The 288358-nt window shown below is 43.6% G+C and overlaps 3 protein-coding genes across 10 annotated transcripts; 2 read left to right on the top strand and 1 right to left on the bottom strand.

Annotated features, from left to right (window-relative positions):
• The first annotated feature begins 74648 nt into the window (after positions 1 to 74648).
• On the top strand, positions 74649 to 262561 carry LOC121578138 (plasma membrane calcium-transporting ATPase 1). 6 transcript variants are annotated; one of them, XR_006002736.1, is made up of 24 exons: positions 74649 to 75466; positions 153471 to 154004; positions 186105 to 186302; positions 187153 to 187410; positions 187914 to 188039; positions 190154 to 190279; positions 191866 to 191901; positions 198698 to 198874; positions 201197 to 201411; positions 201552 to 201794; positions 202395 to 202529; positions 202753 to 202862; positions 203072 to 203309; positions 212168 to 212347; positions 212501 to 212588; positions 213066 to 213172; positions 216412 to 216603; positions 217144 to 217357; positions 222754 to 222965; positions 227549 to 227656; positions 231705 to 231887; positions 253903 to 254113; positions 257678 to 257751; positions 259758 to 259844. XR_006002736.1 is itself a non-coding variant. In XM_041892267.1 (23 exons), the coding sequence occupies exons 2-23, from the start codon at positions 153809 to 153811 to the stop codon at positions 259992 to 259994; spliced, it is 3696 nt and encodes a 1231-aa protein (XP_041748201.1). In that variant the 5' UTR covers positions 74649 to 75466; positions 153471 to 153808; the 3' UTR covers positions 259995 to 262561. The 6 variants fall into 6 exon arrangements, 4 of the variants coding, with proteins under 4 accessions (XP_041748201.1, XP_041748198.1, XP_041748197.1 ...); XR_006002737.1 differs by lacking the exon at positions 191866 to 191901; XM_041892267.1 differs by lacking the exon at positions 257678 to 257751 and having other exon boundaries at positions 253903 to 254019; positions 259758 to 262561.
• Positions 262562 to 271303: 8742 nt separating this feature from the next.
• LOC121578137 (parathyroid hormone 4-like) lies at positions 271304 to 274330 on the top strand. Its single transcript, XM_041892262.1, has 2 exons — positions 271304 to 273087; positions 273318 to 274330. The coding sequence occupies exons 1-2, from the start codon at positions 273002 to 273004 to the stop codon at positions 273625 to 273627; spliced, it is 396 nt and encodes a 131-aa protein (XP_041748196.1). The 5' UTR covers positions 271304 to 273001; the 3' UTR covers positions 273628 to 274330.
• Positions 274331 to 274409: 79 nt separating this feature from the next.
• Positions 274410 to 280836, bottom strand: LOC121578136 (C->U-editing enzyme APOBEC-2). Of its 3 annotated transcripts, none has more exons than XM_041892261.2 (5): positions 280264 to 280836; positions 277222 to 277391; positions 277077 to 277176; positions 276258 to 276566; positions 274410 to 275198 (listed from the first exon to the last, which is right to left on the bottom strand). In XM_041892261.2, exons 1-4 carry the CDS (start codon positions 280575 to 280577, stop codon positions 276263 to 276265), a joined length of 888 nt encoding a protein of 295 aa, XP_041748195.1. In that variant the 5' UTR covers positions 280578 to 280836; the 3' UTR covers positions 274410 to 275198; positions 276258 to 276262. The 3 variants fall into 3 exon arrangements, with proteins under 3 accessions (XP_041748195.1, XP_041748194.1, XP_041748193.1); XM_041892260.2 differs by having other exon boundaries at positions 277077 to 277266; positions 277312 to 277391; positions 280264 to 280834; XM_041892259.2 differs by having other exon boundaries at positions 277077 to 277391; positions 280264 to 280831.
• Between the last annotated feature and the right edge of the window lie 7522 nt (positions 280837 to 288358).

Genomic DNA, 288358 nt, shown 5'->3' with positions numbered 1-288358 from the left:
AAAAAAAGTATTCAGAACCCCAGAGATGTTCGATTGGGTTCAAGTTCGGGCTCTGGCTGGGCCACTCAAGGACATTGAGACTTGTCCCAAAGCCACTACTGTGTTGTCTTGGCTGTGTGCTTAGGGTCGTTGTCCTGGTGGAAGGTGAACCTTCACCCCAGTATGAGGTCTTGAGCGCTCTGGAGCAGGTTTTCATCAAGGATCTCTCTGTACTTTTGCTCCGTTCATCTTTCCCTCGATCCTGACTAGTCTCCCAGTCCCTGCCGCTGAAAAACATCCCCACAGCATGATGCTGCCACCACTATGCTTCACCATAGAGATGGTGCCAGGTTTCCTCCAGACATGACGCTTGGCATTCAGGCCAAAGAGTTCAATCATGGTTTCATCAGACCAGAGAATCTTGTTTTTACGGACACAGCATATTTTACAATAGTTAATTTTGTTTGTTTTTAGTCCCATCTTTCAGCTCCAATCAACCCCTCCCATCTACAGTAGGAAAAAAAAGTATTTAGTCAGCCACCAATTGTGCAAGTTCTCCCACTTAAAAAGATGAGAGAGGCCTGTAATTTTCATCATAGGTACACGTCAACTATGACAGACAAAATGAGAAAAGAAAATCCAGAAAATCACATTGTAGGATTTTTAATGAATTTATTTGCAAATTATGGTGGAAAAATAAGTATTTGGTCAATAACAAAAGTTTCTCAATACTTTGTTATATACCCTTTGTTGGCAATGACACAGGTCAAACGTTTTCTGTAAGTCTTCACAAGGTTTTCACACACTGTTGCTGGTATTTTGGCCCATTCCTCCATGCAGATCTCCTCTAGAGCAGTGATGTTTTGGGGCTGTCGCTGGGCAACACAGACTTTCAACTCCCCTCCAAAAGATTTTCTATGGGGTTGAGATCTGGAGACTGGCTAGGCCACTCCAGGACCTTGAAATGCTTCTTACGAAGCCATTCCTTCGTTGCCGGGCGGTGTGTTTGGGATCATTGTCATGCTGAAAGACCCAGCCACGTTTCATCTTCAATGCCCTTGCTGATGGAAGGAGGTTTCACTCAAAATCTCACGATACACTGGCCCAATTCATTCTTTCCTTTACACGGATCAGTCGTCCTGGTCCCTTTGCAGAAAAACAGCCCCAAAGCATGATGTTTCCACCCCCATGCTTCACAGTAGGTATGGTGTTCTTTGGATGCGACTCAGCATTCTTTGTCCTCCAAACACGATGAGTTGAGTTTTTACCAAAAAGTTCTATTTTGGTTTCATCTGACCATATGACATTCTCCCAATCCTCTTCTGGATCATCCAAATGCACTCTAGCAAACTTCAGACGGGCCTGGACATGTACTGGCTTAAGCAGGGGGACACGTCTTGCACTGCAGGATTTGAGTCCCTGGCGGCGTAGTGTGTTACTGATGGTAGGCTTTGTTACTTTGGTCCCAGCTCTCTGCAAGTCATTCACTAGGTCCCCCCGTGTGGTTCTGGGATTTTTGCTCACCGTTCTTGTGATCATTTTGACCCCACGGGGTGAGATCTTGCGTGGAGCCCCAGATCGAGGGAGATAATCAGTGGTCTTGTATGTCTTCCATTTCCTAATAATTGCTCCCACAGTTGATTTCTTCAAACCAAGCTGCTTACCTATTGCAGATTCAGTCTTCCCAGCCTGGTGCAGGTCTACAATTTTGTTTCTGGTGTCCTTTGACAGCTCTTTGGTCTTGGCCATAGTGGAGTTTGGAGTGTGACTGTTTGAGGTTGTGGACAGGTGTCTTTTATACTGATAACAAGTTCAAACAGGTGCCATTAATACAGGTAACGAGTGGAGGATAGAGGAGCCTCTTAAAGAAGAAGTTACAGGTCTGTGAGAGCCAGAAATCTTGCTTGTTTGTAGGTGACCAAATACTTATTTTCCACCATAATTTGCAAATAAATTAATTAAAATCCTACAATGTGATTTTCTGGATTTTTTTTTCTCAATTTGTCTGTGGCCCCATCCACCCTCCCCTCAATACGGTGCAGTCGTCCTTTCCCATTTGCAGAAATGCATCCCTAAAGAATTATGTTTCCACCTCCATGCTTCACGGTTGCGATGGTGTTCTTGGGGTTGTACTCATCCTTCTTCTTCCTCCAAACACGGCGAGTGGAGTTTAGACCAAAAAGCTCTATTTTTGTCTCATCAGACCACATGACCTGGTATAGCTTTTTGGTCTAAACTCCACTCGCCGTGTTTGGAGGAAGAAGAAGGATGAGTACAACCCCAAGAACACCATCCCAACCGTGAAGCATGAGGTGAAACATCATTCTTTGGGGATGCTTTTTCTGCAAGGGGACAGGACGACTGCACCCTATTGAGGGGAGGATGGATGGGGCCATGTTCACGAGATCTTGGCCAACAACCTCCTTCCCTCAGTAAGAGCATTGAAGATGGGTCGTGGCTGGGTCTTCCAGCATGACAACGACCCCGAAACATACAGCCAGGGCAACTAAGGAGTGGATCCGTAAGAAGCATCTCTGGTCCTGGCCTAGCCAGTCTCCAGACCTGAACCCAATAGAAAATCTTTGTAGGGAGCTGAAAGTCCGTATTGCCCAGCGACAGCCCCCCGAAACCTGAAGGATCTGGAGAAGGTCTGTATGGAGGAGTGGGCCAAAATCCCTGCTGCAGTGTGTGCAAACCTGGTCAAGACCTACAGGAAACGTATTATCTCTGTAATTGCAAACAAAGGTTTCTGTACCAAATATTAAGTTCTGCTTTTCTGATGTATCAAATACTTATGTCATGCAATAAAATGCAAATTAATTACTTAAAAATCATACAATGTGATTTTCTGGATTTTTGTTTTAGATTCCGTCTCTCACAGTTGAAGTGTACCTATGATAAAAATGACAGACCTCTACATGCTTTGTAAGTAGGAAAACCTGCAAAAATGGCAGTGTATCAAATACTCTCCCCACTGTATATACCATTCTATTGGTTGCAAGAATGTTGTATAATAATTTAAATTGAAAAACTTTAAGTTTTGAATTCAGCGTTGTTTTCTGTATCAGTTCATAAAGCATGTGCCATGGAATCGGTAAATCGAAAATCTCTTCCCAAATATTTTGCAATCTACAGTTGAAGTCAGAAGTTTGCATACACCTTAGCCAAAAACATTTAAACTCAGTTTTTCACAAATCCTGACATTCAATCCTAGTAAAAATTCCCTGTCTTAGGTCAGTTAGGATCACCACTTTATTTTAAGAATGTGAAATGTCTGAATAATTGTAGAGAGAATTATTTATTTAAGCTTTTATTTCATTCATCACATTCCCAGTGGGTCAGACGTTTACATACACTCAATTAGTATTTGGTAGCATTGCCTTTAAATTAATTAATTACATTTAAACATTTCGGGTAGCCTTCCACAAGCTTCCCACAATAAGTTGTGTGAATTTTGGCCCATTCCTCCTGACAGAGCTCGTGTAACTGAGTCAGGTTTGTAGGCCTCCTTGCTCACACACGCTTTTTCAGTTCTGCACACATATTTTCTATAGGATTGAGGTCAGGGCTTTGTGATGGCCACTCCAATACCTTGACTTTGTTGTCCTTAAGCCATTTTGCCACAACTTTGGAAGTATGCTTGGGGTCATTGTCCATTTGGAAGACCCATTTGCGACCAAGCTTTAACTTCCTGAATGATGTCTTGAGATGTTGCTTCAATATATCCACATCATTTTCATGATGCCATCTATTTTGTGAAGTGCACCAGTCCCTCCTGCAGCAAAGCACCCCCACAGCATGATGCTGCCACCCCCGTGCTTCACGGTTGGGATGGTGTTCTTCGGCTTGCAAGCAACCACCTTTTTCCTCCGAACATAACAATGGTCATTATGGCCAAACAGTTCTATTTTTGTTTCATCAGACCAGAGGACATTTCTCCAAAAAGTACGATCTTTGTCCCCATGTGCAGTTGCAAACCGTAGTCTGGCTTTTTTATGGCGGTTTTGGAGCAGTGGCTTCTTCCTCGCTGAGCGGCCTTTCAGGTTATGTCGATATAGGACTCGTTTTACTGTGGATATAGATACTTTTGTACCGGTTTCCTTCAGCATCTTCACAAGGTCCTTTGCTGTTGTTCTGGGATTGATTTGCATTTTTCGCACCAAAGTAAATTCATCTCTAGGAGACAGAACGCGTCTCCTTCCAGAGTGGTATGACGGCTGCGTGGTCCCATGGTGTTTATACTTGCGTACTATTGTTTGTACAGATGAACGTGGTACCTTCAGGCATTTGGAAATTGCTCCCAAGGATGAACCAGACTTGTGGAGGTCTACCATTTTTTTTCTGAGGTCTTGGCTGGTTTCTTTTGATTTTCCCATGATGTCAAGCAAAGATGCACTGAGTTTGAAGGTAGGCCTTGAAATACATCCACAGGTACACCTCTAATTGACTCAAATGATGTCAATATGCCTATCAGAAGCTTCTAAAGCCATGACATCATTTTCTGGAATTGTGATACAGTGAATTCTAAGTGAAATAATCTGTCTGCAAACAATTGTTGGAAAAATTACTTGTGTCATGCACAAAGTAGATGTCCCAACCAACTTGCCAAAACTATAGTTTGTTAACAAGACATTTGTGGAGTGGTTGAAAAACAAGTTTTAATGACTCCAACCTAAGTGTATGTAAAATTCCGACTTCAACTGTATATGGCACAGCTGTCAATCTTTGGGTCCTTAAATGAAACAGGTATACCTTTTTTATTTATCACAATTTTCTTTAGCCAATTTTGGTCTTTAATGCAGGGCCGACAGACAAGTTTCTTACTTTCTCCCCCTTCCACTTGCCGCTTCCATTTTTGTGGTAATGCTGCATTTCCTTATATTTTTGTTTGCTGCATGTGTGACATAAATCCACCAGTCCTATTTATGATATAATTTACAAAGATTACACACATACAGTGAGGGAAAAAAGTATTTGATCCCCAGCTGATTTTGTACGTTTGCCCACTGACAAAGACATGATCAGTCTATAATTTTAATGGTAGGTTTATTTGAACAGTGAGAGACAGAATAACAACAAAAAATCCAGAAAAACGCATGTCAAAAATGTTATGAATTGATTTGCATTTTAATGAGGGAAATAAGTATTTGACCCCTCTGCAAAACATGACTTAGTACTTGGTGGCAAAACCCTTGTTGGCAATCACAGAGTTCAGACGTTTCTTGTAGTTGGCCACCAGGTTTGCACACATCTCAGGAGGGATTTTGTCCTACTCCTCTTTGCAGATCTTCTCCAAGTCATTAAGGGTTTGAGGCTGACGTTTGGCAACTTGAACCTTCAGCTCCCTCCACAGATTTTCTATGGGATTAAGGTATGGGGACTGGCTAGGCTACTCCAGGACCTTAATGTGCTTCTTCTTGAGCCACTCCTTTGTTGCCTTGGCCGTGTGTTTTGGGTCATTGTCATGCTGGAATACCCATCCACGACCCATTTTCAATGCCTTGGTTGAGGGAAGGAGGTTCTCACCGAAGATTTGATGGTACATGGCCCCGTCCATCGTCCATTTGATGCGGTGAAGTTGTCCTTTCCCCTTAGCAGAAAAACACCCCCAAAGCATAACGTTTCCACCTCCATGTTTGACGGTGGGGATGGTGTTCTTGGGGTCATAGGCAGCATTCCTCCTCCTCCAAACACGGCGAGTTGAGTTGATGCCAAAGAGCTCCATTTTGGTCTCATCTGACCACAACACTTTCACCCAGTTCTCATCTGAATCATTCAGATGTTCATTGGCAAACTTCAGAATGGCCTGTATATGTCCTTTCTTGAGCAGGGGGACCTTGCGGGCACTGCAGGATTTCTGTCCTTCACGGCGTAGTGTTTTACCAATTGTTTTCTTGGTAACTATGGTCCCAGCTGCCTTGAGATCATTGACAAGATCATCCCGTGTAGTTCTGGGCTGATTCCTCACCGTTCTCATGATCATTGCAACTCCACGAGGTGAGATCTTGCATGGAGCCCCAGGCCGAGGGAGATTGACAGGTCTTTTGTGTTTCTTCCATTTGCGAATAATCGCACCAACTGCTGTCACCTTCTCACCAAGCTGCTTGCCGATGGTCTTGTAGCCCATTCCAGCCTTGTGTAGGTCTACAATCTTGTCCCTGACATCCTTGGAGAGCTCTTTGGTCTTGGCCATGGTGGAGAGTTTGGAATCTGATTGATTGATTGCTTCTGTGGATAGGTGTCTTTTATACAGGTAACAAGCTGAGATTAGGAGCACTCCCTTTAAGAGTGTGCTCCTAATCTCAGCTCGTTACCTGTATAAAAGACACCTGGGAGCCAGAAATCTTTCTGATTGAGAGGGGGTCAAATACTTATTTCCCTCATTAAAATGCAAATCAATTTATAACATTTTTGACATGCGTGTTTCTGGATTTTTTTGTTGTTATTCTGTCTCTCACTGTTCAAATAAACCTACCATTAAAATTATAGCCTGATAATTTCTTTGTCAGTGGGCAAACGTACAAAATCAGCAGGGGATCAAATACTTTTTTCCCTCACTATATATATATATATATAAACTCAGCAAAATAAGAAACATCCTCTCACTGTTAACTGCGTTTATTTTCAGCAAACTTAACATATGTAAATATTTGTATTAACATAACAAGATTCAACAACTGAGACATAAACTGAACAAGTTCCACAGACATGTGACTAACAGAAATGGAATAATGTGTCCCTGAAGAAAGACGGGGTCAAAATCAAAAGTAGCCGTCAGTGTCTGGTGTGGCCACCAGCTGCATTAAGTACTGCAGTGCATCTCCTCCTCATGGACTGCACCAGATTTGCCAGTTCTTGCTGTGAGATATTACCCCACTCTTCCACCAAGGCACCTGCAAGTTCCCAGACATTTCTGGGGGGAATGGCCCTAGCCCTCACTCTCCGATCCAACAGGTCCCAGACGTGCTCAATGGGATTGAGATCCGGGCTCTTCGCTGGCCATGGCAGAACACTGACATTCCTGTCTTGCAGGAAATCACGCACAGAATGAGCAGTATCACTGGTTTTATGCTGGAGGGTCATGTCAGGATGAGCCTGCAGGAAGGGTACAACATGAGGAAGGAGGATGTCTTCCCTGTAACGCACAGCGTTGAGATTGCCTGCAATGACAACAAGTTCAGTCCAATGATGCTGTGACACACCGCCCCAGACCATGACGGACCCTCCACCTCCAAATCGATCCCGCTCCAGAGTACAGGCCTCGGTGTAACGCTCATTCCTTCGACGATAAAAGCGAATCTGACCATCACCCCAGGTGAGACAAAACCGCGACTTGTCAGTGAAGAGCACTTTTTGCCAGTCCTGTCTGGTCCAGCGACGGTGGGTTTGTGCCCATAGGCGACGTTGTTGCCGGTAATGTCTGGTGAGGACCTGCCTTACAACAGGCCTACAAGCCCTCAGTCCAGCCTCTCTCAGCCTATTGTGTGTTCCTGGTGTAACTCGGGCAGTTGTTGTTGCCATCCTGTACCTGTCCCGCAGGTGTGATGTTCGGATGTACCGATCCTGTGCAGGTGTTGTTACACGTGGTCTGCCACTGCGAGGACGATCAGCTATCTGTCCTGTCTCCCTGTAGCGCTGTCTTAAGTGTCTCACAGTACGGACTATGCCATTTTTTGCCCTGGCCACATCTGCAGTCCTCATGCCTCCTTGCAGCATGCCTAAGGCACGTTCACGCAGATGAGTAGGGACCCTGGGCATCTTTCTTTTGGTGTTTTTCAGAGTCAGTAGAAAGGCCTCTTTAGTGTCCTAAGTTTTCATAACTGTGACCTTAATTGCCTACCGTCTGTAAGCTGTTAGTGTCTTAACGACTGTTCCACAGGTGCATGTTCATTTATTGTTTATGGTTCATTGAACAAGCATGGGAAACAGTGTTTAAACCCTTTACAATGAAGATCTGTGAAGTTATTTTGATTTTTGCGAATTATCTTTGAAAGACAGCATCCTGAAAAAGGGACGTTTCTTTTTTTGCTGAGTTTATATATTTTTTTTTATCCCAAAATAATTGTTTTTATCAATTAGTATATTTGAGTTTAACCATAATATTTCTTGTAATATTTGTTCTGTCTTTTCTGGTGGATTAAACTGAAATTGCAACCAACTTTCTATGGCTTGTTTTAAAAATAGCAATATTTTTTGAGATTATTTCATTTTCAAATAACCTAAAGTGAGAGGTTGTAATCTACATAAAGGAAAAAAGGCCATTCTTGAACATGGGGTGATACATTCTTACTAATCTGCTAGAGAACCAGTTTGGATTTAAGTATAACTTTTTGTATGACTGAAACCTTTAGTGAGAGGTCTAATGCTTAAATATGTAATAATTTCTGCCCTCCGAATTCATATTCATTCTATAAATAGGCTTATTTTGTCTGGCTTGCCTTTCCAAATCAAATTGAATATTTTTTGCACATATAATTTAAAAAACAAGTCGCTAGGTGTAGGCAAGGCCATAAGCAAATAGGTAAACTAGGATATGACTAAAGAGTTAATCAGGGTGATTTTACACAAATAGACAGGTATTTTCCTTTCCACGGTAGATCATATCTATTTTTGCTAACTTGCTATTAAAATGTATTGTAGTGAGATCATTTCTTTCTTTTTGGATATGAATATCGAGTATGTCCAGTTCATCGTCAGACCATTTTATTGGTAAACTACACGGTAATGTAAAAGTTATATATTTTTGTGATCCAATATGTAATATAGTACACTTATCATCATTTGGTTGTAATCCAGATAAGTTAATTATTTTATTTTACCCTTATTTTACCAGGTAAGTTGACTGAGAACACATTCTCATTTACAGCAATGACCTGGGGAATAGTTACAGGGGAGAGGAGGGGAGATGAATGAGCCAATTGGAGGCTGGGGATGGTTAGGTGGCCATGATGGTATTAGGGCCAGATTAGGAATTTAGCCAGGACACCTGTTATCATTATCATTACTTCTCATTTTTTTTCTCTCTCTGTTTTGTTGGGAAGGGCCTGTAAGTAAGCATTTCACTGTTAGTCTACACCTGTTGTTTACGAAGCATGTGACAAATAAAAAATAAAATTCGATTTTGAGGAAAAGTCTCACCCTTCGAGCTTGACAGTTTGAGCTTCCGCACACACATAACGCATGCTCTCTCTCTCTCTATTTCTCTCTCTCACACACACACAAACATACACACACACACACACACACACAGTCATGGGGGAGTGATGCAGGAGCTGTTGATCAGGTGTTAGTGGCAGGACGTTGGGGTCTAGCTGACAGATTGAGCAGTGTTTAGAAAGACAAAGCTGTGGTATTGAGCTATATCTGCCCTGGCCTCTACTGCAGCTATTGTATCTATAGTAACACTGGAGTGGGGATAGATGTTTTTCAGACATCTTATTGTTGACATCTTCCTGTGTACTTTCTAGTAGTCACTAAGAGCAGGGTGACTATGTGTAAACGTGGAGGTCCATGACAGAGAGAACATGATAACAGGACAGAAGAGTTTAAACCCTAGGGCTATGTCCCAAATAGTGCACTATATAGAGGATAGGGTGCCATGCAGCCTGTCTCTTCAGTGTTCCAGAGATCATCTCAGAAGTGACCCTTGTCATTATGTATTATGTGTCCCCAAGCTAAAGCACGGGGTCATCACTATCTGGCCAGGCTACAAAGGATGTACTGCGCTCCACAGGTGCCATTTTAATTCATCACTAACCATACAGCAGTCGTTTTTTGCCAACTCCAGCCCTTGGGGTCAGCAGCACCGTTGATTTTCATTCTACCTCTGTAATCAGGGAGAGATTGGTCATTATTGACATGGGGATGGTTGAATATCCTCAGGCAACATCTTCATAATATCAAACACAAACACGACTGCTTGTGTCTTCCTCAACGACAGAACAGCGTCTATACTTCCTAAGGCGGCTGAAGAAATTTGGCATTCCACCCCAGGTCCTCTCCAAATACTACCGCTGTACCATCGACAGCGTCCTGACCCGTTGCATCACGGCCTGGAACGGGAATTGCTCCTTCCGCGACCGCAAGGCCCTCCAGCAGGTGGTGAAGACAGCCCAGTACATCACTGGGACCGTGCTCCCACCCTGAAGAAGGCCTGGAGCATCATCAGGACCCCACACACCCCATCCACGAGCTGTTCACTCCCTTACCGTCGGGCAGACGGTATCGGAGCATGAGGTCTGATACCAACAGGCTAAGAGACCGTTTCAATCTACAAGCCATCAGGCTGCTGAACACTTGAAATGGACTGAGCACCTTTTCTGATTCTCTGCACCTTAGCACACATACACTCACTCACGAACACAGACATACACACATCCACACACACACATCCACACAAACAGACACACACACAGACACATATATATACACTCAGTTAATTAGGTACACTCATCGAGTACCGGGTTGGACCCACCTTTGAATCCAGAACAGACGTACTGGATGGTCGCCGTTATGCAAGCTCCGACCCAATTTTGCTATTTTGGGATTATTTTCTCGTTCATTTTTTCTTTATTTTCAATAAATGTATACGCTATCATATCGTTACAACCGACAATAACTTTTGAACATCAGATCGGAAGTTACTTACCTCAATTCTGGCTTCAACTTTGACTTTGGCTCATCTGCCCTGGGCTCTTTCTGTAATTCTTACCCAATTTTCGGGCTACCCAAGAGGATCCTGCAAGATTAAGGCGAAGGGAAAACCAGCCACCTCTTCCCTCCATTCTACTGGCAGATCGCAGATTTGATACCAACGGGACTCTCAAAACTGCAATATTCTGTGCTTTTCTGAAACATGGCTCTCGGATAAGTTACCCCCCAATGCTATCCAACTCGATGGATTCTCCATTCACCATGCGGGCAGGACAGTGGAGTCAGAGAAATCGAGAGGGTGAGGGGTTTGCCTCTTCATCAACAACAACTGGTGTGCTGACTCGAGTGCGGTGGAAGTGTCGACCCATTGTTCAATCGTCTTGGAATACCTGATGGTCAAATGGCGCCCCTTCTACCTCCCAAGGGAGTTTTCAGCTGTCATCGTGACTGTTGTATACATTCCACCTCAGGACAAGAAAAATAACAAGCTGGCACTTAACGAACTGTACGAGGCTATAAACAAGCAGGAAAACATACATCCAGAGGCTGCTTTTCTGGTTGCTGGCGATTTTAATTCTGCATCATTAAGACACGTAATGCCCAACTTCCATCAACATGTCTCCCTCGCCACTGTTATTCTACCCACAAGCAAGCATACAAGGCCCACCCTCGTCCGCCATTTGGCAATTAGATCATGACTACGTACTCCTGCTTCCTGTTTACAAGCAGAAGCTCAAACAGGAAGTTCCCATGATGCGCTCCATTGAGAAATGGTCACCAGAATCAGAGATTATGCTAGAGGATTGCTTTGCTAGCGCTGATTGGAATATGTTTCGAGACTTCACCGATAACATCGACGAGCTAACCAACTCCATCATCGACTTCATTAGGAAATGCATCGGCAACGTTGTCCCCATACTGAAGGTTCGCTGCTTCCCCAAATCAAAAGCCAAGGATTACCACTGAGGTTGGCGCTAAACTAAAGGACAGGGCTACCGCACACAGGGCTATCGCAGACAACCCTGGGTCTATGGCTGAGGACAGGAACAAGTACAAGAAGTCCCGCTATGACCTCTGCAGAGTCATCAAACAAGCAAAATAACAATATATGAATAAGGTGGAATCATATTACACAGGGTCCGACGCACGCCGCATGTGGCAGGGGCTACAGTCCATTACGGATTACAAAGGAAGACCCAGCCGTGATCTGCCCAACTATGCCTCTCTACCAGAAGAACTCAATACATTTTATGCACGCTTTGACAATAACAACATAATGCCGGGTGTGAGGGCCGCTACCAACCCAGAGGATTGGGTGATCTCACTCTCCTTGTCCCAGTCTGTAATCCCCACATATTTTAAGATGACCACCATCATTCCTCTTCCCAAGAACTCTAAGGCTTCATGCCACAATGACTACCACCCTGTAGCACTCACATCTGTAATCATGAAGTGCTTTGAGAGGCTGGTTATGGCACACATCAAGTCCATCATCCCAGACACCCTAGACCCACTTAATTTGCATACCGCACCAACAGATCCATAGACAACGCAATCTCAATTGCACGCCACACTGCCCTCACCCACCTAGATAAGAGGAATACCTACTGTATGTGAGAATGCTATTCATTGACTACAGCTCAGCGTTCAACACCACTGTCCCCTCCAAGCTTGTCACCAAGCCTCCCTCTGCAACTGGATCCTGGACTTCCTGACGGGCTGACCCAACACCATCATAAAGTCTGCTGATGACACGATGATGAGACAGCTTACAGAGAGGAGGTCAGTGACCTGGCAGTGTGGTGCCGGAACAACAACCTCTCTCTCAATGTCAGTAATACCAAGGAGCTGATCGTGGACAAAAGGAAAGGGGAGGTGAGCACGCCCCATCCACATCGACGGGGCTGCTTTGGAGTGGGTCGAGAGCTTTAAGTTCCTTGGTGTCCAAATCACTAACGACTTAAAATGGTGCACACACACAGTCGTGAAGAAGGCGCGACAGTGCCTCTTCCCCCTCAGGAGGTTGAAAAGGTTTGGCATGGGGCCTCCAATCTTCAAAATGTTATGCAGCTGTACCACTGAGAACATCTTGACTGGCTACATCACTGATTGGCTCCTGACCAGCTTCTATCCCCAAGCCATAAGACTGCTAAATAGCTAACTAAATAGCTAACAAAAGGGCTACACTGACTGTCTAAGTTGACCCTTGTATTTTATTTATATATAGTCTCTATGTACACTCACAGGGCCCTACACACTCATGCACACTGACACTCCAACACACACACAAACACTCACTCCAGCATTTGCTCACACACACACATACAGTGAGGGAAATAAGTATTTGACCCCTCTGCAAAACATGACTTAGTACTTGGTGGCAAAACCCTTGTTGGCAATCACAGAGGTCAGACGTTTCTTGTAGTTGGCCACCAGGTTTGCACACATCTCAGGAGGGATTTTGTTCCACTCCTCTTTGCAGATCTTCTCCAAGTCATTAAGGTTTTGAGGCTGACGTTTGGCAACTCGAACCTTCAGCTCCCTCCACAGATTTTCTATGGGATTAAGGTCTGAAGACTGGCTAGGCTACTCCAGGACCTTAATGTGCTTCTTCTTGAGCCACTCCTTTGTTGCCTTGGCCATGTGTTTTGGGTCATTGTCATGCTGGAATACCCATCCACGACCCATTTTCAATGCCTTGGCTGAGGGAAGGAGGTTCTCACCGAAGATTTGATGGTACATGGCCCCGTCCATCGTCCCTTTGATGCGGTGAAGTTGTCCTGTCCCCTTAGCAGAAAAACACCCCCAAAGCATAATGTTTCCACCTCCATGTTTGACAGTGGGGATGGTGTTCTTGGGGTCATAGGCAGCATTCCTCCTCCTCCAAACACGGCGAGTTGAGTTGATGCCAAAGAGCTCGATTTTGGTCTCATCTGACCACGACACTTTCACCCAGTTCTCCTCTGATTCATTCAGATGTTCATTGGCAAACTTCAGACGGCCCTGTATATGTGCTTTCTTGAGCAGGGGGACCTTGCGGGCGCTGCAGGATTTCAGTCCTTCACGGCGTAGTGTGTTACCAATTGTTTTCTTGGTGACTATGGTCCCAGCTGCCTTGATATCATTGACAAGATCCTCCCGTGTAGTTCTGGGCTGATTCCTCACCATTCTCATGATCATTGCAACTCCACGAGGTGAGATCTTGCATGGAGCCCCAGGCCGAGGGAGATGAACAGTTTTTTTGTGTTTCTTCCATTTGCGAATAATCGCACCAACTGTTGTCACCTTCTCACCAAGTAAGTAAGCATTTCACTGTAATGTCTGCACCTGTTGTATTCGGCGCATGTGGCCAATACAATTTGATTTGATTTGAAGCTGCTTGGCGATGGTTTTGTAGCCCATTCCAGTTTGTAGCCCATTCCAGAGTTTGGAATCTGATTGATTGATTGCTTCTGTGGACAGGTGTCTTTTATACAGGTAACAAGCTGAGATTAGGAGCACTCCCTTTAAGAGTGTGCTCCTAATCTCAGCTCATTACCTGTATAAAAGACACCTGGGAGCCAGAAATCTTTCTGATTAAGAGGGGGTCAAATACTTATTTCCCTCATTAAAATGCAAATCAATTTATAACATTTTTGACATGCGTTTTTCTGGATTTTTGTTGTTGTTATTCTGTCTCTCACTGTTCAAATAAACCTACCATTAAAATTATAGACTGATCATTTCTTTGTCAGTGGGCAAACGTACAAAATCAGCAGGGGATCAAATACTTTTTTCCCTCACTGTAATATGTACATACATTTATACTGACTCTACACACACGCACACCCACTCACATACAATCATCATATATGCTGCTGCTACTCTGTTTATCATATATCCTGATGCCCATTTAACTTACCCCTATACATATCTACCTATATCACTCCAGTATCCCTGCACATTGTAAATATGGTACTGGAACTGACTGACCCTGTATAAAATATGCTTACTTACTTTCTCGCGTTCTTCATATTTCTTATTTTTACCTTATGTTATTTTTAGTATTACATTGTTATTTATTACTGAATTGTTGGGTTTAGATCTTGCAAGAAACTGATTTCTCTGTACTTGTGCATGTGACATTAAAAGTTGAAAGTTGAAACTTGGACCAGGCGATGCTTTTCCACTCCTCAATTGTCCAATGCTAGTGATTGCGTGCCCACTGGAGCTGCTTCTATTTGTTTTTAGCTGATAGGAGTGGAACCCGGTGTGGTCGTCTGCTGCAATAGCCCATCCGTGACAAGGATCGACGAGTTGTATGTTCCGAGATGCCGTTCTGCACACCACTGTTGTACTGCGTCATTATTTGCGGCCCGCCTGTTAGCTTGGCACGATTCTTGCCATTCTCCTTCGACCTCTCATCAACGAGCTGTTTTCGCCCCCAGGACTGCCGCTGACTGGATGTTTTTTGTTTGTCACACCATTCTCAGTAAACCCTAGACACTGTGGTGCGTGGGGCCGGCCGTTTCTGAGATACTGGAAACAGCGCACCTGGCACTGATGATCATATCACACTCAGAGTCGCTTAGGTCACTTGTTTTGTCCATTCTAACGTTCAATCGAACAGTAACTGAATGCCTCAATGCCTGTCTGCCTGCTTTATATAGCAAGCCATGGCCACGTGACTCACTGTCTTTAGGAGCGAACCATTTTCGTGAACGGGGTGCTACACCTAATAAACTGGCCACTGATTCATATACATTCATACTACACAAACATTTCACAACTGCTGCTACCAGGTTCTTATTATTGTGATTTTTTAAACACTTCCCCCCAATCCCCCCTTCCCCAAAACACGTGTAAATATTGGAATATAAATTGTGCCTTCCAGTATTATATTTATGCTAAAATATTTATTCTATTCTACTAAGCCATTTACTTTATATTCATATTCTTATCTTTTATTATTCCTTATTGTTGTTGCATTGTGGAGAAGGAACCTGCAAGTAAGCATTTTGTTGGACGGTGTATCCCATACATACGACAAATAACACTTGAAACCTGAATGGCGTATTACATAAACAGTCTTGAGATGAGAGAGAGGCTGTGTCCCAAAATGGCACTCTATTCCCTATATATAGTGCACTACTTTTGACCAGGGCCCATAGGGCTCTGATCAAAAGTAGTGCACTATTCTGTATAGTGAATAGGGTGCCATTTGGAATGTATCCAGAGTGTATGAAGGAGCTGTCTCCTAGGGTTGGTCACATCCACCCTGCAGGAGCCATGCGTCTGTCTCTAAGCTAGAGGATGGAGGATGATATAATTGTATTACCCAGATCAAAAGGTTACAGCATCATTACTGCTTTGTTGTGGGCTTCACTGTGGGACAATCCGTCCCTGCGCTACTCCCACTGAGCTGTGTGTGTGTGTGTCCTTGCAGGCCCGTTGGTAGACATTAAAGGGGGATTTGCCTGATGATAAGATGACACTTTCTCCCAGTCTGAAATGTTCAGCTACTGTAGGAACACTCATGGCAGTTGACAGACTGAATCTCCTCTCTCTCTCTCTCTCTCTCTCAATCTCAGCCCCCACTCTCTCTTCCTCCCTCCCCCTCCCCCCTCTCTCTAATAATACTCCCTTAGTCATCATGCACATCCTTACAATTAGCCACAGCAGCTAATCACAACGGACCTGTTTTCCTCCATTTTGTGAATGTGTTATTGTGACTTGATTGTAACTTCTTCCTAGGACTCTAATTATATGTCACTTGCATCATTCTATTAGTAGAATGGATGCTTTGCATCTCTTCTCAGCGGATCACACCACATCAGCAAAGTTTCTGTTATCAAGACGTTAAAGCTTGAGAAAAAATCACTGGCGATAAAAATACACATTACGTGCATGGGTAGCCATGGATACGATGGTCATAGTTGTCAGCCCATATATGGAGAGATTTACATGCATTTCTACACAAGTAGTTGTACTAATGCATCCTGTTGTGAAATTGCAAGGGTGTAGGTGTGTTTAATGTCCAGGTCAGCGTATTATATATAAACTCATGCTAGGCTGATGGATGGGTTCTAGACAATGAATACTGTTTTCAATAGGGACATTCAAATAGACAGGTGTATTCGCTCTACGCTATAATCCATATAAAAATATTAATTATTTGATTAATGAATATAATTTATGAAAGTGCATATTTGACTCAAACAATCCATGTGCTGTATTAGTAGTTCTAAAGACTGAGAATACAAGAGGTTAAAGGGAGGAAAATAAATACAGTCTGTTTGGAACAGATATGGCACCTTTGCAGGCAGAGAGATGGGGTGCTAATGTGCGTGTGCTAAAATAGTAACAACCATATATGTAGAGGAACAAAGTGTTCTAGGAGCACAAACGTGAGATTAGCTTGGAGAAAAATATAGAAAGAAAAATAGATAATGGTCTCTAACATACAGTATAGTATATTGATTTCAAATGTAAATGAGTTCAAAATGTGTTTATACTGTATAAGACATGTAAAGCTGTGTAGCAGACGCGGTTCAGTAAACTACGCTCATGTGATGAGCAATCTTGCCCGAAGATTTGTCTTTATCCCAACAGTTAATGCCGAGTGGCGCAGTGGTCTAAGGCACTGCATCGCAGTGCTAGCTGTGCCACTAGAGATCCTGGTTCGAATCCAGGCTCTGTCGATGCCGGCCGTGACTGGGAGACCCATGGGGCGGCGCACAATTGGCCCAGGGTAGGGGAGGGAATTGCCGGCAGGGATGTAGCTCAGTTGGTAGAGCATGGCGTTTGCAATGCCAGGGTTGTGGGTTCGATTCCCACGGGGGTATAAAAAAAATAATGTATGCACTCACTAACTGTAAGTCGCTCTGGATAAGAGCGTCTGCTAAATGACTAAAATGTAAATGTCTTTAGCTCTGTGGGCTACCGTGGTGTTAGGGTTTGATTTGTGGTTATGGTCACAAACAGAGACACAAATAAGAAAGTCACAAATCGATATCGTCATCCCTTTGTAATGGATTTATCCCTCTAAGCTAAAGCCTAGGCATTAGTTCGGGGAGCAAACACAAGTCTTCAATTCTCTGACAGTTTGAACATAGTTAAGTCAGTGAACCACCTCTACTACATCTATATACTGTATAAAGGCTGCTTTATACTTTGTCTATCGACATGTCTGTAGACAATTAGAATGCGACAAGTGTCGCTGGTCAAAACAACTCCGGTGGAATGTCTGTAAACCGTCGATGTGACTGTCAGTTTACTTGTCGCAGACAGATGGAAAAAGTTCCAATTTGACCCTGTCGCTGTATCTGTTGTCATGGTTACTTGACAGACAGCAACGAGACAGTGCACAAGTTCTAAAATTCTCAGGTAGAATGCCCTGCTTTTATTTCGTCACACTCTTCGCAAGCAATTTTCTGTAATTAGCTCGTCTTTAACTTGTAGTTAATTACATTGCTGTGAATTTATTTTCCTGTAATAATGAATAAAGATTTGCTAAAGTTAAGAAGTTGTCAGCTATGATATGGTCATTATTTGAAATGGCTAGCCAGCTGCTAGCTAGCTAACAAACTAGAGATGAGCCAAAACATTGTTTAGAACTTAGGTTTTAGTTGGTTGGCTTGCTAGATTGACATATTCTAAATGCATTTTTAAACGGATGGGCTTATTGGAGTTAAAATACAGCAGTTATGCTATTTTGGACCAACAGCCTGTCGTTTTTGTGTTTATACTTTTTCATAACGACAACGACAAGTTTGATGTCAGACGACAATAGAAGGTTCATGATGTCACTGTGACAACTGTCTATAGACATGTCAATAGAACCACTGTAAACCAGCCTTAAGACCTGATAGAATACAGAAGCAAGGATGTACAGTGAGGGAAAAAAGTATTTGATCCCCTGCTTATTTTGTACATTTGCCCACTGACAAAGAAATGATCAGTCTATAATTTTAATGGTAGGCTTATTTGAACAGTGAGAGACAGAATAACAACAAAAAAATCCAGAAAAACGCATGTCAAAAATGTTAGAAATTGATTTGCATTTTAATGAGGGAAATAAGTATTTGATACCCTCTCAATCAGAAAGATTTCTGGCTCCCAGGTGTCTTTTATACAGGTAACGAGCTGAGATTAGGAGCACACTCTTAAAGGGAGTGCTCCTAATCTCATCTTGTTACCTGTATAAAAGACACCTGTCCACGAAAGCAATCAATCAATCAGATTCCAAACTCTCCACCATGGCCAAGACCAAAGAGCTCTCCAAGGATGTCAGGGACAATATTGTAGACCTACAGAAGGCTGGAATGGGCAACAAGACCATCGCCAAGCAGCTTGGTGAGAAGGTGACAACAGTTGGTGCGATTATTCGCAAATGGAAGGAACACAAAAGACCTGTCAATCTCCCTCGGCCTGGGGCTCCATGCAAGATCTCACCTCATGGAGTTGCAATGATCATGAGAACAGTGAGGAATCAGCCCAGAACTACACGGGAGGATCTTGTCAACGATCTCAAGGCAGCTGGGATCATAGTCACCAAGAAAACAATTGGTAACACACTACGCCGTGAAGGACTGAAATCCTGCAGCGCCCGCAAGGTCCCCCTGCTCAAGAAAGCACATATACAGGGCCGTCTGAAGTTTGCCAATGAACATCTGAATGATTCAGAGGAGAACTGGGTGAAAGTGTTGTGGTCAGATGAGACCAAAATCGAGCTCTTTGGCATCAACTCAACTCGCCGTGTTTGGAGGAGGAGGAATGCTGCCTATGACCCCAAGAACACCATCCCTACCGTCAAACATGGAGGTGGAAACATTATGCTTTGGGGGTGTTTTTCTGCTAAGGGGACAGGACAACTTCACCGCATCAAAGGGACGATGGACGGGGCCATGTACCGTCAAATCTTGGGTGAGAACCTCCTTCCCTCAGCCAGGGCATTGAAAATGGGTCGTGGAAGGGTATTCCAGCATGACAATGACCCAAAACACACGGCCAAGGCAACAAAGGAGTGGCTCAAGAAGAAGCACATAAAGGTCCTGGAGTGGCCTAGCCAGTCTCCAGACCTTGATCCCATAGAAAATCTGTGGAGGGAGCTGAAGGTTCGAGTTGCCAAACTTCAGCCTCGAAACCTTAATGACTTGGAGAAGATCTGCAAAGAGGAGTGGGACAAAATCCCTCCTGAGATGTGTGCAAACCTGGTGGCCAACTACAAGAAACGTCTGAACTCTGTGATTGCCAACAAGGGTTTTGCCACCAAGTACTAAGTCATGTTTTGCAGAGGGGTCAAATACTTATTTCCCTCATTAAAATGCAAATCAATTTATAGCATTTTTGACATGCGTTTTTCTGGATTATTTTGTTGTTATTCTGTCTCTCACTGTTCAAATAAACCTACCATTAAAATCATAGATTGATCATGTCTTTGTCAGTGGGCAAACGTACAAAATCAGCAGGGGATCAAATACTTTTTTCCCTCACTGTATGTCAAAGGCCTATCGGAGACGGGCTTATCAGAGACAAGGCCTGTCAGAGATGGGCCTATCAGAGATGCCTACACGTGAAAGCACCTGATATTCATGAGCACCTGTTCTAGGTGTTAAAGGTTGAGAGGTGTCGGTGTGTTCAACACCAAATATTAAATGGATAGTTCAAAACTAAAATGTAAGGGATAGTTCAACAACAGAGCTGGAACTCACAGTGACACAGAGATGAGATAGAGACAATTAGAAAGTGAAAGCAGGAGTTTGGGCTCAGGGCTTAGTCTATGAGTTTGTGAGAAGACAAATATACTATTTGTGTGTGTGTGTGTGTGTGTGTGTGTGTGCGTGTGCAGACGGTTATTTCACCCTCTGACAGCTCCCTGCACTGCATAATTAGAGACAAAGCAAATATCAGCCCTCCTCCTCCTTCTTCTCCCAGAAGTCTTTGAATGTTTCCTATCTCTATTCCCCTCCCTCTATCTTTGATCCCCAATTCCCTCCCTATCTCCTCTCTGTCCTATTCCTCTTCTCTCTTTCCCCCATCTCTTACAGTCTTCCTCTCTCGCGTTCATCACTCTATATGCTATATCCCTTATATCCTTTCCTTATCTCCCCAAAGCTCTTTGACGCTCGGCATCATTCATCCTCCTTCCTAAAAACATTTGTTTCTTCTGTTTCTTTCCCCCTCCTTCTTACCTCTGTCATTCATTCCTTGTGTCATCTATTTCCTGTCTTATTCTGTCTTTCCTTTTCTATCTCCCTTTCACCCACCTGTCTCTATCTCTCTACTGTATCTCTCCTTCTGTTACCGACCATCCCTTTCCCTCTCTCTTTGTCTCTCCCTCCTGATCCCTCTATCTCTCCTCAATCCCTGTCTCATTCTCCCCTCCTCTCTCTCTCAGCCATCCCCTCCTTCTCTCTCTCCTCCCCAACCCTCTCCCCCACTTCTCTCTCCCTTCAATGTTGGGATACCCTCAGGTACAGTGAGGGAAAAAAGTATTTGATCCCCTGCTGATTTTGTATGTTTGCCCACTGACAAATAAATGATCAGTCTATAATTTTAATGGTAGGTTTATTTGAACAGTGAGAGACAGAATAACAACAAAAAAAATCCAGAAAAAAGCATGTCAAAAATGTTATAAATTGATTTGCATTTTAATGAGGGAAAAAAGTATTTGACCCCCTCTCAATCAGAAAGATTTCTGGCTCCCAGTTGTCTTTTATACAAGTAACGAGTTGAGATTAGGAGCACACTCTTAAAGGGAGTGCTCCTAATCTCAGTTTGTTACCTGTATAAAAGACACCTGTCCACAGAAGCAAGCAATCAATCAGATTCCAAACTCTCCACCATGGCCAAGACCAAAGAGCTCTCCAAGGATGTCAGGGACAAGATTGTAGACCTACACAAGGCTGGAATGGGTGACAAGACCATCGCCAAGCAGCTTGGTGAGAAGGTGACAACAGTTGGTGCGATTATTCGCAAATGGAAGAAACACAAAATAACTCTCAATCTCCCTCTGCCTGGGGCTCCATGCAAGATCTCACCTTGTGGAGTTGCAATGATCATGGGAACGATGAGGAATCAGCCCAGAACCAGGAGGATCTTGTCAATGATCTCTAGGCAGCTGGGACCATAGTCACCAAGAAAACAATTGGTAACACACAACGCGGTGAAGGACTGAAATCCTGCAGCGCCCGCAAGGTCCCCCTGCTCAAGAAATACATAAACATGCCCGACTGAAGTTTGCCTATGAACATCTGAATGATTCAGAGGAGAACTAGGTGAAAGTGTTGTGGTCAGATGAGACCAAAATGGAGCTCTTTGGCATCAACTCAACTCGCCGTGTTTGGAGGAGAAGGAATGCTGCCTATGACCCCAAGAACACCATCCCCATCGTCAAACATGGAGGTGGAAACATTATGCTTTGGTGGTGTTTTTCTGCTAAGGGGACAGGACAACTTCACCGCATCAAAGGGACAATGGACGGGGCCATGTACCATCAAATCTTGGGTGAGAACCTCCTTCCCTCAGCCAGGGCATTGAAAATGGATCGTGGATGGGTATTCCAGCATGACAATGACCCAAAACACATGGGCAAGGCAACAAAGGAGTGGCTCAAGAAGAAGCACATTAAGGTCCTGGAGTGGCCTAGCCAGTCTCCAGACCTTAATCCCATAGAAAATCTGTGGAGGGAGCTGAAGGTTCGAGTTGCCAAACTTCAGCCTCGAAACCTTAATGACTTGGAGAAGATCTGCAAAGAGGAGTGGGACAAAATCCCTCCTGAGATGTGTGCAAACCTGGTGGCCAACTACAGGAAACGTCTGACCTCTGTGATTTCCAACAAGGGTTTTTCCACCAAGTACTAAGTCATGTTTTGCAGAGGGGTCAAATACTTATTTCCCTCGTTAAATATGGGAATTTTTATAACATTTTTGACATGGGTTTTTCTGGATTTTTTTGTTGTTATTCTCTCACTGTTCAAATAAACCTACCATTCAAATTATAGACTTTGATCATTTCTTTGTCAGTGGGCAAACGTACAAAATCAGCAGGGGATCAAATACTTTTTTCCCTCACTGTAGAGCTGATCACATCAACATCACAACAAACCACCTGCCAAGCCTTCCACATCCACATCGCCCAGATCACTATACTGCCAGTGTGTAAGATTCAAACTGTCAAACTGTGTGAGTATCATTGCACTGCTTATCTCGGTTAATCCAGAACTAAAGTCTTCCGTAATTGGTCAGATGCTCAATTAATTTCTGGGTCCATGCGTGTTAAGAGAAGAGAGAGAACGAGGATCGGAAGTGGACCAAAGAGCTCCACCCTCTCTCTTTATGGGCCGAATATCCACCACTACCCTTCCGAAATTCAAAAGATGCTAACACCTGCGAAATCGTGATTTGTCCAAAGTGCCGGAACTAATGCTGCTCATTATCTCACACATCCACTTGCATCATAACAGCTCTACGGTACCATTTATGTTTATGTAGTCTGTCCATTTGTTTACATAGTCTGTCCATTCATGTTGGCATAGTCTGTCCATTCATGTTGGCATAGTCTGTCCATTTATGTTTACGTAGACTGTCCATTCATGTTTGCATAGTCTGTCCATTTATGTTAATGTACTCTGTCCGTTTACGTAGTCTGTCCATTTATGTTTACGTAGTCTGTCCATTCATGTTTGCATAGTGTTTCCATTTATGTTTATGTAGTCTGTCCATTTCTTTTTACGTAGTCTGTCAATTTATTTTCATGTAGTCTGTCAATTTATGTTTACATAGTCTGTCCATTTATGTTTACGTAGTCTATCTATTTATGTTTACATAGCCTGTCCATTTATGTTTACGTAGTCTATCCATTTGTGCTTGCGTAGTCTGTCCATTTAGGTTTACGTAGTCTGTCCAGTTATGTTTACGTAGTCTATCCATTTATGTTTACGTAGTCTGTCCATTTAGGTTTACGTAGTCTATCCATTTATGTTTACGTAGTCTGTCCATTTAGGTTTACGTAGTCTGTCCAGTTATGTTTACGTAGTCTATCCATTTATGTTTACGTAGTCTGTCCATTTAGGTTTAAGTAGTCTATCCATTTATGTTTACATAGTCTGTCCATTTAGGTTTACGTAGTCTGTCCATTTATGTTTACGTAGTCTATCTATTTATGTTTACATAGCCTGTCCATTTATGTTTACGTAGTCTATCCATTTGTGCTTGCGTAGTCTGTCTATTTATGTTTACGTAGTCTGCCCATTTATTTTTTACATAGTCTGTCCATTTACGTTTACGTAGTCTGTCCATTTATATTTGTGTAGTCTCTCCATTCATGTTTACGTAGTCTGTCCATTTAGGTTTACGTAGTCTGTCCATTTATGTTTACGTAGTCTATCCATTTACGTTTACGTAGTCTGTCCATTTATGTTTACATAGACTCTCCATTCATCTTTGCATAGTCTGTCCATTTATGTTTACATAGTCTATCCATTTATGTTTACGTAGTCTGTCCATTTAGGTTTACGCAGTCTGTCCATTTATGTTTACATAGTCTGTCCATTTAGGTTCACGTAGTCTGTCCATTTATATTTGTGTAGTCTCTCCATTCATGTTTACGTAGTCTGTCCATTTATGTTTACGTAGTCTGTCCATTTAGGTTTACGTAGTCTGTCCATTTATGTTTACGTAGTCTATCCATTTATGTTTACGTAGTCTGTCCATTTAGGTTTACGTAGTCTATCCATTTATGTTTACATAGTCTGTCCATTTAGGTTTACGTAGTCTATCCATTTATGTTTACATAGTCTGTCCATTTAGGTTTACGTAGTCTGTCCTTTTATTTTACGTAGTCTATCCATTTATGTTTACGTAGTCTGTCCATTTAGGTTTACGTAGTCTATCCATTTATGTTTATGTAGTTTGTCCATTTAGGTTTAAGTAGTCTATCCATTTATGTTTACATAGTCTGTCCATTTAGGTTTACGTAGTCTGTCCATTTATGTTTACGTAGTCTATCTATTTATGTTTACATAGCCTGTCCATTTATGTTTACGTAGTCTATCCATTTGTGCTTGCGTAGTCTGTCTATTTATGTTTACGTAGTCTGCCCATTTATTTTTTACATAGTCTGTCCATTTACGTTTACGTAGTCTGTCCATTTATATTTGTGTAGTCTCTCCATTCATGTTTACGTAGTCTGTCCATTTAGGTTTACGTAGTCTGTCCATTTATGTTTACGTAGTCTATCCATTTACGTTTACGTAGTCTGTCCATTTATGTTTACATAGACTCTCCATTCATCTTTGCATAGTCTGTCCATTTATGTTTACATAGTCTATCCATTTATGTTTACGTAGTCTGTCCATTTAGGTTTACGCAGTCTGTCCATTTATGTTTACATAGTCTGTCCATTTAGGTTCACGTAGTCTGTCCATTTATATTTGTGTAGTCTCTCCATTCATGTTTACGTAGTCTGTCCATTTATGTTTACGTAGTCTGTCCATTTAGGTTTACGTAGTCTGTCCATTTATGTTTACGTAGTCTATCCATTTATGTTTACGTAGTCTGTCCATTTAGGTTTACGTAGTCTATCCATTTATGTTTACATAGTCTGTCCATTTAGGTTTACGTAGTCTATCCATTTATGTTTACATAGTCTGTCCATTTAGGTTTACGTAGTCTGTCCTTTTATTTTACGTAGTCTATCCATTTATGTTTACGTAGTCTGTCCATTTAGGTTTACGTAGTCTATCCATTTATGTTTATGTAGTTTGTCCATTTAGGTTTACGTAGTCTGTCTGTCCATGTTTGCATAGTGTTTCCATTTATGTTTACGTAGTCTATCCATTTGCGCCTGCATAGTCTGTCCATTTATGTTTACGTAGTCTGTCCATTTATTTTACGTAGTCTGCCCATTTATTTTGTACATAGTCTGTCCATTTACGTTTAAGTAGTCTGTCCATTCATGTTTGCATTTATGTTTACGTAGTCTGTCCATTTATGTTTACGTAGTCTGTCCATTTATGTTTGCGTAGTCTTTCCATTTATGTTGATGTAGTCTGTCCATTTATGTTTGCGTAGTCTGTCCATTTATGTTTGCGTATTCTTTCCATTTATGTTTACGTAGTCTGTCCACGAGAGATTAGTACGCTGCTAATGTCTTTCTGTGTGTTTATAAATCAACAATGTGTCTGTATCTTTATGCTGCCGGCCTGTGTGTGTGTGTGTGTGTGTGTGTGTGTGTGTGCGCGCGCACATGCGTGTATGTCTGTCATTGTCATTATACTGCCAATGCCTGTGCCTTTATACTGCCATTTCCTTAGGGTTTCATCTCCTCTCTCTGTGAGTTGTGTAAGACAGTGGACTTCAACACCTCTGTGGGTTGAGCTGAGCTGGGCTGGACACACACAGACTGCCTAGTAGGCTGGACACACACAGACTGCCAAGTAGGCTGGACACACACAGACTGCCAAGCAGCCAGTACATCTACAGCACTGTGCTGTGGACACCACTCAGACACATGCACACACACACACACATATGTACCCTTTCCTTTCCTTTCCCTGCCTGTTTACTCCACAAAAGGGATATGTGTCACGACTTCCTCTGAAGCTGCCTCCCCCTCCTTGTTCGGGCAGGCTTCGGCGTTCGTCGTCACCGGCCTTCTAGCCACTGCCGCTCCATATCTCATCATTCCATTTGTCTTGTATTGTCAGTTACACACACCTGGTTCATATTCCCCTCATTAGTATGTGTTTAAGTGTTCCCTCTGCCCCCTTGTCCTTGTGGGTTATTGTTGCATGTGAGATGAGTGTAGCTCAGTGGAGCGACCTGTACTTTGTATTGCTGGAGTATATTTTCCCTGTGTGCCTGTATTTGTTCCAGTGCGCCTGTTTTGCGCACTGGACTGTTGACGCTATCCAGCGTAACCGTGTACTACGGAATAAAATCTGTATTCTGTGATTTACCCTCCTGCGCCTGACTCCTTCAAATCACACACTCACAGAATCACCCACCCGATATGAGGTCAGCGGGAGAGGAGCGCATGCCTGGAGTCGTGGCACGGGTCCAGGAGCATTCAACGATGCTAGCCAGCTGGGGAGAAGCGATCTGTCGAGACCAGCTGGGCGACCGGATCCAGCCACCCACACTCCAGCACCTAGAGGGATCCATATATCCCGACCACGTGAGTTCGACGGGACAGCTGCTCTCTGCCAGGGATTCCTCCTCCAACTCGAGCTTCATTATTCCTCCATCAGCTCGGCCCAATCGGAGCGGGAGAAGGTGTCTGCCCTCATCTCCTGCCTCTCGGGGAAAGCCCTGGAGTGGGCCAACGCAGTCTGGAACGAAGGAGGAGCTGCATTGGACAACTATGGGGAGTTCGCTCGCCTCTTTCGGGCTGTCTTTGATCACCCACCCGAAGGTTGAGAGGCGGGTGAGCGGCTGGTCCACCTGAGGCAGGGGACGAGGACTGCGCAGGATTTCGCCTTGAAGTTCCGGACTCTAGCAGCTGGGTCCGGGTGAAATGAGCGGGCCCTCATTGACCACTTCCGGTGCCATCTGCGGGAGGACGTCCGAAGGGAGCTAGCCTGCCGACACACCATGTTGTCCTTCACGCAACTGGTGGACATGGCCATCCACTTGGACAACCTGCTGGCGTCCAAAGGACGTCCTGGAGGGGGTCTGCCCGTTCCAACCCCGCCTGACTCGGATCCCGACCTGATGGAGCGGCGATCCGAAAGAGCGGAGGACAACAGCACAAATGTCACTCTGGTGGCACGAAGGGACATTACACCGCACGACGTCGTCAGCGTTCTTTTGGGTCTGGAGACGGCAGGCAGGGCACTCTTGCATCAACCCAGGTATCGAACACCCACACTTGTTCCGAGCCCTATGCTGCGCACTGTACCCTACCCATCTACTTTCCTGATCACATGGTCGTTCCCCAGTGTAAGGCGCTAGTCGACTCACACGCAGCTGGGAACTTTATGGACAGGGCATTTTCACACAGTCTAGGCATTTCATTGGTTCCCCTATCCATTCCACTCCCCATCAGAGCACTTGATAGTCGACCATTAGGGTCCGGGTTTGTAAGGGAAGTTACAGCACCAGTCACCATGATTACCCACGAGACTCATTGCGAGTAAGTCATTTTTTTTATTATTGAGTCTCCTGCTTTCCCTGTGGTATTAGGTATCCCTTGGTTAGCACTCCACAACCCCACCTTCTCATGGCCACAGAAGGTTCTCACAGGGTGGTCGCGAGAGTGTCAGGGTAGGTGTCTAGGTGTTTCCATTGGTGCAACCACGGTGGAAAGTCCAGACACTACCTCCACCGTGCGCATACCAAATACCTCGATTTGGCGCACGCGTTTTCCAAAACGCAGGCGACCAAGTTACCACCTCATCGGGTGGGGGATTGTGGGATAAACCTCCGAGTAGACGCTGTGCCTCCCAGGAGTCATGTGTATCCCCTGTCACAGGCTAAAATGGAGGCTATGGAAACATACGTCACGAGTCCCTCCTCAAGTTTCTTTTTTGTGAAGAAAAAGATGGCGGTCTGCGCCCTTGCATTGATTATCGATCACTGAACAAGGAGACGATACGATTTAGTTATCCTCTCCCCCTCATTCTTTCAGTGATTGAGTCAATGCATGGGGGCGCGCTCCTTCACCAAATTAGATCTCCGGAGTGAGTACAACCTGGTGCGTGTCCGTGGAAGACAGCATTCAGCACAACCACGGGGCATTATGAATACCTGGTGATGCCCTACGGTTTGATGAATGCTCCATCCGTCTTCCAGTCCTTTGTGAACGAGGTGTTTCGGGACATGCTTGGTTGCGGTGTAGTGGTCTACATCGATGACGTTCTGGTGTATTCCACTACACGCGCCGAGCATGTGTCCCTGGTTCGCAAAGTGCTGGCCCGACTGTTGGAAAATGACCTTTATGCCAAGGCAGAGAAGTGTGAGTTTTTCCAGCAGTCTGTCTCCTTCCTCGGATACCGCATTACCACCTCAGGTGTGGAGATGGAGGGAGATTGCATTTTAGCCGTGCGTAATTGGCCGACTCCAACCACAGTTAAGGAGGTGCAGCGCTTTCTTGGCTTCGCCAACTACTATCTGAGGTTTATCCCGGGCTTTGGCAAGGTCGCAGCTCCCATTACATCTCTGTTGAAGGGTGGGCCGTCCCGGCTCCGCTGGTCTGCTGAGAATGACAGGGCCTTCAGTAACCTGAGGGGTCTGTTCACCTCAGCCCCGGTACTGGCCCACCACAATCCATCACTACCGTTTGTAGTGGAGGTGGATGCGTCCGAGGTAGGGATAGGCGCTGTCCTATCTCAACGCTCGGGCACGCCACCCAAGCTCCGCCCCTGTGCCTTCTTCTCTAAGAAGCTCAGCCCGGCGGAGCAGAACTATGACGTTGGTGATCGGGAGCTGTTGGCTGTTGTCCGAGCCCTGACCGTGTGGAGGCATTGGCTCGAAGGGGCGAAACACCCTTTCCTCGTCTGGATGGACCACCATAACCTGGAGTACATCCGGGCAGTGAGGAGGCTGAATCCTCGCCAGGTGGGCCCTATTCTTCACCCGGTTTGATTTTACACTATCATACATCCCGGGTACGAAGAACGTGAAGGCAGACGCATTGTCATGGCTGTATGACACAGAGGAGAGGCCCGGAGACAACTCCCCCATACTCCCGGCCTCCTGCATTGTGGCGCTGGTAGTATGGGCAATGGATGCGGATATAGAGCAGGCGTTACGCACAGAGCCATCTCCACCTCAGCATCCAGCTGGGCTGCAGTACGTGCTTGCTCTTATCCGTGATTGTCTGATCTACTGGGCACACACATCACCCTCCTCTGGTCACCCAGGTATCGGTCGTACAGTGCGCTGCCTGACCGGAAAGTTCTGGTGGCCTACCTTGGCTAAGGACGTGAGGGTGTATGTCTCCTCCTGCTCGGTGTGCGCCCAGAGTAAGGCACCTAAGCACCTCCCAGCCGGTAAGTTACAACCTTTACCAGTTCCACCACGACCATGGTCTCACCTGAGTGTTGATTTCCTTACCGATCTTCCCCTCTCCCAAGGTTACACCGTTGTGGACCGCTTTTCCAAGGCCTGCCGCCTCCTTCCTCTGCCCGGTCTCCCCACGGCCCTGCAAACTGCGGAGGCCCTGTTTACACACGTCTTCCGGGCACTACGGGGTACCAGAGGATATAGTGTCTGACCCAGGTCCCGAGTTCACATCCAAGGCGTTCATGGAACGTCTGGGGGTCTCGGTCAGCCTGACCTCTGGTTTCCACCCCGAGTCTAATGGGCAGGTGGAACGGGTAAATCAGGATGTCCTACTGCCAGGACTGTCCCGGGGGAGTGGTCGGTGTTCTTGCCATGGGCCGAATATGCCCAGAACTCTCGCCGTCACTCCTCCACTAACCTAACGCCATTCCAATGTGTTTTAGGTTACCAACCGGTTCTGGCACCGTGGCACCAGAGCCAGACCGAGGCTCCTGCGGTGGATGACTGGTTTTGGCGAGCGGAGGAGACGTGGGACGCTCCCCACGTCCACCTTCAACACGCCGTGCGTCGTCAGAAGGCCAACGCTGACCGCCACCGTAGTGAGGCCCCGGTCTTCATACCGGGTGATCGGGTCTGGCTCTCGACCCGGAATCTGCCCCTCCGCCTGCCCTGCCGGAAGCTGATCCCGCGGTTTGTGGGGCCGTTCAAAGTCCTGAGGAGAATCAACGAGGTTACCTATAGGTTATTACTCCCCCATGATTACCGTATTAACCCCTTGTTTCTTGTGTCTCTCCTCAGGCCGGTGGTGGCTGGTCCGCTCCAGGAGTCTGAGGTGCGGGAGGTCCCTCCGCCTCCTCTGGACATCGAGGGGGCCCCGGCGTACTCCGTCCGTTCCATCCTGGATACGAGGCGTCGGGTGGGAGGCCTTCAGTACCTCGTGGAGTGGGAGGGGTACGGTCCGGAGGAACGATGCTGGGTCCCGGTGAGGGATATCCTCGATCCCTCCCTGTTGCAGGATTTCCACCCTGCTCCACGTCCTCCTGGCCGTCCCCGAGGCCGGGGTCGGTGCGCTGCTGGAACTGCGCGTCAAGGGGGGGTTCCTCCGAAGCTGCCTCCCCTCCTTGTTCGGGCAGGCTTCGGAATTCGTCGTCACCGGGCTTCTAGCCACTGCCGCTCCATATCTCATCATTCAATTTGTCTTATCTTGTCAATTACACACACCTGGTTCATATTCCCCTCATTAGTATGTGTTTAAGTGTTCCCTCTGCCTGCTTGTCCTTGTGGGTGATTGTTGCATGTGAGATGAGTGGAGCTCGGTGGAACTACCTGTACTTTGTATTGCCGGGGTATATTTTTCCTGTGTGCCTGTATTTGTTCCAGTGCGCCTGTTTTGCGCACTGGACTGTTGACGCTATCCAGTGTAACCGTGTACTACGGAATAAACTCTGTATTCTGTGATTTACCCTCCTGCGCCTGACTCCTTCAAATCACACTCTCACAATGTGATATGTAACGGTGAATCTGATTGGCTGTTGCTCATAGAACTGTCCAGTATCCCCTTCGTCTGTCCTTGTTGCCATAACAGCCCTGTGTATCTAATGTCAATACAGCACTGTCTGGGAGAAGATAGGAGAGGAAGATCTGATGGGAAGGAGGACACAGTAACAGGGATAACTCCTGCTAGTGAAGGGGAGCTCAATCAGCTATAGCTCAGTATAGGATTTATTTTGGCTTGTGTTAGGACTGAGCTAATTAAGAAGCAGAGATTTAAAGTAGGCTTCTTTTATAGAAATAGATCATGCCTATCCCTAAACAGCAGGAAGCAGATTGTCCAGTCAACTATCCTGCCAGTTCTTGACTATGGTGACACCATTTATCAGAATGCAACAGCCACCACTCTTAAACCTTTGGATGCCGTCTACCATAGCGCCCTTCACTTTATCACAGGTGACAGTTTTAATATGCATCACTGCATCCTGTAACAAAAGGTTGGCTGGTCCTCATTAAGTCCCGTAGATCACTTCATTGCTCCCTTTTTGTTTACAAAGCTCTACTACACAAGATTCCAACCTACCCAACTTCACTGTTAAAAAATTTAAATATGCGACACCAAACCCGTTCACAGGGATGGTTAACTCTTGAGGTTCCACTAGTAAAGACCGACCTAGGTAAATCTGCCTTCAGTTTTAATGCCCCACATTTTTGGAACAACCAGTTCTCACATTCTGACATCCATGTTTCTCAAACGTCAAATTTCGAAGTTGTTGCAAACATCACATTTCGAAGTGTTTAAGGTTGTTTAGGAATTAACTCCTCGTTTTTGGAATAGCCTACAAAACTCCCTACATCTTGACTCTATGGTGCCTCTAGGGGCAGTTTAGGACTTTAACGTTGAATGAATTTAATGAGAATTGCAACTGTTTGGATTGAATGTAAATCATTGTATTTGTGTAGTTTGAAGCTGTAGTGTTGATTCTGTAATTTGCAGTTTATTAAATTTTTATTGATCATTTTGTATGTTGTATTGTTGTCCTCGGGGCACCATTGTAAATGAGACCCTGGTCTCAATAAATAAAAGTAAAAAAATATCATAATAAAAAGGACTGGGTCATGGTTGGAGACATTGGCTTTGTTGACTTGATGTAACCAGGGCCGGTTGAATGCAGGGGCTTACCGGGGCTGAAGCCCCTGTGTCCAGGCCCGTGCGGGGCCCAGGAGGCAGAAAAAAAATATATACATATGTAGTTATGTATTTTTTTCTTTATTTTTTACTGCAACAACAGAAGGATTCAGGAGCCCGCTCTCAATGAGTGTAGACAGCCAGCTGCTGCCTGCTGCCGCTCTGCTAATCATCAGATGAGGGGAGGAGAGGAGGTAGGGGGCCCACGTGGGTAACTGGGGGGCCATGCCATGATTGGGTAACTGATTAATAAAAATATAAAAACACAGAAACAATTACGTTATTTTTAAAATACTTTTTATCCAACCACCGGAGCCCGCTCTCAATGTTCAAAATACACCAGTGAGCATCATTTAGCCACAGAGGATCAATAGTTTGTCAAAAACAACTGTGGATTAAACGTTAGCAAAAGCGTATACAGGTAACTGACAAAATAAATGAAACGCCAACATAAAGTGTCTTAAAAGGGTGTTGGGCCACCACGAGCTGCCAGAACAGCTTCAATGCGCCGTGGCATGGATTCTACAAGTGGACCTAAACCATGCCAGGAAAATGTACCCCACACACCATAACATCAACTTTGTATCCCTCATTTACTCAAGTGTTTCCTTTATTTTGGCAGTTACCGGATGCCTACAGCCAGGAAGACTGCAAGTTGGGCAGCATGCGCGCCAAATATACAGCTTGTTGTGGCCATAGACATATAATCTATAGAAGGGCTTTGGAACCTCTTACCCTGGCAATTTGAGCGTAAAACTCATGGGTACAGCAACAATGGCTGCAAGTCCTGACTTGAAAGGGAATGCCTTCGATGGATTATATTTCTATGGTTGGTTGCAGCTGTCTGTTTGCCTTTTGCTCATTTCAACTCAATATTAGGAATGTTCCCTGAATTTGGTATACTCATTGTGTATATATGTACAGTACCAGTCAAAAGTTTGGACACACCTTCTCATTCCATGGTTTTTCTTTATTTTTACTATTTTATACATTGTAGAATAATAGTGAAGACATCAAAACTATGAAATAACACATATGGAATCATGTAGTAACCAAGAAAGTGTTAAACAAATCAAAATATATTTTATATTTGAGATTCTTCAAAATAGCCACCCTTTGCCTCGATGACAGCTTTGTACACTCTTGGCATTCTCTCAACCAGCTTCACCTGGAATGCTTTTCCAACAGTCTTGAAGGAGTTCCCACGTATGCTGAGCACTTGTTGGCTGCTTTTCCTTCACTCTGCGGTACGCCTCATCCCAAACCATCTCAATTGGATTGAGGTCAGGGGATTGTTGAGGCCAGGTCATCTAATGCAGCACTCCATCACTCTCCTTCTCGGTAAAATAGCCCTTACACAGCCTGGAGGAGTGTTGGATCATTGTTCTGTTGAAAAACAAGTGATAGTCCCACTAAGCCCAAACCAGATGGGATGGTGTATCGCTGCAGAATGCAGTGGTAGCCATGCTGGATAAGTGTGCCTTGAATTCTAAATAAATCACAGACAGTGTCACCAGCAAAGCAACCCCACACCATAACACCTCCTCCTCTATGCTTTATGGTGGGAAATACACATAAGGAGATCATCCATTCACCCACACATCATCCGTTCACCCACACCGCGTCTCACAAAGACACGGCAGTTGGAACAAAAAATCTTGAATTTGGACTCCAGACCAAAGGACAAAATTCCACCGGTCTAATGTCCATTGCTCGTGTTTCTTGGCCCAAGCAAGTCTCTTCTTATTATTGGTGTACTTTAGTAGTGGTTTCTTTGCAGCAATTCGACCATGAAGGCCTGATTCACACAGTCCCCTCTGAACAGTTGATGTTGAGATGTGTCTGTTACTTGAACTCTGTGAAGCATTTATTTGGGCTGCAATTTCTGAGGCTGGTAACTCTAATGAACTTATCCTCTGCAGCAGAGGTAACTCTGGTTCTTCCATTCCTGTGGCGGTCTTCATGAGAGCCAGTTTCATCATAGCGCTTGATGGTTTTTGTGACTGCATTTGAAGAAACTTTCAAAGTTCTTGAAATGTTCCATATTAACTGACCTTCATGTCTTAAAGTAATGATGGACTGTCGTTTCTCTTTGCTTATTTGAGCTGTTCTTGTCATAATATGGACTTGGTCTTTTACCAAATAGGGCTATCTTCTGTATACCCCCCCTACCTTGTCACAACACAACTGACTGACTCAAACACATTAAGAACTAACTAAATTCCACTAATTAACTTTTAAGAAGGCACAACTGTTAACTGAAATACATTCCAGGTGACTACTTCATGAAGCTGGTTGAGAGAATGCCAAGAGTGTGCAAAGTTGTCATCAAGGCAAAGGGTGACTATTTGAAGAATCTCAAATATAAAATATATTTTGATTTGTTTAACACTTTTTTGGTTACTACACGATTCCATGTGTTATTTCATAGTTTTGAAGTCTTCACTATTATTCTACAATGTAAAAAATAGTAAAAATAAAGAAAAACCCTTGAATGACTAGGTGTGTTCAAACTTTTGACTGGTACTGTACACACACACACACACACTGCATGACCAAAGTATGTGAACACCTTCTCTTTGAACATCTCATTCCAAAATCATGGCCATTCATATGGAGTTGGTCCACCTTTGCTGCTATAACAGCCTCCACTCTTCTGAGAAGGCTTTCCACTAGATGTTTGAACATTGCTGCAGGGACTTGCTTCCATTCAGCCACAAGAGCATTAGTGAGGTCGGGCACTTATGTTGAGCGATTAGGCCTGGCTCGCAGTAGACGTTCCAATTCATCCCGAAGGTGTTCGATGGGGTTGAGGTCAGGACTCTGTGCAGGCCAGGCAAGTTCTTCCACACCGGTCTTGACAATTATTCCTCCTTATTATTCCTCCACCAAACTTTACAGTTGGCACTATGCATTTGGGCAGGTAGCGTTCTCCTGGTGTCCGCCAAACACAGATTCGTACGTCAGACTGTAAGGTGTTGAAGCATGGTTCATCACTCCAGAGAACGCGTTTAGACTGCTCCAGAGTCCAATGGCGGCAAGCTTTACACCACTCCAGCCGACACTTGGCATTGAGCATGGTGATCTTAGGCTTCTGTGCGGCTGCTCGGCCATGGAAACCCATTTCATGAAGCTCCGGACGAACAGTTGTCGTGCTGACGTTGCTTCCAGAGGCCATTTGGAACTCAGTAGTGAGTGTTGCTCACAGAACGGCGGTCCCGTTCTGTGAGCTTGTGTAGCCTACCACTTCGCGGCTGAGCCGTTGTTGCTCCCAGACATTACCACAATAACAGAACTTACAGTTGACAGGGGCAGCTCTAGCAGCAGTTGCGATTTTAGCATGTAATTGTTGGTAGGGCCAAAAATCAAAATTGTGGGATGCATGCCAGCAAAGCCACTACTGACACGAACCGGCTCGTAGCCCATTTCCAAAGTAATCACGATAGTTTGAATCTCAGTCTCTCCCTTCCACTCTGACCCTCCTTCTAGCCAAGCATTCATGCTATTGTTAGTACAGTCCACTAGGGACCTGTCTTCATTGTATTACTTTAGTAATCAATAACCTATGTGTGGGTGTGTTTGTATTGTGTTATTATGTAGTTAGTTAGTAAATAAATACACTGCTCAAAAAAATAAAGGGAACACTTAAACAACACAATGTAACTCCAAGTCAATCACACTTCTGTGAAATCAAACTGTCCACTTAGGAAGCAACATTGATTGACAATAAATTTCACATGCTGTTGTGCAAATGGAATAGACAACAGGTGGAAATTATAGGCAATTAGCAAGACACTCCCAATAAAGGAGTGGTTCTGCAGGTGGTGACCACAGACCACTTCTCAGTTCCTATGCTTCCTGGCTGATGTTTTGGTCACTTTTGAATGCTGGCGGTGCTTTCACTCTAGTGGTAGCATGAGACGGAGTCTACAACCCACACAAGTGGCTCAGGTAGTGCAGCTCATCCAGGATGGCACATCAATGCGAGCTGTGGCAAGAAGGTTTGCTGTGTCTGTCAGCGTAGTGTCCAGAGCATGGAGGCGCTACCAGGAGACAGGCCAGTACATCAGGAGACGTGTAGGAGGGCAACAACCCAGCAGCAGGACCGCTACCTCTGCCTTTGTGCAAGGAGGAGCAGGAGGAGCACTCCGTAATATCTTATGTTTCACGGAGTCGTGGCTGAACGACAACAATGATAACATTCAGCTAGCAGGCTATACGCTACATCGGCAGGACAGAACGGCTGACTCCGGTAAGACAAGGGGAGGCGGTCTGTGTATATTTGTAAACAACAGCTGGTGCACAAAATCAAATACTAAGGAAGTCTCGAGGTTTTGCTCGCCTGAGGTAGAGTATCTTATGATAAGCTGTAGACCACACTATTTACCAAGAGATTTTTCATCTATATTTTTCATAGCTGTCTATTTACCACCACAAACCAATGCTGGCATTAAGATTGCACTGAATGAGTTGTACAAGGCCATTAATCAACTGGAAAACGCTCATCCAGATGCAGCGCTCCTAGTGGCCGGGAACTTAAATCCGTTCTACCTAATTTCTACCAGCATGTTAAATGTGCAACCAGAGGGAAAAAAACTCTAGACCACCTTTACTCCACACACAGAGACGCATACAAAGCTCTCCCTCGCCCTCAATTTGGCAAATCTGACCATAACTCTATCCTCCTGATTCCTGCTTATAAGCAAAAACTAAAGCAGGAAGCACCAGTGACTCGGTTAATAAAAAAGTGGTCAGATGACGCAGATGCTAAGCTACAGGACTGTTTTGCTAGCACAGACTGGAACATGTTCCGGGGATTCTTCAGACAGCATTGAGGAGTACACCACATCAGTCACTGGCTTCATCAATAAGTGCATCGATGATGTCGTCCCCACAGTGACCGTACGTACATACCCCAACCAGAAGCCATGGATTACAGGAAACATCCGCACTGAGCTAAAGGGTAGAGCTGCCGCTTTCAAGGAACGGGACTCTAACACGGACGCTTATAAGAAATCCCGCTATGACCTCCGACGAACCATCAAACAGGCAAAGAGTCAATACAGGTCTAAGATTGAATCATACTACACTGGCTCTGACGCTCGTCGGATGTGGCAGGGCTTGAAAACTATTACAGACTACAAAGGGAAGCACAGCCGCGAGCTGCCCAGTGACACAAGCCTACCAGACGAGCTAAACCACTTCTATGCTCGCTTCGAGGCAAGCAACACTGAAGCATGCATGAGAGCACCAGCTGTTCCGGATGACTATGTGATCACGCTCTCCGTAGCCGATGTGAGTAAGACTTTTAAGCAGGTCAACATTCACAAGGCCGCAGGGCCAGACGGATTACCAGGACGTGTACTCCGAGCATGTGCTGACCAACTGGCAAGTGTCTTCACTGACATTTTCAACATGTCCCTGACTGAGTCTGTAATAACAACATGTTTCAAGCAGACCACCATAGTCCCCGTGCCCAAGGACTCTAAGATAACCTGCCTAAATGACTACCGACCCGTAGCACTGACGTCTGTAGCCATGAAGTGCTTTGAAAGACTGGTCATGGCTCACATCAACAGCATTATCCCAGAAACCCTAGACCCACTCCGATTTGCATACCGCCCCAACAGATCCACAGATGATGCAATCTCTATCGCACTCCACACTGCCCTTTCCCACCTGGACAAGAGGAACACCTACGTGAGAATGCTATTCATTGACTACAGCTCAGCATTCAACACCATAGTGCCCTCTAAGCTCATCACTAAGCTAAGGATCCTGGGACTAAACACCTCCCTCTGCAACTGGATCCTGGACTTCCTGACGGGCCGCCCCCCAGGTGGTAAGGGTAGGTAACAACACATCTGCCACACTGATCCTCAACACGGGGGCCCCTCAGGGGTGCGTGCTCAGTCCCCCTCCTGTACTCTCTGTTCACCCATGACTGCATGGCCAGGCACGACTCCAACACAATCATTAAGTTTGCCGACGACACAACAGTGGTAGGCCTGATCACCGACAACGATGAGACAGCCTATAGGGAGGAGGTCAGAGATCTGGCCGTGTGGTGCCAGGACAACAACCTCTCCCTCAACGTGACCAAGACAAAGGAGATGATTGTGGACTACAGGAAAAAAAAGAGGACTGAGCACGCCCCCATTCTCATCGACGGGGCTGTAGTGGAACAGGTTGAGAGCTTCAAGTTCCTTGGTGTCCACATCACCAACGAACTATCATTTTTTATTTTTTTTATTTAACCTTTATTTAACCAGGAAGGGCTCATTGAGATTTAAAATCTCTTTTTCAAGAGCGTCCTGGCCAAGATAGGCAGCACCAAGTCATTACAAAAAAATTACAGACAGACAACATGAAAAACTACAAGTAATCTAGTAAAAACCATTCATGAAATCACAAGAGTATAACAATATCAAAAACAGCCAATTAAAAACATTGACAGGTCAGGGAATCAGCCTCAAAATCCTTCATCCGAGATTTAAAAACACCAATCGGGACAAGTTCTTCCAGTTTAAAATTATTTTGTAAGGTGTTCCAAGACGATGGCGCAGAGTACATAAAAGACCTTTTACCAAATTCAGTTCGGACATTTGGAACAGTTATTAGGATAAAATCCAGTGAACGAAGAGAGTACCCACCACATTTCTGAACAATAAAAATGCCCAAATAAAAAGGTAGTAAACCCAAAATGGCTTTGTAAATAAAAGTATACCAGTGACTGAGCCTACGAGTGACTAGAGAAGGCCAGCCAACCCTGGTATACAAAGTACAGTGGTGCGTAAGGGTTTTGCAGTTTAAAATAAATCTCAAAGTACCATGGTAAAGAGTGTCAATTGATCTCAAACACTGAGCGGAAGCATTCATATATAAAATATCCCCATAGTCTAGTAAAGGCATAAATGTAGCTGATACTAGCCTCCTTCTGGCTTCAAAAGAAAAACAGGCCTTATTCCTAAAATAAAATCCCAATTTCAGCTTCAATTTTTTTGTAAGTTGTTGAATATGCAATTTAAAAGAGAGGCCGTCATCAATTAGAAGTCCAAGATATTTATATGAGGTTACAACCTCAATCTCCTTGCCCTGACAGGTAGTAACAGGTGAAAGGTTCAGAGGTCTATTTCTTGCATTAGAAAACACCATTAGTTTAGTTTTGTCAGTATTGAGGATAAGCTTCAATTGACACAAGGTATGTTGAACAGTATAAAAAGCAGTTTGCAAGTTCTGGAAAGCTTTTGTAAGAGATGAGGCACAACAGTAAATAACAGTATCATCAGCATAAAAATGAAGTTGTGCATTTTGGACATTTTTGTCTAAATCATTAATATAAATAGTGAATAAGAGAGGACCAAGTACAGAGCCCTGGGGCACACCATTCAGGACAGACAATTTAACAGACATAAGCCCATCAAATTGAGTGCACTGAGTTCTATCAGACAGATAGTTAGCAAACCATGCAACTGCATGCTCCGAAAGACCTACACTCAACAATCTCTGCCTTAGTATAGCATGATCAACTGTATCAAAAGCCTTAGAGAGATCAATAAAAAGTGAGACACAGTGCTGTTTTTTGTCAAGGGCTTCAGTGATATCATTTAAAACCTTCATGGCTGCTGTAATTGTGCTATGCTTCTACTTGACGCCCGATTGATACATTGATAAAATAGAGTTAGTAAATAAAAACTCTTTTAGCTATTCACTTACAAGGGTTTCAAGTATTTTCACCAGGGGTGACAGCTTTGAGATTGGCCTATAATTATTTAAAAGAGTTGGATCTCCCCCTTTTTAAAAGTGGTAGGACAAATGCTGATTTCCAGATCTTTGGAATTTCATTACATTCCAGGGTTAGATTGAACAGATATGTAAGTGGTTCAGCTATGAAATCAGCTGCCAGATTTAAAAAGCAGGGATCCAAAAGATCAGGACCTGCAGGCTTTCTTTGATCTAAGGATTTCAGGGCTTTATGTACCACCTGCACTGAGAATGGCAGAAAACTAAAAGTTTGACCAGCTCTCACTGGTTCATCCACACAGGGTTGTACAGAGACAGAGGACACTGGTTCATCCACACAGGGTTGTACAGAGACAGAGGACACTGAATCAAACAGCCTACCAGATGATACAAAGTGCTCATTGAAACAATTCAGCATTTCAGTTTTGTCATATATAGCAACAGAGTCCTTCAAAACACATGACGGTAATTCATTAACATTACTGTTACCAGACATAGACTTAATAGCATTCCAAAACTTTCTAGGGTCATTCAGGTTATCAGTGGTAACAGACATAAAATATTCAGACTTGGCCTTCCTGAGAAGAAAAGAACACTTGTTTCTTAACTGCCTAAAAATAAGCCAATCAGCATCAGAACAAGATTTCCTTGCTTTAGCCCAGGCTAGATTACGGTCGTGAATAATACAAGACAGCTCAGAAGAAAACCATGGATTATCCCGCCCTTTAACCCTGAACCTGCGGAATGGTGCATGTTTGTTTACTATTTGGAAAAAACCATCATGAAAGAATATCCAGGCAGTTTCCACATCAGGGATAAGCTCAATCTTGCTCCAGTCAAAATAAAACAAATCATGAAAGAAAGCCTGCTCATTAAAACACTTCAAATTTCTCTTACGAATAAAACGTGGATTTGTCTTTGGAACCTTAGTATTTCTAACAGCAACCACAGCACAATGGTCACTTAAATCATTACAAAAACACCAACCGCAGAATATTTATGTGGAACATTTGTCAATATCAAATCAATCAGGGTAGATTTATCAGGGCATTTAAGATTTGGGCGAGTGGGTGAATTAATCAACTGGGTAAGATTCATAGAATTACAAAACATTTTTAAATCATCAGACACCGGCTTTAACCAACACCAGTTGAGATCACCAATCAAGATCATTTCACTGTAAAGAAGTTTAGACATAAGGTGCGTCAAAGAAGAAAATGCATCACCAAGAGCAGAGGGGGGTCTGTAACAGCCAATCACAGTTATAGAGAGGCCCTTTGAAACCTCAATATTCAATGCAAGAAATTCCAACTGTTTACAAATAGTTTCAGACTTTGCCACACTTACATGGAATTTAGATTTTACATATATAGCCACACCCCCACCTTTCTTAACCCGATCTGCACGATAAACATTGTAACCACTTATACAAATATCCTTATCAAAAATAGACTTGCTGAGCCAGGTTTCCGAAAACACAATTACATCAGCATCAGTTGATTTAGCCCAAATCCTAACCCCATCAATTTTTGACAACAGGCTGCGTACATTTAAATGAAAAATACCAAAACCAGATCTTGATTTAAAATCAGAGGGGGTTTGGAGACATTGCATATCAGGGCCAGGGTTAGGTTGCACGTTACCTGATATCAACAACAGAAGAATAACTAGGCACCTCTGTTTAATAACCTTGCACGGCTTCTCTTTTTTAAGACCTACTGCAAGCGAATTCTACAAGTGAGTTTCCAGACAATACAAAACAGTAATTTAAAACCATTAGACTTTGGTAGTGACACAAATTCGTACTGTTCACATCATGCCACAAATGCATCGGCACTTGGACGAGTGGACCGAGTGAAAAAGAGCGAGTTCCTGCAGACAAAATGTCTAATGGACGCGAGAGTACATTGTCAGATGTACTCACCCTGCGACAATGTTCGTTTTCTCCAGAGTTCAATAAAGTCAGTGCACAAAGCAATACCACGTAAATTGTCATTTTCTCTGACCAAAAAACAAGAGGCCAACGAAGGTAAGTGGAGAGAGGGACAGCGTGTATGTGAGTCAATGTGAGTGTTTGCGCGTGTGAGTAGATTGGGTGTTGAGGGCGATAGAGAGAACGGGTTGAGCTGCCACTGACAGCCAGGCGAAGAGCAAGGAGCAGCTCGGACAAGACACTCCGCGGACTAACGAGGAACTCAGGCCAGCCAGAGATAGGGTTACTTTGGTAAACTTCAAGTAATGAAGTTCCGAGTTGAGGAGGACCCGTGATCTTTACACCAGCAAAAATAAAATAGTTTGCACTACGCAACAACGAAGTTACGCAACCATAAATAAATAGATTATTAGTAGGTTAAAATGTACTAGTCACAAACAAACGACTTGACAAACGACTTGACATGCTGCCATCTTGGATTGATACAATGCGTGAGTCTGGCAGAATGGATAAATGGATCATGGTCCAAACACACCAAGACAGTCGTGAAGAGGGCACGACAAAGCCTATTCCCCCTCAGGAGACAAAAAAGATTTGGCATGGGTCCTCAGATCCTCAAAAAATTTTACAGCTGCACCATCGAGAGCATCCTGACTGGTTGCATCACCGCCTGGTATGGCAACTGCTTGGCCTCCGACCGCAAGGCACTACAGAGGGTAGTGCGTACGGCCCAGTACATCACTGGGGCAAAGCTTCCTGCCATCCAGGACCTCTATACCAGGCGGTGTCAGAGGAAGGCCCTCAAAATTGTCAAAGATTCCAGCCACCCTAGTCATAGACTGTTCTCTCTGCTACCGCACGGCAAGCGGTTACCGGAGTGCCAAGTCTAGGTCCAAAAGACTTCTCAACAGCTTCTACCCCCAAGCCATAAGACTCCTGAACAGCTAATCATGGCTACCCGGACTATTTGCACTGCCCCCCACCCCATCCTTTTTACGCTGCTGCTACTCTGTTAAGTATTTATGCATAGTCACTTTAACTCTACCCACATGTACATATTACCTCAACTACCTCAACTAGCCGGTGCCCCCGCACATTGACTCTGCAACGGTACCCCCCTGTATATATAGCCTCCCTACTGTCACTTTATTTTACTTCTGCTCTTTTTTTCTCAACACTTTTTTTGTTGTTGTTTTATTCTTACTTTTTTTGTTTAAAATAAATGCACTGTTGGTTAAGGGCTGTAAGTAAGCATTTCACTGTAATGTCTGCACCTGTTGTATTCGGCGCATGTGACCAATAAAATTTGATTTGATTTGATTTGAGCACTGCCAGAGCCCTGCAAAATGACCTCCAGCAGGCCACAAATGTTCATGTGTCTGCTCAAACGGTCAGAAACAGACTCCATGAGGGTGGTATGAGGGCCCGACGTCCACAGGTGGGGGTTGTGCTTACAGCCCAACACCGTGCAGGACGTTTGGCATTTGCCAGAGAACACCAAGATTGGCAAATTCGCCACTGGCGCCCTGTCCTCTTCACAGATGAAAGCAGGTTCACACTGAGCACGTGACAGACGTGACAGTGTCTGGAGACGCCGTGGAGAACGTTCTGCTGCCTGCAACATCCTCCAGCATGACCGGTTTGGCGGTGGGTCAGTCATGGTGTGGGATGGCATTTCTTTGGGGGGCCGCACAGCCCTCCATGTGCTCGCCAGAGGTAGCCTGACTGCCATTAGGTACCGAGATGAGATCCTCAGACCCCTTGTGAGACCATATGCTGGTGCGGTTGGCCCTGGGTTCCTCCTAATGCAAGACAATGCTAGACCTCATGTGGCTGGAGTGTGTCAGCAGTTCCTGCAAGAGGAAGGCATTGATGCCAGGGACTGGCCAGCCCGTTCCCCAGACCTGAATCCAATTGAGCACATCTGGGACATCATGTCTCGCTCCATCCACCAACGCCACGTTGCACCACAGACTGTCCAGGAGTTGGCGGATGCTTTAGTCCAGGTCTGGGAGAAGATCCCTCAGGAGACCATCCGCCACCTCATCAGGAGCATGCCCAGGTGTTGTAGGGAGGTCATACAGGCACGTGGAGGCCACACACACTACTGAGCCTCATTTTGACTTGTTTTTAAGGACATTACATATAATATAATATAATATGCCATTTAGCAGATGCTTTTATCCAAAGCGACTTACAGTCATGTGTGCATACATTTTTTTTTTTTGCGCCGTGCTCTACCAGCTGAGCTACAGAGGACCACATCAAAGTTGGATCAGCCTGTAGTGTGGTTTTCCACTTTAATTTTGAGTGTGACTCCAAATCCAGACCTCCATGGGTTGATACATTTGATTTCCATTGATCATTTTTGTGTGATTTTGTTGTCAGCACATTCAACTATGTAAAGAAAAAAGTATTTAATAAGATTATTTCACTCATTTAGATCTAGGATGTGTTATTTTAGTGTTCCCTTTATTTTTTTGAGCAGTGTAATTAAGCCAATTTGTGTATTGCTGATTCATCAATAAGGTTAAAGTTCTTGCAGGTTCAAGGATTATGCGACGTTCAGAATGAGACTGATAAGAGGTAATTATTTGATAAGTGACTGGTATCGATATATAGCATATATATCTTCTAAGAGTTTAATTTGGGAGATGGTAACTCGTTAAACAACTTCTTCCGTGGTGACCCAAATTCCTAATGAGTTAATTGTTACATGATTAATTTAATCGAGTGACAATTAAACATAGTTAGGTGATTCAATAAATAACAGTCATACATTAAAGTAAGTCACGTCACGACAATGCTCAATAGGTGACATTCATAGACGAGTCAGGGACAAAGGTACAACACTCATCTCCAATTATTGCACATGTTCCTCCTTGACTCGCTAATAGATAGTCTAGATAGTCTAGTGCTTCACGATTTCGTAAGGCCAATTTTCAAAGTGCTTGGGGAGGGGCCATTCGCCACCATCTGTGATGTGGAAAGGAATGAGTTCGTAGTGTCTTTGAAGTCACGTTTTCCTCTTGCAACCTTAGCGGCTTCTTCTGGACATCTACTCTGGGCCTGTGGTGGTCCCATTGGCTAGGGATGTACGATCACGGTGAGACCAATCCAGAAGCAGGTCCTTTTACATTCACCAATCCTCCTTCCCATTCTGGTTTCCTGGTTTTGGCACCTTCCTGCAGTGGGATGCGTGTATCCACATATCTCTTTCTGATACCTTGACAGCAGAGGATGTGGTCGGGAGCACCTGGTATGATCCCTTCCACCTGGGGTCTTTCCAACTTTTTCTTTGAAGATCCTTGACAACAATGGAATCTCCTGGCTTCAGGTCGTGGTGAGTAATACCTGCAAGGTTTTGGCAGAGAAGCCTTCACCCGTGACAAGAGAGACTTAAGAACACCGTTAAGAGATACAGAATAAGCCACCAATATTTTTGGGGAAAGGAGTGTTAGTCATTCTCATGGGGTGTACAGTTAATACCTCATGTGGGGAGAGACCAGTCACAGTGTGAGACCTACCCCTCATGCTCATCAGTGCCAAGGGAGTACTTTTACCCAGGTCAGACTCATTTCTGCCATGAGTTTGGTCAATATGGTTTTTAGCATTTGGTTAGCGCGTTCTACAGCACCCCCTGACTGTGGGTGGTAGGCACAGTGCTCTCTAAAATCAATCTACAATGCTTCTGATAAGGACTGAACAATCTCGTTTATGAAATGTCTACCGTTGTCTGATGAGACCATAGAGGACAGCCCCCACCTTGGAATGATCTCTCGCAGGAGAGCTTTTGGCCACAGTGCACGCTGTGGGTCATCGACACGGGAACGCCTCGACCAACTTGAAAACATATCAACAATGACCAGACAATATTTGTTTCCTTCACATGGGGTTAATTCAATGAAGTCCATCATCAAATGCTCAAAAGGTGCCTCTGGCCTTAGGTGGGACGCAGGAGTTATATAAATACCACGTCCTACATTGTTAGTCATACAAATAACACTATTTTATTATCAGTAAACACAGTCAATCCCACAGTACTCCAATATTTATTTACAAGATCGACCATCCCTCCTTTTGACACATGGTCTTGACTAGGGCTGTTGCTGTGACCGTATTACTGCCACACCGGCGGTCACGAGTCATGAAGGCAGTCAAATTCCACGTGACCATTTAGTCACGGTAATTAGGCTTCTCCAAGGTCTGATGCTGCTGATGGTCATTAGTACCCTACCAAACTTGCTAACTGCCTGGTACTCAGCACTCTATTGTCCCTCTAGTCACTCTGACATAAATGCAAATGTAATCGAAAATCTAATCAAACGCTTCAAGAGAGCCCATGAGCTCATGTTGCACAACATTTCTATAGGCTATGCAATTGCGCGAGAAAACAGAGTGATGGTCTCTACTAAAAAGAGGAGGAGCCCATCAGCTTTCTATAGACTAGGCCTACTATATTTATTTCTCAACTTTCCTAATATTAAGCACAATGTTTATCTTTACGACAGGAGTATAGCCTACCTGGCTGGCATGAAAATGAACCACAGGAAAAGCGTCCTCCATTCGCTATTTAAGTGCATAGATGACATGTATTTTTTCCCACTGCCCCTGTTTCCAGACAGGTGCATGATAATGGTCCATTCCAAATCAAAACAAATTTCACACATATATTATTTAGTATACAGTGGGGGAAAAAAGTATTTAGTCAGCCACCAATTGTGCAAGTTCTCCCACTTAAAAAGATGAGAGAGGCCTGTAATTTTCATCATAGGTACACGTCAACTATGACAGACAAAATGAGAAAAAAAATTCCAGAAAATCACATTGTAAGATTTTTAATTAATTTATTTGCAAATTATGGTGTAAAATAAGTATTTGGTCAATAACAAAAGCTCCTCAATACTTTGTTATATACCCTTTGTTGGCAATGACACAGGTCAAATGTTTTCTGTAAGTCTTCACAAGGTTTTCACACACTGTTGCTGGTATATTGGCCCATTCCTCCATGCAGATCTCCTCTAGAGCAGTAATGTTTTGGGGCTGTCGCTGGGCAACACAGACTTTCAACTCCCTCCAAAGATTTTCTATGGGGTTGAGATCTGGAGACTGGCTAGGCCACTCCAGGACCTTGAAATGCTTCTTACGAAGCCACTCCTTCGTTGCCCGGGCGGTGTGTTTGGGATCATTGTCATGCTGAAAGACCCAGCCACGTTTCATCTTCAATGCCCTTGCTGATGGAAGGAGGGTTTCACTCAAAATCTCACGATACATGGCCCCATTCATTCTTTCCTTTACACGGATCAGTCGTCCTGGTCCCTTTGCAGAAAAACAGCCCCAAAGCATGATGTTTCCAACCCCATGCTTCACAGTAGGTATGGTGTTCTTTGGATGCAACTCAGCATTCTTTGTCCTCCAAACATGACGAGTTGAGTTTTTACCAAAAAGTTATATTTTGGTTTCATCTGACCATATGACATTCTCCCAATCCTCTTCTGGATCATCCAAATGCACTTCAGACGGGCCTGGACATGTACTGGCCTAAGCAGGGGGACACGTCTCGCACTGCAGGATTTGAGTCCCTGGCGGCGTAGTGTGTTACTGATGGTTGGCTTTGTTACTTTGGTCCCAGCTCTCTGCAGGTCATTCACTAGGTCCCCCCGTGTGGTTCTGGGATTTTTGCTCACCGTTCTTGTGATCATTTTGACCCTACGGGGTGAGATCTTGCGTGGAGCCCCAGATCGAGGGAGATTATCAGTGGTCTTGTATGTCTTCCATTTCCTAATAATTGCTCCCACAGTTGATTTCTTCAAACCAAGCTGCTTACCTATTGCAGATTCAGTCTTCCCAGCCTGGTGCAGGTCTACAATTTTGTTTTTGGTGTCCTTTGACAGCTCTTTGGTCTTGGCCATTGTGAAGTTTGGAGTGTGACTGTTTGAGGTTGTGGACAGGTGTATTTTATACTGATAACAAGTTCAAACAGGTGCCATTAATACAGGTAACGAGTGGAGGACAGAGGAGCCTCTGAAAGAAGAAGTTACAGGTCTGTGAGAGCCAGAAATCTTGCTTGTTTGTAGGTGACCAAATACTTATTTTCCACCATAATTTGCAAATAAATTCATTAAAAATCCTACAATGGGATTTTCTGGATTTTTTTTCCTCAATTTGTCTGTCATAGTTGACGTGTACCTATGATGAAAATTACAGGCCTCTCTCATCTTTTTAAGTGGGAGAACTTGCACAATTGGTGGCTGACTAAATACTTTTTTTCCCCACTGTAGGAGTACCTATTTCTTTGTTAACCACTCAACACAGAATAGCCGCATGTGCGCACTCCCTCAAATTGTTGAGAAAATATTTCAATTTTATTCAGCTTTGTTCAGTTGTATTCTTCATACTATAAAATAATGCCACAGAATTCTAAGCAAATCTTGTCTGCTAAATTAACTAGTGTAGCCCACAGCCATTTGGCATAGCCACATTAGGACCACTAAGGACAACTCAGACTATGCTATAATTTTCTTCTGAAATAGACTACATTTTCTTCATATCATGCTTCTTTAGACCTGTCAAAAAAAAATAGATTTATTGTGATGTGTAGGCTATATTAAATGGATTTATTATAAAATGTAGATGTTCCAAAGGTCTGCATCAGTGGCTTGTAGGCTATGTGTGGAAGCCAGGAGATGCTAAATGTGTTTATTAACGGTCAATTACCGTGAGACCGACAGTTATTTGCTTGACAATCACCGGCTGACTTATTTTGTGACCGCCACAGCCCTAGTCTTGACCATGTGCCAACTTTGCAAAGAATTGGAAAGTACAACAAGGCATGGCTGGTCTGCTCAAATCATCCAGCCACGCTCCCGAGGTGTCCATATGACAACGCCAGTCCACCTATGTTTCTCTGATGCATCGGCCGTTGCCTGCAAAACAACAATATTATTAACAGAGAACGGGTTAGTGGAAACAGGAACTGCTGCCATCTGTAAAAGGGAGGAAACATAAGAGGAAGCAGCTAGTTTTGCTGCATAGTCTGCTTTAGCATTCCCTTGAGAAATGCTATCTTTACCACTGGTATGAGCCTGACACTTCACCACAGCAACAGAGGATGATAACAATATTGCTTTTAGCAATTATACAACTAAGTGTCCATGAGCAATTGGCTTACCAGAAGAGGTTAGAAACCCACGAACCTTCCACAGTGTCCCAAAATCGTGCACCACCCCAAAAGCAAAACCGACTGTCAGTGTAAATGTTTACTGATTTATCCATTGACAATATGCATGCTCATGTTAAGCCAGAAAGTTCCGCTGCTTGTGCAGACAGGTGTTGTGGGAGATGTGCACTTTCCACAGTCTCTAAAGCGGTGACAACAGCATAGCATACTAAAGGATCAGCCTTGCCATTCTGCTGTGCAGATCCATCAACAAAAAACTTGACGTCCTGGTTATCAAGTGGTAAATCTTTAAAATCAAGTCTGGGAATACAGTCAATCTCTATTGTCAGCTCGCAGTCATGTTCTTCACAGGCATCTGCTGTAGGGAGAAGGGTAGACGGGTTAAGAGTTTAAAGGTGACATGTGACATGGTTAGGAGGATGCTCTGAAAGTCTAGCAATTTTTTAAAAAAAAAATTGGGGGGGTGTATCAGCTTAATATTGCAGATAGATTGTATCTTCTATCAATGTAATTGTCTGCATCACTTCCAATCCCCCATGTTTTTTTATATACTCCCCTTTATTACTTTTCAACCCCGCCATCCTTTCCCTACTTGGAGTTAATTAGTGAACAACAATGCCCAGGCCTCTACTTCCGGTCTATACTTACTATCTACACCTTATGGACACAGTTAATTTTACAATAATTATATTATATCTATATATTATTATTATTTTTGCTCCTGAAATTCTTCTACTCTCAACCTCTCCGATCATTTTCATGATGTCCATCTGGTTTGCTTCTATATGCCATATCTTTCTAACTGTGCTCTTTCCTAAAAGCTCCCAACATACAAATCAAATCAAATCAAATTTTATTGGTCACATGCGCCGAATACAACAGGTGCAGACATTACAGTGAAATGCTTACTTACAGCCCTTAACCAACAGTGCATTTATTTTAAACAAAAAAAGTAAAAATAAAACAACAAAAAAAGTGTTGAGAAAAAAAAGAGCAGAAGTAAAATAAAGTGACAGTAGGGAGGCTATATATACAGGGGGGTACCGTTGCAGAGTCAATGTGCGGGGGCACCGGCTAGTTGAGGTAGTTGAGGTAATATGTACATGTGGGTAGAGTTAAAGTGACTATGCATAAATACTTAACAGAGTAGCAGCAGCGTAAAAAGGATGGGGTGGGGGGGCAGTGCAAATAGTCCGGGTAGCCATGATTAGCTGTTCAGGAGTCTTATGGCTTGGGGGTAGAAGCTGTTGAGAAGTCTTTTGGACCTAGACTTGGCACTCCAGTACCGCTTGCCGTGCGGTAGCAGAGAGAACAGTCTATGACTAGGGTGGCTGGAGTCTTTGACAACCTATATACTTATTATGGACACAGTATGCTTACATTATTAGCTATCTTTGTTATTATGTGTTGTCATTTGTTATTAGTCCCATCCTTCAACTCTATTCAATACTTCCCATCTATCTCTTAACACCATCCATATAGGATTTCTATTTGCCATATACAGTGGGGGAAAAAAGTATTTAGTCAGCCACCAATTGTGCAAGTTCTCCCACTTAAAAAGAAGAGAGAGGCCTGTAATTTTCATCATAGGTACTCGTCAAGTATGACAGACAAAATGAGAATTTTTTTCTCCAGAAAATCACATTGTAGGATTTTTAATGAATTTATTTGCAAATTATGGTGGAAAATAAGTATTTGGTCAATAACAAAAGTTTCTCAATACTTTGTTATATACCCTTTGTTGGCAATGACACAGGTCAAACGTTTTCTGTAAGTCTTCACAAGGTTTTCACACACTGTTGCTGGTATTTTGGCCCATTCCTCCATGCAGATATCCTCTAGAGCAGTGATATTTTGGGGCTGTCGCTGGGCAACACGGACTTTCACCTCCCTCCAAAGATTTTCTATGGGGTTGAGATCTGGAGATTGGCTAGGCCACTCCAGGACCTTGAAATGCTTCTTACGAAGCCACTCCTTTGTTGCCCGGGCGGTGTGTTTGGGATCATTGTCATGCTGAAAGACCCAGCCACGTTTCATCTTCAATGCCCTTGCTGATGGAAGGAGGTTTTCACTCAAAATCTCACGATACATGGCCCCATTCATTCTTTCCTTTACACGGATCAGTCGTCCTGGTCCCTTTGCAGAAAACAGCCCCAAAGCATGATGTTTCCACCCCCCATGCTTCATAGTAGGTATGGTGTTCTTTGGATGCAACTCAGCATTCTTTGTCCTCCAAACACGACGAGTTGAGTTTTTACCAAAAAGTTCTATTTTGGTTTCATCTGACCATATGACATTCTCCCAATCCTCTTCTGGATCATCCAAATGCACTCTAGCAAACTTCAGATGGGCCTGGACATGTACTGGCTTAAGCAGGGGGACACGTCTGGACTTGAGTCCCTGGCGGCGTAGTGTGTTACTGATGGTAGGCTTTGTTACTTTGGTCCCAGCTCTCTGCAGTTCATTCACTAGGTCCCCCCGTGTGGTTCTGGGATTTTTGCTCACCGTTCTTGTGATCATTTTGACCCCACGGGGTGAGATCTTGCGTGGAGCCCCAGATCGAGGGAGATTATCAGTGGTCTTGTATGTCTTCCATTTCCTAATAATTGCTCCCACAGTTGATTTCTTCAAACCAAGCTGCTTACCTATTGCAGATTCAGTCTTCCCAGCCTGGTGCAGGTCTACAATTTTGTTTCTGGTGTCCTTTGACAGCTCTTTGGTCTTGGCCATAGTAGAGTTTGGAGTGTGACTGTTTGAGGTTGTGGACAGGTGTCTTTTATACTGATAACAAGTTCAAACAGGTGCCATTAATACAGGTAACGAGTGGAGGACAGAGGAGCCTCTTAAAGAAGAAGTTACAGGTCTGTGACAGCCAGAAATCTTGCTTGTTTGTAGGTGACCAAATACTTACTTTCCACCATAATTTGCAAATAAATTCATTAAAAATCCTACAATGTGATTTTCTGGATTTTTTTTTCTCAATTTGTCTGTCATAGTTGACGTGTACCTATGATGAAAATTACAGGCCTCTCTCATCTTTTTAAGTGGGAGAACTTGCACAATTGGTGGCTGACTAAATACTTTTTTTCCCCACTGTATATTTCAACCGTACTATGATGTTTTACAAAAGTTCTGAACCTTTCTATTCTCATTGCTTCTACAGATTGTGAATTAAAAATAAACATTTTTGCTAAAAGTATTATTATATTATTGATCAATTGACTATGACTTTTCAGATCACCCAGTAATGCTATCTGCAAGGTTAGCTCTAGGCAAATATTGCAATCCTTTAGCCATTCCTGGACCTGTGTCCAAAAACAAGCTACAAATGGACAGAACCAAAACAAATGATCTAATGATTCTGTCTCTTCACAGCAAAATCTGCAGAGCTGGGAAGATTGTATCCCCCATATAAATAACATTCTATTGGTAGCAAGAATTTTATATAATAACTTAAATTGAAAGATTCAAATTTTTAAATCCGGTGTTGTTTTGCGTGTCAGTTCATAAACACTATGCCATGGGATCGGTACGTCAAAAATCTCTTCCCAAATATTTTGCAATCTATATGGGACGGCTGTCAATCCTTTGGTGCTTAAGTGAAACTGATATACTTTTTTATTTATCACAGTTTTCCTTAACCAATTATGTTCTTTAATGCAAGGCCGACAGACAAGTTCCTTACTTTCTCCCCCTTCAACTTTCCTCTTCCACTTTTGCGGTAAGGCTGCAATTATTTGGTTGTAATTTTGGGTAGAGCAGACATTTCCATATGTTTTTGTTAGCTGTATGTGCGACATAACTCCACCAGTCCTACCGATGATATCATTTATGAAGATTATACCTTTTTTAAACATTCTGTCAAAAAATAAAGGTTTTTTTGTCAATTAGTATATTTGAATTTAACCACAATATTTGTTGCATTATTTGTTTTGTCATTTCTGGAGGATTAAATTGAAATTGCAACCAACTTTCTATGACTTGTTTTAGAAATAGTGATATTTGAGAGATTATTTCCTTTTCAAATAACTGCAAATGAGTTGTTGTAATCTGAATAAAGGGAAAAAGGCTTTCTTGAACATTGGGTGAGACAATCTTACTAATTTGCTTGAGAACCAGTTCGGATTTAAGTATAACTTTTGTATGACTGAAGCTTTTAGTGATGGGTCTAATGCTTTAATATTTAATAATTTTTGTCCTCCGAATTCATATTCATTATATAAATATGCCCTTTCAATTTTGTCTGGCTTGCCATTCCAAATAAAATTCAATATTTTTTTCTCATATAATTTAAAAAACTGTTCGCTAGGCGTAGGCAAGACCATAAGCAAATAGGTAAACTGGGATAATACTAAAGAGTTAATCAGGGTGATTTTTCCACAAATTGACAGGTATTTTCCTTTCCATGGTAGTAAGATCTTATCTATTTTTGCTAACTTTCTATAAAAATTTATTGAAGTGAGATCATTTATTTCCTTTGGGATATATATTCCGAGTATATCCACATCACCATCAGACCATTTTATTGGTAAACTACATGGTAATGTAAAAATTGTATTTTTTAGTGATCCAATACGTAATATAGTACATTTGTCATAATTTGGTTGTAATCCAGAGAGGTTAGAAAATGTATCTAGATCCTCTATGAGGCTGTGGAGGGATTCTAGTTGTGGATTTAAAAGAAAACATGAATCATCAGCGTACAATGACACCTTTGTTTTTAAGCCCTGGATTTCTAATCCTCTGATATTATTATTGGATCTGATTTTAATAGCTAACATCTCGATGGCCACAATAAATAGATATGCCGATAGTGGACAACCTTGTTTCACTCCTCTTGACAGTTTAAAACTTTCTGAGAAATAGCCATTATTTACTATTTTACACCTAGGGTTACTATACATGATTTTGTCCCATTTTATAAGAGATTCTCCAAAATTGAAATGCTCCAGGCATTTATATATAAACCCCAGTCGAACTTTATCAAATGCCTTTTCGAAGTCTGCTATGAATAGCAGGCCTGGTTTCCCATATTTTCCATAGTGTTCTATTGTTTCCAATACTTGCCTTATATTATCTCCAATGTATCTTCCATGTAAAAAAAACCTGTCTGATTAGAATGAATAATATCCGACAATACCTTTTTAATTCTATGCGCTATATTATTTGCATCACAACACTGAAGTGTAAGGGGCCTCCAATTTTGTAAATGGACTGGATCTTTATATTTTCCACTTGTATCCTATTTCAGTAATAATGAGATCAGACCTTCTTCTTGAGTGTCAGATAATCTACCATTTACATAGGAGTGGTTAAAACATGCTAATAACTGTCCTCTTAGTATATCAAAAAAGGTTTGGTATACCTCGACTGGTATGCCATCCAACCCTGGAGTTTTCCCAGACTTAAAGTCTTCAATTGCATCCAGAAGTTCCTCCTCTGTAATTTCACCTTCACATGAGTCTTTCTGTGTGGCTGTTAATTTGACATTATCAATAGAAAAAAATATCTACAATTAGCTTCAGTTAGAGGAGATGGAGGCGACTGAAAAGAAAACATATGCTTAAAGTACTTTGTTTCTTCCTTCAAAATATCATTTGGTGAATTATGGGTGACTCCGTCAATTGTAACCAGTTTCATTAAGTTCTTTTGGTAGCATTCCTATGTTGAAGATTAAAAAAGAATTTTGTGCATTTTTCCCCATATTCCATCCAGTTTGCTTTATTTTTATAATATATTACACTTGATCTTTCTTGAATAAGTTTCTCCATTTCTTTTGTTTTTCCTCTAATTTATTCTGAGCCTCTATGTTACAGTTTTTATTGCCATCTATCTGTTCTGTTAGACTTTCTATTTCCTTTCTTAGTATAAACTCTTTTGACCTAAATTGCTTTTGTTTTCGAGATGAGTACTGAATTGCATGGCCTCTAAAGGCACATTTAAAGGTATCCCATACAATAAGGGGATTCGCTGTACCTATGTTATGTTGGAAAAAGTCAGTGATAAATTCCTTTGTTCTAATTATAAATAAATTATCATCCAATAGGCTCTGATTAAATTTCCAATATCCTCACCCACGTGGAAATTCAGTAAGAGTAATGTATATGCCTATTATATGATGGTCCGACCGCATTCTGTCCCCTATCAACACTTTTTTTTACTTTTGGTGCCAACGAGAATGAGATAAGAAAGAAGTCAAGACGACTAGCTTGATTCAGTCTCCGCCATGTACTGTATATCTCACTAGATCAGTATATTTAAGCCTCCATATATCTACTAGTTCTAATGCATCCATGACATTCACAATTTCCTTAAGAGCATGTGGGTGATTGTTTGTGGTGTGATTTCCTTTACGGTCCATTGAGATATTTAAAACAGTATTATAATCCCCCACCATAATAATATTGTCTTGAATTGCTTGCAGGGTTGATCATTTATTATATATATTGTCAAAGAATTGTGGATCATCATTATTTGGTCCGTAAAGGTTAATGAGCCATATCTGTTTATGGTCCAATAACATATTTAAAATAATCCATCTACCTTGCGTATCTATTTGGACAATTTGCACATTCGGATCGAAATTACTATTATTAAATAATCATTACCCCTTTTGAATTTCTTTGCCCATGGGAGAAATATATTCCCCCCCATTCTTTTTTCCACGCTACTTCATCTCGAATTGTTGAATGAGTTTCCTGTATACAATATATATTATATTCCTTCTCTTTGAGCCATGTAAATATTGTTCTTCTTTTGTTATTATCAGCTAAGCCATTACAATTATAACTGGCTATACTTATTTCACCATACACCATAATGAGATACAAGTTTCAAGTCTATTTATCATTATATATGTTTGTAAATTTACCAATAAAAAATACCATAGTGATTGAGTGTCCAAATAGCTGTACCGTGATATTTGCATTGCTACGGAGTAACCCTTCAATTGTTCTCCACTAATTCTCCCGCTAAAGCCCCTCCCCATCCCAAGTTGAGCCGTCATCCCAGTGATCAGCATCCCACCCACGTCCCTCCGGATCCCTAAGGCCCCGAGAGGCCAGGACCCATCCATCGAAAACAGCACACAATGCCACCCACAAAACAGAAGCAGATTAACCGCCAAAAGCATTTCCAATGCTTTCACCTCTATATATATATATATATCTATATAACTATTTAAAAAAAATTATGCATATCCTATTTTCCATCATTATCAATTAATATGCGAAATAATGTCAGCAGTTCACGCGTAGGATTCTAACATATAACCCGGATTGCCATTGTATTACATTTAATTCAATGACAAGCAATTATTATCCTAGCAAATAATTCCCGTGGTCCATCCCATACCCCCCCTCCCCCCCAACATCCCCACCCCCCCACAACAGATGCCAGACAAGCACACACGCACATACTCCAACACACTCAACCCCCCTCCCCCACAATCCACCATAAAATCAGATACTCAACGGCTGTTATATCCCAGAGCCCAACTCGAGAAATAACCTGATTTACGAGTGCACATACAGTTAAAGCTGATTGAGAAAGCATGCAGATTGAGCAGAAATTGATAACAATGTGAGATTTGATTAATCTACTTAATCTATGTCAAGTCCTAGGTGATGGAGATCAGATCCACCCTCTTCACCTGAGACACAAACACTCTGATCCCTTGTTGTAACCATTTTCCCAAGCATCTCCGTGCGGTCAGACCTTTGATTATTTTGTGCCACCTGGGCCACAATGATAAACCCCTTCTCTGATTGTCCGAGTGTGACCCCCTCCCCATGGGTTACTGCAGCCAATGTTGCCAGCACTGCCACTACCTGGGTGGGCGTACCCCACCGGAATCCCCACCAGCTAGGTAAAAGGTCGTCAAGGTTCTCATTAGCAGCTTTGAGAATTTGCTTGTATATTATGCTCTCCCATCAGGGGGCTCTGGCTTTGTAGGACCAACCCTGCCAGGCAGGCTCAGAATCTTGAGGGGGCGGTGCTGCTCAAGTAGGTCTCTGACCACATTTATTTCTCTGTTTAGTCTGCATACTCACAGCAGGTCCATAAAAGAGATGGGAACTTTTCTTTGGTGTATGGGTCGCTCAGGTGGGTGTCCAGGTTATAGGGTTAGGGATCTTCCCATCATGATAGGACAATGAAAAATTAGATTAGATGTATACTATATTTAAAAATGTATATCCCTCATCTACACAAAATTGAAAGCTCTCTCTCACTACCCCTGCTCATAGACCCCCGGTCGGCTCTGGGATATGCAACCATTTCCCCTCTCACTCACTTAACGCCGCACCTTTTCAAACACAAAAATGCACACCACATGGTTGACTGCGGAAGAAAATGGGCCGAGCGTGCAAACGCACCCGCATCCACATCTGCCGCAAGGGGAAAAGGACGCCAGAGAGAACACAGGACCAACCACAACAACCATCCGCCAAAACAACAACCTCCCGCCAAAAAAGCCATGTTCTAATTATTTGTATTTAAAGATGTATTATTCTGCTTGTTATGTCGTTTTATCCTTTTATAAAATACTATACTTACCATAAATGTTATTTAATATTACAATCCCTATCATTGCTAGTATCGGGTGCTCCAATATTCGACTCCTCTATTACAACTTTTAGAATAGCCATGGAGTAGTCTTTGTGTCTCTGAACATTTGGTTGTCAATATATAGTTTATCCACCACGAGTGCAACACGTTTCCCTTTTAATCTGTTTTCCTTGAAGATTGGATACAGAACTTTGCGCCTTTCTACAATCTCCCTCGGGAACTGATCATTCATGCCTATTTTCGTGCCAGCAAGTCTTTTTCCTAGGCTTTTCACCATAGCTTTATCTTTAAAAAAAAGCAAATTTGGCAACGATTGGGCGCTCATATTTCTGTCCTCTTTTTCCGAAACGGTGTACACGTTCGAGTTGGATTTTATCGACAGCCTCGAGTGGGATTTGTAGCGCTGTATGCAGGAAGTCCTTCATAATATTCTCTGTTAATTCTCCCTCCTTTTCCTGAATACCCGTAAGTACTAGATTTTCTCTCATCGATCTAGTTTGGATGTCTAGTAAGGCTTCTCTCAGAAGGTTGTTCTCCTTTTTTAGTTCACTAACGTCCGTTTCCATCTTAGAGACTGTCACTTTTAATTTTTTGGTTTCTTTCTCCATTACCAAAGCTTTTTCGTCACTCATTTGAAGACTTGCTTTCATCTCTTTTACGTCTTTACTGACCAATTCTAGTATGCCCAATTTGTCATTTATCGACTTCAACAGGTCGCTTTCCACACTTACCATACCCAGTGGTGAAAAGCATATATCATCTGTATCAGTCGATGAGTCGCGTTTCCTTTTGGGGATCGGCTCTCCACGCTTATCTTCAGTCATGTTTGGGTGTTGCGTGTTGTTGTAATATTTGTCAATATATTTCTCTAGCCTTATGATCTGTTTTGTGTTATTATCCAGATTGAATTATATTAACTGTGAATATATTAAATGCTAATATTTAGTCTAACTTACTGATTTTGAATATTATGTTTTTATCTTGAGGTGTTTTGTACCGCTTTCTATTCAATACGCCATCTTGTCTACGCGTGCCCTGCCCCACCTGTGAACTTCTTGGCTAGCAATCTTATATATGTTTATATTTTTATTTTATTTGCATTGTTTGTTGTTGTTTTTTTGTTTTGTTTTTAGGAGCGTGAAAGAGAACCAATCTTGCGATTCCTCAGCTACTGGAATGCTGAAGAATGCATTAGCCAAATCAAAAACTGAGAAAAAACTGCTTCCAGGTGGAACTGGTCACAGAGAGAATAGTCACCGTATTAGGCACAAGTGGTGCTCGAGCATGTACAGCATTATTAACCAATCTTAAATCTTGGACGAATCTTAATTCCCCTGAGGGTTTTCTTACTGGGAGGATTGGGGTGTTACAAGGTGAATTTGGGCATGGTATAATAGTGCCGGCCTCCACCAACGCTGTGTGTACTGGGATAATGCCTTTTTCTGCCTCTTTACTCAGGGGCTACTGAGCCTTGTAAGGCCTATGAGTGATTTTCAGCACAACCACCAATGGCGTTGCTCCTTTCAACTTGCCAATGTCCGTCTTCCCCTTTGCCCATACCTTGTCTGGCACTTCTTCCAGCCATGCAATTGCGTCATTTGTTTCAGCCACAACCATTAGTTATTCTGTGGGAAGGGGTAGTTTCTTTCTTCTTGCTCTTGCTGCTGGCCAGTAGGGTGACCACTTGAAGGTGACCACTTTCCATTTCCTTGCCACGCCACTCAATCAGTTGCTTCCATAACGCCTTTTATTCAAGGCCCAGTGTCTTCCCACTTCATGTCTTTGGTTTTTGATAGACTGCAGTTGGGGACCGCACCATGCACTTCATACAGCTCTCTTTGTGCGTCTGTGAGGAAGACCGATGCTGCGGTAAGTGATTCACCATAGTATATGCCATCAATTCTCAGTTCAGTTTTTCCCGGGAGTTTGGTCCAGCGTGTATCATAAGCTTGGTCTTCTTCAAATGGAGGGAACTGCTGTTGTGCAGTGAAGGTTTCTGGGAACCTCCAAGTCTCTTTGATGTGGGGAGGTAAGAGATATCCCTCAGAGTTCTCCTTCCACATCTGCATCTTCCAAATTCCAGGCATAGTAGGACTGTGCCATACATGGGAAGATTCCACTTGTTGGTGACTGAATGGAGACGCCCTCTTATTCACAGGAGAGGTGAATATTAATCTTACACTAGGTCCCTTCCCAGTAGATTTACTGGGCATGATGATGAATACAGGAATCAATGTCTCCACTTGCCAGTTTCCCATGCTACAGGGAGGGGATATGTGAGGGGTTCAATAGAGGGGATGCCTGACGTGCCGTCAGTTTGCATTGTTTTTTTCGAGGGAATGAGTTTCAAGGCTGATTTTTTCAGGACTGAGACCGCTGTGCCAGTGTCTACTAGGAATGGAATGTTTTCTCCTAGCATTTCAATGTCAATTAGTGGGTTATCTGTTGAGAGTGTAGTCCACATCCAAAAGGGTCATCCACCCTCACGTTTCTGTCTCGAGAAAAGTGCCCTGGTTTTCCACAGTTTAGCATTTCCAGTCACTTCCTCCTAGGGGTCCAGAGTTTCCACCCCTTCCGCTTTCCCTTCCTCTTCCCCCGCTGTGGTACATCAGCTGTAGTAAGGGCTGTGCCTCCGGTGGGGCTGTTGGAAATGCTGGATACAGGCTGTTCTCTTTTTTCTTTGCTCGTGTCTTTCTCTCACTTTCTTCTGTTTTCTTTTCTTTGTCTACTTGCTTCACCATTAATATTTTCACTGTCTTCTCTTTCAGTTAGTCCACTTCTCTTTCCCACTTGCAGAAATCATCCCATTTAACTTTTATTTTCCTGTGTCTCTTTTCTGTCTCTTCCAACTTTTCTCTGGTTTCTATACGTCTCTATGTACTGAAGGTCCCATCTAAAGGGAATGCTCCATTTGTCGATTTAACTGTTTGGTCTAACACCCCACTCCCACATTTCTGACTCATCATTTTGGAAGGGCCCTGAAGTTCGGGGCGACCTGTAACACGTCCCCATTCTCTCTTTTAGTTCCTTATCTTGAAACAGGCGTACTTTAACTATAAATCGGCAAGTTGTTGTAAAATACAGTCGTATCTTCCTAAAAATCTGCATTATTGGTCCATATCAATATTACATTTTGTGTTGCTGTAGTTACTCTTACTTTTATAATACAGGGGTTTAGATATACATTCCTCACAATTTCCTCCTTCACACCAATATTCTATTCATACAACATATTCAGTAATAGTAATCTCTCCTTTCTTATCTTCACACACACCACCTTGCCATTTTCCCATATTTCATTCATACATCACACAGAACTTGCTTAGGTATCCACAGAATCCCTATATAACGTTATCAATCGAAGTCCACACTGTCACGGATCCCCCCGGTACTGCTGCTCATTCCGTTCACCAGTTCCAGAGGTCTACGTCACCAGCTTTCTTGGCGTCACTGACATGGATCATTACCACCAACCCTGGACTGTCTTGTCTCATTACGCACACCTGGTTCCCATTCCCCCTGATTAGTATGTGTATATATTTCCCCTCTGTTCCACATTGTCCTTGTCGATTATTATCCCATGTCCATTGATCTTGTGAGTACCGTGTATTGAGCTCTTGTTATTACGGGTCTCGTCCCGTGTATTGTTTTGAGATTGTGCTCTTGGTATTATGGGTCTCGTCCCGTGTATTGTTTAGAGATTGTGCTCGTTATTACGGGTCTCGTCCCGTGTATTGTTTAGAGATTGTGCTCTTGGTATTACGGGTATCGTCCCGTGTATTGTTTAGAGATTGTGCTCTTGGTATTACGGGTATCGTCCCGTGTATTGTTTAGAGATTGTGCTCTTGTTATTACGGGTCTCATCCCGTGTATTATTTAGATGTTTACACCTCGCTCTTTTGTTTAGGTTACATCCCTGTGTAATATATATATGTGTTTGTTTTGGGCTTCGTCCCCCTTGTTGTTCACGACGTACCTTGTGTTGGGTGGAGAAAATAAAACCCCTATTACATATTCCTGCGCCTGTCTTCAAATCCTTATCCAACGCGACACACACAGAACTTTGTGCAGTTCACAAAGAACTTTCTTAGGTATTCACAGAGAAACCCTACATAACGTTATCAATCGAAGTCCACACATTCAGACAGAATCCCTATATAACGTTATCAATCGAAGTCCACACATTCAGACAGAATCCCTATATAACGTTATCAATCGAAGTCTACACTATTACCATACGCTAACGAAGTTCCCAGAACATTTGTGTAGTTCCCATAACTACAGGATTTCAATCAGTTCACACAGAACTGTCTTAGGTATGCACACACATACTCAAGACACTATTTCCCGCTTCTTGTTGTTTACGAAGTTCCCAGAACATTCGTGTAGTTCCCTGAACTACTTAAGTATTCCCACAACGCCTATATAAATGTATTAACGAGGTTCCCCGAACCTTCGCCTAGTTCTCTCTTAGAACTTGGATCCCTTCTTAAACACTCTTCCTAATTACATATTTACAATGTATTACTTCATTTAAATTGACTTACTGAAATCCTTTGTGTCGTCTTTCTAGGTTTCATGGATGTTGTGTTTCCTCCCGGACGCGTCCCACAGTGGAGGTCTGTTACAGGTGGGTCTTCGTCCTCTTTTAGTGAGATGGGAATTTCCCTTTACGCCTTCCCAAGAATACGCCAACGGTGTTTCCTCTCAGACCTTCACTGATGGATGATGTCGAGAAGATCAAACATCCTGTTTCGTGATGCCAGAATTGTCATGGAAATTCAACACTAAGGACTCAAACTCAAAGTAAATGAAGCAATCTTTATTTAACGTGCGGAAAGGTTCACAAACTCAATACAAGCTTGATGGGAGTGAAAGTGTGGTTTCCTCCTTTGTGCAATCAATCAGTCACTGGCATGAACCCAACCAAGACAGGTTATTACAAAAGCAGCATTGTACTAAACGTAAGTCCACATAAACACAATGAAATGTCCATCACAATGCTATATTTGAGTTTAACTTGTAAAAGTAAAATATCGTATTCCTGCTTAAATTACGAAAAGAAAAAAAAATTCTAAGACAGTAATTTATTTTTATTTTATTTTAATTTCTAAGTCAGATTTAACTTTTACAGAGTATGACACTATCAGCCCCCTAATGTACGCCTTAAAAGGCATCCCAAATTATATTGGGGGTCGACTTTTCTCTGTCCTCTATGTCTGAATTTGTAATAGTAAAGGTTTTTATTTTTTCCTTTAGGTATTTAATACATTTTGGGTCCAGAAGATTTTTATTTTTTATTTAAACCTTTATTTAACTAGGCAAGTCAGTTAAGAACAAATTCTTATTTACAATGACGGCCTACCAAAAGGCAAAAAGGCCTCCTGCGGGGATTAAAATAATAAATATATATAAATATAGGACCAAACCAGAGAGACAACACTACATAAAGAGAGCCCTAAGACAACAACATAGCATGGCAGCAACACACGACAACACAGCAAGGTAGCAACACAACATGGCAGCAGCACAACATGGCAGCAGCACAAGACATGGTGCAAACATTATTGGGCACAGACAACAGCACAAAGGGCAAGAAGGTAGAGACAACATTACATCACGCGAAGCAGCCACAACTGTCAGTAAGAGTGTCCATGATTGAGTCTTTGAATGAAGACTCAAATTCTGTCGCTAAGTGTACAGTCGTGGTCAAAAGTTGAGAATGACACAAATATTAATTTTCACAAAGTCTGCTGCCTCAGTTTTTATGATGGCAATTTGCATATACTCCAGAATGTTATGAAGAGTGATCAGATGAATTGCATTTAATTGCAAAGTCCCTCTTTGCCATGAAAATGAACTTAATCCCCAAAAAACATTTCCACTGCATTTCAGCCCTGCCACAAAAGGACCAGCTGACATCATGTCAGTGATCCTCTCGTTAACACAGGTGAGAGTGTTGACGAGGACAAGGCTGGAGATCACTCTGTCATGCTGATTGAGTTAGAATAACAGACTGGAAGATTTAAAAGGAGGGTGGTCCTTGAAATCATTGTTCTTCCTCTGTTAACCATGGTTACCTGCAAGGAAACACGTGCCGTCATCATTGCTTTGCACAAAAAGGGCTTCACAGGCAAGGATATTGCTGCTAGTAAGATTGCACCTAAATCAACCATTTATCGGATCATCAAGAACTTCAAGGAGAGAGGTTCAATTGTTGTGAAGAAGGCTTCAGAGCGCCCAAGAAAGTCCAGCAAGCACCAGGAACGTCTCCTAAAATTGATTCAGCTGCGGGATCGGGGCACCACCAGTGCAGAGCTTGCTCAGGAATGGCAGCAGGCAGGTGGGAGTGCATCTGTACGCACAGTGAGGCGAAGACTTTTGGAGGATGGCCTGGTGTCAAGAAGGGAAGCGAGGAAGCCACTTCTCTCCAAGAAAAACATCAGGGACAGACTGATATTCTGCAAAAGGTACAGCGATTGGACTGCTGAGGACTGGGGTAAAGTAATTTTATCTGATGAATCCCCTTTCCGATTGTTTGGGGCATCCGGAAAAAAGCTTGTCCGGAGAAGACAAGGTGAGCGCTACCATCAGTCCTGTGTCATTCCAACAGTAAAGCATCCTGAGACCATTCATGTGTGGGGTTGCTTCTCAGCCAAGGGAGTGGGCTCACTCACAATTTTGCCTAAGAACACAGCCATGAATAAAGAATGGTACCAACACATCCTCCGACAGCAACTTCTTCCAACCATCCAAGAACAGTTTGGTGATGAACAATGCCTTTTCCAGCATGATGGAGCACCTTGCCATAAGGCAAAAGTGATAACTAAGTGGCTCGGGGAACAAAACATTGAAATGTTGGGTCCATGGCCAGGAAACTCTGCAGTCCTTAATCCCATTGAGAACTTGTGGTCAATCCTCAAGAGGCGGGTGGACAAACAAAACCCCACAAATTCTGACAAACTCCAAGCATTGATTATGCAAGAATGGGCTGCCAGTAGTCAGGATGTGGCCCAGATGTTAATTGACAGCATGCCAGGGCGGATTGCAGAGGTCTTAAAAAAGAAGGGTCAACACCGCAAATATTGACTCTTTTCATAAATGTAATTGTCAATAAAAGCCTTTGACACTTATGGAATGCTTGTAATTATACTTCAGTATACCATAGTAACATCTGACAAAAATATCTAAAAACACTGAAGCAGCAAACTTTGTGAAGACCAATACTTGTGTAATTCTCAAAACTTTTGACCACGACTGTAGTTCAATTTGTTGAGGTAATCTAAACAGATTTCACCCCATGCTTCCTGAAGCACCTCCCACAAGTTGGATTAGCTTGATGGGCACTTCTTCCGTACCATACGGTCAAGCAGCTCCCACAACAGCTCAATAGGGTTGAGATCCGGTGACTGTGCTGGCCACTCCATTATAGACAGAATACCAGCTGACTGCTTCTTCCCTAAATAGTTCTTGCATAGTTTGGAGCTGTGCTTTGGGTCATTGTCCTGTTGTAGGAGGAAATTGGCTCCAATCAAGCGCCATCCACAGAGTATGACATGGCGTTGCAAAATGGAGTGATAGCCTTCCTTCTTCAAGATCCCTTTTACCCTGTACAAACCTCCCACTTTACCACCACCAAAGCACACCCAGACCATCACATTGCCTCCACCATGCTTGACAGTTGGCATCAAGCACTCCTCCAGCATCTTTTCATTTTGTCTGCGTCTCACAAATGTTCTTCTTTGTGATCCGAACACCTCCAACTTCGATTTGTCTGTCCAAAACTGTCCAGTGTCTGTGTTATTTTGCCCATCTTAATCTTTTCTTTTTTTGGCCAGTCTGAGATATGGCTTTTTCTTTGCAACTGTGCCTAGAAGGTCAGCATCCCGGAGTTGCCTCTTCACTATTGACGCTGAGACTGGTGTTTTGTGGGTACTATTTAATGAAGCTGGCAGTTGAGGACCTGTGAGGCGCCTGTTTCTCAAACTAGACACTCTAATGTATTTGTCCTCTTGCTCAGTTGTGCACCGAGGCCTCCCACTCCTCTTTCTATTCTGGTTAGAGCCAGTTTGCGTTGTTCTGTGAAGGGAGTAGTACACAGCGTTGTACAAGATGTTCCGTTTCTTGGCAATTTCTCGCATGGAATAGCCTTCATTTCTCAGAACAAGAATAGACTGACGAGTTTCAGAAGAAAGTTATTTGTTTCTGGCCATTTTGAGCCTGTAATCAAACCCACAATTGCTGATGCTCCAGATATTCAACTAGTCTCAAGAAGGCCAGTTTTATTGCTTCTTTAATCAGAACAACAGTTTTCAGCTGGGCTAACATAATTGCAAAACGGTTTTCTAATGATCAATTAGCCTTTTAAAATGATAAACTTGGATTAGCAAACACAACGTGCCATTTACAACATTAACAATGTCTACACTGTATTTCTGATCAATTTGATGTTGTTTTAATTGACCAAAAAATGGCTTTTCTTTCGAAAACAAGGACATTTCTAAGTGACCCCACATTTTTGAACGGTAGTGTATATATACACCTGTTCTGAAAGGCCCCAGAGTCTGCAACACCACTAAGCAAGGGGCACCACCGAGCAAGCGGCACCATGAAGACCAAGGAGCTCTCCAAACAGGTCAGGGACAAAGTTGTGGGGAAGTACAGATCAGGGTTAGGTTATAAAAAATATCTGAAACTTTGAACATCCCACGGAGCACCATTAAGTCCATTATTAAAAAATGGAAAGAATATGGCACCACTACAAACCTGCCAAGAGTGGGCCGCCCACCAAAACTCACGGACCAGGCAAGGAGGGCATTAATCAGAGAGGCAACAAAGAGACCATCAAGGAAAATTTTATGTCTGGCGCAAACCCAACACCTCTCATCACCCTGAGAACACCATCCCCACAGTGAAGCATGGTGGTGGCAGCATCATGCTGTGGGGATGTTTTTCATCGACAGGGACTGGGAAACTGATCAGAACTGAAGGAATGATGATGCCGCTAAATGCAGGAAAATTCTTGAGGGAAACCTGTTTCAGTCTTCCAGAGATTTGAGACTGGAACGGAGGTTCACCTTCCAGCAGGACAATGACCCTAAGCATACCGCTAAAGCAACACTTGAGTGGTTTAAGGGGAAACATTTAAATGTCTTGGAATGGCCTAGGTGAATAGTTATGCACGGTCAAGTTCTGTTTTTTTGTCTTATTTCTTGTTTGTTTCACAAGAAAAAATATTTTGCATCTTCAAAGTGGTAGGCATGTTGTGTAAATCAAATGATACAAACCCCCAAAAATTCCAGGTTGTAAGGCAACAAAATAGGAAAAATGCCAAGGGGGGTGAATACTTTCGCAAGCCACTGTATTTTGTCTCAATCTGTTTTCTAGCTGATCCAGTTCATCTTTTAAAGTTTGTTTCCAGAAGGCCAATTTTGTTGTCTTGTTCGTCCACCCACCCACCCTGTATATGCATATCTGACACGATAGATTCTACTTTCCTTTCGTGCAAATCAGATTCGTAACAGTTTGTTTGCTTTGGTGAGCATTTTAGCTATGTTTTCCTGGATATCCTTTAGCTGTTTGTTGCTCTCATTTGTTCTTAGTCTTTTCCTCTAAGGGAAGCCATGGCTTGTTGGGTTCGAGTCTCAGTGTTGCTTTACCCACAGATCATTGTTGTGTATAACTGAACGCTCACTCTCTCCCGGTTGCTTGGGGATATATTAATCTACTGATTTTAAAGGCTTAGTTTAAACTATGTTGTCTGGCTTTTAAATGTAATCACAGTTTTGACGGTACAAAACGGAGCTACTATCTCAGCATACGTCCTATCGGTACGCACATGCATCTCCCTGCTTTCACTTTCTCATGTTCACTTTCTCACCTAGAAATCATTGTTTCCAAAATAGCGAGTAACATGAAGGAGAGAGAGAGATAATTATCACAATTATATTTGGTGGAAAGAGACATCACCCTCACCTACTCAAGAGCTGTGGTATATTGTTTAAAGGGGTTCTCGTAGGGCAGGGCCGTGCACAGACCTTTCAGGGGGCAGGTCCTCAAAATGAAATAAGGGCACCTACCAAATGTCTCTTTAGCAAAAAAAAAATATGAATTTGAGCATAGGCCTATTTATTTCTGCGACACCGCACACACTCATCATCACAAAGCAAGCTAGTTACAGTGCCTCCTAAAGACATGATTGCTTCGACGGAGGTGTTCAACATCTTACGTGCTCCAACCCGACTTTGCTATATATCGGTTTGACCCTTACTTTATTTGTACAGAAAGCTCATACCATTATCACCTATGACCGCCAAGTACTGTTGAACTATGAATCGACAGCTATTAACCTCAACTTCGATTTCGGCTCCTACTTAAACTCCGACTCAGCTGTTCCCTTGTTTACACCGGACCCTACTCCTTTGTCCGGGCTACCCAAGCGCCGCAAGCGAAGTTGCGGGAGAAGGTCTGGAGTCCTTGTTAGACAGACAGAGAGAAAATCGTCTGACACTCTTCTCCGTTTTATTGGCAAATGTCCAGTCACTTGAGAACAAGATGGACTAGCTCTGTTCGAGAGTTTCCTACGAACGATATGTGAAAAACTGTAATATTCTATGCTTTTCAGAAATTTGGCTGACGGACGATATGGACATAACTCAAGGGTTTCTCCATGCTTTGTCGCAACTGGACAGCGGACTCAGGCAAAACCAAAGGGGGAGGGGTGTGCCTATTTTTAAACAACACCTCATGTTAAATTGCAGACCTTTTTATCTACCAAGAGAGTTTTCATCTTTAATCATCACTGCTGTCTACATCCCACCACAAAATGAGAATGGCACTAAGCAGGCACTCAACGACTTGTACAGGGCCATAAACAAACAAGAAAACGCACACCCAGAGGCAGCGTTTCTACTGGGCGTAAACTTTAACACCTGGAGACTGATTTACCAACACGTTTCCTGTGCTAACACTCTGGACCACTTTTACTCTACCCACAGAAAAGCATACAAGGCCCTACCTCGCCCTCCCTTCTGCAAATCAGACCATGACTCCATCCTCCTGCTCCCTGTTTAAAAGCAAAAACTCAAATGGAAAGTACCAGTGACGCGCTCAGTAGGGAAGTGGTCCAACTTAGGGGACGCTAAGCTTCAAAGACTGCTTCGCTATCATAGACTGGAATATGTTCAGGAATATCTCCAAGAACATTGAGAAGTTTACATTCATCAATAAGTGCATTGACGACGTCATTCCCACAGTGGCTGTACGTACGTACCCTAACCAAAAGCCATGGATTACAGGCAGTATTCGCGCCGGACTAAAGGCTAGAGCTACCACTTTCAAGGAACGGGACACGGACATGGACGCTTACAAGAAAGCCTGCTACGACCTCCGACGAGCCATCAAACATGGAAAAGGTCAATATAGTAATAAGATAGAATCCTACTACACCAGCTCCGATGCTCGTCGGATGTGGCAGGGTTTACAGACTATTACGGATTACAAAGGGTAACCCAGCCATGAGTTGTACAATGACACAAACCTCCCAGATGAGCTGAATGCCTTCTATGCTTGCTTCAAGGCAAACAACACCGAGCCAGGCTGTCCCAGACGGCTGTGTGATCTCGCTCTCCGTGGCCAATGTGAGTAAGACTTTTAAACAGGTTAACACTCGCAAGGCCGCTGGGCCAGACGGAATACCAGTGCACTTTATCAGAGCTTGCACAAACCAGTTGGCAAGTGCCATTACGGACATTTTCAACATCTCCTTGCACCAGTCTGTAATCCCAACATGTTTCAAGCAGACCACCATTGTCCCTGTTCCTAAGAACTCAAAGGTAACCTGCCTAAATGACTATCGTACCATTACACTCACATCTGAAACCATCAAATGATTTGAAAGGCTGGTCATGGCACACATCAACACCATCATCCCAGACAACATGGACACACTCCAATTCGCATATCGCCCCAACGTATCCACAGATGACGCAATCTCTATTGCACTCCACAAAGCTCTCTCCCACCTGGACAAGAGGAATAACTATGTGAGAATGCTGTTCATTGACTACAGCTCAGTGTTCAACACCATAGACCCCTCCAAGCTCATCACCAAGCTTGGGACCCTGGAACTGAACACCTCCCTCTGCAACTGGATCCTGGACATTTAGATGGGCCGCCCCCAAGGTGGTGAGGGTAGGTAACAACACATCTGCCACGCAGACCCTCAACACGAGGGCCCATCAGGGGTGTGTGCTTAGTCCCCTCCTGTACTCCCTGTTCACCCACTACTGTGTGGCCACGCACAACTCCAACACTAACATCAAGTTTGCTGACAACACGACGGGGGGAGGCCTGATCACCGACGACGATGAGACAGCCTACGGTAGGAGGTCAGAGACCTGGCAGTGTGGTGTCAGGACAACAACCTCTCCCTCAACGTCATCAAGACAAAGGAGCTGATCATGGACTACAAGAAACGGAGGGGCGAGCACGCCCCCATCGACATCGACGGGGCTGTAGTGGAGCTTCAAGTTCCTCAGTGTCCACATCACCGAGAATTTAACATGGTCCTCTCACACCAGCACAGTCATGAAGAAGGCACGACAATGCCTCTTCCCCCTCAGGAGGTTGAAAAGATTTGCCATGGCCCCTCAGATCCTCAAAAGGTTATACAGCTGCATTATTGAGAGCATCTTGACTGGCTGCATCATCGCTTGGTATGGCAACTGCACCGCCCTCGATGGCAAGGCGCTACAGAGGGTGATGTGGACGGCCCAGTACATAACTGGGGATGAGCTCCCTGCCATCCAGGACCTCTATACCAGGCAGTGTCAGAGGAAGGCCCAGAAAAAATCTTTAAAGACCCCAGCCAATAAAGCCATAGACTGTGCACTCTGCTACCGCACGGCAAGCGGTACAGGAGCACCAAGTCTGTGACCAAAAGGCTCCTGAACAGCTTCTACCCCCAAGCCATAAGACTGCTGAACAGTTAATCAAATGGCTACCCTGACTATTTCCATTGACCCTTTTTTGCACTGACTCTCTTGCACTGACTATATGCACACTCACAGGACTCTACCCACACACTCACACATACTTACACTGACAATCCAACACACACACTCACACAAAACACACACACACACACATCTTGATGCCACACACATGCACACGCATACACTTTCACACTTTCATACCCTTCACATACACTGCTGCTACTCTGTTTATTATGTATCCTGATTGCCTAGTCACTTTTACCCGTATCCAGTGTTGTGTTCGAGACCAACTAACACGAGACCAAGACCGGAGCAAATCGAGTCTGAGGCAAGACCAAGACCAGAGGGGGGGGAGACGAGTAAAGACTGAGACCGGGAGGGGGGGGGGGCAAGACGAGTCAAGACCGAGACCGGGAGGGGGACAAGGTGTCAAAGACGGAGTCAAGACCGAAACCAGAAAAATGCGAGTCCAATTCAATACCATGATTGTAATTTTGTCAAATCGCCACCATAATAAGAGTTCAAAATGTCCAGTATTTCTGTGTTCATATTTTAAAAGAACGTATGGATTCTTTAGACATTCAGAAGGATGAAAAAATGCAGAAGGGCAAATGGAGCCACTCTACAAATGATTACTAACCCAAACAATGAGGGCCTTCTACGCCCTCAGAGAAGGGCTAAGACTTTATAAAATAATAATAATGATTCTAATTATATTATTCTGTTCAATGATGTTCTGATTTAATTTCTTCAGTTTTAGTTGGAAAGGGTTAACACTGAAGAGAATAAAATATCCAATCAGGATTTTTCTTTGGTGGTCTCTGGGGAGATAAATCTAGCTAGCTAAGTCAGTCATTGGCTAGGCCATTAAAAGCTAGATAGAAGGCATCAGCCATTCAATTGTATTAGGGCAACATTTTGGAGTGACAGTGGAATCAACCAATCACATTTTGACTTGTAATGGGTGGGACCGATTTTACAAAAAACGTAAGGAAACTTTTGCATTCTCAAAGGCCAACAGGTCAATGCGCAATGGCGAGCAGTAGTTTTCCCACAGTCTAGCTAGCTATATTTTGTTGTAGGCTAGTTTGCAGCAGCTAGAGGATGGATTATCGAAGAGGATGTTGTTGCTAATTTGTTAGCTTCTCCCTTTTCAATAATAACTTTCAACAAGAAGTTAACCTTTTACTGCAGTGGGCTAAATCAGAGTGATTCTTGGTAGTCTTAAACAAATCTACTTTGAAATAAAAGTATACACCTCACACACATAGTTATGGGCTTAAAAAAAGACACCTGTACCATGTCAAATATAGAGTTGAAATGTATTAAATTTTTTGTTTGCATCCCAATATTACACTTTTTATACATCACAAAAGTCTGGGCGTAGAAGGCCCTCATTGTTTGGGTTAGTAATCATTTGTAGAGTGGCTCCATACCATCATTAAGTTTGCCGACGACACAACAGTGGTAGGCCTGATCACCGACAACGATGAGACAGCCTATAGGGAGGAGGTCAGAGACCTGGCCGTGTGGTGCCAGGACAACAACCTCTCCCTCAACGTGACCAAGACAAAGGAGATGATTGTGGACTACAGGAAAAAAAAGAGGACTGAACACGCCCCCATTCTCATCGACGGGGCTGTAGTGGAACAGGTTGAGAGCTTCAAGTTCCTTGGTGTCCACATCACCAGCGAACTATCATGGTCCAAACACACCAAGACAGTCGTGAAGAGGGCACGACAAAGCCTATTCCCCCTCAGGAGACTGAAAAGATTTGGCATGGGTCCTCAGATCCTCAAAAAATTCTACAGCTGCACCATCGAGAGCATCCTGACTGGTTGCATCACCACCTGGTATGGCAACTGCTTGGCCTCCGACCGCAAGGCACTACAGAGGGTAGTGCGTACGGCCCAGTACATCACTGCGGCCAAGCTTCCTGCCATCCAGGACCTCTATACCAGGCGGTGTCAGAGGAAGGCCCTCAAAATTGTCAAAGACTCCAGCCACCCTAGTCATAGACTGTTCTCTCTGCTACCGCACGGCAAGCAGTACCGAGTGCCAAGTCTAGGTCCAAAAGTCTTCTCAACAGCTTCTACCCCCAAGCCATAAGACTCCTGAACAGCTAATCATGGCTACCCGGACTATTTGCACTGCCCCCCCACCCCATCCTTTTTACGCTGCTGCTACTCTGTTAATTATTTATGCATAGTCACTTTAACTCTACCCACATGTACATATTACCTCAACTACCTCAACTAGCCGGTGCCCCCGCACATTGACTCTGCAACGGTACCCCCCTGTATATATAGCCTCCCTACTGTTATTTTATTTTACTTCTGCTCTTTTTTTTCTCAACCCTTTTTTTGTTGGTGTTTTATTTTTACTTTTTTAGTTAAAAATAAATGCACTGTTGGTTAAGGGCTGTAAGTAAGCATTTCACTGTGATGTCTGCACCTGTTGTATTCGGCGCATGTGACCAATAAAATTTGATTTGATTTGATATATAACAAAACTGTTTGACATTGAAAAACTTTTTGACACCAGATTTGTCATTTTATTAAATAATCTTTATTATTATGAAATTATGAAAAAATTAATAACATTCCACCCATAAGACCAAAGAGGGCACTTTTGGTCATTGACTGCAGGAAAGGGTTGTTTCAAATGATCATCACCTGGTGAGTGGAACTGTGTTTTTTGTAAAAAATAATGTATTATTTTTTTGTTTTTGCTCAATTGATTGGGTGGGCCTGGCAGGGACTAGCTCCCCAGTGCCTACGCCCCTGATGCAAACAGCACCTGATGACTGAATTGTGCATCACAAATAGCCTACTAACCAAGACATCAGACCAAACTTTTTCAATACCTGGTTTGCATACCCATTGTTGCCTTAGTTAACATATCATAAATTGAAACGTCTTTCCTACCTACCCTACCGGCTACCGATGAGCTGCTCCATGCCAAAACCAGTTGAGAGCTGCGCGCTCTTGCTGCCTGTAGATGATGTTTCATGAGCTGAATTAAAAGATCCCCGAAATTTTCCATATGGACAAAAAGCGTATTTCTCTCAAATTTTGTGCACAAATTTGTTTACATCCCTGTTCGTTAGCATTTCTCCTTTGCCAAGATAATCCATCCACCTGACAGGTGTGGCATATCAAGAAGCTGATTAAGCAGCATCATCATTACACAGGTGCAACTTGTGCTGGGGACAATAAAAGGCCCTTCTAAAATGTGCAGTTTTCTCACACAACACAATGCCACAGATGTCTCAGGCTTTGTGGGAGTGTGCAATTGGCATGCTGACTGCAGGAATGTCCACCAGAGCTGTTGCCAGAGAATTTAATGTTTAATTTCTCTACTATAAGCCGCCTCCAAGTCGTTTTAGAGAATTTGGCAGTACATCCAACCGGCCTCACAAAAGCAGACCATGTGTAACCATGCCAGCCCAGGACCTCCACATCTGGCTTCTTCACCTAAGGGATCATCTGAGACCAGCCACCCGGATAGCTGATGAAACTGTGGGTTTGCACAACTCAGAAAGCATCTCAGGGAAGCTCACCTGCGCCTCTGTTTTAGTAGAAAGTTGAGGGATTGGCCTGCGGAAAATGTAACCACTCTCATATTCATAGACAGAGCTATGGATGCAAGGACTGACCATCCATGATATCAAAATTATAGTTTGAACCATGTTTTTCGGCTATACATTTACATTGCTTACAAACATTGGAGTAAAACAAGCTTATATTTTGGGTTCTGATGGGGTACGACAGTTGAACTAAACTCATTCATAAGTTATATTCTTCAAGAATCAATGGGTATATGTCATGCCTTAAAGTCCAAAAATGTATTTAGCAACTAAGGATTCTAGCTTTAAATGGGTAATCCCGAGCTAGTCCCTCCCTCTTTCTTTCTTTCCCCGCCGCGACGCTCGCTCCAGACACTGCTGTATCCCTCTTTCGTTTTTCCAGCCACGGAAATCGGTGAACCGATCGGTGCGCTCTGACTTTTCAGTAGTCTGGGGATAGGTCGCGTTTATCTGTACTTTTAACGCGGATGTACGTGAAGCGGGAACCCACTCACAACTTAAGACAAAACAAGAATCCTCGCTAAGTGAATGTATTGGGTCTGCTGCTGTGCGTTCGGACCAAGCGGATCCTTCCTCTGCGCGATCATTTCCTCCTATTTGGAGAGCAAGGGTGTTAGTTTTCGAAGTGAAATCTCAGCAGTTGGTTTACTTTAGGGCCTCGTAACGTGTTGCTCTAGCTTATCATGTACTTCATGTCGAGTTACTGATATCTAAAAAAATCTGTAAAGTGCCGCGGTCAAGCCCATCACTGTGCAATGCCACAGTTGTCAAATTGGAGCCCAGATGGGGAACAAAACTAAACAAAACCTTAGGCTATAGCTCGCACTTCTACGGATCCATCCAGCACGCACCTTTATGCCAAATAACGCATAGGGGCAAATCCACGTCACGGATTTCTCCCTCCATCTCAAAGGCACAATATAGGCACTGATTTAGTTTTTCTGTGTCAAACTGTAGGCTAGGCTACTCAACGAAATACCCTTTGCACTACCCAGATCTGACTGAAGCGGAAGAGGACTGTTTTTTTCTGTCTGAGATACGGGATACTGGATTTACCCGCTGGTGGAGACGGTGATTGTGTGTTGGTGAGGTGAGCTGAGCAGAGCAAATGAGCGCTCACTGATACCATCTCCTGCGGTCTGACTGCCCTGAGCATCCGGGTAAGGACCGTCGCCTCTCTACCACATCTTAGGTTATTTTCCACAGGTGTGTGAATGGAATGAATGAATGAATGGTTGCGTGTGTTTTGTATAGGCTGTATCAAGTCAACCAACCGCCTGTTGTCTGCAGAGCTAGTCCTGCTTGGGGGAGAACATAATCAAGTTTCAATAAACAGCCCTCCCAGTTTGATAATAAACACTGATGATTTTTAAGTGGGAACAGCTGTTGATTAGCTGCATCCTTTTCTAATTTCCCCAAACCTAATTGCTGTGTAATGGGGGGAGATTTAGCGTATTTAGACATGGAGTCTGTGTCCTTCATCAAAGAGTGTTTTTCGCAACAGTTTCTCTCATGTTAGAAAGGAATTACTGTGCATGTGAGGAGGCATTTAATGCGACCCTGGGTTATCCTATAATTTTAATCGAGGGACATATTGACAGCAATGCGCATCTGTCATCTGGGTAGCCCAAAGCCCGGCAGATGGCGATATTGAGTCGTTTCATCTTACCGTCCAAAGGGAATCTATGCTGCCAGCTTTACACTCGTATCCCCTCTGAACTGGTTTGTACATAAAACATTTTCCATTCAGGCTGCAAAGCCATCAATTTCCTGCTTAACTCGATTTAATGGGAGAAGGGGGGGGGGAAACATTCAGCCAATCAGACGAGGGGTGAAAAAACAGTCTGCTGTAACCTGACTGACTGAACACACTACACAAAATCCGGGACTAGCATTAGCCACTGTAGCATGGTGTTGGTAAATGGTGTTTAATAAAGTAAGCATATTTCTCCAGTTTGTTCCCACCTTCTCGCCATAAAGCGAGTTAAGGAGGAAATTGAATCCTTTGCAGCCTGAATGGAGAATGTTTTATGAACGAACCGGTCCATGGGGGATGCCAGTATATAGCCGGCTGCATGGATTCCCTTTGGACGGTAAAATTAAATGACTCCATATCACTATCTCCCGGCCTTTGGGCTATAATCGGGGGTCTTCTCGTGTGTGAGCGTGTGCTTGTATGTGTCTGCATTACTGGATATGCAGGTTTAGCTTCATCGAGTGGTTCTTCTTCCTAGTTCAGATTCTACATGTTATGTGTAGTGAATGGCTGTGCTTGTTGACTGCAAAACATAATATACATTTTTAGTTTGAGCTTAGAAAAAGGAGAGACAACCTCCTTAATTAATAAGTGCTTCGAAAAGTCAACCCTTCTTACATCATGTCCAAGGGATGGAATCAGCTCTCTTCTCGTCTCCTCCTCTCCTCCCTTCTCACTCCTTTTTCTGGGTGTGTCCTCGCGCTAGTGCGTTTCTACAGGAAAGGGAGACCCCGCAATATCTGCTTGTGACGATTTTTCAGATTGTGTGACCTCCAAAGGAGGGCATCGGCGCTGTAATTTTCCACCTGCTGTTATTTTCCCCGTCAAGGGACACTGCTATTATTGCAGTATTATTATCACCGGAACATTCAGGTGGATCCCCCTCGGGTACAGCAACACGTACACGCTTTAAAGCTGGCTTTTATCCCCGTAGATAGACAAAGTCACCTTCACTCTAGACTAGGTGTGACTGCTGCAGTGAACTGAAAATGTCTAATCTTACTGTAGGCTTGATACATAGGAGGCTGGTGGGAGGAAATATAGGAGGACGGGCTCATTGTAATGGCAGGAATTGAATAAATGGAACGGTATAAAAACACATCAAACATATGGAAACCACATGTTAGACTCTGTTCCAATAATTCCATACCAGCCATTACAATGAGCCCATCCTTCTATAGCGCCTCCCCCCAGCCTCCTCTGGCTATATATCACACCTTCACCCTTCCCCTGGCTAAGCAATGGGGAACAGCCTCACTGAGAAAAAACATTGCATATTTAACTTATTGACTACTATTTAAGTTGTATTTAATGCTGTAAAAACATCATATAGCATAGTCTGTTACAGGTGTTATATAATCTATAACTATACCATTACAGTGGGATAGCCTTATACTGTGTCATAATTGCAGTGTGTCTCCTTCATCTCTTTGACTGAGATAATTCATTGTCATGTCTGTTAACTTGATCAATATGACACAACCTGATCAATAAGACATATCACATTATCAATATAGTAAGCCTCCCGAGTGGCGCAGTGGTCTAAGGTGATGCAGTGGTCTAAGGCACTGCATCGCAGTGCTAGCTGTGCCACTAGAGATCCTGGTTCGAATCCAGGCTCTGTCGTAGCCGGCCGCGACCGGGAGACCCATGGGGCGGCGCACAATTGGCCCAGGGTAGGGGAGGGAATGGCCGGCAGGGATGTAGCTCAGTTAGTAGAGCATGGTGTTTGCAACGCCAGGGTTGTGGGTCTGATTCCCACGGGGGGCCAGTATGAAAAATAAAAAAGAATGTATGCACTAACTGTAAGTCGCTCTGAATAAGAGCGTCTGCTAAATGACTAAAATGTAATGTAAATGACACTGCATGCATGCATAGTTCTCTGTCTCTGTCTGTCTGCCTGTCTATGTTGATTTGCTGGGTATTCTCATATTGGACAACTGTCAGAGCACAGCCGCGAACCTCTAAGCGTATTTCGGCCCTCCGCTAAAGGGTCTCAACCTTTGTGGCAAAAATAAATTGCAGGGTTGCTGATTCAAGATGCAATCAGAACTCCATCGTACTCCAGACAGAACAGAAACTGGTGAGGTCAGCTTTTCAGTGTGACATCGTCATATATACTGTCCTCGTCTAATAATCCCGTGGGGCCTCCTTTTCTGCCTCGTTAATTCACCAATCACACGCATTAATGACTGCCCCTGTGTCTACCATGTAGATGACCAGTGATGTATCACTGTGATGTGTCACTGAGTGTGAGGGACATGTGGTGCACAGTCGTGCTCATTAGTCCTGTCAGCAGGTCATCCCCAGCTTCCTACTGGAGATTGCCCCTATAAGCTCATATATACACATGGAACAGTATGCTACTCTTCAGTCTTGGTCCCATGGGCCCACAGGAATAACAATAAATGCCACCGAGCAGACGTTTTTTATCTACAGTGAGTGCATAAATCAATTCCCTATGGGAATTGAATCCACAACCTTTGTGTTGCTAGCGCCACACTCATACCAACTGAGGACCATACGGAGGCACATCGTTATAGTCCAGGACTTGAATCCAGACAAAACCCTGTCATACTGAGCACTCTGAGTTGTGCTTTGTCTAATACTGTGTTCTTTGTGTGTTGTGTCATGCACACATTGGTGCATGGTTGAGGGGCCCTATACACAATCTGTGTTAATTGTGTCAGTTATTTTCAGTGTGAAGTTGGTGTGTATTGTGGTAGTTTGTGTGTAAATTATTATGTAGGGCTGTACCTTACTCCCAAAAAAATCTTGGTTGACTGAGAGTCGTCTGTTCTTTCGACCAATCGATTGGTTAACATTTTAAAATGTGTATTTTTTCCTATATGGACAAATCCTACACTACCAGTCAAAAGTTTGGACACACCTACTCATTCAAGGGTTTTTCTTTATTTGTACTATTTTCTACATTGTAGAATAAGAGTGAAGATATCAAACTATGAAATAACACATGGAATCATGTAGTAACTAAAAAAGTTTTAAACCTGAAAATATATTTTATATTTGAGATTCTTCAAATAGCCACCTTTTGCCTTGATGACAGCTTTGCACACTCTTGGCATTCTCTTGACCAGCTTCACCTGGAATGCTTTTCCAATAGTCTTGAAGGAGTTCCCACATATGCTGAGCACTTGTTGGCTGCTTTTCCTTCACTCTGCTGTCCGACTCATCCCAAACCATCTAAATTGGGTTGAGGTCGGGGGATTGTGGAGGCCAGGTCATCTGATGCAGCACTCCATCACTCTCCTTCTTGGTAAAATAGCCCTTACGCAGCCTTGGTGTGTGTTGGGTCATTGTCCTGTTGAAAAACGATAGTCCCACTAAGCCCAAACCAGATGGGATGGCGTATCGCTGCAGAATGCTGTGGTAGCCATGCTGGTTAAGTGTGCCTTGAATTCTAAATAGATCACAGACAGTGTCACCAGCAAAGCACCCTCACACCATAACACCTCATCTTCCATGCTTTATGATGGGAACTACACATGCGGAGATCGTCCGTTCACCCACACCGCGTCTCACAAAGACACAGCGGTCGAAACCAAAAATCTCCAATTTGGACTCCAGACCAAAGGATACATTTCCACTGGTCTAATGTCCATTGCTCATGTTTCTTTGCCCAAGCAAGTCTCTTCTTATTATTGGGGTCCTTTAGTAGTGGTTTCTTTGCAGCAATTCGACCATGAAGGCCTGATTCACACAGTCTCCTCTGAACAGTTGATGTTGAGATGTGTCTGTTACTTGAACTCTGAAACATTTATTTGGGCTGCAATTTCTGAGTAACTCTAATGAACTTATCCTCTGCAGCAGAGGTAACTCTGGGTTTTCCGTTCCTGTGGCGGTCCTCATGAGAGCCAGTTTCATCATGCGCTTGATGTTTTTTGCGACTGCACTTGAAGAAAGTTCTTGAAATGTTCCGTATTGACTGACATTCATGTCTTAAAGTAATGATGGACTGTTGTTTCTCTTTGCTTATTTGAGCTGTTCTTGCCATAATATGGACTTTGTCTTTTACCAAATAGGGCTATCTTCTGTATACCCCCTACCTTGTCACAACACAACTGATTGGCTCAAACGCATTAAGAAGGAAATAAATTCCACAAATTAACTTTTAAGAAGGCACACCTGTTAATTGAAATGCATTCCAGCTGCCTACCTCATGAAGCTGGTTGAGAGAATGCCAATAGTGTGCAAAGCTGTCATCAAGGCAAAGGGTGGCTATTTGAAGAATCTCAAATATTAAATATATTTTGATTTAACAGTTTTTTGGTTACTACATGATTCCATATGTGTTAATTCATAGTTTGATGTCTTCTATTATTGTACAATGTAGAAAATAGTGAAAATAAAGAAAAACCCTTGAATGAGTAGGTGTGTCCAAACTTTTGACTGCTACAGTATGTTTTAATAAAATCAACTATATGTAGGCTACTGAGCTTGTCTGATGCTTTAAGCACACTGTGATTTAAATAGTTAAGACACACAAATGACTCAAGAGGGAGCCAGAGATCAAGATAGCCTAGCCAGAAGAACCTGTTCCTGACCCCCCTCCAGCTGGTGCCGCAGATTATGTGGTTAAGCTCCTGAAGTCACCGGTAATAGGCTACACCAGGGGTCGGCAACCTTTTCCATTTGGAGTGCCAATTTATCTTACCATTTCTATCGATCTGCGTGCCAGTTATGAGTGTCATATGCACAATTTCGTGGAACAGTTTCATTTAATTAAAATAATGTCTTCGAATCTCAATCATTATAATGTGCTTAATCAAAATTCTAAAAGTAACTTCTATTGCCATTGCCAACTATATAAAAATAGCCTACATAAAGTCAACAAATAAAAACATTGCAGCCTGCAGGTAGAAAATATCCTGATTTAAAAATAAATATCCTATAAATCACATTTGGTTACGCATGGCCTGTCTGCAAGGAACTTGAAACATTGTGTCAATTATCGACATAGTCTGGCCTGAAGCTCTTGCTAGCAAACTTGCAACATTGTATAAAATATTCTGGGCCATCAGTTTCCTGCACCAGTGAGCTCCGGACAGACAGCTGTAGGCTATTTGCGCAAGGGATAAGAAGTAATCGGGTATGCCTATTTTATGATGTTTACACCGGATCAGAGCATGATATTTTTTTCCCCTTTCATGCCGAGTGGTTATCAAAACAGAGCTGGAAAGATGTTTCAAATAGGCTATGTTGAGGAACTATTGTCATTCTCAATGGATGTAAAAACAGACTTTTTTTACTTGCTGTTTGAGGTAAAGAAAAAATTACTTTGAGAAGCTCCACAGTGGTGTTGAGTTAAGACAATCAGAAATACGATCAGATCGCCAAATGGTCATATTTATAGGCCTACATTTGCTCGCAGGCCATGTAGCCTAGGCCTACTTCAATGCATAATCAGGTGTGCATCCTTACTCAACAGTGACAGGAGTGCTACAAACAAAAGACAATGAATAAATTGACAACACCTACATGGAGTGAAATAAACCAAAACTTGTTCCTCATAAGTGTAGGCTAGGTTGTGCAGTGGGCAAACAACGTGTCCACTCTGACAATTAGAGTGATAAAAGACCTGTAATAATTATATATTGAATGCATTAAAAACCTCTTAAATGGAATGGAAAAATGTAGATTTTCGCCTAAATAGACATACCCAAAAGTAACTGCTATTCATGTGTAATTACATGATTCTGACATGCAAAAACCTGGTATATTTGGAAAGAAGACCTCTGGAAGATTGAGGAAATGATCAGAAGATAGATAGGCATTACATAGTTCAGAATACACAAGATCAATCACACACTAAATAACCTTTTCTTTTTCATCTTTCATTGACAAGCTATAAGTGGATTATTGATGACTAACGCTGCAAACACATCAGATGGCTTCCACAACATGTGAACAATATCAACAACAAAAAAATGGGATTGATACACCTAACAACTAGAAATGGGCAGATATTTTAATAAGTGGTGTCAGGTGTGGTCACGGGATGTTTCCAAGTGTCCCTTAACCTCTCCAAAGTGGCATATGTCTGTACATTAGATAATTCCAGTGCTATTACATATTTGCAATCCCTAAATGCTGTTTATTCTGTGTGAAAACACAATTTTTACCATATCAACCTCACTCAAACATTGTGGTGGTGTTATGGGGTACATTCAAGTGCCCTTTCAACCTCCCCAAACTGTCCGACTGTGGTAATTGCACTGTTTTCGCACACTGGATGTGCCTCTTGCTTTGTCCCACCCAGGTCAACTGCATATCCCTGGAATGCTTATCTCATTGGCTACAAGATTGTCAAGGTGCCATAGTAGGCGATCCCCTGTGTAATGGATGCCCATGTAGCTATAGCTCAAACACAGACCAAATCGAAGCTTACCTTGTAAGATGTTTGCTGTTTGGTGAAAACGTTGTGTAAAATTAACATTTTGACTCTGGGCTGGTGATCAATAACGGTAGGTCACAGGAAAACAAATAAGATATCCTCATGATCTGTGGAGTCCCGGCTTCCGGTGTGTATCAACGTATTCCGCGTTTCGTTTATGCTTCACAACGCTAACCGGAATGTAGGTAACAGCCATCTTAAAACTTCAAAAGGCACTCGCACATCTGAGCTATCTTTTTTGCAGGTGCATGGTAACAGTTGAATAAGATGAGAAAAAAAGAAGAAACCGGCACACTGCTCTTGATAGTATCACTGCTCTTTAATAAGCTTTACGTATCGGCCTCAAGGCCTTCGTCAGAGCTTTTGTGAGTTTTTTTAAATTAGCACCCTTATGTAGACACAGCCCCACCCACATCCATTCCACGCATCGAATGGGGTTGTAGTCGAGGGAAAACAAGTGCTACCAAATATAACAATGTGCATTTCATAAATATTCTAATACAGTGTGTTTAATACGTTTTATGTACGTCTGTAAAACCACAATGAGGACATCAACCCACTAAGCAAGTTCTCATAAATCATTGGGTACAGCGCAAGAAAAACGTCAGCGTAATCTGAAGTGGTGGCATTAATTCATATTCACATTTACAACTTAACATACATAGGCATTTCATCATTAAGACATTTAGCAAATAATGTCTGGAGGGTGAAAATCCAAAAACAGAGTATTATTTATATCACCTCCCCTGTCTGATATCTTAACGTTCTCTTTGCCACAACATCTAAAGGTGGAAATGTGTCATGTTTTAGGTCATTAAAATGTACTGCGACTGGATAATCCCTGTCGTTGCTTCTGATTTAACTTTTATGTTCACTAATTCACTGTTTGAGCGAACAAGAGGTTTTACCAACATAACACAGACCACGTGGACATTTAATCATGTAGATAACATGGGTGGTGGTGCATGTAATAATGTCATTTATTTTGAACCCTTTTCCTGTATGTGGGTGGCAGAAATATTCCCACTTCATCATATTGTTGCACTGTGCGCAACCTCTGCATTTATAACTACCATTCGGAAGAGGGCGTAAAATAGCCTGGCTGATTTTTCTTTTTTGTGGCTGGCAGTTGGCATGGACCAATTTATTGCGTAAATTGCGACCTGTCCTATATACAATAAGTGGTGGATTCTTAAATTCAGCTGGGAAGCTGGGTCCGATGATAAAACATGCCAGTGTTTCTTGACAGCATCTCCAACTTTTCGCAAGTTCAAAGTATATGTGGTGGTAAACATTAGTGTTCTAGTGGGTCTTTTTTGTAGCAGTTCATCTCCTGTTTTCCCCAATGCCAAAATTAAGAGCTTCATCCACATATTGTGGAGAGTAGCCTCTTAGAAACCTATTGCGCATCTCCGCTGCTTTTTCTAGATAGTCCTCTGTGGAGTGGCATATATACGGCGCAGTCTGAAAAACGGACTTCTTGGAAGTCCTCTTGTTAATGGTGTGATGAGTACTGATATACGAAGAGGCAGGACGCAGGAATTAACAAGGTCAAGGTTTACTTAATAATGAGAAAGAGAATAACAAAGAGAGTAAACAACACCGCTAAACAATCACACACAACACAATACAGAACAGTCCAGGGCTAAATAGGGGTGGTGATGAGGGTGCGTTGGGTTTCCATTCCGGTGTTGCCGAGGTGGTGCGCTCAGACCGGTGGCTCGGTAGACCGGCGAATCAGAGCGCCGGAGGGGAGCAACAGGAGGAGACATGACAGTACCCCCTGGTGGGTACATACACGCAGGTGCTGGGTCCTCCTGAGCTGCCAGGCGGATGTCTTCGTCCACATCCTAAACAACAGGTGCGACGATGAGAGACGAGGGCAGGATAGGACTCCCCAGATCCTTCCTTTCTCCGGTATACCACGAGGAGCTGCGATGTGGAATGACAGCTCCTCGTGGTGCTCTGGTAGTGTGGGAATGGGGAGAGTGACATGCGTAATATGGTGCCTGATCCAATTATTGTCTAGTGAGGTGACGTGTAGCGGAGATGGCAGTGGCACGGTGGGTAACCCCCATTCAGAGACCAGCTCCCTATCTATAAGGTTCCCCGCTGATCCGGAATCTATCATTGCAGTAAAAATGGAAGAGAAGGAATAACCAGTCACCATTATGGGAACTAAAAACAATGGTTTTGTGATGGGGAGATGACGTCACACTCATGGAGCGGCGACGGGAGTCATACCGCCTAGATAGGGAGCTGCCAGGAGATCTGTGGTCCGTGGTGGTGTAGGCGGTGCTGCCCACCTCCATGGGTGAGGACTCAGAAGCAGGGCGGCTTCCATAGCTCAGATGGGGTGAGCATCGAGGCTCCAGGAGGTGTTGGGAACGCCGTCTCTCTCTCAACATGTTGTCAAGACGGATGGACGTGGTGATGAGGGTATCAATGTCCATCTCGTCGTCCCGACATGCGAGTTCCATCTTAATGTCCTCCCGTAAGCCTCTCCTGAAGGCCGTGCGTAGAGCACGCTCATTCCAGCCAGAAGACACCGCCACCGTGCGAAATCTCAGAGCGTACTCGGATGCAGGCCCCTCTCTCTGTTGTAGATGGAGGAGACGCTCACCCCCGTCGTTTCCCTCCATGGGATGATCAAACACCGCCCTGAACCGAGCGAGGAAGGTGGGGTAGGGAAGCGCCACTGCCTCCTCTCCTTCCCAGACTGCCAGCTTGAAATGAGGTCATCGGCTGTCTTTCCTTATAAATTCGTATGCCCATGTATGGTAGTAAGTCACACCAACAATTTGAAGGCACCGATCAATAACCAAGATACTCAGCTTTCCGCAGACACCCTGCTTTTGCAGATAGGGGCTACCATTCTCATACCAGACTGAATTGATTAAGAAAAATCAAATGGGGTACCCAAATATGGGGATTTGCATTTTTAAGAGGTTTCAGAAATTACAGTAACCAAACAAACATTGTAGATTAGAAATTATGGGAATTAACGGTACATGTACTACTGGTGATACTGGTGTGCCATCCCCATGGATTCCACAATGGATTAGTCCACTCAGACAGGCGTGAATCAGATGGGTGGCAAATCAAAATGTATTTGTCACATGCGCTGAATACAACAGGTGTAGACCTTACCGTGAAATGCTTACCTACAAGCCCTTAACCAACAATGCAGAGTTAAGAAAATATTTACTAAATAAACTAAAAGTTTACAATAAAATAACAATGAGGCTATATACAGGGGGTACCGATACCGGATCAATGTGCGGGGGTACAGGTTAGTCGAGGTAATTGAGGTAATATGTACATGTAGGTAGGGGTAAAGTGACTATGCATAGATAATAAACAGCGAGTTGCTGCAGCGTATTAAATTAAACAAAGGGGGGTCAATGCAAATAATCTGAGTAGCCATTTGATTAGCTGTTCAGCAGTCTTATGGCTTGGGGGTAGAAGCTGTTAAGAAGCCTTTTGGACCTTGACTTGGCACTCCGGTACCGCTTGCATTGGCTGGAGTCTTTGGCAATTTCTAGGGCCTTCCTCTGACACCGCCTGGTATAGAGGTCCTGGATGGCAGGAAGTTTGGCCCCAGTGATGTGCTGGGCCGTACGCACTACCCTCTGTAGCGCCTCGCGGTCGGAGGCCGAGCAGTTGCTATACCAGGCGGTGATGCAACCAGTCAGGATGCTCTCGATAGTGCAGCTGTATAACTTTTAGAGGATCTGAGGACCCATGCCAAATCTTTTCAGTCTCCTGAGGGGGAATATGTGTTGTCGTGCCCACTTCAGGACTGTCTTGGTGTGTTTGTAGGGGTAAAGTTGTGTTTGGACCATGATAGTTTGTTGGTGATGTGGACACCAAGGAACTTGAAGCTCTCAACCTACTCCACTACAGCCCCGTCAATGAGAATGGGGGCGTGCTCAGCCCTCCTTTTCCTGTAGTCCAGAATCATCTCCTTTGTCTTTTTTTGTTGTTGTAATTTGACTCCCTTTTTCTCCCCAATTTCGTCTCATCGCTGCAACTCCCCAACGGGTTCGGGAGAGGTGAAGGTCGAGTCTTGCATCCTCCGAAACATGACCTGCCAAGCCACGCTTCTTAACACCAGCTGGCTTACCGCGGAAACCAGCTCCACCAATGTGTCGGAGGAAACACTGTTCAACTGAAGACCGAAGTCAGCCTGCATGCGCCCGGCCCGCCACAAGAAGTCACTAGAGCGCGATGAGCCAAGTAAAGCCCCTCCGGCCAAACCCTCCCCTAACCCGGACAATGCAGGGCAAATTGTGCGCCGCCCTATGGGACTACCGGTCACAGCTGGTTGTGACACAGCCTGGGATTGAACCCCAGGCTGTAGTGACACCGCAACACTGCGATGCAGTGCCTTAGAACGCTGCACCACTCGGGAGGACCTCATCTCCTTTGTCCTGATTACGTTGAGGGAGAGGAGGTTGTCCTGGCACCACACTGCCAGGTCTTTGACCTCCTCCCTACATTCTCTCATCGTTGTCAGTGATCAGGCCTACCATCGTTGTGTCGTCGGCAAACTTAATGATGGTGTTGGAGTGGTGCTTGGGTGAACAGAGAGTACAGGAGGGTACTAAGCACGCACCCCTGAGGGTCCCCCGTGTTGAGGATCAGTGTGGCAGATGTGTTGTTGCCTACCCTTACCACCTTGGGGTGGCCCGTCAGGAAGTCCAGGATCCAGTTGCAGAGGGAGGTGTTTAGTCCCAGGGTCCTTAGCTTAGTGATGAGCTTTGAGGGAACTATGGTGTTGAACGATGAGCTGTAGTCAATGAACAGCATTCTCAAATAGGTGTTCCTTTTCTCCAGGTGGGAAAGGGCAGTGTGGAGTGCAATAGAGATTGCGTCATCTGTGGATCTGTTGAGTCAGTATGTGAATTGGAGTGTGTCTAGGGTTTCTGGGATGATGATGATGTTTTTGAGCCATGACCAGCCTTTCAAAGCACTTCATGGCTACAGACGTGAGTGCTACGGGTCGGTAGTCATTTAGGCAGGTTACCTTGATGTTCCTGAGCACAGGGACTATGGTGGTGTGCTTGGAACTATCTATTACAGACTCGGTCAGGGACAGGTTGAAACTGTGACGGACCGGCTCAAATCGGTCTTATGTAGCAAAATGAAATTGTGTTTTGAAATTGTGTTTTTTACATTGGATAAAAGTAGAGACTCAGAGCTACAAAATGGTATATCATACACTACAGTTGATGAACAATGGGAAAGTAATTTTGCTTTGAAAGTTGATAAACTCACTTTTGAGAAAATGGCCTTTGAATGTTTTCGTACTACTACTATTGGAGAGCCCTTTGTCTACACCCATTCAGCATTGTTCACACCCTCTTAAGCTTTAGCCCCACCAATCTCTTTAAGGGTTGATCCATGCGTTCTGTACGAACTTGCTAGCTACTTCCAGACATCTAAGTGACAGCGAACAGCTCACAGAACATTACTCGCCCTAGCAGAGCTGGTTAGGCTGTTTTGTTATCCAGTGCGTTGGTGACTACAACTGTGCTGTCAGATTATCCGTTAGTAAATTCAGAGCGTTTCGCGTTCAGAGCGCACACTGGACGCTCTGGCCAATGAGTAGGGTTGACCCGAACGTTTTGACCTCACAACGACAGTCAAGCACCCAAGCTAACTGGCTAAAATTGGCTAGCTACTTCCAGACACATAATGAGAGAACACCCCACTCTTAATATTGTACTCGCCCTAGCAGAGCTGGTTAGTCTGTTTTCATGTTATCCAGAGCGTTGGTGACTGTAACTGTGCTGATGGCAACAATTTAATTACGCTTTTTTGCCGACGTTTACTGACACCGGCAATATTCAACCGGTGTTGAGCGTTCGTAAATTAATCAGTTATTCTGCGCTCTGGCACACTAAGATGAGAGTCTTTTGTTAAGACATGTAGCTAGCAGATAGCTAGCTAGGTAAACAATTAATCCCAACGCATGACGTAACGTTAGTTAGCGAGCCAGCCAGCTAACGTTAGCTAGCTAGCTAACAGTACACTTGAACTTTAAATGAAAATACTTTGTCAAAATTAGAAACATGTAATATCTGAAAATGTAGCTAGCTAGACTATCTTACCCGTGGTCTGAAATCGGAGTAGATAGCCAGAGTGAATTTACCAGCTAGTACGTCTATCAACAGTTGCAGTGACATTCTATTGAAATGGATACTTGCATAGTGTAGTCTTTTGTTAAGACATTAACCATAGTCACAACTCATGACGTTACTACCCTGCATTAATCTGCAGGTAGCTAACCAAGCAGGTTCAATGTTAGCTAGCTAACATTAGGCTATAACTAGTCAAGCAAATTGTCTGAGATACAAAGAATAAGATCATACACATAACATTAGCTAGCAAGCCAGCCAGCTAACGTTAGCGAGCTAATAGGACACTTTAACTTGAAATGAAACCACTTTCTGTCACAATTAGAAATATGTGTAATATCTTAAAAATGTAGCTAGCTCGAATAACTTACCCGTATACATCATGGTTGGACGCGTCTCCTGTCGGAAGCCATGGTTGCCCTTAGTTTGAAGATGTAATCCGGACAGCTGTTTTCTCAATCTCCTTAGCTATCATACTCGAATTCCACTGATTTCAAAACTCGGTCCTCCAGAAAGTGGTGAGCATACACATAACGCTAGCTAGCGAGCAAAGCCAGCTAACGTTAGCTAGCTAACAGTACACTTAAATTTGACATTAGGTTTATGCAGTTTTACAACGCGATACATAAAAAAAAGCCATGTTAGACAGGATTACCTAGGCATACTGACCAGCTCAAATAGACAGAAGCGTGCTATATGGCAGACCAATCCAAACTCATCTCTCTGCATGTCCAGCCCACTCATTATCTTAGCCAATCATGGCTAGCGGGAAGGTTGCTGTCTTTTTCTCTGGCTAAACCAACTAGGCTTGTAATTACAAGAGAATGGCGCAGATGGAGATGGCTGCCGTTTTATGGGCTCCTAACCAATTGTGCTATTGTATGTTTTTTTCGCGTTACTTGTAAATTATTTTGTACATAATGTTTCTGCCACCGTCCCTTATGACCGAAGAGAGCTTCTGGATATCAGGACAGCGATTACTCACCTTGTACTAGACTATGATATTTTTTTAAAGAGTCGGACGCAAAGGATTTTCTTCAGACACCCGACAAGGCCCAAATCCCCGTCATTCACATGAGAAAGAGACTGAGATATCGGTGATGTAGGTCGGAGTGCCTTGTAAGGATCCGACGGCGAGTGGGTAATCTGCCTCTACTGTCAGTCCTATTAGCCAACGTACAATCACTGGATTACAAAATAGACTAACTAAGATCACGGATGTCCTACCAACGGGAAATTAAAAACTGTAACTGTTTCACAGAGTGAAAAACATACAACTGGTGGGATATACGCTACATTGGCAAGATAGAACAGCTGCCTCCGGTAAGACAAGGGGTGGCGATCTGTGTATATTTGTAAACAACAGCTGGTGCACAAAATCTAATATTAAGGAAGTCTCTAGGTTTTGCTCGCCTGAGGTAGAGTATCTCATGATAAGCTGTAGACCACAGTATTTACCAAGACAGTTTTCATCTATATTTTTCGTAGCTGTCTATTTACCACCACAAACCGATGCTGGCACTAAGACTGCACTCAATGAGCTATATAAGGCCATAAGCGAACAGGAAAACGCTCATCCAGAGGCGGCGCTGCTAGTGGCCGGGGACTTTAATGCAGGGAAACTTAAATCCGTTTTACCTCATTTCTACTAGCATGTTAAATGTAAAACCTGAGGAAAAAAAACACTAGACCACCTTTACTCCACACACAGAGACTCATACAAAGCTCTCCCTCGTCCTCCATTTGGCAAATCTGACCATAACTCTATCCTCCTGATTCCTGCTTATAAGCAAAAACTAAAGCAGGAAGCACCAGTGACTTGGTCATTAAAGAAGTGGTCAGATGACGCAGATGCTAAACTACGGGACTGTTTTGCTAGCACAGACTGGAATATGTTCCGGGATTCTTCCGATGGCATTGAGGAGTACAACACATCAGTCACTGGCTTCATCAATAAGTGCATCGATGACGTCGTCCCCACAGTGACCATACGTACATACCCCAACCAGAAGCCATGGATTACATGCAACATCCGCACTGAGCTAAAGGGTAGAGCTGCCGCTTTCAAGGAGCGGGACACTAACCTGGGCGCTTATTAGAAATCCCGCTATGCCCTCCTACGAACAATCAAACAGGCAAACTCGTCAATACAGGACTAAGATTGAATCGTCCTACACCGGCTCCGACGCTCGTCGGATGTGGCAGGGCTTGCAAACTATTAGACTACAAAGGGAAGCACAGCCGCGAGCTGCCCAGTGACAAGAGCCTACCAGACGAGCTAAATTACTTCTATGCTCGCTTCGAGGCAAGCAACACTGAAGCATGCATGAGGGCATCAGCTGTTCCGGACGACTGTGTGATCACGCTCTCCGTAGCCGATGTGAGTAAGACCTTTAAACAGGTCAACATTCACAAGGCCACAGGGCCAGACTGATGACCAGGTCATGTACTCCGAGCATGCACTGACCAACTGGCAATTGTCTTCACTGACATTTTCAACCTGTCCCTGACTGAGTCTTTAATAGCAACATGTTTCAAGCAGACCACCCTGTGCCCAAGAACACTAAGGTAACCTGCGTAAATGACTACCGACCGGTAGCACTCACGTCTGTAGCCATGAAGTGCTTTGAAAGGCTGGTCATGGCTTACATCAACACCATTATCCCAGAAACCCTAGACCCACTCCAATTTGCATACCGCCCCAACAGATCCACAGATGATGCAATCTCTATTGTGCTCCACACTGCTCTTTTCCACCTGGACAAAAGGAACACCTATGTGAGAAAGCTATTCATTTACTACAGCTCAGCGTTCAACACCATAGTGACCTCTAAGCTCATCACTAAGCTAAGGACCCTGGGAATAAGCACCACGCTGATCCTCAACACGGGGGCCCCTCAGTGGTGCGAGCTCAGTCCCCTCCTGTACTCCCTGTTCACAATGACTGCATGGCCAGGCACGACTCCAAAACCATCATTAAGTTTGCCGACGACACAACAGTCGTAGGGCTTATCACCAACAACGATGAGACAGCCTATAGGGAGGAGGTCAGAGACCTGGCCGTGTGGTGCCAGGATAACAACCTCTCCCTCAACGTGATCAAGACAAAGGAGATGATTGTGAACTACAGGAAAAAGAAGAGGACCGAGCACGCCCCCACTCTCATCGGCGGGGCTGCAGTGGAGTAGGTTGAGAGCTTCAAGTTCCTTGGTGTCCACATCACCAACAAACTATCTTGGTCCAAACACACCAAGACAGTCGTGAAGAGGGCAGGACAAAGCCTATTCCCCCTCAGGAGACTGAAAAGATTTGGCATGGGTCCTCAGATCCTCAAGAAATTATACAGCTGCACCATCGAGAGCATCCTGACTGGTTGCATCACTGCCTGGTATGGCAACTGCTTGGCCTCTGACTGCAAGGCACTACAGAGGGTAGTGCATACGGCCCAGTACATCGTTGGGGCCAAGCTTCCTGCCATCCAGGACCTCTATACAAGGCGGTGTCAGAGAAAGGCCCTACAAATTGTCAAAGACTCCAGCCACCCTAGTCATAGACTGTTCTCTCTGCTACCGCACGGCAAGCGGTACAGGATTGCCAAGTCTAGGTCCCCCCCCCCCCCACTCCCCCCAAGCTTCACCTGGAATGTTTTTCCAACAGTCTTGAAGGAGTTTCCACATATGCTGAGCACTTGTTGGCTGCTTTTCCTTCACTCTGCGTTTCGACTCATCCCAAACCATCTAAATTTGGTTGAGGTCAGGGCATTGTGGTGGCCAGCACTCCATCACTCTCCTTCTTGGTCAAATAGCCCTTACACAGCCTGGATGTGTGTTGGGTCATTGTCCAGTTGAAAAACAAATGATAGTCCCGCTAAGCCCAAACCAGATGTGATGGCGTATCGCTGCAGAATGCTGTGGTAGCCATGCTGGTTAAGTGTGCCTAGAATTCTAAATAAATCACACAGTGTCACCAGCAAAGCACCCCCACACCATAACAAATCTTCCTCCATGCTTTATGGTGGGAAATACACATGCGGAGATCATCCGTTCACCCACACCGCGTCTCACAAAGACACGGCGGTAGGAACCAAAAATCTCAAATTTGGACTCCAGACCAAAGGAAACATTTCCACTTGTTTAATATCCATTGCTCGTGGTTCTTGGCCCAACTAAGTCTCTTCTTCTTGTTGGTGTCTTTTAGTAGTGGTTTCTTTGCAGCAATTCAACCATGAAGGCCTGATTCACACAGTCTCCTCTGAACAGTTGATGTTGAGATGTGTCTGTTACTTGAACTCTGTGAAGCAATTATTTGGGCTGCAGTTTCTGAGGCTGGTAACTCTAATGAACTTATCCTCTACAGCAGAGGTAAATCTGGGTGTTCCATTCCTGTGGTCGTCCTCATGAGAGCCAGTTTCATCATAGCGCTTGATGGTTCTTGTGACTGCACTTGAAGAAACTTTCAAAGTTCTTGAAATGTTCCGTATTGACTGACCTTCATGTCTTAAAGTAATGATGGACTGTCGTTTCGCTTTGCTTATTTGAGCTGTTCTTGCCATATTGACTTGGTATTTTACCAAATAGGGCTATCTTCTGTATACCCCCCTACCTTAAGAAGGAAAGAAATTCCACAAATTAACTTTTTTTTAAGAAGGCACATCTGTTAATTGAAATGCATTCCAGGTGACTACCTCATGAAGCTTGTTAAGAGAATGCCAAGAGTGTGCAAAGCTGTCATCAAAGCAAAGGGTGGCTATTTGAAGAATCTCAAATATAAAATATATTTTGATTTGTTTAACACTTCTTTGGTTACTACATGATTCCATATGTGTTATTTCATAGTTTTGATGTATTCACTATTATTCTACAATGTAGAAAATAGTAAAAATAAATAAAAACCCTTGAATGAGTAGGTGTTCTAAAACTTTTGACCGGTAGTGTACATATTACCTCCATTACCTCGACTCAACTGTGCCCCCGCACATTGACTCTGTCCCGCTACCCCCGTATATAGCCTCGCTACTGTTATTTTACTGCTGCTCTTTAATTATTTTTTATTTTCATTTTTTACTCATCTATTTATTACATAACACTTATTTTTCTTAAAACTGCATTGTTGGTTAAGGGCTTGTAAATAAGCATTTCACTGTAAGGTGTACACCTGTTGTATTCTGTGCATTTAACAAATACAATTTGGTTTGATTTAACTATTTTTTGTATTTACAGATGGCATACAAGTTTGTTATTAAGGCACATGAAAGTTTACATGTTTGAGAACGCAATTTTAATAAAAAAGTTTACATTCAAAAGGCTCTCCTGTGAAGTAGTGACCCGCGACATATGCCTAGTTTCCTGAAACGGGTCACAAATGTCAGTGAAGACACTTGCCAGTTGGTCAGCGCATGCTGCCAAATTCTCTAAAACGATGTCAAAACAGCTTAACATTCAATTCTCTGGCAACAGCTCTGGTGGACATTCCTGCAGTCAGCATGCCAATTGCATGCTCCCTCAACTTGAGACGTCTGTGGCATTGTGTTGAGTGACAAAATTGCACATTTTAAAGTAGCCTTTTTTTTTGTCCCCAGCACTAGGTGCACCTGTGTAATGACCGTGCTGTTTAATCGGCTTCTTGATATGCCACACCTCTCAGGTGGATGGATTATCTTGCCAAAGGAGAAATGCTCACTAACAGGGATGGATGTAAACACATTTCTGCAAAGAATGAGAGAAATAAGCTTTTTGTGCATATGGAACATTTCTGGGATTTTTTTTATTTTAGCTGATGAAAAATGGGCCCAACACTTTACATGTAGCGTTTATATTTTCGTTCAGTGTATTTGCGACTGCTCAACTAAAAAAATCTCAGTCGACCAACAGTCTATCGACCAAACAATCGACCAGTTGACTAAATGGGGTCAGCCCTAGTATTGCATTGTGTAAATTGGTGTGTGTATTTATGTAAGTTGGTGTGTATTGCGATGTGGACTGTGTGCGTAGCTTCAGTGGGTTGAGGGAGGTTATATCTGTGCATATCAAGCTGTGTTTACTCAGTTTAGCCTGCCAGCATCTGTTCTCTCTAATTAAGAGACTTGTGTGTGTGTTGAGAGGATCCTCTGGGGACAGGCAAAGACAGCCTACAGACTGTATCCAGGCTTTCCTTCTGAAAAGTAATGGGTTGGCGTCATCGTTCCACATACAGTGCATTCGGAAAGTGTTCAGACCCCTTGACTTTTTCCACATGTTACGTTACAGCCATATTCTTTTTTTACTCATCAATCTACACAAAGTACACCATAATGACAAAGCAAAAACTGGTTTTTAGAAATTGTAGCACATATTCAGACCCTTTACTCAGTACTTTGTTGAAGCACCTTTGGCAGTGATTACAGCCTCGAGTCTTCTTGGGTGTGACGCTACATGCTTGGCACACCTGTATTTGGGGAGTTTCTCCCATTCTTCTCTGCAGATCCGCTCAAGCTCTGTCAGGTTGGATGGGGAGCGTCGCTGCACAGCTATTTTCAGGTCTCTTCAGAGATGTTAGATCGGGTTCAAGTCTGGGGTCTGGCTTGGCCACTCAAGGACATTCAGAGACTTATCCCGAAGCCACTCCTGGTTTGTTTTTGCTGTGTGCTTAGGGTCGTTGTCCTGTTGGAAGATGAACCTTTGCCCCAGTCTGAGGTTTTGTGTGCTCTGGAGCAGGTTTTGATCAAGGACCAGTCTGTACTTTGCTCCGTTCATCTTTCCGTCGACCCTACCTAGTCTCCCAGTCCCTGCCGCTGAAAAACATCCCCACAGCATGATGCTGCCACCACCATGCTTCACCATAGGGATGGTGCCAGGTTTCCTTCAGACGTGACACTTCGCATTCAGGCCAAATAGTTCAATCTTGGTTTCATCAGACCAGAGAATCTTGTTTCTCTTGTTCTGTCCATTAAGTGCCTTTTGGCAAACCCCAAGCGGGCTGTCATGTGCCTTTTTACTGAGGAGTGGCTTCCGTCTGGCCACTCTACCATAAAGGCCTGATTTATTGGAGTGCTGAAGAGATGGTTGTTCTTCTGGAAGGTTCTCCCATCTCCACAGAGGACCTCTGGAGCTCTGTCAGAGTGACCATCGGGTTCTTGGTCACCTCCCTGACCAAGGCCCTTCTCCCCCGATTGCTCAGTTTGGCCGGGCGGCCAGCTCTAGGAAGAGTCTTGGTGGTTCAAAACTTCTTCCATTTAAGAATGATGGAGGCCACTGTGTTCTTGGGGACCTTCAATGCTGCGGAAATGTTTTGGTACCCTTCACCAGATCTGTGCCTCGACACAATCCTGTCTCGGAGCTCTACGGACAATTCCTTCGACCTCATGGCTTGGTTTTGGCCCTGACAAGCACTGTCAACTGTGGAACCTTATATAGGCAGGTGTGTGCCTTTTCCAAATCATGTCCAATCAATTGAATTTACCACAGGTGGACTCCAATCAAGTTGTAGAAACATCTCAAGGATGATCAATGGAAACAGGATGCACCTGAGCTCAATTTCGAGTCTCATAGCAAAGGGTCTGAATACTTAAGGTAGTTATTTTTTTTAATGTATAGTACATTTGCAAACATTTCTAAACTTCGCTTTGTCATTATTGGGTATTAAGTGTAGATTGATGAGGGGGAAAAAATAATGTAATCAATTTTACAAAAAGGCTGTAACATAACAAAATATGGAAAAAGTCAAGGGGTCAGAATACTTTCCGAATGCACTGTACGTCATTACCATATGAATTAATATTCTAGTATCCATTATGCTGTATCTAATTGTAAGGACACTACGTGACCAAAAGTATGTGGACACCTGCTTATCGAACATTCCAAAATCATTGGCATTTATATGGAGTTGGTCCCCCCTTTGCTGCTATAACATCCTCCACTCTTCTGGGAAGGCTTTCCACTAGATGTTGGAACATTGCTGCCGGGACTTGCTTCCATTCAGCCACAAGAGCATTAGTGAGGTTGGGCGATTAGGCCTGGCTCGCAGTCGACGTTACAATTCACCCCAAAGGTGTTCGATGGGGTTGAGGTCAGGGCTCTGTGCAGGCCAGTCAAGTTCTTCCACACGATCTCGACAATCCATTTCTGAATGGACCTCGCTTTGTCATGCTGAAACAGGAAAGGGTTGCCACAAAGTTGGAAGCACAGAATCATCTAGAATGTCATTGTATGCTGTAGCGTTAAGATGTCCCTTCCTTGGAACTTAGGGGCCTAGCCTGAACCGTGAATAACAGCCCCAGACCATTATTCCTCCTCTAACAAACTTTACAGTTGACACTATGCATTCGGGCAGGTAGCATTCTCCTGGGATCCATCAAACCCAGATTCGTCTGTCGGGCTGCCAGATGGTGAAGCATGATTCCACTGCTCCAGATTCCAATGGCTGCAAGCTTTACACCGCTCCAGCTGACGCTTGGCAATGTGCATGGTGATCTTAGGCTTGGTGTGCGGCTGCTCGGCCATGGAAACCCATTTCATGAAGTTCCCAACGAACAGTTCTTGTCCTGACATTTCTTCCAGAGGCAGTTTGGAACTCAGTAGTGAGTGTTGCAACCGAGGACAGTACGCACTTCAGCACTTGGCGGTCCCGTTCTGTGAGCTTGTGTGGCCTACTACTTCGCGGCTGAACCATTGTTGCTCCTAGACGTTTCCACTTCACATTACCAGTACGTACTGTTGACCGGGGCAGCTCTATTAGGGCAGAAATTTGACGAACTGACTTGTTGGAAAGATGATATCCTATTACAGTGCCACGTTGAAAGTCACTGAGCTCTTCAGGAAGGCCATTCTACTGCAAATGTTTGTCTATGGAGATTGCATGGCTGTGTGCTCGATTTTATACACCTGTCAGCAACAGATGTGGCTGAAATAGCCGAATCCACTAATTTCAAGGTGTGTCCACATACTCTTGTGTGTGTGTGTATATATACAGTGGGGAGAACAAGTATTTGATACACTGCCGATTTTGCAGGTTTTCCTACTTACAAAGCATGTAGAGGTCTGTAATTTTTATCATAAGTACACTTCAACTGTGAGAGACGGAATCTAAAACAAAAATCCAGAAAATCACATTGTATGATTTTTAAGTAATTCATTTGCATTTTATTGCATGACATAAGTATTTGATCACCTACCAACCAGTAAGAATTCCGGCTCTCACAGACCTGTTAGTTTTTCTTTAAGAAGCCCTCCTGTTCTCCACTCATTACCTTTATTAACTGCACCTGTTTGAACTCGTTACCTGTATAAAAGACACCTGTCCACACACTCAATCAAACAGACTCCAACCTCTCCACAATGGCCAAGATCAGAGAGCTGTGTAAGGACATCAGGGATAAAATTGTAGACCTGCACAAGGCTGGGATGGGCTACAGGACAACAGGCAAGCAGCTTGGTGAGAAGGCAACAACTGTTGGCGCAATTATTAGAAAATGGAAGAAATTCAAGATGACGGTCAATCACCCTCGGTCTGGGGCTCCATGCAAGATTTCACCTCGTGGGGCATCAATGATCATGAGGAAGGTGAGGGATCAGCCCAGAACTACACGGCAGGACCTCGTCAATGACCTGAAGAGAGCTGGGACCACAGTCTCAAAGAAAACCATTAGCAACACACTACGCCGTCATGGATTAAAATCCTGCAGTGCACGCAAGGTCCCCCTGCTCAAGCCAGCGCATGTCCTGGCCCGTCTGAAGTTTGCCAATGACCATCTGGATGATCCAGAGGAGGAATGGGAGAAGGTCGTGTGGTCTGATGAGACAAAAATATAGCTTTTTGGTCTAAACTCCACTTGCCGTGTTTGGAGGAAGAAGAAGGATGAGTACAACCCCAAGAACACCATCCCAACCGTGAAGCATGGAGGTGGAAACATCATTCTTTGGGGATGCTTTTCTGCAAAGGGGACAGGACGACTGCACCGTATTGAGGGGAGGATGGATGGGGCCATGTATCGCGAGATCTTGGCCAACAACCTCCTTCCCTCAGTAAGAGCATAGAAGATGGGTCGTGGCTGGGTCTTCCAGCATGACAACGACCCTAAACACACTGCCCGGGCAATTAAGGAGTGGCTCCGTAAGAAGCATCTCAAGATCCTGGAGTGGCCTAGCCAGTCTCCAGACCTGAACCCAATAGAAAATCTTTGGAGGGAGCTGAAAGTCCGTATTGCCCAGCGACAGCCCCGAAACCTGAAGGATCTGGAGAAGGTCTGTATGGAGGAGTGGGCCAAAATCCCTGCTGCAGTGTGTGCAAACCTGGTCAAGACCTACAGGAAACGTATGATCTCTGTAATTGCAAACAAAGGTTTCTGTACCAAATATTAAGTTCTGCTTTTCTGATGTATCAAATACTTATGTCATGGAATAAAATGCAAATGAATTATTTAAAAATCATACAATGTGATTTTCTGGATTTTTGTTTTAGATTCCATCTCTCACAGTTGAAGTGTACCTATGATAAAAATTACAGACCTCTACATGCTTTGTAAGTAGGAAAACCTGCAAAATCGGCAGTGTATCAAATACTTGTTCTCCCCACTGTGTGTGTGTGTATGTATGTATATATATATATATATGTGTACTTCTCTTGTTACATCATTGGTTTATCATGTAACCAACACCGCTAACCCAGTAGTGTGTGTGTGTGATGTATGGATTGTCAAGAGAAAATTAAAAGAGAGAGGATGAGAAGAGAGGACATCCTCCAAAAAGGATTGGGTTTATGAATAGGCAGACTGGCGTCCCTGAACACTTATTTTTCCTCTTTCAAATCCCTCTCCTCATGTTTCTTCTTATTCCACTCCTCTTTCCTGTCTCATCTCTTCAAATCAAATCAAATTTTATTGGCCACATGCGCCGAATACAACAGGTGCAGACATTACAGTGAAATGCTTATTTACAGCCCTTAACCAACAGTGCATTTATTTTAAATAAAAAAGTAAAATAAAACAACAACAAAAAGTGTTTTGAAAAAAAGAGCAGAAGTAAAATAAAATAACAACAGTAGGGAGGCTATATATACACAGCATTCTGCGTTAAAGTGAACCCTAAATTTAACTTGCTAGTTATCTACGTAAGTGGCTGAATTAATAAGGTGACGGGGCATCATATTGTGTTAGCTTTCTGCCGTGTTTGAGAAGTCAAAGCCCTTTGGATGAGTTATCTGTATCTTGATTTCCTTCAGTTTTTTCTACTCCCTGTTCTCTGCCTGTCTTCTCCAAGCAGAGCAGGCAGGCCCGTTGCCCTAGTGACTCCAGACTCCACACAGACACAGCGTGTACACATGCAGCTCCAGAGCCAGTACTGTTCTTCCTTCAGAAAAGCATGGGTCAAAACTTTGTTCATTTGCACAATGTCGCTCATTCACATTCGCTCACCAAAAATGTAATTCGGTAGCTCCTACCTATATATGTATAACTTTATGAGCTGGATTGCCTGTATCTACAATTTGTTTATTTGCGTTTGCGCTCGATAGCATATTTAGCTAGCAAATTCCATGGAAATTCTCTATTACTGTTTTTTCTCAATTTTTTGGCACCCCCTTGTGTTCTTAGCCGGTAATACAGTAAATCCCATGATGAGAGAAGGACGGTATGAAGATATGAACATCTGGATACTGCCCAATCCTAGTGTGAGTGTGTTAATGACAGCTCCGCTCACACACACACACACACACGCACACACACACAGCTGCTAGATGTGTTGTGAGATGTACACTACGGTCAAAAGTTTTAGAACACCTACTCATTCCAGGGTTTTTATTTTCTACATTGTAGAATAGTAGTGAAGACATCAAAACTATGAAATAACACATATGGAATCATGTACTAACCAAAAAAGTGTTAAACAAATCAAAATATATTTTATATTTGAGATTCTTCAGATAGCCACCCTTTGCCTTGATGACAGCTTTGCACACTCTTGGCATTCTCTCAACTAGCTTCACCTGGAATACTTTTCCAACAGTCTTGAAGGAGTTCCCATGTATGCTGAGCACTTGTTGGCTGCTTTTCCTTCACTTTGCGGTCCGACTCATCCCTAACCATCTCAATTTGGTTGAGGTCGGGGGATTGTGGAGGCCAGGTCATCTGATGCAGCACTCCATCACTCTCCTTCTTGGTAAAATAGCCCTTACACAGCCTGGAGGTGTGTTGGGTCATTGTCATGTTGAAAAATAAATGATAGTCCCGCTAAGCCCAAACCAGATGGGATGGCCATGCTGGTTAAGTGTGCCTTGAATTCTAAATAAATCACAGACAGTGTCACCAGCAAAGCACCCCCACACAATAACACCACCACCTCTATGCTTTACGGTGGGAAATACATATGCAGAGATAATCCGTTCACCCACACCGTGTCTCACAAAGACAAGGCGGTTGAATCCCAAAATCTCAAATTTGGACTCCAGACCAAAGGACACATTTCCACCGGTCTAATGTCCATTCCTTGTGTTTCTTGGCCCAAGCAAGTCTCTTCTTATTATTGGTGTCCTTTAGTAGTGGTTTCTTTGCAGCAATTCGACCATGAAGGCCTGATTCACACAGTCTCCTCTGAACAGTTGATGTTGATGTTGAGATGTGTCTGTTACTTGAACTCTTTGAAGCATTTATTTGGGCTGCAATTTCTGAGGCTGGCAACTCTAATGAACTTATCCTCTGCAGCAGAGGTAACTCTGGGTTTTCCGTTCCTGTGGCGGTTCTCATGAGAGCCAGTTTCATCATAGCGCTTGATGGTTTTTGCGACTGCACTGAAATGTTCCGTATTGACTGACCTTCATGTCTTAAAGTAGTGATGGACTGTCGTTTAGCTTTGCTTATTTTAGCTGTTCTTGCCATAATATGGACTTGGTCTTTTACCAAATAGGGCTATCTTCTGTATCCCCCCCTACCTTGTCACAACACAACTGATTGGCTCAAACGCGTTAAGAAGGAAAGAAATTCCACAAATTAACTTTTAAGAAGGCACACCTGTTAATTGAAATGCATTCCAGGTGACTACCTCATGTAGCTGGTTGAGAGAAGGCCAAGAGTGTGCAAAGCTTCCATCAAGGCAAAGGGTGGTTATTTGAAGAATCTCAATTCTCAAATATATTTTGATTTTGTTTAGCACTTTTTTGGTTACTACATGATTCCATATGTGTTATTTCATAGTTTAGATGTCTTAACTATTATTCTACAATGTAGAAAATAGTAAAAAAAATCAAGAAAAACCCTTGAAAGAGTAGGTGTTCTAAAACTTTTGACCTATAGTGTACTAATAGAGCGTAGAGGGGAACTGTCCCCTGAGAGTCCCTGTGATGCGTAGTGGGATGGCGGAGTGTTGACAGGATCCGATGTCGTTGATACAGAGTAGAGATGTGTGCACACGTGCGTGTGGGGCCATCATGCTGCTTCAGACCATTATCACAAACGTCACTGGCGTGTGAATGAAGACAAACACATTTTTACTGGTTTCCTACCTTCACATGAGATGGTCATTGAGTTAACTCATGGCGCCATGCATTCATGTGACTCTGGATCCCTGCTGCAAGGATACATTACATACGTGTGTGTGTGTGTCCGCATGCTCCGTTTTGCAAGTAGATGTGAGGAGACAGGCAACCATGTGGAACACTGATAACGAAGTTGGGTTGATTAGCAAAAATGTGAGTGAGTGAGTCTGGGATGCTGACATTCTAGGCAGAGTTGCAAAGAAAAAGCCATATCTCAGACTGGCCAATAAAAAGAAAATTATTTTATTTATTTTTATTTCACCTTTATTTAACCAGGTAGGCCAGTTGAGAACAAGTTCTCATTTACAACTGCGACCTGGCCAAGAGAAATCAAAGTAGTGTGATTTTAAAAACAACAACACAAGAGTTACACATGGGATAAACAAAAACATACAGTCAATACCACAATAAAATCTCTATACAGTGTGTGCAAATGTAAGTTATGGAGGTAGGCAATAAATAGGCCATAGTGCAAAATAATTACAATTTAGTATTAACACTGGAGTGATAGATGTGCAGAAGATGATGTGCAAATAGAGATACTGGGGTGCAAATTAGCAAAATAAATAACAATATGGGGATGAGGTAGTTGGGTGGGCTAATTTCAGATGGGCTGTGTACAGGTGCAGTGATCGGTAAGCTGCTCTGACAACTGATGCTTAAAGTTAGTGAGGGAGATAAAAGTCTCCAGCTTCAGAGATTTTTGCAGTTCGTTCCAGTCATTAGCAGCAGAGAACTGGAAGGAGTGGCGGCCAAAGAGGGGCAGTCTGAGATACAGTGAGGGGGAAAAAGTAATTGATCCCCTGCTGATTTTGTACGTTTGCCCACTGACAAAGACCTGATCAGTCTATAATTTTAATGGTAGGTTTATTTGAACAGTGAGAGACAGAATAACAACAAAAAAATCCAGAAAAACGCATGTGAAAAATGTTAGAAATTGATTTGCATTTTAATGAGGGAAATATGTATTTGACCCCTCTGCAAAACATGACTTAGTACTTGGTGGCAAAATCCTTGTTGGCAATCACAGAGGTCAGACGTTTCTTGTAGTTGGCCACCAGGTTTGCACACATCTCAGGAGGGATTTTGTCCCACTCCTCTTTGCAGATCTTCTCCAAGTCATTAAGGTTTCGAGGCTGACGTTTGGCCACTCGAACCTTCAGCTCCCTCCACAGATTTTCTATGGGATTAAGGTCTGGAGACTGGCTAGGCAACTCCAGGACCATAATGTGCTTTTTCTTGAGCCACTCCTTTGCTGCCTTGGCCGTGTGTTTTGGGTCATTGTCATGCTGGAATACCCATCCACTACCCATTTTCAATGCCCTGGCTGAGGGAAGGAGGTTCTCACCCAAGATTTGACGGTACATGGCCCCGTCCATCGTCCCTTTGATGCGGTGAAGTTGTCCTGTCCCCTTAGCAGAAAAACACCCCCAAAGCATAATGTTTCCACCTCCATGTTTGACGGTGGGGATGGTGTTCTTGGGGTCATAGGCAGCATTCCTCCTCCTCCAAACACGGCGAGTTGAGTTGATGCCAAAGAGCTCGATTTTGGTCTCATCTGACCACAACACTTTCACCCAGTTCTCCTCTGAATCATTCAGATGTTCATTGGCAAACTTCAGACGGCATGTATATGTGCTTTCTTGAGCAGGGGGACCTTGCGAGCACTGCAGGATTTCAGTCCTTCACGGTGTAGTGTGTTACCAATTGTTTTCTTGGTGACTATGGTCCCAGCTGCCTTGAGATCATTGACAAGATCCTCCCGTGTAGTTCTGGGCTGATTCCTCACCGTTCTCATGATCATTGCAACTCCACGAGGTGAGATCTTGCATGAAGCCCCAGGCCGAGGGAGATTGACAGTTATTTTGTGTTTCTTCCATTTGCGAATAATCGCACCAACTGTTGTCACCTTCTCACCAAGCTGCTTGGCGATGGTCTTGTAGCCCATTCCAGCCTTGTGTAGGTCTACAATCTTGTCCCTGACATCCTTGGAGAGCTCTTTGGTCTTGGCCATGGTGGAGAGTTTGGAATCTGATTGATTGATTGCTTCTGTGGACAGGTGTCTTTTATACAGGTAACAAGCTGAGATTAGGAGCACTCCCTTTAAGTGTGCTCCTAATCTCAGCTCGTTACCTGTATAAAAGACACCTGGGAGCCAGAAATCTTTCTGATTGAGAGGGTGTCAAATACTTATTTCCCTCATTAAAATGCAAATCAATTTCTAACATTTTTGACATGCGTTTTTCTGGATTTCTTTGTTGTTATTCTGTCTCTCACTGTTCAAATAAACCTACCATTAAAATTATAGACTGATCATGTCTTTGTCAGTGGGCAAACGTACAAAATCAGCAGGGGATCAATTACTTTTTTCCCCTCACTGTATGGCTTTTTCTTTGCAACTCTGCCTAGAAGGTCAGCATCCCAGAGTCGCCTCTTCACTGTTGACGTTGAGACTGGTGTTTTGTGGGTACTATTTAATGAAGCTGCCAGTTGAGGACCTGTGAGGCGTCTGTTTCTCAAACTAGACACTAATGTATTTGTCCTCTTGCTCATTTGTGCACCGGGGCCTCCCACTCCTCTTTCTATTCTGGTTAGAACCAGTTTGCGCTGTTCTGTGAAGGGAGTAGTACACAGCGTTGTACGAGATCTTCAGTTTCTTGGCAATTTCTCGCATGGAATAGCCTTCATTTCTCAGAACAAGAATAGACTGACAAGTTTCAGAAGAAAGTTATTTGTTTCTGGCCATTTTGAGCCTGTAATCAAACCCACAATTGCTGATGCTCCAGATACTCAACTAGTCTCAAGAAGGCCAGTTTTAACAGTTTTCAGCTGTGCTAACATAATTGCAAAAGGTTTTTCTAATGATCAATTAGCCTTTTTTAAAATGATAAACTTGGATTAGCAAACACAACGTGCCATTGGAACACAGGACTGATGGTTGCTGATAATGGGCCTCTGTACTCCTATATAGATATTCCATTAAAAAATAAGCAGTTTCCAGCTACAATAGCCATTTACAACATGAACAATATCTACACTGTATTTCTGATCAATTTGATGTTATTTTATTGGACAAAAAAATTGCTTTTCTTTCGAAAACAAGGACATTTCTAAGTGACCCCAAACTTTTGAACGGTAGTGTATGTCCATCTTTACATACTGATACATTATACTGAAATATCTGGACCTTGTAAAGTGTTGAGAATAGACCCGGAACTGATCCAAATGGTTGCATAATCAGGTCTAGGCTGTATGCCGTTATTTCGGCACGAAGCATGCAAAACAGGACGTTTGAGCAGTTATTCAAATTAGCCTACATCGTTGCCGTTTACAGCCCTAGACAATAATTAGGTACTCACTTGATAACAATAATACTTTCTTCATTGCACTTTGTTGTTGTAGCCTAGGTAGAATAATGTTATTGTCTAAAAATGTAGTCCTAATCAGTAGTGAAGCTTTGTGTGTTTGAGACTGCAGAGCGCAGCCTGGAGGAATGCACAGATCTGCCATTTCAGGTAAATATTTATAGCCCTACTATTTAGCTAATGAATGGCCAAATATCTAACTAATATTTAGCTTTTTACTTCGGCTACACATCTCTAGTCTCTCTCTTCCAGATGTTCCCGTGCGCAATAGGCTATAGGCTACGCAAGCCTTTCCGCTATTCCTCTTCACGTGAAATCCCAAGAAAAGCTATAGGCTACAAAAGCTATAGGACATTTTTCTTTTTTAGAATTGTATATACTAGGCCTAGTAGCCTTTTTGTGGAGAGAAGCAGGCTTGCTCTTGTTAATTGCTAAATGGAAAACAGGCCTAGATTAAAGAACTGTCGCACAGGACAGACAGAGATGAGCACAGCGAAAAAGAAGATCCAAACGAATTGACAATCATAAAAAGAAAATGGAAATCACTTGCAAAACCACTTGAGCAATGAGGCAAGCAATGACAATGTAAAAGATGCACAGGCTAAACAGAGTTTGTTGTTGAATTGCTAGATGTAAATATGAGTTTACAGGTGCATGATAATGGTCCATTCTAAATCAAAACAAATTTCACACATATTATTTAGTATATGTAAAGACAAGATTAAGTCAAGAATAGTCTGATGGGTGACTATTAGCCTATCACTTGTGAATGATGGCCAGCATAAGAAACAAAGCCTTTTTTTGCAACTTTTTCTAATCATAGTCACACACCTCAGGTAGCCTAGCCCATAGGCCTACAGTGAGGGAAAAAATTATTTGATCCCCTGCTGATTTTGTATGTTTGCCTACTGACAAAGAAATTATCAGTCTATAATTTTAATGGTAGGTTTATTTCAACAGTGAGAGACAGAGTAACAACAAAAAAATCCAGAAAAATGCATGTCAAAAATTTTACAAATTGATTTGCATTTTAATTAGGGAAATAAGTATTTGACCCCCTCTCAATCAGAAAGATTTCTGGCTCCCAGGTGTCTTTTTATACAGGTAACGAGCTGAGATTAGGAGCACACTCTTAAAGGGAGTGCTCCTAATCTCAGTTTGTTACCTGTATAAAAGACACCTGTCCACAGAAGCAATCAATCAATCAGATTCCAAACTCTCCACCATGGCCAAGACCAAAGAGCTTTCCAAGGATGTCAGGGACAAGATTGTAGACCTACACAAGGCTGGAATGGGCTACAAGACCATCACCAAGCAGCTTGGTGAGAAGGTGACAACAGTTGGTGCGATTATTCGCAAATGGAAGAAACACAAAATAACTGTCAATCTCCCTCGGCCTGGGGCTCCATGCAAGATCTCACCTCGTGGAGTTGCAATGATCATGAGAACGGTGAGGAATCAGCCCAGAACTACACGGGAGGATCTTGTCAATGATCTCAAGGCAGCTGGGACCATAGTCACCAAGAAAAATATTGGTAACACACTACGCCGTGAAGGACTGAAATCCTGCAGCACCCGCAAGGTCCCTCTGCTCAAGAAAGCACATATACAGGCCCGTCTGAAGTTTTCTAATGAACATCTGAATGATTCAGAGGAGAACTGGGTGAAAGTGTTGTGGTCAGATGAGACCAAAATCGAGCTCTTTGGCATCAACTCAACTCGCCATGTTTGGAGGAGGAGGAATGCTGCCTATGACCCCAAGAACACCATCCCCACCGTCAAACATGGAGGTGGAAACATTATGCTTTGGGGGTGTTTTTCTGCTAAGGGGAGAGGACAACTTCACCGCATCAAAGGAACGATGGACGGGGCCATGTACCATCAAATCTTGGTTGAGAACCTCCTTCCCTCAGCCAGGGCATTGAAAATGGGTCGTGGATGGGTATTTCAGCATGACAATGACCCAAAACACATGGCCAAGGCAACAAAGGAGTGGCTCAAGAATAAGCACATTAAGGTCCTGGAGTGGCCTAGCCAGTCTCCAGACCTAATCCCATAGTAAATCTGTGGAGGGAGCTGAAGGTTCGAGTTGCCAAACGTCAGCCTCGAAACCTTAATGACTTGGAGAAGATCTGCAAAGAGGAGTGGAACAAAATCCCTCCTGAGATGTGTGCAAACCTGGTGGCCAACTACAAGAAACGTCTGACCTCTGTGATTGCCAACAAGGGTTTTGCCACCAAGTACTAAGTCATGTTTTGCAGAGGGGTCAAATACTTATTTCCCTCATTAAAATGCAAATCAATTTATAACATTTTTGACATGCGTTTTTCTGGATTTTGTTGTTGTTATTCTGTCTCTCACTTTTCAAATAAACCTACCATTAAAATTATAGACTGATCATGTCTATGTCAGTGGGCAAACGTACAAAATTAGCAGGGGATCAAATACTTTTTTCCCTCACTGTATATGTTTTAATAAGGTTTGTATCACAACTAAAGTGGCCAAATAACTTCTTAAAATTAAGCACATTAATCCGCTTTACAAAGGGTGTAAAGCCTAACTGGCATACATAAGCAGCGCGTGAGTTTCAAGTTTGGGGAAGATCATTTTCACCAGAAAAATTAACCTTTATAATAAAAGCATTACATGCATAATCGCATTTGTGGTCACTTTTGATAATGGTGTTTTCCCGCTAATGAAACATTAGCGCTTAAGCCTACTGCTGTGTGCGCATTGCTGTGCTTAAGTATTCATCACACTTGGCATTTTTCCTATTTTGTTGCATTACAACCTGTAATTTAAATTGATTTTTATTAGAATTTCATGTAATGGACATACACAAAATAGTCAAAATTGGTGAAGTAAATTAAAAAGATAACTTGTTTCAAAAAATTCTAAAAAATAAATAACGGAAAGTGGTGCGTGCATATGTATTCACCCCCTTTGCTATGAAGCCCCTAAATAAGATCTGGTGCAACCAATTACCTTCAGAAGTCACATAATTAGTTAGATTGCAGACAGGTGGACTTTATTTAAGTGTCACATGATCTCAGTGTATATATACACCTGTTCTGAAAGGCCCCAGAGTCTGCAACACCACTAAGCAAGGGGCACCACCAAGCAAGCGGAACCATAAAGACCAAGGAGCTCTCCAAACAGGTCAGGGACAAAGTTGTGGAGAAGTACAGATCAGGGTTGGGTTATAAAAAATAATATCAGAAACTTTGAACATCCCACGGAGCACCATTAAATCCATTATTAAAAAATGGAAAGATTATGGCACCACAACAAACCTGCCAAGAGAGGGCCGCCCACCAAAACTCACGGACCAGGCAAGGAAGGCATTAATCAGAGAGGCAACAAAGATGCACAATTGAGAGCATCCTGTCGGGCTGTATCACCGCCTGGTACGGCAACTGCACCGCCCTCACCGCAGGTCTCTCCAGAAGGTGGTGCGGTCTGCCGAACGCATTACCGGGGGCAAACTACCCGCCCTCCAAGACACATACAGCACCCGATGTCACAGGAAGGCCAAAAAGATCATCAAGGATATCAACCACCCGAGCCACTGCCCGTTCACTCCGCTATCATTCAGAAGGCGAGATCAGTACAGGTGCATCAAAGCTGGGACAGAGAGAATGAAAAACATATTCTATCTTAAGGCCATCAGACTGTTAAATAGCCATCACTAGCACATTAGAGGCTGCTGCTGAAATGGAACACTAGTCACTTTAATAATGTTTACATATCTTGCACTACTCATCTCATATTTATATACTGCATTCTATTCTATAATATTCTGCTGTATCTTAGTCCATGCCGCTCTGTCATTGCTTGTCCATATATGTATATATTCTTAAATTCCATTCCTTACTAGTTTTGTATGTATTGGGTATATGTTGTGAAATTGTTAGATATTACTGCACTATCGGAGCTAGAAGCACAAGCATTTCGCTACACCCGCTATAACATCTGCTAAACACGTGTATGTGACAAATAAAATTTGATTTGAATGGCCTAGTCAAAGCCCAGACCTCAATTCAATTGAGAATCTGGGGTATGACTTAAAGATTGCTGTACAACAGCGGAACCCATCCAACTTGAAGGAGCTGGAGCAGTTTTACCTTGAAGAATGGGCAGAAATCCCAGTGGCTAGATGTGCCAAGCTTATAGAGACATAACCCAAGAGACTTGCAACTGTAATTGCTGCAAAAGGTGGCTCTACAAAGTATTGACTTTGGGGGGGGGGTGAATAGTTATGCACGCTCAGGTTTTCAGTTTTTTTGTCTTATTTCTTGTTTGTTTCACAAGAAAAAATATTTTGCATCTTCAAAGTGGTAGGCATGTTGTGTAAATCAAATGATACAACCCCCCCCAAAAAATCTTTTTTAATTCCAGGTTGTAAAGCAACAAAACATGAAAAATGCCAAGGGGGTGAATACTTTCACAAGCCACTGTATAATGTGAAAAAATGGCATAGTAGTTTATCAACATTTTAAGCTAAACATTCTGATCTGTTGCGTCAGCCTCATTGCGTAAAAAATCTGTTGCATCCCACAACTGACTATATTTGGAATATTTATTTCTCGCAGTGAATAGAATAGGTCAACTTTTGAACTATGGGGGATAGTAGATTGACCTAGGCTAGTGCTTTTGTTGTTCGTTAGGCCTACTCGTCTTGTTGGCTGACGAAAAATTAATGTGGACAGTTCTTCCAATATCTTCAATATGCACCTCGGAATTGGATAAGGAGGCGCGCAGTTGCGTCCCAGATGTGTCTGTCTTCACTTGTAGCCTGTGAGAAAGACCTGATCACATGATGGAGAGCCGTGTGTGTGAGATGATAGGTGCTTCGGAGCAGGTAGCACTCAGGGAGAAGGGCTGCAAAAGGCATATACTTTTTTAGGGTGCATTATGGCCACACAAAGGGAATGCCACAGGGAAATGTGAGGCATTATCATGTTTTTCTCAAATTGTGAATGAGAGACTGACGAAGTGTGTGCAGCCTGTGCAAAACAACAAAGCAGCGCTCATGCCTTTTCAAGCGTATTTTTTCAAATCATTTACATTTACATTTACATTTTAGTCATTTAGCAGACGCTCTTATCCAGAGCGACTTACAGTTAGTGAATACATATTTTTTTATACTGGCCCCCTGTGGGAATCGAACCCACAACCCTGGCGTTGCAAACGCCATGCTCTACCAACTGAGCTACATCCCTGCCGGCCATTCCCTCCCCTACCCTGGACGACGCTAGGCCAATTGTGCGCCGCCCATGAGTCTCCCGGTCACGGCCGGCTGCGACAGAGCCTGGATTCGAACCAGGATCTCTAGTGGCACAGTTAGCACTGCGATGCAGTGCCTTAGACCACTGCGCCACTCAGGATCATCATTAGTTGCATCATGCAGCCTTAAAAATCTAAACATATAGCCCAACGTTTGTGGAACAACTAAAGTTACATTTAATAACTCTAAATTAAGCATATAGGAGTACCTATTTCTTTGTTAACCACTCAACACATAATAGCCACGTGCATACTCCCTCAAATTTTTTGGAGAAAATATCTGTTCTATTTTATTCAGCTTTGTTCTATTGTATTCTTCATACTATAAAATAATGCCAAGGAATTCTAAGCAAATCTTGTCTGTTAAATGAACTAGTGTAGCCCATAGCCTTTTGGCATAGCCAGATCAGGACCTAACATAAGGACAACTCAGAGTATGCTATTCTGTTCTTCTGAAATAGTCTACATTTTCTTCATATCATGCTTCTTTAGACCTGTCCTAAAGTAAAGTAAACTTTTTTAAATGTAGGTATTCCAAAGGTCTGCATCAGTGGCTTGTAGGCTATGTGTGGAAGCAAGGTGATGCTAAATGTGTTTGTTAATTAACGGTCAATTACCGTGAGACCGACCGTTATTTGCTTGACAATTACTGCAGACACAGCCCTAATTGTTACCATATTATTATTTATCTCACTTTTCTTTAAAAACCGTGGCCTTGCTATTCATGCTAATAAAGCTTTTGAGAGAGGGTGAGGGAAGGAGAGAGGGGAAGGGAAGGAGAGAGGGTGAGAGAAGCAGGGGGATAGAGAGAGGGCGGAAGTTAAGATGAAGTGAAGTTGAAGTGAAGTTGTTTTAATGAAACCAATCAAATATGTTTACACAGAGAGAGGGAGAGAAAGATGAACTGCGCTGGTTACTGAAGTCGCTATGCTTCCAGAGAAAGAGATGGAAGGGAGAGAGGGATGAATTGCACTCGTTTACTGAACTCACCATAGCAACAATGCAGCAGTTAAACTCACTGAGGGGAGGGAGGAAGGGGGCAGAGGGGATGTGTAGGTGACGAGGAAGTGGAAATCAGGATGGTTTCCTCATCTTCTGTGTTTTACGTGCATATCTTTCCCTCGCCATTTCACTTCCTGATATTTTAACCTCACTGGGCTGAGGCCTCTCTCTCTCGTCTATCTGTGTGTGTTTATGTAGCCAGCTTATGTTTGTAGTTGTTTATGTAGCCTGTGTGTGTGTAGTTCTGTAGTTGTTAGTGTTACTTCCAAACACACACGTCAGATCTAGCTGCCGGGCCCAAGGCCAAATGTTTTTGCAAACATTTCTAAAAACCTGTTTTTGCTTTGTCATTATGCGGTATTGTGTGTAGATTGATGAGGAACGTTTTAGAATACGTCTAACGTAACAAAATGTGAAGGGGTCTGAATACTTTCCGAATGCACTGTATTTACATCGACTGGTATTTTTGTCAGTGAATAGGCTAAAAAGCATTATTTTGCAAAGGGTATTTTTTTTATTTTCCCCGACATTTGTTCGGTGCCAATTTTATTTATTGGCTTTTCATATATTTTTACCGTCTAACGGAAACCCTGACACACACACACACACACACATTCAGTTGATTGGCCCACTGACAAATACAAAGATAAAATAAGGAAATAGGGTTATTATAATGAAACTACATGTGCAGATGTGATGGAAAACAGACATTGAATATCCCTTTGAGCATGGTGAAGTTATTCATTACACTTTGGATGGTGTATCAATACACTGAGTCACTATAAAGATACAGTTGACCTTCCTAACTCAGTTGCCGGAGAGGAAGGAAACCGCTCAGGGATTTCACCATGAGGCCAATGGTGACTTTAAAACAGTTACAGAGTTTAATTGTTGTGATAGGAGAACTGAGGATGGATCAGTAACATTGTTAGTTACTCCACAATACTAAACTAATTGACAGAGTGAAAATAAGGAGGCCTGTACAGAATATAAATATTCTAAAACATGCCTCCTGTTTGCGACAAAGCAATAAAGTAATACTGCAAAAAACATGGCAAAGCAATTAACGTTTGTCCTGAATACAAAGTGTTATGTTTGGGGCAAGTCCAGTACCACTCTCCATATTTTCAAGCATAGTGGTGGCTGCATCATGTTATGGGTATGCTTGTAATCGTTAAGGACTGGGGAGTTTTTCAGGATAAAAAAGAAACTGAATGGAGCTAAGCATAGGCAAAATCCTAGAGGAAAACATGGTTCAGTCTGCCTTTCCACCAGACACAGGGAGATGAATTCACCTTTCAGTAGGACAATAACCTCAAAGACAAGGCCAAATCTACACTGGAGTTGCTTACCAAGAAGACAGTGAATGTTCCTGACTGGCCGAGTTACAGTTTGACATAATTCTAATTGAAAAGCTTTGGCAAGACCTGAAAATGGTTGTTTAGCAATGATCAACAACCAATTTGACAGAGCTTGAAGAATTTTGAAAATAATAATGGGCAAATGTTGCACAATCCAGTTGTGGAAAGCTCTTACAGACTTACCCAGATATACTCACAGCTGTAACAGCTACCAAAGGTGCTTATACAAAGTATTGACTCAGGGGTGTGAAAACTTATGTAAATTAGATATTTCTGTATTTCATTTTCAATGAATTTGCTAAAAATTCAAAAAACATGTTTTCACTTTGTCATTATGGGGTATTGTGTGTAGATTGGTGTTACAACCTGATTAAATATACTTTCTCACAACACATTGTGGAATAAGTCAAGGGTTATGAATACTTTCTGAAGGCACTGTTTATGGAAACCTTACCTTACTGTTCCACTAACAGAACAGAACATGACTTATTCCACACTTATACAGCATAACCCAACTGGTGTTACCACAGAACCTGCTCTAGGCCTACTTTTATTCTGCTCTTTATTTCACACCTCTATTTTGTGAGGAAGAAAGGATCATATCAGCTCTATACATCACGTATGTCTGCTGAGTAAGACCCAGCTGGTTGTGGGGAGACAAGTAGAGGTTTCTAGAAGAGTGAATGTGTACGCAGCCATAGTTTGGGAGAACTGTGAGACAGGACTGTGAGATACACCCCACCCAACCCACAAGTATCAATGGCTCTCTTTGTGTTTGCATTACTCTGTCTCAACCAAACCTTGTTAGCAGAAATTCCATTAGCAAGATTACAATTAAAACAAGAAATGCCAGTGAGGCAGGAATGCTAGTGGTATGCTAAACACACTGAAAACCCCCAAACTGGTTGTGACTACCCATCTGGGACCATCTTGTGACTCCAGTAGAGGAACAACCTTGCAAAACAGTCACCCGAGGTTGACAAACTCCTTTTCCTAGAGAACTAGCTATTCTCTGTGTGTGTCTTTTGTGTGTGTGTGTGTGTATTTCCACTCTCTTCAGGGTTGAACCTCACCCCCACAAAAAAAATAACAAATAATAATAAATAACAATACAAAAAAATATATAAACAAAAATATGATTAGGATGAAAGACAAAATAAAAAGGTAAAAAAATTTTTTAAAAATGTAATGAACAATAATAAAACGATACAAAAAAATATATATATAAAACAAATGAAAATTATAAATATACTTTTAGGAATTAAAAAATTAGAAAAATAGAAAAAAAGAAATAGTAAAGTGGTTGTCCCACTGGCTATCATAAGGTGAATGCACCAATTTGTAAGTCGCTCTGGATAAGAGCGTCTGCTAAATGACGTAAATGTAAAATGTAAATGAATGAGTCATGTTCAGTCTTTTTAAGGCATTTTAATCCAAACACTTAACGCTTTAGTAAATAACCGCTATTACACAATGTGACCTTGGTGCACATGTACTGTATGTCAAGTATTATTTGTGACATTTACTAGTGAGTCAATAATGTTGGCCAACATTGAATCCCCCCTGCCGTGTCCATAAAGCTTTCAAAACAGAAAATGCAATCCAGAGTTGTGTCACTTGACAGCCTTCCTCAGAGTGATTGGTTAGAGGGCAGGCTCAGGGTCATTGGCTGACATAGGGTCTCTGCCCCAGAATGCAACACAATATAGGATGTGTAGCCAAGCCGAATGTATAATCTATACTAATGGAATTAGAAGTGGAACCCAAATAGTCATTAAGAATGAAACAATGGCATGATCGGAGGCAGTAACAACATGGCATCCAACCAAGTAGACAAACTACCCTTCTACAATATAATTCTGCTCTCTACTGTTCAGTCCTGTCACTCTCTTCCAAAGCGGTGCGGTTCACCATTTCCCTATCAAATACATTGTTTTGTACATTCTCCAGTATAGTACTTGTATTCATTACAGTTCCAACTCATTAAATATATCAGGAGTTGTCTGTATATACAGTGGGGGAAAAAAAGTATTTAGTCAGCCACCAATTGTGCAAGTTCTCCCACTTAAAAAGATGAGAGAGGCCTGTAATTTTCATCATAGGTACACGTCAACTATGACAGACAAATTGAGATTTTTTTTCTCCAGAAAATCACATTGTAGGATTTTTAATGAATTTATTTGCAAATTATGGTGGAAAATAAGTATTTGGTCACCTACAAACAAGCAAGATTTCTGGCTCTCACAGACCTGTAACTTCTTCTTTAAGAGGCTCCTCTGTCCTCCACTCGTTACCTGTATTAATGGCGCCTGTTTGAACTTGTTATCAGTATAAAAGACACCTGTCCACAACCTCAAACAGTCACACTCCAAACTCCACTATGGCCAAGACCAAAGAGCTGTCAAAGGACACCAGAAACAAAATTGTAGACCTGCACCAGGCTGGGAAGACTGAATCTGCAATAGGTAAGCAGCTTGGTTTAAAGAAATCAACTGTGGGAGCAATTATTAGGAAATGGAAGACATACAAGACCACTGATAATCTCCCTCGATCTGGGGCTCCACACAAGATCTCACCCCGTGGGGTCAAAATGATCACAAGAACGGTGAGCAAAAATCCCAGAACCACACGGGGGGACCTAGTGAATGACCTGCAGAGAGCTGGGACCAAAGTAACAAAGCCTACCATCAGTAACACACTACGCCGCCAGGGACTCAAATCCTGCAGTGCCAGACGTGTCCCCCTGCTTAAGCCAGTACATGTCCAGGCCCGTCTGAAGTTTGCTAGAGTGCATTTGGATGATCCAGAAGAGGATTGGGAGAATGTCATATGGTCAGATGAAACCAAAATAGAACCTTTTGGTAAAAACTCAACTTGTTGTGTTTGGAGGACAAAGAATGCTGAGTTGCATCCAAAGAACACCATACCTACTGTGAAGCATGGGGGTGGAAACATCATGCTTTGGGGCTGTTTTTCTGCAAAGGGACCAGGACGACTGATCCGTGTAAAGGAAAGAATGAATGGGGCCATGTATCGTGAGATTTTGAGTGACAACCTCCTTCCATCAGCAAGGGCATTGAAGATGAAACGTGGCTGGGTCTTTCAGCATGACAATGATCCCAAACACACCGCCCGGCAACGAAGGAGTGGCTTCGTAAGAAGCATTTCAAGGTCCTGGAGTGGCCTAGCCAGTCTCCAGATCTCAACCCCATAGAAAATCTTTGGAGGGAGTTGAAAGTCCGTGTTGCCCAGCGACAGCCCAAAACATCACTGCTCTAGAGGAGATCTGCATGGAGGAATGGGCCAAAATACCAGCAACAGTGTGTGAAAACCTTGTGAAGACTTACAGAAAACGTTTGACCTGTGTCATTGCCAACAAAGGGTATATAACAAAGTATTGAGAAACTTTTGTTATTGACCAAATACTTATTTTCCACCATAATTTGCAAATAAAATCATAAAAAATCCTACAATGTGATTTTCTGGATTTTTTTTCTTCTGATTTTGTCTGTCATAGTTGACGTGTACCTATGATGAAAATTACAGGCCTCTCATCTTTTTAAGTGGGAGAACTTGCACAATTGGTGGCTGACTAAATACTTTTTTCCCCCACTGTAGCTTTAACCATTGTAACCCAAAGAAGACAACAATGATTCTGATTATACCTAAAGTAAACACCAAAGCAGGTCAGCTGATTGGGATAAGGAGCTTGTGTTTCTGACCTCTCTGTGAAGAGACACTTTTATTAATCCCCTGTGAGCAAACACAAACACACATTCACACACACACACACACACACACACACTCTCTCACAATGGTAGCATGCTCAGGGACAGTGTGTTCCATGATGTATGGTTCTGTAGTAGGTCTGCCAGTATTATTATTATTATTATTTATTTTTTTCACCTTTATTTAACCAGGTAAGCCAGTTGAGAACAAGTTCTCATTTACAACTGCGACCTGGCCAAGATAAAGCAAAGCAGTGCGATTAAAAACAACAACACAGAGTTACATATGGGGTAAACAAAACATAAAGTCAAAAATACAACAGAAAATATATATATACAGTGTGTGCGAATGTAGTAAATTATGGAGGTAAGGCAATAAATAAATAGGCCATAGTGCAAAAATAGTTACAATTTCGTAATTAACACTGGAATGATAGATGTGCAAAAGATGATGTGCAAATAGAGATACTGGGGTGCAAATTAGCAAAATAAATAACAATATGGGGATGAGGTAGTTGGGTGGGCTAATTTCAGAATGGCTGTGTACAGGTGCAGTGATCGGTAAGCTGCTCTGACAACTGACGCTTAAAGTTAGTGAGGGAGATAATAGTTTCCAGCTTCAGAGATTTTTGCAGTTCGTTCCAGTCATTGGCAGCAGAGAACTGGAAGGAATGGCAGCTAAAGGAGGTGTTGGCTTTGGGGATAACCAGTGAGATATACCTGCTGGAGTGAAGACTACGGGTGGGTGTTGCTATGGTGACCAGTGAGCTAAGATAAGACTGGGATTTGCCTAGCAGTGATTTATAGATGGCCTGGAGCCAGTGGGTTTGGCGACGAATATGTAGTGAGGGCCAGCCAACAAGTGCGTACAGGTCACAATGGTGGGTAGTATATGGGGCTTTGGTGACAAAACGGATGGCACTGTGATAGACTACATCCAATTTGCTGAGTAGAGTGTTGGAGGCTATTTTGTAAATGACTTCGCCGAAGTCAAGGATCTGTAGGATAGTCAGTTTTACGAGGGCATGTTTGGCAGCATGAGTGAAGGAGGCTTTGTTGCAAAATAGGAAGCTGATTCTAGATCTAACTTTTGATTGGAGATGCTTAATGTGAGTCTGGAAGGAGAGTTTACAGTCTAACCAGACACCTAGGTATTTGTAGTTGTCCACATACTCTAGGTCAGACCCGCCGAGAGTAGTGATTCTAGTCGGGTGGGCGGGTGCAAGCAGCGTTCGGTTGAAGAGCATGCATTTAGTTTTACTAGTGTTTAAGAGCAGTTGGAGGCTACGGAAGGAGTGTTGTATGGCGTTGAAGCTCGTTTGGAGGTTTGTTAAGTGTCCAATGAAGGGCCAGATGTATACAAAATGGTGTCGTCCGCATAGAGGTGGATCCGAGCTTCACCAGCAGCAAGAGCGACATCATTGATATACACAGAGAATAGATTCGGCCCGAGAATGGAACCCTGTGGCACCCCATAGAGACGGCCAGAGGTCCAGACAACAGGCCCTCCAATTTGACACATTGAACTCTATCTGAGAAGTAGTTGGTGAACCAGGCGAGGCATTAGAGAAACCAAGGCTATTTAGTCTGCCAATAAAAATGCGGTGGTTGACAGAGTCGAAAGCCTTGGCCAGGTCGATGAAGACGGCTGCGCAGTACTGTCTTTTATCGATCGCGGTTATAATATCGTTTAGGACCTTGAGTGTGGCTGAGGGGCACCCATGACCAGCTCAGAAACCGGATTGCATAGCGGAGAAGGTATGGTGGGATTCGAAATGGTCGGTGATCTGTTTGTTAACTTGGCTTTCGAAAGGCAGGGCAGGATGGATATAGGTCTGTAACAGTTTGGATCTAGAGTGTCACCCCCTTTGAAGAGGGGGATGACCGCGGCAGCTTTCCAATCTCTGGGGATCTCAGACGTTACGAAAGAGAGGTTTAACAGGCTAGAAATAGGTGTTGCGTCAATTTCGGCGGCTAATTTTAGAAAGAAAGGGTCCAGATTGTCTAGCCCAGCTGATTTTTCTGCTCTTTCAGAACATCAGCTGTCTGAATTTGTGTGAAGGAGAAGCGGGGGGGGGCATGGGCAAGTTGCAGCAGAGGGTGCAGAGCTGGTGGCCGGGGTAGTGGTAGCCAGATGGAAAGCATGGCCAGCCGTAGCAAAATGCTTGTTGAAATTCTCGATTATTGTAGATTTATCGGTGGTGATAGTGTTTCCTAGCCTCAGTGCAGTGGGCAGTTGGGAGGAGTTGCTTTTATTTTCCATGGACTTTACAGTGTCCCAAAACTTTTTGGAGTTAGTGCTACAGGATGCACATTTTTGTTTGAAAAAGCTAGCCTTTGCTTTCCTAACTGCTGGTGTATATTGGTTCCTGATTTCCCTGAAAAGTTGCATACCACGGTGGCTGTTCGATGCTAATACAGTACGCCACAGGATGTTTATGTGCTGGTCAAGGGCATTCAAGTCTGAGGAGAACAAGGGGCTATATCTGTTCTTAGTTCTGAATTTTTTGAATGGGGCATGCTTATTTAAGATTGAGAGGAAAGCACTTTTAAAGAACAACCAGGCATCCTCTACTGACGGAATGAGGTCAATATCCATCCAGGATACCCGGGCCAGGTCAATTAGAAAGGCCTGCTCGCTAAAGTGTTTTAGGGAGCGTTTGACAGTGATGAGGGGTGGTCGTTTGACCGCGGACCCGTTACGGACGCAGGCAATAAGGCAGTGATCGCTGAGATCCTGGTTGAAGACAGCGGAGGTGTATTTAGAGGGTACATTTGTCAGGATGATATCTATGAGGGTGCCCATGTTTACAGATTTAGGGTTGTACCTGGTAGATTCGTTGATAATTTGTGTGAGATTGAGGGCATCTAGTTTAGATTGTAGGATGGCCGGGGTGTTAAGCATATCCCAGTTTAGGTCACCAAGCAGTACGAACTCTGAGGATAGATGGGGGGCAATCAGTTCACATATGGTGTCCAGGGCATAGCTCGGGGCTGAGGGGGGTCTGTAGCAAGCGGCAACAGTGAGAGACTTATTTCTGGAAAGGTGGATTTTTAGAAGTAGAAGCTCAAACTGTTTGGGCACAGACCTGGATACAGTATAAGAGTTGTTGTGGTACCATCTCAACAGTAGACATCTTTAACAGCGTTTTCCTCACATTGTGAGACACAATGGGCTTCATATTGACAGAATGTGAAGCTGTTACCCCAAATATACTTCCACTGCACTGTACTTTACTCAGAAATTAAAACTGCCTCTGTGCATCACATATTTACTGTCAAAATATCTCCCCTTAAAAGCCCCAGTCCTGGAGAGCCAGGGTAGAAGTAGTGTGTTAATGGAAAAGCAGGGATGTTGTGGATGAGTTGAAAAGGCGTTGTCACGACTAACCCAGATTTGTGTTGGATTCTAGACAGGCTGGGATATATGGGAGTAGAGCTGGACGATAAGGACAAAAATCCATATTACGATAAATTGCTTGAATTGATGCAATAATGATAAATAGAGCGATTAGGTTCATAACGACACTTCTTTTTTTTTGTATTACCCTTTAAACTACTACTACTAGTTTGATGGTTGTAGCCATCAATTGTCCCATTAACAATCACCCATATTAGCGAAAATATTTTATTTCAAACTTCACATTTCTCTAGTATAGGCTACTTATCGTAATGAATTATATCAGCAAAATGCCTGCGATAAATGTTCGGTGTTTATCGTCCCAGCTCTATGTGGGAGGCTATATGGTGCCTCTCCTGTCCTCAAGCACTAGTCTGCTTACTCTCTGCGTGTGTATGAGAGTGAGAGAAAGAGGGAGGAGAGAAAGAGGGAGGGGAGGGGGGAGAAGCAGTAATGATATGACTGATAGGATCTTCTGTGCCCTCTAATAATACCTGCTGTAGCTGACCCAGTCCCAGCCCTACACACACAAACACTCGTTCTCTTTCCTTCCCCTCAGCCACCCCTATCCTCTCTATCCCCCAATCTCCTGGAGCTTTGTGTGTGTGTGTGTGTGGAACTTGGCGTGAGTGAACACTACAGCAGAGCTGTCTTCTCTCATTGCCACAGTACCATGAAAATATGAAGAGAGAGAGAGAGGGTTAAGAAGAGATGCTTCGAGGGAATGAGGGAGGGGGTGGGGGGGATGGAGAGAGGAAAAGGAGATGGTAGCTAAAGGGCCATCGTTCTCTATTTCTCTCTTAGAGAGCAGAGCGCTAAGGAAATGGGAGCTTCAACTTTGGTTTTCGCAATATCATGTTAGGTGTTTACCCAGCAGCCTTCACTCTGTGTATCTAGCATAATTACACCCTGTCTTCCAATCACCTGTTGGTTTTAGAATACGAATCAAATTTGATTCGGCACATGCATTGTAAACAACAGGTGTAGACTAACAGTGTAATAATTACTTAAGGGCCCTTCCCAACAATGCAGAGAGAAAGAAAATTGAGAAATAATTTGTCACATGAAACTGCTCGCATGTGCGTTGCGTTTTGACAACAGGGTTTTCCAGTGAATTGCATTATGAAACAAACGTTCACACGTAGCCTACTGCACATTGCTGTGCTTATAATGTAAAGAAAAAGTAGTTTATCAACATTTTAAGCTGAACATTCTGACCTGTTGCGTCAGACTCACTGCTTTTTAACCGTTTGTTTTTTTGTAGCCTAGGCCTACTTGTTGTATGAATTTGGGATCTATCATCACACAGTTGTCCCAGAGTCTGTTTGGAATGAGCTATGTCTTTCTGGACAAGCTGACCAATAGAATAGGTAAACTTTTCTACTATGTGGGATAGTAGATTGACATAGGCTAGTGATTTTGGTGTTCGTTACTCATATTGTTGGCTGAGGAAAATTAAATGTGGACAGTTAATCTAACATCTTCAAAGTGCGCATCGTTGCATCCTCGATTTGTATGTTCTTTTAATATGAATTACCATGGGCACCGTGGGTTGACACCATAATCAGACTACGCACCCAATGCATATGGGTCCGGTAAATTTCTCAAATGTCTGGTAAATTAAAGTGCTGTCGCTGAAATGTCAGGCGCCACATTTTCCTAACGGAAACCCTGGTACGTACGGTCACTGTGGGGATGACGTCGTTGATGCACTTATTAATGAAGCCGGTGACTGATGTGGTAAACTTCTCAATGCCATCGGATTAATCCCAGAACATATTCCAGTCTGTGCTAGCGAAACAGTCCTGTAGCTTAGCATCCGCTTCATCGGACCACTAACGTATTGAGCGCATCACTGGTACTTCCTGTTTTGAGTTTTTACTTGTAAGCAGGAATCAGGAAGATGGTTATGGTCAGATTTGCCAAATGGAGGGCGAAGGAGAGCTTTGTACGCATTTCTGTGTGTAGAGTAAAGGTGATCTAGAGTTTTGTCTCCTCTAGTTGCACAGGTGACATGCTGGTAGAAATGAGGTAAGACTGATTTCAGTTTCCCTAAAATCACTGGGTACTAGGAGCGCCGCTTCTGGATGAGCATTTTCTTGTTTGCTTATGGCCCTATACAGCTCGTTGAGTGCGGTCTTAGTACCAGCATCGGTTTGTGGTGGTAAATAGACAGCGACAAAACATATAGATTAAAACTCTCTTGGTAAATGCTGTAGTATGGTCTACAGCATATCATGAGGTATTCTAACTCAGGCAAGCAGAACCTCGAGATTTCCTTAATATTAGAGATCACGCTCACCAGCAGTTGTTAAAATCTAATCATATCAAATCAAGTTTTATTTATACAGCACATTTCAGACATGGAATGCAACACAATGTGCTTCATAAGAAAAAACTAATAAAAACAATTAAAATAAAAACTGAAATATTTAAACAAACATGAGGATGAAAAACAAAATAATAACAACTGAACTACTAAAAGCACCCTAAGGAAAAGCAAAGCTAAAAGGGTGTTTTTTAAGATTTCTTTAAAAAATGTCCATGTTTCGGCCCCCCTCAGGGTCTCTGGCAGGCTATTCCAGAGGCTGGGGGCATAGTAACTAAAGGCTGCCTCTCCATGCCTCTTGGTCCTAGGCTTTGGGATAGTTAAAAGGCCAGTGGCATAGGACCTGAGGGACCTACTGGGTACATAATTTAAAAGCATGTCTGACATGTATTGGGGTGCACAATCATGGATTGATTTAACCCTATAGAGTCTAGGCACTAAACTATCTCCATATACAATACCGGTCAAACGTTTTAGAACACCTACTCCTTTAAGGGTTTTTCTTTTCTTTTTAGTATTTTACACATTTGTAGAATAATAGTGAAGACATCAAAACTATGAAATAACATATAATCATGTAGTAACCAAAAAAGTGTTAAACAAATCAAAATATATTTTATATTTGAGATTCATGAAATAGCCACCCTTTGCCTTGATGACAGCTTTGCACACTTTTGGCATTCTCTCAAACTGCTTCACCTGGAATGCTTTGCCAATAGTCTTGAAGGAGTTCCCACATATGCTGAGCACTTGTTGGCTGCTTTTCCTTCACTCTGCCGTCCAACTCATCCCAAACCATCTCAATTTGGTTGAGGTCGGGGGATTGTGGAGGCCAGGTCATCTGATGCAGCACTCCATCACTCTCCTTCTTGGTAAAATAGCCCTTACACAGCCTGGAGGTGTGTTGGGTCATTGTCCTGTTTAAAAACAAATGATAGTTCCACTAAGCCCAAACCAGATGGGATGGCGTATCGCTGCAGAATGCTGTGGTAGCCATGCTGGTTAAGTGTGCCTTGAATTCTAAATAAATCACAGACATTGTCACCAGCAAAGCACCATAACACCACCTCCTCCATGATTTAGGGTGGGAAATACACATGCAGAGATCATCCATTCACCCACACCGCGTCTCACAAAGACACGGCGGTTTGAACCAAAAATCTCAAATTTGGACCAAAATACAAATTTCCACTGGTCTAATGTCCATTGCTCGTGTTTATTGGCCCAAGCAGGTCTCTTCTTGTTATTGGTGTCCTTTAGTAGTGGTTTCTTTGCAGCAATTCGACCATGAAGGCCTGATTCACACAGTCTCCTCTGAACAGTTGATGTTGAGATGTGTCTGTGACTTGAACTCTGTGAAGCATTTATTTGGGCTGCAATTTCTGAGGCTGGTAACTCTAATGAACTTATCCTCTGCAGCAGAGGTAAATCTGGTTGTTCCATTCCTGTGGCGGTCCTCATGAGAGCCCGTTTCATCATAGCGCTTGATGGTTTTTGCGACTGCACTTGAAGAAACTTTCAAAGTTCTTGAAATGTTTCATATTGACTGTAATGACGGACTGTTGTTTCTCTTTGCTTATTTGAGCTGTTCTTGCCATAATATTGACTTAGCTCTATTTGGTAAAATACCATCTTCTGTATACCCCCCTACCTTGTCACAACACAACTGATTTGGCTCAATCGCATTAAGAAGGAAAGAAATTCCACAAATTAACTTTTTTAAGAAGGCACACCTGATAATCAAAATGCATTCCAGGTGACTACCTCATGAAGCTGGTTGAGGGAATGCCAAGAGTGTGCAAAGCTGTCATCAAGGCAAAGGGTGGCTATTTGAAGAATCATAAATATAAAATATATTTTGATTTGTTTAACACTTTTTTTGGTTACTACATGATTCCATATGTGTTATTTCATTGTTTTGATATTTTCACTATTATTCTACAATGTAAAAAATTGTAAAAATAAAGAAAAACCCTTGAATGAGTAGGTGTCTCCAAACTTTTGACTAGTGTGTGTGTGTGTGTGTGTGTGTGTGTGTGTGTGTGTGTGTGTGTGTGTGTTATATACAGTTAAAGTCGGAAGTTTACATACACCTTAGCCAAATACATTTAAACTCAGTTTTTCACAATTCTTGACATTTAATCCTAGTAAAAGGTCAGTTAGGATCACCAATTTATTTTAAGAATATGAATTGTCAGAATAATACTAGAGTGATTTATTTAAGCTTTTATTTCTTTCATCACATTCCCAGTGGGTCAGAAGTTTACATACACTCAATTAGTATTTGGTAGCATTGCCTTTAAATTGTTTAACTTGGGTCAAACGTTTTGGGTAGCCTTCCACAAGCTTCCCACAATAAGTTGGGTGAATTTTGGCCCATTACTCCTGACAGAGCTGGTGTAAATGAGTCAGGTTTGTAGGCCTTCTTGCTCGCACACGCTTTTTTAGTTCTTCCCACAAATGTTCTATAGGATTGAGGTCAGGACTTTGATGGCCACTCCAATACCTTGACTTTGTTGTCCTTAAGAAATTTTGCCACAACTTTGGAAGTATGCTTGGGGTCATTGTCCATTTGGAAGAACCATTTGCGACCAAGCTTCATTTTCCTTCCTTATGATGCCATTTATTTTGTGAAGTGCACCAGTCCCTCCTGTAGCAAAGCACCCCCACAGCATGATCCTGCCACCCCCGTGCTTCACGGTTGGGATGGTGTTCTTCGGCTTGCAAGCTACCCCCTTTTTCCATCAAACATAATGATGGTCCTTATGGGCAATCAGACCAGAGGACATTTCTCCAAAAAGTACGATCTTTGTCCCCATGTGCAGTTGCAAACCATAGTCTGGCTTTTTTATGGTGGTTTTGATTAGTGGCTTCTTCCTTGCTGAGCGGCCTTTCAGGTTATGTCGATATAGGACTCGTTTTACTGTGTATATAGATACTTTTGTACCTGTTTCCTCCAGCATCTTCACAAGGTCCTTTGCTGTTATTCTGGGATTGATTTGCACCTTTCGCACCAAAGTACGTACAGTGCCTTGCAAAAGTATTCACCCCCCTTGGCATTTTTCCTATTTTGTTGCCTTACAACCTAGAATTAAAATGGATTTTTTGGGGGGAGTTGATTTACACAACATGCCTACCACTTTGAAGATGCAAAATATTTTTTGGGGTGAAACAAACAAGAAATAAGACAGAAAAACAGAACTTGAGCATGCATAACTATTCACCCCCCCCCCACCCCCAAAGTCAATACTTTGTAGAGCCACCTTTTGCAGCGATTATAGCTGCAGGTCTCTTGGGGTATGTCTCTATAAGCTCGGCACATCTAGCCACTGGGATTTCTGCCCATTCTTCAAGCCAAAATTGCTCCAGCTCCTTCAAGTTGGATGGGTTCCACTGGTGTACAGCAATCTTTGTCATACCACAGATTTTCAATTGGATTGAGGTCTGGGCTTTGACTAGGCCATTCCAAGACATTTAAATGTTTCCCCTTAAACCCCTCAAGTGTTGCTTTAGCAGTATGCTTAGGGTCATTGTCCTGCTGGAAGGTTAACCTCTGTCCCAGTCTCAAATCTCTGGAAGACTGAAACAGGTTTCCCTCAAGAATTTCCCTGTATTTAGCGCCATCCATCATTCCTTCAATTCTGACCACTTTCCCAGTCCCTGCCGATGAAAAACATGGTGTTCTCTGGGGTGATGAGAGGTGTTGGGTTTTCCTTGATGGCCAAAAAGCTCATTTTTTGTCTCATCTGACCAGAGTACCTTCTTCCATATGTTTGGGTAGTCTCCCACATGCCTTTTGGCGAACACCAAACGTGTTTGCTTATTTTTTTCTTTAAGCAATGGCTTTTTTCTACCCACTCTTCTGTAAAGCCCAGCTCTGTGGAGTGTACAGCTTAAAGTTGTCTTATGGTCAGATACTCCAATCTCTGCTGTGGAGCTTTGCAGCTCCTTCAGGGTTATCTTTGGTCTCTTTGTTGCCTCTCTGATTTAATTTCCTCCTTGCCTGGTCATTGAGTTTTGGTGGGCGGCCCTCTCTTTGCAGGTATGTTGTGGGGCCATATTCTTTCAATTTTTTTATAATGGATTTAATGCTCCATGGGATGTTCTAAGTTTCGGATATTTTCTTATAACCCAACCCTGATCTGTACTTCTCCACAACTTTGTCCCTGACCTGTTTGGAGAGCTCCTTGGTCTTCATGGTGCCGCTTGCTTGGTGGTTCCCCTTGCTTAGTGGTGTTGCAGATTCTGGGGCCTTTCAGAACAGGTGTGTATATATACTGAGATCATGTGACAGATCATGTGACACTTAGATTGCACACAGGTGGACTTTATTTAACTAATTATGTGACTTCTGAAGGTAATTGGTTGCACCAGATCGTATTTAGGGGCTTCATAGCAAAGGGGGTGAATACAAATGCACGCACCACTTTTCCGTTATTTATTTTGTATACATTTTTGAAACAAGTGATTTTTTTTCATTCTACTTCACCAATTTGGACTATTTTGTGTATGTCCATTAGTAAAATGCAGATAAAAATCCATTGAAATTACAGGTTGTAATGCAACAAAATAGGAAAACGCCAAGGGGGATGAATACTTTTGCAAGGCACTGTATACTGCATTCTATACTATTCTACTGTGTCTTAGTCAATGCCGCTCTGACATTGCTTGTCCATATATTTATTTATATGTTCTTAATTCCGTTGCTTTACTTAGATTTGTGTGTATTGGGTATATGTTGTGAAATGTTTAGATATTACTTGTTAGATATACTGCACTGTCGGAGCTAGAAACACAAGCATTTCACTACACCCGCAATAACATCTGCTAAACACGTGTATGTGACCAATCAAATTTTGTTCGATTTAGTGCCCTGTAACTGGGGATAGTATATATTCAGACTGAGGAATGTGATTATTCCGTCTACCCAGAGTGACTCAACCAGAGTGAGGAACAGAGTATGAGACAGGAATGCCAAGAATGATCTTTATGCATGAAACTATAGTGTGCGTGCGCGCGTCTCATACAAAAATAATTGGTGTGTTTGTGAGCTTGTGTGTTCTTGCCTGTTTATGAGCCAGTGTGTTTGTATTAGTGTGTTTGTGCATGCGTGTGTGTGTCTGTGAGAATGATTGTGTGCATGCTTGCTTGTGTGTGGGGGAGAGAGGGAACCAGAGGTGTGATCATGTCTCTGGTTCATACCCGGCCTCACAGATCATTGTGGTGACATTCTAGACCAGGACACACACACAGTGAGGGAGGGTTGTACCAAGCCTCTCACTCCCCCACGGCCAGTCTCATGCCTCAAGAACACCCCACATTCTACAATCCTTCTGAAGAGTTCCAGAGGCAGATTACTAGAAACAACAATTTAGAATGTAGAATTATCTCTCTCTCTATGCCCCAGGGTCAGGGTTAAAGATAGAGATTGAAAAATCTGTCGATGTGCCCTTAAGCAAGGCACTTAACCCTAATTGCTCCTGTAAGTCGCTCTGGATAAGAGCGTCTGCTAAATGACTAAAATGTAAAATGTAAAATAGAGATCCCTGAGCCTCACAGTGGATGGAGGAGGGATCTAGTGATACACTGATCACACACACACACACACACACACACACACATTCAGTACAAGTCAAGCCTAAACATGCATACACCATCAGATTGAATCCATTGCAAGCAGTAGGGAGGGGGTGGGAGAAGAAAAGGGATATACCACGCTCAAAGTCGCTTAGGTCACTCATTTTGCCAATTCTAACATTCAATCGAACAGTAACTGAATGCCTCGATGCCTGTCTGCCTGCTTTATATAGCAAGCCACGGCCACGTAACTCACGGAGAGATCCGTTTTCGTGAACAAAGTGGTGTACCTAAATAAACTGAACGGTGAATGTTATTTGGCAGATGCCTTTCAGGACACTCACGGACATATTTCATGAAATTTAGTGCTGTACATTAAATCAATGTCATTTGAATTATGCTTGATTATTTACGAGGAAAAAACAACAAAAACAAAAAAGCAATCAGCTTATCAATTTGAAAATAATGGGCAGGTTCTGGCACGTGTCACTTCGCATTGATACCATGTGCAGTAAACAGTAGTTATCACTGTGTAGGCTAGGCTACACTGTATAGGCTACTCACTAGCCACGTTAGCTAGCTAGCTAGCTAAGACTCACTAACCAACTTGGCTAGCAAAAACAAGTAAAAGGGCCAAACAAAGCTCACTGTAAATTGTTTTCAAAAGACTGTGTATAGAAAAGGATGTTGGAGCATTTGCCACGTTATTTTATTTAAGTGATTTTGCCACAAAGGGCCTCCAGTCCCCCTCTATATCAATCATTGATTGCATTGATCTAATCGAGGGCCTTAAAGACAGTTTCAGTACGTTCAGAGACAATGATCAGCACTACAACACTGCTTTTAGAAATCATGAAACACGCTTCTCCACTTCGACTGGCACACTCTCTCTCCCTCCGCTGAGACATGACCATCAGTCCAGTGAAATAAAAAAACAAGTTATTTCAATTTATGCTAGGATGTGCCTCACAAGTAATAGGCTACAGCAACTGACCTATTACCAGTGTTATCATATAGCCTAGCTTGAGACTTGAATTTTGAAATATAAGGGACTCTTTATTTATAATAAGGGGTAGACCTACATGGAGAAAATCAGACCTCTCTTATTATATATCAAATTAGGAAAATGAATAAAACAATATTTATTTCCAGTCAATGTAAGTAGCCTATCTTTTTTGGGAATGTAATTTAATTGGAAATAGCCCTGTACTTATCCGCCCATACACTATAGTTAGGCCCTATAGGCTATTGATCATTTAATTGATATCACACAATACATTGTAGGCACACTTGATCTCCCACGCCCAGCAGAGAATTGCACTCGGCTTGCATTTTGACTCATAAAGTGATCTCGACTAAGAAAAGGTTGGTGGCCACTGATCTAGTCTATTGTTAGGCTATAGTTTAAGTTTCCTTTGATGGTGTTTAATATGCAGTGTCTAACCTAACGCAAACCCACCTGTCTACTTTGATTGGCCTCCGTGCCAGTGATTAACACTTTTGGGCCAATGACGTGTCTTTTGAAAGTCAACATTCTAACAGACTAATAAATACTGTACATTTCATGTATGCTATCGGAAGGATAATCATTTGGTTGTTTTTAAGAAGGTCTTAGGTAACATTTATAATTCATTAATTTATGTAAATGTAAGTTATATGTAAAAAAGTGTTAAAATCCATTATATAAACACCACCACAAAGATCATTAATTATTAATTTGTTATGGGCAGGTCTTAAGGAATTAATTTGTGAATTTTAAGAAAATGCATTTCAAAAGAACAGAATGGCATATTTTGAGTTTAAATATATTACTGTGCTTTGAGTGTTGCGAGTATACTCGGGGAGCACATGTAATAGTAGTAATTCTACCAAAAAATATATATATTTTGAAATGGCGCTCAAGGGGTCATTTTTAATAGTTGTTTGGCAAGGATAGGGGATTTGGAAACGGCAGAATCTGCTCTTTCTGATACTATATCTACATCAAAACGTCTTACTTGCTTGTGACTCTAGGAGAATTTGCAAAAGTCACTTTTTGGCACTCTGTTTCGTTTCCCTTCCTCTGTGTCAATTCCAAGCAGCGCTGTTCATCAGATTGTTCATATACTATTGTCAATTTAATATTGTCTTTAGGCTAACTCTGTGAAATTGGGGGGGGGGGGGTTACATGTCCTCTTTAACTGCTTATAACACATTCTGTTTATGATAAGATTTTAACAATGAGAGTGTGTTAGACTTATTTATGAAAAATCAAGGGACATTGCAGAGTAATTAAAAAATGTAATTCATTTTGAGTGAATATGATGCTCTCGGCTCTCCTATTGTTGAATTGTTACATTTGTGGCCGCTGAGCCTAGCCTGCTATCTGCTGGTCGCTGAGCCTACTATCTCCTGGTCGCTAAGACTAGCCTACTATCTCCTGGTCGCTAAGCCTAGCCTACTATCTCCTGGTCGCTAAGCCTAGCCTACTATCTCCTGGTCGCTAAGCCTAGCCTACTATCTCCTGGTTGCTGAGCCTAGCCTACTATCTCCTGGTCGCTAAGCCTAGCCTACTATCTGCTGGTCGCTAAGCCTAGCCTACTATCTCCTGGTTGCTGAGCCTGCTATTTGGTCTGTAATGCGAAATCACATGTTAGATGGTTTGTTGTGTGTGATCGATTACAGTAGGCTATGCTTTTATGATGATTTCATGATGATTTGAGTGCCCAAATTATGCCCCACCTACATTTGCTGGGCCAACGGATATCTGCCTACACCACTGAGAGGATCACAAGAAAAGATCCAGTGCTTGTTTTTTACTGTGAGTTTTGTGCTTGTTTGTCTATGTGTAATACCACTGGCTCCCTGGCATGTTGTTTGCCTGCTAAAGCCTACGAGTGTTATTCTGTTTCACTCTGTCTGTCTGTCCTCAAGTGACTCAGATGCTATCTGTCTGTCCTTAAGTGACTCAGATGCTATCTGTCTGTCCTCAAGTGATTCAGGTGGTGCCTGTCTGTCTGTCCTCAAGTGATTCAGGTGGTGCCTGTCTGTCTGTCCTCAAGTGACTCAGGTGCTATCTGTCGGTCTGTCCTCAAGTGACTCAGGTGGTGTCCTTGATCCGCGGGCCAGTTGCCCATCCCTGCTCTAGGGTATTGATTTAGTGTTCTATCTCTCAGATACACTCAGAGAGGAGGAATACCATCAGAACATTCTGCCATCACAGGCTGTCAGGGAAAAGTTATATAGAGTGGTGTGTGTACTCAAGGGTGCATGTGTGTTAGCTGCTTAGTTGCAAAGTTTTACTTGCAATGAATGTGATATGTGGTTGTCTTACCTGCCTTATTTGAATTACTGACTGTACATCGCTGTGGGAATGCGTCTGCTAAATGTCCAACATGTTAAAGAGGTTTGCATGATTTGTTTGTTCTATTGCAGACTGTAGTCGGCTCTTCATATGGACCCATTTGTGTGTTGTTCAGTTTCTTATTGTAGTCAAGTCCTTATATAGAGCAGTGTGCCTCTTTCTCTCCCCCTTTCTCTCTCTCCCTCTCTCTCTCTATCTCTCTCTCATATTCTATTCAATTTTTTCAAAGGGCTTTATTGGCATGGGAAACATACAGTGGGGAGAACAAGTATTTGATACACTGACGATTTTGCAGGTTTTCCTACTTACAAAGCATGTAGAGGTCTGTAATTTTTATCATAGGTACACTTCAACTGTGAGAGATGGAATCTAAAACAAAAATCCAGAAAATCACATTGTATGATTTTTAAGTAATTAATTTGCATTTTATTGCATGACATAAGTATTTGATCACCTACCAACCAGTAAGAATTCCGGCTCTCACAGACCTGTTAGTTTTTCTTTAAGAAGCCCTCCTGTTCTCCACTCATTACCTGTATTAACTGCACCTGTTTGAACTCGTTACCTGTATAAAAGACACCTGTCCAAACACTCAATCAAACAGACTCCAACCTCTCCACAATGGCCAAGACCAGAGAGCTGTGTAAGGACATCAGGGATAAAATTGTAGACCTGCACAAGGCTGGGATGGGCTACAGGACAATAGGCAAGCAGCTTGGTGAGAAGGCAACAACTGTTGGCGCAATTATTAGAAAATGGAAGAAGTTCAAGATGATGGTCAATCACCCTTGGTCTGGGGCTCCATGCAAGATCTCACCTCGTGGGGCATCAATGATCATGAGGAAGGTGAGGGATCAGCCCAGAACTACACGGCAGGACCTGGTCAATGACCTGAAGAGAGCTGGGACCACAATCTCAAAGAAAACCATTAGTAACACACTACGCCGTCATGGATTAAAATCCTGCAGCGCACGCAAGGTCCCCCTGCTCAATGCATGTCCAGGCCCGTCTGAAGTTTGCCAATGACCATCTGGATGATCCAGAGGAGGAATGGGAGAAGGTAATGTGGTCTGATGAGACAAAAATTGAGCTTTTTGGTCTAAACTCCACTCGCCGTCTTTGGAGGAAGAAGAAGGATGAGTACAACCCCAAGAACACCATCCCAACCGTGAAGCATGGAGGTGGAAACATCATTCTTTGGGGATGCTTTTCTGCAAAGGGGACAGGACGACTGCACCGTATTGAGGGGAGGATGGATGTGGCCATGTATCGCGAGATCTTGGCCAGCAACCTCCTCCCCTCAGTAAGAGCATTGAAGATGGGTCGTGGCTGGGTCTTCCAGCATGACAACGACCCGAAACACACAGCCCGGGCAACTAAGGAGTGGCTCCGTAAGAAGCATCTCAAGATCCTGGAGTGGCCTAGCCAGTCTCCAGACCTGAACCCAATAGAAAATCTTTGGAGGGAGCTGAAAGTCCGTATTGCCCAGCGACAGCCCCGAAACCTGAAGGATCTGGAGAAGGTCTGTATGGAGGAGTGGGCCAAAATCCCTGCTGCAGTGTGTGCAAACCTGGTCAAGACCTACAGGAAACGTATGATCTCTGTAATTGCAAACAAAGGTTTCTGTACCAAATATTAAGTTCTGCTTTTCTGATGTATCAAATACTTGTTCTCCCCACTGTATGTATACATTGCCAAAGCAAGTGAAATAGATAAACAAATGTGAAATAAAACATCAACAGTAAACATTACTCACAAAAGTTTCAAAGGAATAGAGACATTTCAAATGTAATGTTATGGCTATGTATAGTGTTATAAAGATTGGCAAATAGTTAAAGTACAAAAGGGAAAATAAACATAAATATGGGTTGTATTTACAATGGTGTTTGTTCTTCACTGGTTGCCCTTTTCTTGTGGCAACAAGTCACAAATCTTGTTGCTGTGATTGCACATTGTGGTATTTCACCCAATAGATATGGGAGGTGATCAAAATTGGATTTGTTTTCAAATTCTTTGTGTGTCTGTGTAATCTGAGGGAAATATGTGTCTCTAAAATGGTCATACATTTGGCAGGAGGTTAGGAAGTGCAGCTCAGTATTCACCTCATTTTGTGGGCAGTGTGCACATAGCCTGTCTTCTCTTGAGCCATGTCTGCCTGCGGTGGCCTCTCTCAATAGCAAGGCTATGCTCACTGATTCTGTATATAGTCAAAGCTTTCCTTAGTTTTGGGTCAGTCACAGTGGTCAGGTATTCTGCCTGTTTATGGCCAAATAGCATTCCAGTTTGCTCTGTTTTTTGGGTAAATTCTTTCCAATGTGTCAAGTAATTATCTTTTTGTTTTCTCATGATTTGGTTGCATCAAATTGTGTTGCTGTTGCTCTCCAGGACCAGCTTGCTTAGGGCACTCTTCTCTAGGTTAATATCTCTGTAGGTGATGGCTTTGTTATGGAAGGTTTGGGAATCGCTTCCTTTTATGTGGTTGTAGAATTGAACAATTATTTTCTGGATTTTTATAATTAGCTGGTATTGGCCTAAATCTGCTCTGCATGCATTATTTGGTGTTTTACATTGTACACGGAGGATGCGGAATTCTGCATGCAGTGTCTCAATTTAGTGTTTGTTCCATTTTGTAAATTCTTGGTTGGTGAGCAGACCCCAGACCTCACAACCATAAAGGGCAATGGGTTATATAACTGATTGAAGTATTTTTTTTAGCTTAGCTCCCATGGGAGGAGTCATTCATAGTTAGTGGGGCTGTAAGGGAGCGGCTAGCTATACCATGTGGTGCTGGAACTGGAAGGCTGATTGATCTGTTGCTGGAGAAGTCACTGTCTAGGGTGTGGCCAAAGGCACTTTTGCTTAGTGGGAGGGGGTTTGGTGTAGTGTTTGTGTGTAAGAGTTGTGTCTGTGTGGGTTGTTGCTATTGGGTTGTGTGTCTGAGTATTTTGAGAGAGAGAGAGAGAGATGCAACATTAGCAGGCATTTCTGGGGGAAGGCTGCACAGTCCATGCTTTAGTATGCAAAACAGGTGTGTCTGCAGAGGCAGGGAGAGAGAGCCTTGTCTATGTGGAAAGGGGGAGGAATGAGAGCGAGGGAAAGGGGGCAGGGAGGTGAGAGCCTTCTTCTAATCTCCTCTCTCTCATTCTCTTTCCCCCTTATCTCATCCCTCCCTTCTCTCCATCTCTGGGCTCCCCTTTCCACGTCATTACAATACAAACCCAGCTCGTGCTTCTCTTCGAGCTGTGTCACTAACCTCCCCTTTCCTCTCATTTCAATTCAAAGGGCTTTATTGGCATGGGAAACCTATGTTTACATTGCCAAAACAAGTTAAATAAATCATAAACAGTAAAAAATGAACAATAAACATTACACTCACAAAAGTTCCAAAATAATACAGACATTTCAAATGACATAGGATGGTTATATTAAGGTGTTGTAATGATGTGCAAATAGTTAAAGTACAAAAGGGAAAATAAATCAACATAAATATGGGTTGTATTTACAATGGTGTTTGTTCTTCACTGGTTGCCATTTTCTTGTGGCAACAGGTCACACATCTTGCTGCTCTCTCTTCCTCTTTCTTTTTACCAGTGTTTGTCATCTGTTCACCTCCGTCTAATACCCTGACTGCTGATGGGTGGACGTAGTGTATATGTTTGTGTGTGTGTGTAGTGGGTTGTGGATGAATGATATCTCAGCTTGTCAGTATTGAGCAGTAGCTGAGGTCAGAATATGGGGAGGAGGAGGTAGCAGATGGGGTGGAGGGGAGTAGTTGAGGGAATAGGGGTGGAGGAAAGGACGGGGAGGAAGAGAGGCGATAGGGGGCTGGTTAGGAGTTATCGACCGTTCCTCCCTCTTTCCACCCCTCCCTCTACCCATCCCTCCATCTCGCTGATGCACTGACTCCAGAGGCTTTAAAAAAATCAAACCCTGTCTCCATCCCCGACCCAGCAACAGTTGATAACCCTGTGTTACTCCTGAGAGCTGCTCACAGGTTGCTGGTGTTGCTGTACTCCTCTTTTCTCTCTGCTCTCTTCTTTTCTCTCCTATCTGACAGAAGGGTTCTGCTAGCGGTTAAGAGCGTTGGGCCAGTAACCGAAAGGTCACTGGTCGAATCCCCGAGCCGACTAGGTGAAAAGTCTGTGCCCTTGAGCAAAGTACTTAACCCTAATTGCTCCTCAGTCACTCTGGATAAGAGCGTCTGCTAAATGACTAAAATGTATAAATTATTACGACACTTTAGTTTGTTTCATAGACGGGTTCTAGATTCAAGCAGCGATAGTGTGCTGTTATCTGTAATATGATGTCAATTCATAGCAGTATATTTGTGTTTTTCTTCTACTGATGGTGGTAAACTAGGTCAAAAACACTGAACACAGGGTTCGCACAAGGTGCTTAAAGTACTTGAATTTGGCACTATGAAATTCAAGTACTGGAATACCTTAAAAATCTGATGTTTTCTCAAGTTGGTACTTGAAAAGTACTTGAATTAAAATGAGAGGAGAACAGAAAATTACAAAATATGTTAATATGAAAAATATTTGAAAAATATATTTGTCTTTCAAATTTTATTTCCTCACGTGTTTCGCGCTCTGGTTGCCAGGCAAGCTTGCTCATTCCACCCACACTGGCATTCATTCACCACTCTGTCCAAAGGGAAACTCCGCCCATTACATAGGCCGAGAGGTGAAACAAACTACCTCAGCCCAGACCTATAGTGGCAAGTGGCAGAGAGAAGGCCGCTGTCAACAGACATCCCCCAAACAAAAAAAACCTGACTCTCGGAGAATGAGTGTAGAACTGGTAAATAGTCGCTGATATTTCAGTCAGATGTCTAGCTAGCTAGGTAGCTCAAGAGCTCTGGCTATTATCCAGGTAGCTAGCTATAACTAGCTGGCTAGAAGGATGACGTTAGAAGCTTACATTGAACGGAGCCTGACCTCAGCAGGAGCAGTTGACTGAAATTAAGCTAGCTATAATCAAAATATTTTCTTTACAGAGAGTAGGGTTTGTACTCCCGAGTGGCGCAGTGGTCTAAGGCACTGCATCGCAGTGCTAAGCTGTGCCACTAGAGATCCTGGTTCGAATCCAGGCTCTGTCGTAGCCGGCCGCGACCGGGAGACCCATGGGGCGGCGCGCACAATTGGCCCAGCGTCGTCCAGGGTAGGGGAGGGATTTGGCCGGCAGGGGATGTAGCTCAGTTGGTAGAGCATGGCGTTTGCAACGCCAGGGTTGTGGGTTCGATAAAATAATGTATGCACTAACTGTAAGTCGCTCTGGATAAGAGCGTCTGCTAAATGACGTAAATGTAAATGTAGTAGTGAGACAGACAGGGGTGAGTCAGGCTGCAATGGAGGCAAAGGAGATACAAAGAGAGGAAGCATTAAAGCAAGCAGGGAGAGAGGTTAGTAGTACAGTGGTTCCCAAACGTGGGGTCCCCTGAGCGAATCTTTAATCTTATCAAACACATTAATAACTTGTTTCTCTTCAAATGGGTATAGAATACAACATTCTTGAGTCAACTAAAGGCCTTTTACACTGTCAGAATTCACTTTCATGTCATTATTTGTTGGGACAGTCTGTGGGACCTAAAATGTAGTGAAATATAAAGACAATTAAAATGTAAAGACAATTTAATATTGTATTCATGTAGACTGAACAAAAATGTAAATGTACATGCAACATTTTCAACGATTTTACTGAGTTACAGTTCATATAAGGAAATCAGTCAACGTCATCAGTACTGACTTACCACTCATGTATGAAGTAAATAAGTAGTGAAACACGTATTATTGAGGATGTGATTTAATAGTACATTTTTTTTTTTTTTTTGTGGTTGTGGCGATATACTGTCATCTGGTCAAATCAAATCAAATCAAATCAAATTTTATTGGTCACATGCGCCGAATACAACAGGTGCAGACATTACAGTGAAATGCTTACTTACAGCCCTTAACCAACAGTGCATTTATTTTAAACAAAAAAGTAAGAATAAAACAACAACAAAAAAGTGTTGAGAAAAAAAGAGCAGAAGTAAAATAAAGTGACAGTAGGGAGGCTATATATACAGTAAAATAAAGTGACAGTAGGGAGGCTATATATACAGGGGGGTACCGTTGCATTGTCAATGTGCGGGGGGCACCGGCTAGTTGAGTAATATGTACATGTGGGTAGAGTTAAAGTGACTATGCATAAATACTTAACAGAGTAGCAGCAGCGTAAAAGGATGGGGTGGGGGGCAGTGCAAATAGTCCGGGTAGCCATGATTAGCTGTTCAGGAGTCTTATGGCTTGGGGGTAGAAGCTGTTGAGAAGTCTTTTGGACCTAGACTTGGCACTCCGGTACTGCTTGCCGTGCGGTAGCAGAGAGAACAGTCTATGACTAGGGTGGCTGGAGTCTTTGACAATTTTGAGGGCCTTCCTCTGACACCGCCTGGTATAGAGGTCCTGGATGGCAGGGAGCTTGGCCGCAGTGATGTACTGGGCCGTACGCACTACCCTCTGTAGTGCCTTGCGGTCAGAGGCCAAGCAGTTGCCATACCAGGCGGTGATGCAACCAGTCAGGATGCTCTCGATGGTGCAGCTGTAGAATTTTTTGAGGATCTGAGGACCCATGCCAAATCTTTTTAGTCTCCTGAGGGGGAATAGGCTTTGTCGTGCCCTCTTCACGACTGCCTTGGTGTGTTTGGACCATGATAGTTCGTTGGTGATGTGGACACCAAGGAACTTGAAGCTCTCAACCTGTTCCACTACAGCCCCGTCAATGAGAATGGGGGCGTGCTCAGTCCTCTTTTTTTTCCTGTAGTCCACAATCATCTCCTTTGTCTTGGTCACGTTGAGGGAGAGGTTGTTGTCCTGGCACCACACGGCCAGATCTCTGACCTCCTCCCTATAGGCTGTCTCATCGTTGTCGGTGATCAGGCCTACCACTGTTGTGTCGTCGGCAAACTTAATGATGGTGTTGGAGTCGTGCCTAGCCATGCAGTCATGGGTGAACAGAGAGTACAGGAGGGGACTGAGCACGCACCCTGAGGGGCCCCCCGTGTTGAGGATCAGTGTGGCAGATGTGTTGTTACCTACCCTTACCACCTGGGGGTGGCCCGTCAGGAAGTCCAGGATCCAGTTGCAGAGGGAGGTGTTTAGTCCCAGGATCCTTAGCTTAGTGATGAGCTTAGAGGGCACTATGGTGTTGAATGCTGAGCTGTAGTCAATGAATAGCATTCTCACGTAGGTGTTCCTCTTGTCCAGGTGGGAAAGGGCAGTGTGGAGTGCGATAGAGATTGCATCATCTGTGGATCTGTTGGGGCGGTATGCAAATTGGAGTGGGTCTAGGGTTTCTGGGATTATGCTGTTGATGTGAGCCATGACCAGTCTTTCAAAGCACTTCATGGCTACAGACGTCAGTGCTACGGGTCGGTAGTCATTTAGGCAGGTTATCTTAGAGTTCTTGGGCACGGGGACTATGGTGGTCTGCTTGAAACATGTTGGTATTACAGACTCAGTCAGGGACATGTTGAAAATGTCAGTGAAGACACTTGCCAGTTGGTCAGCACATGCTCGGAGTACACGTCCTGGTAATCCGTCTGGCCCTGCGGCCTTGTGAATGTTGACCTGCTTAAAAGTCTTACTCACATCGGCTACGGAGAGCGTGATCACATAGTCGTCCGGAACAGCTGGTGCTCTCATGCATGCTTCAGTGTTGCTTGCCTCGAAGCGAGCATAGAAGTGGTTTAGCTCGTCTGGTAGGCTTGTGTCACTGGGCAGCTCGCGGCTGTGCTTCCCTTTGTAGTCTGTAATAGTTTTCAAGCCCTGCCACATCCGACGAGCGTCAGAGCCAGTGTAGTATGATTCAATCTTAGACCTGTATTGACTCTTTGCCTGTTTGATGGTTCGTCGGAGGTCATAGCGGGATTTCTTATAAGCGTCCGGGTTAGAGTCCCGTTCCTTGAAAGCGGCAGCTCTACCCTTTAGCTCAGTGCGGATGTTTCCTGTAATCCATGGCTTCTGGTTGGGGTATGTACGTACGGTCACTGTGGGGACGACATCATCGATGCACTTATTGATGAAGCCAGTGACTGATGTGGTGTACTCCTCAATGCTGTCTGAAGAATCCCGGAACATGTTCCAGTCTGTGCTAGCAAAACAGTCCTGTAGCTTAGCATCCGCGTCATCTGACCACTTTTTTATTAGCTCGAATCACTGGTGCTTCCTGCTTCAGTTTTTGCTTATAAGCAGGAATCAGGAGGATAGAGTTATGGTCAGATTTGCCAAATGGAGGGCGAGGGAGAGCTTTGTATGCGTCTCTGTGTGTGGAGTAAAGGTGGTCTAGAGTTTTTTCCCCTCTGGTTGCACATTTAACATGCTGGTAGAAATGAGGTAGAACGGATTTAAGTTTCCCTGCATTAAAGTCCCCGGCTACTAGGAGCGCTGCATCTGGATGAGCGTTTTCCTGTTGATTAATGGCCTTGTACAACTCATTCAGTGCAATCTTAATGCCAGCATTGGTTTGTGGTGGTAAATAGACAGCTATGAAAAATATAGATGAAAACTCTCTTGGTAAATAGTGTGGTCTACAGCTTATCATAAGATACTCTACCTCAGGCGAGCAAAACCTAGAGACTTCCTTAGTATTTGATTTTGTGCACCAGCTGTTGTTTACAAATATACAGAGACCGCCACCCCTCGTCTTACCGGAGTTTGCCGTTCTGTCCTGCCGATGTAGCGTATAGCCTGCTAGCTGAATGTTGTCATTGTTGTCGTTCAGCCACGACTCCGTAAAACATAAGATATTACAGTTTTTAATGTCCCGTTGGTAGGATAACCGTAATCTTAAATCGTCAATTTTATTCTCAAAAGATTGAACATTGGCTAATAGGATTGATGGGAGAGGCAGTTTACTCGTTCGCCGTCGGATCCTTACAAGGCACCCGGATCTGCGTCCACGATATCTCCGTCTCTTCCTCACGCGAATGACGGGGATCTGGGCCTTGTCGGGAGTCTGTAGAATATCCTTCGCGAACGCCTCGTTGAAGAAAAAGTCTTCGTCCAACGCGAGGTGAGTAATCGCTGTCCTGATATCCAGAAGCTCTCTTTGGTTATAAGAGACGATGGCAGAAACATTATGTACAAAATAAATTACAAATAACGCGGAAAAACACACATAGTAGTACAATTGGTTAGAGGGCTGTAAAACGGCAGCCATCTTCTTCCGCCGCTGTTCAGAGGACAGCGTGGCGTGGCGTGGCGACTAGAAACAATTGCATAATAGGAACTATTACAAATTGATGGTCCTTGAAACTAAATATTAGTGCTTGAAAAAGTCATTTAATTTGACTTGCCACTGTCTGTACGGACCCTGTGAACATTTGGAGTATTTTCTATCCTGCTTTTTGATCCTTTAAAAGTTTTTTATCAATGAGATGAGCTTTTTTTCTTCCTCAGAAATGTTTTGTACCTCTACATGTTCAGAGTGTGATAGCTCTTTGTGATATCTCTACGCCAGGGGTTATGACGCCTGAAATCAAGAGTTACCACCATGAGAACCAGGCAGCTATGTTGTCCTGTGAAGGTCAGTGTGAATATAGAATGGATTTACCTTGTTTACTTACAGTTGAAGTCGGAAGTTTACAGACACTTAGGTTGGAGTCAATAAAACTAGTTTTTCAACCACTCCACAAATTTCTTGTTAACAAACTATAGTTTTGGCAAGCCGGTTAGGACATCTACTTTGTGAATGATTAAAGTAACTTATCCAACAATTGTTTACAGACAGATTATTTCAGTTATAATTCACTGTATCACAATTCCAGTGGGTCAGAGGTTTACATACACTAAGTTGACTGTGCCGTTAAACAGCTTGGAAAATTCCAGAAAATGACGTCATGGCTTTAGAAGCTTCTGATAGGCTAATTGACATCATTTGAGTCAATTGGAGGTGTACCTGTAGATGTATTTCAAGGCCTACCTTCAAACTCAGTGCCTCTTTGCTTGACATCATGGGGAAATCAAAAGAAATCAGCCAAGACCTCATAAAAAAAGTTGTAGACCTCCACAAGTCTGGTTCATCCTTGGGAGCAATTTCCAAACACCTGAAGGTACCACGTTCATCTGTACAAACAATTACGCAAGTATAAACACTCACCACCTTCCGGAGACACTTGAAACCCCACGTCTTTAAGGAATACCTGGGATAGAATAAAGTAATCCTTCTACCCCCCCTTACCCCACCCCCCAATTTTCTATATATATATATATATATAGTAAAGTGGTTATCCCACTGGCTATAAGGTGAATGCACCAATTTGTAAGTCGCTGGATAAGAGCGTCTGCTAAATGATGTAAATGTGGAGGAAAAAGGGGGTCGCTTGCAAGCCGAAGAACACCATCCCAAGCGTGAAGCACGGGGGTGGCAGCATCATGCTGTGGGGGTGCTTTCCTGCAGGATGGACTGGTGCACTTCACAACATAGATGGCATCATGAGGAAGGACAATTATGTGGATATATTGAAGCAAAATCTCAAGACATCAGTCAGGAAGTTGAAGCTTGGTCGCAAATGGATCTTCCAAATGGACAATGACCCCAAGCATACTTCCAAAGTAGTGGCAAATGGCTTAAGGACAACAAAGTCAAGGTATTGGAGTGGCCATCACAAAGCCCTGACCTCAATCCTATAGAAAATGTGTGGGCAGAACTGAAAAAGCGTGTGCGAGCAAGGAGGCCTACAAACCTGACTCAGTTACACCAGCTCTGTCAGGAGGAATGGGCCAAAATTCACCCAACTTATTGTGGGAAGCTTGTGGAAGGCTACCCGAAACATTTGACCCAAGTTAAACATTTTAAAGGCAATGCTACCAAATACTAATTGAGTGTATGTAAACTTCTGACCCACTGGGAATGTGATGAAATAAATAAAAACTGAAATAAATCATTCTCTCTACTATTATTCTGACATTTCACATTCTTAAAATAAAGTTGTGATCCTATCTGACCTAAGACAGGGAATTTTTACTAGGATTAAATGTCTGGAATTGTGAAAAACTGAGTTTAAATGTATTTGGCTAAGGTGTATGTAAACTTCCGACTTCAACTGTAGCTGTTGTCTACACTGGTCATCTACTAGAGTGGGCTTGTGTCATTATCTGATGCCCTGGTTAGTTCATATAGGGCCAAAACCAAGAGGACTATATATGAAAACACTGTCCACGAAAAAAATATTGGTCTGTTCTTTCGACCAATCGATTAGTCTACATTTTTATACGTGTATTTTTCCATATATAGACACACCCAATGTTTTAATAAAATCAACTATATGTAGGCTACTGAGCTTGTCTGACGTTTTAAGCACTGTGATCAAAAATGAAGACACACAAATTACTAAAGACCAGAGATCAATATACCCTAACCAGAAGAAAAAAACCTGTTCCCGACCCTGACCGTTCCTCCTCCCTCTGCCAGTTGCCGGTAATGGGCTACACCAGCGGTACGCAACCTTTTCCATTTGGAGTGCCAAGTTATCGTACCATTTCTACTGATCTGCTTGCTGATGATTAATCTACTGACGATTTTCATATGCACATATATTTATTTCATTTATAATAATCTTCATATTTCATAATCAATGTCAATTGGTTAGTCCAAATTCATTCAAGGGTTTTTCTTTATTTTTACTATTTTTTACATTGTAGAATACTAGTGAAGACATCACAACTATGAAATAACACATATGGAATCATGTAGTAACCAAAAAAGGGTTAAACAAATCAAAATATATTTTAAAATAGCCACCTTTTGCCTTGATGACAGCTTTGCACACTCTTGGCATTCTATAAACCAGCTTCACCTGGAATGCTTTTCCAACAGTCTTGAAGGAGTTCCCACATATGCTGAGCACTTGTTGGCTGCTTTTCCTTCACTCTGCCGTCCAACTCATCCCAAACCATCTCAATTGGGTTGAGGTCGGGGGATTGTGGAGGCCAGGTCATCTGATGCAGCACTCCATCACTCTCCTTCTTGGTAAAATAGCCATTACACAGCCTGTAGGTGTGTTGGGTCATTATCCTGTTGAAAAACAAATGATAGTCCCACTAAGCCCAAACCAGATGGGATGGCGTATCGCTGCAGAATGCGGTGGTAGCCATGCTGGTTAAGTGTCCCTTGAATTCTAAATAAATCACAGACAGGGTCACCACAAAAGCACCCCCACACCATAACACCTCCTCCTCCATGCTTTACGGTGGGAACTACACATGCGGAGATCATCCGTTCACCCACACGCGTCTCACAAAGACACAGCAGTTTGAACCAAAAATGTGGACTCCAGACCAAAAGACAAATTTAATTGCTCGTGTTTCTTGGCCCAAGCAGGTCTCTTCTTCTTATTGGTGTCCTTTAGTAGTGGTTTCTTTGCAGCAATTTGACCATGAAGGCTTGATTCACACAGTCCCCTCTTAACAATTGATGTTGAGATGTCTGTTACTTGAACTCTGTGAAGCATTTATTTGGGCTGCAATTTCTGAGGCTGGTAACTCTAATGAACTTATCCTCTGCAGCAGAGGTAACTCTACGTCTTCCGTTCCTGTGGCGGTCCTCATGAGAGCCAGTTTCATCATAGCGCTTGGTGGTTTTTGCGACTGCACTTGAAGAAACTTTCAAAGTTCTTGAAATGTTCCATATTAACTGACCTTCATGTCTTAAAGTAATGATGGACTGTCATTTCTCATTGCTTATTTGAGCTGTTCTTGCTATTAATATGGACTTGGTCTTTTACCAAATAGGGCTATCTTCTGTATACCACCCCTACCTTGTCACACCACAACTGATTGGCATAAACGCATTAAGAAGGAAAGAAATTCCACAAATTAACTTTTAAGAAGGCACACGTGTTAATTAAAATGCATTCCAGGTGACTACCTCATGAAGCTGGTTGAGAGAATGCCAAGAGTTTGCAAAGCTGTCATCAAGGCAAAGGGTGGCTATTTGAAGAATCTCAAATATAAAATATATTTTGATTTGTTTAACACTTTTTGGTTATTACATAATTTCATGTGTTATTTCATCGTTTTGATGTCTTCACTATTATTGTACAATGTAAAACATTTTACAAATAAAGAGAAACCCTTGAATGAGTAGGTGTGTCCAAACTTTTGACTGGTAGTGTATATCTAAATGAAAATCATACAAATATAAAAGTAACTTCCATTGCCAATATGTATAAATAGCCTACATAAATCCAACACATAAAAACATTTCAGCCATTAGGTAGAAAATATCCTGATAAATATCCTAGAAATAACATTGGCTATGCATGACCTGTCTGCGAGGAACTTGACAGTTATCATCAACTATGAAACTTGGTCAGGCCTGAAGCTTGCGCTAGCAAACTTGCAACATTGTATAAAATATTCTGGGCCCTCAGTTTCCTGTGCCAGTGGGCTCCAGACAGACAGACACAGCTGTAGGCTATTTGCGCAAGGGATAAAAAGTAATCATGTAGGCCTTTTTTAATGATTTTAACGGTTTCCACCGGATCAGAGCATGACATTTTTTTTCTCCTTTCATGCTGAGTGGTTTTTGAAAGGGAGAGTGCTGGAAAGATTTTAAAAATAGGTTATGTTGAGAAACTATTGTAATTCTCAATGGTTTAAAAACAGACTTTGTTTACTTGGTGTTTGAGGTGAAGAAGAAAATACTTTGAGAACTCCACAGTGATGGTGAGTTAAGACAATCAGAAATAGTATCAGATCCCCAAATGGGCACATTTATAAGCCTACATTTGCACGCAGACCAGGTGGCCTAGTTCTATGCGTAATCAGGTGCGTGTCCTTACTCAAGACAGGAGCGCTCCAAACAAAAGACAATTTAATAAATTAATACGTCGTAAATGGAATGAAATAAACCAAAACTTTAACAAAATATAGCCTAGGTTGTGCGCTCTGCAAACAACGTGTCCACTCCTACAATGACAGCGGTAAGACTGTAATAATAATATTGAATGCATTAACAGAAATTACCGTAACCAAACAAACACTGTAGATTAGAAATTATGGGGATGTACTACTGGTGATACTGGTGTGCCATCCCCATGGACTCCACAATGGATTAGTCCACTCAGACAGGCGTGAATCAGACGGATGTCTCGTGTCCCCTAAAATGTGTTTGATATATTTGCCACTTCTAGACTAAAAAAATATTGGGCGACCAACAGCCTATCGACCAAACAATAGACCAGTCGACTAAATGGGGTCAGCCCTAGAAGGCACCCTAACTGATGCTCGTACCGGGAAGTAGGGAGAGAGAAGGGGGTGATAGAGGGAAGGAAAGGGGGCGGGAGAACGAGAGAGGGGGGAGAAAAAGAGTGAGAGGAGAGAGTGAGGAAAAAGATGGGGGTTTTACCTCATCCCTACCTACCCTTTACATGTCCATCTACTCTACCTTTGTTCTACTGCTCCACTATCCCTCTTGTTCTATCCTCCTTTCTACTTACTGTATGCACTCTTTTTCACTGCTGTGGACCTCTTTCATCTAGCTCCTCTCCCTCTCTATATTCATAACATTCCTTCACCCCCTCTCTTTTTCTATCCTGCTTTTCACTTTCACCCCGCGTCTCTCTCTTTCCATCTCTTTCCCTCTCTCTCTACCTCTCTCTCTGTCTCGCTTCCTCTCACCCTCTCTTTCCCCCCTACCCCCTCTATCTCTTTCTCTCTCTTACCTCTCTCAGCCTGGAAGTGTAATGCTGAATAGAATGTAGTGATAATTACAGTGGAAGAGGGATGAGTTAAGTGACAACAGGCCAAGTAGCAGAGAGGAGAGGAGAGGTGTCTGTGTGACGTGACAACAGGCCCAGTAGCAGAGAGGAGAGGTGTGTGACGTGACAACAGGCCCAGTAGCAGAGAGGAGAGGAGAGGTGTGTGACGTGACAACAGGCCCAGTAGCAGAGAGGAGAGGTGTGTGTGTGTGTGACGTGACAACAGGCCCAGTAGCAGAGAGGAGAGGTGTGTGTGTGTGTGACGTGACAACAGGCCCAGTAGCAGAGAGGAGAGCTGTGTGACGTGACAACAGGCCCAGTAGCAGAGAGGAGAGGTGTGTGTGTGACGTGACAACAGGCCCAGTAGCAGAGAGGAGAGGTGTGTGACGTGACAACAGGCCCAGTAGCAGAGAGGAGAGGAGTGGTGTGTGACGTGACAACAGGCCCAGTAGCAGAGAGGAGAGGTGTGTGTGTGTGACGTGACAACAGGCCCAGTAGCAGAGAGGAGAGGTGTGTGACGTGACAACAGGCCCAGTAGCAGAGAGGAGAGGAGTGGTGTGTGACGTGACAACAGGCCCAGTAGCAGAGAGGAGAGGAGTGGTGTGTGACGTGACAACAGGCCCAGTAGCAGAGAGGAGAGGAGTGGTGTGTGACGTGACAACAGGCCCAGTAGCAGAGAGGAGAGGTGTGTGTGTGACGTGACAACAGGCCCAGTAGCAGAGAGGAGAGGTGTGTGACGTGACAACAGGCCCAGTAGCAGAGAGGAGAGGAGTGGTGTGTGACGTGACAACAGGCCCAGTAGCAGAGAGGAGAGGAGTGGTGTGTGACGTGACAACAGGCCCAGTAGCAGAGAGGAGAGGTGTGTGTGTGTGTGACGTGACAACAGGCCCAGTAGCAGAGAGGAGAGCTGTGTGACGTGACAACAGGCCCAGTAGCAGAGAGGAGAGGTGTGTGTGTGACGTGACAACAGGCCCAGTAGCAGAGAGGAGAGGTGTGTGTGTGACGTGACAACAGGCCCAGTAGCAGAGAGGAGAGGTGTGTGACGTGACAACAGGCCCAGTAGCAGAGAGGAGAGCTGTGTGACGTGACAACAGGCCCAGTAGCAGAGAGGAGAGCTGTGTGACGTGACAACAGGCCCAGTAGCAGAGAGGAGAGCTGTATGACGTGACAACAGGCCCAGTAGCAGAGAGGAGAGCTGTGTGACGTGACAACAGGCCCAGTAGCAGAGAGGAGAGCTGTGTGACGTGACAACAGGCCCAGTAGCAGAGAGGAGAGCTGTGTGACGTGAAAACAGGCCCAGTAGCAGAGGGGAGAGCTGTGTGACGTGACAACAGGCCCAGTAGCAGAGAGGAGAGCTGTGTGACGTGACAACAGGCCCAGTAGAAGAGCAGAGAGGTGTGTGAAGTTAATCAAACAACCAGCCACGCTGTTAAAACAGAACGTATTTCAAACATGGGGAAGATACGGTATAAGGGCTAAAGGAGAGCTTTTACAGGTGTGGCCTTGTAGTCATGTCCCTCTGTAGTGTCTCTCTAGGCTACTTTAACACTCAACAACAGGACTTTGGACCACAGGGTGTGGCACTGAAGTGTGTGTCTGTGTGCGCTTGATATGCATGCAGTATGTGAGTGTACGGGTGTGTGTGCAGAATGTGTGTGTTGCAGTACAACATGTAGTGTGTTTCCTGTCTCATGCAGGGAGTATTTTTCCGCCCTCTGCTCTGCTGTGTGTTTGTATGAATGAGGAAGTGGATTTAGTTGGCCACCTGCCTTGTATTCATACTGCTCTCACTTCCTTCACTCAGAGGGAATTCCTTAGCTAGTAGTAGATATACACACTCAGCCTGTTCTCTGGCTATTCAATACTCTGCTCTCTCTCTCCCATATCCATCTACTTCTTGAACTAAGGTATGATTTCCGCTCTCTCCCTCTCTCCCTCCCCCCTCTCCCTCCCCCTCTCCCGCTCCCCCTCCCCCCTCCCGCTCCCCCTCCCCCTCCCCCCTCCCCCCTCTCCCGCTCCCCTCCCCCCTCCCCCCTCTCCCTCTCTCCCTCCCCCTCTCCCTCTCCCTCTCTCCCTCCCCCCTCTCCCTCTCTCCCTCCCCCCTCTCCCTCTCTCCCTCCCCCCTCTCCCTCTCTCCCTCCCCCCTCTCCCTCTCTCCCTCCCCCTCTCCCTCTCTTCCCCCCCCTCTCTCCCTCTCTCCCTCTCTCCCTCTCTCCCTCCCCCTCTCTCCCTCTCTCCCTCTCTCCCTCCCTCCCCCTCTCCCTCTCTCCCTCCCTCCCCCCTCTCCCTCTCTCCCTCCCTCCCCCCTCTCCCTCTCGGTTACTGGCACAACGCTCTTAACCACTAAGCTACCTGCCGCCCAATCCGCCGCTGTGTCTGTCTCTGTCTCTGTCGCTGTCTCTCTCTCTGTCTCTCTCTCTCTGTCTCTCTCTCTCTGTCTCTCTCTCTCTGTCTCTCTCTCTGTCTCTCTCTCTCTCTCTCTCTCTCTCTCTCTCTCTCTGTTTAGGAGAGGGAGTGAAGATAATGAAAGAAGGAGAGGAGAAGAAGAGAGGGAGGGAGAGAGGGATTAGAAGATAGTTTAAGATTATTGAGGGAAATTACAGTTCTGCCCACAATGTTAACCCTTTCATGTGACGTTCATTGTTGCTTCTCAGATCAATTGACTTTTGATTTTACAATAAAGTAAAAGTAGATTAAAGCCAGAGAGTAGTCTTGAATTTGCATACTCTCATTGCAATAAAATAAAAATAAACAGATTTTCAAGTAACTGAAAAGATCGTCAAGTGCAGCTATAGCAGTTTGGATGAATTTAATCAGGTCAAGTAACTACTAGAACAATTAGTTTTTTTCAGGGAATCCAGTGCTCCATAAAAAGCAACGGTATTGTACTGCAGAATATTTGACAATGAAACACAGTCCATCAGTAAATGAAGAATCCAGCCCCCTCTAATTTCTGCATTCACGTGAATTATTAGATAATTCTCCTCATCCTTCCTTTTCACATTATTTTATTCCTCATCTGTCCGTCTCACATCCCCTCTCTCACAATAGCTATAATTACTGCATTCCTCGTTAATGACATAAATGTACTGTTTTGCATAACAACCACAACAAGGGGAGGCATCTGCGTCAGTAGCAGGGCTTTTGGGGGTTGGGGGGACAGCTAACTTCATGCTATTCTACACCCTTTGCCATGAGGCTGATTAATTCTATCTGATGGTGTTTGCATGTTTAGATAAAAATACAAATAATGTCCCTTTTTATTGTTTTGTGCTCAATCTGATTGGGTGGGCCTGGCTCCCCAGTGGGTGGAATTGGGCCCACCCGTGCCTATGTGGCTGATCTGTGTTATTTTCTTGGTGTTGGAAATGCTCCGGCGCTTAGGCTCATTTCACTAATGAAATGACTATATTGGTAAATTAGCGTGCCAGTTGATTAGCTTGGCTTAATGAGTAGCTAGATCCTCGTCCATCGACACTAATAAACATTGCTTCTACTCATAGAGATGTGTCACCGCTCTGTGTTTTTGTTGTTGCTTGTTCTATCCGGTGATGGATAAAGTATAGTTAATGTGGTTTATAGCAACGTGACAGTGAGAAACAAGATTAAGTCGATAAAAGTCATGTTTACAGCTGTCTTTCAGACCGCATATTCAAGCCAACATTACCTAAGTACTGTAGAGAGGAAGATGGATGGAGAAGAGGGATGGATGAAGAGGAAGAGGGATGGATGGAGAGAAGGGTACAGAGGGAGAGGGTGAGAGCAATACACAGAGAGAGAGAAATTGAAAATGATACAGAAAAAGAGATGCAGAGAGAGATTGAGAGAGGCCAGTGACTAGGGCACATATTATAGTGTACTCTATGCTGGCTAAAAGCTCCAACTCTGTTTGGGCCCTTTGCTAATACTAGGAAGCCATATAGTGGCCCTCCGGTGGCCCCCAGGCGACTGCTGACATTTTCCAAAGTCAATAGATTTTGTTTGGAATTTACTCACTCTGACATTTACACACACACACACACACACACACACACACACACACACACCTAGTTACATCAGGCTAATGCATATGTAGACCAGATCAGCGATTCCTCTTTTGCCCAGAAGCGTTGCTGACAACACCACCATGGAAACTTTAGAGGCCAGGTTGCTTCCCCTCTGTGGAAACACACACACACATACACACACACACACACAGGAACACACACTTTATTGGAGAGCAGTATAGATTGGCATCACAGGAGGTTGGTGGCATCTTAATTAGGGAGGATGGGCTTGTGGTAAAGGCTGGAGCGGAATCAGTGAAATGGTATCAAGTACATCAAACACATGGTTCCATTTGCTCCGTTCTGGCCATTATCACGAACCGTCCTCCTGTGTTAGGCATTCAGTTTGAATGGTAACCGGTATATAGATTGGGGTTGGTTCATTCTAAGTTAAGAGCGGTAAATTAATCATGATGGTTGTTCTCTGACCAGCTGGTTCAGTGAAAGGCCTGAGGAGACGGTGCTTCTCTGGTTCAGCTAGTCATGGTGGCTACGCTGGCTCAGTCGTTGTCAGGAAGAGGTTAAATCAGTGTAATTGGTCTGATTCTGTGCTCTATGTTCCAGAGAAGAATATTTTAACCCAATCTAAGTATTTTACATTTTTGTTATTTAGCAGACACTCTTATCCAGAGCAACTTATAATATTAATTAGGGTTATGTGCCTTGCTTAAGGGCATATCAGGTGGTCCTCTGTAGCTCAATTGGTAGAGCATGGCGCTTGTAACGCCAGGGTAGTGGGTTCGATCCCCCGGACCACCCATACGTGAAAATGTATGCACACATGACTGTAAGTCGCTTTGGATAAAAGCGTCTGCTAAATGGCATATTATATTATTAATATATCGACTGATTTTTCACCTAGTCGGCTCGGGGATTCGAACCAGTAACCTTTCGGTTACTGGCCCAACGTTGTTAACTGCTAGGCTACCTTCACTGTACACTGCAACTACACTATATATACAAAAGTATGTGGACACCCCATTAAATTGCTGTTGCTGACAGGTGTATAAAATCTAGCGCACAGACACGTAATCTCCATAGACATACATTGGCAGTAGAATGGCCTTACTGAAGAGCTCAGTGACTTTTCCAACAAGTCAGTTCGTCAGATGTCTGCCCTTCTAGAGCTGCACCGGTCAACTGTAAGTGCTGTTATTGTGAATTGGAAACGTCTAGGAGCAACAACTATTCAGCCGCGAAGTGGTAGGCCACACAAGCTCACAGAACGGGACCGCCGAGTGCTGAAGCGTGTAGCACATAAAAAACGTCTGTCCTCGGTTGCAACACTCATTACCGAGTTCCAAACTGCCTCTGGAAGCAATGTCAGAACAATAACTTTTCGTCGGGAGCTTCATGAAATGGGTTTCCATGGCTGAGCAGCCGCACACAAGCCTACGATCACCATGAGCAATGCTAAGCGTCAACTGGAGTGGTGTAAAGTTCCCCGCCATTGGACTCTGGAGCAGTGGAAACAATGCATTTTGTGGAGTGATGAATCACACTTCTCCATCTGGCAGTTCGACAGACGAATCTGGGTTTGATGGAGGAGGAATAATGGTCGGGGGCTGTTTTTCATGGTTCGGGCTAGGCCCTATAGTCCCAGTAAAGGGAAATCTTAACACTACAGCATACAATGACATTCTAGATTATTCTGTGCTTCCAACTTTGTGGCAACAGTTTGGGGAAGGCCCTTTCCTGTTTCAGCATGACAATGCCCCCGTGCACAAAGCGAGGTCCATACAGAAATGTTTTTAAGAGAATGGTGTGGAAGAACTTGACTGGCTTGCACAGAGCCTTGACCTCAACCCCATCGAACACCTTTGGGATGAATTGGAACGCCGACTGCGAGCCAGGCCTAATCGGCCAACATCAGTGCACAACCTCACTAATGCTCTTGTTGCTGAATGGACGCAAGTCCCCGCAGCAACATTTCAACATCTAATGGAAAGCCTTCCCAGAAGAGTGGAAGCTGTTATAGCAGCAAAGGGGGGACCAACTCCATATTAATGCCCATGAGTTTGGAATGAGATGTTCGATGAGCAGGTGTCCACATACTTTTGGTCATGTAGTGTACATCTGCAACCCTGTGTATGTGACTAAATAAAAATCTAATCTAACCATACACCACTTGCCTATATAAAATTGCCACTTCTGGCTAATTGTACTGTAATACAGTGTACATGCAGGTGTGTTTTTGTTTGTTTGTGGTTGTGGATGTGCATGCGTGTCGGTGTGTGTGTTCCCGGCCTGTGTGACAGAGAATGTGAATCCGAAGAGTCACACTCCGACACATCAGCTCTGATCACATAAGCACACATCAAAGGCTGACCTCCATTTGGGGTGTTTAGTGTGTCATGGAGACCCAGAGGAGTGGGACATACGCACACACGCACGCACACACACACACACACACACACACACACACACACCGGCCCAGAGGAGTGGTCCAGAGCGCGATCTCACATTAGCATAATATCCTCTTCCTGACTCCGGTCAGTTCCAACACACAGTGCTGTATTAAAACCTGCTGTATTAGACTCTAATACCTCCCATGCAATAGCACCTATTATTGCTGCTCTCTACAGCTACACGCCACTGATATCTTCTCTATACCACTGGATCCTGTTGTCCTAGAACCAGGTTTCTATGGTGATTCCCATGGTATCTTTATCCTCTGCTTCCATATAGGGGAATTATGATTCTATGTTAAAAGCAGTCATTTTGGGATAGGCAGTTGGATAGACTGACGGCCTGTTAATCCTATACAAACAAAGGGGCCGTGGGTGTCATGGGAGAGTCATATTATCCTAAATACTGTACATGTTCTACTGTATGTCCTTAGACTTTGTTTAACTTCAATGCAAAGCATGGCTGTCCTCACGTTCTTTTACGAGAATCAGCTGTTATCTGACATGAGATCTGTGCTTTTGTATTGTCTTCTGTTATTGTTCCTTTTCTCCTCTCTTTTCTTATCCTTTCCTGCCCTCCACAGAGAATAGTGGCCTTGCTGTTCTAACAGGTCATTCCCCAAACCAAACCTCAATTACTTAAATTTGCTCTCATCAGTGTCCCATCACAATTATTTGAAAACTATGTCATTTCATTATACGACTTTTGCTATATATATATATTTTAAAAAAAAAACTTTTTCTTGTCTCTTTCTCCTGCAGTTACGTGGAACAGTGGTCAACGGATCATGTCTCCACTGTTTCCGTGGTAGCTAATGCACTTCCGGGTCCAGAAGCTTGTCCACTGATGTTCAACTCCCACACCTGGCAGAGAGACCCCACACACTACTTCTACAATACCCACGATTCCTGTCTGCACAAAGTAAGGACTTAGGTGTTGAAGCCCTTAGGTGACTTGGACTTCCTTGTTTTAATATTGAACTATTTCAGCAACACTAACCAGTTTTTAGTTTACAATAGTGATCTTAGAGGGACTGTAGAGGCACTGAGAGACAGTCTGAGAGTAAAGAGAGAAAAACAAAGAACAACAAGAAAACAAAATGGCCAACAACACGGCGGACCACCCTCCGGGGAACTCTGTTGCCGATGGCAACCAAGAAGGGGACTTTGGCATCACGGTGATCGATCTCCGGGACCTGATGGAGTTGAGGAGCGGAGAGGCCGTCACCAAGATAGCCGACTCATACGGAGACGTGCAGGGGCTCTGCCGCAGGCTCAAGACATCGCCCATCGAGGGTAAGAGACGTTATACACACACAGATACACACACACACACACACACACACACACACACACACATACACACACTACTCTATCACCACCATTAACCCTGCTGAGTGTTGTTTGTCATGATTACAGTGCCTTGCAAAAGTATTCATCCCCCTTGGCGTTTTTCCTATTTTGTTGCATTACAACCTCTAATTTAAATGGATGTTTATTTGGATTTCATGTAATGGTCATACACAAAATAGTCCAAATTGGTAAAGTGCAATGAAAAAAATAACTTGTTTCAAAAAATTCAAAAAAATAAATAACAGAAAAGTGGTGCGTGCATATGTATTCACCCCCTTTGCTATGAAGCCCCTAAATAAGATCTGGTGCAACCAATTACCTTCAGAAGTCACTTAATTAGTTAAATAAAGTCCACCTGTGTGCAATCTAAGTGTCACATGATCTGTCACATGGTCTCAGTATATATACACCTGTTCTGAAAGGCCCCAGAGTCTGCAACACCACTAAGCAAGGGGCACCGCCAAGCAAGCAGCACCATGAAGACCAAGGAGCTCTCCAAACAGGTCAGGGACAAAGTTGTGGAGAAGTACAGATCAGGGTTGGGTTATAAAAAAATATCAGAAACTTTAAACATCCCACGGAGCACCATTAAATCTATTATTAAAAAATGGAAAGAATATGGCCCCACAACAATCCTGCCAAGAGAGGGCCGACCACCAAAACTCACGGACCAGGCAAGGAGGGCATTAATCAGAGGCAACAAAGAGACTAAAGATAACCCTGAAGGAGCTGCAAAGCTCCACAGCAGAGATTGGAGTATCTGTCCATAGGACCACTTTAAGCCGTATGCTCCACAGAGCTGGGCTTTACAGAAGAGTGGCCAGAAAAAAGCCATTGCTTAAAGAAAAAAATAAGCAAACACGTTTGGTGTTCGCCAAAAGCCATGTGGGAGACTCCCCAAACATATGGATGAGACTCAAATTGAGCTTTTTGGCCATCAAGGAAAATGCTATATCTGGCGCAAACCCAACACCTCTCATCACCCCAAGAACAGTTAAGCATGGGGCTGGCAGCATCGTGCTTTGGGGATGTTTTCATTGGCAGGGACTAGGAAACTGGTCAGAATTGAAGGAATGATGGATGGGAAATTCTTGAGGGGAAACCTGTTTCAGTCTTCCAGAGATTTGAGACTGGGATGGAGGTTCACCTTCCAGCAGGACAATGACCCTAAGCATACTGCTAAAGCAACACTTGAGTGGTTTAAGGGGAAACATTTAAATATCTTGGAATGGCCTAGTCAAAGCCCAGACCTCAATCCAATTGAGAATCTGTGGTATGAGTTAAAGATTGCTGTACACCAGCGGAACCCATCCAACTTGAAGGAGCTGGAGCATTTTTGCCTTGAAGAATGGGCAGAAATCCCAGTGGCTAGATGTGCCAAGCTTATAGAGACATACCATTAGAGACTTGCAGCTGTAATTGGGGGGGTTTGTTTCATAATAAAACATATTTTGCATCTTCAAAGTGGTAGGCATGTTGTGTAAATCAAATGATACAACCCCCCCCAAAATCTATTTTAATTCCAGGTTGTAAGCAACAAAATAGGAAAAAGGGGGATGAACACTTTTGCAAGCCACTGTGTGTCATCATATAGCTGACCCCTATTGGGCCCGTGACCAGAGTTAGCCCGCTGGTTGTGGGTTGTGCTGAGCAGTAGATTCCCAGGGCTAAACCACTCTGACAAGACATGGCTGATTGAATCAGTGTGAGCAGCAGAGACATTCAGCCAGAGGGTGAAGGGTTAATTATGGGGGTTATGTGATGCTGTTTGTAAGACGTGTTTATTGTTGCTGTTTCCTACCCATAGGCTTGATTGGCAGGTCAGAACCGCCTTCATCAAAGACTTGTTCTGTGTGTTATTATGGTCTGCTGGGAGGTTGTCTGGTTGAGCTGGATCACTTCCTGTAGGAGGAGAGACCCCTGACCGCTCAGCTACTTAACTATCAGGGGCGTCTCAGAGTGGTAACTGATTTTAGGGCCAGTTATGCCTTTTTAGATCACAATGAATAAAACTACATGGACAGGGGAGACCTCATCCTAGATCAGCATTCCTATTCTGAGCCGCTTGTTTAATATGGCCTCAGATACTGTACCATACAGGCTGAAGTACACTACATGACCAAAAGTATGTGGACACCTGCTCATCAAACATCTCATTCCAAAATCATGGGCATTAATATGGAGGTTTTTACCCCCTTTGCTGCTATAACAGCCTCTACTCTTCTGGGAAGAGATGTTGGAACATTGCTGCGGGGACTTGCTTCCATTCAGCCACAAGAGCATTAGGGAGGTCGGGCATTGAGGTTGGGCGATTAGGCCTGGCTCGCAGTCGGCGTTCCAATTAATCCCAAAGGTGTTCGATGGGGTTGAGGTCAGGGCTCTGTGCAGGCCAGTCAAGTTCTTACACACCGATCTCTTAAAAAAAATTCTGTATGGACCTCGCTTTGTGCACGGGGGCATTGTCGTGCTGAAACAGGAAAGGGCCTTCCCAAAACTGTTGCCGCAAAGTTGGAAGCACAGAATCATCTAGAATGTCATTGTATGCTCTAGCGTTAAGATGTACCTTTAGCGTTAAGATTTCCCTTCACTGGGACTAAGGGGCCTAGCCCGAACCATGAAAAACAGCCCAGATCATTATTTCTCCACCACCAAACTTTATAGTTGGCGCTATGCATTGGGACAGGTAGCGTTCTCGGACTGCCAGATGGTAAAATTCATCACTCCAGAGAATGCGTTTCCACTGTTCGAGACCAATGGCAGCGAGCTTTACACCACTCCAGCCGACGTTTGGCATTGCACATGGTGATCTTAGGCTTGTGTGCGGCTGCTCAGCCATAGAAACCCATTTCATGAAGCTCCCGACTAACAGTTATTGTGCTGACATTGCTTCCAGAGGCAGTTTGGAACTCGGTAGTGAGTGTTGCAACCGAGGACAGGATATTTTTACGCGCTACGCGCTTCAGCACTCGGCGGTCCCATTCTGTGAGCTTGTATGGCCTACCATTTCGCGGCTGAGCTGTTGTTGCTCCTAGACGTTTCCATTTCACAAAAACAGCACTTACAGTTGACCGGGGAAACTCTAGCAGGGCAGAAATTTGACGAACTATGACGGTGCCACGTTGAAAGTCACGGAGCTCTTCAGTACGGGCCATTCTACTGCCAATGTTTGTCTATGGAGATTGCATGGCTGTGTGCTCCATTTTATACACCTGTCAGCAACGGGTGTGGCTGAAATAGCCGAATCCACTAATTTGAAGGGGTGTCCACATACTTTTGTATATAAAGTGAGGGGGAAAAAGTATTTGATCCCCTGCTGATTTTGTACGTTTGCCCACTGACAAAGACATGATCAGTCTATAATTTTAATGGTAGGTTTATTTGAACAGTCAGAGACAGAATAACAACAAAAAAATCCAGAAAAAACGCATGTCAAAAATGTTATAAATTGATTTGCAATTTAATGAGGGAAGTAAGTATTTGACCCCTCTGCAAAACATGACTTAGTACTTGGTGGCAAAACCCTTGCTGGCAATCACAGAGGTCAGACGTTTCTTGTAGTTGGCCACCAGGGTTGCACACATCTCAGGAGGGATTTTGTTCCACTCCTCTTTGCAGATCTTCTCCAAGTCATTAAGGTTTCGAGGCAGACGTTTGGCAACTCGAACATTCAGCTCCCTCCACAGATTTTCTATGGGATTAAGGTCTGGAGACTGGCTAGGCCACTCCAGGACCTTAATGTGCTTCTTCTTGAGCCACTCCTTTGTTGCTTTGGCCGTGTGTTTTGGGTCATTGCCATGCTGGAATACCCATCCACGACCCATTTTCAATGCCCTGGCTGTGGGAAGGAGGTTTTCACCCAAGATTTGACGGTACATGGCCCCGTCCATCGTCCCTTTGATGCGGTGAAGTTGTCTGTCCCCTTAGCAGAAAAACACCCCCAAAGCATAATGTTTCTACCTCCATGTTTGACGGTGGGGATGGTGTTCTTGGGGTCATAGGCAGCATTCCTCCTCCTCCAAACACGGCGAGTTGAGTTGATGCCCAAGAGCTCGATTTTGGTCTCAACTGACCACAACACTTTCACCCAGTTCCCCTCTGAATCATTCAGATGTTCATTGGCAAACTTCAGACTTTGGAATCACTCAGAGAAGATTAATCACATGATATCTAAGAACTCATCGACATCATGTCCTCACGTTTTGAGTAGAAAATGTCCACTGCTCGCTCTCTTTCTGTCTGTCTGTCTGTCTCTCTGTATCTGTGTTACGGATACAGGTATCCTGTGTTTTTGTGTGTTTCTACTCTTTCTGCCCTAATCACAGGTGTCCTGTATGTTCCTGATTGGTGGTCGTTGAGGTGTCTGCTGATTGGACCAATCAGTGAACATTCCTGTTAATTGCACCACCTGTTATTCGTTTGTTCAATCACACATCCCATTTTATAAAAACCAGACTTGTGTTTGTTGAGAGAGAGAGACTTTTTGCCATATGTGAGTATGGACACGGTGGTGTCCTGTGTGTTGTGTACGCACTAAGTTGTTGGTTACCCTATTGGTAACATTATTAGAATATATTTCTTTACCTGAGTGTGGATACTGTTGTATCCTGTGTACTTATTTAATTGCTGAGTACCCTGTTTAGTAGTTTTGTGTGTTTTTTGGGAAAAGGGGGGGTTTAAGCTAGTTGCCCTTGGGCGTACATTACCCGTAGGAAGAAATCTGTCTATAAACACCAGTTAGACCTGAGCGGACCACCCACTGTATTTTTGTATGGTAGCAGTAGCCTAAGCGGTTCTTCAGGCAGGCTAGATCAGTTTAGGGGGTTTTACACTATTGTTTCATTTCTTGGGTCCTGCTCAGCCCTTTTTCCCAAACCCTTACCGTGTGTTCATAAATAAACACTTTGTGTTTGACGGTAGTTCATGGTAGTTGTGTCTTATTTGTTCTCACTATTCCATGCCACACTTATAATTTACATGAATTTATGTTACGGGTCTCATGTCCATCCACCCTAGATGTTTAGAGCCACGGGGTTCGTAACATAAAGTGGGGGCTCGTCCGGGATCTATCCCATGCTACTCATGTAAATTAGTAAGTGTCTGGTTCAGTGTTGAGCTTGGCAGCTGTACTACCTGTTTTTTTGTGTGTTCAGTAGTTGACGGCTCGTGTTGCTAGTAGGATGGCTACTTTTGAGTTAGGGGCATTTTTGGAAAACCCCTACGTGGGGGTTTTTGAGAATTGCCGTAGAGTGGATCTACAGGCTTTGGCTGACCACTTTTCTTTACCCATACCGAGGGGTTTAGTGAAAGCAGAAGTTAGGGAAGTAGTGTTAGAAATATTATTGAGCGAGCGAGTGCTTGTGTTACCGCCGCCTGAGTCTGCTTCTCATGTAGGGGATGTGGTTGCTGTTTCTGTAAGCCCATCAGTGTCTGAGGACGAGGCTAAGGCTCCAGTCACATTGCCCCGTTATGACCCACTCTCCCCACTGACTGACAGTGATGCCAGGATGGATGTCCGCTCGACACGGCTCCAAATAGAGGCGGAAGAGCGGGCACAAATCAGGCAAGACAAGCTGGAGATGCGTAAAATGGAACTAGAGGCAGAACAGGAGACGCGTAAGATAGAACAGGAGACGCGTAAGCTAGAGGCAGAACAGGAGACGCGTAAGATGGAACTGGAGATGCGTAGGCTTGATCAAGAACTGGAGATGCGTAGAATGGAACTAGAGGCAGAAACAGCGAGGTTAGTCTCTGCTAATACTATGCCTGCTAGTGAGCCATCCTCACCAGTTGTGTCATCTGCTACATTTGATATTAGTAGACAGATCACCTTGGTACCTGTGTTTAGGGAGTCAGAGGTTGATTCCTATTTCAGTGTGTTTGAGCGTATAGCGGTAGCATTGAAATGGCCCGACGAGGTATGGTGCCTATTACTTCAGTGTAAGCTAACAGGTAAAGCCCAAGAGGTTCTGGCAGCGCTACCTCTTGAAGACAGTTTGAATTATGAGGTGGTCAAAGCTACTGTTCTTCGTGCCTATGAGCTTGTTCCTGAGGCATATCGACAGAGATTTAGGTCTCATAAAAAGTCTCCTACTCAGACTTATGTGGAGTTTGCTAGAGACAAAGGACATCTGTTTGACAAATGGCACAGTGCAAGTAAGGTAACTGATTTTAACTCTCTACGGGAGTTAATCTTGTTAGAAGAGTTTAAAAATTGCTTACCGGACGCATTGTAGTTTATCTGAGCGAACAGAAAGTATCCTCACTGTCGGAAGCGTCTGTATTGGCAGACGAGTTTGTGTTGACACATAAGAGCGTGTTTTCGGCTCGTACGGAGAGCAGGGCTGCGGAGTTGCTAACTTCTAGTCCTAGTCGACCAGCAGTACATCCAGCACGCCCAAAAGATGTGCGTCACTGTTTCTATTGTCATAAGGTGGGACATTTGGTTAGTGATTGTTTTTTGCTTAAACGCAAACCGGGGATGCCTCAGCACGCCAGGCCGCCAACGGGTGTTGGGCTGATTCGTACGGTTGTAGGGCCGGAATCAAGACAGAAGCCTCATAGTGAATGTGGTTTGAAAGTCCCTGTCCCAGATCACAGTTATGAACCGTTCATTTTGAGGGGTTTGTTTCTATATCAGATGATGAAGCGTGTCAGCGTCCAGTTAGAATCCTCAGAGATACTGGTGCGGCGCAGTCGTTCATACTAGCTGATGTGTTGCCCTTGTCCAGTAATACATATTGTGGTTCCAGTGTGTTAGTACAAGGAATTGAAATGGGTTTCGTCCCAGTGCCATTGCACTTTGTGAACGTACACTCTGAGTTAGTCAGTGGATTGTTCAGAGTGGGCGTACGTCCTATGTTGCCAGTAAAAGGTGTGACATTTATAATGGGCAACGATATTGCCGGAGGAAAGGTAATACCCATATTGGAGGTATTGGATAAAAGTGACCAGTCTCTCTCCGAGGAGCTGGCACAGGGTTATCCAGATGTGTTCCCCGCTTGTGCTGTCACACGTGCTCAAGCCACGACAAGTGGGTGAAGTGATAGATTTGTCAGACACGATTCTATTCAGAGAGTGTGACCCAGAGGATAGTTCGGGTGCTACCTCTGGTAAGCTGATGCAGTCTGACCAACAGCCCAGAGAAAGGAAGAAGGATGTGGAACTTGTTGCGGAGGCAATACAGTTACCAGTTACTCGTGAGCAGCTGATCGCTAACCAACAGGTTGACATTAGCCTGGCTAAATGTTTTTCTGGTGTTGTCTCAGAGGAGGAGCTAAAGAAGAAAAACATGGCATACTTCATTGATGGTAATCTCCTCATGCGTAAATGGACATCCCATGTTGACGCTGGCGGAGATTGGAATGCTGTTTACCAAATAGTGATTCCTACAGCCTTTCGACAAAATGTTTTATCCCTCGCTCATGATCACCAGTGGTCCGGACATCTGGGAGTCACCAAGACTTATGATCGAGTTTTGCGACATTTCTTTTGGCCTGGCTTAAAACAAGATGTGGCTCAGTTCTGTCGGACTTGCCACACCTGTCAAGTAGTTGGGAAACCGAACAAGGTTATTTTCCCCGCGCCTCTTTGTCCCATACCGGCCATAGGTGAACCATTCGAGCATGTGATGGTTGATTGTGTTGGACCATTACCAAAAACAAAATCTGGTAACCAGTTTATGTGGACAATTATGTGTGTGGCCGCCAGGTACCCAGAGGCCATTCCTCTGCGAAAAGGGGTTGGATAATGTGTTGGCAGATGCTTTGTCTCGTGTGTAATGATCTAGGTTTTTTTTTGTTATCCCGGCAGGATGATTTGTGAATTTGGGTGTTGTGATAGTACGTGTGTCGCAAACCATTTTGGTTTGCTCTTTTAAGGGTGGGAGTGTTACGGATACAGGTATCCTGTGTTTTTGTGTGTTTCTACTCTTTCTGCCCTAATCACAGGTGTCCTGTATGTTCCTGATTGGTGGTCGTTGAGGTGTCTGCTGATTGGACCAATCAGTGAACATTCCTGTTAATTGCACCACCTGTTATTCGTTTGTTCAATCACACATCCCATTTTATAAAAACCAGACTTGTGTTTGTTGAGAGAGAGAGACTTTTTGCCATATGTGAGTATGGACACGGTGGTGTCCTGTGTGTTGTGTACGCACTAAGTTGTTGGTTACCCTATTGGTAACATTATTAGAATATATTTCTTTACCTGAGTGTGGATACTGTTGTATCCTGTGTACTTATTTAATTGCTGAGTACCCTGTTTAGTAGTTTTGTGTGTTTTTTGGGAAAAGGGGGGTTTAAGCTAGTTGCCCTTGGGCGTACATTACCCGTAGGAAGAAATCTGTCTATAAACACCAGTTAGACCTGAGCGGACCACCCACTGTATTTTTGTATGGTAGCAGTAGCCTAGCGGTTCTTCAGGCAGGCTAGATCAGTTTAGGGGGTTTTACACTATTGTTTCATTTCTTGGGTCCTGCTCAGCCCTTTTTCCCAAACCCTTACCGTGTGTTCATAAATAAACACTTTGTGTTTGACGGTAGTTCATGGTAGTTGTGTCTTATTTGTTCTCACTATTCCATGCCACACTTATAATTTACATGAATTTATGTTACGGGTCTCATGTCCATCCACCCTAGATGTTTAGAGCCACGGGGTTCGTAACAATCTGTCTGTCTGTCTCTCCACTTCCCTCTCTCCCTTCATCCCCCTCTCTCTCTCTAGAAAGTGGCCCTCCTTGGTTCTGCTGTTCATTCCAGGATTGAAATTAGTTCCACACCGTAGCCCTAATGACTTCATAGATCATTTATCTATTCCATTTACTAATCAAGGGACAGCTGTAGCACTGTCCTCCGCTCAAGAAATTACTATTTTTAATGAAGGAAGCAAAATTGTGTTTTTAGTGGACAGAAGGGTTGGGGGAAAAAAGTAATATTGAAGTAAGGAGTGAATACACTCCTTTTTAGATGCTCAAACACATAATGAGAAGCTGGTGAATTTCAGTGGAAAACAAGGTTTTCTGATGGTTGTTTTGTAAGAAAATGGGCCTCTTAAGCCTGGCTTCTATCTCATATCCCTGTTTTGTCGTTTGAGTGAATAGCTGTTGTGGGTTTTGGACTTGTCATAACGCTCCTATTTAGAGCATGCATTCACTTTCTTTCACCAGACAACAATGGGATGCTCCACTCAAATTTCTTATCTTGGATTCGTAGAAACTGATTTGTTCTCTAGTTCATTCTGTTTCCCTCACAGACTAAGTTCTACTCCAGTCCTTTGTAATGTTGGCTGCGTGAGTAAGTGTTCCATCCTCCAATGGTTTCTCTGGTAATGACATCACTCTCTGGCCTCAGCCAGAGTGCATGTTACAGGTTATAGCTTTATCAATCTGTACTGCTTCTATGCACAATACTGTAGCAGAACACTTCCTTATTTTATATGGTTGGCTAAATATCTAAGAAATACAACATGTGCATCCCAAATGGCACCCTGTTCCCTATATTGTGCACTACACTCTTAGAAAAAGGGTTCTTCAGTTGTCCCCTTTTTGGTTTCAGGTAGAACCCTTTTTGGTTGCAGGTAGAACTCTTTTGGGTTTCATGTAGAACCCTCTGTGGAAAGGGTTCTACATACAACCCAAAATAGTTCTACCTGGAACCAAAAAGGGTTATTCAAAGGGTTCTCCATTGGGGACAGCCGAAGAACCCTTTTAGGATCTAGATGTGTACTATTGACATAAATTCTCTACATAGATATAGTAGTGAGTAGTCTATGTAAGCTCTCAAGATCAGGCTGGCTCACAAGGTTTCCATAGTAGTGTACTAAATTATATAGTGAAATACGGTGCCATTTGGGATGCAACCAATGTTTTTCAGACAGAACATGTCTGATGCAGTAGCACTGAGTCATCATATCAGCCAGGATAAATGTGGTTGTTCATTTCCTAGAGCTAGATCCAGTTGTTTTATCTCTATGGTTCATTACATTTTTTACATTTTTACATTTTTAGTCATTTAGCAGACGCTCTTATCCAGAGCGACTTACAGTTAGTGAATACATATTTTTTTTATACTGCCCCCCCCTTGGGAATCGAACCCACAACCCTGGCGTTGCAAACGCCATGCTCTATCAACTGAGCTACATCCCTGCCGGCCATTCCCTCCCCTACCCTGGACGACGCTGGGCCAATTGTGCGCCGCCCATGAGTCTCCCGGTCGCGGCCGGCTGCGACAGAGCCTGGATTCGAACCAGGATCTAGTGGCACAGTTAGCACTGCGATGCAGTGCCTTAGACCACTGCGCCACTCTGTGGTGCAGGCGCTTAGTGGTGTGTTAGTGGAGGAGGGAATATGAGCATTAACCTCCACCTTAACAACACTTTACCACCCCCATTAACATTAACACTCACCTGAACTACTATACAGAGAGGAGATGCACTTTGCCCATCCTCCCCACCCACTACACACACACACACATAAACACACAATCCTCTTCTCACAACCAGCAGCTAATGATGCACAATCACTCTCTCAGCATTGCCATAAAAGTGTAGTTCTATCTGACTGCTCTGCTCTGCTGTGTTCCAGTGTTGTGCTGGTTGCTCCAGAGACACTTTTGCTAATGTTTACTGATGAACCAGTCTGCTGCTGGGCCTGCCTGCCTGGCTGCCTGCCTGGCTGCCTGCCTGCTTCTAGAGGGCAAACACAGATTGTCCTTTCTTTTTTTTGGGAAAACACAAAGCAATACTTCTGCTGCTGCTGTTTTGCAGTCCCACCTAGGTCTATGAGATAGGAATAGCAAAATCTAATCAAATCAAATTGTATTGGTCGCATACACATATTTAGCAGATGTTATTGCGGGTGTAGGGAAATGCTTGTGTTCCTAGCTCCAACAGTGCAGTAATATCTAACAATACACAACAATACACGCAAATCTAAAAAGTAAAAGAATGGAATTAAGAAGTATATAAATATTAGGACGAGCAATGTCTGAGTCCGGAGTATAAATATGTATGTATGCATGTGGGATGGGATGTACAGACATTATGGACAGTATGTGGATAGAATATATAGTATATCTGTAGAATACTTAGGATATAATAGTGTTTATATATACAGCAATAGTTGAATAGGATAGCAATGACTAGAATACTGTTTTACCCATTTCATATGTATATACTGTATGTAAACATTATTAAAGTGACCAGTGTTCCATGTCTATGTACATAGGGCAGCAGCCTCTAAGGTGCAGGGTTGAGTAACCGGGTGGTAGCTGTCTAGTGACAGTGACTAAGTTCAGAGCAGGGTACTGGGTGAAGGCCGGCTAGTGATGGCTATTTAACAGTCTGATGGCCTTGAAATAGAAGCTGTTTTTCATTCTCTCGGCCCCAGCTTTGATGCCCCTGTACTGACCTCACCTTCTGGATGATAGCGGGGTGAACAGGCCGTGGCTCGGGTGGTTGATGACCTTGATCATCTTTTTGGCCTTCCTGTGACATCGGGTGCTGTAGGTGTCCTGGAGGGTAGGCAGTGTGCCCCCGGTGATGCGTTGGGCAGACGCACCACCCTCTGGAGAGCCCTACGGTTGCGGGCGGTGCAGTTGCTTTACCAGGGTATCGAGCATGGGCACTCTATAACAACTTACGTAGGAAAGGCTTAAACAGAATTAGAACATTACACGTCATTATTTTCAGCAAAAGGGAGAATATTACGACAATCCAGCAAAGTAAAGAAACAACTGGAAGGTATTATTACTTAGGAGATTAGCTTAGTTAAATGTGTGTGAACACGGCTTAGTTCTCCTGTGGAGGCTGTTCGAATGGTGTGACGTATGTGACACAGTCAGAGGAGCGAGTCATTGCTATGCCTCGAGCCAACGGCCCAGCCTCATTGGCCCAGGATTTCCCTGTTCAGTGGGTGTGGTGGAATGAAGTAGCTGCTCAGCCATGCTGCCAGCCCACATGGCAGGAACAGAGCCAGGTTAGAGCAATACACTAGACTGCCTTTAAGATGATACACAAAGCAGGAAAACCAGAAGGGTGTCACCTCATGTCTTTTTGAGTGCAGTAGTGGTGAGATATACTGAGAATAAATGATGATGATTAGACTAGGCTTAGTTTGACGTTCTTAGTCTCTGATGTTTGTGGTATAGGGAGATTAGTTGTTTTGGGTTGTTTTTGAGTAGATCACTCATTGTGACATTGGATAGGTACGTTGGATAGGTACATTGGAAAAGGGGGCATAATTAGGCTAGATTAGTGTGTGTGTGTGTGTGTGTGTGTGTGTGTGTGTGTGTGTGTGTGTGTGTGTGTGTGTGTCAGAGTAAATATCTCTGGTCTCTAGGCTACTCTAAATGAATGTGGAATGGACAGACCACATGATAGACGATCACTGCATTATCCCTCCACTGGAGACAGTCACTTAGACAGGCAGCCAAATCAAATCAAATTTTATTTGTCACATGCGCCGAATACAACACCGTGAAATGCTTACTTACAAGCCCTTTACCAACGATGCAGTTCAAGAAATAGAGTTAAGAAAATATTTACTAAATAAACTAAAGTACAAATTAAAAAGTAACACAATAAAATAACAATAACGAGGCTATATACAGGGGGTACTGGTACCGAGTCAATGTGCGGGGGTACAGGTTAGTCGAGGTAGTTTGTACATGTAGGTAGGGGTAAAGTGGGGTGGGGGGGGTGTCGTTAATGTATATTGTCCATATTGGTCCATCTTGGTTAGGTTGGCGATATATTCGGGTGTCATGGACAAATTAAACAAGCACACTGTTATTTTTCTGCATACACCCGTAGGGTGGTTTTGTTCAACACTTTGGGCTAGAGCTGGGACGATAAACCGAAAAGGATCTTCATTGATCATACCGATCACTTATCAAAAGCATTTTGCTGATATTGTTCATTACGATCAGTAGTCTATACTTGAGAAATGTGAAGTTTGAAATGAAATAAGTTTGCTAATATGGGTGTTTGTTAATGGGACAATTGATTGGTACAACCATCACACTAGTAGTAGTAGTTTAAATTATATATTTTTTAGGGCTGTCAAATGATTAAAATTTTTAATCAAATTAATCAGAATTTTCAGTGGATTAATCATGATTAATCACTATTTGCAATTACACCTGAATCCTAACCATTTTTTTTCTGAAATGCATACCAAAAGATAAATAACAGGACACAGATACATAATTTTCATATTATGTCTGTTTATTAACACAGCCAAATAATGGTGTTTTAAATCAAGCTGAAACATACTACACACCATAATATTTGTCTTTGGCTGTGGCTCTTGACGGTGGCTTATAGAATGAGTCTTGAGACGCCACTTGCAAAACATCAAGGAAACCTGAGTCTTCTACAATGCTAATGGGTCTACAATCCTTTGCAATCCATTTTGCTATTGTGTTGGTCAAATTATCTGAGGTTGATTTTGTTAATTGCCTGCAAACATTCAGCGTGGTCTGAATGTATACTCCTGAGTGGCGCAGTGGTCTAAGGCACTGCATCGCAGTGCTAACTGTGCCACTAGAGATCCTGGTTCGAATACAGGCTCTGTCGCAGCCGGCCGCGACCGGGAGACTCATGGGCGGCGCACAATTGGCCCAGCGTCGTCCAGGGTAGGGGAGGGAATGGCCGGCAGGGATGTAGCTCAGTTGATAGAGCATGGCGTTTGCAACGCCAGGGTTGTGGGTTTGATTCCCACGGGGGGCCAGTATAAAAAAATATGTATTCACTAACTGTAAGTCGCTCTGGATAAGAGCGTCTGCTAAATGACTAAAATGTAAATGTAAATGTCTGGCGCAAACCACTTGCTGAATCTGACGGCCCAGCAAACGCATGTTTGGCGTTGACATGGTACTTCAAGCTTGAACAGCTCCGGTGAAATTGAAACTCCTTCTTACAAATCTTGCAAATAACCTTGTACTTGTTAACTGTACCATCATCATTCTTTTTATATTTGAATCCGTCAATAGGCCCACTTTGCTCACCTTGCTCCATCTCGCCTCTAGCTCCCAACCACTTTCCTGACCTGAATAATTTGTCACACTGCGCATGCGTGAAATGCGTTAAAAAAATTGACGTAATTAACAGCAAACAACTAATTAACGTCGTTAACGCGCTATTTTTGACAGCCCTAATATTTTTATGTGGTGCACAGTTATAAACTTATCGTTCTATTTATCGTTGTCGCATCAATTCAGCCAATTTATCACAATGTGGATTTTGTCCATATCGCCCAGCTTTACTTTGGGCTCTATTTAAATGTGTCTTTTTGCAATTTAGGAAAGATTCATGGAAAAGGAGCCTTCCATTCAACACTTGGCACACATGGCAAAGGCATTACAGAGAATTCTATGATGGAGTCAATAGATATAATTGACTTAAGAAGAAATTCAGAAGTAGGCTAATGTTGCAACGTTGTTAGTGAATGAATGCATTGTTTTGACTCTTTCAAGTTCTTAGTTTGGGGAAATACAGTTTAGCCTAGTACAAACCAGTGTGTGCCCTGTGTTAGCTGTGGATTCTTTGATTGGTTAGACCGGGCTTTGTGATTACCAGCTCTGTTGCTGGGTCAACCAGCAGATTATTATAGTAGACAATGTGTCATAGAGGAGACATGGGCCTTAACATTTGCCCCAGAGGTTCCGTTCAGCTCATTCTGCTCCATCCCTTTTGGCTCTTAGAGCAGAAGACTTCCTGGAGAATCTGGGCATTATGACGTGTCCTTCGTTATTTAGCTCTGTTAGCTTTCAGAGAGTAAATTAGTGGTTTTTTATGGCACTTTAAGAGGAAATGATTTCCATAGTGTACCACAATGGAATATACTGTGTGTGTGTGTGAGCTTGCATTCGGGTTAAAGTTTGATGTCAGCCTGTTTGCGTGTGAAAGCTTTTAGAAACAAGTGGCGTAAGTAACCATGGAAAAACATGCATTTTCACTCTGAAAGCCAATTTATGATTGATCCAGCCATGCAGTCCAGAGGCTCCGGACGGAGGGTGTGACGCAATTGCGGCACCTCGAGAGGCTTGCGGAGGCCAAATTGAGCTCCGTACGGCGATGCCGTGCGCCTCCCAAATTCTGTAACAATGCGGACGGCTCCGTATAGCTCCTCATTGACATGATTGGTTGACGGTAGGTGGGGGCGGTACATCCTGAAAAAACACAAACTGACTTCCTTGAGGGGGATAGAAAGATGCTGGATTGGCGCACATTCAACAAATATTATTTAACAAAGTGGACATTTGTCAAATCCGTCATGATTGATGTATTGTAACAGGCCCACAATGTGGTTACTAAAATCCAATTTGGATATACACTACATGACCAAAAGTATATGGACACCTGCTCGTCGAACATTTCATTCCAAAATCATGGGCATTAATATGGAGTTGGCCTCCCCTTTGCTGCTATAACAGCCTCCACTATTCTTGGAAGGCTTTCCACTAGATGTTGGAACATTGCTGCGGGGACTTGCTTCCATTCAGCCACGAGCATTAGTGAGGTCAGGCACTGATGTTGGCCAATTAGGCATATCTCGCAGTCGGCATTCCGATTCATACCAAATGTGTTCGATGGGGTTGAGGTCAGAGCTCTGTGCTGGCCAGTCAAGTTCTTCCACACCGATCTCGACAAACCATTTCTGTATGGACCTCGCTTTGTGCATGGGGGCATTGTCATGCTGAAACAGGAAAGGGCCTCCCCCAAACTGTTGCCACAAAGTTGGAAGCAAAGAATCGTCTAGAATGTCATTGTATGCTGTAGCATTAAGATTTCCCTTCGCTGGAGCTAAGGGCCCTAGCCCGAACCATGAAAAACAGCCACAGGCCATTATTTATCCTCCACCAAACTTTGGAGGCACTTTGGCACTATGCATTGGGGCAGGTAGCGTTCTCCTGGCATCCGCCAAACCCAGATTTATCCATCAAACTGCCAGATGGTGAAGCGTGATTCATCACTCCAGAAAACGCGTTTCCACTGCTCCAGAGTCCAATGGCAGTGAGCTTTACACCACTCCAGCCGACGCTTGGCATTGCGCATGGTGATCTTAGGCTTGTGTGCGGCTGCTCAGCCATCGAAACCCATTTCATGAAGCTCCCGACGAACAGTTATTGTGCTGACATTGCTTCCAGAGGCAGTTTGGAACTCGGTAGTGAGTGTTGCAACCGAGGACAGACGATTTTTACTCGCTTCAGGACTCGGCGGTCCCATTCTGTGAGCTTGTGTGGCCTACCACTTCGCGGCTTAGCCATTGTTGCTCCTAGACATTTCCACTTCACAATAACAGCACTTACAGTTGACCAGGGCAGCTCTAGCAGGGCAGAAACTTCACAAGCTGACTTGTTGGAAAGGTGGCATCCTATGACGGTGCCACGTTTAAAGTCACTTAGATCTTCAGTACTGGAGATTGCATGGCTGTGTGCTCGATTTTATACTCCTGACAGCAATGGGTGTGGCTGAAATAGCCGAATCCACTAATTTGAAGGGGTGTCCACATACTTTTGTATATACAGTGTATTTGGCTGTTTTCGCTGGATAACATTTATAAGTTGACCCTTTTCAGGTTTAGAAAAAGTGACTGCTAAATGCTAATTCCCCTTTGTATAAGCTGGTAGCATAGCTAGCATACAGAAATCGGTGGTGGTAGTCAGTAGTTAATTGTAATGCAGTTGATTTAATGACCATGACATGAACATCTGTTGGGGTTGACATCCATACAAGCTTTATACTCTGATTTTTACCTCAACATAGTGTGAAATACACACATAAACAATATCCTAAATGTAGGCCCATTTTGCTGGGGGGCAATGGGGAGATTTGGGATGGAGATGGAGGTGGGAAAACGGTGCAGCCTTTTTACTTCATGCTATCTTGGCTGAGCTCATATTTCAAGTACCGGGAAACTGACTCCAACATCTCAGAAGAGGTAAGGTCTTGTATTTTTGTTTAGCCAGTTGCTTGTAATTAGCTGGATGGCTATAGAGATTAGCCCTGAATCACTACGAGTGGTGCGATGCAGACCAATTTATTGGATGCGTATGACACAGCTCCCCGAAGCGCAAGAAGTATGAATGCTCTCTGTCATCTTTTAACCTCCCTCCCCATATCTACCTCTTTCCCTGTTCCTGTCCCTACAATCCAAAAACCCTTGCTGTTGTATGTACTGTATACAAAGTTTGAGATAGTGGTAAGGTTGAAATATTATGTTTGTTGAAAATATCCATTTTGAATCTCTTCCTCCCCACCCCCCAAAGCATATGTAAAGTTCAGTCAGTCGTGACTACACCTTTCAATGTATACCCTCACCATAAGGTGCCAGCTTTTAAATGTCCATCATTCTCAACCAACAAGATCAGAAACTGCATATGTAGCTCACAGCTCTCAGGCTCGCATATGCAGTGGTTGGTTGATTATTAGGAATACAATAACACACACACATTCCCTCAGCTAGATTCACACAAGCAGACCAGGCATACTGTTCATCAGACCAGCTACTATGTTCTCTACTGGGACATTGCATACATTCAGTCTGAAGTAGAAGTACAGATTACTATGCCCTCTACAGGGACATTTTTATATATATATATATATATATATATATATATATATATATATATATATATATATATATATATATATATATATATATATATTACACTGCTCAAAAAAATAAAGGGAACACTTAAACAACACAATGTAACTCCAAGTCAATCACACTTCTGTGAAATCAAACTGTCCACTTAGGAAGCAACACTGATTGACAATAAATGTCACATGCTGTTGTGCAAATGGAATAGGCAACAGGTGGAAATTATAGGCAATTAGCAAGACACCCCCAATAAAGAAGTGGTTATGCAGGTGGTGACCACAGACCACTTCTCAGTTCCTATGCTTCCTGGCTGATGTTTTGGTCACTTTTGAATGCTGGCGGTGCTTTCACTCTAGTGGTAGCATGAGACTGAGTCTACAACCCACACAAGTGGCTCAGGTAGTGCAGCTCATCCAGGATGGCACATCAATGCGAGCTGTGGCAAGAAGGTTTGCTGTGTCTGTCAGCGTAGTGTCCAGAGCATGGAGGCGCTACCAGGAGACAGGCCAGTACATCAGGAGACGTGGAGGAGGCCGTAGGAGGGCAACAACCCAGCAGCAGGACCGCTACCTCCGCCTTTGTGCAAGGAGGAGCAGGAGGAGCACTGCCAGAGCCCTGCAAAATGACCTCCAGCAGGCCACAAATGTGCATGTGTCTGCTCAAACGGTCAGAAACAGACTCCATGAGGGTGGTATGAGGGCCCGACATCCACAGGTGGGGGTTGTGCTTACAGCCCAACACCGTGCAGGACGTTTGGCATTTGCCAGAGAACACCAAGATTGGCAAATTCGCCACTGGCGCCCTGTGCTCTTCACAGATGAAAGCAGGTTCACACTGAGCATGTGACAGAGTCTGGAGACGCCGTGGAGAACGTTCTGCTGCCTGCAACATCCTCCAGCATGACCGGTTTGGCAGGGGTCAGTCATGGTGTGGGGTGGCATTTATTTTGGGGGCCGCACAGCCCTCCATGTGCTCGCCAGAGGTAGCCTGACTGCCATTAGGTACCGAGATGAGATCCTCAGACCCCTTGTGAGACCATATGCTGGTGCGGTTGGCCCTGGGTTCCTCCTAATGCAAGACAATGCTAGACCTCAGCAGTTCCTGCAAGAGGAAGGCATTGATGCTATGGACTGGCCCGCCCGTTCCCCAGACCTGAATCCAATTGAGCACATCTGGGACATCATGTCTTGCTCCATCCACCAACGCCACGTTGCACCACAGACTGTCCAGTAGTTGGCGGATGCTTTAGTCCAGGTCTGGGAGGAGATCCCTCAGGAGACCATCCGCCACCTCATCAGGAGCATGCCCAGGCGTTGTAGGGAGTCCCTACACCCAAACGAGGGCATTGCGTTCATTCACCTCTGGCCTGATGGCTCCCCTACCTCTGCGGAAGCACAGTTCCCGCTCAGCCCAGTCAAAACTGTTCGCTGCTCTGGCACCCCAATGGTGGAACAAGCTCCCTCACGACGCCAGGACAGCGGAGTCACTCACCACCTTCCGGAGACATTTGAAACCCCACCTCTTTAAGGAATACCTGGGATAGGATAAAGTAATCCTTCTACCCCCCTCTTACTCCACCCAAAAAAAAAAAAGTCGCTAAGGATAAGTCGCTCTGGATAAGAGCGTCTGCTAAATGACGTAAATGTAAATGTATACAGGCACGTGGAGGCCACATACACTACTGAGCCTCATTTTGACTTGTTTTAAGGACATTACATCAAAGTTGGATCAGCCTGTAGTGTGGTTTTCCACTTTAATTTTGAGGGTGACTCCAAATCCAGACCTCCATGGGTTGATAAATTTGATTTCCATTGATCATTTTTGTGTGATTTTGTTGTCAGCACATTCAACTATGTAAAGAAAAAAGTATTTAATAAGATTATTTCATTCATTCAGATCTAGGATGTGTTGTTTAAGTATTCCCTTTATTTTTTTGAGCAGTGTGTGTATGTGTGTATATATATATATATATATAGTTACGGGTAGTCCCAGCGGGAATTGAAAACCACGATGCTGACGTTGCAAGTGCCATGTTCTACCAACTGAGCGACACAGGAAAACATGTATTACATTAGGATTCTCAGGGGAACAGAAACTTAGTCTCACCACCACAATTATCAAAGTGTTACTTTCTGTTCATCTGGAGATGGATGAAGCACATTAAGTAAATTCCACTTCAGTATCAGTCTTGTAGATCAGAGATGTGAATGTTTTCCTCTAATCCCCTGAAAGCTGATGTTAGGGAGTTGAGTCATACAGGGAGGTAGCTCTCTGGAAGTTTACTTGTTTCTTATCAACCACACTACAGTACCATTTCTAGTATTGTGAGTCATTGGCTGTTAATTATTCAAGTACATTTCTAATGATGTGATTCAAGTATGGCTCTGTTGGTAGATCATGGCACTTGCAACATCAGGATTGTGGGTTCGATTCCCACGGGGGACCAGTACGAAAAATGTATGCACTCACTACTGTAAGTCGCTCTGGAGAAGAGTGTCTGCTAAATTACTAGGATAAAATGGTGAGACAGAGAGGAAGAGAGACGGATGGAGAGAGAAATGGGAATGTATGAGGTGAAAAAAATAAGCGATGGAGAGAGAATGACAGATAGTAAAGGAGCGAGAAATGGAAAGAGGTGGAGAGCGAGAGTGGAAGCAAGGGAGGGATAGAGAATTTTTAATTTATTTATTGTCTATTTTACTTGCTTTGTCAATGTAAACATACGTTCCCATGCCAATAAAGCCCATTTGAATTGAATTTAATTTAATTTAATTGAGAGGGAGAGGGAAACTTGGCCTCACTCCATGAGAGCTGTGTTCAGGAACCACAAGACGTCTGTGGTCCCTCAGAGAGAGAGCGAGATAGCAAAACAACATACATGATGGGAAAGGTGACTCCTCCAGAGAATGTGTCCTGTTAAAGGTGGACTTACTGTGTCTGATTATGATCCGGATTTTCTCTATCGGTCACACTCTCTCTCTCTACCAATCTGTATAAACAGTAGGGGTTTTTCTTGCTTTATTACCTGAGTAATGATCAAAATAGCTTTAATAGCTTCACAGATGGTCTCAGTTCAACTCCCTTTACCTGCTAATTTATCCATTAACTCACAAGTGTGATTGTCATCTATTTGTTGTTTTTATTTTTCTCCTGTCAGGTCATTTGCATTCTCTCTTTCTTTCTCTCTCTCTCTGCCTGTCTTAACTGGCAGCCATCCCATGGTTCTTTGAGAGAGGTCGTATTAACGCTCCTCTTCCGTCGCCATCACAACAGACTCCCACTCCCAGCATGCCTTGCAAAGCTCCTGTTATCAGTCACCTTGATACCCATCGCCCCGGTAAGGGGCACTCGGGCGTGATTGTGGAATTCCGCAAGTCTGGATGAGTGATTCAGAGAAGCCTGGGTCCGCCAGTAGCAAAGCAGGACAGAGAGGAGCCAGAAGGGGGTGATCTGATTTGGCTCCCTATAGTATTCCCCTGAAGTGGGCGGTCTCAGTGGGTGGGATTTATCCTCAAGGCGAGCAGTGAAAGAGGGGTGCATCTCAAAAGTCCAAAGTGATTTCCTTAGTCTTACAGTATACACCTTAAAAGTCAGTGAAGTTGCACGATACATGGTGCACAAGCACAACAATATGGTTGCCATTGGTTTCAGACTTGGCTCGGAGAAGAGATTTGGAGAGATAAAAAGAAGCACAATGAGAGGAAAGTGTTGTGTATGTCTGTACAGATACCTTAGGGAAGACAGTGTTGTGTATGTCTGTACAGATAGCTTAGGGAAGACAGTGTTGTGTATGTCTGTACAGATAGCTTAGGGAAGACAGTGTTGTGTATGTCTGTACAGATACCTTAGGGAAGACAGTGTTGTGTATGTCTGTACAGATACCTTAGGGAAGACCGTGTTGGGTATGTCTATACAGATAGCTTAGGGAAGACAGTGTTGTGTATGTCTGTACAGATACCTTAGGGAAGACAGTGTTGTGTATGTCTGTACAGATAGCTTAGGGAAGACAGTGTTGGGTATGTCTGTACAGATACCTTAGGGAAGACAGTGTTGTGTATGTCTGTACAGATAGCTTAGGGAAGACAGTGTTGTCTTTTGTCCTGGAGAAGCCTTTGATTTTCAGTTATTCTTCCGGATGCTCTTGGACTAATTCCCAATCTAGTAAAAGTGTCGGAGCGCACACAAATCCCTCCGCTGCCTCTGCAGTAAAAGCCGGCACAGACCATTAACAGTAAAACAGTGACACACTTGCGTTGGGCAGGAGAAACAGGGGGATCCCCCCCCCCCCATATCTATCCTTATTACTGTTCCGGTTTTATCGCCTTTAACACTGTGCTGAGTTGACAGGAGAGATAGGGGAATGGGGCTGAAGAATGAGAGAGAAAAAGAGGGATAGAGTGAGAGGGAGAGAAATGATGGAGAGGAGAAAGAGAGAAGGGGAGGGAAAGAAGGGAGATTGTGTGGGGAAAATAAGGATGACAGAGTGATAGAGGGAGAGGGAATGATTGAGAGGTGGAGGCAGGGAGATAGAGCAAGAGGGAGTGAGGGAAGATTAAGAGAAGGAATATCAGGCTTCACAGGCCAGTTGGCACAGAGGGAATATGATCAAAACCCCAGGACTCTGCTGACTTCTAAAACCTCCCTCCATAATCCCACCACTCAGAGAGAGACAGAGAGAAAAGAACAAAGGACACAGTGAAGGCAGAGAGCAATAGCCAAAGAAAGAATATGTGGTTGCTTAGTAGAAAGAGAGAGAGAGTGAAAGAGACTGAAAAAGTAGAGCAATAAAGAGAAAGAAAAGCAAGAAGCAGAGTATTGCTTCAGCTGCGAGAGAAATGGAGAGGCTAGAAAGATTGGGAGAAAAGGGGAGAAGCGAGGGAGAGAGGACACAGGGAGAAAGATGGCAAATTAGGGAGGGAGGGAGGGGTGGGTGGGAGCGACTGGTTAGCTGTATGTCCTGAAGAGCTGTCATATACAGTGGGGAAAAAAAGTATTTAGTCAGCCACCAATTGTGCAAGTTCTCCCACTTAAAAAGATGAGAGAGGCCTGTAATTTTCATCATAGGTACACATCAACTATGACAGACAAATTGAGAAAAAAATATCAAGAAAATCACATTGTAGGTTTTTTAATGAATTTATTTGCAAATTATGGTGGAAAATAAGTATTTGGTCACCTACAAACAAGCAAGATTTCTGGCTCTCACAGACCTGTAACAACTTCTTTAAGAGGCTCCTCTGTCCTCCACTCGTTACCTGTATTAATGGCACCTGTTTGAACTTGTTATCAGTATAAAAGACACCTGTCCACAACCTCAAACAGTCACACTCCAAACTCCACTATGGCCAAGACCAAAGAGCTGTCAAAGGACACCAGAAACAACATTGTAGACCTGCACCAGGCTGGGAAGACTGAATCTGCAATAGGTAAGCAGCTTGGTTTGAAGAAATCAACTGTGGGAGCAATTATTAGGAAATGGAAGACATACAAGACCACTGATAATCTCCCTCAATATGGGGCTCCACGCAAGATCTCACCCCGTGGGGTCAAAATGATCACAAGAACGGTGAGCAAAAATCCCAGAACCACACGGGGAGACCTAGTGAATGACCTGCAGAGAGCTGGGACCAAAGTAACAAAGCCTACCATCAGTAACACACTACGCCGCCAGGGACTCAAATCCTGCAGTGCGAGACGTGTCTCCCTGCTTAAGCCAGTACATGTCCAGGCCCGTCTGAAGTTTGCTAGAGTGCATTTGGATGATCCAGAAGAAGATTGGGAGAATGTCATATGGTCAGATGAAACCAAAATATAACTTTTTGGTAAAAACTCACTCCTTAGTTGCCCTGGCTGTGTGTTTCGGGTTGTTCTCATGCTGGAAGACCCAGCCACGACCCATCTTCAATGCTCTTACTGAAGGAAGGAGGTTGTTGGCCAAGATCTCGCGATACATGGCCCCATCCATCCTCCCCTCAATACGATGCAGTCGTCCTGTCCCCTTTGCAGAAAAGCATCCCCAAAGAATGATGTTTCCACCTCCATGCTTCACGGTTGGGATGGTGTTCTTGGGGTTGTACTCATCCTTCTTCTTCCTCCAAACATTGCGAGTGGTGTTTAGACCAAAAAGCTATATTTTTGTCTCATCAGACCACATGACCTTCTCCCATTCCTCCTCTGGATCATCCAGATGGTCATTGGCAAACTTCAGACGGGCCTGGACATGCGCTGGCTTGAGCAGGGGGACCTTGCGTGCGCTGCAGGATTTTAATCCATGACGGCGTAGTGTGTTGCTAATGGTTTTCTTTGAGACTGTGGTCCCAGCTCTCTTCAGGTCATTGACCAGGTCCTGCCGTGTAGTTCTGGGCTGATCCCTCACCTTCCTCATGATCATTGATGCCCCACGAGGTGAGATCTTGCATGGAGCCCCAGACCGAGGGTGATTGACCGTCATCTTGAACTTCTTCCATTTTCTAATAATTGCGCCAACAGTTGTTGCCTTCTCACCAAGCTGCTTGCCTATTGTCCTGTAGCCCATCCCAGCCTTGTGCAGGTCTACAATTTTATCCCTGATGTCCTTACACAGCTCTCTGGTCTTGGCCATTGTGGAGAGGTTGGAGTCTGTTTGATTGAGTGTGTGGACAGGTGTCTTTTATACAGGTAACGAGTTCAAACAGGTGCAGTTAATACAGGTAATGAGTGGAGAACAGGAGGGCTTCTTAAAGAAAAACTAACAGGTCTGTGAGAGCCGGAATTCTTACTGGTTGGTAGGTGATCAAATACTTATGTCATGCAATAAAATGCAAATTAATTACTTAAAAATCATACAATGTGATTTTCTGGATTTTTGTTTTAGATTCCGTCTCTCACAGTTGAAGTGTACCTATGATAAAAATTACAGACCTCTACATGCTTTGTAAGTAGGAAAACCTGCAAAATCGGCAGTGTATCAAATACTTGTTCTCCCCACTGTATGTATAGATATATGTATGTATATGTATATACCATTTTTTCCCCCCTCTTCTGAAGCCAGGGAAAGTCTGACAATGTCATCGCTTTACATTCAGAGTGCAGTCCTCTGCAAATCTGCTGCCACTAAGTGTCAAGAGAAAGCATGTGTTCACACAAAATGCAACGTGAGCAAATGAAAAAATATCTACACAGTAACCCGTGTACTCAGCATGTGGCCATGCTGCATGAGAAGTACTTTCTGCTTTGATTTATGTTTTAGGCTACTCACAGAAATGCATGTAATCTCCTACCAGTGATATTTTTTTCTCCATTTGAAATTTGTTTCACTCACAGAGATACATTATCCCAAATAATATCCCGTTAATACATTACTGCACATGGCATTATTTCTTCATAAATGAGAGATTCCCCCCAACCTGGCATTCCAAGAGCATAATGTGTTTGTCTTAGTCCAACCTGGAAAGTCCAGACTGTGCAAGTATACTTTGGATCCAACCTGGCAACCTTGGACTATAAAAAGTACAAAGTAGCCTATGCCTACCTGGCAGAATGATTATTTGCATCAATCCAGTGGGCATCATTTGTTTTGCAAACTCCCTCCCATGTGCTCTACAGAGAATCTGCTAACCAAACAACAGTGCTGGTAGGTGCCTGCTCAGTTGAATTAAAGGGTAACTACACTCTAAATTTCTTAGATTTTCCCAGACCTTAGGTAGTCTCCTTATGTGGTTCAAGTATTGTTGTGGACTTAGAACATCCAATTTTGTTTTCTGTAAATAAAACAAAGTGTGATTTTTGAGAGCGAAAACCTAAAAGAAACTTGGACATTTTTTTGGTATCGAGTGTTGTGATACTAAACCTGGTATCGGTATCAAAGTAAAAATTCTGGTATAGTGACAAAAATACCTCAGCCTTAGAAAGTGTTATATGCCAACCTGGCATCCTCAGACTATAAATGGTGATTTTCTACCCAACCTGGCAATCTCAAACTATAGATAGTGATCGTGACCGAACCTGGCAACCTCAGACTATAACATTTTGACCTAACCTGTCAACCTTTGACTATAAAGGGTCATTTTGACCCAACCTGGCAATCCAAGACTATAAAAGGAGATTTTCCAACCTGGCAACCTCAGATTATAAAAGGGGATTTTTCACCCAGCCTGGCACCCCGTTGCTCTGTCATGTTTGTCTGATGATGTGTTCAGACGACACCCCTGAATTCCCAGACACCTCATCATCCTTCGCTTCAATTGCCCACGGAAACTTCTCCTGGATTATTACAGAAACAGATTGTGCCTTTCTCTAAGCAGTAGGAAGCAGATTATTCAGTCAACCTTTTATCTGTTCTTGATTATGGGGATATTATTTATCAAAGTGCAGCTGATACTACTCTTAAACCTTTGGATTCCCTTCGTTTTGTTACAGGTGACAGTTTTGATACTCATCACTGCATCCTGTATCAAAAGGTTGGCTAAAGACCCGTAGATCTCTACATTACTCCCTTTTGCTTACAAGGCCCTACTTCATAAACTTCCGTCTTATCTAACTTTGCTGTTGAAGTATAGACACTTGAGTTGCCAAACCCGTTCACAGGATTGGTTAACTTTTTAGGTTCCTAGGGTCTCCACCAAGCTAGGTAAATGTGCTTTTAGTTAAATGCACAGTATTGCTGGAACAAAACTGATGTTCTGGTGCCATTCGGGCAATTTAAAGTATTAATTGGGGACTCCCTCTGCTCCTGTATTACTGCCCACGGAAACAGAGGGATGAAAAAGTGACACAATGTAAAAGCCCCCCGTGTAGCTCAGTTGGTAGAGCATGGCGCTTGCAACGCCAGGTTTGTGGGTTCATTTCCCACGGGGGGCCAGTATGAAAATGTATGCACTCACTAACTGTAAGTTGCTCTGGATAAGAGCGTCTGCTAAATGACTTAAAATGTAACTGGAAGGCCACACTAACAGAACAGGACTCTGGGCAGACAGCCAGTCCAAAGAGAATGCTCTGTCACTTCTTATAGCTCTCCAGACTAGACAGAAAGCACTTGGCAGTGGTGTTTTGTTTTGGGTCTTTTTTCTCCTTCCTTTATTTGACCACTGAGGGGAGGTTGAGAGGATAGGCTAACTACTGTATATGTCTGTAGTTAAAGGGTAAAGGGTCCAGTACTCTGTTGTTAAAGGGTAAAGGGTCCAATACTCTGTTGTTAAAGGGTAAAGGGTCCAATACTCTGTTGTTAAAGGGTCCAGTACTCTGTTGTTAAAGGGTCCAATACTCTGTTGTTAAAGGGTAAAGGGTCCAATACTCTGTTGTTAAAGGGTCCAGTACTCTGTTGTTAAAGGGTCCAATACTCTGTTGTTAAAGGGTAAAGGGTCCAATACTCTGTTGTTAAAGGGTAAAGGGTCCAGTACTCTGTTGTTAAAGGGTATTGTACTCTGCCTCCCACCGGTCTCAGCTTGTGGTCATTAAGGCCAGGATCAGACCAAACCGCCTGGCCTGAAACAAGTAATGTTAGAGGTTGCAACCAAATGACTCATCTTCTCTCTTTCCTCTTCTCTCTCCTCTCTCTCTTTTCTCTTTCTTCTCCCTCCCTCCATCTCTCAACTCCATTTCCCCTTCTCCTTCTCTCTCGGTTTCTTGATTCTCCTTCTCTTTCTTTCCCCTCTCATACCCTTCTTCTCGCGCTTCTCTACTCACCCCCTCACAAGAAAAACAAGGTGAGATGACTTTTGCCCTGTCGTGCTCACCTCGGTCATCATGAGTGGCGCAGTGGTCTAAGGCACTGCATCGCAGTGCTAACTGTGCCACTAGAGATCCTGGTTCGAATCCAGGCTCTGTCGCAACCGGCCGCGACCGGGAGACTCATGGGCGGCGCACAATTGGCCCAGTGTCGTCCAGGGTAGGGGAGGGAATGGCCGGCAGGGATGTAGCTCAGTTGATAGAGCATGGCGTTTGCAACACCAGGGTTGTGGGTTCGATTCCCACGGGGGGCCAGTATAAAAAAAATATGTATTCACTAACTGTAAGTCGCTCTGGATAAGAGCGTCTGCTAAATGACTAAAATGTAAAATGTAAATGAAGTGCTTCGAGAGGCTGGTCATGTCCCACATCAAGGCCAGCATGCCAGGCACACTGGACCCACTGCCATTTCCATCGCTATTCACACGGCCATAACACATCTGGAAAAGAGGAACACCTATGTGAGAATGCTGTTAATTGACTACAGTTCAGCATTCAACACTATTGTTCCCACCAAGCTCCGAGACCTTGGTCTGGACACCTCCCTCTGCAACTGGATCTTGGACTTCCTGACGGGCAGACCACAGGCTGTGAGAATAGACAACAACACCACCTCTACACTGATTCTTAACACAGGGGCCCCTCATGGGTTTTGCATGACACAAAGGGGCTTTGCAAGACTCCATCAACAAGGTTGCTGACAACACCACGGTTGTAGGCCTGATAACCAACAACGACGAGTCAGCCTATAATGGAGGAGGTAAGTGAACTGACATTGTGGTGTCACGACAACAACTTCTCCCTCAACGTCAGCAAAACAAAAGAGTTGATTGTTCTCTTCAGGAAGCAGAGGAGTTTTAAGTTCCTCGGCAACCACATCACTGAGGACCAACAACACCACCGCTCTTGTCAAGAGGGCACAAAAACACCTCTACTTCCTAAGGCGGCTGAAAAATGTGGCATTCCGCCCGGGTCCTCTCCAAATACTACCGTTGAACCATCGAGAGCGTCCTGACTGGTTGCATCACGGCCTGGTACGGGAATTGCTCCATGCACGACCACAAGGCCCTCCAGCGGGTGGTGAAGATGACCCATGCTTCCACCCATCCAGGACATCTACTCGAAACAGTGCCTGAGGAAGGCACGCAGCAACATCAAGGACCCTACACACTCCAGCCACGAGCTGTTCTCTCCCTTACCGTCGGGCAGACGGTATCGGCGCATGAGGTCTGATACCAACAGGCTCGGAGACAGGTTCTATCTACAAGCCATCAGACTGCTGAACACTTGAACTGGACTGACCACCTGCTCTGATTCTCTGCACTTAGCACACATGCACTCACTCATGCACACACCCACACAGACATACACACAAACACACATATACAGTGGGGAGAACAAGTATTTGATACACTGCCGATTTTGCAGGTTTTCCTATTTACAAAGCATGTAGAGGTCTGTAATTTTTATCATGGGTACACTTCAACTGTGAGAGACGGAATCTAAAACAAAAATCCAGAAAATCACATTGTATGATTTTTAAGTAATTAATTTGTATTTTATTGCATGACATAAGTATTTGATACATCAGAAAAGCAGAACTTAATATTTGGTACAGAAACCTTTGTTTGCAATTACAGAGATCATTCGTTTTCTGTAGGTCTTGACCAGGTTTGCACACACTGCAGCAGGGATTTTGGCCCACTCCTCCATACAGACCTTCTCCAGATCCTCCAGGTTTCGGGGCTGTCGCTGGGCAATACGGACTTTCAGCTCCCTCCAAAGATTTTCTATTGGGTTCAGGTCTGGAGACTGGCTAGGCCACTCCAGGACCTTGAGATGCTTCTTACGGAGCCACTCCTTAGTTGCCTTGGCTGTGTGTTTCGGGTCGTTGTCATGCTGGAAGACCCAGCCTCGACCCATCTTCAATGCTCTTACTGAGGGAAGGAGGTTGTTGGCCAAGATCTCGTGATACATGGCCCCATCCATCCTCCCCTCAATACGGTGCAGTCGTCCTGTCCCCTTTGCAGAAAAGCATCCCCAAAGAATGATGTTTCCACCTCCATGCTTCACGGTTGGGTTGGTGTTCTTGGGGTTGTACTCATCCTTCTTCTTCCTCCAAACACGGCGAGTGGAGTTTAGACCAATAAGCTATATTTTTGTCTCATCAGACCACATGACCTTCTCCCATTCCTCCTCTGGATCATCCAGATGGTCATTGGCAAACTTCAGACGGGCCTGGACATGCGCTGGCTTGAGCAGGGGGACCTTGCGTGCGCTGCAGGATTTTAATCCATGACGGCGTAGTGTGTTACTAATAGTTTTCTTTGAGACTATGGACCCAGCTCTCTTCAGGTCATTGACCAGGTCCTGCCGTGTAGTTCTGGGCTGATCCCTCACCTTCCTCATGATCATTGATGCCCCACGAGGTGAGATCTTGCATGGAGCCCCAGACCGAAGGTGATTGACCGTCATCTTGAACTTCTTCCATTTTCTAATAATTGCGCCATCAGTTGTTGCCTTCTCACCAAGCTGCTTGCCTATTGTCCTGTAGCCCATCCCAGCCTTGTGCAGGTCTACAATTTTATCCCTGATGTCCTTACACAGCTCTCTGGTCTTGGCCATTGTGGAGAGGTTGGAGTCTGTTTGATTGAGTGTGTGGATAGGTGTCTTTTATACAGGTAACGAGTTCAAACAGGTGCAGTTAATACAGGTAATGAGTGGAAAACAGGAGGGCTTCTTAAAGAAAAACTAACAGGTCTGTGAGAGCCGTAATTCTTACTGGTTGGTAGGTGATCAAATACTTATGTCATGCAGTAAAATGCAAATTAATTACTTAAAAATCATACAATGTGATTTTCTGGATTTTTGTTTTAGATTCCATCTCTCACAGTTGAAGTGTAGCTATGATAAAAATTACAGACCTCTACATGCTTTGTAAGTAGGAAAACCTGCAAAATCGTCAGTGTATCAAATACTTGTTCTCCCCACTGTACATTCATGCTACACACACATCACAACTGTTGCTACCAGACTCTTATTATACTGCTAAATTTAAACACTTGCCCCCATCCCCCCTTCCCCAATACACATGTAAATATTGCCCTAGAAATTGTGCCTTCATGTATTATACTTATGCTAAAATGTTTATTCTATTCTACTGCCATTTACTTTATGTTCGTATTCTTATGTTTTATTATTTCTTATTGTTGTTGTATATTAGTATTTAAAGAATTGGAATACACCAGGTGCTACAGCTACTAGCATAGCTTGCTATCCTAGTTGTGGATCTACTCATACACCATCTAGCATTCCGTAGCTAGCCACCTCAGGACAAAATCTATTCAGATACAACTGAAGTTGCAACTGTTAACATAGCACACTATCTCAGCATTGTATGTCTCTTATACACCTCACCAGTTACACACAGCAGTTACCCATAGCAGTCCACATATCTCAGTATTGGATCAATTGTAATACATCCTGAGCTACATAGATGAGATTGATACAACAAGGACATAGTGTAAAGCTGCTGAGTTAAAGATTCAATGAAAGAGAGAGAGTGGTTAAATCCTGGACCACTATGGGAATGACTAGACTAGAGCAGGGTTTCCCAAACTCTGTCCTGGGACCCCCTGGGTGTACGTTTTGGTTTTTGCCCCACCACTACGCAACTGATTCAAATAACCATCTCATAATCAAGCTTGATGATTTGAATCAGCTGTGACTGGTAGTAGGATACATGTATATACATACTTATGGTAATATACTAATGGTAATATATACATGTAAACAGAAGTTATAGTGACCAGTAGATAAATAGATCCATTAGATACTAATGGTAATGGCAATCAATAATCAATGAACAGCAGCATAGGGGTGGTAATAAATCAAATCCAAAATCATTTTAGCATCAGCGTAGGTGAGGGGGGTGTGTATGTATGGGTGTAAGTGTGTGGCGTCAGTAATGAGTGTGTGAGTGACAGGGAAGGTGTGTGCGTCTGAGTGGGTAGAGACCTGTGGATGGGCACAGAGTCAGTGTAGATAGTCTGTGGGGGAGGGACAGCAGTAGTTAGACATTTAACATTTGGAACACATCCAATAAGTTAAACAGCCTTGTGATCCTTTCAAACGCTTCATGGCTTCTCATTGACTGACCTCTTTGTGTTTTCTGCTGTTTTCTAGATTTATTTGCAACAATTATGAAATTATGGAAGATTTCCATGAGGTGATGATATATTACTTGGAATCTATGAAAGAGATGTTTATCTTAATAAGGAAATACCAGTTGATCTAAAGGTTTGATGTGAAGAAAAATACACAAGGGATATTATGTTTTTCGGACCTGTGTGTTGTTTCGTCCAACTGAAAGTCAAAGCCTTTGGCAGTAGTTGTCTAGCAGATTGTGTCCACAGCGGGAGGCTGACATGGGGTGTGGATGGGTGTGTTTGAACGGCCACCTCTGCTTGTTTCTATTTGGCATGGCAGCATTTTAGAGTCAGTTTAGACTTTTGGACCAAGGCAAATACAGCAACCTGTAGAATCCCCTAAAGACTTCTAACCCTGATAGTTTGTCAAATGTTTTCATACCTATATAGTGGCATTGTGTCAAGCTGAATGTATATATTCAACATAATCTATTGTTTGATCTTGTTGAATGCATTTATGTGATAACTGTTCACTCTATTAACTGTCTGTTCACTCTCTTATCCTCCTCTTCCTCCTCCTCTCTCTTAGGTCTGTCTGGTAACCCAGTGGATCTGGAGAAGCGCCACACAGCGTTTGGGAAGAACTTCATCCCTCCTAAGCAGCCTAAGTCCTTCCTGGCGCTGGTGTGGGAGGCTCTACAGGATGTTACTCTAATCATCCTGGAGATTGCTGCCGTCATCTCCCTGGGCCTGTCCTTCTACCACCCCCCTGGGGGAGATAGCGAACGTGAGTAGTACACCCTAACCCATGGCAGTTAGAACGGGTGGGAGGGGTGGGGACTGGGGCATGAAGGGAGAATTGAGGGTTTGCAAATGTTTTAATTTCCTGTTCCACTGACCTGGTCGTGTTGTGGTCTTGTATCACTGACCTGGTCGTGTTGTGGTCTTGTATCACTGACCTGGTCGTGTTGTGGTCTTGTATCACTGACCTGGTCGTGTTGTGGTCTTGTATCACTGACCTGGTCGTGTTGTGGTCTTGTATCACTGACCTGGTCGTGTTGTGGTCTTGTATCACTGACCTGGTCGTGTTGTGGTCTTGTATCACTGACCTGGTCGTGTTGTGGTCTTGTATCACTGACCTGGTCGTGTTGTGGTCTTGTATCACTGACCTGGTCGTGTTGTGGTCTTGTATCACTGACCTGGTCGTGTTGTGGTCTTGTATCACTGACCTGGTCGTGTTGTGGTCTTGTATCACTGACCTGGTCGTGTTGTGGTCTTGTATCACTGACCTGGTCGTGTTGTGGTCTTGTATCACTGACCTGGTCGTGTTGTGGTCTTGTATCACTGACCTGGTCGTGTTGTGGTCTTGTATCACTGACCTGGTCGTGTTGTGGTCTTGTATCACTGACCTGGTCGTGTTGTGGTCTTGTATCACTGACCTGGTCGTGTTGTGGTCTTGTATCACTGACCTGGTCGTGTTGTGGTCTTGTATTACTGACCTGGTCGTGTTGTGGTCTTGTATTACTGACCTGGTCGTGTTGTGGTCTTGTATCACTGACCTGGTCGTGTTGTGGTCTTGTATTACTGACCTGGTTGTGACCTGATCATGTTGTGGTGCTGTGTTCTGCTTTCCCCAGTGTGTGGTGAGACAGCGTCTGGAGTGGAGGATGAAGGCGAGGCGCAGGCGGGCTGGATCGAGGGCGCCGCCATCTTGTTCTCTGTTGCCATCGTTGTCTTGGTAACGGCATTTAATGACTGGAGCAAGGAGAAGCAGTTCCGCGGGCTGCAGAGCCGAATCGAGCAGGAGCAGAAGTTCACCGTCATCCGCAAAGGCCAGGTCATCCAGATCCCTGTGTCCGAACTAGTGACGGGAGACATTGCCCAGATCAAATACGGTAAGACATGGTTCAGATAAAATAAAAGCTATCACTTGAATGAAACATGCTGTGACATTCCCCTTCCATTGGAAGTATTTGAAAGTATTTTCTAATAAATTACTATAAATAGCCTACTATTTGAAAGTATTAACAAATACTTATTTCCAAATAGGCCTACATTATTTAAAATACCAAACCGACCTGGTTCAAATGCATGGGAGTATTAAAGTATTTGTATAAATACTGTGTATTTGATTATTTTCAAATACATGCCAATACATTACAAGTGTATTTCCAAATACATTCCAATATTCAACTACTTGTTTTGAAATAAAAAATATCCAAATACTTACCTCCAAATTATTCTGAAAGTAAATGAAATACCCTAAATAGAATTTGAACCTAGGTCTGGATACAGTGAACCAATATGATGAGGTAACACATTGACCAAATGTACAAAGGTACGGAATATGGTGAGACATTGTATATCACAGTCATATAACTGTGTAACTGTTTCCTAGGTGATCTTCTGCCAGCTGATGGTATCCTGATCCAGGGAAACGACCTGAAGATTGACGAAAGCTCTCTGACCGGTGAATCAGACCAAGTCAGGAAGTCCCTGGAGAAAGACCCCATGCTGCTGTCCGGTGAGAGCGCCTATTCATAATATCACTATTATCAGACATTCACTATCCCAGTCAGGACCTCTGTTGTTTTAAATGATAACATATGATGTGTGATTCAGTATGGAGACTGAAAATGGAGGACACAATGGAATAACATACAGCATAGTCATTCATACATACAGCACAGTCATTCATACATATAGCACAGTCATTCATACGTATAGCACAGCCATTCATACATACAGTACAGTCATTCATACAGTGAGGGAAAAAAGTATTTGATCCCTTGCTGATTTTGTGCTTTTGCCCACTGACAAAGTATCAGTCTATAATTGTAATGGTAGGTTTATTTGAACAGTGAGAGACAGAATAACAACAAAAAAATCCAGAAAAATGCATGTCAAAAATGTATTTGACCCCTCTGCCAAACATGACTTTGTGATTGCCAACAAGGGTTTTGCCACCAAGTACTGAGGTCAGACATTTCTTGTAGTTGGCCACCAGGTTTGCAAACATCTCAGGAGGGATTTTGTCCCACTCCTCTTTGCAGATCTTCTCCAAGTCATTAAGGTTTCGAGGCTGACGTTTGGCAACTCAAACCTTCAGCTCCCTCCACATATTTTCTATGGGATTAAGGTCTGGAGACTGGCTAGGCCACTCCAGGACCTTAATGTGCTTCTTCTTGAGCCACTCCTTTGTTGCCTTGGCCGTGTGTTTTGGTTCATTGTCATGCTGGAATACCCATCCACGACCCATTTTCAATGCCCTGGCTGAGGGAAGGAGGTTCTCACCCAAGATTTGACGGTGCTTTGATGCGGTGAAGTTGTCTGTCCCCTTAGCAGAAAAACACCCCCAAAGCATAATGTTTCCACCTCCATGTTTGACGGTGGGGCTGGTGTTCTTGGGGTCATAGGCAGCATTCCTCCTCCTCCAAACACGGCGAGTTGAGTTGATGCCAAAGAGCTCCATTTTGGTCTCATCTGACCACAACACTTTCACCCAGTTCTCCTCTGAATCATTCAGATGTTCATTGGCAAACTTCAGAAGGGCATGTATATGTGCTTTCTTGAGCAGGGGGACCTTGCGGGCGCTGCAGGATTTCAGTCCTTCACGGCGTAGTGTGTTACCAATTGTTTTCTTGGTGACTATGGTCCCAGCTGCCTTGAGATCATTGACAAGATCCTCCCGTGTAGTTCTGGGCTGATTCCTCACCGTTCTCATGATCATTGCAACTCCACGAGGTGAGACCTTGCATGGAGCCCCAGGCCGAGGGAGATTGACAGTTCTTTTGTGTTCCTTCCATTTGCGAATAATCGCACCAACTGTTGTCACCTTCTCACCAAGCTGCTTGGTGATGGTCTTGTAGCCCATTCCAGCCTTGTGTAGGTCTACAATCTTGTGCCTGACATCCTTGGAGAGCTCTTTGGTCTTGGCCATGGTGGAGAGTTTGGAATCTGATTGATTGATTGCTTCTGTGGACAGGTGTCTTTTATACAGGTAACAAACTGAGATTAGGAGCACTCCCTTTAAGAGTGTGCTCCTAATCTCAGCTCGTTACCTGTATAAAAGACACCTGGGAGCCAGAAATCTTTCTGATTGAGAGGGGGTCAAATACTTATTTCCCTCATTTAAAATGCAAATCAATTTATAACATTTTTGACATGCGTTGTTCTGGATTTTTTTGTTGTTATTCTGTCTCTCACTGTTCAAATAAACCTACTATTAAAATTATAGACTGATCATTTCTTTGTCAGTGGGCAAACGTACAAAATCAGCAGGGGATCAAATACTTTTTTCCCTCACTGTACATACAGTGATTCATACATACAACACAGTCATTCATACATACAACACAGCCATTCATACGTACAGCACAGTCATTCATACATATAGCAAAGTCATTCATACGTACAGCACAGTCATTCATACGTACAGCACAGTCATTCATACATACAACACAGTCATTCATACGTACAGCACAGTCATTCATACATATAGCAAAGTCATTCATACATATAACACAGTCATGACCTTTCCGTTAATGTGCTAGTATCTAATTTATCTTCTCTCTCTCTCCTTCCCCACTCTCTTCTTATCCTCTCTCTTTCTCCCCCTTCCCTCCCTTCCTCCACCAGGCACCCATGTGATGGAGGGTTCAGGTAGAATGGTGGTGTCTGCAGTGGGTCTCAACTCCCAGACTGGAATCATCTTCACTCTGCTTGGGGCGGGAGACTGCGACGAGGAAAAGAAGATCAAGAAAGGTGAGAGATGGGGGGAACGAGGACAAATGCACATCGCCACGGTAACAGTTCACAGAGTCAGTGACTGGCTTTTTCCCCAATCTATCTCCTGTCTGTGTGTTTCTATCTGCTGAGCTATCCTTGTCTTTCTACGTGAGCTCTCTGTTTGCTGGTTCCCTGAGGTAAGATTCTAGTGGAAGGACGAGTTACTGCAGTCTGTTGAACTCTAGAATGATGTAAAGAAAGATGGGACAGCCATGATAAACACTACTATGGAGGCCAGAGGTTCCATTCAGTTTCATTGACATCGCTGTCTTATTCTTATTTATCTAATCCCTGGTGTTAGTTTTCTCATCCAAGCCAAGGCCCTTTCTAGACCACTCCTTCGTAGGAGTGGTTCTGTTCTGTTCATGGACGATTGGGTGGTCATTCTATGCCACAGACCCACTGTCAGGAAAAACGGATTTCCACTCTTTCATCCCTCCCTTTTGTATCTGTTCTAATTAAACAACACTAAGGCCTCCAGTACAGTTAATCTACGTATCTATCAACATGGTCTCTAATGAGCTTGTGTTCCATACTAACACTTAGCTGGGTTTTCTTTTCTGTTGGGTAAGAGTTTTTTTGCTACGATGTTTTTGTTTTTCAGGCATTCATTCTAAAGGGGCTGAATGCGCCAGCTCAGAGGAGGGAGCTGCAAGACAACGACTCATTCCATTTGGCATCTTTAGTCATCACAAAATTAGACTGTGATTTCAATTGTTCATGAAACCGTAGAGCACAGCCGTCATGATCTTAATGTTATGGGTTTATTAGAGAGTAGATCAGACCAAGTACAGGCTAGTTAGTTACACACGCACACACTGGCTGCAGCACAGGCACGCACACTGGGTGTTGAACTGTCGGTCTTCCTCTAAGACAGGTGTATACAGCGAGGATGGAGGCAGAGAGCAGACACACTTAGAAGCACACACACACTAACACACCTCCCCCTCACATTCACACACAGACTCAGACATACTCACCTTCCTTACGCTCACTCATGCAAACACACTTTCCCTTCACACACACACACGAAGACTGTCAAACACTTACACACACACCTCTCTGCCACAGACACACATACTGATACAGTGACTCAGAGAGCAGAGGAGAGGGGGCAGAGTGGCCGACTGAGGCTTCAAGGCTTGCTGCTGCTCAGCTGTCAACTGCTACACACACACACACCTCCCTTCACCATCACTCTCAGGCAGAAATGACTGCTTCCCCTAATGTCAAGACAGGGCCATGAGTGAGTGGATGGTAGGTGTGTGTGTGGTGCATGCATGTTCTTATAAACGTATTTCTGTTAGTTACACATGTATTGATTGAAACAGACAAGAGCCCATTGTCACCAGTAACAGATCCTGCTGTCTGTGGATGGATGCTCTATATTACTCTACAGCCTTAAACCAACTAGTGTTCTCTCTCCTCTGACGGCCCGTTCCAGCCCCCAACACACATGTGAATTTATATTGTTTTGATCTTCTGTTTTGTTTTGGTTTTATGATTTTTATTTCCTTTAAGCCATGTTATCAGCATTCCGCACTCTCTCTCTGTCTGAACAGGTAAAAAACAAGGACCCCCCGAAAATCGCAACAAAGGTAACCCCTCCCTCCATCCCTCCCCTCCCCCCTTCCATTCAGCAGCAGTCTGGGAGTTTCGTGTCAGTCTTTTCTCTCACTCTCTCCCTCTCTCTCTCATGCTCACGCTTCCCTCCACCTGCTGAAAAGGGGAGGTTCTTCTCGCCTCGCTTTACCTGTGAATGGATGCAACTCTCACCCGCCACTGGCCACAGAGAGAGAATTGTGGTTAGCCGTCAGTGCTACTATTGTAGACAGATATCCATCTCAAAGCTACCTAGGGTTAGCATTCAGCGCTACTGTTGTAGACTATATCCTTCAGAGCTATGAGGGGTTAGTATAACACAACTGTAGTCAACCCTTATCCCTCACAGAGCTTCCCAGGGTTATCCTTCTTTATCCTTCTGTTGTAGACTACTACAGGTATATCTGTCTGGGAAGCTCTGTGAGGGATAAGGGTTGACTACAGTTGTGTTATACTAACCCTATATGGGGTTAAAATAGCACAAGAACTCCAGTAAAGTTGTATTTCCTTCTAGAGCTAAATGGGGTTAGCTTTACCTTGCTCACAGAGCTGCTAAAGGGTTAGTTCTACTAACCCCATATAATAAGTTGCACCAACTTCACATGCTATGTTTAGATGGACACCCGGGGTGTTGTAGCTCCTGCAGCTTGCCTGGCCTGGACAGGTCCACCCTCCATGTGGTGTGTCGTCCAGAACTCATCCAAGCGGTCTACCCCCCCCTCACAGACCCTCCCCAACCCTCCTGCCCTCTCCTCTCTCCTTCCCCTTGCCCTTGGACTTTATCACTAGTAAACAGCTTCTCTCGTCTCTAGCATGGAGTGGTAGCTAATGCTAGAGTAAAAGTCTGCTAAATGGCATATTATTTATATTATTATTAAAAGAACATTAAATTAATTGGGACAGGTTGACTCGACCTACATTCACAACAGGAAATATATATTCTGAAAACGTCCACATACTGATTTTAATTCAGTAGTTTACCCAGTGTAGTAGCTTTATGGACGCCATGTAATCTCTGGCTCCTGAGAGGAAATGGAATAGGAGTGGTAGGACCCCTGATATCATGTTTCAGGGTCTGGGAATTTGGTAATCGTTTTTGGGTTTAGTTTAAAAAAGAAGGGATCTAAACAGATTTATAATAGACATTCTATCTAGAATTATAATATAAATTATACTATTCTATCTATCTAAAGCTAACTCCAGAACTAGGGTCTAAGGATTAGGGAGACTGTAGTAACTCTGGGAAGTGGCTCAGTGTGGGAGTTGCACCCTGACATTATCAATGGGCTGTGGATTGTTGTCTGTTCTGTTTTTGTATTCTGTTTCTTTTCTCTCACTGTTGCCTCTTTCCAGGATGTTGCTCAGGACCTCATGCTGTCTCGTACTCTCTTCTCGCGATCACTGTTTGACGCTACCTCTCTTTCCTTATTTTTCTCTGTCTCTTTCGCAAATAAAAACTACCTCTGGAGATGTGCAACCTCCTCTTCTACCTCCTCCTCCTTTTCTTTTTTGTGGTGGTTGTATCTCTCTGCTTTGTTTTTTTGTTCTCTTTTATTCAGTTTGTCAGTATCTTTGTTTGAGTTAATTTTTTTTGGTAACACACTCGCCCCCCCCCTCTTCGTCGTGGTCCGTGCTGCGTCTGTAAGTGCTGTGCATCCGTCAGTGAGTCAGTCCGCCCGTGCATCAGTCTGCCAGTCCAGTCAGTGTGTGGCTGTGTTCAGTCTGATGGGTCTGGTCTAATGGGTTTTATGTTGGGACTGGTGGCCTACTCTGAGGGGTGGCAGAGTCACTATGTTCAATACAAGGGACTTCATATACAGACATTTTAGGAGTGTGAGAAAAAAACATGACAGCAAAAATGACATAGTACCAGTCAAAAGTTTGGACACACCTACTCATTCAAGGGTTTTTCTTTATTAAAAACTATTTTTTACATTGTAGAATTATAGTGAAGACATCAAAAATATGAAATAACACATATGAAATCATGTAGTAACCAAAAAAAGTGTTAAACAAATCAAAATATATTTTATATTTTAGTTTCTTCAAATAGCCACCCTTTGCCTTGATGACAGCTTGGCACACTCTTGGCAGTCTCTCAATCAGCATCACCTGGAATGCTTTTCCAACAGTCTTGAAGGAGTTCCCACATATGCTGAGCACTTGTTGACTGCTTTTCCTTCACTCTGCCGTCCGATTCATCCCAAACCATCTCAGTTGGGTTGAGGTCGGGGGATTGTGGAGGCCAGGTCATCTGATACAGCACTCCATCACTCTCCTTCTTGGTCAAATAGCCCTTACACAGCCTGGAGGTGTGTTGGGTCTGTCCTGTTTAAAAACAAATGATAGTCCCACTAAACCCAAACCAGATGGGATGCCATATCGCTGCAGAATGCTGTGGTAGCCATGCTGGTTAAGTGTATAACTTATAACTTAGTGTATAACTTAAAAAATATGAAATAACACATATGAAATCATGTAGTAACCAAAAAAAGTGTTAAACAAATCAAAATATATTTTATATTTTAGTTTCTTCAAATAGCCACCCTTTGCCTTGATGACAGCTTGGCACACTCTTGGCAGTCTCTCAATCAGCATCACCTGGAATGCTTTTCCAACAGTCTTGAAGGAGCTCCCATTTTTTATTTTTTTTATTTTATTTCACCTTTATTTAACCAGGTAAGCCAGTTGAGAACAGGTTCTCATTTACAACTGCGACCTGGCCAAGATAAAGCAAAGTAGTGCAATAAAAACAACACAGAGTTACATATGGGGTAAAAAACATAAAGTCAGAAATACAACAGAAAATATATATACAGTGTGTGCAAATGTAGCAAGTTATGGAGGTAAGGCAATAAATAGGCTATAGTGCAGAATAATTACAATAGTATTAACACTGGAATGCTAGATGTGCAAGAGATTATGTGCAAATAGAGATACTGGGGTGCAAAAGAGCAAAATAAATAACAATATAGGGATGAGGTAGTTGGGTGGGCTAATTTCAGATGGGCTGTGTACAGGTGCAGTGATCGGTAAGGTGCTCTGACAACTGATGCTTAAAGTTATTGAGGGAGATAAGAGTCTCCAGCTTCAGAGATTTTTGCAATTCGTTCCAGTCATTGGCAGCAGAGAACTGGAAGGAATGGCGGCCAAAGGAGGTGTTGGCTTTGGGAATGACCAGTGAGATATACCTGCTGGAGCGCAGACTACGGGTGGGTGCTGCTATGGTGACCAATGAGCTAAGATAAGGCGGGGATTTGCCTAGCAGTGATTTATAGATGGCCTGGAGCCAGTGGGTTTGACGACGAACATGTAGTGAGGACCAGCCAACAAGAGCGTACAGGTCACAGTGGTGGGTAGTGTATGGGGCTTTGGAGACAAAACGGATGGCACTGTGATAGACTACATCCAATTTGCTGAGTAGAGTGTTGGAGGCTATTTTGTAAATTACATCGCCGAAGTCAAGGATCGGTAGGATAGTCAGTTTTACGAGGGCATGTTTGGCAGCATGAGTGAAGGAGGCTTTATTGCGAAATAGGAAGCCGATTCTAGATTTAACTTTGGATTGGAGATTCTTTATGTGAGTCTGGAAGTTGAGTTTACAGTCTAACCAGACACCTAGGTATTTGTAGTTGTCCACATACTCTAGGTCAGACCCGTCGAGAGTGGTGATTCTAGTCGGGTGGGCGGGTGCCAGCAGCGTTCGATTGAAAAGCATGCATTTAGTTTTACTAGTGTTTAAGAGCAGTTGGAGGCTACTGAAGGATTGTTGTATGGCATTGAAGCTCGTTTGGAGGTTTGTTAACACAGTGTCCAATGAAGGGCCAGATGTATACAAAATGGTGTCGTCTGCGTAGAGGTGGATCTGAGAGTCACCAGCAGCAAGAGCGACATCATTGATATACACGGAGAAAAGTGTCGGCCCAAGAATTGAACCCTGTGGCACCCCCATAGAGACTGCCATAGGTCCAGACAACAGGCCCTCCGATTTGACACACTGAACTCTATCTGAGAAGTAGTTGGTGAACCAGGCGAGGCAGTCATTTGAGAAACCAAGGCTATTTAGTCTGCCAATAAGAATGCGGTGGTTGACAGAGTCGAAAGCCTTGGCCAGGTCGATGAAGACGGCTGCACAGTACTGTCATGTATGCTGAGCACTTGTTGGCTGCTTTTCCTTCACTCTGCCATCCGACTCATCCCAAACCATCTCAATTGTGTTGAGGTCTGGGGATTGTGGAGGCCAGGTCATCTGATGCGGCTCTCCATCACTCTCCTTCTTGGTAAAATAGCCCTTACACAGCCTGGAGGTGTGTTGGGTCATTTTCCTGTTGAAAAACAAATGATAGTCCCACTAAGCCCAAACCAGATGGGATGGCGTATCGCTGCAGAATGCTGTGGTAGCCATGCTGGTTAAGTGTGCCTTGAATTCTAAATAAATCACAGACAGTGTCACCAGCAAAGCACCCCCACACCATAACACCTCCTCCTCCATGCTTTACGGTGGTAACTACACATGCAGAGATCATCCGTTCACCCACACCCCGTCTCACAAAGACACAGCGGTTTGAACAAAACATTTCCAATTTGGACTCCAGACCAAAGGACACATTTCCACCGGTCTATTGTCCATTGCTTGTGTTTCTTGGCCCAAGCAGGTCTCTTCTTCTTATTGGTGTCCTTTAGTAGTGGTTTCTTTGCAGCAATTCGACCATGAAGGCCTGATTCACACAGTCCCCTCTGAACAGCTGATGTTGAGATGTGTCTCTATGAACTTATCCTCTGCAGCAGAGGTAAATCTGGGTCTTACATTCCTGTGGCGGTCCTCATGAGAGCCAGTTTCATCATAGCGCTTGATGGTTTTTGCGACTGCACTTGAAGAAACTTTCAAAGTTCTTGAAATGTTCCGTATTGGCTGACCTTCATGTCTTAAAGTAATGATGGACTGTCGTTTCTCTTTGCTTATTTGAGCAGTTCTTGCCATAGTATGGTCTTGGTCTTTTACCAAATAGGGCTATCTTCTGTATACCCCCCCTACCGTGTCACAACACAACTGATTGGCTAAAATGCATTAAGAAGGAAAGAAATTCCACAAATTAACTTTTAAGAAGGCACACCTGTTAATTGAAATGCATTCCAGGTGACTACCTCATGAAGCTGGTTGAGAGAATTTCAAGAGTGTGCAAAGTTGTCATCAAGGCAAAGGGTGGCTATTTGAATAATCTCAAATATAAAATATATTTTGATTTGTTTAACAAATTTTTTGGTTACTACATGCCAAATGTGTTATTTCATAGTTGTGATGTCTTCACTATTATTCTACAATGTAGAAAATAGTAAAAATAAATAAAAACCCTTCAATGAGTAGGTGTGTCCAAACTTTTGACTAGTAGTGTAGGTACAAAATGATCCGACTAGATTGTAAATTGACTGGTGTTGAGTGTTGCATGGGCCACAAATAGAATCCATAGCAATGCATATGACGCTGATTACCATAGAATACTGATATCTTTATTCATCTTTTACTTTAGCACCTTTATTAGACTCACCCTTAGATATTGTGAAGTATTTCTACTGTAAAAGAGACAGAGCTAGAGAACAAACAGAGCAAATATAAGCTATTGAAGTGGTGAAATGCAAATATCTTATTTGCATTTGTAAAACATGACTGAGCTCAGTAGCAGAGATTAAATATGTTCAGTTGACAATCCCCCGCAAAGGAACCATTGTAGAATTTACAACCTGTATCTCGATGTTCTGAATATATTCTCTGTTATACGTATGCTGTAAAACTGTGTCCATAGACTCTTCTTGCCGCATTTCCATGGAGACTTACCCCCACACCAGTGTGTTGCCAGTGTTTTATGTTAATGTTTACTCTAGTGTAATTGTGTGTCCATCTGGAGAGTGACACTAAAGACTTGTGTAGAGCAGAATCACACCCTCTGCATCATCAACACAGTTGCTATGTGAGAAGGTGTTCACAGTTAGCCATTGTTATGTAAATGCAGCTGAAAAGTACCAGTGGCCTGGCTTTGGCCCCAGGTGAGACACGGGTGCCGGCCCGTATAGATGGAAACAGAAAAATCTGAGCCTTTTGGCTGAAACACTGGGGTAAATCCTGTATGGAAATGCACCATCTGGGACAAGTTGTATAGTGTTAAATTGCTGCTACAAATCAGTTTTGTATAATTAAATCCTTACTTTTATCTCAAGCATTTCCTGAAGAATTCTGTGTTGTGTGTTTACTCTTTCCAATACTTCCCTGTTTTCGTAATGTTTATTTTATGCATTTGAGTATTTAAACAATCAATCAGTTAATTATTGAGTACTAATTTTACTTTAATGTAGAATAAATCACATTTGCTGAACTCTCCAAACTGACAGCTAACAAATAATAACAGCAGTGTTGATCACATTAAGGGATCTGTTCTGGTTTAAGAGATTAAGTGATCCACAGCTGAGTTGGTTTAGTGGATCACTGCTCAGGACCTGAGTCTGGTGGTCTGGTGACCGTGTTTCTGTCTCTCTTCCAACCGTAACTGAACCACAACCTCTCTGTGTCTCTCTACCCTTCACCCCAACCCCTCCTCGATCCCCCTTCTTCCTGCCTCCTCCTTTTTGGAATGTCTGTTCCTGCTCCTCTCCCCAACCCCCCAAAACCGCACCACCAACCATCTCCAACCTCATATCACTACCCTCTTTACCCTCCCCAAACTTTTCCACCACACTAATTGCCATCCTCCACCTCCCTCTACCCTACCTATTTCCCCATCCCTCTACCCTGTCCCATAGCTAAGACCCAGGACGGCATTGCCCTGGAGATCCAGCCCCTGAAGAGTGAGGTTGAGTCCGAGGAGAAGGAGCCGGAGGTGGAGGTCAAACAGGTGAAGAGGGTTCAGATCACAAAGAAGGAGAAGTCTGTGCTGCAGGGCAAACTCACCAAACTGGCCGTGCTGATCGGGAAGGCAGGTGAGGACAGAGGCAGAGATACACGTATACACAGGCACACATAGAGACACACGCACATACACAGAAAGATAGATACATTTTACACACACACACACACACACACAGACCATGCAGATCGGGAAGGCAGGTACAGTGCCTTGCAAAAGTATTCATCCCCCTTGGCGGTTTTCCTATTTTGTTGCATTACAACCTGTAATTTAAATTGAATTTTATTTGGATTTCATGTAATGGACATACACAAAATAGTCCAAATTGGTGAAGTGAAATTTAAAAAATAACTTGTTTCAAAAAATTCGTACAAAATAAATAACGGAAAAGTGGTGCGTGCATATGTATTCACCCCCTTTGCTATGAAGCCCCTAAATAAGATCTGGTGCAGCCAATTACCTTCAGAAGTCACATAATTAGTTAAATGAAGTCCACCTGTGTGCAATCTAAGTGTCACATGATCTGTCACATGATCTCAGTATATATACACCTGTTCTGAAAGGCCCCAGAGTCTGCAACACCACTAAGCAAGGGGCACCACCAAGCAAGCGGCACCATGAAGACCAAGGAGCTCTCCAAACAGGTCAGGGACAAAGTTGTGGAGAAGTACAGATCAGGGTTGGGTTATAAAAAAATATCCAAAACTTTGAACATCTCACAGAGCACCATTAAATCCATTATTAAAAAATGGAAAGAATATGGCACCACAACAAACCTGCCAAGAGAGGGCCGCCCACCGAAACTCACGGACCAGGCAAGGAGGGAATTAATCAGAGAGGCAACAAAGAGACCAAAGATAACCCTGAAGGATCTGCAAAGCTCCACAGCGGAGATTGGAGTATATGTCCATAGTACCACTTTAAGCCGTACACTCCACAGAGCTGGGCTTTACGGAAGAGTGGCCTGAAAAAAGCCATTGCTTAAAGAAAAAAATAAGGAAACACGTTTAGTGTTCGCCAAAAGGCATGTGGGAGACTCCCCAAACATATGGAAGAAGGTACTCTGGTCAGATGAGACAAAAATTTTGCTTTTTGGCCATCAAGGAAAACGCTATGTCTGGCGCAAACCCAACACCTCTCATCACCCCGAGAACACCATCCCCACAGTGAAGCATGGTGGTGGCAGCGTAATGCTGTGGGAATGTTTTTCATCGGCAGGGACTGTGAAACTGGTCAGAATTGAAGGAATGATGGATGGCGCTAAATACAGGGAAATTATTCAGGGAAACCTGTTTCTGTCTTCCAGAGATTTGAGACTAGGACGGAGGTTCACCTTCCAGCAGGACAATGACCCTAAACATACTGCTAAAGCAACACTCGAGTGGTTTAAGGGAAAACGTTTAAATGTCTTGGAATGGCCTAGTCAAAGCCTAGACCTCAATCCAATTGAGAATCTGTGGGTTGACTTAAAGATTGCTGTACACCAGCGGAACCCATCCAGCTTGAAGGAGCTGGAGCAGTTTTGCCTTGAAGAATGGGCAAAAATCCCAGTGGCTAGATGTGCCAAGGTTATGGAGACATACCCCAAGAGACTTGCAGCTGTAATTGCTGCAAAAGGTGGCTCTATAAAGTATTGAATTTGGGGGGTTGAATAGTTATGCAAGCTCAAGTTTTCTGTTTTTTTGTCTTATTGTTTGTTTCACAATAAAAAATATGTTGCATCTTCAAAGTGATAGGCATGTTGTGTAAATCAAATGATACAAACCCCCCAAAATCCATTTAAATTCCAGGTTGTAAGGCAACAAAATAAGATATGCCAAGGGGGGTGAATACTTTCGCAAGCCACTGTAAGAACAGAGAAGGTCTTAAAAACATTAGGACCCTGACACACGTACACACAGGTGTGCATACAGATGTAGGATCTTAGTTTGAGGCAGTTTGCTACAGCAGGAAAATAATCCTGCAGCAACAGGAAATGTGAATTGTTATGTGGCTTTTAATGAATGGACATTTTTGTAGGGGTTAAAACATTTTTCGTATGGGAAAATCAAGTCTGAAATTTCGAAGTGGAAATTACAAACTTCAGAAGCCTTTTTAAACCTCAAATACACTACAAGTTTAAGATGTCCTCCTGCAGCAGGGTGATCAAATTAAGGTCCTACATTGGTCCTCTGTAGCTCAGCTGGTAGAGCACGGCGCTTGTAACGCCAGGGTAGTGGGTTCGATCCCCGGGACCACCCATACACAAGAAAAAAATGTATGCACGCATGACTGTAAGTCGCTTTGGATAAAAGCGTCTGCTAAATGGCATATTATTATTATATTATATTATTACATGCCTGCTCCTGGATTTGACTGCCAGATAGCAACAGTCTACTTTGTTTCATTTGCCCAGGTCTGATCATGTCAGCAGTGACGGTGATCATTCTCATTCTGTACTTCGTGATCGACACGTTCGGGGTGCAGGGTCGCCCATGGCTGAAGGAGTGTACCCCCATCTACATCCAGTACTTTGTCAAGTTCTTCATCATCGGAGTCACTGTGCTGGTGGTGGCTGTGCCTGAGGGGCTGCCTCTAGCCGTCACCATCTCTCTGGCCTACTCTGTCAAGGTACACACAAACCAACACACACACACAGTGCTGGTAGTGGCAGTGCCAGAGGGGCTGTTGCTAGCTGCCATCATCTCCCAGACTTACTCTGTCAGGGTACACACACACACAGCACTGACCTCTACTTGTCCCCTGTATAGAAAATGATGAAAGACAATAACCTGGTGCGTCACCTGGATGCGTGTGAGACCATGGGGAACGCTACGACCATCTGCTCCGACAAGACGGGCACCCTCACCATGAACCGTATGACCGTGGTGCAGGCCTACTTGGGAGACACACACTACAAGAAAGTACCGGAACCCGACGTCATCAAACCATCCACACTGGAGGTCCTGGTCAACAGCATCGCCATCAACTCAGCCTATACTACTAAGATCCTGGTGAGTGAGAGAGATAGAGAGAGTGAGTGAGTGAGAGAGAGTGGGTGAGAGAGTGAGTGAGAGAGTGAGTGAATGAGTGAGAGGCACACACAGAAATAGCAGAAATTGAACGAGCAATCACGATAAACCTTCACCGCTCACACATGCAAACACACACACACACACACACAAATCCTTACGTGAGGCACTTGAAGCACACGCTAATTTCGTCCCAGTCTTCAGTAAAGATGGTCCATAATGGCATTCCAGAAACATGATGCTGCTTTCCATCCATTCATTCATCAGCTCATCAATACCACCAGGTAATCACATAAGACTGAAGACACAGGCTTTCACTAGCCCTTAGGAGAATCCGTCACTCATCTTTGCTCGTTCCATGGACCATAGCGCCTCAATTTGGATCTTCATGACGTCTCTATGCAGTGTGTGCACATCCTTACAAATGCATCTTCTTCTCTAGTGAATATCTTTATGGTTGCTTTTACACTCTGTATGATGCATATCTCAATGTTCCTTTTACTGTATGCCTTCTTCATGAAATATACATGTTTGTAGCATACGGTATGTAGGGTGTGTGTAAAATGTTGTTTGTTACTCCAGTCTCCAGAGAAGGAGGGAGGTCTGCCCCGCCACGTTGGCAACAAGACAGAGTGCTCCCTATTGGGCTTCGTGCTGGAGCTGAAGAGGGACTACCAGCCAATCAGGGAAGAGATTCCTGAGGAGAAGCTGTACAAGGTATGTAGCTGCTTCAAAATGTATCAATGAAGTTAAAGGTGCAATCTGTAACTTATATAAATTATATATGTGTGTTCTGTGTGGCTCCAAGACGAAATGTACAAATAACATACTGCCCATTTTTCCTACAGCGAGCTAACTTATACACAAACTTCTGTACTATAGTAATATAGCATATTGTGATAATATGGTAGTTATAACTAACTGAGTGGTCTGTTTCCAGGTGTACACCTTCAACTCATCCCGTAAGAGCATGAGCACAGTGCTGAAGAACACTGATGGTAGTGGCTTTCGCATGTACAGCAAGGGAGCCTCCGAGATCGTCCTACGCAAGTACGGAAGGGAGGGGGAGGGAGGGATTGGTCATATATTTAGTTGATGAATGGATACACAGAGATAGACATACAGAAATATGGAGTTGATCGTCTGTGATGTGATGATACTTTATGAGAGAGTTGGCAAACATATCTCCTCCTTCACTCCTCCCCCTCCTATCTCTTCTCTCACCCTCCCCTCATCTTCCTTCCCTCCTTGCCCTCTAGATGTTCCCGTATCCTGGACACCAACGGGGAGCCACGTATCTTCAAGCCTAAGGACCGTGATGAGATGGTGAAGGTGGTGATTGAGCCCATGGCCTGTGACGGTCTGAGGACCATCTGTGTGGCCTACAGGGACTTCCCTGCTGAGGCAGGAGAACCAGACTGGGACAACGAGGCCGATATCCTCAACGAGCTCACCTGCATCTGTGTGGTCGGCATCGAGGACCCCGTCAGACCTGAGGTGAGACATGGACAGACTCATTCAACCTGAACAAAACAAGCTCTGGTGGACACTCTACCTGATCAGAAAGTGCATATATACAGTGAGGGAAAAAAGGTATTTGATCCCCTGCTGATTTTGTACGTTTGCCCACTGACAAAGAAATGATCAGTCTATAATTTTAATGGTAGGTTTATTTGAACAGTGAGAGACAGAATAACAACAAAAAAATCCAGAAAAATGCATGTTATGAATTGATTTGCATTTTAATGAGGGAAATAAGTATTTGACCCCCTCTCAATCAGAAAGATTTCTGCCTCCCAAGTGTCTTTTATACAGGTAACGAGCTGAGATTAGAGCACACTCTTAAAGGGAGTGCTCCTAATCTCAGTTTGTTACCTGTATAAAAGACACCTGTCCACAGAAGCAATCAATCAATCAGATTCCAAACTCTCCACCATGGCCAAGACCAAAGAGCTCTCCAAGGATGTCAGGGACAAGATTGTAGACCTACACAAGGCTGGAATGGGCTACAAGACCATCGCCAAGCAGCTTGGTGAGAAGGTGACAACAGTTGGAGCGATTATTCGCAAATGGAAGAAACACAAAAGAACTGTCAATCTCCCTCGGCCTGGGGCTCCATGCAAGATCTCACCTTGTGGAGTTGCAATGATCATGAGAACGCTGAGGAATCAGCCCAGAACTACACGGGAGGATCTTTTCAATGATCTCAAGGCAGCTGGGACCATAGTCACCAAGAAAACAATTGGTAACACACTACGCCGTGAAGGACTGAAATCCTGCAGCGCCCGCAAGGTAACCCTGCTCAAGAAAGCACATATACAGGCCCGTCTGAAGTTTGCCAATGAACATCTGAATGATTCAGAGGAGAACTGGGTGAAAGTGTTGTGGTCAGATGAGACCAAAATTGAGCTCTTTGGCATCAACTCAACTCGCCGTGTTTGGAGGAGGAGGAATGCTGCCTATGACCCCAAGAACACCATCCCCACCGTCAAACATGGAGGTGGAAACATTATGCTTTGGGGGTGTTTTTCTGCTAAGGGGACAGGACAACTTCACCGCATCAAAGGGACGATGGACGGTGCCATGTACCGTTAAATCTTGGGTGAGAACCTCCTTCCCTCAGCCAGGGCATTGAAAATGGGTTGTGGAAGGATATTCCAGCATGACAATGACCCAAAACACACGGCCAAGGCAACAAAGGAGTGGCTCAAGAAGAAGCACATTAAGGTCCTGGAGTGGCTTAGCCAGTCTCCAGACCTTAATCCCATAGAAAATCTGTGGAGGGAGCTGAAGGTTTGAGTTGCCAAACGTCAGGCTCGAAACCTTAATGACTTGGAGAAGATCTGCAAAGAGGAGTGGGACAAAATCCCTCCTGAGATGTGTGCAAACCTACAAGAAACGTCTGACCTCTGTGATTGCCAACAAGGGTTTTGCCACCAAGTACGAAGTCATGTTTTGAAGAGGGGTCAAATACTTACAGTGGGGGAAAAAAAGTATTTAGTCAGCCACCAATTGTGCAAGTTCTCCCACTTAAAAAGATGAGAGGCCTGTAATTTTCATCATAGGTACACGTCAACTATGACAGACAAAATGAGAAAAAAAATCCAGAAAATCACATTGTAGGATTTTTCATGAATTTATTTGCAAATTATGGTGGAAAATAAGTATTTGGTCAATAACAAAAGTTTCTCAATACTTTGTTATATACCCTTTGTTGGCAATGACACAGGTCAAACGTTTTCTGTAAGTCTTCACAAGGTTTTCACACACTGTTGCTGGTATTTTGGCCCATTCCTCCATGCAGATCTCCTCTAGAGCAGTGATGTTTTGGGGCTGTCGCTGGGCAACACAGACTTTCAACTCCCTCCAAAGATTTTCTATAGGGTTGAGATCTGGAGACTGGCTAGGCCACTCCAGGACCTTGAAATGCTTCTTACGAAGCCACTCCTTGGTTGCCCAGGCGGTGTGTTTGGGATCATTGTCATGCTGAAAGACCCAGCCACGTTTCATCTTCAATGCCCTTGCTGATGGAAGGAGGTTTTCACTCAAAATCTCACGATACATGGCCCCATTCATTCTTTCCTTTACACGGATCAGTCGTCCTGGTCCCTTTGCAGAAAAACAGCCCCAAAGCATGATGTTTCCACCCCCATGCTTCACAGTAGGTATGGTGTTCTTTGGATGCAACTCAGCATTCTTTGTCCTCCAAACACGACGAGTTGAGTTTTTACCAAAAAGTTCTATTTTGGTTTCATCTGACCATATGACATTCTCCCAATCCTCTTCTGGATCATCCAAATGCACTCTAGCAAACTTCAGACGGGCCTGGACATGTACTGGCTTAAGCAGGGGGACACGTCTGGCACTGCAGGATTTGAGTCCCTGGCGGCGTAGTGTGTTACTGATGGTAGGCTTTGTTACTCTGGTCCCAGCTCTCTGCGGGTCATTCACTAGGTCCCCCCGTGTGGTTCTGGGATTTTTGCTCACCGTTCTTGTGATCATTTTGACCCCACGGGGTGAGATCTTGCGTGGAGCCCCAGATCGAGGGAGATTATCAGTGGTCTTGTATGTCTTCCATTTCCTAATAATTGCTCCCACAGTTGATTTCTTCAAACCAAGCTGCGTACCTATTGCAGATTCAGTCTTCCCAGCCTGGTGCAGGTCTACAATTTTGTTTCTGGTGTCCTTTGACAGCTCTTTGGTCTTGGCCATAGTGGAGTTTGGAGTGTGACTGTTTGAGGTTGTGGACAGGTGTCTTTTATACTGATAACAAGTTCATACAGGTAACGAGTGGAGGACAGAGGAGCCTCTTACAGAAGAAGTTACAGGTCTGTGAGAGCCAGACATCTTGCTTGTTTGTAGGTGACCAAATACTTATTTTCCACCATAATTTGCAAATAAATTCATTAAAAAACCTACAATGTGATTTTCTGGATATTTTTTTCTCAATTTGTCTGTCATAGTTGACGTGTACCTATGATGAAAATTACAGGCCTCTCTCATCTTTTTAAGTGAGAGAACTTGCACAATTGGTGGCTGACTAAATACTTTTTTCCCCCACTTTAAATGCAAATCAATTCATAACATTTTTGACATGCGTTTTTCTGGATTTGTTTGTTGTTATTCATTCTTTCACTGTTCAAATAAACCTACCATTCAAATTATAGACTGATCACGTCTTTGTCAGTGGGCAAATGTACAAAATCAGCAGGGGATCAAATCCTTTTTTCCCTCACTGTGTGTGTGTATGTATATATATATATATATATATATATATATATATATATATATATATATATATATATATATATATATATATATATATATATATATATATATATATATATATATCAGTGCCTTCAGAATGTATTCAGACCCCTTGACTTTTCCACATTTTGTTACATTACAGCCTTATTCTAAAATGGATTAAAAAATAAAAACTTATCCTCAATCTACACACAATACCCTATAATGACAAAGTGAAAACGGGTTTTTAGAAATGTTTGCAAATTTATTAAAAGAAAAAAACGGAAATACCTTATTTACATAAGTATTCAGACCCTTTGCTATGAGACACGAAATTGAGCTCGGGTGCATCCTGTTTCCATTGATCATCCTTGAGATGTTTCTACAACATGATTGGAGTCCACCTGTGGTAAATTCAATTGATTGGACATAATTTGGAAAGGCACACACCTGTCTATATAAGGTCCCACAGTTGACAGTGCATGTCAGAACAAAAGCCAAGCCATGAGGTTGAAGGAATTGTCCGTAGAGCTCCGAGACAGGATTGTGTCAAGGCACAGATCTGGGGAAAGGTAACAAAAAATGTCTGCAGGTCCCCAAGAACACAGTGGCCGCCATCATTCCTAAATAGAAAAAGTTTGGAACCACCAAGACTCTTCCTAGAGCTGGCCGCCCGGCCAAACTGAGCAATTGGGGGAGAAGGGCCTTGGTCAGGGAGGTGACCAAGAACCCAATGGTCACCCTGACAGAGCTCTAGAGTTCATCTGTGGAGATGGGAGAACCTTCCAGAAGGACAACCATCTCTGCAGCACTCCACCAATCAGGCCTTTATGGTAGTGTGGCCAGACGGAAGCCACTCCTCAGTAAAAGGCCCATGACAGCCTGCTTGGAGTTTGTCAAAAGGCACCTATAGACTCTCAGACCATGAGAAACAAGATTCTCTGGTCTGATGAAACCAAGATTGAACTCTTTGGTCTGAATGCCAAGCGTCACGTCTGGAGGAAACCTGGCACCATCCCTACCGTGAAGCATGGTGGTGGCAGCATCATGCTGTGGGGACATTTTTCAGTGGCAGGGAGACTAGTCAGGATCGAGGCAAAGATGAACAGAGCAAAGTACAGAGAGATCCTTGATGAAAACCTGCTCCAGAGCGCTTAGGACCTCAGACTGGGGCGAAGGTTCACCTTCCAACAGGACAACGACCTTATGCACACAGCCAAGACAATGCACGAGTGGCTTCGGGACAAGTCTCTGGATGTCCTTAAGTGGCCCAGCCAGAGTCCAGACTTGAACCCAATCGAACATCTTTGGAGAGACCTGAAAATTGCTGTGTTCTTGGGGACCTCTTTGAGAGGATCTGCAGAGAAGAATGGGAGAAACTCCCCAAAGTATTGAGTAAAGGGTCTGAATACTTATGTAAATGTTATTTTTTATAAATTAGCAAAAAAATCTATTATGGGGTATTGTGTGCAGATTGATTGGGGGGGGGGGTGTAATCAATTTTAGAATAAGGCTGTAACCTAACAAAATGTGGAAAAAGTCAAGAGGTCTGAATACTTTCCGAAGGCACTGTACCAGTCAAAAGTTTGGAGAAACCTACTCGTTCAAGGGTTTTTCTTTATTTTTACTATTTTCTACAGTCGTGGTCAAAAGTTTTGAGAATGACACAAGTATTGGTCTTCACAAAGTTTTCTGCTTCAGTGTTTTTAGATATTTATGTCAGATTTTACTATGGAATAATGAAGTATAACTACAAGCATTCCATAAGTGTCAACGGCTTTTATTGACAATTACATTAAGTTTATGTAGTTACCCTTCTTTTTCAAGACCGCTGCAATCCGCCCTGGCATGCTGTCAATTAACTTCTGGGCCACATCCTGACTGTTGGCAGCCCATTCTTGCATAGTCAATGCTTGGAGTTTGTCAGAATTTGTGGGTTTTTGTTTGTCCGCCCGCCTCTTGAGGATTGACCACAAGTTCTCAATGAGAGTAAGGTCTGGGGAGTTTCCTGGCCATGGACTCAAAATGTCGGTGTTTTGTTCCCCGAGCCACTTAGTTATCACTTTTGCCTCATGGCAAGGTGCTCCATAATGCTGGAAAAGGCATTGTTCGTTGGGAGAAGTTGCTCTCGGAGGATGTGTTGGTACCATTCTTTATTCATGGCTGTGTTCTTAGGCAAAATTGTGAGTGAGCCCACTCCCTTGGCTGAGAAGCAACCCCACACATGAATGGTCTCAGGATGCTTTACTGTTGTTATGACACAGGACTGATGGTAGTGCTCACCTTGTCTTCTCCGGACAAGATTTTTTCCGGATGCCCCAAACAATCGGAAAGGGGATTCATCAGAGAAAATGACTTTACCCCAGTCCTCAGCAGCCCAATCCCTGTACCTTTTGCAGAATATCAGTCTGTCCCTGATGTTTTTCCTGGAGAGAAGTGGCTTCCTCGCTGCCGTTCTTGACACCAGGCCATCCTCCAAAAGTCTTCGCCTCACTGTGCGTGCAGATGCACTCACACCTGCCTGCTGCCATTCCTGAGCAAGCTCTGCACTGGTGGTGCCCCGATCCTGCAGCTGAATCAACTTTAGGAGACGGTCCCGGCGCTTGCTGGACTTTCTTGGGCGCCCTGAAGCCTTCTTCACAACAATTGAATCTCTCCTTGAAGTTGTTGATGATCCGATAAATGGTTGATTTAGGTGCAATCTTACTAGCAGCAATATCCTTGCCTGTGAAGCCCTTTTTGTGCAAAGCAATGATGACGGCACGTGTTTCCTTGCAGGTAACCATGGTTAACAGAGGAAGAACAATGATTTCAAGCACCACCCTCCTTTTAAAGCTTCCAGTCTGTTATTCTAACTCAATCAGCATGACAGAGTGATCTCCAGCCTTGTCCTCGTCAACACTCTCACCTGTGTTAACGAGAGAATCACTGACATGATGTCAGCTGGTCCTTTTGTGGCAGGACTGAAATGCAGTGGATATGTTTTTGGGGGATTAATTTCATTTTCATGGCAAAGAGGGACTTTGCAATTAATTGCAATTCATCTGATCACTCTTAATAACATTCTGGAGTCTTTGCAAATTACCATCATAAAATCTGAGGCAGCAGACTTTGTGAAAATTAATATTTGTGTCATTCTCAAAACTTTTGACCACGACTGTACATTGTAGAATAATAGTGAAGACATCAAAACTATGAAATAGCACATATGGAATCATGTAGTAACCAAGAAAGTGTTAAACAAATCAAAATATAATTTATATTTGAGATTCTTCAAATAGCCACCCTTTGCCTTGATGACTGCTTTGCACACTCTTGGCATTCTCTCAACCAGCTTCACCTGGAATGCTTTTCCAACAGTCTTGAAGGAGTTCCCACATATTTTCTTTCAAAAAAACAAGGACATTTCTAAGTGACCCCAAACTTTTGAACGGAAGCGTATATTTTTTTTTTGTAGTTGATCCCTTCAGAGCTGATGTTGGATATGGCTGCTTAGATTAGCTGTGTACTATGTTGTGTGGAGGTTGTATGGAGGTTGTCCACAGTATCAGAAATGTTGATAATGAAGCCCAATATACTAGAGGTCTTAATGGACTGTTGTTTGTCAGAATAAGATTCCTCCGAGCCACTGCTGAATGATTTTGTTGATCTGTTAAATTGCCCAGTAAAGAATTATCTGTTTTGGTGCAGTGTGACTCAAACATCTGATCCCCATTTTAAATATATTAAATTAGCTCAGGAACCTACTGGCTCCAGTCACATGATATCATATTGACTGCGGAAGTCAATGAGAGGAACAATTTGAAAGCCACTTATAAGAGCATGAGGACCAAGAGCTCTAGACGAGGTATATCTTATAATAAGAGACTGGGTGCATATGACACTGATATCAACAATGTATCAAATTAAATTGTTCAAATAAGTGTCTTAAGGCCAGTGATCTAAGTTATGCTATGCTGCAATAACTGCAGGCAGCCAGTATCCATACAGAGAGCTGGTGTATGACGGAAAAGCTAATCTGCACACACAGACACATGCACAGTCTCTCTCTCTCACACACTCACACACACACACACACACACACACACACACACACACACACACACACACACACACATATTACACATAAGTGTAGCCTATTGAGTGAGATGAACACTCATGTTCAAACCTCCTCACTCCACTGCTACCCTAGAGGACTGAAATGGCCCTCTTGTCTCCTAAAGAGTCTTCTCTATAGGCCCAGCCAGAGCCTGTAAACCTGCGAATTACAATGTAAATGTAATATCAAGGAGCATTTGGTGCCAATATGGCGGACAGTATGCTGAACCTACTGAGCTCTTGTGAAACTGCATTATGAATCCTGCTGATCCTGAAGAAAAGCTAATACAGTCATTTGAAAGAGTGTGGCTGTGACATATTAGCTAGTTCCTTGGTCCGCCCGACCGCCACTTGCTGTGTCCTTCACGTGACTCACTGATAGTCATTAGAATTTTGAATGTCAAGCAGCAGCAGATAACATAGTGGATGGAAATAGCTTTGTAGCCAGCGGGTAACAGATACTCTACCAGTTCACAATAGGGTTGGAAGGGAAGGGCGGCTAGCTGCTAGCGGAAAGGTACTGTACTGTAGCAGCCATGCTAGGATATTTATAATGGCTGTGCACTTTAGCGCTGATATTTACGTGACAGCAGCGTCTCTGAAATGAGCTACTGGTATGTAGAATATTCCATAAATCACCCATTAATTCTGGAGATGAGGCACCCATCATTACCATGATAGATGGGGAAAGAACACCTGTGTCGTTGTATTATTCAAATGCATTACTGAAGGAAAATGCAAAGCCTCAGAGATGTTATGGTTCCGACTAAAGGCCAGAGATGTGGGCAACTGTTCGGGGAACATTGGAGAGTTAGCGATCGTAGGTCTGTGAGTGGATCTTTACATGAGGTGGCCTGCCAGTGCTAGTGTGGGTGCATTCCACCATAGTTGGTCAAAGTAATTTTTTTCTTTAGGGTTCTGTGTTATTGTGGGGGGAGGGTTGTGTAGACAGTGTAGCTACACGTTTAGTGGTTTGTGTGAGGGCAGAGGGGGTGGGGGAAGGGGGTGTGGGGGTTGGGCTCAACAGTGTGATTGACAGGCAGACGTCTATGGGGGGTTTCTGATTATCTATAAATAAGTGATCTGATTGGTCTAATGAGGAGTGACTCATCACATAGCTGAGGGTGGATAATTACAGAAGACTTCACTCAGACACACAGAGAGAGAGAGACTCACACGCACAGCGGGTTGAGAGGTTGCGCTGGAATGAGCAGAAGCTGTCAGGGCATCACACTGTCGTGCTGTGCTGAGAGAGAGACTAAAATAACCTGCGACACTGTTACTGAGATCAACAGTGGTACAAAATGGAGTAGGGAACGTGTGGAGGGGACTATACATACAGAATACACTCAGATACACACATCTTACACAGACTGATCTGAGATCAGCACTGGTACTATACCAAGGAATGTATTTTAAATTTTTAAGTGGACATATAACTACAAAATACTGGATGAACAATGTCCTTGTAGTGAACTTAAAGTCATGACTCTCTCCTCCCTCCCCTAAAGGTACCTGATGCTATACTCAAGTGCCAGAGGGCTGGCATCACCGTGCGCATGGTTACCGGGGACAACATCAACACCGCCCGTGCCATAGCAACCAAGTGTGGCATCCTGTTGCCGGGCGAGGACTTCCTGTGTCTGGAGGGCAAAGAGTTCAACCAGCTGATCCGTAATGACCAGGGAGAGGTGAGACACACCTCAGGACTTTTATTTTGAAAGGGGGACTTTTATTATGATATATTAGAGGTGAGACCGTCATGGGGGCGTAAATTATGTAGTAATAGTTGTAGTAGTAGTAGAGATGCAGCCCCTCTGACACTGTGTACCCCTGTGCTCTAGGTGGAGCAAGAGCGTCTGGATAAGGTGTGGCCCAACCTGCGTGTGCTGGCTCGTTCCTCTCCCACTGACAAACACACTCTGGTCAAAGGTGGGTTAAAGCTGTCACATATCTCTCCTTTTCTTGTTTTTCCTCCTTTTTCCTTCCAAAAATGTGTCATCTCTTTCATGTGTGATAGACACACAAACACAGTGGACCCAGGGGTCTGTAGCACTGCCACCCCCCTCAGCCTAACCCAGTTCTCTTCAAAGCCTGTTTCATCTCAGTTGGGGGGCAGTGGAGGGGTGGATAGAGAAAGGTACGCGCGAAGTAAGGCATAATGGAGGTGTGGGTCATGAATATGGAGACTCTTGACTAGAAGACTAACCGAAAGATACACTGAAGTTCTGTCACTGAAAAAGCTAATTAAATGCGAAAAAGTCATTTTCGAAATATTGGGTGGACCGCATTTGTTAGTTAAGTTCATCCCAAATAATTACATTCCCTGGGTGTCTGTCTCAGTTAATGTGTATACTGCTGTCCTGTGTGTTGAGATCTGAGGGGTGTGGTATTGTTTCTCTCCCTCAGGTATCATGGACAGCACCGTCCTCGAGACGCGACAGGTGGTGGCTGTGACAGGTGACGGAACTAACGATGGCCCCGCCCTGAAGAAGGCTGATGTTGGATTCGCTATGGTAACACACTCCATTCATATCAGTCTGTTTATATGGTTCCCTTGTCACTACTTTCCTTCTTTTTGTACTCCCTCTTAGAGAAAACCTATCAAGTAATTACACTACAGCCATGAAAAGCTCATTTTGCCCAAACCTTGTCTCTGCAACTCTCCAATTTACTCCAAAGTGCCTCCATTACGATGGCTGTGTGATTAGACAATAAATCAATAGAGGTAGTAATGCTTGGATAAATCTGTTTATCACCAGACAATCCCCACTACGTTCACATACACTGTACCCTAAGCAGAAAGACCTCTGGGTTTGGGGATTACAGAATGTGTGTGTGTGTGTGTGCGCGCGCGCTACACCCGCAATAACATCTGCTAAATATGTGTATGTGACCAATACAAATTCATTTGATTTGATATTTATTTTGCATCTGATTCTGCCCGTTAATCTGTGTATCTATCTGCGTGCTTGGCAGTCCGTGTCAGTGTGGCGTTGTGAGGAGTGTTGTTTGGGTTGCCAGTCGCCCCTGTGGTTCAGTTAATTCCCAGCCCAATATCATCAGCTTCACATTCATCCAGACTCCCTACCTTCTCCTCCTTAGAGAGATGAACAGCGCCCATTCGACCGCCAAACAGTGGGCTACATGTCCTCGTCGAGCCCGTCACATTAACGGGGAGACCCCACAGCTTGGGTGACTGGTTGTGAATAAATTAGTAACACGGAAGAGGCATTAAAGCCAGGAAGAGCAGTTAATGGTATTGAAGACAATCAGCAAGACATATGCTAGAGACAGAGAGCCAGAGAGAGAGAGACACAGAGAGAGTGAGAGAAAGAGACACATAGAGAGGGGAAATTACCGTTTAAAGAGTCCCACATACAGTGCCTTCGGAAAGTATTCAGACCCCTTGACTTTTTCCACATTTTGTTACATTACAGCCTTATTCTAAAATTGATTTTAAAAAATTGTTCCCTCATCAATCTACACACAATACCCCATAATGACAAAGCAACAAATAAAACAATAAAAATAAATGTCAATAAAAATTTGACATTTGTGTAAGTATTCAGACCCTTTGCTCAGCACTTTGTTGAAGCACCTTTGGCAGCGATTACGGCCTCGAGTCTTCTTGGGTATGACGCTACTAGCTTGGCACACCTGTATTTGGGGAGTTTCTCCCATTCTTCTCTGCAGATCCTCTCAAGCTCTGTCAGGATGGATGGGGAGCTTCGCTGCACGGCTATTTTCAGGTCTCTTCAGAGATGTTAGATCGGGTTCAAGTCCGGGCTCTGGTTGTGCCACTCAAGGACATTCAGAGACTTGTCCCGAAGCCACTCCTACATTGTCTTGGCTGTGTGCTTAGGGTCGTTGTCCTGTTGGAAGGTGAACATTCACCCCAGTCTGAGGTCCTGAGCGCTCTGGAGCAGGTTTTCATCAAGGATCTCTCTGTACTTTTCTCTGTTCATCTTTCCCTCGATCCTGACTAGTCTCCCAGTCCCTGCTGCTGAAAAACTTCCACACAGCATGATGTTGCCACCACCATGATTCTCTGTAGGGATGGTGCCAGGTTTCCTCCAGACGTGACGCTTGGCATTCAGACCAAAGAGTTCAATCTTTGTTTCATCAGACCAGAGAATCTTGTTTCTCATGGTCTGAGAGTCCTTTAGGTGCCTTTTGGCAAACTCCAAGCGGGCTGTCATGTGCCTTTTACTGAGGAGTGGCTTCCGTCTGGCCACTCTACCATAAAGGCCTGATTGGTGGAGTGCTGCAGAGTGTGTTGTCCTTCTGGAAGGTTCTCCCATCTCCACAGCAGAACTCTGGAGCTCTGTCAGAGTGACCATCGGGTTCTTGGTCACTTCCCAGACCAAGGCCCTTCTCCCCCGATTGCTCAGTTTGGCCGGGCGGCCAGCTCTGGGTAGAATCTTGGTGGTTCCAAACTTCTTCCATTTAAGAATGATGGAGTCCGCTGTGTTCTTGGGGACCTTCAATGCTCCAGAAATGTTTTGGTACCCTTCCCTAGATCTGTGCCTCGACACAATCCTGTCTCGTAGCTCTACGGACAATTCCTTCAACCTCATGGCTTGGTTTTTGCTCTGACATACACTCTCATCTGTGGGACCAAATGTAGACTGGTGTAGAAACATCTCAAGGATGATACATGGAAACACCTGAGCTCATAGCAAAGGATCTGAATACTTACGTAAATAAGGTATTTCTGTTTGATATTTTTAATACATTTGCAAACATTTCTAAAAACCTGTTTTCGTTTTGTTATTATGGGGTATTGTGTGTAGATTGATGAGGGGAATTTTTTATTCAATCAATTTTAGAATAAGGCTATAACGTAACAAAATGTGGAAAAAGTTAATGGATCTGAATACTTTCCGAATGCACTGTACCTGTAGATCTTAATGAAATACTCAGTCTTTATATGTAATGAGGAAAATAGACTGAGTTGAACAAAGCTTTGAGGGAAAGAGAAAGAAAATTGAAAGCACATTAATTTAAAATAGAAAGGATAATGATATAGCTCAGGGTGTTATTTGCCCAAAATCTCCTGTGTAGATGAAGGATCGCGGAGAGATGAAATACTTGTTTATAGCTAGCCTTTCTTCTCCAAAGTTAATTGATTCACATGATTGAGAGGAGAAAAGGGCAGATGTCAAAGGGGTGGAATGCAGTGCCAACCTACAATGAAATGCTGGCTGGTTGCTTGTAGGCACGCTAGTTCTTTTCAACAGGACTCAAACTTTGACACTTAACACTGTGGCTAGGTTTCTCACCATCATCCACCTGGCTGATGCACGGCAGCCATTTTGTGCTGAACCGCTAACCACTCAACAGCTGTCAATGATGTAGCTGGTTCATGTCCCTGACTGAATGAAACTGAGGTCACATCTGGCTCAAAATCATGGGTGTTACACATTGGTGGTGGATGAGGTGAGTTCCCCATATAATATAGAGCAGTTGATCTAATGAAACGTGCTACATAAATGCAATTCATAAAAAAAAGGGAATATACATACATTTTTTAACTTGTATTGCGCTTTTCAGTAAAACAACCAATGATGGAGATTGAAAGTCTCAGTTGGCTTGGGATTAAGTTTGGGCTGAAAAGGCAGTGGAGGTTCAGTGGAGAGGGCATATGTAAAAACATATGAAAATTATGGAAACCATCACAAATATAAGCATCGTCATTAACCTCATCGTAATCCCCATAGACCTTAAACCCTCCATCTCTGTCTCCTGATAGGGTATTGCCGGTACGGACGTGGCTAAGGAAGCATCAGATATCATTCTGACTGACGATAACTTCACCAGCATCGTCAAGGCTGTGATGTGGGGCCGCAATGTCTACGACAGCATCTCCAAGTTCCTCCAGTTCCAGCTCACTGTCAACGTGGTGGCCGTCATCGTGGCCTTCACTGGCGCCTGCATCACACAGGTAACACACGCACCACTGTCAACATATGGGGATGCTTTAATTTTCTCCCACTCCTATATTTCTCTCTCTCTCCCACCCTGTCTCTATCTATTTTACATTTGAATAATTTAGCAGAGCGACTTACAGGAGAAATTAGGGTTAAGTACCTTGCTTTCATTTAGTCGGCTCAGAGATTCGAACCAGCGACCTTTCGGTTACTGGCCCAACGCTCTTAACCGCTAGCCTAGCTGCCGCCCCTACTCTCTACCATACACTCATGCTTTCTCTCTCTCTATCTCTCTCTCTCTCTGTCTCTGTCTCTCTGTCTCTGTCTCTCTCTCTCCGTCTCTCTCTCTCTCTGTCTCTCTCTCTCTCTCTGTCTCTCTCTCTCTCTCTCTCTCTCTCTCTCTCTCTCTCTCTCTCTCTCTCTCTCTCTCTCTCTCTCTCTCTCTCTCTCTCTCTCTCTCTCTCTCTCTCTCTCTCTCTCTCTCTCTCTCTCTCTCTCTCTCTCTCTCTCTCTCTCTCTCTCTCTCTCTCTCTCTCTCTCTCTTCCCCCCCCAGGACTCTCCTCTGAAAGCGGTGCAGATGTTGTGGGTTAACCTGATCATGGACACCCTGGCCTCCCTGGCCCTAGCCACCGAACCCCCCACTGAGTCCCTGTTGCTGAGGAAGCCGTATGGCCGCAATAAGCCCCTAATCTCCCGCACCATGATGAAGAACATCCTGGGTCATGCCGTCTACCAGCTCACAATCATCTTCACCCTGCTGTTCGCTGGTGAGACCATCACACTTTGGAACACATGGAGTTAGACCATACTGGAACACATGGAGTTAGACCATACTGGAACACATGGAGTTAGACCATACTGGAACACATGGAGTTAGACCGCACTGGAACACATGGAGTTAGACCGCACTGGAACACATGGAGTTAGACCGCACTGGAACACATGGAGTTAGACCGCACTGGAACACATGGAGTTAGACCACACTGGAACACATGGAGTTAGACCACACTGGAACACATGGAGTTAGACCGCACTGGAACACATGGAGTTAGACCATACTGGAACACATGGAGTTAGACCATACTGGAACACATGGAGTTAGACCGCACTGGAACACATGGAGTTAGACCATACTGGAACACATGGAGTTAGACCATACTGGAACACATGGAGTTAGACCACACTGGAACACATGGAGTTAGACCGCACTGGAACACATGGAGTTAGACCATACTGGAACACATGGAGTTAGACCACACTGGAACACATGGAGTTAGAACTAGTTTATACCAGCTCACCATCATCTTCTCCCTGCTGTTCGCTGGCGAGACTATACTGTCTAAAATACATAGAACACTGGAGAAAATAAGAGTTTGAACTACTAGATACGTGACATTCACTCAACAATGACTGTACATCAAATATCTATGTACTTAGTCTATTTACACTTCAAACATCAATTTGTCACTGTAAAATCGCTTTCTATTGTATGCATTGGTATTGTCCTTCTAAAACGGCCCGGGGCTGGGTTTCCACTTTTATTTTTAAACTTTTAATTTGACAGGGAAGTCATACTGAGACTAGGATCTCTTTTACAGATGAGTCCTGTATAAATACATCAAGCATATACAATATACAAAATTACAAACATATTAAGAAAAACAGACACATTTATCAACATAGAGGTCTCTGGTCGTTTCTCTGAACTGACCATGGGGGACCAGAATATCTCATTTCAGAGATATCTGTGAGCAAAAAAACCTAAAAGCAGTTTTACCCAACTCTGTGGAGATCGACGGGGCCTCCAGTGTTATCCAAGCCTGTGACTGGGTTTGGTAATTTGTAAGTCTACATTTCATTAATGATGATAGATACATAGGAAGTTTCTGCATGAGTGCTTTGTAGATAAACACAAGAAAAAGCTGCTCTCTCCTTACATACAAAGAGGCCCAGCCCACCTTTTGATACAAACACAATGGTGAGTTCTATAACCATCACCAGTAATAAACCTAATGGCACAATGGAAAACAGCATCTAGTGGTTTAAGTGTAGATGCTGCTGCATGCATATAGATAATATCCCCATATTCTAAAATAGACATAAAAATGGCCTGGACAATTTCCTTCCTATTAACAAAAGTCAGACATGCTTTGTTTCTGCAAAAGAAACTTAAACTTCTTCACCAGCTCAGTGACATATTTTTTTAATGACAATTTTGTTTTGTTTGCTTTTAGCACTTACTTTAGATCCAATAGTGACCACTGCAGTGCTAGAAAATGTGATTTCAAATTTGAAAAGGCTTGGCCAACCGATGGAGCAATGGAATACAACACTATATCATCTGCATACAAATTAATATTACACATTTTTACAGCATAGTGGGCCGAGTATCGAATCTTGGGGCAACCCTTTATGTAACTCAAGGAACTCAGATTTGACCACCTCTGTCATTGAGATAATTATGAAACCATCTGCAAGCATCAGTACCGAACCTTATTGAGGACAGTTTATTAAACAGAATAGCATGGTCTACAGCAGGGTTTTCCAAACTCTGTGCTCGGGACCCCAAGGGGAGCACGTTTTGGTTTTTGCCCTAGCACTACACAGCTGATTCAAATATTCAACTAATTATCACGCTTTGATCATTTTGAATCGGCTGTGTAGTGTTAGGGCAAAAAACTAAATGTGCACCCCTTGGTGTCCCGAGGACCGAGTTTGGTCTACAGTATCAAAAGCTCTTTCTAGCATTTAAGGCATTTGTAATATCATTTACAATAAGCATGGTAGCCGTAGTGGTACTATGTTTAGGTCTGAATCCAGATTGATTAACATTAAGAATACCATTTACAAATTGTCACCCCTAATGACTTCCTGGTGTCAATAGCTAATAAGGCAGCAATAACGTCTGTTTCTGTGAGTTGCCAAAAAGAAAAACCCTGACTACCATTTCCCAAGTCACGTGAGGTTGACTGATCATCCATCGAGGCAACTGGAGGCTGAATGTGGGAAGAACAGTCAACTGACTGGCCAAGACCAGTATGACCACCATTTCTTTCAAATAAGATATAAGCTGAGATAAAATGCTGACTATAAGCATCACAAATCTTAACTTTTAAAAATAATGACACAGGAGTCTAAAACTACTTGCTTAGGCAGGGAAGTAGAGGAATTACCCCGCTTCAGTGAATTAACAGTTTTACAGAATTTAGAGGGATCACTAACAGAGTCTACCGTAGCTCTAAGGAAGTAGTTTGATTTGGCCTGTTTAAATGAGGCAGTGCACCTTTTTCTCAATTGCCTAAATAGCTGCCAATCAGCTAATGAGCCAGCTTGTCTAGCCTTGACCCAGGCTTGATTTCTTATCAAGAGGTCTGAGAGTACAGGAGAGTACTTTGGATTAGTTTGTTTTTTGACTCTGAGTTGCTTGAAAGGGGCATGCGAGATAAAAAAATGTTTTATCTTCACAATTATACGAGGGTCAGAGTTTTTCAATCTGGTATCTCTAATGCAAGCAATAGGCCAGTGGTCGCTGATATCATTTGCAAAAACACCACTAGCCAAATACTTATGGGGACGGTTAGTCAGGATAAGGTCAATCAATGAGGAGTTTGCTAGGTTTTTTTACATTAATCCGAGTGGGTTTTGTTATCAGCTGAGTCAAGTTGAACTCAAGACAGATATTCTTAAACTGATCTCAGGCATGTGTAAGCCAATCAAGATTTAGATCTCCTGACACAACCAGTTCTGATACCAGAAAGGGTTTTAAATAATCAGAAATAATACCAACCCCTCTGCTGGGGGGAGGTAGACACATTTTGGGGACAGAGATGCTAAGAGAGCATGATGCCATAAGACTAGATTTTACATAAATGCCCGCCCCTCCCCCCTTTTTTGTCTATCACATCTGAAAATGTTGTTGTCCGCAATGGAAACATCCTTATCCATAATCAAATTATTCAGCCAGGTCTCTGAGATAACCAGAACATCTGGGTTGGTGTCATGCACCCAGACATCTAGAAAGTCTAGTTTAGACATCAGGCTTCACACATTAAAAAAAAAATCTCATAAATCTACCCCATAATGACGAAGCAAAAACAGGTTTTTATAAATTTTAGAAAATGTATAAAACAAACCCCACCTGAAATATCATATTTGCACAAGTATTCAGGCCCTTTACTCAGTACTTTGTTGAAGCACCTTTGGCAGCCTCGAGTCTTCAGGGGTATGACGCTACAAGCTTGGCACACCTGTATTTGGGGAGTTTCTCCCATTCTTCTCTGCAGATCCTCTCAAGCTCTGTCAGGTTGGATGGGGAGCGTCGCTGCACAGCTATTTTCTCTCCAGAGATGTTCGATCGCGTTCAAGTCCGGGCTCTGGCTGGGCCACTCAAGGACATTCAGAGAATTGTCCTGAAGCCACTCTTGTGCTTAGGGTCGTTGTCCTGTTGGATGGTGAACCTTCGGCCCAGTCTGAGGTCCTGAGCGCTCTGGAGCAGGTTTTCATCAAGGATCTCTCTGTACTTTTCTCCGTTCATCTTTCCCTCGATCCTGACTAGTCTCACAGTCCCTGCCGCTGAAAAACATCCCCACAGCATGATGCTGCCACCACAATGCTTCACCGTAGGGATGGTGCCAGGTTTCCTCCAGATGTGACGCTTGGCATTCAGGCCAAAGAGTTAAATCTTGTTTCTCATGGTCTGAGAGTCCTTTAGGTGCCTTTTGTCAAACTCCAAGCGGGCTGTCATGTGCCTTTTACTGAGGAGTGGCTTCCGTCTGGCCACTCTACCATAAAGGCCTGATTGGTGGAGTGCTGCAGAGATGGTTGTCCTTCTGGGAAGTTCTCCCATCTCCACAGAGGAACTCTGGAGCTCTGTCAGAGTGACCATCGGGTTCTTGGTCATCCCCCTGAACAAGGCCCTTTTCCCCCGATTGCTCCGTTTGGCCGGGCGGCCTGCTCTAGGAAGAGTCTTGGTAGTTCCAAACTTCTTCCATTTAAGAAACAGCTCAAGGATGATAAAAAAAACAGGATGCACCTAAGCTCAATTTCGAGTCTCATAGCAAAGGGTCTGAATACTTACGTAAATAAGTTATTTCTGTTTTTTATTTTTAATACATTTGCAAAAAAGTCTAAAAAAACAGTTTTCACTTTGTCATTATGGGGTCTTGTGTGTAGATTGATTATTGGGGTCTTGTGTGTAGTGTTATTTTTTAAAATCTATTTTCGAGTAAGGCTGTAACGTAACAAAATGTGGAAAAAGTCAAGGGGTGTGAATACTTTCCGAATGCACTGCATCTGCAACTTCAACACCAAGTTTAGTTTGTTTGATTTGTAGGGCTAAATCATATATATCATTAACATATAGTGCAAATAAAGTGGGTGAGAGTACGTAAGGGGTTGGAAACCAGCCAGTCCTGAGGTCATTGACCTGAGCCCATTTTAATTAGTCTAAAAGGAAGAAGGTCTCTTCACCCAGTCGAAAGCCTTCTGAAAATCAATAAAACAGGCCAACGTTGGTTCTAGCCCGGACCACTGTGGAGACAGTATAGATGTGGTCTATACGCCCCCTATTCACTTCCATCCATTTTTTGTCCCAGTACCGGGTTACCTTCAGACGGGTCACTTGTGGGGATCGTAGAGCGAAACTGAGAATACCATCTTGTTTGTGAGAGTCGAGTCTTTCCATAGAGGGATCATATTAATGTGTAGCCCAAACCGTTCAGATGCTACAGACAGAAGTTGGCAGATCGGCTGTACCGACTTCAGACGAGTCCCATGACACTTGTGAGGGAACGTTGAGCAAAACAGAGAACACCACCCTGTTCATGAGTCTCATATTTCCATAGAGGGGTCATATTTGTTTGTTGTCTAAAACCGTTCGGACCCTACATACATTTTCATGAAAAGACACATTTTTGTGATGTCTCCTGGTCTGACCAACAACACTGTATCTATGCCACATTCCACCGCAGATGCGGAAGGCCGACATTGGCGGATATGGTGTCTTGAGAGACAGCCCATAGAAAAAAAGATATCTCTAGCTTAAACTGATGGATTTTGATAGGGATTTTTTTATTATGCTAAATTAAAGAGATGTTTACTTAAACAAAAGGTGAATTAAGATCATATATAACTGTTATCCTGTTTGCTCTTCTCCCTCTCCCAGGAGAGAACATCTTCAACATCGACAGTGGGCGTAACGCGCCCCTCCACTCGCCGCCCTCAGAGCACTACACCATTGTGTTCAATGTGTTCGTCATGATGCAGCTATTCAATGAGATCAATGCCAGGAAGATCCACGGAGAGAGGAACGTTTTTGAGGCCATCTACCGTAACCCCATCTTCTGTAGCGTGGTCCTGGGAACCTTCGTCCTGCAGGTACAAACACACATACTGTAGACACACACACACACGCAGTCATACACACACACACACAGACATAAACTCACACACACACACTTGAACACACACATCACACACGCACATTATTTTATGGGCAAGGCCATTTAGCCTTCAAGAGGTTCTCAATCTGCTAGGGCACCAAGGCCATTAACCAAAATAGACAATTCAATTGATTTGAAAACTGAAAAACACTAGCTATTCTGTGAAGAAAAACATAAGTGTATGTTAATGTATATACATAATTAGCCTACATGTCAAAGTGTAAGTGATATAGCCTATGCTTATTGGCTACAGTCTGTCATGTCCAGACCAATGCTGACATGAGGGAGGTTCCTGAAAATGGAGTCAAACTTTAATTAGACTTTTAATTACATATATATAGGCTAAATGCCAGTCATGTTTGACAAATATAATGTTGGATCATTATTAATATCTAAAGGTTTGATTCTGTCTACATACTTAACGCACTGTTCGTTCTGATAGGAGAGAAAGGCCAGTGCCTGTTGTGCACTGCAACATCACCCACCTTGCAATCTGAGTGGAGGCAGTCAACATTTTGAAATTATTTAACCATAAATGTAGTTGTTTAAAACCTGGACGTTTGTCATTTTATGAGGCATGTCTTACCATGTTCCAACCAAAGGAATGTTAAGGGGATTATTTTATAAACACTTCCTCATATGCCATTGAAACCAGTAGGGCCTATTTCTCTCATGCTTGTTGTTGCGTCTTTAGATCTTCTAAAAAGCATGAGCTGGCGCTCACCGAGTGAAAATTATTTAGTGTAGAGGTGCAGACTAACTGCGAATAAACTGTAAACTATAAAAAATACTTGCACACTATATATATATATATATATATATATATATCAGTGGGGAAAAAAAAGTATTTAGTCAGCCACCAATTGTGCAAGTTCTCCCACTTAAAAAGATGAGAGAGGCCTGTAATTTTCATCACAGGTACACGTCAACTATGACAGACAAATTGGGAGAAAAAAAATCCAGAAAATCACATTGTAGGATTTTTAATGAATTTATTTGCAAATTATGGTGGAAAATAAGTATTTGGTCACCTACAAACAAGCAAGATTTCTGGCTCTCACAGACCTGTAACTTCTTCTTTAAGAGGCTCCTCTGTCCTCCACTCGTTACCTGTATTAATGGCACCTGTTTGAACTTGTTATCAGTATAAAAGACACCTGTCCACAACCTCAAACAGTCACACTCCAAACTCCACTATGGCCAAGACCAAAGAGCTGTCAAAGGACACCAGAAACAAAATTGTAGACCTGCACCAGGCTGGGAAGACTGAATCTGCAATAGGTAAGCAGCTTGGTTTGAAGAAATCAACTGTGGGAGCAATTATTAGGAAATGGAAGACATACAAGACCACTGATAATCTCCCTCGATCTGGGGCTCCACGCAAGATCTCACCCCGTGGGGTCAAAATGATCACAAGATCGGTGAGCAAAAATCCCAGAATCACACAGGGGGACCTAGTGAATGACCTGCAGAGAGCTGGGACCAAAGTAACAAAGCCTACCATCAGTAACACACTACGCCGCCAGGGACTCAAATCCTGCAGTGCGAGACGGGTCCCCCTGCTTAAGCCAGTACATTTTCAGGCCCGTCTGAAGTTTGCTAGAGTGCATTTGGATGATCCAGAAGAGGATTGGGAGAATGTCATATGGTCAGATGAAACCAAAATAGAACTTTTTGGTAAAAACTCAACTCGTCGTGTTTGGAGGACAAAGAATGCTGAGTTGCATCCAAAGAACACCATACCTACTGTGAAGCATGGGGGTGGAAACGTCATGCTTTGGGGCTGTTTTTCCTGCAAAGGGACCAGGACGACTGATCCGTGTAAAGGAAAGAATGAATGGGGCCATGTATCGTGAGATTTTGAGTGAAAACCTCCTTCCATCAGCAAGGGCATTGAAGATGAAACGTGGCTGGGTCTTTCAGCATGACAATGATCCCAAACACACCGCCCGGGCAACGAAGGAGTGGCTTCGTAAGAAGCATTTCAAGGTCCTGGAGTGGCCTAGCCAGTCTCCAGATCTCAACCCCATAGAAAATCTTTGGAGGGAGTTGAAAGTCCGTGTTGCCCAGCGACAGCCCCAAAACATCACTGCTCTAGAGGAGATCTGCATGGAGGAATGGGCCAAAATACCAGCAACAGTGTGCGAAAACCTTATGAAGACTTACAGAAAACGTTTGACCTGTGTCATTGCCAACAAAGGGTATATAACAAAGTATTGAGAAACTTTTGTTATTGACCAAATACTTATTTTCCACCATAATTTGCAAATAAATTCATTAAAAATCCTACAATGTGATTTTCTGGATTTTTTTCCCTCATTTTGTCTGTCATAGTTGACGTGTACCTATGATGAAAATTACAGGCCTCTCTCATCTCTTTAATTGGGAGAACTTGCACAATTGGTGGCTGACTAAATACTTTTTTTCCCCACTGTATATATATAAACTCAGCAAAAAAAGAAACGTCCATTTTTTCAGGACCCTGTCTTTCAAAGATAACTAGTAAAATTCCAAATAACTTCACAGATCTTCATTGTAAAGGGTTTAAACACAGTTTCCCATGCTTGTTCAATGAGCCATAAACAATTAATGAACATGCACCTGTGGAATGGTCATTAAGATACTAACAGCTTACAGACTGTAGGCAATTAAGGTCACGGTTATGAAAACTTAGGACACTAAAGAGGCCTTTCTACTGACTCTGAAAAACACCAAAAGAAAGATGCCCAGGGTCCCTGCTCATCTGCGTGAATGTGCCTTAGGCATGCTGCAAGGAGGCATGAGGACTGCAGATGTGGCCAGGGCAATAAATTGCAATGTCCGTACTGTGAGACGCCTAAGACAGCACTACAGGGAGACAGGACGGACAGCTGATCGTCCTCGCAGTGGCAGACCACGTGTAACAACACCTGCACAGGATCGGTACATCCGAACATCACACCTGCGGGACAGGTACAGGATGGCAACAACAACTGCCCAAGTTACACTAGGAACGCACAATCCCTCCATCAGTGCTCAGACTGTCCGCAATAAGCTGAGAGAGGCTGGACTGAGGGCTTGTAGGCCTGTTGTAAGGCAGGTCCTCACCAGACATCACCAGCAACAACGTCGCCTATGGGCAGAAACCCACCGTCGCTGGAACAGACAGGACTGGCAAAAAGTGCTCTTCACTGACGAGTCGCGGTTTTGTCTCACCAGGGGTGATCGTCGGATTCGTGTTTATCGTCAAAGGAATGAGCATTACACCGAGGCCTGTACTCTGGAGCGGGATCGATTTGGAGGTGGAGGGTCTTCATGGTCTGGGGCGGTGTGTCACAGCATCATCGGACTGAGCTTGTTGTCATTGCAGGCAATCTCAACGCTGGGCGTTACAGGGAAGACATCCTCCTCCCTCATGTGGTACACTTCCTGCAGGCTCATCCTGATATGACCCTCCAGCATGACAATGCCACCAGCGATACTGCTCATTCTGTGCGTGATTTCCTGCAAGACAGGAATGTCAGTGTTCTACCATGGCCAGCAAAGAGCCCAGATCTCAATCCCATTGAGCATGTCTGGGACCTGTTGGATCCCAGAAATGTCCGGGAACTTGCAGGTGCCTTGGTGGAAGAGTGGGGTAACATCTCACAGCAAGAACTGGCAAATCTGGTGCAGTCCATGAGGAGGAGATGCACTGCAGTACTAAATGCACTTTTGAGAACAGTGTTTTCATTTTAATTGCGTTTTGGAACGTTCACGCTTATAGCCTACTGCCGTGTGCACATTGCTGCGTTTATAATGTGAAGAAATAGTTTATCAACATTTTAAGCTAAACGTTCTGATCTTTTGAATCAGTCTCATTTGCTTTTAAAAGTTTTTTTGGGATGTACAGTGGTTGCATTAATTTGGGATCTATTGCGTCCCACAACTGTCCCAGAGTATGTTTGGAATATTTATTGCACAGAAGAAGAATCTATCCAATAGAAAAGGTCAACTTTTGTACTATGGGGGATGAAAGATTGAGATAGGCTAGTGCTTTTGCTGTTCATTAGGCCTACTCATCTTGTTGGCTGGTGAAAAGAAAACGTGGACAGTTCTTCTAACATCTTCAAAATGCGCTTCATAATTCGATAAGAAGGACTCGCGCCGTTGCATCCCTGATGTGTCTGTCTTCACTTGTAGCCTACTTCGGAGCTGAGATCCCTGTGAGAAGTACCCGATCACGTGACGGGCATTGGCTAATAATAATTGCGATATCTGAGAGAGCCATGTGAGTGAGGGGTGCTTCGGAGTAGGCTACGGTGATTTGCTGCCAGGAGAAGTGAATTATAATTATTATATTTAGCCCAAGGGAACAACGGTCACTTTGGCCACAAGGCATACATTTTTTTAGAGGGCATTACGGCCACACAAGGGGGCATCGATGGCCATGGCCGCCGATGCCACTGGGAAAGTCGAGACATGCCATAACCCCATCTTCGTTAGTATGATGTGTGGCAGCTTGGTTCTACAGGTACTCACTCTGTGGCTCTGTCTCAGATTGTCATTGTCCAGTTTGGAGGGAAGCCCTTCTCCTGCACGGCTCTGACCATTGACCAGTGGCTCTGGTGTGTGTTCATCGGAGTGGGAGAGCTGCTTTGGGGACAGGTAAGACACACAAACACTCACTCACACATATTTAAAATCTCTTCAGCTCCGTGCTTGTGTGCGTGTGGGTGCGTGGCTGTGGTGTGCGTGTGTGGCTGTGGTGTGTGTGCGTGTGCGTGTGTGAAGAAGCTGGTACAGTAGGTGCCAGTGAACTCTTGCTATGCTTAGACGGGTTCTGGAACACAAAGCAGCCGTGTTCCATGGTTACCGTCACAACAGTCACCGTGGTAATGAGCGCTGGCGCACATAAAAGCAGCACTGCCCACATTTACCTGCACCCCAGAGGACGAGAACCCAGCACGATACTCCCTCTGCGACTACACTCGCGCACACACACACACATGTTCAAAGACACATGCACACACACTTCTCCCTCTGCACACACACGTTGGAAGACACACACACTTTTCCCTTAGCACCTACACACTCACACACACACACACAAACACAAAATCCTACACTTGCCCACACACACACACACACTCAAAGGCATACATATAGAGAAAGAGATCTCATACTGTGTATTGACAGGTACCCATACCCTTAAAGACAAGCTTCCCCACACAGACAGTTGTCTGAGTACAGGTAGGAGGTAGAGAGAGAACGATCTCTGTAAACCATGTAGAACAAGCTACTGTCTGTCTCTCTGTATCAACCTATAACATTACATCTAGGATGATGGCCTCCAGCGAGTGTGTGTGCGGGTGTGTGCGTGTGCACGTGCGTTTGTGTGTGTGGGAGTCTTTGACAGCATAACCATTCAAAGGTGACTAAATGAGTTTGAGTCATCATGACTTGTTACATAAGTGTCCCGTGTTTGAAATGCAGACAAGAGAACATAACACACACACATCAGTATCTATACCTCCACCCCAAGGAATGGTACAGCAAGGGAGTTTACCATCCTTCTTCCGACACCACAGTTTGTTATAGGGTGCCATTTGGGATGCAGCCTCAGTCTGTTGGGTTCAGTGCTGGGGCATGCTGGTTATGCAACTGTCTGTTCAGCCAATCCAGGTCTTCGAAACAGTCACATGAGGACAAACTGGCAACCACCAAATTAAGTAGAGCCATTCAATATAAATAGTTATGTGTGTGTGTGTATCTCCATGCTCGCAATACCATAGAATAACAGTATTTTAATAGGATCTCTGTGGGCAATCCTCTCTTTAGTCTGGGCCTGAGAAATGACCTTGCATTCACTTCAGATCCTGAAGGGAATTGATAAGGCAAACTAATCACTGGGCGAACTAGAGGGCATTGACTGAATTAATTAATTTCTAACCATGAATGTAATTATGAGTTAGTGAACCGATATAAGTTCACATGAACAGTTATTAATGCATGTGATAGCCTGCCAAGAAATATGATGCGAGAAAAAACCACTGGAGCTTTTACATACAGATCAGATGAGGTGTTAATTTCAGGTCAGAGCTCTTTAATAGTATACTGCAGAGGTGTGTGTGTGTGTGTGTGTGTGTGTGTGTGTGCGTGCGCGCATGTGTGTATGGGAGTCTTTGAAAGCATAATCATTCAGTTTTGACTAAATTAATTTGAGTCATCATGACTTCTTACATAAGTATTTAGTATGTAGTATTTTATTAGGATCCCTATTACCTACTGCTAAAGCATTACATAAGTGTACCGTGTTTGAAATGCAGACAAGAGAACCTAACACACACACAGCACCACATTACCATAGTATCTATACCTCCACCCCAAGGAATGGTACAGCAAGAACGTTTTTCCATCATTTTCCTGACACCACAGTTTGTTTCAGGCTGCATCCCAAATGGCACCCTATTCTCTCCCTATGTGGTGCACTATATAAGGAATATGGTGCCATTTCGGATGCAACCTCAGTCCGTTGGGTTCAGTGTTGGGGCATTCTGCTTAGTCAACTCTCTGCTCAGCCAATCCATGTCTTCGAAACATTCACATGAGGACAAACTGGTTGGCAACCACATAATTAAATAGAACCATTCAATAGAAATAGTCATGAATATGTATCTCTATTCAACACCATAGAATTATAGTCATTTAATGGGATCTCTGCTTTCACTTCAGATCCTGAAGGGAATTGATAAGGTGAACTAATCACTGAGAGAACTAGAGGGCGTGGACTGAATTAATTAATTTCAAACCATGAATTTAATTATGAGTTAGTGAACCGATATAAGTTCACATGAAGAGTTATTAATGCGTGTGATAGCCTGCCAAGAAATATGATGCGAGAAAAAACCACTGGAGCTTTTACATACAGATCAGATGAGGTGTTAATTTCAGGTCAGAGCTCTTTAATAGTATACTGCAGACATGGAATACTAGAATGGACATGAACCTTCTTATGATGGTATAAAAGGTCAGCCCTATTCTACTGCCAATGTTTGTCTATGGAGATTGCATGGCTGTGTGCTCGATTTTATGTACCTGTCAACAACAGGTGTTCCTGAAATAGCTGAATCCACTAATTTGAAGGGGTGTCTACATACCTTTGTATATATGTGGACACCCCTTCAAGTTAGTGGATTCGGCTAGTTCAGCCACACCCGTTGCTGACAGGTGTATAAAATCGAGCGCACAGCCATGCAATCTCCATAGACAAACATTGGCAATATAATGGCCTTACTGAAGAGCTAAGTGACTTTCAACAGGGCACAGTCATAGGATGCCACCTTTCCAACAAGTCAGTTTGTCAAATTTCTGCCCTGCTAGAGCTGCCCCGGTCAACTGTAAGTGCTGTTATTGTGAAGTGGAAATGTCTAGGGGCAACAACGGCTCAGCCGCGAAGTGGTAGGCCACACAAGCTCACAGAACGGGACCGCTGAGTTCTGAAGTGTGTAGCACGTAAAAACCGTCTGTCCTCGGTTGCAACACTCACTACCGAGTTCCAAACTGCCTCTGGAAGCAACGTCAGCATAAGAACTGTTCGTCGGGAGCTTCATGAAATTTCCATGGCCGAGCAGCCGCACACAAGCCTAAGATCACCATGCGCAGTGCCAAGCGTCAGATTGAGTGGTGTAAAGCTTGCCGCCATCACGCTTCACCATCTGGCAGTCCGACAGACGAATCTGGGTTTGGCGGATGCCAGGAGAACGCTACCTGCCCGAATGCATAGTACCAACTGTAAAGTTTGGTGGAGGAGGAATAATGGTATGGGGCTGTTTTTCATGGTTCAGGCTAGGCCCCTTAGTTCCAGTGAAGGGAAATCTTAACACTACAGCATACAATAACATTGTAGACGATTCTGTACATCCAACTTTGTGGCAACAGTTTGGGGAAGGCCCTTTCCTGTTTCAGCATGAAAATGCCCCCGTGCACAAAGCGAGGTCCATACAGAAATGGTTTGTTGAGATCGGTGTGGAAGAACTTGACTGGCCTGCATAGAGCCCTGACCTCAACCCCATCGAACGCCTTTGGGATGAATTGGAACGCAGACTGCGAGCCAGGCCTAATCGCCCAACATCAGTGCCCGACCTCACTGATGCTCTTGCAGCAGCAATGTTCCAACATCTAGTGGAAAGCCTTCCCAGAAGAGTGGAGGCTGGTATAGCAGCAAAGAGGGGACCAACTCCATATTAATGCCCATGATTTTGGAATGAGATGTTTGACGAGCAGGTGTCCACATCCTTTGGTCATGTAGTGTGTATTTGTACAATTATATATAGTATGCTGCTCTCTCTCTTTCCAGCTGATCTCTACAATCCCCCACGGAAAGCATATACAGTATTATTCCAAAGATAACAGCTAGTCTTACTGTACTGTGAAAGATGGATGTTTATAGAAACATTCTCATGGTGTGTCTCTCTCCTCTCAGCTGTTTTCAATGGTCCCCCACAACTAGCATACAGTATTATTACCAGCTAGTACTGCTGTAAGATAGCCTGATTGCCAGTTTGTTTGTGCTATCATGCCAACTCCTTGTCACTCATTGCCACACCTAACATGGAGAAATTGAGTTTGCAATAGCACAAACAGATCTGGGACCAGGCTAACTGTAAGATATATGGTTATAGAAACCTTCTCATGGTGTCTCTCTCTCCTCCAGCTGATCTCCGCCATCCCCACCCATCACCTGAAGTTCCTAAAGGAGGCTGGCCACGGCACCCATAAGGAGGATGTCCCCGAAAACGAGATGAATGAGGGGGACGATGAGATCGACCACGCTGAGATGGAGCTCCGTAGGGGACAGGTCCTCTGGTTCAGGGGCCTCAACCGCATCCAGACTCAGGTACGCACCAGTCTGGTACGCACCGGGGAGTCCTCAAATACCATCACCTGCACTCGCCTTAGCAGGTTCCCCCATCTCTCTCTCTCTCTCTCTCTCTCTCTCTCTCTCTCTCTCTCTCTCTCTCTCTCTCTCTCTCTCTCTCTCTCTCTCTCTCTCTCTCTCTCTCTCTCTCGCTCTCTCGCTCTCGCTCTCGCTCTCGCTCTCGCTCTCGCTCTCGCTCTCGCTCTCGCTCTCGCTTTCTTCCAGTCCCATCCAGGGGTTTCACAGGTATACTGTAGGAGGAGAAGTCCATCTAAATGGGGTTGAGAGGATTGGGTACTCCTCTCCCTCTCTCTATCCTTCCCTCCCTTCCTCTCCCCCTCCCCAGGCTTTTCAGAAAAAAGAAGAGAACAGAGGAGAAGACCTACAGAAGATCTTCAAGACCATAAGAGGAGGGATACTACCTCTTGTGAGGAGCTGTCTGTTCTCCAGGTGTAGTGGTCCTGTCAAAGAGAAGAAGAGGACATCTTTATTTTACCATGTCTGATGTGCTAACTGTTACTGGGCTTTTATTGGTATATGTGTGTTTATGTTTATACCACAGCATTGTTGAATACTCGTTTCTGATTGAACTAGAAGGGTATTCTCGAATGGACATTAAAACCAGATAACAGGACAGTTGGAAAATATATTGAGTTAATTGGAAAATGTTTCGGGACACCTTGCAATCATGACGCAATATGCACCTACACATGCTGTTCTTGCTACAGAAAGTTACAGAAAGTTAAACCAACAACTACACAAACTGAAAGTAGTTACATTGTAAACACAGGTCCAATGAGGAAAACAACTTAGCTAGCTAGCATTGATTTGTTTTTGCAGATACATATTTTTTTGGAACATCTGATGATCTAACGTGGTGAGTGATGAACATGAATTTCTCCGGTCCCCTCCGCCACTAAAGCTGTCAAATCCTCCCACATTTTTGTAGTTTGACCAGCTGTTTTCAGCAACTGACATTTATCATTTGGTTGTCATATTGGCAGGTTTGCTAGCAACAAACTATTTAGCTAGCTTCTAGCCTAGTGTTTTATATGCAATGTGATCTCCTTGCAATTAACAGTCAAGTGTCCTGACGAGAAGGCAAACTTTTCTAGCTATGCCAGGAAAAATCTGGCATTATCAGCTTATTATTATGGATGTATCCAAATGGCAATAGAAAACAGCTATTTTGCTGTTATTCTGGCTGCAGAGGTCGTGACTGTGTTATCCGTAGCTAACTGGCTAGCTAGCAAGCAAGGGATAAGAACATTGCCAGCGAGCATGGCAACAGAATATAAAGAACGAACGACTAGGCCGCGTCCGTAAATATCTAATTAATTGAACGAACGACTGGGTCACGTCTCTAGCAACTCCATATGAATGCCCATGATTTATATATTGTATGTGTGTATACTGTGTATATATACAGTGCATTCGGAAAGTATTCAGATCCCTTGACATTTCCACATTTTGTTATGTTACAGCCTTATTCTAACATTTTTTGTTTTTTTCCCCTCATCAATCTACACACAATACCCCAAAATGACAAAGCAAAAACAGGTTTTTATACATTTTTGCACATTTATAAAAAGAAAAAAAGAAACAACTGAAATATCACATTTCCATAAGTATTCAGACCCTTTACTCAGTACATTGTTGAAGCACCTTTGGCTGTGATTACAGCCTAAAAGCTTGGCACACCTGTATTTGGGGAGTTTCTCCCATTCTTCTCTGCAGATCCTCTCAAGCTCTGTCAGGTTGGATGGGGAGCGTCGGTGCACAGCTATTTTCAGGTCTCTCCAGACATGTTAGATCAGGTTCAAGTCTCGGCTCTGGCTGAGCCACTCAAGGACATTGAAAATCCTGCGTTGACTTGGCTGTGTGCTTAGGGTCGTTGTCCTGTTGGAAGGTGAACCTTCGACCCAGTCTGAGGTCCTGAGCTCTCTGTACTTTTCTCCGTTCATCTTTCCCTCGATTCTGACTAGTCTCACAGTCCCTGCCGCTAAAAAACATCCCCACAGTATGATGATGCTGCCACCACCATGCTTCACCGTAGGGAAGGTGCCAGGTTTCCTCCAGGCGTGCTTGGCATTCAGGTCAATCTTGGTAACATCAGACCAGATCATCTTGTTTCTCATGTTCAGAGTCCTTTAGGTGCCTCTTGGCAAACTCCAAGCAGGCTGTCGTGCATTTACTGAGGAGTGGCTTCCGTCTGGCCACTCTACCATAAAGGCCTGATTGGTGGAGTGCTGCAGAGATGGTTGTCCTTCTGGAAGGTTCTCCCATCTCTACAGAGGAACTCTGGAGCTCTGTCAGAGTGACCATCAGGTTCTTGGTCACCTCCCTGACCAAGACCCTTCTCCCCCGATTGCTCAGTTTGGCCGGGCGGCCAGCTCTAAGAAGAGTCTAGGTGATTCCAAACTTCTTCCATTTAAGAATGATGGAGGCCACTGTGTTCTTGGGGACCTTCAATGCTGCAGAAATGTTTTGGTACCCTTCCCCAGATCTGTGCCTCGACACAATACTGTCTTGGAGCTCTATGGACAATTCCTTCGACCTCATGGCTTGATTTTTGCTCTGACATGCACTGTCAAGTGTGGGATCTTTATATAGGTGTGTGCCTTTCCAAAGCATGTCCAATCAATTGAATTTACCACAGGTGGACTCCAATCAAGTAGTAGAAACATCTCAAGGATGATCAATGGAAACAGGATACACCTGAGCAAAATTTTGACACTCATAGCAAAGGGTCGGTATACTTATGTAAATAAGGTATTTCTGTTTTTCTGTTTTTAATAAATTTGCAAATATATCTAAAAACCTGTTTTCACTGTGTCGTTATGGGGTATTCTGTGTGTATATTGATGAGAATGTTTAAAAATAAGGCTGTAAGGTAACAAAATGTGGAAAAAGTCAAGGGGTCTGAATAATTTCCGAATGCACTGTGTGTGTGTGTGTGTGTGTGTATATATATATATATATATATATATATATATATATATATATATATATATATATATATATATATATTATTTCACATACACATACAGTACCAGTCAAAAGTTTGGACACACCTACTCATTCAAGGGTTTTTCTTTATTTATATTGTTTTCTACATTGTAGAATAATAGTGAAAACTATGAAATAACACATATGGAATCAAATAGTAACCAAAAAAGTGTTAAACAAATCAAAATATATTTTATATTTGAGATTCTTCAAATAGCCACCCTTTGCCTTGATGACAGCTTTGCAGACTCTTGGCATTCTCTCAATCAGCTTCACCTGGAATGCTTTTCCAACAGCCTTGAAGGAGTTCCCACATATGCTGAGCACTTGTTGACTGCTTTTCCTTCACTCTGCCGTCCGATTCATCCCAAACCATCTCAGTTGGGTTGAGGTCGGGGGATTGTGGAGGCCAGGTCATCTGATACAGCACTCCATCACTCTCCTTCTTGGTCAAATAGCCCTTACACAGCCTGGAGGTGTGTTGGGTCTGTCCTGTTTAAAAACAAATGATAGTCCCACTAAACCCAAACCAGATGGGATGCCATATCGCTGCAGAATGCTGTGGTAGCCATGCTGGTTAAGTGTGCCTTGAATTCTAAATAAATCACAGACATTGTCACCAGCAAAGCACCCCCACACCATAACACCTCCTCCTCTGTGCTTTACAGTGGGAACTACACATGCAGAGATCATCCGTTCACCCACACCGCGTCTCACAAAGACACAGCGGTTGAAACCAAAAATCTCCAATTTGGACTCCAGACCAATGGACAAATTTCCACCGGTCTAATGCTCGTGTTTCTTGGCCCAAGCAGATCTCTTCTTCTTATTGGTGTCCTTTAGTAGTGGTTTCTTTGTAGCAATTCGACCAAGAAGGCCTGATTCACATAGTCCCCTCTGAACAGTTGACGTTGAGATGTGTCTGTGACTTGAGCTCTGTGAAGCATTTATTTGGGCTGCAATTTCTGAGGCTGGTAACTCTAATGAACTTATCCTCTGCAGCAGAGGTAAACTTGGTCTTCCATTCCTGTGGCGGTCCTCATGAGCCCGTTTCATGAGCCCGTTTCATCATAGTGCTTGATGGTTTTTGCGACTGCGCTTGAAAAAACGTTAAAAGTTCTTGAGATTTTCCCTATTGACTGACCTTCATGTCTTAAAGTAATGATGGACTGTCATTTCTCTTTGCTTATTTGAGCTGTTCTTGCCATAAAATGGACTTGGTCTTTTACCAAATAGGGCTATCTTCTGTATACCACCCCTACCTTTACACAACACAAATGATTGGCTCATACGCATTAAGACAGAAAAAATTCCACAAATTCACTTTTAGTAAGACACCTGTTAATTTAAATGAATTCCAGGTGACTTTCTCATGAAGCTGGTTGAGAGAATGCCAAGAGTGTGCAAAGCTGTCATCAAGGCAAAGGGACCCATGGGGCGGCGCGCAATTGGCCCAGCGTCGTCCAGGGTAGGGGAGGGAATGGCCGGCAGGGATGTAGCTCAGTTGATAGAGCATGGCGTTTGTAACGCCAGGGTTGTGGGTTCGATTCCCACAGGGGGTAGGAAAAAAATTAATAAAAAAATTTATGCATTCACTAACTGTAAGTCGCTCTGGATAAGAGCGTCTGCTAAATGACTAAAATGTAAATGTAAATTTGAAGAATCTCAAATATAAAATATATTTTAATTTGTTTAACACTTTTTGGGTTATTACATGATTCCATATGTGTTATTTCATAGTTTTGATGTCGTCACTATTATTAAACAATGTAGAAAATAGCAAAAATCAAGAAAAACCCTTGAATGAGTAGGTGTGTCCAAACTTTTGACTGGTACTGTGTATATGTATGTATGTATGTATGTATGAATGTATGTATGTGTATGTATGTGTGTGTGTGTGTACAGTCGTGGTCAAAAGTTTTGAGAATGACACAAATATTAATTTTCACAAAATCTGCTGCCTCAGTTTTTATGATGGCAATTTGCATATACTCCAGAATGTTATGAAGAGTGATCAGATGAATTGCAATTAATTGCAAAGTCCCTCTTTGCCATGAAAATGAATTAATCCCAAAAAACATATCCACTGCATTTCAGCCCTGCCACAAAAGGACCAGCTGACATCATGTCAGTGATTCTGTCGTTAACACAGGTTAGGGTGTTGACGAGGACAAGGCTGGAGATCACTCTGTCATGCTGATTGAGTTAGAATAACAGACTGGAAGCTTTAAAAGGAGGGTGGTGCTTGAAATCATTGTTCTTCCTCTGTTAACCATGGTTACCTGCAAGGAAACACGTGCCGTCATCATTGCTTTGCACAAAAAGGGCTTCACAGGCAAGGATATTGCTGCTAGTAAGATTGCACCTAAATCAACCATTTATCGGATCATCAAGAACTTCAAGGAGAGAGGTTCAATTGTTGTGAAGAAGGCTTCAGGGCGCCCAAGAAAGTCCAGCAAGCGCCAGGACCGTCTCCTAAAGTTGATTCAGCTGCGGGATCGGGCACCACCAGTGCAGAGCTTGCTCAGGAATGGCAGCAGGCAGGTGTGAGTGCATCTGCACGCACAGTGAGGCGAAGACTTTTGGAGGATGGCCTGGTGTCAAGAAGGGCAGCGAGGAAGCCACTTTTCTCCAGGAAAAACATCAGGGACAGACTGATATTCTGCAAAAGGTACAGGGATTGGACTGCTGAGGACTGGGGTAAAGTCATTTTCTCTGATGAATCCCCTTTCCGATTGTTTGGGGCATCCGGAAAAAATCTTGTCCGGAGAAGACAAGGTGAGCGCTACCATCAGTCCTGTGTCATGCCAACAGTAAAGCATCCTGAGACCATTCATGTGTGGGGTTGCTTCTCAGCCAAGGGAGTGGGCTCACTCACAATTTTGCCTAAGAACACAGCCATGAATAAAGAATGGTACCAACACATCCTCCGAGAGCAACTTCTCCCAACCATCCAAGAACAGTTTGGTGACGAACAATGCCTTTTCCAGCATGATGGAGCACCTTGCCGTAAGGCAAAAGTGATAACTAAGTGGCTCGGGGAACAAAACATCAACATTTTGGGGCCATTGCCAGGAAATTCCCCAGACCTTAATCCCATTGAGAACTTGTGGTCGATCCTCAAGAGGCGGGTGCACAAACAAAAACCCACTAATTCTGACAAACTCCAAGCATTGATTATGCAAGAATGGGCTGCCATCAGTCAGGATGTGGCCTAGAAGTTAATTGACAACATGCCAGGGCAGATTGCAGCGGTCTTGAAAAAGTAGGGTCAACACTGCAAATATTGACTATTTTGCATAAACTTAAAGTAATTGTCAATAAAAGCCTTTGACACTTATGGAATGCTTGTAATTATACTTCAGTATACCATAGTAACATCGGACAAAAAATCAAAAAAAACTATAGCAGCAAACTTTGTGAAGACCAATACTTGTGTCATTCTCAAAACCTTTGACCACGACTGTATGTACAGGGGGGGGAAAAAAGTATTTAGTCAGCCACCAATTGTGCAAGTTCTCCCACTTAAAAAGATGAGAGAGGCCTGTAATTTTCATCATAGGTACACGTCAACTATGACAGACAAAATGAGAAAAAAAATCCAGAAAATCACATTGTAGGATTTTTAATGAATTTATTTGCAAATTATGGTGGAAAATAAGTATTTGGTCAATAACAAAAGTTTCTCAATACTTTGTTATATACCCTTTGTTGGCAATGACACAGGTCAAACGTTTTCTGTATGTCTTCACAAGGTTTTCACACACTGTTGCTTGTATTTTGGCCCATTCCTCCATGCAGATCTCTTCTAGAGCAGTGATGTTTTGGGGCTGTCGCTGGGCAATACGGACTTTCAACTCCCTCCAAAGATTTTCTATGGGGTTGACATCTGGAGACTGGCTAGGCCACTCCAGGACCTTGAAATGCTTCTTACGAAGCCACTCCTTCGTTGCCCGGGCGGTGTGTTTGGGATCATTGTCATGCTGAAAGACCCAGCCACGTTTCATCTTCAATGCCCTTGCTGATGGAAGGAGGTTTTCACTCAAAATCTCACGATACATGGCCCCATTCATTCTTTCCTTTACACGGAGCAGTCGTCCTGGTCCCTTTGCAGAAAAACAGCCCCAAAGCATGATGTTTCCACCCCCATGCTTCACAGTAGGTATGGTGTTCTTTGGATGCAACTCAGCATTCTTTGTCCTCCAAACACAACGAGTTGAGTTTTTACCAAAAAGTTATATTTTGGTTTCTTCTGACCATATGACATTCTCCCAATCTCCTTCTGGATCATCCAAATGCACTCTAGCAAACTTCAGACGTGCCTGGACATGTACTGGCTTAAGCAGGGGTACACGTCTGGCACTGCAGGATTTGAGTCCCTGGCGGCGTAGTGTGTTACTGATGGTAGGCTTTGTTACTTTGGTCCCAGCTCTCTGCAGGTCATTCACTAGGTCCCCCCATGTGGTTCTGGGATTTTTGCTCACCGTTCTTGTGATAATTTTGACCCCACGGGGTGAGATCTTGCGTGGAGCCCCAGATCGAGGGAGATTATCAGTGGTCTTGTATGTCTTCCCACAGTTGATTTCTTCAAACCAAGCTGCTTACCTATTGCAGATTCAGTCTTCCCAGCCTGGTGCAGGTCTACAATGTTGTTTCTGGTGTCCTTTGACAGCTCTTTGGTCTTGGCCATAGTGGAGTTTGGAGTGTGACTGTTTGAGGTTGTGGACAGGTGTCTTTTATACTGATAACAAGTTCAAACAGGTGCCATTAATACAGGTAACGAGTGGAGGACAGAGGAGCCTCTTACAGAAGAAGTTACAGGTCTGTGAGAGCCAGAAATCTTGCTTGTTTGTAGGTGACCAAATACTTATTTTCCACCATAATTTGCAAATAAATTCATTAAAAATCCTACAATGTGATTTTCTGGATTATTTTTTCTCAATTTGTCTGTCATAGTTGACGTGTACCTATAATGAAAATTACAGGCCTCTCTCATCTTTTTAAGTGGGAGAACTTGCACAATTGGTGGCTGACTAAATACTTTTTTCCCCCACTGTGTGTGTGTGTGTGTGTGTGTAAACACACATTATATATTTATTATATACACACACAAAAATAAACACATATATACAGTTGAAGTCGGAAGTGTACATACACTTAAGTTGGAGTCATTAAAACCTGTTTTTCACCACTCCACACATGTCTTGTTAACAAACTATAGTTTTGGCAAGTCGGTTAGGACATGACACATGTAATTATTCCAACAATTGTTTACAGACAGATTATTTCACTTATAATTCACAATTCTAGTGGGTCAGAAGTTTACATACACTAAGTTGACTGTGCCTTTAAACAGCTTGAAAAATTCCAGAAAATAATGTCATGGCTTTAGAAGCTTCTGATAGGCTAATTGACATCATTTGAGTCAATTGGAGGTGTACCTGTGGATGTATTTCAAGGCCTACCTTCAAACTCAGTGCCTCTTTGCTTGACATCATGGGAAAATGAAAAGAAATCAGCCAAGACCTCAGAAAAAAAATGGTAGACCTCCACAAGTCTGGTTCATCCTTGGGAGCAATTTCCAAACGCCTGAAGGTACCATATTCATCTGTACAAACAATAGTACGCAAGTATAAACACCATGGGACCACGCAGCCGTCATACTGCTCAGGAAGGAGACGCATTCTGTCTCCTAGAGATGTGCAAATCAATCCCAGAACAACAACAAAGGACCTTGTGAAGGTGCTGGAGGAAACCGGTACAAAAGTATCTATATCCACAGTAAAACGAGTCCTATATCGACATAACCTGAAAGGCCGCTCAGCAAGGAAGAAGCCACTGCTCCAAAACCGCCATAAAAAAGCCAGACTATGGTTTTTAACTGCACATGGGGACAAAGATCGTACTTTTTGGAGAAATGTCCTCTGGTCTGATGAAACAGAAATAGAACAGTTTGGCCATAATGACCATCGTCATGTTTGGAGGAAAAGGAAGAAGGCTTGCAAGCATAAGAACACCATCCCAACCGTGAAGCACAGGGGTGACAGCATCATGCTGTAGGGGTGCTTTGCTGCAGGAGGGACTGGTGCACTTCACAAAATAGATGGCATCATGAGGAAGGAAAATGATGTGGATATATTGAAGCAACATCTCAAGACATCAGTCAGGAAGTTAAAGCTTGGTCGCAAATGGATCTTCCAAATGGACAATGACCCCAAGCATACTTCCAAAGTTGTGGCAAAATGGCTTAAGGACTACAAAGTCAAGGTATTGGAGTGGCTATCACAAAGCCCTGACCTCAATCCTATAGAACATTTGTGGGCAGAACTGAAAAAGTGTGTGCAAGCAAGGAGGCCTACAGACCGGACTCAGTTACACCAGCTCTGTCAGGAGGAATGGTCCAAAATTCACCCAATTTATTGTGGGAAGCTTGTGGAAGGCTACCCAAAATGTTTGACCCAAGTTAAACAATTTAAAGGCAATGCTACCAAATACTAATTGAGTGTATGTAAACTTCTGACCCACTGGGAATGTGATGAAAGAAATAAAAGCTGAAATAAATCATTCTCTCTACTATTATTCTGACATTTCACATTCTTAAAATAAAGTGGTGATCCTAACTGACCTAAGACAGGGTATTTTTACTAGGATTAAATGTCAGGAATTGTGAAAAACTGAGTTTAAATGTATTTGGCTAAGGTGTATGTAAACATCCGACTTCAACTGTATATATGTGTGTATTTTTCTGTTTGTGTATGTGTGTGTATAAATATATTATGTTTTAAAATATATAATTTGTATTTCCAGTGTATGTATGTATGTATGTATGTATGTATGTATAGTGGGGAGAACAAGTATTTGATACACTGCCGATTTTGCAGATTTTCCTACTTACAAAGCATGTAGAGGTCTGTAATTTTTTTCATAGGTACACTTCAACTGTGAGAGACGGAATCTAAGACAAAAATCCAGAAAGTCACATTGTATGATTTTTAAGTAATGAATTTGCATTTCATTGCATGACATAAGTATTTGATCACCTACCAACCAGTAAGAATTCCGGCTCTCACAGACCTGTTAGTTTTTCTTTAAGAAGCCCTCCTGTTCTCCACTCATTACCTGTATTAACTGCACCTGTTTGAACTCGTTACCTGTTTAAAAGACACCTGTCCACACACTCAATCAAACAGACTCCAACCTCTCCACAATGGCCAAGACCAGAGAGCTGTGTAAGGACATCAGGGATAAAATTGTAGACCTGCACAAGGCTGGGATGGGCTACAGGACAATAGGCAAGCAGCTTGGTGAGAAGGCAACAACTGTTGGCGCAATTATTAGAAAATGGAAGAAGTTCAAGATGACGGTCAATCACCCTCTGTCTGGGGCTCCATGCAAGATCTAACCTCGTGGGGCATCAATGATCATGAGGAAGGTGAGGGATCAGCCCAGAACTACACGGCAGGACCTGGTCAATGACCAGAAGAGAGCTGGGACCACAGTCTCAAAGAAAACCATTAGTAACACACTACGCCGTCATGGATTAAAATCCTGCAGCGCACGCAAGGTCCCCCTGCTCAAGCCAGCGCATGTCCAGGCCCGTCTGAAGTTTGCCAATGACCATCTGGATGATCCAGAGGAGGAATGGGAGAAGGTCATGTGGTCTGATGAGACAAAAATAGAGCTTTTGGTCTAAACTCCACTTGCCGTCTTTGGAGGAAGAAGAAGGATGAGTACAACCCCAAGAACACCATCCCAACCGTGAAGCATGGAGGTGGAAACATCATTCTTTGGGGATGCTTTTCTGCAAAGGGGACAGGACGACTGCACCGTATGGAGGGGAGGATGGATGGGGCCATGTATCGCGAGATCTTGGCCAACAACCTCCTTCCCTCAGTAAGAGCATTGAAGATGGGTCGTGGCTGGGTCTTCCAGCATGACAACAACCCGAAACACACAGCCAGGGCAACTAAGGAGTGGCTCCGTAAGAAGCATCTCAAGGTCCTGGAGTGGCCTAGCCAGTCTCCAGACCTGAACCCAATAGAAAATCTTTGGAGGGAACTGAAAGTCTGTATTGCCCAGCGACAGCCCCGAAACCTGAAGGATCTGGAGAAGGTCTGTATGGAGGAGTGGGCCAAAATCCCTGCTGCAGTGTGTGCAAACCTGGTCAAGACCTACAGGAAACGTATGGTCTCTGTAATTGCAAACAAAGGTTTCTGTACCAAATATTAAGTTCTGCTTTTCTGATGTATCAAATACTTATGTCATGCAATAAAATGCAAATTAATTACTTAAAAATCATACAATGTGATTTTCTGGATTTTTGTTTTCGATTCCGTCTCTCACAGTTGAAGTGTACCTATGATAAAAATTGCAGACCTCTACATGCTTTGTAAGTAGGAAAACCTGCAAAATCGGCAGTGTATCAAATACTTGTTCTCCCCACTGTATATGTGTGTGTGTATGTATGTATGTATGTATGTATGTATGTATGTATGTATGTATGTATGTATGTATGTATGTATGTATGTATGTATGTATGTATGTATGTATGTATGTATGTATGTATGTATGTATGTATGTATGTATGTATGTATGTATGTATGTATGTATGTATGTATGTATGTATGTATGTATGTATGTATGTATGTATGTATGTATGTATGTATGTATGTATGTATGTATGTATGTATGTATGTATGTATGTATGTATGTATGTATGTATGTATGTATGAGTATGTATGTATGTATGTATGTATGTATGTATGTATGTATGTATGTATGTATGTATGTATGTATGTATGTATGTATGTATGTATGTATGTATGTATGTATGTATGTATGTATGTATGTATGTATGTATGTATGTATGTATGTATGTATGTACACACACAGTGAGGGAAAAAAGTATTTGATCCCCTGCTGATTTTGTACGTTTGCCCACTGACAAAAACGCATGTCAAAAATGTTATAAATTGATTTGCATTTTAATGAGGGAAATAAGTATTTGACCCCTCTGCAATAATGTACTTAGTACTTGGTGGCAAAACCCTTGTTAGCAATCACAGAGGTCAGACGTTTCTTGTAGTTGGCCACCAGGTTTGCACACATCTCAGGAGGGATTTTGTCCCACTCCTCTTTGCAGATCTTCTCCAAGTCATTAAGGTTTCGAGGCTGACGTTTGGCAACTCGAACCTTCAGCTCCCTCCACAGATTTTCTATGGGATTAAGGTCTGGAGACTGGCTAGGCCACTCCAGGACCTTAATGTGCTTCTTCTTGAGCCACTCCTTTGTTGCCTTGGCTGTGTGTTTTGGGTCATTGTCATGCTGGAATACGCATCCACGACCCATTTTCAATGCCCTGGCTGAGGGAAGGAGGTTCTCACCCAAGATTTGATGGTACATGGCCCCGTCCATCGTCCCTTTGATGCGGTGAAGTTGTCCTCTCCCCTTAGCAGAAAAACACCCCCAAAGCATAATGTTTCCACCTCCATGTTTGACGGTGGGGATGGTGTTCTTGGGGTCATAGGCAGCATTCCTCCTCCTCCAAACACAGCGAGTTGAGTTGATGCCAAAGAGCTCGATTTTGGTCTCATCTGACACAACACTTTCACCCAATTCTCCTCTGAATCATTCAGATGTTCATTGGCAAACTTCAGACGGGCCTGTATATGTGCTTTCTTGAGCAGGGGGACCTTGCGGGCGCTGCAGGATTTCAGTCCTTCACGGCGTAGTGTGTTACCAATTGTTTTCTTGGTGACTATGGTCCCAGCTGCCTTGAGATCATTGACAAGATCCTCCCGTGTAGTTCTGGGCTGATTCCTCACCGTTCTCATGATCATTGCAACTCCACGAGGTGAGATCTTGCATGGAGCCCCAGGCTGAGGGAGATTGACAGTTCTTTTGTGTTTCTCCCATTTGGGAATAATCGCACCAACTGTTGTCACCTTCTCACCAAGCTGCTTGGCGATGGTCTTGTAGCCCATTCCAGCCTTGTGTAGGTCTACAATCTTGTCCCTGACATCCTTGGAGAGCTCTTTGGTCTTGGCCATGGTGGAGAGTTTGGAATCTGATTGATTGATTGCTTCTGTGGACAGGTGTCTTTTATACAGGTAACAAAACTCCCTTTAAGAGTGTGCTCCTAATCTCAGCTTGTTACCTGTATAAAAGACACCTGGGAGCCAGAAATCTTTCTGATTGAGAGGGGGTCAAATACTTATTTCCCTTATTAAAATGCAAATCAATTAATAACATTTTTTACATGCGTTTTTCTTGATTTTTTTGTTGTTATTCTGTCTCTCACTGTTCAAATAAACCTACCATTAAAATTATAGACTGATCATTTGTTTGTCAGTGGGCAAACGTACAAAATCAGCAGGGGATCAAATACTTTTTTCCCCTCACTGTGTGTGTGTGTGTGTGTGTGTGTGTGTGTGTGTGTGTGTATTTTTAAGGTCTTACAAGGTGCTGGTGTTATGTGGTAGTTTCAGCCTCCTTTTTTGAATGCAGTCATTCTAAGTCTCTCTGAAAGTGAAGAGTTATATAAGAGTTTTTCTCTAAATGACTGGAACGTAAATATCTCTGCTGCTGCCTCCTGTGACGACAGACAGGTGGGTGTTGTCGTCTGAGAGAAAAGTGGCCTGATGACAACCTGACAATGGGACTGTGACACACGGCCTGATGGCTTGGGTTTGATTTCCTGTCACAGTGTCACCTCTGCTCTGCCTCTACTGTCTGTATCCCACCTACGGGATACAGTAATTCTATATCAGTAAATCCTAGATTGGTGGGTCGGGAGTCAGGGAGATGAGAAACCAGGAGCCGTATGTATCAAGCGTTGCAGGGTAGGGGTGCTGGTCTAGGAACAGTTCTGCCTTTTTGATCACAATTAATAAGATCATACGGATAGAGGGGAGCTCATCCTAGATCAGCACTCGTACTCTGAGGCGCTTTATGAATTTGGGCCCTGGGATGTAAGGTGCTGTTTGTCAGTAGCTCTGGGTCTTATTGGGTCACTCGGGGGAGTGGAAATACTGCCTGGTCGACTAGAGACTCTTGACACACTGGAGGCTTAAGGCCTGGAGACAGAGAGTCACTACCCACCAACACAGCTAGACACATCTCTATATAATCTAATGGAGAGAGTTGTAATGGATGACTTTCAGCCTCTCTCTCTCTCTCTCTCTCTCTCTCTCTCTCTCTCTCTCTCTCTCTCTCTCTCTCTCTCTCTCTCTCTCTCTCTCTCTCTCTCTCTCTCTCTCTCTCTCATTGTCTCTGTATGCACAGCCTTAGGGTTGAAGAGACTTACTGTGATGGGAGATGGGAAGCAGACACACACACACACACACACACACACTTACTGCATGTGGTGCTCACACACTGCTTATATTTAGAGACTGTATTCAAATAAAGCTTTTCACCAGGTCTCCAAATGCTTTCTGTAGTGGAACACACACACACCCCCGTCAACTCCTGGTGGACTCCACAGGGTGTGATTCTCCTGGGGGACTCCACAGGGTGTGATTCTCCTGGGGGACTCCACAGGGTGTGATTCTCCTGGGGGACTCCACAGGGTGTGATTCTCCTGGGGGACTCCACAGGGTGTGATTCTCTTGGTGGACTCCACAGGGTGTGATTCTCCTGGGGGACTCCACAGGGTGTGATACTCCTGGGGGACTCCACAGGGTGTCATTCTCCTGGGGGACTCCACAGGGTGTCCTTCTCTGCGGGTGCATACGAAGGAGAGTTTTGTACCTCTGGGAGCTCTAGCATTCGCACACATACAGTTGAAGTCGGAAGTTTACATACACATTAGCCAAATACATTTAAACTCGTTTTTTCACAATTCCTGACATTTAATCCTAGTAAAAATTCCCTGTATTAGGTCAGTTAGGATCACCACTTTATTTTAAGAATGTGAAATGTCAGAATATTAGTAGAGAGAATGATTTATTTTCTTTCATCACATTCCCAGTGGGTCAGAAGTTTATATACAGTGGGGGAAAAAAGTATTTAGTCAGCCACCAATTGTGCAAGTTCTCCCACTTAAAAAGATGAGAGAGGCCTGTAATTTTCATCATAGGTACACGTCAACTATGACAGACAAATTGAGGAAAAAAAATCCAGAAAATCACATTGTAGGATTTATAATGAATTTATTTGCAAATTATGGTGGAAAATAAGTATTTGGTCACCTACAAACAAGCAAGATTTCTGGCTCTCACAGACCTGTAACTTCTTCTTTAAGAGGCTCCTCTGTCCTCCACTGTTACCTGTATTAAAGGCACCTGTTTGAACTTGTTATCAGTATAAAAGACACCTGTCCACAACCTCAAACAGTCACACTCCAAACTCCACTATGGCCAAGACCAAAGAGCTGTCAAAGGACACCAGAAACAAAATTGTAGACCTGCACCAGGCTGGGAAGACTGAATCTGCAATAGGTAAGCAGCTTGGTTTGAAGAAATCAACTGTGGGAGCAATTATTAGGAAATGGAAGACATACAAGACCACTGATAATCTCCCTCGATCTGGGGCTCACGCAAGATCTCACCCCGTGGGGTCAAAATGATCACAAGAACGGTGAGCAAAAATCCCAGAACCACACGGGGGGGCCTAGTGAATGACCTGCAGAGAGCTGGGACCAAAGTAACAAAGCCTACCATCAGTAACACACTACGCCGCCAGGGACTCAAATCCTGCAGTGCCAGACGTGTCCCCCTGCTTAAGCCAGTACATGTCCAGGCCTGTCTGAAGTTTGCTAGAGTGCATTTGGATGATCCAGAAGAGGATTGGGAGAATGTCATATGGTCAGATGAAACCAAAAAAGAACTTTTTGGTAAAAACTCAACTCGTCGTGTTTGGAGTACAAAGAATGCTGAGTTGCATCCAAAGAACACCATACCTACTGTGAAGCATGGGGCTGGAAACATCATGCTTTGGGGCTGTTTTTCTGCAAAGGGACCAGGACGACTGATCCGTGTAAAGGAAAGAATGAATGGGGCCATATATTGTGAGATTTTGAGTGAAAACCTCCTTCCATCAGCAAGGGCATTGAAGATGAAACGTGGCTGGGTCTTTCAGCATGACAATGATCCCAAACACACCGCCCGGGCAACGAAGGAGTGGCTTCGTAAGAAGCATTTCAAGGTCCTGGAGTGGCCTAGCCAGTCTCCAGATCTCAACCCCATAGAAAATCTTTGGAGGGAGTTGAAAGTCTGTGTTGCCCAGCGACAGCCCCAAAAACATCACTGCTCTAGAGGAGATCTGCATGGAGGAATGGGCCAAAATACCAGCAACAGTGTGTGAAAACCTTGTGAAGACTTACAGAAAACATTTGACCTGTGTCATTGCCAACAATGGGTATATAACAAAGTATTGAGAAACTTTTGTTATTGACCAAATACTTATTTTCCACCATAATTTGCAAATAAATTCATTAAAAATCCTACAATGTGATTTTCTGGAGAAAAAAAATCTCATTTTGTCTGTCATAGTTGACGTGTACCTATGATGAAAATTACAGGCCTCTCTCATCTTTTTAAGTGGGAGAACTTGCACAATTGGTGGCTGACTAAATACTTTTTTCCCCCACTGTACACTCAATTAGTATTTGGTAGCATTGCCTTTAAATAGTTTAACTTGGGTCAAACGTTTCGGGTAGCCTTCCATATGTTGGGTGAATTTTGGCCCATTCCTCCTGACAGAGCTGGTGTAACTGAGTCAGGTTTGTAGGCCTCCTTGCTCGCACACGCTTTTTCAGTTCTGCCCACAAATGTTCTATAGGATTGAGGTCAGGGCTTTGTGATGGCCACTCCAATACCTTGACTTGTTGTCCTTAAGCCATTTTGCCACAACTTTGGAAGTATGCTTGGGGTCATTGTCCATTTGGAAGACCCATCGCGACCAAGCTTTAACTTCCTAACTGATGTCTTGAGATGTTGCTTCAATATATCCACATAATTTTCCTTCCTCATCTATTTTGTGAAGTGCACCAGTCCCTCCTGCAGCAAAGCACCCCCACAGCATGATGCTGCCACACCCGTGCTTCACGGTTGGGATGGTGTTCTTCGGCTTGCAAGCTATCCCCTTTTTCCTCCAAACATAACGATGGTCATTATGGCCAAACAGTTCTATTTTTGTTTCATCAGACCAGAGGACATTTCTCCAAAAAGTACGATCTTTGTCCCCATGTGCAGTTGCAAACCGTAGTCTGGTTTTTTTATGGCTGTTTTGGAGCAGTAGCTTCTTCCTTGCTGAGCGGCCTTTCAGGTTATGTCGATATAGGACTCGTTTTACTGTGGATATAGATACTTTTGTACCTGTTTCCTCCAGCATCTTCACAAGGTCCTTTGCTGTTGTTCTGGGATTGATTGCACTTTTCGCACCAAAGTACGTTCATCTCGAGGAGACAGAACACATCTCCTTCCTGAGCAGTATGACGGCTGCGTGGTCCCATAGTGTTTATACTTGCGTACTATTGTTTGTACAGATGAACATGGTACCTTCAGACGTTTGGAAATTGCTCCAAAGGATGAACCAGACTTGTGGAGGTCTACAATTTGGCTGATTTTTTTGTTGTTGATTGTCCCATGATGTCAAGCAAAGAGGCACTGAGTTTGAAGGTAGGCCTTGAAATACATCCACAGGTACACCTTCAATTGACTCAAATGATGTCAATTATCCTATCAGAAGCTTCTAAAGCCATGACATCATTTTCTGGAATTTTCCAAGCTGTTTAAAGGCACAGTCAACTTAGTGTATGTAAACGTCTGACCCACTGGAATTGTGATACAGTGCATTATAAGTGAAATAATCTGTCTGTAAACAATTGTTGGAAAAATTACTTGTGTCATGCACAAAGTAGATGTCCTAACCGACTTGCCAAAACTATAGTTTGTTAACAAGAAATTTGTGGAGTGGTTGAAAAACAAGTTTTAATGACTCCAACCTAAGTGTATGTAAACTTCAGACTTCAACTGTACATACACACACACAGGCCGCCCGGGTGGTCACATGCATCGAAACCCAACCCGCAGCACACACCCCACCCGCAGCACACACCCTGCCTACAGCACGCACCCTGCCTACAGCACACACCCTGCCTGCAGCACACACCCTGCCTGCAGCACACACCCTGCCTGCAGCACACGCCCTGCCTACAGCTCACACACTGCCTGCAGCACACACACTGCCTACAGCACACACCCTGCCTGCAGCACACACCCTGCCTACAGCACACGCCCCACCCGCTGCACACACCCTGGCAGCAGCACACACCCTGCCTACAGCACACACCCTGCCTACAGCACACACCCTGCCTACAGCACACGCCCTGCCTGCAGCACACACCCTGCCTGCAGCACACACCCTGTCTGCAGCACACACCCTGCCTACAGCACACGCCCCACCCGCAGCCCACACCCTGGCTGCAGCACACACCCTGCCTGCAGCACACACCCTGCCTGCAGCACACACCCTGCCTGCAGCACACACCCTGCCTGTCTCTCTCTCTATGGAGGTGGAGAGGATGCCGAGGTCTATTGTGTCCATACACACACACACGCACTGCCCACCATATTTCAGACTCTGCTACCCTCCAGGCCAGTACAGAACTAGAGTGAACAGTAGAGAACGTCATGTTTTCTTTTCTGGTTATTTTTGTCGAGAGACAGATGTGTGTGTGTGCATGGGTGGGCAGGATTCTTCGGCACTACAATAATGTGGGCCTAAAGAGACATTTCCAGAAGACGAGCTTTGGTTCCCCTCCTACAGGAATGAGTTAGCGTAGATCGTAGCGTTAGCATGTCCAGAGGCTATTCCTATGTCTCCCTATGGGCTTCATTAGCCATGGCTAATGCTGAAACAACGCTGAAACAACATACTGCCTGCAGTAAGACCCCTGTAGAGTGGGCGGAGGATGATTTGTTTGTTGTGTTATTATTTGAATGTAAACGTATATATATCTCCCTCTCATACGGTGGGTCAAAAAGAGTTCAGGCTTTTCCTAGATGGAGTCTTTCTCAGTCTGCCGAGGTCTACTTTAACGTTCCATTTTTCACTCTTTCATCCCTGTGACGGACTCCAGTCCTATCTCACTGCTCTCTCTCTTTCTTCTTTCTCTGTCACTCTCTTTCACTCTTTCTTTCTCTAATCCTTTCACCCACTCCAGAAGGCTATACTGTTTGCTCACCATGTAACTGACTAACCTTCTACCCTCTTCTTCTTCAACTGAAATATGCAACTCTCTCTGTCTCACTGTTTTTTTCTAACTGTTTCTCTCTTCTTGAATTGATTGCTCTCTATTCCCTTCCTTCTCTATCCCTCTCTCCTTTCTCCCTCTGCTACTACAGTGAGGGATAAAAGTATTTGATCCCCTGCTGATTTTGCACGTTTGCCCACTGACAAAGAAATGATCAGTCTATAATTTTAATGGTAGGTTTATTTGAACAGTGAGAGACAGAATAACAACAACAAAAATCCAGAAAATCGCATGTAAGAAATGTTATAAATTGATTTGCATATTAATGAGGGAAATAAGTATTTGACCTCCTCTCAATCAGAAAGATTTCTGGCTCCCAGGTGTCTTTTATACAGGTAACGAGCTGCGATTAGGAGCACACTCTTAAAGGGAGTGCTCCTAATCTCAGCTTGTTACCTGTATAAAAGACACCTGTTCACAGAAGCAATCAATCAATCACATTCCAAACTCTCCACCATGGCCAAGACCAAAGAGCTCTCCAAGGATGTCAGGGACAAGATTGTAGACCTACACAAGGCTGTAATGGGCTACAAGATCATCGCCAAGCAGCTTGGTGAGAAGGTGACAACAGTTGGTGCGATTATTCCCAAATGGAAGAGAAACAAAATAACTGTCAATCTCCCTCGGCCTGGGGCTCCATGCAAGATCTCACCTCGTGGAGTTGCAATGATCATGAGAACGGTGAGGAATCAGCCCAGAACTACACGGGAGGATCTTGTCAATGATCTCAAGGCAGCTGGGACCATAGTCACCAAGAAAACAATTGGTAACACACTACGCTGTGAAGGACTGAAATCCTGCAGTGCCCACAAGGTCCCCCTGCTCAAGAAAGCACATATACAGGGCTGTCTGAAGTTTGCCAATGAACATCTGAATGATTCAGAGGAGAACTGGGTGAAAATGTTGTGGTCAAATGAGACCAAAATCGAGCTCTTTGTCATCAACTCAACTCGCCGTGTTTGGAGGAGGAGGAATGCTGCCTATGACCCCAAGAACACCATCCCCACCGTCAAACATGGAGGTGGAAACATTATGCTTTGGGGGTGTTTTTCTGCTAAGGGGACAGGACAACTTCACCGCATCAAAGGGACGATGGACGGGGCCATGTACTGTCAAATCTTGGGTGAGAACCTCCTTCCCTCAGCCAGGGCATTGAAAATGGGTCGTGGATGGGTATTCCAGCATGACAATGACCCAAAACACACGGTCAAGGCAACAAAGGAGTGGCTCAAGAAGAAGCACATTAAGGTCCTGGAGTGGCCTAGCCAGTCTCCAGACATTAATCCCATAGAAAATCTGTGGAGGGAGCTGAAGGTTCGAGTTGCCAAACGTCAGCCTCGAAACCTTAATGACTTGGAGAAGATCTGCTAAGAGGAGTGGAACAGAATCGCTCCTGAGATGTCTGCAAACCTGGTGGCCAACTACAAGAAACGTCTGACCTCTGTGATTGCCAACAAGGGTTTTGCCACCAAGTACTAAGTCATGTTTTGCAGAGGGGTCAAATACTTATTTCCCTCATTAAAATGCAAATCAATTTATAACATTTATGCATTTTTCTGGATTTTTTTGTTGTTATTCTGTCTCTCAATGTTCAAATAAACCTACCATTTAAAATTATAGACTGATCATGTCTTTGTCAGTGGGCAAATGTACAAAATCAGCAGGGGATCAAATACTTTTTTCCCTCACTGTATATATTAAGTCTAATGCTTGATGATGGAAATACTTTCGATTTGATTGACCAGTTATGTTAGAGATATTTCATATGCTGGGTTCGTTAAGACTAATTTAGAATCTCTGTTGTATGTGTCGTTTTTAGACTGTGTTGTTATCAGTATGTTTACATACACCGTGTGTAGATTTAGAACTAACATGTTTTACTGTTGACAAAATGTCCTCACATCGCCATAATTGCTGCTCCTTATTAGTTTCTCCCAAGGTAGTTTGTTTTGTTCGCTCCGGATTCTTATTCCCATTCCGACGTTCAACTTCCTCAGCCCAATTTTCCTATTCATCACCACCCTCCCCTCCTCCCTCCATCACACTGATAAAGGAAGTGCTGAGAGGAGAAGCAGTAGAGTGTTCTCTCTCTCTCCTGGGGAGGATGGAGGGATGGGAGGAAGAGGGTGACGGTGAGAGGCAGTGAGCTAATTAGGTCCTTATCTCCACCCTACGACTCCCCTGTCTAATCCTGGTGGGCTGTGCGGTGCGGTTGTATGTGGGAGCACGGCTGGTTAGTCAAACACAACCAGGACATAATTGGCAAGAGGAGGACAACTTCACACCAAACTTATCAGTGGCCTGTAGGAACACTCTCTGTCTACCATCTTCTTTTGTGTTTCTCTCAATCGCTCCCTCCCTCGCTCCCACCAGTGCACTCAGCCTTTCCTCTGTCACAATAGAATATCCCCCCTTTCATTCAGTGGCAAGCATTCCAGTCCTCTCCCTCTCCTTTCATCGTCCCTCTCTCCCTCAATTTCGCCGAATCCCCCCTTCTCTCCCTTCCAACTAACAATTTGGGGATTTTCTCTATTTTCATAACCATTGTTTCTGCTCTGCCCATGCAGTCTCTTTCTGCTATCTCTCCCCTCCTCTCTCTCTCTTTTTTATCCTCCCTCTCTCTCTCTTTTCCTCTCCCTCTCACCTTCTCTCTCCTCACCCACCCCCCTCTCTCTCTTTCTTTTGCTCCCTTCTTCACTCTCTGACTGTGCTGTGGGCTGTTTGCAGATGGATGTGGTCTATACGTTCCAGACGGGTCAGACTCCGGTGCCGGGGGCGTTGAGACGCCAGCCCTCAGTGGTCAGCCAGCACAACGACGCCAAAACAGTCTCTAGCCCCACCCACGTAGGGCTTTCCTCTTCCTCCCTGTCTGCCAACTCTGCCGTGGCCCCGCCTCTTCCTGCTGCCACCGTCGCTGCTTCCTCCTCCACTGCAGGCAGTGAGTGAGCGGTTGCCATGGCGACCCGTTAACAACAAGCTGTCTTTTCTGCCGCCTCCTCCTTCTCCTCCAATCAGAATGCTGAATGCTGCATGACTGACTGACTGTTTGTTTGAATGATTGGCTGACGTGCCATCATTACCCCAACCACAGCCTGCCGATGTCTGCTGACTACTTTCTCTAACTGAGTCTCTCGCTTTTTCTCTACCTTTCTATCGCATATTCTTGATTTCTCTCTCTCTTCCACTCTTTCACTCATTCTCCCTCTCTCTCTCCCTCTATTGCACTCGTTTACTCACCCCTTGCTAATACACAGAAAGACCGTCCTGCATCCTCGGTTCACTCTGCATCTCTCCTACGGCTTCTCCCAGTGCATCGTGGGGGCTGCAGTTCTCCAAACTCCTAATATGATCTGCATGTATTAACCCTGGTGAGACCTCTCAGTGAGGTGAGATCAACCTAAAGGAATGGGCAGGAAATACAGAGCCAAATCCATCTTATTCCTGACTGATGAAAATTCCATGACTTTGGTGGTCCAGGCGAGGATAATCTCACACAGGGTATAATCTGAAAGGGTTAAATCCTGCGGACAGATCTAATCTGAGATGCTGTTATATGAGGCAGGGTTAACAGTGAAGGGTTAATTGCGTTTTCTAATAACATCACTCTCCATTTCCTGAGCTGCTTCCGCACTTCTCTGTGTGTGTGTGTGCACGTGGTATTAGTATTTGTCAGTCTTCTTTTCTACTTCCAGTGGCTATATGCTGTGACTTCAGAAAGCATGTCTTTCCTACCTTCTCTCCAACTGGCACCAAGGACATATAGGGAATCTTAAAGGGCTAGTCACAATTCATTGGCTGACAGCTCAGCCATCTCCATGTCCATCTCCAGCCCTGAGAATACATGTGTGGGAAAGGAGAGAGTGAATGTATGACTGTGTGAGTGATTCTGTGACTAGAAGTGATGTAGTCATTTGTATTGTTAGTGTATAGAGTCCATTAGTTCTGGTGATGGTGTTGGACTGTATACATTAAGAGAGATGAGCTAAGTAGTGTGAGAGGGTTGGAGGGACGGAGTGATGGGGGGATGACCTTGTCCTTTGCTAGGGGGAGGGATGGAGAGGTGAGAGGAGAGAAAAGGGGGAGAGGTGTGTCGTTCCTCGCACCACGACACAGCACTGCCTCTCCCTCCAAACAGAGACACACACGCCGTCTGCCCAGCAACAGAGTCCTGAGAGAGAGACACACACACACACACAAACAGACAGAAAAAAGAGGACTTAGAAACTCAGAGAAGCACACACACAAAAATACACACACAGACACATACCCCTTTTTCCCATCCCTCAGTGAGCTGCTAGAAGATAGATGCTGCAGCTATTTCCTTCTCTCTCCTCCCTTTCTGTCATTCTCTTCCTCTCTCCTCCTTTTCTCTCGTTCTCTCTCACATCCAGTCTGGATCCTCCAGTTGCCCCATAACTCATATGTATGGATGATACACCCTCTGTCTTGTTTCTCTACTTCACATGCATCTCTCGTTCTCCCTTGCGCTCTTTCTCGATCTCTTTTTTTTCTCTCTCTCTCTTGTCGCCTCTTTACTCTTTCTGTCTTTATCATTTTATCCTCTCCTCCCTCTCTCCTCCCTCCCTCCCTCTCTTCCCTCCCTCTCTCTCTCCTCACTCTCTCTCCTCACTCTCTCTCCTCTCTCTCTCTCCTCCCTCCCTCTCTCTCTCCTCCCTCCCTCTCTCTCCTCCCTCCCTCTCTCTCCTCCCTCTCTGTTCCTCTCTCTCCTCCCTCTGTCCCCCTTTCTCAGTCCCTCTCTCTCCTACCTCTTTCTCCTCCCTCTCTCCTCCCTTTCTCAGTCCCTCTCTCTCCTACCTCTCTCTCCTACCTCTCTCCTCCCCTTCTCTCCTCCCTCTGTCCCCCTTTCTCAATCCCTCTCTCTCCTATCTCTCTCTCCTCCCTCTCTGTCCCCCTTTCTCAGTCCCTCTCTCTCCTCCCTATCTCTCCTACCTCTCTCTCCTACCTCTCTCTCATCCCTCTCTCTCCTCCCTCTCTGTCCTCCCTCTCTGTCCTCCCTCTCTGTCCCTCTCTCCTCCCTCTCTCTCCTCCCTCTCTCTCCTCCCTCTCTCTCCTCCCTCTCTCTCCTCCCTCTCTCTGTCCCTCTCTCTGTCCCTCTCTCTCCTCCCTCTCTGTCCCTCTCTCTCCTCCCTCTTTCTCAGTCCCACTATTCAGGGAGGACTTATGACTCAGTATGTTTTTTGTTTTTTTAAGGCTTGGCAGGCGACCCCAGCACTGACTTGTTCCTCCATGACAGCATGCTTTCTCACTAAAAGAGATTTATGGAGAAAAAAGATAGCCATATATTTCTTCCACAGTTCTTTATGTAAAAAGGGTTATGGATGCCTGCAGTACATTGGTGTATCTTGGCAACCGTCAACACACTCACACGAGAGGAACGCAGAGATCAGATGGATATGAGAGGACTTTGAGACATAGAAAAACACGCAAAAATAAACACACACACCGACATACAGTATGCACATTACGCACACAAACAGACAGACACAAGAGGACTTAGAAACACAGTGAAGCACACACACACAAAAATACACAAGCGCACACAAACAAACACACACACATATAGGAGGACTTAAAACGCTGAGCTTAAAGAGGCAGGGTTGCAGAGTCACTCGTCACACACTGAGGTTCTAGAGGAAAGGAAGAGGTGGTGCATGCAACGGATTTACAAAGCTAACTAAAGTCTCTGGGAAAACTCTGAATATGATTATAAAAAGAAAAGACGATTAGGACTGAAGGATATGGAAAATATATAACACTATATAAATAAGTAATGTAAGACTAGAAAAACATTATTTTTTTATTTAACCTTTATTTAACTAGGCAAGTCAGTTAAGAACAAATACTTATTTACAATGACGGCCTACCAATAGGCAAATGGCCTCCTGTGGGAAGGGGGCTTGGATAAAAAATTTTAATGTAGGACAAAACGCACATCACGACGAGAGACACCACAACACTACATAAAGAGAGAGCTAAGACAGCAACACAGCATGGCAGCAACACATGACAGCACAGCATGGTAGCAGCACAACATGACAATAACACGGTAGCGACACAACATGGCAGCAGCACAACATTGTAGCAGCACAAACATGGTACAAAGTGGACTTAAAATAGCTCTAGGACTAAAACTGTTTGGTCAAGCTGTTACCTTTGACCTCTCACCCCTGACCCAGTATATGTGCACAGTTAGAGCTGCTGGAATGTGGTCGTTTAATGTGATCACCTCTTTTTTTCACCCATGACCTTTTCTCCTTTCACTCCCGCTTTCTGATCCAGCTGCAGGCCCTGTTTCCCACCCTTTACCTCTTTTTATTATTTCGGTCTTTCACTCTCTGTTTTCTCTCATACTATTCCCCGTGTCTCACTCCTTTATCTCTAGCTCGGAATCTTTGTTGCTTCTCTCTCTCTGCTGTATATTTCCATCCTATCCTAATCATCTGTCTCTTTCCTCTCCTCTTTCTCCGTCTTCTCCTCCCAGGACTCTCTCCATTCTGACTACAGGGTAACAATAACAGACCAAAGACCAAAGGAGTGAATCGGACCAGTACTGTGGTGTGTGTGTGTACGGCTATTTCCTCCTGGCATGGAAATGGAAATAGCTTTTGTTCGACATCACAATGCTCTCTCAAACACACACACGGCCAGAGAAGCCTGCCTGGAATAAGAAGTACAAACACAGAGGCTGGATGCTGATTGGATAGGCTGTAGAGATGAGGCCTACATACAGCCCAACAAAATAGAGCTCATTTCTCTTCATAATAAGCAGCATCAAGCCAGATAATGCTATGGAAATGTAAATGATTGGATTTGACCCTTTTTCCATTTTTGTTGGTCCTCTCTCTCTTTCTTTCTCTCTCACTCACACACTCATGCTCTCACTCTCTCACTCACTCACTCTCTCACAAACACACACACAGTCCCTCTGCCAGCCAGAGGTGCTCATTTTCACACCTCTGATGAATGGGTGTCTGCACAGTCATCTCTCTCTCTCTCTGGCACGCTGTGTTCTCCTCACCGGCCTGACTGAGAGCTGAGGGCCTGTAGCAGAACGCCTGTCAGCTCCTCTTAACCACCCCTGCCTGCCTGCCTGACATACTGCATCCTACCCTGTCCTGTGTGGCTGACATGCCTGGGCTGGAGATAGGCTGTGCATGTCCTACACATTCATCAGAGTAGCTGTGTTGGTCTAACATGATGTAGTTTAGTAGATGGTGAGGTGGGAGGTTAAATACAGACAAGTAGTTCGAGAGAAAAGAATGTCCGCTCACGTTGTGGTGTATTTCAGATTATAAACAAGCTAGTTAATTTGTTTCTGAATTGTAGAAAGTGTTGAGTACCATCAGCTTTAGAAGTGCGTTTGTGTGTGAGTGTGTTTGTCTGTGAGTGTGGTTTGTCTGTGAGTGTGGTTTGTGTGTGAGTGTTTTGTGTGTGGTTTGTGTGTGTTTGTGTGTGTTTGACTGTGTTTGTGTGTGAAAGGGTGTGTGTGTCTACTGTACATGTAGCTCAGCTGGTAGAGCACGGCGCTTGTAACGCCAAGGTAGTGGGTTCGATCCCCGGGACCACCCATACACAAAAAATGTATGCACGCATGACTGTAAGTCGCTTTGGATAAAAGCGTCTGCTAAATGGCATATTATAAGTGCATGTTCGTTTTATTGCAGCATCAACCTGTCATCCTTTTCCCCTCTTCTACTACCCGTACTTATCCTCTTCACCTCTTTACATTTCTTCTCTTCCTTCCTCTGCCTCCCTCCCTCTCTTCTCATCCTCTCTCCCTTTCCACACTCCCGCCTTTCCTACAAAATATCCCCGAACTGGACTCATCTTTGGTCGCCAACCAAACAGCCCAACAGACAACTTCCATCCCTTTATTCATTATAGAACATTGAGGTGCTGCCAGCTAGCTGTATTGTTCTGTAGCTGTGTGTAGGCTGGTGTGTTGGAGTATGTCCTAGCGTCACAGTGATTAGAACCTGCAGCATGTTGCCTCAGATAGCATGCTGTACTTTATGTGTCAGTGTGTTTGGGGGGTGTGCTGTAGAATTAAGTAGCTGTGTGGTTTTTGTCCCGATGCTTGCTCAATATCCGTACACTGTCATCATCATGTGTTCCCACCTCATAAGTTGGTATTTATTTTCACATTTATTTGTGTGGTTTTGTTTGCATATCGTACTGTATTTTTGTGTATTTGTTTTGCAGTGCTCCTGTATTTTCCACTCACCCTCGTGCCGTACTGTATGTTGTAGTGGACTGTGGGTTTTTGGTTTGTTTTTTTGGGGCCCCTGTGTGTCTTCCTTTTGCCTGCTGTTTGATTTGATGATCGGGCAAGTGATCGACACTGCGACGAGCAACCATGCCATCCCAGAATCCTTCACTTCTCAACTCTCACTGACCACCTTTTGTACCCCCTAGCAGATTACCCATAAGCCCCTGCCTGCCTGCTTGCCTGCCTCCTCTCATCACCATCAACACAGGAAGACCGAACCAGGACCCTCATACTAACTGCTATTTTTATTTCTCTCTCTCTCCCCCCCCCCACCACCTTTTCTCTGTAACAGATTAAGGTGGTCAATGCGTTCCGTAGCTCCCTTTACCCGGGGCTAGAGAACCGAGAATCAAAAAATTCCATCCATAACTTCATGGCCCACCCTGAGTTTGTTCCCCTGTCTGAGGAGGAGGCGCGGATCCCTGACATCGATGAGAGCAGCAGTGATGAGATGGAGATCCAGCACATCCCCAGCTCCTTCTCTGGGGGGGCAGAAGCTCCAGACGTCAGCCACGAGGCCTCCTGCTGATCACCTCCTCTGCTCCTCTCTTCCGTTCTGCTCTATCCATCCCCCCCGTCGGCCGGCTGGCTACCCTCCTGCACTTCCTCTCTTCAAACACCAGGAGGACATGCAGTACGCCCCTCATCCTACAGAGGGTACACCCAGAGCAGGCAAGGGGTCCCAGCGCCTCCCCCTCTTCACCTCCTCTTCCTCCGCCTCCTCTTCCCTCATCTTTCTGAACCCTACACCCACCTCTCACCTGCCCCCCCACCCACCCCACCTTGCCATTCCCATCGGCTTGCACGGACTGTGATGCGTGTGCCCTTTAAGTATGTGCAGCAGAGTGACATGCAGACCATCCGATCACATCGCGCCCCAAACTCATGGGTGGGAGGGGCCATGTGGGGTCCACCAATCTGCTCTGTCGAAGGCTGTAGCCTGTCCTACTGTCCATCTTTGGAGTTTTAATATCAGTTTTCAGAACTGAAACACAACATGTTTATCCTCCTGTACGTGCTTATTACACACTGCATACACTAACTGACACAGAACTTTAGGAGTATATCCATGTGTACATTCATGTATGTGTACATACAGTATATATGCTTTATAGGCTCTTCAACACAGCTCCAAGCTGATTTGATGATCAAATGAACATGGGCCATGTGATTTAACAGCTTTCAGCTACTGAGTTTTGCCTCTCCATTTCTCAATCTGTGTTTTAACTGTACAGTGTGTATGCATTTGATCTGTTTTGAAGCAAGATGTACTAATTGGTTATTCAGTTCAATCCAGGAACCCATGTCTTCATTCATTCTGATAAACTACATATTTTCAATGATGAAGGTTCAACCGTCTAAACATCTCTCACTTTTTTCTTCTGGGTCCATTTGACATGATTTTATTATGATTTCTCCTTTTTTTATGGAAGGAAAGTGCAAAGGATGCTAGTCTATTTTAACAGAAAAGTGAATTCTCTTAAAACAACACATTCAAAGAAAAGCTAGTAGCAGGCTAGAGCCAGAGGGAACCCCCTCTCTGTGGAGTGGCGTCATAGCAAGACGATGTGGGAAAAAGGGCCGGGGCATGCCCTCATCTGATGACCTCATCTCAATCAGGGTTCTGGTTTTCACTAGCCCGTTGAGAGTAAGTTGACAGCTTACGATACTGCCTCAATATGGAGTAAGAATAAGAACGTCCGAGTGAAGTGAATGATCTTTTTTCAAGGACCAGTTCACCCCCATCTCTCGTATGCATAACGTATTTGATCCAGGTTTCAGCCGTGTTAAATAGAATGGGAATTTAGAGATGGTTTTTGGGGTCATTATTGGTTGGGGTTAGGACCTACCTTGTGTACAAGACAGAAATTGGTAGTTGTTTTTTCTTTAGTCTGTCACTCCTTTTTTCCACACATAAAAAAACTAAATTAATACATTCTGATCTATACCTTAACAAGACAAATGTACTACTCTTTTTACACTGTTGACAAGCGTTGGGCTTGTTCCTGTTAGCTGCAGCTTGACTGTGTGTGTCGTTATCGAGTGTCACTGTGTCGGCTTCAGAGTGACACAGGACTATCGATCTCTCCCGCCATGCCTCTGGGAGAAGCAACCATTAGAGGCCCAGATATGAATCCAATATACCCCCTCCCTCCTCACCCTGTCCTGCTCCCCTTACACCCTACCTCCCCCGGCCTGCTAGCATAGGGACACAACACATCCCCACATGTCCTCTCGGGTCAACCCACCTACCAACCAACCCACCAACCACAGATAATAGCCTAACAAGAAGAGGAATACTCTAACAAGAAAAAAACTATACTCAACCAGAGATGTGCATGAGAGCTCCTGTATTCAGTGGTGTATGTCGTTGTTTTAAATGATGGTAGAAAGAGTGTAAACTTGGGCAGACTCCCACTCCGGCCACCAACTCTGTGACAGAGTGTGACACCCTCAACAGGATATGTGCTATCGATGTACTACTGCCATATTTTCAACCTTATTTTCATATCTAGGTTACTTACTTCGATAGAACCCTCTGATGATACACCTTTTCTACTTACTCAGAGCCATATTTTATAGGTTGTCGTTGTTGTTTTGTACCCCATCGTTATTGAGGTTTCCTTTCTATTCCACTCTGACCCAAAAAATGATGGAAGCAAAATAACGTGTCACTGCCGACTATATGTGTCATGGACTACAACGATGTTTACAGAACATAGTCTGCCTGCTGCCGTAAGCCTGCTGCCGTAAGCCTGCCACCGTAAGCCTGCTCGCGCTGCGCCTCCCTCTTCTGGCTGGTCTCCTTGCTTAGTGCATCATTATTGGGAAGCTTTCTTGCATGATTTTCATATAAACTCAATGTTTTGTTCATTTTTTACAATTCTTCTGTATTTTTATATTTAGTATTTTTTAATATTTTGGAATATATATGTATAGGCTGAAGTGTTTTGGTGACAGTACAGTCCATGAATGAGATGAATCAACAGGGGAATATGTTTCTATATACAGTATATTAATGCGGCATTTGTAAACCATGATTGGTTGTCCGATGCTGGGGCTAACAAAGCTAAAATAAACTGTTTACTCACTTTAGGCCATGCGATTGGACATACTCTTTCAACAATCTAGTCTTACCACACCTTTCCCTTCACGATATACATTCTTAAAGAGACAGTAGCTTCAATTCTGCTATTTCTCTCAGTAACTTAAATCAAATGGGGTCCAATGAAAGCGAGTGAAATAGAACACGGTAGTAAACAGAACATTGAAGTCATGCTAAATGAATTGGGAGTATATATTATTTTCTCTATATAAATATATTTGTTACGTTGTGTCTGTTCTTTCAGACTAATATGACTGCGAGTTTAACTTATTTTTTGAGAGGATCGGTGCTCTTACACAACTGGGTAGTGACGTTAGTCGACTTGTCGAAAAGAGGGCATGAATTTCGATGTCATCCAAATCAAGCGTTAACCTTTTTTATTCTAATGGGTTAGGAAACTGTTTCGAGTAGAACTGTTAAACCGGTAGTGACATCACTTCCTCTTCCTGTTTGTGTCCGTAAACAGAAACTAAATGCCTTTGCTGTGGTGTCCGTTCGTCCATTACATGCTAACCAAACCGGCTCCACACGTGCGTCATTGTGCGCATGTTGATTTTGTCTATCCCCACCAGACGCGTTCATGACATGCAGGTCAAAATACCAAAACCAACTTTTAATTAACTATATTAATTTGGGGACAGGTTGAAACACATATGAAACATTCATGGACATTTAGCTAATTTATCCTGGGAGATAAACATTGGGTTGCTATTTTACCCATTTTGAGTCATACAAAATCGTGTGTTCTCTACTCCGACAATTAATCCACAGATAAAGAAGGGGAAACCGAGTTCATTTTTAGTTCGTTTTTTAAAATTAATCTCTCCTTGTTCATGTTTCTTCTTCTTCTGTGGATTTTATATGGCAGTGTGGACCTTCATCTTTCAATCACCCACGTGGGAGTATGCTCGTAAAAACCAATGAGTAGATGGGAAAGGCGGGACTTGCAGCGCGTCAAGCGTCTAAAATAGAACCAAGTTCTATTACAGCTCGTCAAACGTCTAAAATAGAACCAAGTTCTAAAATAGAACCAAGTTCTATTTTAGCGCCTGGCTACGCAGACGCCTGTTGATGCGCATGAGCAGTTTGGATGAAATGATTGAATAACATGTATGTGGATATTTATTTTCAAACACTCACGCACACAACGCGGACGGTTTGGTCAGCATGTTAGACAGTCTCATTTTGGGGACACATTTTTGGGACTCCTTTTCAATGGTAATCCTTTCTTTTCTTCTGCGATAATCTATTTGGAAGACTGCACTTCTACATTCAATACACTGTGTAAATATAGCCATGGGATGATTTTGAACTTTGAACTCTAGGTAATGAAAAGGGGTCAGTCAGTCAGTGATCACCCATCATAGCTTTAAGAAGGTTCTGCCAAAGTCTTGTTTTGTACAATCGTAAAAATTTTGACCAGATTGTTTAAAACGATTATTGTCAGGTGAATGTGTTTCCTTATTTTCCATCTCCCCAAAATAGCAAATGTTGTTGCATGTAAACGTGGACAGAGAATACAAAGAGCTTGAAGCGTCGCTAAGATTGTCCCTCTTCTATTGCCATGGTTGTGCTGTTGTGATCTCTTATTGAACTGGATGCCCTTCCATTCCACAGGTGAAAAGATACTCCATCCGCTAGACACACCCCAATCTTTTTGTTTGTTTGCTGTTTTGTTATTAACCTTGGCACAACTGTACAACAGAAGCAGACCAACAGGTCCGTATGTCTGAGGTGGATGGAGAACTAAAGAACGGCCAGACAGTCAGACAGACAGTCCTGACAAAGTTTGTTTCTCTGTTGGACAAGCCCATTGCGGCTTCTGACCAATCTGTAAGACCTTTCCTCTTATTGCACAGGTCTCAATTATGACTCATGTATGACAAAATGAACATGCTAAGGCGTTGTGCAATAACTGTTGACCGTAATGATCTGCATTGCTTCTCTAAAGCATCGTCTTAGATAGCTTTATTTTCTTTGGGTTTGGGAGATTTCTTTTGGAGCAGCTTCTCAGTTGTAAAAAAAAATTTAAAGTTAGAAAACTGGAATATCACATTTTAAAGTCATAACTCCTTTATTTTACATAGGCCGATATTTACCCGAACCAATTCTTGTGTTTTAATATATTTTCAATTGTATCTAATTGCGAAAATATGTAATTGATATAATACACAGTAATAGGCACTGGTGTTATTTTTGTATAAACATAATATCATCTATGTGGCATGCATGACGTATAAACAATTTGGTGGTTTAAAGCAATATGTCCAACCTGGTAGGATTGGTACTTTCGTGTTCTGTGTAGCCTAAACCACACTGTACTAGAGAAAAAAAATAGTCATTTGGAAAAAAAGCTAGCTGTTCAATGTGTTCAATGTTCTGCATGTTTATGTATGGAATGAGACATCCCAAATGTTTACTTGCTTCCAAAACAAAACTCGCGCACACACACACACACATTTTGACTGAGTTGCTGTCCTGGTGAAACATACACTGAGAGGATGCTGCGTTGAAAATATAGGATGGGATGGAGGAGGGGTGGGGTGGATGGATGGGATGGGTGGATGTGTGAATGGGACTTCAATTCAATTTCACAAAGATTAGTTCAATAAAGGGCTTTCTCTATAGGTAACAGGTCCCTGCGGATACTTCATCGCTAGTGTGGAACGATTACTACCTGGATATTAACTAAGGTACTTGTATCCTGTGTCATTGTTCATTCATAAGGGACTCACAGCAACCATGCAGTCTACCATCTGACTTTACCCCATCTCACCATAGCAGACTGATGTGAAAACCAGCTCAACAAAAGCTTCATACAACAACTATATAACACCATAGTAACACAGTAAATTAATATTTAAAAACCAAACACATTTTGTTATTTAGCCATGAATACTGTTTTATTTTTATTTTTGGAATTCAGAAATAACAATCCTTATCACTAGCCCCATGCTTAATCTCTTTCACCACTGAATGAGAAGTAATGATGATGCCATGCTGTTCCTTGCTTATTCCATCATCCAGCCAAAGCCATGGAGAATCAGTCTAACATGGTAGGCATTCTTTATTCAGCTCATCATTTCACATCTATCACATCAATCAATTTCCTCATTGCACTCCCTCAACTCCCTCTCTCATTCCATCTCCCTCCATCCAAGGACAGAACTCGTCTGTGCTGCTCTGTCAAACAGCAGTCAACCTCTCTTCTAGCAGCCGCATCTCAGATGGATGAGATTCTTCAATGGTTTATTCAACGGCTCTATCCATTTTGGTAGTTCCTTCTAGTTGACGCTTTAAGGCTCGTACACAAATCCCCCCGTTTTTCTGCTGCTGTCTCTCGCTCTCTTTCGATCTCGCTAGTTGTATTCTAGAGAGGGCTGGATAAGGCTGTGCTCTGTCAGAGTGAGACCTGTGTGTATGTCTCTTTGTGTCTTGATGCCCAATTCAGATTCCCAATGTTTACAGTCCTACAACATCTGCCCAGACTCGCTTCGATTACCAGGGCTCAGATCACATGTGTGCGTCTGTGTGTGGTCACCAAGTGCTATGGGGGAGAGCAGAGAGATGTTTCAGAGGCTGCATGTCTCTTGTCTAGTTAAAAACACACATTGACAACTTGCTATTGTATCAGAGAAGGATTCCATCTCAGTAACACAGAATGGCTAGAGAGGAGAAGAGACAGCCTAGCTTGTCTCTTCTCCTCTCTATGGGTTGCTGCTGGTCCAGAGGAGAAAGATATAAAAGAGAGAAAGAAAGAGTTCCCTCTATTCTTCCTCTCAACGTGTTTATATCACCAGTTACTGTGACTCTATGTACATCACAGGTGTGCCTCAACTTAATCACTGCCTTCAGTTGGTGTCTTTCTTCATAGCTATGTTGTTGAAACCAGGAAGTTCTATAGAGAAAGAGATATTCAGATTCTCTGTTCCCAGGGAGACCTGTCCGAGAGGGCAGCTGATTGGTTGATCTGAGCATGTTGAAGTGACCATAGGTCATTCTGGAGATCCATCGCTCATTCTGGTTGGCTTGGTTTGAACATAATTGTACAACCATTTCAAAGAGCGCGGTCTTGTTTTGTTAAATTGAACTGTGTTAACAATGACAGCTTTTGAAATTTGTTTTGCTCATTTCACTCAAGATGAGATGTTTCATCGCCCTGACCTGCACCGATGTTAATGCAATCAGGACTAATTCTGACAGGCACTCAAAATGGTTTGGTGTTACAAGTGAAATTAGTTTTTGTTTCATGGTCGTGTCACCACAGCGCTGAGATACTGAAACGGGCAAGCCTGTTGATTTGATTGACGCAGGAGAAACAACAGCAAAATCAGAGAAAGGGGAGGAATTAAATTGGCTGAAATTGTTAATTGTGTGTGTGTGTGCATAATAGTAAATGTGAGTGTTTGTATTGAGGCTCATTCTCTGTGGGTACAGTAACTGTATGTTTTCTTCTGGAAGGGCCTTTTGAGCAGCGTCTCCTCAGTTTGTGTCTCACCTGACAGACACACAACACACACATTCATTCTCTGTCCTCTCCCTCCATCTCCTCTTTTGTAAATAAGATTCATTATCATGTCAAAATGTCACACCTGTTTGCTTCAAACTATGCAACAGAATTCTCCGATTTAGAATATGGTTGATTTATTTCCTCAATTCTCCTCTCAACACACTCACTCTCTCTTTCTTTCTCTGTCTACGTGTGCTTGTCTACATCTCAATGGATGCAGTTGTTTCCCATATTTGAGTTCTTTCTACTAACAGAAACACAAGTGTATAATGTATGTCTGTGTGTACACGATGTGCACGCACCCTGAATTGTTATTTTCTCTGTTGTAATATATGATCATGTGGAATGCCTTGGTCTTTATGTCCTGTAGTTTGAATTTAACAGAACAAAAAATGATAATCAAGCAATTGAGGTGAAAGTTATTATAAATATATATATAAATATATACAAATCTATATACATAAAATAAAGCCATTGGGATTTGAAATACATTTGTTTCAGGGTGATTCTTTGTGTGATGGTTCGTTGTCTTGTGATTCAAGTCTGCTAATCCTGTGTTCAACCACTATTTCACTGAATGTCTATGACTTTTTCACATGATCCTTCCTCTCCAAATCATTCAGATGATCTTCTAGGCCTTCTGGTTTTGAGGTCCATGAACCTGATTTTCCAAGAATTAAGATGCCTCTCGAAGAGTGTGAGAAAGACCTTTATTTATCCTCTTTGTCTATTCTTTTCATGTTCATCAACCTCTTTTCATTTTGGATCTTGCTCATTTTCGGAAATATCATTTTCTTTCTATGTCAAGGTCAGAAATGCTTTCATTATGATCTAATAAGTAGTCCAACAGCGCGACGTTGTGGGTAACGTTGGTATTACAGCCATCAATCGGCGTGGCTGAACTGTAACAGTAGCGTACTGATTCAATCAATCCATCAAATTCCTTATTATATCTATAGAGTAAACGGACTGTAGCCACAATAACTGTACCATGTTTTGTAGCTGAAAAGGGACTGTTGAAATGATAGATCCATTCGCCACACTGATATTTGGGAAACAGACAACTGCCACCAATTTGGCCCCAAAACATTTACGCCAAAGACATATTGACATTGTAAAATAAATAAAAGTGTAAAAAAATATATATATATTTATTTATTTCAAGCTGAAACGCTCATATTAAAATCCAATAGTATTCACTAAGTTGATGATTTCAAATCACATTGTATTGGTCACCTACACATATTTAGCAGACGTTATTGTGGGTGTAGCGAAATTCTTGTGTTCCTAGCTCCAACAGTGCAGTAGTATCTAACAATTCACAACAATACACACAAATCTAAAAGTAAAAGAATGGGATTAAGAAATATATATATTAGGATGAGTAATGTTGAAATGGCATTGACTAAAATACAGTAGGAATACAGTATATACATTTGAAATTAGTAAAGCAGCATGTAAACATTATTAAAGTGACCAGTGATTCCATGTCTATGTACATAGGGCAGCAGCCTCTAAGGTGCAGGGTTGAGTAACCAGGTGGTAGCCGGCTAGTGATGGCTATTTAACAGTCTGATGGCCTTGAGATAGAAGCTGTTTTTCAGTCTCTCTGTCCCAGTTTTGTTGCACCTGTACAGACCTCGCCTTCTGGATGATAGCGGGGAGAACAGGTCGTGGCTCGGGTGGTTGATGACCTTGAGGATCTTTTTGGTCTTCCTGTGACATCAGGTGCTGTAGGTGTCCTAGAGGGCAGGCAGTGTGCCCCCGGTGATGCGTTGGGCAGACTGTACCACCCTCTGGAGAGCCCTACGACTGCGGGCGGTGCAGTTGCCGTACCAGTTGGTGATACAGCCCGACAGGATGCTTTCAGTTGCAAATCTGTAAAAGTTTGTGAGGGTCTTAGGGGCCAAGCCAAATTTCTTCAGCATCCTGAGGTTGAAGAGGCGCTGTGTGGGTGACCATTTTAGATTGTCAGTGATGTGTACTCCGAGGAACTTTGAAGCTTTACACCTTCTCCACTGCGGTCCTGTCGATGTAGATCGGGGCGTGCGCCCTCGGCTGTCTACTGAAGTCCACCATCAGCTCCTTCGTTTTGTTGATGTTGAGGGAGAGGTTATTTTCCTGACACCACTCTGCCAGGGCCCTCACCTCCTCCCTGTAGGCTGTCTCGTCATTGTTGATAAGCAGGCCTACTACTGTTGTGTCGTCTGCAAACTTGATGATTGAGTTGGAGGCATGCATGGCCACGCAGTCATGGGTGAACAGGGAGTACAGGAGGGGGCTGAGCTATAGTCAATGAACAGCATTCTTACATAGGTATTCCTCTTGTCCAGATGGGATAGGGCAGTGTGCAGTGTGATGGCGATTGCATCGTCTGTGGATCTATTGGGGCGGTAAGCATATTGAAGTGGGTCTAGGGTGTCAGGTAAGGTGGAGGTGATATGATCCTTAACTAGCCTCTCAAAGCACTTCATGATGACAGAAGCGAGTGCTATGGGGGGATAGTCATTTAGTTCAGTTACCTTTGCTTTATTGGGTACAGGAACAATGGTGGACATCTTGAAGCAAGTGGGGACAGCGGACTGGGATAGGGAGAAATTGAATATGTCAGTAAACACTCAAGCCAGCTGGTCTGCAAATGCTCTGAGGATGCGGCTAGGGATGGCGTCTGGGCCGGCAGCCTTGCAAGGGTTAACACGCTTAAATGTCTTACTCACGTCGGCCATGGAGAAGAGAGCCCACAGTCCTTGGGAGCAGGCCTCATCGGTGGCACTGTGTTATCCTCAAAGCAGGTGAAGAAGGTGTTTAGCTTCTCTGGGAGGAAGACGTTGGTATCCGCGATGTGGCTGGTTTTCCCTTTGTAATCCGTCATTGTCTGTAGACCCTGCCACATGCGTCTCGTGTCTGAGCCGTTGAATTGCGACTCCACTTTGTCTCTGTGCTGATGTTTTGCCTGTTTGATTGCCTTACGGAGGGAATAACTACACTGTTTGTATTCAACCATTTTCCCAGTCACCTTGCCGTGGTTAAATGCGGTGGTTCGCGCTTTCAGTTTTACACGAATGCTGCCATCTATACACAGTTTTTGATTTGGGTAGGTTTTAATAGTCACAGTGGGAACAACCCTAGCAGGGGTACTTCCTGTTTGAGTTTCTGCCTATAGGAAGGGAGGAGCAGAATGGAGTCGTGATCTGATTTGCCGAAGGGAGGGCGGCAAATCAGATCACAACTCCATCCTGCTCCTCCCTTCCTATAGGCAGAAACTTTATATTTAGGATAATGTTTTACAGCTTTGTCATTCTATTATTTATTTTAAAATCTTATTCTATTTTTGAATATACTTTAATTGTGATAAGGTCACACCGAGGGCCAGAGATCATTACATACACCTGTGATAATCTGAAGTACACAAAAAGGCCACTAGATGCCATCTGATAAAATTCTATATATTCCTTGAAAGTTACAGAAATTCTGGTAGTTTACTGGTAGACTTAGAAAGTTTCCAGTAATATACCCTCCCTTTGCAACCCCAGTCAGGGCCCTGTTTGAATATTGCATACTTCCTCTCTTCCTAGAAGTAATCAATGCTCTGAAAAACATTTTCTTGTTCAGTGAAGCGCAGTAGGTTTGCAATTCAATAAACTGCAATTCAATAAAGTGTCTTTGTCTCCTTACCCTGATCTTAAAACACAGGGTTGGTGACAATGTCATTGTGTTGGAACTTTGGATGCCAACATGGTGACCATTGAAATTCTAAGCATCAACCCAAGTTTGCTGAATTCTGTCTTTATAGCGTTACTTTGCAGATACTTCTGCACTGTAGTCATGTACTGAAGGAGATTGCCACTAGTTTTTATCTAGTTGTTTGCTGGTCAGAGGTCTTCAACAGTGAGAGAATCCAGCATTATAAATGCATACTGTAACTGCCCATGCTCTCTTCAATTCAATTCAAGGGGCTTTATTGCCATGGGAAACATATGTTTGCATTGCCAAAGCAAGTGAAATGGATAAACAAAAGTGAAATAAAAAGTGAATAGTAAACATTACACTCACAAGTTCCAAAAGAATGAAGACATTTCAAATGTAATCTCTTCTCTCGCTCTCTCTCTCTCTCGCTCTTATTCTCTCGCTTGCTCTTATTCTTTCTGTCTATATCTCTTTCTCTCTTTCTCTGTATCTCTCTCCACCCCTGCTATACGCCCACAGACCTTTAACAGCAGACTGCATTTCTCACCTAGGGAAACCTGGCCCAGAAATGTTGTCAAGACGACTGCATTTCCAACGGCGACTCTCTGTGTCATGGTAACGGGAGACTTCACTGTGGGAGGTTCATTAGGAGGAGGGGGTTCATGTCAGACATGAAGAACAGAACAGCTCTAATGCCACCAGCTCTAAGGCCCAGGCATCTTAACTAGAGGAGAGGAGAGGTGGGTATGCTAATAGATAAGTTCAACCTGCTCACTACAACCGCCCACTCACGTCTCTTCTCTGTTTCTTCATGCTTTTGTTACAGTTTGTTGACTGACACTCAAGTTGAACCCGAATGCTCGTCACAATACCCATAACCCAAAGAATCAAGATGTTACTGAATAGCCTTTGTCTGGTTCTTCACAAACACGCTAAATAAGATAGGTTTGGGTATGCATTGGAATGACACAAGCACCCCTATTCAAAGCTGTCATTTATTGTCTTTCAAAATCGTTTCTTTGAGAAGAATTGTTGGACAATGCTGATCGCTCAGAAAATGGAATTTCCCTACCTGTGTATAAACCAGACAATGTAGACAATACCTCAACAGATGGAAGCTATCCCAACCCCAAATCCTGAACATCAGAGGAATTCAATTATACTGACACAAATAATCTGATGAATCATACGTTTTCCCCTCACATCCCTACCTCTTATGGGAAAAACACCAGTCAAAAGCCTATAGACGCTAGACAGAACGCTTTAAAAATCGATTTTTGGATTGGAGTTTATTGTTAGATTGACTTGGCGATTTGAGCATATATTAACATGTCAATGGCAGAGCATGATTTGTGTCTCACTATTTGAGAAAGGGGGGAAAAAGAGTGCCATTTTGTCTTTAGTAGTGTGACGTTGTGTGTCTACGTGACTGTAGCCTAATTAACGAAGGGTGTGGGTTTATGTGTGAGGTCAGCTAGTGTGTGTGTGTCAGGGAGGGAGGGGGATAATAGGCTAGTGTCACCCTCTCTAGGGGCTAATACAGTAAGTGTCTGAGGAATCGGGGAAGACTATAGCTGTATCAGGGACTATGTAAGTACACCTTGACACCTTCTCATTTCCTACAGGTAAACTGGCTGGAGATCTGGAATTAGAATTGCCCATGACACTGACTAGAGGTCCTTGATTTTCAGGTGTTTGTAATAACTTAGCTTCAGGAATTTGTTATACATTATGTAGTGAAGTGTGATTTTAGTAACTACATAATAATTACTTTGGTAACTCATTTTAAATGTAATTTGTTTATCATTACAATTCAACCATTATTTAACTTTACATTTACGTCATTTAGCAGACGCTCTTCTCCAGAGCGACTTAAACATGATCTACTATTACCATGTATATCTGCATGATATCATTTTATCTATTAAAAAAAGGGTTTCCCAAACTGTGGGTACTACAAGGGATACGCAAGCAAACAAACTCTAGGCTGTACTTGTAACGACTCCAATAATTACTAAAAGTCAACACGCCTTTTTTGTGTTGTCTGAGTGTTTGATTGATGATGAACAGATGAATACCTGAATGATGGATGAACATTAGCATACCGGAAACTTTGCTAGCTAGTTTTCAAAAGAATACGCAGAGACATAATAGGTATACAGATAAGAAAAACAAAGTGAGTTTTGAGGAATTACATTTTTTTGTGTGTGTGAATGTTTGATCCCTGCAGAAAATGCTGGTATCCCAGAAGCCTGTGCAGTCGGTCGCTGTCATGGTTCTCGTAGTCTTCACAGTCAGTCGCTGTCAGGAGAATGAAAGGTATGTGACTGGTTCCTCTAAAGCAGGGGTGTCAAACTCATTCTATGGAGAAATGAGAGACGTGAAAATAAAATAATCTCCTTTATCATATTTCTATCACACTGTTGTCTGAACACATTACTGTACTCCTCTCCCTCCCTGCTCATATCTCTGCCCTCCTCCACCCCTCCCCTCCTCTCCTTTCCTCTCCTCTCCACCCCTTCCCTGTCCCCTCCTCTTCTCTCCAGCAGGCGAGCGGTGACAGAGCACCAGCTGCTGCATGACCGTGGGAGGACCATCAAGAGCCTGAAGAGACTCATTTGGTTGTCCAGCGCCATAGAGGGGCTCGACACCGCCCAGACCCGCTCCTCCTTCCTGCTGTCCCCCGCTGCCCTCAACCCCATCCAGGGCTACACCCCAGGCCTCTCCCCTGCCCTCAACCCACACCCTGCTGGCTCTCAGTCTGGGGAGACCAGCAACAACCACAAGGGGTCAGTGGAGAGACTTATGAGAAACTTATTCGACCCCCACCTCATGGAACTCTCTGAAGGGGAACCATAGACCTCTCAACTCCCTAACTACACTGCACACATGCCCAGTTACCTACCCCAATGCTTCCCCAACCTCATACACTCATTATTTGAATGGAAATGATAATCAATATAGTCAAGGTGCTCAGAACCTTCTCTATTTCGAATTCTGTGTCACTGTTTTGAATGTCAATGAGTATGTTAGGCTACTGAAAGTCTGTAACATGGACCATGTCTCTTCTTTATGGCTAGCTGCTTGGAGCCTGTTAGATTTGGCATGTTTTTCAGCCATCAGATCTCTGTGAAGATGTACTGTACAGTCAGAGATGTAAATGTCAACTAGTGCTGTGTGCAACAATGCATGGTCGTCTCATTCAAATACATTTTCCTTATCTGCTGATGATGAGTTCAGTCATTCTTAATTGATTCTTAATTTACTCCAAAGCTCTCTTACATTCTATTATATGGCTTCACAAGAACCGAGACACAGAAATAGCTGCAGATTGCTTTGAATCCCCTGACTCTGATGGTCGTTAACATATACCCAGTGTTTTAGTGCCTTGATGAGTTGTTATTGTGTGATGAACAATCCACAGTCTTTTAATAGAACCACTCTACTCGTGAATGTAGGCTGACTGGGTCTCAGCATTCTGAGTCCGGAACGCGAGACTAGAGCAGTGCTCTCAAGAGTAGGCTAGAGCTAGGCTTTATCTAGATAACTCAACAACCAAAGCTTCCTGCTCTCAGTTCCAAAGCTTCCTGCTCTCAGAGATCCATCGATTCTTACTGGGCTTTCAACTAGTAGGACCAAAATAACACTTTAAAACTCCACACTTTATTTTCACTTTGTGTATAAATAATATACTTTGCTTCAATTTCTATAGCTAGGTCTATAGAATCTTTAAGTTAAATAGTGTGCTCAAGAACCATTACAATCGTTACTCATTCTTTCTGTAAAAAATGACAATTTTTATCATTCAATCACGATTTAAAATGAACACCATCAAGAAACAAGAATGTTTTCTTGCTAAAACAAAACGTGGAAAACAAAGATATTGAACGTATCTCATCCAAACTCACAAAAGTAAAATTGCTCCTAATAACAATAACACAAATTTCTGTTAATTCTCTAGAACGTAACAGTCTGGGTTATCATTATTAACAATATCTATATGAATATTCATACAAAGAATATCATTCTAGCCCCCTGAATGTTGCCGTTGAAGAAGCAACATTAGTGCAGATATGAAAAACGATTTGTGCAGATACAGTATGAAACATCCTTCGAGGACACAGAAGGAGAAGGACAAATTATTACAACTTCAAATGTAATAAAATAATAGATCATTTATAGTTGAATTATAACCCACGAGTGCATCATTGCAGAGCCTTCATCTTGACGTTGACAATTAATCCACAGATGAACTAGCAGACGTGTCCTGTGAGGACAACTCCAGAACGGAGAGTGGAAACTAGGACAGAGAGTTCCATTTGGAGAGGGAGGAGGAGGAGCTTCATAAAGGCATTTGGTGCAGGATGGCTTGACATACAAACTGCTCACATCACTGAGGATGCTGGGATAGTGGAGGTGGCAGGTGAATTCTAGAGAGAGAGAGAGAGAGAGAGAGAGAGAATATTGACACCAACAGCAACTCAAAATGAATTGATATCGCCTCATCAAAAAGATAAGAAGAATACTACACATCTCATGTTTTGCTGACTAACCTAAAAGGAACTCTAACTAGCCTTTAGGGCTCTATTCAATCCGTATCGCCTGATTGAAATTTAAAGGCAATGTTTCTACGTTAGCGGTGGCTGCATATGCCGGCACAATCTGACATTTACATTTCTATTGTGCAATCTGTAATGCTGCAGCGATACAGATTTAATAGAGCCCTTAGACTTTCTCTGAGGATCAGAACCCCAGGATTGAAGCTAAGCCTCCAGTCTTCAGCACCATTTCTCCTGAATGTTAGCAGCTGCCCTCATTAAGCAGCAGTTCATCAGCCAGGGGAATAACAGTAACTGTATCTGTTTGTCTTTCTCTTTGGGGTCACCCTCATTAGCTTTATTGCTCTGGCCTATTGGGCTGGCCCCTCACTGGCTTTGCATAAGAATATGTTCCATCTCTGAGATCATCTCTGGGATCAGTCTTGTGACTGCATGTGTCTATGTGCACCCCTACATACCTGCATGTGAAGAGTTTATTTCCAAAACTCTATACCCACACATTTTTTACATGGTGTTTTTTCATCAGAAATGATTGCTTATGGGTACCTTCATGCTTGTGTAATATAATAGTTATTTGTTACACTTCACTGTGTAAAACCTAGCAGTACTACTTTTTATATCTGAGAGAGAGGCGGATATATAGCATTATGCAAAAAAAACATGATTATTTGTCTCTATGAAACCATGAAGTAACAGATTTTAAACAGTGTATGTAATTGAACAACCCCATGCCATGATTAGATAGTGAAAAAACACACCAATGTCTTTAATAATTTCTTGAAACAATAGAAGCTGATTTACCAACATTTCTGAAAATTGATATCTAGCTTTTTTGGAATGAAACTCTTCATGTGTATTTAGCCTGCATAAGTGTGCATATGTAGGCCTATGGCATGCATGCATATGTGTGTTCCTCTCCCCTACACTCACTGTGATCACTGCATGATGTCGGCCAGTTTCTCGTGGTAGTACTCATAGTTGTCCTGGCAGTCCTCCCAGGGGGTGAACGTTAGGTCGTCGTTCTCCACAAAAGTATCCCAGACGTAGGTGAAGTCCATGGGCTTCATCATCCTCAGCTTGCACCCCGCTTGAGACAGAGCATTCAGCCCCGCTTGGATCTCTTGCTCCTCCCACTCAAACAGCCGGGCTGAAAAGAGGGTCATCTTGACGGTCTTCCTGGCCCGGAGGGCCTCTGCGATCTTAGCCGTGCAGGCCGCACAGGGGCTGGATGACATGTACCTGCGACAAGGGAGGGGGTAAAGATGAATTAGGCACATATGATGAGGTCATAGAGAGGGTTCTAATCTTTTCATTAAGTGCTGCTAACCTCCTGTGAAACGGGCCACAGCTATCTGCGTAGATACTGTATGTATGTATGTATGTGCGTGACTGTGTATTTGACAGATAGTTACCAGGTGACAGTGTATTTGACAGATAGTTACCACGTGACAGTGTATTTGACCGATAGTTACCAGGTGACAGTGTATTTGACAGTTACCAGTTGACAGTGTATTTGAGAGATACGTACCCGGTGACAGTGTATTTGAGAGATAGATACCAGGTGACTGTATGTTTGAGAGATACGAACCATGTGACAGTATTTGAGAGATACATACCAGGTGACAGTGAATTGGAGCAGGTTATAGAAACGTACCAACAGACAGTGTATTTGAGAGATACGTATCAGGTGACTTGACTGTATGTTTGAGAGATATGTACCAGGTGACCGTATATTTGAGAGATGCATACCAGGTGACAGTGTATTTAACAGCAGGGTCGTAGTCTGGGAGAGTCTGGAGGAAGAAGGCCTGCTCAGCGTGGGCTCCTGAGTGTTCATCCTCCAGGTAACCTCTCATCAGACCGTCATCAGCCTTCCCCTTGTCCACCAGGTAACCTCTCATCAGACCGTCATCAGCCTTCCCCTTGTCCACCAGGTAACCTCTCATCAGACCGTCATCAGCCTTCCCCTTGTCCACCAGGTAACACAGGAACGTCTTGTTACGACCTGACGAGTACTCCACATTCTTGAACTGGAACTTGAATTGGAACGGGTCGATGCGGTCCCTGGATGGAGAGGGAATAGGGGGATGAGGATCGTTTAACGAATGGGAGAAGGGTTCTCTATCGTCAGTTCACTATTCAAGGTTATGAACATTTTGCCATCCCAAATGTAATTGATTGTGTTATAGTATGTCTTATTATTATTATGAAGTGTTTATTCTAACAATAAGAATGTTATACAGTTGTCATTACACTCCTATATCAGACAGACACTCAAACTCCATAGCTTGCATATGAAATATTTTCCAAACCCTCAGGTGTACAGAACTCAACCTATCTGTCTGTCATAACAGCTCTTCACATGTGCCTATCCTTAGATAGTACCCCTGTTACTGTAACATGTGTTTCAGTTTGCTTCTCTCCCACAAATATTTACACAATGGAATCTAAAACCTGTAGGCAAGATGCCCCTAAGTACACTCCTGGGGGCATTTTACCCCCTGGATCAGTTAACTGTCTGTGTTGTTTAAAAACAGACAAACAAAGACACACCAAAACAGGGGAGCAGAGGGGGTGGCTGCCTGGCTGGAACAGCAGACAGATGAAAGAGCCGGCAGCACGGCAGGGCAGGGTACAGCAGGCAGAAAGAGGGGAGTACAGGGCTAATTTTAGCGTGTAAGCGCTGCCTAGCGTGAAATGCCAGCTCTATATTATTAGCCCTCTGACTCAATGGCCCACTTCAACATTAACCATGGCAGGCCCAGCAGGGCTTTGTGTGGCCCGCGGCAGCGGCCAAGATAACCCCACTGGTACAGTACATGGTCAGTACTAACTGCACAGGACAGAGGTATAGTACTACACTATCTAGCTATAAACACAATTATATTCACAAACTCTGATCTTCACCCTTATTATAGCCCTATCCCTAAGCCGAAAACAAGAGCAAATAGCTTATACTTGTGCTCATCAGTTTGGAACATATTGCCACTTTTTCCCTGTCTAGTAATCATCTAGGCAGTTATATTTGGTGATGTGGTCAGATGGTGATAACAGTCACTTGAATACAGTAGTTTTAGTGCCTCACTACAAACTAGAAGAAGTGCATACTCTAGCCTCGTAAAACTACTTTTATAATATTTTGTTCAAATCTGTCACACCTCTCCAGTTCTTACTCTCAAGAAGGTATGTTCAGGGATTCTGGAAACCTGACCAAGTACAAATGTTTTGATTATGAGACAGCCATTTTGAAAATGGCAGAGCCGAGTCATGTGTGTGTCTAATGGAGGCTTTCAATGGATGGCTAGTCAACTGTGAACTGAATCCTCCAGTAATCATTTAGTAATCCACAGGCTCTGTCCACAGAGAAGGCTGAGGGTTGTTGATTGAGCCTGTCCTGTTTTAAGAGGGTCATGTTTTTGAACTTTTGAGTCTTAGTCCATTAGTCCCCTAAGGCTGCGTTTAGACAGGCAGCCCAATTCTGATATTTTTTCAACTAATTGGTCATTTGTCCAATCACATCAGATCTTTTCACATCAGATCTTTTCACATCAGATCTTTTTCAGAGCTGATCTGATTGGTCAAAAGATCAATTAGTGGGGGGAAAAAAGATCAGGTCTCCTATTAGTCAGTCTGGGTTCTACCAGACATGACACTGACAGACACAGTGGACCTGTCCCAAAAGATATAGGGAATTCATCCTTCATTATTTACTTGTTCCTTTCCTATATGTTGTCATGCTGGTTTTGACCAATTCAGGACCCCTTCAAGAAAAAAACAGATCTGAAGTTTTAAAATCAGGAACAACACAGATAATGGTGGTGAGTGGCATGTATTACACATTGTTTATCCCTTTGATTTCGTAACTATGTGCTATACAGTACATATTTCATTTTGTTGCAGTGTCAACAAATTTAACCCCCAACACAGTTGCACCCAAAGGATGACAACAAATCCACCAGATGGTGGGGTGATAAAAACAAAGCCAGATGGTATTTCCATACCCTGGGCCGCTCCAATGACCTCTGAACCAAGACTCTCACATCTCACCCACCCTGCATAGGATCCTAAACACAGATCAACTCAGAATGGAAAAATCCCTCAGAGCGGTAACTGAACCAAGCCCCTCACTGCTGCAACATGATCCAGCACGCTAACACACCAACTCACAGGGGATGAACCAATGACTGTGCAACTTTACAGCCCTCTAGTGGTCAACCAATGACTGGGCCGGATGGAATTTGTGGAAGCACATTTAAGCCCCCAGAAATACATTGAAATAAATGCCTGTGGAATTTATTTAACCAGATTCTACCAAACATGGAAACATACACTATCATTGATTAGATAAGCAGACAACACTGTGAAGGTATTGAAAACTTTCGGTCTGGCCTTATCAATGAGTTTGAAACTATCTTAAACAGTATACCTTCATTTTGGATTTAATTTGACTTTATGGTAAAACTCAGTGGTTATGTTCCTGCCTGATATTTGACTACTTATTTTAGAGTGACACTGCTGTCACAATGTTAAGTCGTATGGACAGTCACAACAAAACCACTGTGGACGTTCCAGTGTTTCACAGAGTTCTAGTGTTCAACAGAGTTCTACAGTGATCCACAGCATTCTAAACCCATTTCCTTCTGTCACGTTGGAATGACAGTGGATCTTTCTCTCCATAATGAGAGAAGCAGCCCTCACCATCCCTCTAAAGGTCATTTGGCAACACTTCAGTTCTCTATGCCTACTTTGGTAACAACTATGGAATTACTCAGCTATACATATTAATTGCAGATTAATATACAGTTGGAAACAATACATGAATGGTGATTCCATGTCACTTTATGTTTGACCCCAACATAAAGAATGCAAGCAAAGCAGCAGCAGACAGAGACATCCAGTACAGACATACACACACATAGTATCTGTTGTCACCCACCCTTTGATGATCTCCCAAGGAGGCAACTCAATGGGTTCGTACTCTCCATTCGCTCCGTTAGCTTTAGCCTCCGCCACCCCGTTAGCCGCTTCTTTATTAGCTGTGGCTCCCTCCTCCATTGGGACCTCTCCGTTCCCCTCCACCTTCTCCCCAACCACCAGGACCTTTTCCTCTTTCTTCACTAAACTTGACTTCACCTCCCTCTTCATCTCGGTCTTCATCTCTTTCTTGACCTCCACTGCTGTCTTTGTCGTCCTCTCTATCTTCCTCACCATCAGTTTGCTGTTGGCTGCAGCGCCCTTCTTGTCGGCCATGGTGACCGTTTCGGGAATGGTAGTCCTGTGAGTGAGTATGAGGTGTGTGTGAGTGAGATATATGAGAAGGGGAGGTGGCTAGGGTCCGGGGGTTGAAGCAGAGATAGGGAAAGAAGACAGGAGGGTTACAGAGAGAGAGAGGGGAACAGGGGGTAGCAGAGAGAAAGCGAGAGACAAGGAGAGGAGGTGAGAGAAATAGAGAGGAGTGGTAGCACAGCGAGAGAGGGATGAGGGTTACGGGGCAGGGGGAGAAAAAGGAAGAGACAGAGAGAGACAGAGAGAGAGTAGGGATAAGGGGGACAGACAGGGACAGGGGAGAGGTGGTGTAGACAGGCAGCTGCTGCTCTAACTCCATCCAGGTCTATTAAAAGACCCAGGGGGGAGGGGGTCGGCCCTGACTCCCCCCTGACTCACCCCTGATACCCCTCTGTTGTGGCAGGAGAGAAGGTAGGGAGGGGGAGGGACCCCAACAGAGCCTTGATATTTATGAAATGTTATTTGCAGTTGTAAAAAGAGAGGGGGGGATTGTAGTTTGGGAAGGTAGGGAGGGGGAAGAGAGAAGTGCTTGTTGATGGGAGGGTAGCTAGTAGAGAAAGCAGACTGATTGACAGAAGGTTTGGGAAAGTGGGGAGGGGGAAGAGGTGGGGGGGAAGGAGAGAGGGAGAGGGGAGGGAAGGTGCTCAGGGTGTTCATGTCAGTGGGTTAATAGATAAATGATACCGGGCTCTGGCCCTGTACTGAGGCTGCAGAACTGGAACACTTTAGGCTTGAGCTCTGGATGGTCTTTTACTCAAAGGCTTAAAAATGGGGTCACAATGCTATCCAATACCTTGGATCTCAGGTTGAACGTTTGTTTACAGTCATCAAAGAAAAGGCCAATGATACCTGCAGATACATGATCTACATCTAATATGACAGTTAGCTAATAGCATTACCTTCTGACACACTGTGCTTGTAGACCTTCACCAGTCCACTCTGTCACTGTGCACTTGTAAAATAAAATTATAAAATATGTTGTATACAATATGAGTTAGCCAGTGAAAATAATAAAGGAAACATTGAGCCAGTTTACTTTAAATTGCTTACACGGCCTTGGCCCATTGAACATACTCTATTTTCACCACCCACTGCAGTGAACCGTTCCCAGTACAGAGAAACAGTATAATGTTTAAAGAAACAGATCTGTGTCTACAGTAAATCTTCCTCTGTATAATTCAATGCTGAGGGGGTTTTTCCTATATCCAGCACCACCTGCCCTGCTCCCAGCTTCCTACAGGGTTCTCTGTGGGTTATCTCTGTGGGTTATATGTGGCGCTGCAAAATGCCAAATAGAATTAGCTGGTCAGTCACCATTCAAACATACAGTCAAATAGTCAACCACTGAATATGGACATGATCAGCTCTATTTTATACCAATGATGCTATGATTATTAAATTATCCTCACATTAAATTCTGCTTTGATTTCATGTTTGGGATATGAAGGCATTACAGTATTAAAGCTAGAATCCTTAATTGAAACAATCACAAAGCCTCTCCCCGCCCCATTTCACTAAAAAGCTATGGGATGGGGAGGGAAAAATGTAACCACTCTCAAATTCATATACAGAGCTACGGATGCAAGGACTGGCCATCCATGATATCAAATGTATAGTTTTAACCATGTTTTGAGGCAATATAGTGTTTGTTTACATTTACGTTGTTTTTACGAACACCGGAGTAAAACAAGCTTATATTTTGGGTTCTGATGGGGTACGACAGTTGAACTAAGCTCATGAGGCATTTATACGTTGTATTCTTAAAGAATCAATGGGTATATATTATAAATATATTCGTCCAAAAATGGATGTAGCAACTAAGGATTCTAGTATAGGTGGGTAGTTTGACACTGTCCTGCACTTTCACTCTTGTTCCACCAGAGGGGAGTGTGAATGTGTGTGTGTGTGTGTGTGTGTGTAGTAACAAGAGGAGGACGCTTCATTGACTACCACTACTCTCTCTCTCCCTCTCTCTCTGTCATATACACACGGTGAGGTCATTGCTGAGGTCCAGAGTCTGGTCCCAGATTGTTAGATCTGACATCACATCACTGTGTGAACATTAACCAGGTAGGGTAGATGGGCAGAGAGCCTCCCCATCCCATCAGCACAGTTTCTGTTTTCCACTGCTCTTTCTTTCTCTCCTTTTCCCTTTTACACTCTCTCTCTCTCTCTCTCTCTCTCTCTCTCTCTCTCTCTCTCTCTCTCTCTCTCTCTCTCTCTCTCTCTCTCTCTCTCTCTCTCTCTCTCTCTCTCTCTCTCTCTCTCTCTCTCTCACACTCTTGCTTGCTACCTCTTTCTCCCTCCTCTCCCCTCTTCTCTCTCAGCCCTACAGACCCTCTGAGCACTGAGACCACTCTCTGGCCAGGGGGATTCCTCTGTTCCATGCAATAATGTCTCTATATACAGTGCATTCGGAAAGTATTCAGACCCCTTGACTTTTTCAACATTTTGTTACGTTACAGCCTTATTCTAAAATTGATTAAATAAATACACATCCTCAGCAATCTACACACAATACCCCATTATGACAAAGTGAAAACAGGTTGTAAGACATTTTTGCAAATAAAATACCTTATTTTCATAAGTATTCAGACCCTTTGCTATTAGACTCGAAATTGAGCTCAGGTGCATCCTGTTTCCATTGATCATGATTGAGATGTTTCTACAACTTGATTGGAGTCCACCTGTGGTAAATTCAATTGATTGGACATGATTTGGAAAGGCACACACCTGTCTATATAAGGTCCCACAGTTGACAGTGCAGAATTGTCCGTAATGCTCCGAGTCAGGATTGTGTCGAGGCACAGATCTGGGGAAGGGTACCAAAACATTTCTGCAGCACTGAAGGTCCCCAAGAACACAGTGGCCACCATCATTCTTAAATGGAAGAAGTTTGGAACCACCAAGACTCTTCCTAGAGCTGGCTGCCCGGCCAAACTGAGCAATCGGGGGAGAAGGGTCAGGGAAGTGACCAAGAACCCAATGGTCACTCTGACAGAGCTCTAGAGTTCCTCTGTGGAGATGGGAGAACCATCCAGTAGGACAACCATCTCTGCAGCACTCCACCAATCAGGCCTTTCTGGTAGAGTGGCTAGACGGAAGCCATTCCTCAGTAAAAGGCACCATCCCTATGGTGAAGCATGGTGGTGTGGGGATGTTTTTCAGCGGCAGGGACTGGGAGACTAGTCAGGATCTAGGCAAAGATGAACGGAGCAAAGTACAGAGAGGTCCTTGATGAAAACCTGCTCCAGAGCGTTCAGGACCTCAGACTGGGAACAAAGGTTCACCTTCCAACAGGACAACAACCCTAAGCACACAGCCAAGACAATGCAGGAGTGGCTTCGGGACAAGTCTCTGAATGTCCTTGAGTGGCCCAGCCAGAGCCTGGACTTGAACCCGATCGAACATCTCTGGAGAGACCTGAAAATAGCTGTGCAGCAACGCTCCTCATCTAACCTGACAGAGCTTGAGAGGATCTGCAGAGAAGAATGGGAAAAACTCCCCAAATATAGGTGTGCCAAGCTTGTAGCATCATACCCAAGAAGAATCAAGGCTGTAATCGCTGCCAAAGGTGCTTCAACAAAGTAATGAGTAAAGGGTCTGAATTCTTATGTAAATGTGATATTTATGTTTTTTTTTTGTTTTGTCATTATGGGGTATTGTGGGTAGATTGATGAGGGGGAAAAAAAACAATTTATCAATTTTAGAATAAGGCTGTAACGTACCAAAATGTGGAAAAAGTCAAGGGGTCCGAATACTTTCTGAATGCACTCTAATACTGTACGCTTTCTTGAATTTGTTCTGGATATGGGGACTGTGAAAAGAGCCCTGGTGGCATGTCTGGTGGGGTAGGTGTGTGTGTCATAGGTGTGTGTACGTTGACTATGCTAACAATTTTGAATTTTCAAAACATTAATGATTAGCTAATGAAACTGAGGAGTATTTGTGTCTGTAATAAACCCCTTTTGTGGGGAAAAACGTATTCTGATTGGCTGGGCCTGGCTCCCCATTGGGTGGGCCTGGCTCCCATGGCTGTGCCCCTGCCCAGTCATGTGAAATCCATAGATTACGGCCTATTTATTTCAATTGACTGATTTCCTTACATGAACTGTAACTCAGTAAAATCATTGAAATTGTTGCATGCTGCGTTTATATTTTTGTTCAGTAATGAAGAGCAAGACGTGCCGCTCAGTTCTTGGCCAAATGCAATTTAACTAGGTCTTTCTTTGCAGTACTTGACCACATGACTGGACAATAATCAAGATAAGACAAAACTAGAGCCCGCAGGCAGGTCATCGAAATTGGATGTCTATCCATGTCCTGAGGACATCGGGAAATGGTTTCAAAACCAGTCACTAACAGCATTGTGGATGGGGTTGGTGGATGGGCTTAATCCCATGAGTCTGGATCAGTAGGTTGTGTGTTCAATCCCAGTTGTGGATTCTGTTTTTTTATTTTTGGGTTTTAACCCTATCCCAAACCTTAACCCTTACCTACATAATTTGGAATAAGTGCCTAAATGTAATGTTTTAACCCTATCCAAAACCTTAACCCTTACCTTAACCTTTCGCAATGAGTGCCTAAACTTAACCCTTAACTTCGTAATTTGACGCTTGGAGAATGTGGATGAATGTCTAATTCTGCAGTGAGACTATGAGAACTTACACACATACACACACACCCAACCCAGCATCTCTAGCAGTGACAGTAGCAGTGAGTAATGGCAAAGGCAAGAAAAAAGGAGACTAACAACAAGTGATGGAATTTTTCCGATTGACACCATGCCAGTGAGCCTACAAAGCATGAAACTACAAGGCTTGAAAGCCTGTGTCTCAACACCAACCAGTCCAACAGCATTCCTACCAACAGCACTGTTTTCCATTTTACCATGGATCAGAAAGGAAGGGTAGGGACCTAATAGGCATTATGAAATTTGGGGGAAATTATAGTAGAGGTTAGCAGGTGAGATCATTAAGGAGGTCAAAGCCGTTACAACACAACACCTGTCCGGTTATAACCATATACCCTTAACTGGAAGCACTCTGATGATTTATTGATTCTATAACCTCTGATAAAACTCAAAAAAAAAAAACATTGTATACTGACAACATGCTGATACTGTGACAGGAAATGCTATTTATAGAGTCTCTTATCTGTTTACTCAGTAAGGCAATGATAACCTTTGTCCTTTAAAGTCAAAGCCTTACCTCACTCAAACCTTGAGTACTTTAAGACCCCTCTCCCCTTTCCAAAAAAATTAAATTACAGACAAAAGATTGCATGCATTAAGTAGAACTAAAACCATTATCACCCTTTGAATGACATGAGCTAAGATTCTCAGGCCTCAGTCTTTGCTCCGAAGAATCCCATCCATGCATTGACCTTGTCAGCAACTAGGAGGTGACAGTGAACCACAACAACCCACAGTCCCCTACCGACTCTACACTAAACACACACATTAACCAGGCTCTACAGCACACAAGAAATGATTACATCTATTTGCGAAATGGTTTATTGTCCCACTAATTGCAGACAGGATCCAGGGTCCATTCAGCCTACAGTCAAATAACTGTCTCTGCTCCGTGCCCAAGTTTCGGTTAAGCTCTCTTTCTTTTTTTTTTACCAAGTTTTTATTTGCCTTGTAATTTTCTTTTTGCAGTGGGTTACAGGAAGAATATTCATTTCAATTTGCACACTTAGTTTATACCACAAGTACCCATATCGATCACACAGGATTGTGTAATAATACAATTGGTATGTGAAGAAAAAAATAAACAAAAAGAGATCAACTCCCCATCCTGTCCAACCCCCTACAATAAAAATTGCAGAGGTGAGATGGGATCACCTTGCCTGTTACTTCTAGTTATTCTGAACGGAACAGAGCAGTTATTGATGTAATTACTGTCGCTGAGGAATTGGCATATTGTATTTTAATAATATTAAAGAAATTGGAGCCAAGCCCCATATGTTCCAAAACCGACCAAAGATATGGCCATTATAGTCTATCAAAAGCTTTTTCTTTGTTGAGAGATAGAACTGCCCAAGGAGCTTTGGTTTCTGATGAAGCATGTAAGATATGTAATAGACGACGGAGGGTATTTGAGGATAATCGTTTTTAAACAAACCCGCTTTGGTCCGGTTGTTCCAATTTGGGTAAATAGTTGAATATCTGTGTTTATTAAAGATAGGGGGCAATAGTGAGAGCACTGGGTGGCATCCTTACCTTTTTTTTTTTATAATTGCGAAATTAGTACTGTATTTACATCCCTTCCAAATGAAAATGTGAATGGATGTGTTAATCATTTCAAGTAACAGTGGACCTAATTGGTTAAAAATTTTTAAATAGACCTCAGGAGGAATACCGTCCCAAGGTGATTTGCCTTCATTCATGTTATCTAATGCCCTTTTGAGTTCGTGGAGAGAGATTTGGGCTCCCAGCAAGCCGGCACCCTCAGTTGAGAGAAGAGGAGTTTTAATATATTTTAAAAAGGACTCGATCTGGCTTGGTGTGGATTTACAATCAAAGGTGTATAGTTCTTTATAGAAATGTGAAAATCTTTAGTTGATTCATTTAGGTTCCGATAGTAATTCACCTGATTCAGATTCAACAGTTGCAATATCCGATAATTGATCATTACCGCAAAGCTTGTTAGCCAGTAGATGACTGAGTCGATTACCATGGAAGAGTCTAACTCGATGGATGGCAAATTCTGCTCTGTCTTATCAATAAATGTAGTTATTTCTTGACTTTGATGAGAGTAGTCGCTACCTGGTCTGAGAAAAGGTGTTTATTGAGAACGCTCTAACGTCGTTAACAACTTTTCCAATTCTGATATCTTCTTTAATTGTGATTTATTCAGCCCAGATGCCAATTCAGTTGCACTGTTTTGTAGTAAGGAAACATTAAAGTGCCATCTTGTGGCTCTTTTAGGAGATTCTGAAATGTGTATCTGGCAGTAATAAGCATGATGATCAGATAGGCTCATATGTCGAGAAAATAGAGCAGTAGATAATAGTAGGAAATTGATTCAGGAGAATGCTTTGTGCCTGATTGAACAGAAAGTGTGCTATTTTATTTTATATTTGTCCCGCCTGTCAAGAATGGCATTTATATCTGTTCCAATAACCAGTTGGAATAGAGTTAATTCTAGCAATATGCTGTTCAGAGAATCAAAGAACGTAGGATCATATGAATTTGGAGCATACACATTAACAAAGGCAACTTTCTTTCCATTATGGATACATTTAAGGAAAGTGATTCTGCCTTCTTGGTCTTTTCCTTTACCAAAGACGGTGATTTTGAGTTTCTTATGTATCATTATGATTACACCTTAGGTTCAGCTCTCTTTGATCCAGACCTAGTTTCATCTAATGACACATTGACCAGGAGCCAGTTGTTAATTAGGCTACACTTTGGCCGTGCCTCTCACCCTTAGTTCCACGTCTCAGTAGCTTCCAGTTAGACTGTACTCAAGATACTACACCCCAACATATTATACATGCACAACCAGAAAATCACATAGGATTAAGGTCATGAGTTTCTAGATTTCCTGAGGGAGATGGCATCACCTGAGCATTGCTTTTGGGTTGGGTTGCATGACAGTGATCCCTGTACTAAATCTTGTAGGGCTTAGACTGAGCAGCAACAGGGTGTAATGGAGTTCCACCCCTTTAGGATGATGAAAGCCAGGCAGGCAAACTGTGGGAACTGACAGATTTCTCTTCAAGCTATAGGCAACGCT

This window comes from Coregonus clupeaformis, chromosome 12 (genome assembly GCF_020615455.1).
Source record: "Coregonus clupeaformis isolate EN_2021a chromosome 12, ASM2061545v1, whole genome shotgun sequence".
Taxonomy (NCBI): Eukaryota; Metazoa; Chordata; class Actinopteri; order Salmoniformes; family Salmonidae; genus Coregonus; species Coregonus clupeaformis.
The sequence above is the reverse complement of the archived record's forward strand: the minus strand, read 5'-3'. Positions and strand labels throughout refer to the sequence as shown.

What these genes read in the sequence shown, in the direction of transcription:
- LOC121578138 (XM_041892267.1), top strand. Translation starts at nt 153,809, where the DNA reads ATGGCCAACAACACGGCGGACCACCCTCCGGGGAACTCTGTTGCCGAT. An exon ending in CCCTGGGGGAGATAGCGAAC is followed by an intron (nt 186,303 to 187,152) that starts GTGAGTAGTACA and finishes TGCTTTCCCCAG; the next exon opens with TGTGTGGTGAGACAGCGTCT. An exon ending in GAGAGCTGCTTTGGGGACAG is followed by an intron (nt 227,657 to 231,704) that starts GTAAGACACACA and finishes TCTCTCCTCCAG; the next exon opens with CTGATCTCCGCCATCCCCAC.
- LOC121578137 (XM_041892262.1), top strand. Translation starts at nt 273,002, where the DNA reads ATGCTGGTATCCCAGAAGCCTGTGCAGTCGGTCGCTGTCATGGTTCTC. An exon ending in CGCTGTCAGGAGAATGAAAG is followed by an intron (nt 273,088 to 273,317) that starts GTATGTGACTGG and finishes TCTCTCCAGCAG; the next exon opens with GCGAGCGGTGACAGAGCACC.
- LOC121578136 (XM_041892259.2), bottom strand. Translation starts at nt 280,577, where the DNA reads ATGGCCGACAAGAAGGGCGCTGCAGCCAACAGCAAACTGATGGTGAGG. An exon ending in CCTTGGGAGATCATCAAAGG is followed by an intron (nt 277,392 to 280,263) that starts GTGGGTGACAAC and finishes CTCTCCATCCAG; the next exon opens with GGACCGCATCGACCCGTTCC. An exon ending in GTTAAATACACTGTCACCTG is followed by an intron (nt 276,567 to 277,076) that starts GTATGCATCTCT and finishes CCCTTGTCGCAG; the next exon opens with GTACATGTCATCCAGCCCCT.